At 42.3% G+C, this 243,793-nt stretch overlaps 19 protein-coding genes and 1 long non-coding RNA gene across 43 annotated transcripts; 9 read left to right on the forward strand and 11 right to left on the reverse strand.

Annotated features, from left to right (window-relative positions):
• Positions 1–19,751: 19,751 nt before the first annotated feature.
• Positions 19,752–25,072, forward strand: LOC131102670 (chromobox protein homolog 1-like). 3 transcript variants are annotated; one of them, XM_058048123.2, is made up of 5 exons: positions 19,752–20,147; positions 21,162–21,406; positions 21,547–21,715; positions 22,296–22,390; positions 23,945–25,072. In XM_058048123.2, exons 3-5 carry the CDS (start codon positions 21,608–21,610, stop codon positions 24,093–24,095), a joined length of 354 nt encoding a protein of 117 aa, XP_057904106.2. In that variant the 5' UTR covers positions 19,752–20,147; positions 21,162–21,406; positions 21,547–21,607; the 3' UTR covers positions 24,096–25,072. The 3 variants fall into 3 exon arrangements, with proteins under 3 accessions (XP_057904106.2, XP_057904105.2, XP_057904107.2); XM_058048122.2 differs by having other exon boundaries at positions 19,752–20,135; XM_058048124.2 differs by having other exon boundaries at positions 19,752–20,135; positions 21,183–21,406.
• A 1,477-nt stretch (positions 25,073–26,549) lies between these two features.
• LOC131102666 (endoplasmic reticulum membrane sensor NFE2L1-like) lies at positions 26,550–32,440 on the reverse strand. Its single transcript, XM_078797345.1, has 8 exons — positions 32,358–32,440; positions 32,221–32,284; positions 31,500–31,568; positions 31,288–31,434; positions 30,639–30,729; positions 29,913–30,455; positions 28,682–29,563; positions 26,550–26,599 (listed from the first exon to the last, which is right to left on the reverse strand). Exons 1-8 carry the CDS (start codon positions 32,438–32,440, stop codon positions 26,550–26,552), a joined length of 1,929 nt encoding a protein of 642 aa, XP_078653471.1.
• A 4,135-nt stretch (positions 32,441–36,575) lies between these two features.
• cog1 (component of oligomeric golgi complex 1) lies at positions 36,576–44,869 on the reverse strand. Of its 2 annotated transcripts, none has more exons than XM_058048112.2 (15): positions 44,510–44,869; positions 44,103–44,344; positions 42,919–43,100; positions 42,652–42,828; positions 42,142–42,298; positions 41,457–41,667; positions 41,043–41,388; positions 40,414–40,856; positions 40,186–40,335; positions 39,727–39,885; positions 39,526–39,650; positions 38,221–38,329; positions 37,930–38,039; positions 37,612–37,687; positions 36,576–36,776 (listed from the first exon to the last, which is right to left on the reverse strand). In XM_058048112.2, exons 1-15 carry the CDS (start codon positions 44,813–44,815, stop codon positions 36,630–36,632), a joined length of 2,940 nt encoding a protein of 979 aa, XP_057904095.2. In that variant the 5' UTR covers positions 44,816–44,869; the 3' UTR covers positions 36,576–36,629. The 2 variants fall into 2 exon arrangements, with proteins under 2 accessions (XP_057904095.2, XP_057904094.2); XM_058048111.2 differs by having other exon boundaries at positions 36,576–36,779.
• Positions 44,870–45,128: 259 nt separating this feature from the next.
• Positions 45,129–47,101, forward strand: LOC131102672 (small integral membrane protein 22). The gene is made up of 4 exons (XM_058048125.2): positions 45,129–45,261; positions 45,665–45,828; positions 46,395–46,462; positions 46,585–47,101. The coding sequence occupies exons 2-4, from the start codon at positions 45,699–45,701 to the stop codon at positions 46,630–46,632; spliced, it is 246 nt and encodes an 81-aa protein (XP_057904108.2). The 5' UTR covers positions 45,129–45,261; positions 45,665–45,698; the 3' UTR covers positions 46,633–47,101.
• A 221-nt stretch (positions 47,102–47,322) lies between these two features.
• Positions 47,323–54,746, reverse strand: rogdi (rogdi atypical leucine zipper). Of its 2 annotated transcripts, none has more exons than XM_078797055.1 (11): positions 54,643–54,746; positions 51,974–52,045; positions 51,587–51,669; positions 51,459–51,513; positions 51,053–51,133; positions 50,896–50,991; positions 50,732–50,830; positions 50,221–50,334; positions 50,096–50,145; positions 49,865–49,991; positions 47,323–48,974 (listed from the first exon to the last, which is right to left on the reverse strand). In XM_078797055.1, exons 1-11 carry the CDS (start codon positions 54,697–54,699, stop codon positions 48,933–48,935), a joined length of 876 nt encoding a protein of 291 aa, XP_078653181.1. In that variant the 5' UTR covers positions 54,700–54,746; the 3' UTR covers positions 47,323–48,932. The 2 variants fall into 2 exon arrangements, with proteins under 2 accessions (XP_078653181.1, XP_057904103.1); XM_058048120.2 differs by lacking the exon at positions 54,643–54,746 and adding an exon at positions 53,636–54,109.
• A 37-nt stretch (positions 54,747–54,783) lies between these two features.
• Positions 54,784–63,360, reverse strand: glyr1 (glyoxylate reductase 1 homolog (Arabidopsis)). Of its 3 annotated transcripts, XM_058048117.2 has the most exons (16): positions 63,262–63,360; positions 62,250–62,286; positions 62,094–62,173; positions 61,875–62,013; positions 61,670–61,780; positions 60,944–61,021; positions 59,949–60,002; positions 59,745–59,795; positions 59,574–59,647; positions 58,975–59,074; positions 58,693–58,803; positions 58,518–58,619; positions 58,260–58,422; positions 57,944–58,123; positions 57,723–57,847; positions 54,784–57,629 (listed from the first exon to the last, which is right to left on the reverse strand). In XM_058048117.2, the coding sequence occupies exons 1-16, from the start codon at positions 63,297–63,299 to the stop codon at positions 57,555–57,557; spliced, it is 1,518 nt and encodes a 505-aa protein (XP_057904100.1). In that variant the 5' UTR covers positions 63,300–63,360; the 3' UTR covers positions 54,784–57,554. The 3 variants fall into 3 exon arrangements, with proteins under 3 accessions (XP_057904100.1, XP_057904101.1, XP_057904102.1); XM_058048118.2 differs by lacking the exon at positions 60,944–61,021; XM_058048119.2 differs by lacking the exons at positions 59,949–60,002; positions 60,944–61,021.
• Positions 63,361–64,464: 1,104 nt separating this feature from the next.
• Positions 64,465–78,933, reverse strand: ppl (periplakin). Its single transcript, XM_058048109.2, has 22 exons — positions 78,715–78,933; positions 74,948–75,047; positions 74,362–74,516; positions 74,149–74,269; positions 73,864–73,989; positions 73,675–73,716; positions 73,249–73,410; positions 72,254–72,361; positions 71,664–71,759; positions 71,451–71,573; positions 71,241–71,387; positions 70,801–70,952; positions 70,628–70,728; positions 69,778–69,935; positions 69,522–69,700; positions 69,311–69,449; positions 68,870–69,063; positions 68,642–68,792; positions 68,201–68,284; positions 67,989–68,105; positions 67,758–67,850; positions 64,465–67,532 (listed from the first exon to the last, which is right to left on the reverse strand). The coding sequence occupies exons 1-22, from the start codon at positions 78,768–78,770 to the stop codon at positions 64,863–64,865; spliced, it is 5,274 nt and encodes a 1,757-aa protein (XP_057904092.2). The 5' UTR covers positions 78,771–78,933; the 3' UTR covers positions 64,465–64,862.
• A 13,399-nt stretch (positions 78,934–92,332) lies between these two features.
• On the forward strand, positions 92,333–114,545 carry LOC131103276 (syntaxin-binding protein 4). Of its 3 annotated transcripts, none has more exons than XM_078797202.1 (21): positions 92,333–92,659; positions 95,073–95,146; positions 97,816–97,911; positions 100,162–100,231; positions 100,300–100,374; positions 101,360–101,439; positions 101,971–102,094; positions 102,172–102,313; positions 104,193–104,299; positions 104,388–104,529; positions 105,164–105,236; positions 106,285–106,373; positions 107,869–107,965; positions 108,808–108,935; positions 109,747–109,839; positions 110,374–110,439; positions 110,683–110,880; positions 111,800–111,916; positions 112,127–112,176; positions 112,256–112,368; positions 112,768–114,545. In XM_078797202.1, exons 1-21 carry the CDS (start codon positions 92,613–92,615, stop codon positions 112,845–112,847), a joined length of 2,061 nt encoding a protein of 686 aa, XP_078653328.1. In that variant the 5' UTR covers positions 92,333–92,612; the 3' UTR covers positions 112,848–114,545. The 3 variants fall into 3 exon arrangements, with proteins under 3 accessions (XP_078653328.1, XP_078653327.1, XP_057905383.2); XM_078797201.1 differs by having other exon boundaries at positions 92,336–92,659; positions 111,797–111,916; XM_058049400.2 differs by having other exon boundaries at positions 92,339–92,659; positions 111,797–111,916; positions 112,801–114,545.
• Positions 114,546–115,058: 513 nt separating this feature from the next.
• Positions 115,059–120,916, reverse strand: rrn3 (RRN3 homolog, RNA polymerase I transcription factor). Its single transcript, XM_058049402.2, has 17 exons — positions 120,588–120,916; positions 120,419–120,475; positions 120,267–120,356; positions 119,684–119,813; positions 119,542–119,601; positions 119,341–119,404; positions 119,123–119,192; positions 118,883–118,981; positions 118,648–118,743; positions 118,102–118,225; positions 117,887–118,017; positions 117,615–117,745; positions 117,344–117,531; positions 116,733–116,841; positions 116,518–116,670; positions 116,157–116,241; positions 115,059–115,562 (listed from the first exon to the last, which is right to left on the reverse strand). Exons 1-17 carry the CDS (start codon positions 120,681–120,683, stop codon positions 115,413–115,415), a joined length of 1,833 nt encoding a protein of 610 aa, XP_057905385.2. The 5' UTR covers positions 120,684–120,916; the 3' UTR covers positions 115,059–115,412.
• A 274-nt stretch (positions 120,917–121,190) lies between these two features.
• Positions 121,191–126,214, forward strand: dus1l (dihydrouridine synthase 1-like (S. cerevisiae)). 3 transcript variants are annotated; one of them, XM_078797245.1, is made up of 15 exons: positions 121,191–121,333; positions 122,040–122,319; positions 122,665–122,773; positions 122,965–123,015; positions 123,133–123,245; positions 123,325–123,407; positions 123,581–123,684; positions 123,754–123,901; positions 124,070–124,166; positions 124,240–124,325; positions 124,407–124,576; positions 124,734–124,771; positions 125,320–125,395; positions 125,544–125,725; positions 125,931–126,205. In XM_078797245.1, exons 2-14 carry the CDS (start codon positions 122,083–122,085, stop codon positions 125,675–125,677), a joined length of 1,446 nt encoding a protein of 481 aa, XP_078653371.1. In that variant the 5' UTR covers positions 121,191–121,333; positions 122,040–122,082; the 3' UTR covers positions 125,678–125,725; positions 125,931–126,205. The 3 variants fall into 3 exon arrangements, with proteins under 3 accessions (XP_078653371.1, XP_057905386.2, XP_078653372.1); XM_058049403.2 differs by having other exon boundaries at positions 125,920–126,202; XM_078797246.1 differs by having other exon boundaries at positions 125,320–125,379; positions 125,544–126,214.
• A 508-nt stretch (positions 126,215–126,722) lies between these two features.
• Positions 126,723–136,838, forward strand: cln3 (CLN3 lysosomal/endosomal transmembrane protein, battenin). 3 transcript variants are annotated; one of them, XR_013629980.1, is made up of 17 exons: positions 126,723–126,915; positions 126,999–127,035; positions 127,254–127,350; positions 127,572–127,655; positions 129,688–129,767; positions 130,139–130,224; positions 130,428–130,500; positions 130,607–130,750; positions 130,877–131,010; positions 131,156–131,208; positions 131,275–131,343; positions 132,065–132,120; positions 132,584–132,677; positions 132,925–133,065; positions 133,512–135,134; positions 135,212–135,250; positions 136,719–136,838. XR_013629980.1 is itself a non-coding variant. In XM_058049925.2 (15 exons), the coding sequence occupies exons 1-15, from the start codon at positions 126,867–126,869 to the stop codon at positions 133,626–133,628; spliced, it is 1,314 nt and encodes a 437-aa protein (XP_057905908.2). In that variant the 5' UTR covers positions 126,723–126,866; the 3' UTR covers positions 133,629–135,186. The 3 variants fall into 3 exon arrangements, 2 of the variants coding, with proteins under 2 accessions (XP_057905908.2, XP_078653329.1); XM_058049925.2 differs by lacking the exons at positions 135,212–135,250; positions 136,719–136,838 and having other exon boundaries at positions 133,512–135,186; XM_078797203.1 differs by lacking the exons at positions 133,512–135,134; positions 135,212–135,250; positions 136,719–136,838 and adding an exon at positions 133,098–133,337 and having other exon boundaries at positions 132,925–133,012.
• Positions 134,135–138,300, reverse strand: scpep1 (serine carboxypeptidase 1). The gene is made up of 13 exons (XM_058049923.2): positions 138,141–138,300; positions 137,604–137,743; positions 137,393–137,482; positions 137,161–137,316; positions 136,896–136,970; positions 136,752–136,824; positions 136,406–136,443; positions 136,199–136,327; positions 136,024–136,108; positions 135,127–135,240; positions 134,916–135,053; positions 134,684–134,847; positions 134,135–134,468 (listed from the first exon to the last, which is right to left on the reverse strand). The coding sequence occupies exons 1-13, from the start codon at positions 138,196–138,198 to the stop codon at positions 134,406–134,408; spliced, it is 1,323 nt and encodes a 440-aa protein (XP_057905906.2). The 5' UTR covers positions 138,199–138,300; the 3' UTR covers positions 134,135–134,405.
• A 207-nt stretch (positions 138,301–138,507) lies between these two features.
• On the forward strand, positions 138,508–142,160 carry coil (coilin p80). The gene is made up of 7 exons (XM_058049922.2): positions 138,508–138,846; positions 138,946–139,657; positions 139,767–139,853; positions 140,700–140,747; positions 140,847–140,916; positions 141,321–141,409; positions 141,519–142,160. The coding sequence occupies exons 1-7, from the start codon at positions 138,518–138,520 to the stop codon at positions 141,564–141,566; spliced, it is 1,383 nt and encodes a 460-aa protein (XP_057905905.2). The 5' UTR covers positions 138,508–138,517; the 3' UTR covers positions 141,567–142,160.
• Positions 142,161–142,624: 464 nt separating this feature from the next.
• Positions 142,625–151,727, forward strand: rab11fip4a (RAB11 family interacting protein 4 (class II) a). The gene is made up of 15 exons (XM_058049209.2): positions 142,625–143,059; positions 143,850–143,937; positions 144,017–144,099; positions 144,270–144,376; positions 144,530–144,652; positions 145,264–145,398; positions 145,990–146,025; positions 146,822–146,930; positions 147,008–147,111; positions 147,594–147,734; positions 147,821–147,902; positions 147,962–148,099; positions 148,163–148,309; positions 149,291–149,434; positions 150,185–151,727. The coding sequence occupies exons 1-15, from the start codon at positions 142,907–142,909 to the stop codon at positions 150,299–150,301; spliced, it is 1,707 nt and encodes a 568-aa protein (XP_057905192.2). The 5' UTR covers positions 142,625–142,906; the 3' UTR covers positions 150,302–151,727.
• Positions 151,728–152,552: 825 nt separating this feature from the next.
• LOC131102976 (uncharacterized) lies at positions 152,553–164,985 on the forward strand. 5 transcript variants are annotated; one of them, XM_058048725.2, is made up of 7 exons: positions 152,553–152,810; positions 156,043–156,296; positions 156,503–156,749; positions 158,966–159,055; positions 160,328–160,549; positions 160,633–160,809; positions 162,427–164,985. In XM_058048725.2, the coding sequence occupies exons 1-7, from the start codon at positions 152,682–152,684 to the stop codon at positions 162,592–162,594; spliced, it is 1,287 nt and encodes a 428-aa protein (XP_057904708.2). In that variant the 5' UTR covers positions 152,553–152,681; the 3' UTR covers positions 162,595–164,985. The 5 variants fall into 5 exon arrangements, with proteins under 5 accessions (XP_057904708.2, XP_057904710.2, XP_057904709.2 ...); XM_058048727.2 differs by having other exon boundaries at positions 160,633–160,761; XM_058048726.2 differs by having other exon boundaries at positions 160,328–160,531.
• Positions 164,986–168,851: 3,866 nt separating this feature from the next.
• Positions 168,852–195,407, forward strand: igf2bp1 (insulin-like growth factor 2 mRNA binding protein 1). Of its 3 annotated transcripts, none has more exons than XM_078797186.1 (15): positions 168,852–169,104; positions 170,027–170,230; positions 186,169–186,217; positions 186,959–187,010; positions 187,120–187,183; positions 188,301–188,594; positions 189,090–189,224; positions 189,307–189,429; positions 189,506–189,641; positions 189,806–189,928; positions 190,048–190,164; positions 190,431–190,505; positions 190,903–191,034; positions 191,109–191,222; positions 191,655–195,407. In XM_078797186.1, the coding sequence occupies exons 2-15, from the start codon at positions 170,151–170,153 to the stop codon at positions 191,802–191,804; spliced, it is 1,644 nt and encodes a 547-aa protein (XP_078653312.1). In that variant the 5' UTR covers positions 168,852–169,104; positions 170,027–170,150; the 3' UTR covers positions 191,805–195,407. The 3 variants fall into 3 exon arrangements, with proteins under 3 accessions (XP_078653312.1, XP_057904703.1, XP_078653313.1); XM_058048720.2 differs by lacking the exons at positions 168,852–169,104; positions 170,027–170,230 and adding exons at positions 171,339–171,821; positions 172,898–172,958; XM_078797187.1 differs by lacking the exons at positions 168,852–169,104; positions 170,027–170,230 and adding an exon at positions 171,698–171,821.
• Positions 185,158–198,938, reverse strand: LOC131102980 (uncharacterized). The gene is made up of 7 exons (XR_013629978.1): positions 198,802–198,938; positions 198,610–198,723; positions 190,082–190,240; positions 189,818–189,990; positions 186,914–186,999; positions 186,702–186,779; positions 185,158–186,247 (listed from the first exon to the last, which is right to left on the reverse strand). It is a non-coding gene; the product is annotated as an uncharacterized LOC131102980 (long non-coding RNA).
• A 1,063-nt stretch (positions 198,939–200,001) lies between these two features.
• Positions 200,002–209,526, reverse strand: copz2 (COPI coat complex subunit zeta 2). Of its 6 annotated transcripts, none has more exons than XR_009119526.2 (10): positions 206,974–207,290; positions 206,673–206,757; positions 206,424–206,521; positions 205,644–205,699; positions 205,030–205,107; positions 204,595–204,646; positions 203,871–203,979; positions 202,742–202,780; positions 202,387–202,419; positions 200,002–200,651 (listed from the first exon to the last, which is right to left on the reverse strand). XR_009119526.2 is itself a non-coding variant. In XM_058048731.2 (10 exons), the coding sequence occupies exons 1-10, from the start codon at positions 209,272–209,274 to the stop codon at positions 200,604–200,606; spliced, it is 576 nt and encodes a 191-aa protein (XP_057904714.1). In that variant the 5' UTR covers positions 209,275–209,526; the 3' UTR covers positions 200,002–200,603. The 6 variants fall into 6 exon arrangements, 4 of the variants coding, with proteins under 4 accessions (XP_057904714.1, XP_057904716.1, XP_057904713.1 ...); XM_058048731.2 differs by lacking the exon at positions 203,871–203,979 and adding an exon at positions 209,257–209,526 and having other exon boundaries at positions 206,974–207,042; XR_009119525.2 differs by lacking the exon at positions 202,387–202,419.
• A 476-nt stretch (positions 209,527–210,002) lies between these two features.
• On the reverse strand, positions 210,003–217,407 carry rgs9a (regulator of G protein signaling 9a). The gene is made up of 17 exons (XM_078797275.1): positions 217,184–217,407; positions 217,021–217,117; positions 215,399–215,449; positions 215,219–215,325; positions 215,041–215,092; positions 214,541–214,599; positions 214,151–214,227; positions 213,537–213,618; positions 213,159–213,221; positions 212,318–212,347; positions 212,140–212,201; positions 211,889–212,002; positions 211,590–211,705; positions 211,372–211,459; positions 210,911–211,049; positions 210,707–210,789; positions 210,003–210,406 (listed from the first exon to the last, which is right to left on the reverse strand). Exons 1-17 carry the CDS (start codon positions 217,250–217,252, stop codon positions 210,250–210,252), a joined length of 1,446 nt encoding a protein of 481 aa, XP_078653401.1. The 5' UTR covers positions 217,253–217,407; the 3' UTR covers positions 210,003–210,249.
• A 10,685-nt stretch (positions 217,408–228,092) lies between these two features.
• On the reverse strand, positions 228,093–243,403 carry gpr139 (G protein-coupled receptor 139). Its single transcript, XM_058049809.2, has 2 exons — positions 242,581–243,403; positions 228,093–230,294 (listed from the first exon to the last, which is right to left on the reverse strand). Exons 1-2 carry the CDS (start codon positions 242,726–242,728, stop codon positions 229,318–229,320), a joined length of 1,125 nt encoding a protein of 374 aa, XP_057905792.1. The 5' UTR covers positions 242,729–243,403; the 3' UTR covers positions 228,093–229,317.
• Between the last annotated feature and the right edge of the window lie 390 nt (positions 243,404–243,793).

The raw sequence follows: 243,793 nt of genomic DNA on the forward strand, positions 1-243,793 counted from the left end.
CTGGACTATGCTGAGGACAACCACCTTGTCCTGCTGCTCCTACATTGAGCTGGAGGGATCCATTTGTGTGTTCAGTGAAGAGGCAATGAAGCTGGAACTGCATGTTGGTCCAAAACCAACCCAATCAACCCGATACCTGGGCTCAAAAGTAACTCACTGGACCGGCTTCTGGTGTCATGAAAAGTCTCTGGAGACCACGATGGAGAAAGCAACACCGCCATCTTGCCAGTGTTCCTTTTATATGTCAGAGATCTGGCCTCTGCGGAGCACCACGGATCCATGACTTTAAGTCCTGCGCCGATTCACGGTGTGCTGGGGTACGACCACATCTCCAGTGAGGAGCTCAACCGAAGAACCAACCAGCTCAGCATCCTCTACCGTCCTTCTGACCACCCCACTCGAGTCATTAAGAAGTTTCATCCACCAACAGACGGTTGGACCACATACCCACTGGTCTGATCCTGTCAACCAAGACCTTCAGGTTTCATCGGGCGATAGCGACTCTATTCTACGTTTATTTACGATGCTCATCAGCTGTTGTACGCCTATCAGTGGAAGCTGCACCGTGGTGACGTCAACGCTCACGTGTTGGCCGATGCCAAGAATGTTATCTCTCCGGTGCACGCACACGTCACCCTTACATGACTCTCATTGCACGTCTCACGTCTGCACGTGCACACTGATTGATCGACTGGTATCAGGACAGTCTGAGGTTTGGGAAGTTAACCATCTCTCGATTGTTCTGGTTGGCTTGTCTAACTAGTTCTTTGCCTTATGGTTAAATTTGCCAGGACATGATGAGGTTCAGCCAAAAATGTTTTTTCCATGCTATGCTAACTATTCCATGCCATTCTTCCAAAATAACCACATCCAACTAAAGGTCTGATTAGGTCTTGACCCAAGTCACCGTCATTGGCGGGAGTGTTATTGCTGTTTTGAGAGCAAAACAGCAGCAGCAGCGTCCTCTGAAGCCCATAATGTGCCTTTGTTCATCAATATAAAAGTATGCATATATTTGCTTTTATACTTTTATACACACAAAAGGTAAATTTCAGTGTGCAGCAATGCAGTGTTTGCCATGCATTCATTCATTCATTTTCTACCGCTTACTCACAAGGGTTGCGGGGGTGCTGGAACCTATCCCAGCTGTCTTCGGGTAAGAGGCGGGGTACACCCTGAACTGGTCGCCAGCCAATCACAGGGCACATATAGACAAACAACCATTCACACTCACATTCATACCTATGGACAATTTAGATTCACCAATTAACCTAGCATGTTTTTGGAATGTGGTCGGAAACTGGAGTCCCCGGAGAAAACCCTCGCATCCACGGGGAGAACATGCAAACTCCACACAGAGATGGCCGAGGGTGGAATTGAACTCGGGTCTCTGAGGCCTGCATGCAAACCACTCATCCGCCGTGCAGCCCTGTTTGCCATGCAATTATGTGAAAATAACAGCACAGAATTTTTATGTCATCTGTCGGCAATGAACCAATACGCTGAAGCCGGAGTTTTCCAACCTGGCCGGAGTGTAAATTCACTGTTGTGGCCACTAATATTACTGTATGTGATGTTGGATTGTGGGGAAAAGGCAACATTTAGGATGGCTAAAAACCACTCATGTAAACACACGTGAATAAATCTAACACACAGATGGTGTGTGTGTATGTGTGTGTGTGTGTGTGTGTGTGTGTGTGGTGATTTACAGCCTTTGACATGGCGGGATGAGGAGGAAATTGAAATCTAAAACTAGAAGGCATCAATCTCCACACAGACACACAAAGAAACCCAGCAGCTGTTGCTCTAATGAGGTCTGCGATGCACAACACACTTATCACCATCTCTGGGCACTGTCTGCTAATTCAAAGATCGATGCTTCAGTTTATGGATTCTTTATTGGTATTATATTTCACCCCATATTCTGCATTCTAGCTTTGATTGGCATATTTCACCACCTGTTAGAGATTTCAGGCGGTGAGGTACTACATTTCAGCAAATGACAAAAATAGCAGCAGCGCTGTGGTCATCATTTGTGTCGTACATTACAGCCATCAAATGTTATTATTTATTATGCAGTGTGTAGAAACAACTTCAAATTAAAAGCATAAAATGACTCCAGAGCCGCCATCCATCAGGACAAGTCTGGAGTTTGTTTTTCAAAGAGAGGATTAGAATGTTTGATGTGTGTGATAACAGGCTAGCATGTTCTAGCATGAATTAAGTGGCATGAGGTTGTGGACCAGACACATCTGCATAGTAGGACTCGGTAACATCATCAAATCTTACCTTCATGCGTTCCCATGTGGCATCAGCATTTGGGAACAAATCTAATGCCAAAGTACAGTAAAAGTATACGGAATAGTATAGTTAAAGTGTACGGAATAGTATAGTAAAGTATATGGAATATAGTCGTCTATCTGTGCAGTGTGGGAGAAAGTTAAATGGTGCTTTCAAGGTCCGTCCAACAAAGCAACAAACATAAGCATGCACAAAGCACAGAATTTCTAACAGTAAAAAATATAAATTTCCAAAATTAATACACATTTACAATATATCAAATTTGATGTAGTATTCAAAAATTTATTTTTTTCTACTAATTTGGGTAGTACAAATGTAAATGTGACTATAGGGGTGTTATTTCATGTCTTGATGACTCTAATAATGTTAGCAAGTGTATTTAGAAGATTGTTTTCTACAGTATAACGATGAAAATATTCCATTTATGAATACTGAATCCTACTTTGTATAAATTCACTGATTACAGTCTGGTCAGGAACCAATTACCCACCATAAACGAGGGATGACTGGACTTCTCTTACACAGCTTCTTTAGGCTGCTTCTCCCCCAAAAAACAACAAAAGGGCAATGAAAAGCAAAACAGCTGATCATTTCAGTCTCTGAACTCTCAAACTCTAGTGGACTCCATGAGGTGGCACACAGTGTTGACAGCAGACAATGGTGGTCATCCTCCACAACTCTGCAGATGATAGACCTCCATCAGGGAGGCCGGGCTGGTCTGACGTCACCTGCGGGATTGGTTCCTTTCAGCCTCCCCCGCTTTCTTTCATTTTTCTTACCACCTGTCTTACTTTTTTTTTTTTCCACAGTACCCTCGTTTCTTCCATCTGTGCAGGAGACGAGAGGAACTGGAGCTCATTAAACCAACCTGAGTGTGGTGTGCGTGCGGGTGTCCTAATATTCATGCAAAGTGTGAGTTTTATAGCAGATATGTGGTGTACTGTATATACACGTGTATGTTTTTCTTGCTGCTGCATAGGAATGGCAGCACAGCAGTTTGGAGGCTGGTTCATTGGGAGGTCAAAGTCAAACACACACACACACACACACACTGAGTGACTGTCAAAAAAGATAGATGACACTCCAATGAAGTGCTTTTTTTGGTACATATATAAATGGAGCTGAGGTTGGCCATGCAGGTTTATGCATAAATACACATGAGGAGAGATTACATTCCTTTTCTGAGGTTAAAGTGCAAATGCTCTAACTATGCTTACAAACTACTTACGTGCTGTCGGATGAAAAACACCCCAGATGTTCCCCAAAGTCCCAATAAGTATGCAATTTTCTTTTAAAAAAAATGCACATTATAGCATTTCCTGGGGAAAAGCTATTATGGGATCCAGTTTGATTTACACTGCGTATGTAAACAAAATTCATTCATTCATTTTCTAATGCTTATCCTCACAAAGGTCGCGGGGGTGCTGGAGCCTATCTCAGCTGTCTTCGGGCGAGAGGCGGGGTACACCCTGGACTGGTCGCCAGCCAATCACAGGGCACATATAGACCAAACCATTCACACTCACATTCATACCTATGGACAATTTGGAGTCTCCAATTAACCTAGCATGTTTTTGGAATGTGGGAGGAAACCAGAGTACCTGGAGAAAAAACACGTATGCATGGGGAGAACATGCAAACACAGAGATGGCCGAGGGTGGAATTGAAGCCGGGTCTCCAAGATGGGAGGTCTGCGCGCTAACCACACGACCGCCGTGCAGCCCTGTCAACAAAATAACTGCTAAAAATATGACAGTTGGCAAAGGTCCCACAAAAGGATCAAACCATTCTGGTCTGGGTGTGCTGCTACCTTACGGGTACTACCTTGGATCCCGCACCGTCACCTCAGACTACAGTTCTCTAGAACTGCCCTACCTTGTCTTTGAGCATGAAGGCATTACAGACCAAAGGTCTGATCCAATGCAATGACCTGTAAGGAAGACAAAACCCAAACCAGACATCTTCTACTGTACAGTTCATTGGAAAGAGACTTTGTGGACACCGGGATGTAAATCTCCTGGTGCTAGATCATTCCAGATGCATCTAGAGACATGGGTTATCATACGATTCAAAAACAATTTCATTAAGGTTCAATACTTGTACAAACGATCTGATTATATTCCATACAATGGTTCAATTTGTTGATGTAGACGTGAATCCTATATTCTAAGATAAAGTAGATAAAGGTATAAAGTCTAATTTCTACAGTATTTTCTAATGTGTAAACGATATCACCAAGCATTTTGTACATCGTGCATGTTTGTCTCGGAGTGCACTTGGTTTCCAACATCTGAATTGTACGAACACCCCTGGTGTGTGTGGTTGTGTGTGCGTGTGCTTGTGTAGTATTGCACAGATGACGCAAGGGAGGTGAAGGAGAGGTGAGCGAATGGAGGTCAACTTGTGGCCAAATCTAAATGCCGCTCCTGTGTAGGATTTAGTCCACCCCCCCCCACCCCCATTACATCTCCGTTTTCAAACATGAATGAATTCATGAATGCAATTATTAACTAAGCCTAAGCCTAAACCCAGGTGATCGAGCGCTCTCCTCCCAATCTTTAGTACATGCTGACTTTATGTCAAAGCTTCCTGAGGCAAGACACCCAACCCCCCAAGCTGCTCCTGGTGTTCCCCCGTTAGAAGGTAAATGCTGTCAGTGACTGAGCATCAAAACGCCGTAAAGGTACAAAAGCGTTATGGGAACGCTAGCTCATTCACCAGCTGCTGTTACCTTGTCTCTCCCTCTGTCCCCATTGAAATGAAAGCGCTAAGCGAGAAGAGCGCAGGCACGGCAACATTATCGTTAATGCTCACCTTGGATTGTGCGGCTGTAATGGCTGCCAGTGTTTGTTGGGGGTTGCATCCTCGTCTCGTCTTCCTTTGCATCCACTTTGCATTGATTTTGCAGTTTGGATGAAAATGCAACAACTCTTGTCTCAACCTTCGTGGCTCCACATGACTCAATCACACACACACACACACACACTTAGTGTCTTGGACAAATGGCAGCATGACGCCAGGCGCGCCTACATATGCAGCAGTGGTGACGCCAGTCTGTTGGGTCAGTATTGAACTCAAACACTCACTGACCTTCTACTTCATGGCTCTCATCCCTTCACTTGATTGTGTCTCCTTTCATGGCAGGAAGCATCCATTCCATCATGCAATTTAGCCGTAATCAGGTTGAACTATTCAGTCAGCAGGTTACAATGGGCACCAATGTCATATTCATTCATTCATAGGATTTAAGGGTTTGGGGTTAAGTTGAAGGTTTAGAGGTAGGGTTAAGGGGCTAGGTTTAGAGTTACGTTTCGGGTTCGGTTTAGAGTTCGGATCAAGGGGTTAGGGGGTAAGAATTAGAGTTAGGGTGAGGGCTTGGTTGAAGATTAGAGTTAGGGTTAATGGGTTAGGTTTAGAGTTAGAATTAAGGGATTAGGTTGAAGGTTTGAGGTTGGGTTAAAGGGTTAGGTTTAGAGTTAGGATTAAGGGGTTGGGGTTAGGTCGAAGGTTAGGTTTAGAGTTAGAATTAAGGGATTAGGTTGAAGGTTTGAGGTAGGGTTAAGGGGCTAGGTCTAGAGTTACAGGTCGGGGTACGGTTTAGAGTTACGATTAAGGGCTTGGGGTTAGGTTGAAGGTTAGAAGGGAGGGTTAAGGGGTTAGGTTTAGGGTCACGATTAGGGGGTAAGGGTTTGGTTCAGAGTTAGAGTGAGGGGTTGGAGTTAGGTTGAAGATTAGAGTTAGGGTTAAACGGTTAGTTTTAGAGTTAGGATTAAGGGTTGGGGTTTGGTTGAAGGTTAGAGGTAGGGTTAAGGGGCTAGGTTTAGAGTTACGGTTCGGGTTCAGTTTAGAGTTAGGATTAAGGGGTTGGGGTTAGATTCAGAGTTAGAGTTAAGGGGTTTAGGGTTACGGTTAGGGGGTAAGGGTTAGGTTTAGAGTTAGGGTTAAGGGGTTAGCGTGTTGAAGGTTAGAGTTAAGGTTAAAGGGTTAGGTTTAGAGTTACGGTTAGAGGGTTAGAGTTAGGGGTCAGATGTTAGCTTTAGGGTTAGGGGTTTGGTTCGGGTTTGAAAGCATGACTCTTGCAAACGTTCTTGGTGACGCCCTCTCCTCTGAAGACGAGCAGGTGGCCCTGAGCCTCAAAAGGACCCGCCCAGAGCAACCAGCAGTCACTACATCCCCCTGCCTGGAGCCATGGATTGGAGACATCCGGTATTTGATACATGCCATGAAAATCCTAAAACCAAAGTATGAAGACGATTTACACATCCTTCAGTGGAATGTAGAAGGGCATGGAAAGATCACATGCTGAAGATGACACACTTGAACCCCCAAGCACAGCTTCATCGTCAGGGGACAGCAGACTTTTAGAGAGAAGATGGAGAGACAGGAAGGACATAAAGGTTAAAGACTTCATCTTTAGATCAGAAATCGAAGGTCCAAGAATCCATCTTCTTCCACTTATCCGAGGCCAGGTCGCAGGGGCATCAGCCTAAGCCGGGAAGCCCAGACCTCTGTCTCCTTGGCGGCTGTGTCCAGCTCCTCCCGAGGTTTTCCCAAGCCAGTTGAGAGACATAGTTTCTCCAATGTGTCCTGCATCTTCCCTGAGGCCTCCTACTGTGCCGTGAACACCTCCCCATGGAAGCATCCAGGAAGCATCCTGACAGAAACCCGAGCCACCTCATCTGGCTCCTCCCAATGTGGAGGAGCAGCCTTCTATACTCACAGTTTCTCCTGGATGCTCCTCACCTTATCTCTAAAGGAAAGCCCAGCCACTCTACAGAGGCCAATGAGAAATTGAAGTTAAGACAAACATCCATCCATCCATCCATTTTCTATACCACTTATCCAAAAATTATTTATATAACTTCAACCTCTATAAATGGACAGTATTTAAAGGAGAATAACATCAAGAATATAGTTGATGAATAGATGGTACGTCAATAAATAATAGGAACTACACAGGAGTGAACGTAAACCTTGTAATGAATATGCTGGGTGATGATAATGCCTCAGTTTAATTGGTAGAGTGCCAATGAATATAGATACATATAATAATATCAAATTAAATATTCTCACCATCTTTGCTGTATTGTCTGTTTTACTCTCTTCATTTATTATTACTTTTCTGTTTATTAACAATAGATTTCTATTTTATTACTCATTTTTTAAATTTTGATGTCTTCCTTTTTCTGCACAAGCTATATGGTGTTATTTATTTTATTTCTACTGTTATTTGCTCATTGATATTTATTATTTTCAACACTTTCACACAGGAAGTAAAGAAAATGGAAGTCAATAAAATACTGTTCATTAAGTGTCAACTTGTAAAAGATATGTTCTTCATGATCGATATGTATAAATGATAGTGATAGACATGGGTATACAATAAATGTTATAGGATTCAAACAGCTCGTCCTTTTGGGACATTTTATTGGGTTTTTCAAATGTAAACATTTGGCTGTTTTGCTGCAGTCAGCCGCTTTAGCGGCAAAACCAGGGATGAGCACGTGGCAGCTGTCACAGCCTGGCGGGTGATGTGTTGTGTTAGGGCGCCTCCCAGTGGCTGCACCGCTAAATGACATTTATTACACTGTACACTCCCACGCCAAAGTTGTTTGCATCGTGACTGAAATTATTCCACCGGATTTCATGATGCATTGCATTATTGTGGAAGTACCAAGTGTATTCTATCACATACGACACTTACTTTATGAATTGTATGTAATATTTCAATACTTGTGGGTATGTGGGTATGTACCCATAGTATCAATATAGTGTTAATAACAAGAGTTCAGTTTATTTATATTGACAAATATATGTGGTTTTGGTTTTTGTGTTGTTGATATTTTGTTGATCAAACTAAAATCATCAAATCAATAATGTAGAAAAATTATAGGTAACAGTATCAGTAATATCAGCAATACTGGCCTCGTATCTGCTTGATATCAGATAGATGTTGTCATTTAAAGGTGCAATCCCAGGCTGTTGTTTGTATTTGATATTGATATTGATATAAACAGCACTTGAGGGAATAGGTGTGCATTTGTTAGCTGCCTCTTTTTACCTGTTTTTATATCTTTACAACACACAGAAAAGGGAAAGACAATGTCTCACATAAGGATTGTGGATGATGGAGGAAAAAGTGGACTTGGGGTAATCTGCCAGAGACGGAGAGGGAGCCGGAGGGTTCTGAAGTGAAAAGAGCCCTCTGAGGAGGGTGATCCAGGACCCCCCCATGTGAGTCTCCTTTCAATGGTCAAATGGATCCTGGTGACAACAGATGGTATCACCTCACATGTCGTGTTTGTTTGCAGGAACCATGTCTGTGTTGTGATGAAGAACGGGCAAACTTCCTCCCTTTCCTGTTGTTGCACAAAAGAGGGTCTTGCTCTGTCGTCAAGTCACTTGACGATCACGCATCTCTTGTGAGGCAAGTCAACCAAAAGAGAGTTGTGTTTACTGAGAATGATATCAGAATACACAACGATGAGAGAAACATGGCTACCACATGACAGCAGGTCATGTGTCTTTCCCTTTTCCATTGGGAAGACCTCGGTAGTCCTCCATCACGGTCACCATCCTAAGTCCTCATTTGTGTTTTTCCCTGATGTCGTCACACACATGAGAATTAATAACTGAAAATATAGCAAACATAACCTCATGTCAAGTTGGCCTCTTAGATGACTCTGGTCACTAAAACCAGAGATTGAAGGCAACGCCTGACCACGCCCACCGAGACTGTACGTATGAAAGTTGGAAGTTTGGACTTGGAAGTGGTGGAGTCAGTCTGTCCACCTCCCGTCCATGGAGCATTCCTTCAAGGCAGTCTTGGTGCCGTGGGAGCGTGTGAAGCACGCAGGTTATTTGTTTTGTGGCGGACATATAAAAGCAGGTGATGCTCCATTGGCTGAAGTAATGTTGCAGAGAAAGCCACGCTTGCGGCCATTAGACAATTAGTCATTCGCTAGCTGCCTCAAGGGTTAGCATCGCCTCTTAAACAACAACAATTCCATACACTGGAGGCCATTTCTGGACCATGTTAAAGACATGAATACTATACGGAATATGTGGAATTACCGTCGTCCCTCGCGATATCATGGTTCAATTATCACTTCCTCATTATGTCATAGTTTTTCAGAGATTAATGAATTAATAAATGATGGATGTTTGGTTGTAGACTATCTATTAGTAGTATTCTGGTCACCCCAACAGGAAGAAATAGAATGGCTACAAAATGTATCTTAAGATTAAGATTAAGATATGCCTTTATTCGTCCCTCAGTGGGGAAATTTGTATTGCACAGCAGCAAGAGTACAGAGTCAGTTAAGCAGTACAAAATACACAATATAGAAAAATAAACAATATAAACAACCCAAGTATAACAAAAATCAACAGTTTTTCCCAGAGTTATATACAATACAGTATGTAGATAATATGAAACGAGATGAGATATATAACCAGTCTATACACTGAGATCTTGTTAGAGAGTTAATATGAGGCATTATGGAAATACTTCACATAGAACTTAGTATATTGCATTTAGAGCCCTTAATATTGCACATGGAGGTTGATCAGATATTGCACAATATTAACATCAGTTATTACAGTTGAGTAGAACGCAACAATAGAAATACTGTAGAATTAAAGCATACATTTGCTCTTACTTGAAGGCAAGCATGGAGCCAATCAGATGCTAAGACATAGCCACATTCCAATGAGCCACTCAGGAAATGGTAACACCCCTGTGTGGGTCAGACTCAGGACTAGCCTAACAAGGCAGGGTCTTCCTAGTTGGGGACCTTCTTGTTTCTTCCTTGATGGGCAGAGGTCCGGGACTGTACCTTGTGACATCATACACACAATTTCTTCAGCAAAAAAACTGAAAATACAGAAAAGTGTGTTTGACTTAAACTCAAACCTCAAACGTTTGACGTCAAAATGCTAACAGCTTGCTAGCTGAGATGAGATGGACTTGAAGCAATTGTATGTCATATAAGGGAATATTACTTATTTGCTAATACTGTAATGTTGTCTTATATGCTTATGTGCAGTATATGTGTTTACGAATATTTGGATTCTCATAATGATCAACAAAATCATTGAATGATCTTAGAAATAGTATCGGCCATATTGTTTTTACCTGAAACTGAAGCTTGAAGTAGAAAATGTCACCCATAATTTTCATGCGTCTGTTTTTATGTACTGACAATGAGGCCAAAAGTGTATTAAGTGCTGTTATGAAGCTAAAGTACTTCATTCTTAGTCAATGAAAGGAACCCGAACCACCCTGCATTGCTCTTCAGATCATTTCTCCTCATTTCAGGGTGGACCATCCCTTTTTTTTCTCTCATCCCGGTCGCCGGCGCAGTCGTGTTGCAAAGCGGAGGATGCAGCGGCGATGAAAGAGACAACGCTATCTGAAACTAAAGCTGGTGAACAAGCTGTTTGCAACAAACAATTGGATTCAATTTTCCGCTCAATAAAATGCGACCATCAGCTCTGCATGTACACACGCACACACGCACACGCACACACACACAGACAGAGCATGCCAGGGAAAATCTGTCTCTTGAGTGGTGTTTTAATTGAAGAAGGTTACGCTGGTCTCTGGATGAAATTGAAAAAATTAATCAGCTGGAAAATGGTGTCTTTTCCTTCCGTTGGCCTTGCAGCTATCTCTCCCTTCCTGCTTTGCTTTATCACTCTCATATCACATCGCTCACTAATTCATTTGTGGGAGGCTGCCAGCTGTGTGTGTGTGTAATAACAAATATTTGCTTTAAGTTGCTTTTCAAGTGAACATGAAATTGGGGGGACGGGGGGCTGCATACGGTGGCAATTCACCTACCTATCATTTGGTCAAAATTATTTTTCATTTATTTATTTATGGAAAAACACCACCCATTCAGGCCTTTTGCATCCAAATTATTTAGGAATACACTAAACCCTTTATCACTCTTAATTGCTTCCACAAGTGAATTTCTGCAAATTATAGGATTCCTTATTAGTACATGGAATAGTTATGGCATAGAAAAGCTGTTTACCACTTTCTGCATACACTTTAGACATTAAATAACACCCCATACTTCCCTTTACACTCATATTACCCAATATGGTAGATATAAAAAGACAATAAGACATAGAAAAGATCTTTACCACCTTCTGCATACATGTTTTAACATCAGAGCCCTCTGGACAGGAAATAACACCCCTATAATTACATTTACACTCTTATTACCAAGTATAGTAGATATAAAAAGAGACAATAAGACATAGAAAAACTCTTCACCATCTTGTAAATACACTTGTTAACATTATTAGAGCCCTTTAGACATGAAATAACACCCCTATAGTTACCTTCACACTACTATTACCCAATATAGTAGATCTGAAAAGAGACAGTAAGACATAGAAATACTCTTCACCGTCTTGTAAATACACTTTTTAACATTATCAGAGTCCTCTGGACAGGAAATAACACCCCTATAGTTACCTTTACACAACTATTACCCAATATTGTAGATCTAAAAAGAGACAATAAGACATAGAAATACTCTTCACCACCTTGTAAATACACTTTTTAACATTATTAGAGCCTCTAGACATGAAATAACACCCCTATAGTTACCTTTACATTCTTATTACCCAATATAGTCAACACAATAAGGGAAAATAAGACGTATAAGGCATAAAATGAAGCTGTTTACGACCATGTTAATAAGCTTTTGAACATTATTTTCCACCATGAATACATACTGCTCATACGGGACATACATTGGGTGAATTTCCCACATCCCTGAAGCTCCACATTTCCCTTTGATCCTAAGAATTTTTCCAACTTTCGCATCTCTGAGGTGATTACAACCGCAAGGAAGGAAGGAAGGAAGGAAGGGATCATGACAAGCGGCGAGGGACAGGAGGAGAATCAGGAGAACTCGGATGAGCCCAGCTGTGTCCTCATCTCATTTTCAATCTCAACCCAATTAATTGGTCTGAATTCATCTCACAGTAGGCCTGCACACACACACACACACACACACACACTTTGGAACTCTGTGTGTCCTCGCGCACACACACACACACACACACACACTATTTCCATTAGGCACACAAAGACTCCCATGTGAATGAGCAGACACACACACGTACACATCTACATTTACACATCCACACATACACACCCTGCTGTGAGCAGAGTGTCAGCCGACACAGTCGGACATGAAAAAGTGTCCAATAGCGCCATCCATCTGCTTTCTTTAACCCTCCCTCCTCCTCTCTTTCACTCTCCATCATCCATCCCTCCATCATTATTCTCTCATCTCCTTCTCCCTCCCTCCTCTTCTTCTTCTTCTTCTTCACTCCACCCCCTCCCTTGATGTCTTTCTCCGCCCTTTACACATCTCTCTGGATTTCCTTCTCTTCTTCTCTGTTGAGACGGCGTACAGTATGTACTGTACACTATGTACATACATTGCTTACGTGTTGTAGTATTTATGTGTACATATATTGCTTACATGTAGTAGTAATATGTGTACATATTTTGCTTATATGTAGAAGTATTTATGTGTCAATACATTGCTGAGATGTAATAGTATTTATGTGTACAAAAACTAGAGATGTCAATTTTTTTTCAGATTAATAGCACCATTTTCCAACAAATGAATGAGATTAATCACCGTTTTCCAATGAATGAATCAGATTAATCACCATTTTCCAATGAATGAATCACATTAATCACCAAGTTCTAATGAATCAATCAGATTAATCACCATTTTACAATGAATGAATCGCATTAATCACTAAGTTCCAATGAATGAATCCGATTAATCACCATTTTACATTGAATGAATCACAATAATCACCATGTTCCAATGAATGACTCAGATTAATCACCACATGAATTAATCAGATCAATCACCCTTAAAAAACAAAATCAGATTAATCACCACTTGTTGACCGATATCCGATTAATCACATGCTATGATGAATTAATCAGATTAATCACCATTTGCAGCAATGTGCCCATGATGCTTCATGTTCATCACTTTTAGTGTGGGAAGTCCTCTGTAGCCAACTGGAAGGTTCCTCCCCAAACATCCAATGGTAGATAAGTGCATCCATACAGAGTATGGACATGTACATCATGTACATATAGTATACAGTATGTACAGTAGAGTATGTATGGCCTGTGTACTGGTAGCCAGAAAATAAGTGGATAATGTGAAATGAATTCTTGCTGAGAGAATAAAAGATCATTTCCAACGTCATAACATCGCTGGACCGTGTCCCGTTTTATTTGTGTGCGAGACTTTTATGTGTCTGTTCTTTAATTACTGTCCCGTCTCATTTGATGCACAGTTGCCTAGCAACAAGTTGCCATAAAATGTACATAATAGCAGCACTGCCAATGCAACAGCACCAATTAACCTTTTCTTCAACTCATAGCGTTCACTATGCCTGTCTTACACATACACTATGTACATATACTGCATGTACACGTATGTACTCGCACGTGTGTACAGCACAGTAAATGTGTCATACCAGTGTAATGTACCAATCCACAAAAGCACAAGTGAATGTTAATGTGCTTTCTTAGCAGGGAAAGCTAAGTAATATGTGTACATATTAGCTAAAACATAAAGTTTTATGTTTTACATAAAGCTAAAACATGTATCACATGTAACACCTGAACACACCTGGCCTGTGATTGGTGGACAATGAGGAAGCATTGTGTGTGTGCACTGCTGTTGGTGTGTTAAGGTCAAAATAAAGTTTTTTTTTTTTCAAATTTACAGTACACGTAAGTACACATATACAGCTCGTGCAGCGGTGTCCAAATTGTGGCCTGCAGACTTTTTTTTATCGGCCTGTGGCACATTGTAAAAATAAAATTCAATTTAAAAAAAACTGCAAAAATGGGAAAAATAGAACAAAAAATGTAAAATCAAGAAATATATCAAAGGGAGGGCCCACCGGCCTGGGGAGGGGTGAGTGAGGGGTCACAGTGATCAGTATAATAAAGTATAAGAATCAAGTAGAATGCTGGTGTGCTCAATCACCATGGCAACCAAGCCAAGAGTCACCTAACGGTCAAACGTGTATGCAGAGAACGAACCTACTACAATACACACACTCTCATCCACACACACACACACAGACGTTGTAGTCCGTGCAACAGGAAGTGAGGGCAGTGACCCGGCCTTCAACCCGGCGCCCCCGCTTAGGCACGGCGACCCAGCCTTCAACCCTGACCTTTGACCTCAGCTGGGTTGAGACCGGGGTCGCCTCTCTCACACGTGGAGTTCAGGACGAGGTCAGCTGTCACATGATCCCATCCCGCTTTTATCTCCCGCACGTGAATAAAAACATCAAGGTATGTACGCTATACTTCATAGCCTGGCATTCTCTTGCCAATAACTACTGTAAGAATAACAAGTACCACAAGTATCAGAAGTATAAGGGACAGTTTTTTTACTTGATTTTATTTGCACCAAAAATAGTATGTAATAAAAGGAATTATTATAGCCATGTTACATTGTGTTATTCTATTTATACAGGCCTTGCATTGTTCAATTACAACTTATTTTTATCTGCCTCAAATATATGTACAGTATCTATGATATACTGTATTCTATGTGTATATATATATATTGAATGATTGATGATGAAATAGATGTGTTTCTTGATTTACTATGAAGGAAATGAAAGATAATAAGCAGCACCGTGCAATGAAGTCTTTATTATGATACAAAAGTGTGCATGAGTGCATCGTAGGTAGGAAGGTAATGATCACACTGGATCAAAAACAACCTTTTTTGCCATGTAAAAATAATCACAATCATTATAATCATAATGCATTTGATTTCCAAGAACCTTTGAAGGAAGGAAGGAAGCAAGGAAACAAGGAAGCCCCGGTCATCAAGAGATAAAAGCAACACACAGAATGAAATCCATTCCATCAAAATGAAATGACACAGGTCCTGAATACACTATATACTATATACAGTATCATATATAATGTATAATAGACATATCATAACATACATCAATAGTGGCCTTCATTTAACACGTTTTAAAATTATGATTTGACTTTATACCACACAAAAAATATATAAAAATCCCTAAGACAAAAAATGGGCTTCTATGAAATACGTATCATATATGAATACTTGAGAAACATTTTAGAATTTGAATTTTAGAATTGGAATAAAATAATACATGTAACGTGTGTGTGTGTGTGTGTGTGTGTGTGTGTGTGTGTGTGTGTGTGTGTGTGTGTGTGTGAGAAGTGCATTATCATGTGTAAAATATAAGGACCTGGTAATTTGCACATACACACTTATTGTACATATATTGCAGTATTTTCTGTGAAAATTTGAACTGTAATAGTGTACCTTCATTTATCAATGATACACAAAAACAAAAAAACAAAATCTGGAAAGAGTCGGCAAAGGCAGACGGCGAGAAAGGATGTGTTGCTTCAGCGTTTGTGTCCTCTAAATACTTCAATGACATCTTTACACCTTTGTCTCTTTTTTCCTTTGCTTTCTTTAGGGGGGGGGGTCTGAGGGAGATTTATGCCCCCAGTCTGAGGAAGACGTGCTGGTGCACATCTGGGCGCCAGAAGCAGGATTGTCCGTCTCAAGAGTCCTGGCTGGTCAGCCAAGAAGGCTGCTGTTTGACGGACTGCAGTGACCGTGTTTGTCCACGAGGTGGCTTCCACGTCACATATGAAGAGCTGGAAAAAAAAATTTTTTAATTGATTTAATTGTCTTCCACTAAAACCAAAACAGATAAAATGTCCATTAAGAAATAAAAAAGACATAGAAGTTTTTTTCAGTTTTTTATTGGATTGATTTTTTTATTTATTATCTATATTTAATTTGCTTGATTTTTATCATTTTGAATTGTTGTCCTCAGTTTCTGGCCTACAGTTACCTGGGATAGGCTCCAGCGTAACCCCGCCACCCGACTGAGGGCAATCGGCAAAGAAACGAGTAAGTTATTTATTATTATCATATATTTTATATCGTTAGTTTGTGTGCGTACTACAGTATGCTTATAGCGTGTATTTTATTATATGTGATGCTGCACAGAGCGCATGTGAAGCGTCCATGTAGAGGTCTAAGTGAGCTTTAAAAGGCAAAGGAAGGTGCTGGATGTGCTCCAATAAGGCACAATGCTGCCAGTATTTAGTAGGAATAAAATATGAAGGGGGAAATGCAGATTTAGTGAGTTTTACTTCCGTATTATGTGTATGCGAACCAGGAAGTCATTGAAAGTAAGTCTTCTGCTACATCTCTCTGGTGTGTGGGCGTGTGTGTTTTTTAATTAAATATATTATCTAATTTGTATGTGATGTGGAGGAAAAACAAACTGTGAGTATGAGGGTTTTTTAATCTTTCCCAGAAGAGTAGAAGCTCTACTTTGTACAGCAATAACGCGTACAATCTACTTTTCAAGTTAAATTAGCTCATAGGCGACATCTGCAGGTTGTTTTTTGAACTGCAGCCCCCGCTTTGCCACTTGTAAGAGGGCCTCCTGTTTTTTCCCTCGACATGTCCAAATAATAACACAGAAAGCCGACAAATACGCACAGTGTGTGCTAATATTTTTCAAAAATAATATATATATCAACTGATAATATAGGTGAATAATGAAATAGAAATTATTTGTTCTTTTTATTTTTTATTTACGTTTATGTTATTTGTATTTAGTTATGTATATGTACAATGATTAAAAAAAACAATCACATAGAATGATTCAGAGCAAATAATTGTGCAGGAAAATAAGCCCAATAAGCTAAGAAATAATAATTCTTATTCATGTTATTGTATCTGTTTATAAACCTTACTATTTCTCATCTATATATTTAAGTATTTCATTTTAATGTGTATTTTAAACAAATAATTTTCAAATAAAACATTTTAGGTGTTTGCTGTGTACTGAAACATTTTTTTTGTGGCGATGAGATAAATGCCAAATGTTTTCATGTAGGATAGCAAATTAACAAGCAGTCGAACGATTTTGGCGACCAAATGTGCACCACTACAATCAAAACACTAGATGGCAGCATTGTACACGCTTCATTTCTTCATTGTCATACATTGTATAGTCAGTCTTCTCCAGTTTTCCATCTGCTGAGCTCTTTACACACGTGACCACTTCACACAAATTTACATGGTTTGTCCAAAAAATACCATGACAGGTTCTCTTTAGTTGAAGTCTGCCCTATGGTGTAAGTTTTACACTTTAACAATGCTGATCCATCCTACACTTTCCTTTGCGTTCCAACACACTGCACCCTCAGCTTGGTTTGACAAGCGTTCATTGATCTATAGCGGTGATTGTCAACTGGGGTGAGTCATGTACATGAAAATATTCAGATGTTGTGTTGGCTTGTTGCTCACTTCTGGTCAGGTGTTCTGCTGTAAATTAGTTAGACCAACTAATAAGATTAAGATTAAGATTAAGATATGCCTTTATTCGTCCCTCAGTGGGGAAATTTGTATTGCACAGCAGCAAGAGTACAGAGTCAGTTAAGCAGTACAAAATACACAATATAGAAAAATAAACAATATAAACAACCCAAGTATTAACAAAAATCAACAGTTTTTCCCAGAGTTATATACAATACAGTATGTAGATAATATGAAACCAGATGACATATATGACCAGTCTATACACTGAGATCCTGTTAGAGAGTTAATATGAGGCATTATGGAAATACTTCACATAGAACTTAGTATATTGCATTAGAGCCCATAATATTGCACATGGAGGTTTATCAGATATTGCACAGTGAATGGGGTCTGGAGTAACTATACTGACTAAAAGCAAGTATTACACAGATGTACATAGCAGTGTAGAAGTCTATTGTGAGCGGTGCTGGTTGTACAGCCTGACAGCTGCAGGAAGAAAAGACCTGCGATATTGCTCCTTCACACACTTGGGGTGAAGCAGTCTATCGCTGAAGGAGCTCTCAAGTGCTGTCAAAGTGTCCTGCAGGGGGTGGGAGTCGTTCTCCAACATGGATGATAGCTTAGCCAACATCCTCCTCTCTCCCACCACCTCCACTGGGTCAAGAGGGCAACCCAGTGCAGAGCTGGCCTTCCTGATGATCTTATCCAGTCTCTTCCTATCCGCAGCCGAAATGCTGCTGCCCCAGCAGACCACTCCCTGGAAAATGGCTGAAGCCACAACAGAGTCATAGAACGTCTTGAGGAGTGCCCCTTGCACTCCAAAAGACCTCAGTCTCCTGAGCAGATAGAGTCTGCTCATGCCCTTCCTGTAAAGTGCTTCCGTGTGATGAGTCCAGTCCAGTCTATTGTTGAGATGAACACCCAGGTACTTGTAAGATGTCACCATCTCAATGTCGATTCCCTGAATGTTCACTGGTGTTGGAGGAGAGTGGATGCGCCTGCGGAAATCCACCACCAGCTCTCTGGTTTTCCCCGTGTTGATCTGGAGGCAGTTCCGCTGGCACCAATCCACAAAGTCCCGTGTCAGTCCTCTGTACTCCAAGTCGTCCCCATCTGTGATGAGGCCAACAATTGCAGAGTCGTCAGAGAACTTCTGCAGGTGGCAGGTTGGTGTGTTGTAGGAGAAGTCTGCTGTGTAGAGGGTGAAAAGGAACGGAGCCAGGACCGTTCCCTGCGGAGCCCCCGTACTGCAGACAACCGTGTCGGACACACAGTCCCGTGTCCTCACATACTGTGGACGGTTGGTGAGGTAGTCCAGTATCCACGATGTGAGGTGCAGGTCCACCCCTGTGTGCTCCAGCTTGTCCCTCAGAAGTGCTGGCTGGATGGTGTTGAACGCACTGGAAAAATCAAAGAACATGATTCTCACCGTGCTCCCAGGTTTCTCCAGGTGAGAGAGCGGAAACGATAATACGGAAACGACAGGCCGGCCTTTTCAGAATTTCCCACTCTGGAAGCGGTTTTCAAACAATACCCTTTCAGGTCATCCAGAAGGCCCATCCTTGAGCATGAAGAGCTGGTATCAGAAATATTGATATTTCAGTATCGACCCCCACATCACTAAAGTCAATTCTCAGTAGGAGAAGGCTTGAGCCAAGTCCAAAGTCATAGGCTTGACATATTGGGCTCAAATTGAGTCAAATTTGCTTTATTGGAGTCCACACCTCTGCTGTTTAATACACTCATTGATATAGAAATAAGAAATTGTCTTCAAGGTAATTATCATAAAGACTTTTATCCATCACACATGTTGCTATCTTTCATTTATGTAGTAATGATAGTCTTGGGGAGAATGTATTCTCGATAGAGCTTTTTAAAATTTACTGTTCTGGACAAAGTATTTCGTTATTGAAATAAAAGTTACCAAAAAAATCGATAGTCGCCATCTTGTCTACGTAGCGGAAGAGGAGGGACGGCATTGAAATAATGGCGGCTGTGGAGCAACACGTACCGATGGAAAGAAGTGAAAAGTGTTTCACTTCATTTTCCGAGAAATGACCCTTATTTCCAAATGAAAATGTTGAAACTGAAATTCCATCATAAACGTGAGCAGGGGCGGACTAGTTAAAGAAATATCAAAATACCCATGAGGCTTTGTCAGACCGTCACTTCCGGTATTGCTGTTGGCGGGTAGACGGGGTTTGCTAGTCTGTTAGCTGTGCAGAAGCTATTGTATTATTTAGCGTCCAGCCATTAGATGGACAAAGGAGCTAGCCAGCATTGAATCTTTGGTAGTTTTATTTGTCGCAGCTACTGTAGTTCGGTCTGTTTTTAGCTGAAAACAGAGCCGAAAGTACAGCGACTTTACTGGGGCCTACAAGCTCATTCAAGATCTTCGAAGTTTTCTCCGATAAGGTGAGGTTCTCGGTAGGTTGCCGACGAAGAGAAACACGCCATGTTGTCTGAGAAGCTAGCTATCTCTTCTGTGCGCCCCTGTTTTTGAAAAATGGGGTATAAGTGGGGTTTTAGAAAGCACGATGTTTTGGTTTGTTTTTTTTACAGCGGTTCAGCGTTTGCTTTAAAACGTGCGAGCTTGACGTTATTGCGTGTACGGAGCACGTTGCGTTGTATTTTACAAATGAAATGCATAGCATGCCGGTTCTGTGCCGATCGAATAGTAGCATTAGTGATTTCATGTGATTTGAACTGCCATTTGTAAAAATGCGGAAGGTCTATAATACAGTATACTTGTGTTGTTAATTTTTAACATTACTTTAAACATAAACGAGCGACCCCTGATGGAAGAAGCTGAAAGACAATCACCAAGCTAACCGGCTATGTTTTCCCCCTTTTGGCTTTGCCCAATACACTTAAATAATTTCATACAATAATATAATACAGTAATTGCAGGTTACAAATAACATAGAAAAATAGTAGCACACCAACAGCCTACATTTGTTTTTTGTACATGACATAAAAAGTGTAGTTTTACCTGCACACACCCCTTCTCTTAATTACTATTGTTCTGTCGCACGGAAGTCTAAGAGGGCTGAATGTCACATCATGCACTCAACACTGAAAATGAGGTAAATAAGCAGGGGCATGCAGAGTGTGACAAACTGTCCGAGTGCGTCCCATGGTTTGTTTATTATTGGCTCACGGTACTTTGCAGAAGTAACATTATAGTAGTCTCTCTTTTATCGCTGTTTAATTGGTTTCCCAAAGTAGGATTTCTTATGTATACTTGGAATATTTTGAGTTGGATCACTCAACACTTGTTTGCGATCTTCTAAATAGGGATTTTAACATCAGATATTATTGCTTCATGTGTGCATATCTGTCACGTCCCCCGCCCCCCTGAGCTGTACTCATGAATATACACTATGGTGAAATATGTTACTAAAACTAGACAACTAAAACTGTTGTCTTATTTTTTTCCAGGTTTTTCCATTTCACGTCAAGCTGGCGGCTGTCGCAGTGAAAAAAAGCAATGAGGAGGAGGAGGAGCAGCAACAGCAGCAGCCGCCACCGCCGCCTGTTGTGCCTGAAACGCCTGCACCAGCCACAGAAGCCACACCATCCCAGGAGGAGGAAGAAGAGGAAGAATATGTGGTAGAAAAGGTGTTGGACCGTAGAGTGGTAAAGGGCAAAGCTGAATTTTTGCTGAAATGGAAGGGCTTCTCAAAGTGAGTAGTCTTTGTAAACAAACACTTCTACATTACGTGAATATTTCCTTCATCTTCATTAAATGCTTTTGCTTTGCCTGAAAGTGAGTTGTTTGACTTGTAACTAAATCAGTGTTTCTTTTGGCACATTACCCGTCCAGTGAGGACAACACATGGGAGCCAGAGGAGAATTTGGACTGCCCTGACCTTATTGCAGAGTTCATGCAAAAGTACAGAGAGAAAGAGGAGAAAAAGAAGGAGGGCAAGAGAAAAGCAGCTGAGGCTGCAGGAACACCAGAAGAGAAGGCGGGCAAGAGGAAGAAGGAGGATGTAAGAAACTCATAACATTTAGCCTTGTGTACATCATACAGTGTTGCATACAGTAGTCCCTCATTTATCACAGGTAATTTGTTCCAGAGCCGACAGTGATTAATGATAAATTGTGATAAATTGAGTATTTTCATAGTTGCAACATAAAAAAAACACTTGACTTTGTAAATATAGGTTGACACAACACCTCTATAGTCACTTTTACACGCCTATTATTTATATTGCATTGTACAGGTTATGGGATCTCTGCCATAGTCACTGCACCTTTGCAAAGAGTGCAATGGTGAAGTATTCCAACATGAGCTCTAACATAACGATGGCCTTGCAAAATAAGCTGAGGGTGAAGGTGATGGACCTAAATCACATCCTCAAACGGAAGGTGTATTCCCAATGTATGGCTAAAATAGTGAAATGGCTCCAAAGTCCAGAACGCTAACCACTACACCATGGTGGGCTCTTAAATAAAATGCCAAATAAAGGTTATGAATTATTAATATTATTAATTGTTTTGTGCTTTTTCATGGTTGCCTCCTCTGTGAAGCTAAATGTCAAAAGTATTTGTCGCTTCTGTCGTCTCCAGGGTGAGAAGGTCAGAGGCTTTAGACGAGGCCTGCAACCAGAAAGAATTATTGGTGCAACAGACTCCAGTGGTGAACTCATGTTCTTGATGAAATGGTGAGACCCTTTTTGCAAATCCTAAAACTCCAATGATTTTAATTGAATCTCACACACCTCCACCTCTGGAGGCGGGGCCCGGTGGGGAGCATCTGATGGTCGGGCCGGGCACAGCCCGAAGTAGCAACACCTCCAATGATCTCACCACTGAAGAAGTGGCCAAAGGGGTTGGGTGCAAAGAGAATTGGGTGGTAGCCAAAAGCACGTAACAAACTTGGTGGGCCCATCCTTGGCTGCAGAAGCGAGCTGGCGTTCCATGGAATGTCTCTCGTGGAGAAGGAGCCTGACCTGGTGCATGAGGTGAAGTTCCAAATAGGCATAATTAGACTCACCTCAATGCACGCCAACGGCTGTGGAACCACTGCATTGCCAGCAGTGAGAGGTAATGGGCATGGGTGGCTATTCTTGTTGCGCCCTGACTCAGGGCCTGTATGTTGAGTTTATCCCGGTGAACGAAACCCACTGGAGCATGTTCCCTCGGGATTTAGTTCTGCTGGGGGATGTCAACACTCACCGGGGCAGACACGGTGAGACCTGGAGAGGTGTGATTGAGAGAAAGCCACCCCTGATCTGAACTTGAGTGTTTGGCGAAGAGAGGGACAAATCTGTCAATCAGTCACAGGCTGGTGGTGCGAGGCTCCAATGGTGGCATGCCGGTCAGATCTGGCAGGCCCAAACCTATTGTGATGGTCTGTTGAAAGAGTCCCCCATCAGGAGTTCCAACTCCTACCGGCAGTTGGTGTGCTGCTGACTTTGACTCGAGATGTTGTGGACCAGTTAATAAGAATAATTTCAAGACCTCCCCAACCCCACCAACACATCTTCCAATGCCTGGGGACTCCATGGTGGGCTGACCTATCTCTTGGGGCTGATGATGTCGAGGAGGTCAAAAAGGGCCGCAGGGGTGAATGAATCCTCCTGAGTTCAGTCAGGCCCTGGATATGCTGTTGTGGTTGTCTTGGTTGACACAATCCATTGCATCACATGGACATAAGGGGTGGTGCCTCTGGATGTGCAGACTAGGGGATGGAACGCAATATCGGCAGGTGGATTGGTGTGGTGTCTGCAGTGATGCAGACTCTTCACCCGTCCGTTGTGGTGAAGAAGGAGCTGAGCCAAAAGGCGCAAACCTCAATTTACCATTAGATCTATGGTCATGACCTTTGCGTAGTGACCCAAGGGACAGGACAACATCATGGGTACAACGGCTGAAATGAGTTTTCTCCGTACGGTTGCGGGGCTCTCTTCTTGGAGATAAGGTGAGAAGCACTGTCATCCGAGAGAAACACTGAGTACAACGGCTGCACCTCCACAGTTAGGGGAGGCAGATGAGATGGGTTGGGCAAGTGGTAAGGTTGTACTAAACCGGTAGATGTTGGAGATTTTCTCTCAACTGGCTGGGGCAACACCTTGGGATCTACAAGGAGCTTTGTATTTATATTGATGTAATCAAAGCAATTTTACACAGGTGTTCGCGCCTCATTTAGCAGTAGAACCAATGTATAGATGACAATGGTGGACTCACACGCCTCCTCTTTTCTATTCAATCAACAGGAAGAACTCTGATGAGGCCGACCTCGTCCCCGCCAAAGAAGCCAACGTCATTTGTCCCCAGGTGGTTATCTCTTTCTACGAGGAGCGGCTCACCTGGCACTCTTATCCCACAGAAGAAGAGGAGAAAAAAGAGGAGGAGAAGAAAGACTAGAGACGTGGTCCAGGCGGTAGATGTTAGAGGTTAGTCCACTCTAGCAGCCGCTGTAGCAGCAGAAGGGAACATGAGTTGTTTTACTGCTACTGTCGCTGCTAGATCTTCAGCGTTTGGTTTCCTGTTGTGTGAGGATGCATTTATCAAAAGATACTCCTATTTTTTAGTATGACCAAAATGATTTTGTTAAAGGTATGCTCACAAAGCAGACTTGTTAAATTTATTTCACATGTTCAACTTTGTTGCCCTGTGTTGAATGTGGGGTGTTTTGGACTACGCGCAGACGTCTGCTTTTTTTTGTGTGGCTAAGCTCAGCTCATTACAAAGTTGTGTGTGAGAAAACATTCTGCATTATTTTCCACATTGGCTGCAGGAGTCCAGCAAGTAGTTCCTCTACCACTAGCTCTTCTGCCCCGCTTTTATATTACTCACCATCTATTGGTAGATCGTCGTGGCCATAAAGATATCATCAGGCGCTTTTGCCGTGATGTCATCAAGAATGTGTCAGCCAATCGGCAAGTATTCAAATATGTATTCATCTTTTGGGCAAAGAAATCATTCCAGACAGTTTTTTTAACAACTTAACCCTAATGTAAAGCTGCATGTTTCAATCTTAGTTTGTGCTTGTTTTTTTTTTTTTTTTAAATCGTGCATTGAGGCATCACTCTACTGTATACTGTGCTGTAAACACAATCATATTTACTTGCTGTTTTCTCAACATGCAGTCGGGGAAATAAGTATTTGATCTCCTGCTGTTTACCACCCCCCCATCCACCTCACAGACCTAAACAGGCCAGAAGTTTGAGATGTTTGTTTTAACAGACGGATGGGGGGAATCAAATACTTCTTTCCCATCCTGTAGAACATTTTTAGCTTGTTTAATCTTCAGTAGTTGTTTAGGAGAGAAAAAAAAGGCTACAGAGGCCCAGTGTTGATGAATTCATCTAATAAACATTTTTAAAGACGAATGTACGTCCTCTCGGTGTCCTAACGTGTTTGACAGCAATTTAATATGTTGAGGCTGAACACAGCTACAGCTAAATAAACTTGCAAGTAATTCCCACACTGATGTAGCAAAGGGCACGTACTGATGACGTGTCAGTGGGGGCAGTACCTAGCCCGAGGGTTCCTCCTCCTGATTCATTCTTTTCAAACATTTGGTGAAGTTTTGCATAAGTAGAGCAGGTTCAACATTTGTAATTTCATCTATGCGTGATTGATATTCTGTTTTATATTTGGCCTTTCAATTGTTTTTGTTTTGATGATACTGGGGTCAGATTACTTGGAGTTTTTTTACCTTTTTTGAAGCCAATGTCGGAAATACAAATAAGTGTCAAAATGGGGGCAGACTCGATAGCACGCTTAAGTAGCCAAGCTGGGGAATGTACGTTCCATTCACTCGCTGCAGGGGTTGCATACATTTTGTACATTCACGATGCTAATCCAATGTAGGCAAACATACACTCTTATCATCAACATCTTACCCCGGGCTCACACTGGATGCGTCGCTGCTGCCGGAAGGATTCCATAAGATTGAAATGCACACCAGTTCTCTGTGGCGCTGCTCCATCAGCCATACGGCAAGATGGGAAGAATCCGTTCAAGTCTTCTTTTTCCCGGTGCAGAATCACCCTGGTCAATTTAATAATAAACATGAAAAAAAATGTTTTGTACTTATTTTATGGAGTCAAAAATGTGTCAGTTTGGTCTGTGCCCTGACAATACCAAAGCCAGTGTGAGTGGCACTTTGCGGTAGGATGTTTGGATCAGGACCGCTGCTGCGATGGACCCAGTGTGAGCCCGGGATTTGTTTTGTCTTCTAGCTGACAAAGCAAATTAGTGTAATATCTGATGTATCATTAATACATCGTTACAGTATGTCAAAGGCCAATAATTTTTCTTTATATAAAAAAGGCCCCAAAGACCCCACTTTGGAAACCCCTGGCTTATTGACTAGGTATATAGTTTTAGTAAAATTAAAGCTAATTGAATTTGCAATGTTCAACTCAAAATTGGGTAATTTGAGCTTGTTTACAGTGGGTCCCGCTTATATCGACCAACTTAGTAACTCCTGTTCTGTCCCTACAGTCAAGTTGGTATTAAAACCTGCGCACAGGACTTCCAATTTAGTGCAAGCTAAGCTTCACGATAAAAGCATGGATACGAAATGAACACAGCAGCTCTGTTTAGATGTTTCAGTGTTTTCATGTCATCATGAAGAAACAAGAGTCTAATAAACATCTGTCACTGTGACGCTTGCACAACCAGACAAGACAAAAAAAAATTTGTATTCCCCAATTTGCTCTAGTTTTTTTTTTATCATGAGAAAAGAACCTCAGCAGCTGGTGTTAGTCAGTCTACTTCTCAAAAATCAGCATGGCACATCTGCGCTTTGTGCGTTTCTTGGACTTAGACTGGCTGTTGGAACGCATATGACTGGATGCGACCTAGGCTTTACATAGGGGACCATGTTCCACTCTTGTAATTGTTGGAGGAGGTTTTACCTGCAAAAGGAGAGAGAACACACACCAAGACAATAGCACACAGTTTTTTTTTATGAATTTCTCACACACACATTTATCAATCATCTGTCCTGAACGGGATGGAATCAGATGGGGCCAATATACCACCAAACAGTTAAAGGGAAGTTTCCTGGGCTTGGATCCGCCTCCAAAGCAGGCCTATGAGGAAGAGCTCAGGGGCTATCCACACGGAAATGTTTTTGGGTCAAAACGGCACAGTAATTGATGGTTTCAGACTTTCAGGTGAAATGGTATCTGAGTGGGAACGTATGAAAACGCTGGCTTGTTGTTTCTGCTGCTTTATGAAGTCGTGACTTTTGACAAGCCAACATATCAGAATATTTGGACTGGCATGACTCACCACTGTCCACATTCTCCCGATATTTTGTTGCTTATGCTCCCGAACCACTCGCAGAAGTAATTCGACTCGGTCCTAAGTCTAACTGAGGCTTGAAAAGCAGAAGTTGATGGAATTAGGCACATGTATGCTTTCTTCTTCTATGGGTCGGTGTGTCAGGTGGATCAATCTGTGTCTGTCTACTCCACCATGCGTGGGTGTGCCTTCCCCCAGCGATCACTTCCTGTCTGGATGCAATTATTTACTAATCTACACAGTGTAGACCCACCAAAAAAATCTAACGTTTCTGTGTGGGCAAGGCCTCAGTTCCACATCAGAGAAAGTTTGGACCTCCTAACATCTTGGTTGGTGGGCTGACTGTTCTCTCCAGTGCTAGCATTGCCATTACTTCCATTTTAATATTAAACTGCATTCCCACTGCTGATAGAAGTAAAGAATATGGGTGTAAAAAGGAGGCCCTAACATCAACAATGTGCTTTATGGCACATTCCTTTTTTGTCTCTGGTGAAAGCCACAAGTAAATGAGCCATCAATGGTTGGTTTTGTTGAGTCGACATCCGCAGCCAGTGCACGGTGTGTCGAAATAAACGGGTTCCACTGTACTTGATATGAAAATGAATGCATGCAAGTGTTTGCATATCATTGCTTGCTTTGCTTTGCTGCTTGATTGATAGACTTTCTCTGAAACCTGCGGTTGAAGCTGACTCAAACATACCGTATTCAATTGAACATGTCATTTGGGTGAGGAGCGGGGGTTGTAGCGCACCCGTGTCTTTGTAGTAGTTTTCACAGTGTACATACCATACATGCAATAAGTCAAGGAAAGTGGACAAGTATAAAAGCATATGAAGGCTAGCAGTAGTGCAAGTGCAGCATGGACTTGCAGGAATGTCTAGACCTGCATTATCAACCACTGAGGGCGTTTTTAAAAGTTCCCGCATTTGGACTTCACACTGAATTGATTACTTTCACTTTTTTGTTAATTTTGTCTTTGTACATCAGTATTACGTCTCAGTAGTCCATCCTGACTGATTTTGTCTCGTCGCAAAGCTTTTCTGCCGTCAATGAATTGACATCTGTTGTGTTGCATGTACTGAAAGGTTTTCAGCAATAAAGTTTTTAATTTTCCTAACGATGCATATGTTGGTGTCATGTTTTGCATATAGTAGACACACCCAGACGTATGGATAAGCCAAGTAGTAAAAATCCTAACGGACATATTATATGGGCCTGCAAGCTGTTGCTAACCTTTGCGTTGACAGTATTACACCCACTTTTTTTTTTTATTTTTTTAACCAGGGCAACAAGTGGAAATGCTAATAGCTAGCCTTAGTCCTGCCTGGATATATTGACATTTGCATCTCTGAGTTCAGTCTGTGAATGTGTCTCACCGCCTTGGGCGTGCTGCTTCTAAAGCTGAATGAACCGAGTGTGTGAAGCCTCCTGTCAGTCATTCTGTGTCCCAGTGGGGAGAGGCGGGGTAGAGTTCTGCTGCAGCACTCACTTGTGTGTGTTGTGTGCTACATGATGGAATTCTTTTTGCTTAATGAGCGGAGGTCCAGCGCTGTACATCTCCCAGACAATTCCTTCAGTAAACAATTGCAAGTGAGTCCAACTGATCTCTTGTCAGGATAAATGACCTGGAACGTTTCACATTATTTGATGTTTTAATTTCTTTGTGTTTTTTTTTTTGCCGGTTGTGTTACTGGACATTGGCAGCCCCGCCTCTTGTCGTTGTGTTGCTACTCCAATGCCGTTTGGCTGGAATTGAAGCACATGTCGTGTAGCATGAAGGGGCCTTCCTTCCTCGTCCTTCAGTCTGGAGAAGACTGTGTGGTACAAGATGCAGAGGCGACGCTTCCTTTCCTGGAGCTTCCTCAGGGCTTCTTGATTTTCCCTGCGCAACCTTAATCGATGCCGCCTCAATCGTGACACCTCTTCCTCTAGACCAAGCAACGTATCCAGTTTCCTCTTCCGGCAGTTCTGGGCAGCTATCTTGTTCTTTCCACGCCGTCTGATGTCCTTGACAAGGGTAAGCTGCTCTCTGCTCAGTCTGTAATTTTCCAAAAGCTCCTTGAACTCCTCCACTGGTAAATTAACAATGAGCTCATTTGAGAAAGGTAACTTTTGAGTTTGTGTGCGCTTCTCGTCCCGATTCCTAATCCTTGTTTCACATGCGTGTCTGAAATAGGAGCGCTTTGACGTGTCGTCACTGCCATCTTGTGGAGACCTCCTTGTGTGTTTGATGATCATGCTGGACATGAATGTGGAGGACCAGGGCTTCTTGTTGTACGAGTGATCATGGATGATTTTCTCCAGCCATGAAACACACTTTTTTCCCCAAGATATGGGAAGGAAGAGTTTATCTTTCCTTACTGCTCCCATATCTTCCACATCCAGTTCCTCCTGCTTTATCGGCACCCCGACTTCCATATCTGATGCCAAGAACTCTTCTTCCTTGTCCTCGCAGAATGGACTTCTCAGACTGGAAGCACTAGAATAAGACGACGAGGAGGAGGAAGATGATTCTGATGTACATGGCGAAGAAGGACCATGGCTGAAGTCTAGAGAAAGTCCAGAATCTGAGTCTGCTTCATTGTCTGGGAAGAAGACAAAAAGAAAAAAACTTGGGATATTTTCTAGGAACCCCCGAATGCTAATGCGGTGCTGCTAGTGTTTTGAGAAGATACAGCAGCAACCACAAGACAAACTTCTTCATCTTGAGTGTCACTTTTTAAAATCAGATATTCTGGCACTTGCAACCTCTTTTGGTTGTCTTAAGATTTGCCCAACAACACCATCCATCAGTTACCACTGCACTCCATTTGGTGGAGTTATGAACATAATTCGGGCCTAGCAAAGACAGATATATAGCGTATCATCTGGAAGTCATTCATTATGAAGATTGTTGAGAAAAGGTACTTTTCAGTAAATTACCTTGCTCATTCTTGCCTTCCCGCTGTTGCTTTCTTGCTGTGTCATCTCTTTCCTTTCCCATGGCTATAGTGTGCCCCAAGTCACCTGCTTCATGGTCCAGGGAGGTATCTTCTAGTCCACCCACCACCTCAGGACTGAAGGCCTCCTCCATGGCCAAGTCCAGCAAGGTCATCTGATCCAGCATGGCAGCATCTTCAAAAATGTCACTTAATGGGCTCGGGAGGACATCTTCGTCCTCACCAAAAAAGCCATTTGAAGAGAGAACGTCCAAGCTAGAAGTGTGACCCGGAATGTTAACATCATATTCCCCACAAAACAAAGATGGTGAACTTTGCCATTTTTCTTGAAGACCTTCCGTGAGCAGATGTGTGCTGACAGTACTGTTCATAGCATGTAGTCCTTCTGAAGCTGCTTCTCCAGTCACACCAGCTGTGGGGGGAGTTTGTTGTGGGAACATTCCAAATAACATTTCTTCTGCTCCAAACGCTAAACTCTCCTCAAGATCGGCCGTTGAGGCGAGTGGAAGAAGGGGCCATTCCAAACCTAAAAGGAAATAACCATGGATTTTTACATTTCTTTTTACCAATAATCTATTTTAAGGGGTAATATATTAATAGTATATATATATATTTGTGTGTGTGTGTGTTTGGCATGGCGGATGCTTGTTCCAAATAATATTATGGTTAAAAAATGAGGCACGGAAGAAAGTCCACTGATGGTCATTACCATGTTTAAGTTGTCGGTTGGTCTCCTTTGGATTCTCCTCTCCTGGATGCTTGTGGCTTTGGTGCAGCGCTTGAGACTCACCACTGTCATCCTGGAGAGGAATTGTACATTTGTAATTGAATATACGGTCGTATACTAATGCATGAATGCTTTTATCATAACAAATTGAGACTCGTTCAAATAATTATGTGACGTCAAGCCTTCACATTTGAATTGAGAAATATATCGGAGGTCATAGTCGATTTTTGTTTTCAGCAGACCTTTTGGAAGAACTAGCTAATGAAATGTTGCCTCCTGGGCTCTGGTGTGACTACAGCAGTGTTTCACAGTCTAATGAACTTGTCAGAGAAATGGATTGAGGTGGACTCTATCCACGTTCCAATGTGGACTTCCAGTTTTCCAAGATGAGATGCTAGAAAAAGCGTGTATCATGAAGAAAGTGCCAATTGGTCTCCAGCCTGCTCCCCTACACGAAATGCTACCATTTCTGGCATTTGTGTAATTTATCATCAGCTCTTATCAACTGTGTGGGTTCGATTCCCGGGCAGCGCTGCTGCACAGATAAATTGGGTAGTTGCGTCATAATAACCAGGCCAAAACAAATCATGCGCTCAATAGGGAAAGCCAAAGAACATCAGCTGACAATCACCTCAGGTTGGATCACAGCCAGCACATCCTGCCATTGCAGTTCCACTTCCAAGGAGGAGCTACCGGTGGGCATCGTGGGGGACAAGAAAAGCTCTGTGGCTGGGGGTTCTTGCTCCACGTTTACCCTGATGTCACCAACATGGCACAACTATGGCATAAAAAATAGCATGTCAAAGAGCCAAAAGGTTTTAGTTGAAGAGGCTGTGGCGCTGCCTGCTGGTCTTTAGTGAAAGGAAATGTTTCCTCCAACAGCGTCAGCGACTCTTGAAAGGAGGAAGATGCCTGAACATTGGAAGTACATGGAAAAATAGAACAGAATAACAGGAGTGGACTTGCGTAAGATAGGGGCAGTAGTGGTACTAGCTGTGGTACTGGTAGTGGCAGTGATACTAATAGTGGTACTAGCTGTGGTATTGACAGTGGTAATAATGGTGGCAGTGGTAGTGGCAGACCAACACAGGACACAACTGCATGTTTACTTCAAAGCTAACACATTTGTATTGTATCATTGTCAACAAACCTGACAAAAGTGCAATCTCCATTGGATTCCCATGTGAAAAGCAAATGTACATATTATTGTACATGACTACTCACGATTCTTACTGATTGGCGGTTCCCGTTCTCTGTCAGCTGTGGATGATCTCTTAAAATGTTAGCAGGAAGGATGCGCCCCACACGCCTGTCCGTCTAAACCTAGCAAGCTAGTGGTGTGCGACAGCATGTTCATCACGGCTTGCATCTGCAAGCAAGCATCCAGCTCCCACCTCCTTACCCCCACCAAGATTCCTACCTACTTTGCTACGACGTACCTCCAAGGACCCGGTTGGATGGTCTGGAGTCTATTCTGGTTTCGATGTCAAACAGCAACATGATGAAACCTTTCCCAAGCTTGGACTAGAAATATTTAGCCACTCGGGTTTAGAGTAACACTAACCTTAACCTGAACCCAAAGCCCCCTTCCCCCCAGCAGCTGACTGGCAGGAACATCTAGACCCCGTCTGTAAGGACGATGGGGGCCACCTTGCTCAATGGACCTTCAAAGCAGCAGAAACCTGTCTCACCTCTACACACCTTTCACCTGGATGGACCTGGACCTGAGATACACACCAATCATCTCCGATCAACTGCTCAATATCTGGACTCTTCAGTTTCATGGCTTATGAAGATTCCTGTAATGTACATGTCCTTGAACTGCTCTCAATTTCACCATGCTTGCAAATGACATCCTGTCATCCAATTCCATGAGGAACATTTCTTCCGTGGAGGAAGAACATCACTGAATGTGGGACAAGCCAAGCACTATCAACAAGGGTTAAAGACAGGGGGTGACAAGTGTTGCCTGGGGGCCATTTGCTGCTTTTATTGGCCTCTGCCACATTCCAAAAATATTCCCTTACTAAGAAAACTCACAAAACAAACATGGACAAATCGGCAACAGTCTTCCAGCAATAAAGTTAAAAAGGGTAAAAATAATCATTTTATGAGAATAAAGCATGCCAATTAAAACATGTTGAAAAGTTTTAATGTGACAAAACAAGTTGCCATTTTTGGACACTGACTGAGGATAAAGTTGTACTATTATGGGGATCAAGTCAAATAATTATGGCAATAACATCAATATTCAACCAAAAACAAGAAAAAAGTCATCTGGAAAATGAAGAAAAAAATGGAAAATGGAGGGAAAAATTAGGAAAAAATATTTAGTAGCATAGTGCTGATATATAAATTGTGATATGAGAAACAACAGCAAAAAGTTGGAGAATTATGTTTGGAAAAATCTTCTGAGAATGAGGTCAAAATAGTACAAAATGATACAAGCACCGCTGATATCTACTGTGCTTTCATAGTTGACAAGACATCAAGTTTGTTTGTATGCTTTGCTTTGTGTGGCTCTGGCAGTAAACAGGAGGTTGCAACACTGGCTGGCTGGTGTGAATGTGAACACGTGTGTGTGCGCGTCAGGACGCCATCAAGACCACTCAAGTTTCAAAACAAGCTTGTCTGTCAGCACTGGAAGCGACCATGTAGATCTTCCGTGTGCACACAAACACACACCAACCTGTGTGTCAGTGGAACACAGCTATTTGTCACAACTAACCCCTTTACCCGTTCATCACTATATATTTATACATACATAACTAACCCCTTTACCCGTTCATCACTACATAGTATTTATACACACACAACTAACCCCTTTACTCGTTCATCACTACATATTTATACATACATAACTAACCCCTTTACCCGTTCATCACTACATAGTATTTATACACACACAACTAACCCCTTTACCCGTTCATTGCTACATATTTATATATACACAATTAACCCCTTTACCCGTTTATCACTACATATTTACAAAACTACCTTTTTTACCCATATATCACTACATTACATACTCTTTTACCCCTTTATCGCTACATATTTATACATACATAGCTTTTCTTCCAATGTTACCAGCAACTGGGGGTTTACTACAACTACTACTACTTTTTACTTTTACTACTCCTCATTTTTTTAACTTTTTATATTAACACTTCACTTTAACTGCTGCTGCTACTTTCACTACTACTACTGGTAATACTATTACTTTTGTAACCTGTACTACCACCACTTCTTTTACCCTTACTACGACTTTACTTACGAGTACCAGTTTTAAAATGACCACTGCTACTTCTTTTAGTACTTTTACTGCAATTAATTTTTTTTAACTTTTTTACTACTCTTACATTACTACTGATAAAGCACCACTTACTTTACTAGTACTACTACTACTACTTGGTTAACTAGTGTTAATACTAGTCGATTGGTATGGGAAGATGCAAAGGTGGACGTCATTCCTTTGTAAATAAGCTTTATTTAGTGGCATATGGGTGAGTCTAGTATGTAAATAAGCTTTATTTAGTGGCATATGGGTGAGTCTAGTATGTAAATAAGGTTTATTTAGTAGCATGACATAGGCGTGTCTATGTAAATGAGGTGTGTATTTCTGAAGGAGGCGTGTATGAGCAGCCAATCAATCAGCAAGCAATCGATTGGAAGAAGGTAAGCTACAGTGTGTAAAGTTTGTAAGGTGGAAGCGTGGCACCTGTTGCTCATCCTTCTGCATCATTCTTCTTCCCGACGAGCAGCTCTGGTCCGGTCCAATGACGAGCTTGTGTGGGTGTGCCCGTCCGTAGGATCTCCCCACTAGTGTGGTTGGGAGCCCGCTTCTCGCTGGCCAAGCCATGTATGGATATACACATCAGCAATTGTTTGACTACTGGCTGGGTACTACATGAGCACTGGGTGAGTACTGCAGGAGTACTATGTGAGTACTAGGTGTCCACAGGAAGGGTGTCTACCTGGAAGGTATCCGATGATGGCAGCTAACTGAGAAGAAGCAGCCTTCCGGAGATGAAGCCATCAAGATGTTTACAGAAAATGTGGGTGTGCATGGAGTTGGGGCCTGGAGTGGGACAGAGAAGTGATGCCAGAGGGTGGGCAGGTAGGACTCCATAGCACTCTAGCACACTCAAATGTCCTTGAAATGATTATAGGAGTTAGCGTGCAGGCCACACAGCTAGGAGGCCCGGACATCTTTGTGTGGAGTTTGCATGCTCTCCCTGTGTGTGTGAGGGTTTTGTTTTCTCCGGGTACTCCGGTTTCCTCCCACATTCCAAAAACATGCTAGGTTAATTGGCGACTCCAAATTGTCCATAGGTATGAATGTGAGTGTGAATGGTTGTTTGTCTATATGTGCCCTGTGATTGGCTGGCCACCAGTCCAGGGTGTACCCCTGGAATGTAGTATGTATGGTATAAATGTATGTACAGTGTGTGTATGGTATGTCTGTATGTACAGTATGTATAATGTATGTACAGCATGTATGCGGTGTGTATGAGTATGTACAGTATGTGTGTATGTTATGTATGTATGAATGTATTTACGCCGTGTATGTACTGTATGTATGAATGTGTGTTGCTCATCCTTCTGCATCATTCTTCTGGTCCGGTCCAATGACGAGCTTGTGTGGGTGTGCCCGTCCGTAGGATCTCCCCACTGGTGTGGTTGGAGCCCAATTCTCGCTGGCCAAGCCATGTATGGATATACACATCAGCAATTGTTTGACTACTGGCTGGGTACTACATGAGCACTGGGTGAGTACGACAGGAGTACCAGGTGAGTACCACTGGCGTACTGGTTGAGTACTATGTGAGCACTGGGTGGTATGTATGAATGTATGTGCATGTATGTATGAAAAGCATGTATGAATGTGTGTGCAGTGTATGTACTGTATGTATGAATGTATATGGATGTATGAAAATAATTTGTGTATGTAAATGTGTGTATGGATATATGGATGTGTGCATGTACAGCATGTATATATACAGTATGTATGTATGAATGTGTCTGCGTCTGTATGTAAAGCATGTATGAATGTATGTACAGCATGTGTGTGTGTCTGTGTGTATGAATGTATATATGAAAAGCATGTATGAATGTATGTACGCCATGTATGTATGTACAGTATGTATGAATGTATGTACAGCGTGTATGTACAGCGTGTATGTCATGTATGTATGTATGTACAGCATGTATGCATATACAGCATGTATGCATGTGTGTATATACAGCATGTATGAATGTATGCACAGCGTGTGTAGTGTGTATATATATATGTATGGATGTGTATAGCATGTATATATGCAGTGTGTATGTATGTACAGTATGTATGAATGTATGTCACAACTTGAAGATCAAAATCAAGGAAAGACTTACCAGGATGTGTGTTGTCGCTTCCACTTGCTAGCATTCAACTGTCTTCACTCTTCCCGCTGAAGGAACACTCCAAGCTCTTTTTAAAGCCAAGCGTGATGACGCAAGACGCCACGTGATGACGTAACGCTGCTCCTTGGAAAGCGGATACATCAGCTGGTATGTTTTTCTCCACCGGGTGAGCAAAACAACAAACACTTTTGGACACACATGTGCTTTGTTACCTACAAACCTAATTTTACCAACTTACATGTACAAGAATTACGCTATTAACGTATGTTTACCATCTTTCAAGTACAATAAACAATATTGATGTACTTTGATGAATTTGGACATGATAGTAAAGTACAATATGAAACGTTGTAATCAAATGAGAACACATTTTACAAAAGTAAAAATAATTTAATAGTATTTCACATACACCTCTTTTTTCATTTCTGAGTAAATGGCCTCGCTGGGGTAAATTTGTACACTAAACTCAGTGTACATAAACACAAACCAAATCGCCATCAATTATGTTTTCTTCCAAATGTGTACTAAATCTAGCATGGTGTAATAATCCAGTATCCGGCATACAATATGTCTTTATTTGGCCATGGCAGAGAGCCAGCTGAGGTGGAATAAAGAAGAAGAGGTGGCGTCCTCTTCCTGATCCGCGAGCTGGCGGAAGAGGCTGCCTGGCCTGAAGCTTTCCCGCCCGTCTGCACTGAGGAAGCGAGGAGGGGGAGGAGCCTGCTGGACAAACAAGAGAGTGAAAAAAAAATGGACTTTAGCCATACATCGCCACCGGGAAACACTGCCACTGGCATCCAAGTGGAGAACTGCACAGGGACGTCTGCATGTCAAATGTTGTGTGATCAGACCAGGACGGACAGACCAGACCACCGACACAGACAGACCAGACCAAGACATAGACACAGACCAAGACAGACCAAGACACAGACAGACAGAGAGACACACACAGACCAATACATAGACAGACAGACCAGACCAAGACATAGACCAAGACAGACCAAGACATAGACAGACAGAGAGACACACACAAACCAATACATAGACAGACAGACCAGACCAAGAGACCAACACAGACAGACAGACACACACCAAGACACAGACCGACAGACACACAGATGGACAGAACAAGACAGAGACAGACCGAGACAGACCAGACCCAGACAGCCACACCAAGAGACAGACACACAGACCCAGACAGCGACAGACAGATTGTCTGTCTGTCTCTGTCTGTCTGACAGACAGCGACAGACGCACAGAGACAGAACAAGACATAGACACACACCGAGACAGAACAAGACATAGACACACACCAGGACAGAACAAGACACAGACCAAGACAGACAGACAGACAGACAGACAGTCTGCGTCTGGTCTGGTCTGGTCTGTCTCTGTGTGTCTGTCTGTCTGTCGCTGACACCAAGACACAACAGAACAAGACACAGACCGAGACAGACCACAGACAGACACACACACACCAAGAGACAGAACAAGACAGACACACAGACCAAGATTCTAAGGTTCTAACGGATCTCAATCAATGACAGTGACTTACCAGCTGAGTATTGGTGTTTGTGGTGGCCATCTTGGATTTATGCACACTGGACACGCTGAGCGGCAACAACCCGAACCTGCATGAAAGACAATGTTTTTTATTTTTTAGACATCAACGTGGGAGGGCAGTGTGCCAGAATGCAAAGGTTCCTAGTGAACACAGGTTGCAGGGGAACTGGTTTAACAGAGACACGTGAACGCAGGTGAGGTAGCCTAGTGTGTTGCTGAGCTTTACAATAAAGTGGTAGTGAGCAAATCTAGTATATGTGTATATATAGAGTACAATATGTGTTGCAAGTATATGGGCTCTTGTTCCCACCTCATCTGGCTGTTGGTGAGCGGAAGGATGTTGTGCGGCTCCTGTGAGGTCACGCTGCTGTTCCGCAGGGAAAAGTGTTTCTCCGAGCCTGTCACCAAGCCAAACAGCACCTGACAGCAACATGAGGAAATATGACTGCTTTATATGTTCTTCAGGATACACCACTTCATCGTGCTTTGCTAGCTGCAACACTCACTGCCTCGTACAACTCTAGCTACATTTCATTTCATTAATTTTACTTTCAAGGTCAATCAAGGTGATTTTCAGTGAATGACAGAGCATGGAGCGTACCGACGTCCTCTGGCGGAGACGGCTGAGGTTGGCATTGAGCGGCGGCGTGAACACATCAAGGTCAAAGGGGTCAATGTGGCTCTCCAGCCAATCACAGACCTCCTGCATTCTGAAAAACACGAAAAGACGCTCACACATACGACTTTGCAAATGTGACATTCCCATCAACACAGAGAGCCCATGTCAATACAGTGCTTTTACTTTGAAGGCCTAGCAGAAAGGAATGGATCGTTTATCTTTTTTATGAAAATGTAAATATGGGGGGAACAACTGGACTAAACTTTCAGAATATGAATCAACACTTCCATGTAATTATGGTGTTTAGTAATTATCTTTCATCCAGCTTCATCTTCAAGTACACTAACCATAACATTTAAAGGAAAAAAATCAATAAAAACACACACGCTTTAAGCCTGACCACTTGACAAAACAAACTACTATGCTAAAGAGTTCAAGTACTTGATGCTAGAGTGGTCAAATACTTGATGCTAAAGTGCTAGGGTATTAAAGTACTTGAGTGCTAAAGTGTTCAGGTACTTGATGCTAGGGTGTTAAGGTACTAGATGCTAAAGTGCTAGGGTATTAAAGTACTTGAGTGCTAAAGTTTTCAAGTACTTGATGCTAGAGTTCTAGGGTATTAAAGTACTTGATGCTAAAGTGCTAGGGTATTAAAGTACTTGAGTGCTAAAGTGTTCAAGTACTTGATGCTAGAGTATTAAAGTACTTGATGCTAGGGTGTTAAGGTACTAGATGCTAAAGTGCTAGGGTATTAAAGTACTTGAGTGCTAAAATGTTAAAGTACTTGATGCTAGAGTGCTACGGTATTAAAGTACTTGATGCTAGAGTGCTACGGTATTAAAGTACTTGATGCTAGCGTGCTACGGTATTGAAGTACTTGATGCTAGAGTGCTAAAGTGTTCAAGTACTTGATGCCAAAGTGTTCAAGTATGTGATGCTAAAGTGCTAAGGTATTAAAGTACTTGAGTGCTAAAATGTTAAAGTACTTGATGCTAGAGTGCTACGGTATTAAAGTACTTGATGCTAGCGTGCTAAAGTGTTCAAGTACTTGATGCCAAAGTGTTCAAGTATGTGATGCTAAAGTGCTAAGGTATTAAAGTACTTGAATGCTAAAGTGTTCAAGTGCTTGATGCTAAAGTGCTAAGGTATTAAAGTACTTGAATGCTAAAGTGTTCAAGTGCTCGATGCTAAAGTGCTAAGGTATTAAAGTACTTGAATGCTAAAGTGTTCAAGTGTGTTGATGGCGAGGGATGATGTGTGCACCAAAGGCAAGGTGTGGTATCTCACCTGGGGTCCTGCGGGGATCTGGAGCTCTTGCTTTCATCCGTTTTGGCGGCCAAGGTGGCATGAAGATAAGAAAGGTCAAATATCATTTGCAAGGCTCTGTTCTGGGTGATGGGACATCCGTCTTCCTGCAAGCGCAGCATTCATCACGACTGAGTGACATTTCGTACGCAACGTCAGTACCGTAGTGCGTGTGCACGTTACCTTGGGCGCCTGCTGCCTGAGGCCGAGGTACTCTTGCAGCACCCGATCCAGACACGCCTGCAAGAGCTGGCGCAGGGTGGGCGCTGGCAGTGTGTGCCCCCCCACCTTGTTGACCTCCACACACAGCTGGAACAGCAGCGACTGGACAAACCAAGATGGCTGCAAAAGACGCATCACATGACCACTTCAGCTTTCTTTCAGTGCCAACCTCATCATCCGATATTGGCGTCAACACCAGACGACGGTGGACTATGGACTGTAAATATCTGCCATAACTATGACAGCCATCATCAGGGTGATATGAGGTAATGATGACATCATACAGTAAAATATGCTCCCATGAGGCGAGCTTCCCCACGTGCAGAGGTGAGCAAATCAAGCACTCCTATTTTAGTTTTTAGTTAACGTCTCCTCAGCTCGAATGTGAATATTTTATGAAAACGTGATCAAAAGGAGAACCTGGACAGGAACGCGGATTTTGGATGTAACGCTGCTGCCCGACTCCGCTTCTTCTTGGATCTCCAGAGCTTCCCAGTTTGTTGCTGTCGTCAAGACGGCACCGGCAGACTGTGCGGCACGGAGGGCGGTGCCGAACGTGTCCAGCAAGGTCTGAAACAGTACAGCAGCAATTGAGCACAGGAAGTAAAATTCCCTTGTCGTAACATAAGGCTCCCGACGTGGGCTGACCTTAGAGAGAGCGGCGCTCCAGATGCAGTAGGCCTCCATGCTGCATTTGAGAAGCTCCTCCTTCAGCTCCGCCCACTTTGCCTGAGCGGCGCTGACCTCCACAGTCGCCCGAGCTTTCCCCAACTTCTTGCCCTGCCTGCCCGTCACTGCGGCCGTGGCTTGGCACCCGCTCTGGCGTCCAAAAATGCAGAGCTGCATGCTGGGACACAGGTCGGCCATGCACTGGCACAACCTTGCCATGAAGAGCACCGAACTCAGGCGGGCCGGGCCGGGAGGATCGGGCGTCGCAGCGGCCAGTTCCGAGCGCACGGCAGAGAGGATGCGGTGAACGCAGGCGCGGCAGCCTTCACGTAACGCCTCCTCCACTGCCGGCGAGTCTGTGAAGCGATGGCAGGAGGACGGTGACGACGAGCTCTTGGTGGGTCCGGAGGATGGCACAACAGCTGGTATGGAATCAAACAGGGATCACTGGTCAGTGTTAAGGACTGTGGAACATATCTAATACATTTTTTGACATTATTAGAGCCCTCTAGACATGAAATAACACCCCTATAGTCACCCTTACACTGCTACTACAAGTGCAGCCTACTACACAGATAAAAGCCAAAATAAAAATGTATATTCAGAACCTGTTTCTTGGGAGGGAAGGTAGTGCTGGAGGTCATCGAGTCGTTCTTTCAGCTTGCCGTCCAGAGAGGAGCAAAAGTTCTGAACACAGGGCGTGAGGGCCTGGGTCTTCATGGCCAGACCGCTTCTCTGCTGCTGCTGCTGCCCCCGCTGGTTCACGCTGACCCACCCTGCATCACTCAGCAGGTCCCCCGCCGACTCCGACCACAAGTAGGAGGCCACGTCTACTTCGTACTGGGCCACCGGGTTGCAGGCGGTGCCGGTCTGTTCTTCTAGATCCCTCACAGCTGAGGTGAGGAGCTGTACAGAGCTCATGGAGATGGCTTCAGTCTCCTCTTTGGTGATAGTCTGAAGGATTGAAGAATATTTCAAGATTGCCATTGTGGTCTGATACTTACTGCTTACTGTTGGCAGACCTGCAAGCGTTGAAGAAACAGCTGTTGCAGGAAGTCATCCCAGACGGCCAGGCGGCGCTCCAGCAGCCGCTGACACACCGTGTTCCAGTGCTGGTTGATGGAGTCCGTGGACAGGAGGTCCCACACGGCATCTCGAATGGCTGCCAGGCCCTTCAGGCTCTTCACGTAGACCAGGAGGCCACTAACCCCCTGGCAGATGTCCTCCTTACACCTGAAAGCAGGACATGTTAGCAGGGCTTGTGGAAAAATGGGAATAGCAATTTTCTTGCTCAGAATTAAAGGATAAGGGGGGAATTCTGCACATCATCCGCCATCTTTATGTGAGACATCAACACACTAAAAATAGAAAAACAGATAAAAGGCTGCATTTCCATCATGTGAGCTGCATATGACACACATTATTATTATACTACATTATTTTAGGAAAATTGTTACGCCGAAGAACTACATTACTGACGTAGTGACACCTTGACGTGACATCAGGCCACTAGCCAAAGGTAACGCTAAATATAGGAGCTTTTTGTTTTGGAGGCTTTCTAGGCCCAATAGCCCCCCCCCCCAAAAAAATGCACTTTTCCTTTAAATCATGATTATCTGGGATGATTCTCACACACACACACACACACTCAGGGCCACATTCTTACATTATTCCCTGACTCAGCATCCCTTAGTATCAGAACCTTACGTATCAATCCACTGCTGTAAGGTGTCACGCAGCTGCTCCCTGTGGATGGGCTGTGCTAGGGTACGAAGTGTGGGCTGGAAGTCTGTGATGGAGGGGGGCAGGTACTTGAACCAGCTGCCTGTACTCGTGTCCTCCTGTAGAACCCGCTTGCCTCCAGCTGTGGTAGAGAGAAGGAATAGATGGAGGAGACTACTAGTAGCAGAAGATGAACACCCTTTGGGTTCCCTGGTAGGGATGCAGGAGAATTATGATGTCTTACCGGTAAATCTGACAACATTAAAAATAGCTCAGATAAAAAAACACAATGAGGCGAGAGTACATGTACTGCACTGCGATGTTTGAAAAGTGCAAAATTTTTCCCAGACACTTCCGTGGCGTCACACTGGCTGCTCGGAGCGTGTACCCGAATACAGTGCACCTTGCTGGGCTCCTTCCGCTCTATAATGTGCTATTACTCAGCCTCCAAAGAGTTCTGAGTAAAACATCTTCCAGCTCATTAGCAATATTTACCTGCAGGTGTAGAGGAGGTGACATTTTCCAGAATGGAAAAGAGCAGGCCACAGCTAAGGGTGGCCTCCCCGGACCTGGGGCTTCCATCTGAGGGCACGTAGAAAACAGCGTAGGCCTGAAACAGCGTGGTCACCAGCAGCTCCACCAGGCTGCACACTTGGGCCTTCACACCTGCCCCTGGAAAAGGAAATGTCGGAAAAGTATTTATAAAACACTACCTATGTTGCTACACTAGGTGGAGTGTAGCGGGATACGAGTGATACACACCGTGTTGGGGCTGGTTGAGCAACTGATGGATGGAGGCCTTTCGGGCCAACAGGAAATCAGCAAGCGCCTGGCGTGGAGAGCTGTCCTCCAGCAGCATGGCCGACAGCAGAGCCTCTGCGATGGCCTGGTCTGACACCGCCCGACCCCGTAGCAGAGACTTGCTGTCAAGGAGGATGGTGGACCTGCAAGGAAGTCATCCATTCAAACCTTCCATCAAACCTTCGGGTGAGAGGCAGGGTACACCCTGGACTGGTGGCCAGCCAATCACAGGGCACATATAGACAAACAACCATTCACACTCACATTCATATTTATGGACAATTTGGAGTCGCCAATTAACCTAGCATGTTTTTTGGAATGTGGGAGGAAACACGGACAAAACCTAAAAATGGCCGAGGGTGGAATCTAACTCGGGTCTCCGAGCTGTGAGGCTTGCGCGCTAACCACTCATCCACCGTGCAACCTGGTTTAAGTTACATTAATTAATTCATTTTCTATCGCTTATCCTCACGAGGGTCGCGGGGGTGCTGGAGCCTATCCCAGCTGTCTTCGGGCAAGAGGCGGGGTACACCCTGGACTGGTGGCCAGCCAATCACAGGGCACATATAGACAAACAACCATTCACACTCACATTCATACCTATGGACAATTTGGAGTCGCCAATTAACCTAGCATGTTTTTGGAATGTAGGAGGAAACCGGAGTACCTGGAAAAAAAACATGCAAACTCGACACAGAGATGGCAGAGGGTGAAATTTAACTCAGGTCTCTTAGCTGTGAGGTCTGCACGCTAACCACTTGTCCGCCGTGCAGCCCTATGTAACATTTCATCATTCTTAACTTCCATATAAATGCATAAATAAGTGAATATTGACAAGTAAAATCAATACACTGACTGATATCCCATATACTGATATTGTCCAGCACTTTAGAACCGATACCAAGTGATACCAAGCGATACAATGCGGTATAGCGCTGTGATATTAGATTAGAAGTCCCTACTCACATACCATGTTTACAAACATCAACATGCTAAGCTAGCAAGCTTTGTCGTTCTGTAGCGCAAAGGTGCAGCTTGACTAGGTCACATTGATTTTAATATCAGTTGAAAATCCGATACCGACATGATCCCACTGATATTATCAGACATGGACGTAGTATGACGTATGGCCCAACAGCTCGTACCTGAAGTTAGCAGTTGCGGCCACCTGCCGCACAATGATGGGGAAGCGGGCCAGGACGGGACTGTAGTGAGTCCCCGTGGCGGCGTCCAGGTGGAGGAGACTGTGAAGATGGCAACACAGGAGGTAGAGCTGAGTGGCCTGCAGATACTGGGAGGCCTCCATGGCGCTCCACATTCGTTCCGGAATCTCCAAGAGGAGCTTGATCTGGGAAGCCATGGCGTAGAACTTCTCCTGTCTCTGCCTCTATAAAAAATAAAAAGTCATACATTCACAAATTTGGGAAGAATATATTGCGTACAGATAGAGATAACTTTCTGTTTCTCAGGATTTATGCCAAGAAGCATAAAGTAAAGTGGACATATACAGTATTGTACAGTATTTTTGTACTTCATTGATAAGTAAATTGACCTCTGGATTGCGACTGCTCGCACAGCTTTTTCCTTGTTTGAGAAGATGGCAGTACTGGTGCATGTCTTGGATGGACTGGACCACACTCCCCGAGCTGTGCCTCATCTCCCCGATGGTGTCGGCAGCGTCGATCAGGTCCCGGTAGCGTTCCCCCACCATCTGCCTGAGCTCCTCTTTCTTCTGTTCGATCTGCCCTCGGACTTTACATTCTATGCTTCGAATTTCTTCTGTGCTGTAGCGTTCGAACAGAACCACGGGGTCCTTTATCTCCGACACACGGAGAGACGAAGCTGGGTCCACAGTCATTGCCCAAGATAATCAACTTCAGCTGCCACGAATATCTAACCCGGAAGTGTGACTATGTTGAACCCGGAAGTGGGAAAGATGTATTTCCGATTTACGCCTAAGTTTTTTTTTTATTGAACGACTCAATACACAAAGAGAAAAGGGCCCTTTCAATCATATTCCATGTCGTCAACATAAAATAATACACGCTACAGATCCAGCTACGGATTATAAACACTAAATATCTCTACACATTATTTTGCGCAATAAACTTTTCTGTTTACATTACCATTTAAACAGTGCATAAGAATGACAGAGTTCAAAGTGATACTCTCGAGTTTTGAACGACTCGTTCATGACGTGCACATCTCTAAGGTGGAGTTGAAAGAGAACAAACAACAGGTGACGCAGGTAAATCTTTAGACCCGGAAAGAAGCTAAAACAAATAAAGGACGCACACATTTCTGGTAAGCAGCGTACTGGTCAACTCATCGACGACATTATTTGGATATATTTGTCATGTTCATTCTTATTATTAGTAGTAGTAAAAATTATTCTCACCAAAATGAGCTGCACTGTTATACTGTAAATTGTAAAATGCAATACACAGTGTGAGCAGGTTGTTTACATTTGTATGAGTAAGAGAACGTTTTTATTGTAATTTTTTTTTGTTTGGAATCAATGCAAGCTAACCCAATATCCTGCACACAAAATATATGTTGTCTATATGCACTATTAAATATAGTCATAAGAATACACAGTCATTATTATTACAGTGTGTATATTACTCTCGATGGACCAACAATTATATATTATGTAGTATTGTTTTATATACCTGTCATGTATATCTATTTTCACTTTATTTCGCAGCATCATTTGAGTCTATTCATCGCAAAGCAAAGTCATGACGCCAAGAAACATCCAGGAGGAATTTGAAGGTCATTTCAATGATGTGATTTCCAGACTGCAGTCTAAGCAGTTCTTCCAGTCCGATTGGGACATTGCTTTCTGTGTTGTCTTCTTCGTTTTCTTTGGTGAGTGTCAGGATAACATATAATAAATGCTAATATCATTATTAACAAATGATTTGGCTTTCATTTTGGGGGAAATAATTATTTACGAAATTGCTTATTTACGATGCCCATGAATGCAACTCGCGCGTGATTGGTGGAAAACAAGGAAGTATCGTGTGTAAGTGGAAACAGTTGTACTTTTGAAATAATAATAAATCAGATGATCCGTTACTGAAAAAAACACAACTGCGTGTATAAGGCTGTTATTTTAAACGTCGTTACTCCCAACACTGGCTGTCTGCACACGGATGTCGCATACACAAAAAACGCTCAAAATGGTGAGTCCACAGTACCTATGCTAGCTTGCCGCCTCGTCGCCATCTTGGCAACAAAGCGGAAGGGGAGGGACTAACTCCAGTGGTTGTAATTGAATTCACCATTTAAAAAAAGATATAAGTAGAAGTGGGCACAGTCCACGAACAATGAAAGTGAAACGTTTTTAAGCAGCTGGCTTTTGAATGCTATTTTATTTGGTAAGGGGAAAAAAGTCCAAATTTATTTGAAAATGTATAATATTATCTGTGCAGGTATAATTGTTCTGATGGTCACCCTGATCCTCATCCGCTGCTGTTGCTGCTGCTGCTGCGACGAGAAGGTGAAAAAACAAACACTCACCGACACTGAAGAAAAGCAGTTCATTGAAATGATATGAGGTCTGCATTCTTTGTTGGGATTTAAGAAGGTACAGTCAATGATGTTTTCTTTCTTGTCTTAAAGCCTCGACATCATAAAGTGGGCATAGAGAACATGACTCTGGAACCTTGACAAAGTTCTTGCCTCCATCTGGTCATCAACTCCATGCCAAAGCTTTGAAAAGGACAGAAAGGTCTCCGCTTTCCAACCAAATGTACTTTCACCAGCCAACAAATGAGCTTTATTATTTTTCTACCGACTGTAGTCGTCATATTGCATTGATTGCACGTTATCTCAATGTTTTTTTTTATGTGACTAGAGACTAAAATACATTTTTGTCTTTCATATTTCAAATAAAATGTACCTATTTTTACAAAATTGAGTACATGAGTACATGAAACTCAATGTAGCTATTTACAAGACTCAATGTTTTTAAAGTGCTCCTTAAGACCCCTGCCTTAAATGACTGTTGATGCTAGCAATAGTCTTAAAAGGAAAAGTGCTATCTTTTCAACAAGGAAGGGTAAACTGTAAAGGCAGTGAGAATTGCGCCTGCAACGCGGCCCTCCAGCTGCTAGAGGGTGCCAAGATGCTAACATACTCTTCCTGTATGTAGCATTTGTCAACTGATTTTAGCCAATACCAAACTTCGCTGAGTGATGTTCTTGAACGCAACTCATGAGTAGTTTGTAGTTTAATTGTAGAAAAAAAATAAATTTGTTTGAAAGCACTGTCGGTAAGTTACACTATGCAGTCCCATTCATGATGTATATCCTCTATAGCTGGTTGTAAACATTATGAAAAAGTCATAAAATCAGCACAATTAGTTCATATATTTATTGCACAATATCAGATAAATTATTTATTTATTTTAACAACAGCTTTCAAAGTGGATCAACACTTACTGGACTGGAGTTTGTTCATAATAAGCCATTTTTCTCAGCAGTGCAGCCTGAAAAGCCAAGAGTACAGTACAATAGTGCAGTAGCAAGTACTAGCGTGTACTACCTGGACTGACTGTGTTTGATGCTGTGAAATGAGACAATGACCTACTCACATCACATGACAGGGAATAAACATCATATGTGCAAAACGTCAAATAAATATCTGCTAGCTTATTTCAACAAAAGGAATGTATAAATGACACAAAGGAGGCAATGAATAAGAGAAACATGCTTAATGCTGACATAGCCTCATGGCTTTCTAAGGAAAAGGGAATGCATCTTAACAGCAGCTAATTCCTGCATTCAGTTCTTTTTCACTGTTTGATAAAACATAAAACTTCATTGCACACTTGGTGTACATTTCTATGCTAGACTATGACTTTTCAAATGAAAAAAAATATGACATTTGAAATGCAATTATTTGTTGCTTGGGTTTTTTCCCGTCTGAAATTAACATGTAAAAGCGCCAAAGGACTGTTGATGGGGTTCTATTTAACTATTTAACTTCACTTAAATGTGCAAAATGATTCTTTGCTTGTCAGTACAGTAAAAGCAAATCCAATGTGAGAACTCATCGGCATAAAACTGCCGTGATGTCCGTTTTGGTTGTTGCAAAATGTCCTTTTTTTTCCCCATGATCATTTGTATGAATTCCCATCGCTTCCCATGAATTGATGACGCAACCCGACATGTAAGGGGCTGCAAAAAACTCAAATGCCGGTTCCCATTACTTATACACCGAGTACAGAAGGACCGGGAAATACTGTAGCAGATGATAACTAGCCAACACTGTACACACAACACAAACATGAAGACAGATTCAAGCCAAATGCATCACAAACATATGCCAGGAATGCCCATCATACATAAGCCGCGTTTACGCTTGCACGCATTTTGCCTCCACATCGTCCTGTAATACTTCTCATTTATTTCTTCATTTACGGGACACCGACAGAGCCGGAAGATCAGTTTGTATTCTGTTTATGCCCTCTGCACGCAGCACCGTTCAGTCTACATATACTGCACACCTCTTTACCACCAATGTACTCATTGCCACGCTAAACTGCCTACTTGGGAGGGAACAAAGTAGCTACGTGCAAGTGTAAACGAGGCTAGTCTATGTGTTCATACACAGTCTATGTGTCCATACACAGTCTATGTGTCCATACACTGTCTATGTGTCCATACACTGTCTATGTGTCCATACACTGTCTATGTGTCCATACACTGTCTATGTGTCCATACACTGTCTATGTGTCCATACACTGTCTATGTGTCCATACACTGTCTATGTGTCCATACACTGTCTATGTGTCCATACACTGTCTATGTGTCCATACACTGTCTATGTGTCCATACACTGTGTATGGACTATGTTAGTTGGTTGTCAAACTGGCTCCTGCTGACCATGCACCACTCGACTGCAGATAAATACGTGATGAGGAATATTTGGAAGCATGTCCTTCACATGTGTTTTTGAGGCGGAGGTTAGAAAGGTCTGTAGTTCCAGAAACTGGAGAAGACGGATATCTGCAGGGGCAGGAGGGCAATCGTGTCAATCATCATCCATACTCTGACACATGCTGACACATATTTATGTATTCTTTTCTCTTATTATGTCTACTATATTGGGTGATAGTGAATAGAGTCAAATAGTGACTATAGGGGTGTTATTTTATGTCTGCAGGGCTCTAATAATGCTAAAGAGCTGTATTTAGAAGGTCAAACAGGTTTTCTATGTCTTCTTTTCCCTTATTATGTATACTATATTGAGCAATAGGTGTGTGATAGTGACTATAGGGGTGTTATTTCATATCTGGAGGGCTCTAATAATGGTAAAAAGATGTATTTACAAGGTCAAATGGGTTTTCTGTGTCTTCTTTTCCCTTATTATGACTATCAAGGTGGGGCAGTATGAGTATAATAGTGACTATAGGGATGTTATTTAATGTCTGGAGGGCTCAAATAAAGCTAAAAAGCTGTATTTACAAGGTCACAAATGGGTTTTCTATGTCTTTTCCCTTATTATGACTGACATGGGGGGGGCAGTATGAGTGTAATAGTGACTATAGGGGTGTTATTTCATGTGTGGAAGGCTCTAATAATGGTAAAGCTGTATTTACAAGGTGAAATGGGTTTTCTATGTCTTTTCCCTTATTATGTCTTTAAAGGGCTCTAATAAGTGTATTTAAAAAGGTTATAAACAGGCATTCTACGTGTTTAATGATGAAAATATTCTATTTCTATATAATGAATTATTCTTCATGGAAATTCTGGAAGCAGTGAAGGGCACTAAAGGAGGGATTGGTGTTGGTTGCTTGCTGCACAGAGTGAGCGAGTTAGGAGGTGATGTGTGTTCCAGTGTAAGGAGGGAGGCGGTTGGTACTGTTGGAAATGTTGAGATTAAATAACGGACCCACCTTGTCTTTGAGCTGCTGGCAGAGCTGCAGGGAGATGGTGAAAAAGACCAGCGTGTCGTTTAGCCACGGCACCACGCACTCCACCTTGTGGACGTGGCTGACCTCGAAACGGTTGTTGTTCAGCTCACTGAAGAGGAAAACACAAGAGGAAAGATGATTGGATGCTTGACTGACCACCGAAGCGGGTTGATTGACAGCTTGGTATCAGTAGACAGCTCGTGACAGACTTACAACATGGCCCCAGGATTGTGCAGCACCGAGCTTCCCGATGGCTTGAAATGCTAGGAAGATGATGCAAGCCGAGGTTAAAGCCTGGTTTGGTCATGTGGTCATAATTAAAATACAGAGTCCCGAACCTTGGTGGTGTTGGACGGCAGCACGTGGAGCTGGTAGACGGTCAGACACAGCTTGCTCAGGTTGATGTAGAAGTTGACCATCACATCCCCAGGCATGGGAGGAGTGAACATTTTCTTAATAGAAAAACACAAAGGATGGAAAGTAAACAAAAGAGTCAAGGAAGGCGTGTGGTGATTTTGGTAACACCTAGTGGCCGCAAAGGTCATTGCGTTGACTCTCATGCACTAGTGATCCAGAATGTTTTAAAATACAACGGATGTGTCTGTAAGTAATGTGACATGAAGACACTAACTACATCTGCTTGGATATTGCTACCAGGCATCATGTCACGTATTGAAAGTGTTTTCTTCCACAATATTTACCTAGTGGGTAGTGTTTTATTGTATCCAAGTTCTTCTAAAATGGGACTTGTGTAGCTTTAGTTTGTGTACACATTACACCCTGTTCAATATGCTACGATGGCTTTCAGGATGAGTAGCGGTCACTTGACGGGTGGGTGTGGTCAGGTACCATCAGCCCACTGGTGGCCAGCTCGGGCAGAGTCATGGATGCTGGGGTGGTGAGGCGGTTTCGTGCGCGTGTCAGCTGGAGCATCACAGCGTCCATGAGCTACGGCGGCGAGAGAAAGACCAAGTCAGTATGTATCCGTGGGCCTGGTGTGGCTGTCATCTGACCTTGTTGACCTCCGCCCCCGTCCTGAAGTTGTAGCTCTCGTCATGGCTGCCCAGCAGCTGAAGAGCCTGGGTCACATGGTTCCTGGCATCCTGGATCTGGGCACGATCGATTCCACAAGTTAGGATTTCATTTCAGGCGTGCACGGCGATGACGTACCTGCTGGAGTTTCCACTGCTTGTCCTCCCTGAACTGGAAGTGTTGCACTTGGCTGCCCTTGGTCACCTTCAGGTTGATGTCCTGTTTGAAAAGGCGCACACAGGAAGTCGCTACGTCAGGGGTGTCCAAAGTCACACAGTCTAAATAAGCTGGAGAATTTCACAATAAGGGATTTTTTTTATAAAGCACCAGTAGGGAATAATGAAAACATCATATTTTACTAGAACGATGACCTGAATATATCACCTCGTTTTATTAGCAGGATGTTGGACTATGAAACATGCTTTTTTTTAAAGTCTCAATATTATTAGAAACAACATCTTTGGGAGACGATGCTCGGGGAAAGTCATTACATTACAAAATAAAAAGATGATGGCAATAAAGAAAGAAAGGAAGAAGATCTTACGGCCTGAGTCAGCACTTCTCCCTGCAGCGTGAGCACACCTTTCACCTGATCCATCCTGCCGAACATCACACACTCACGTCAGACATGGTGTGGGGTGGTGGTGGTGTGTGTGTGTATATAAGGCTTACGTGGAGCTTCCCAGGATGAAGTTTTCCTGCTTGAGTTGGCTTTCCAGGCCTGGCATCAGCATGGAGAAACGTCTTGATGCTTCCTGGTAACAGCCATCTCCATCATCATCACTATTAATATTCTAATAATTATAATAAATCTATGTAGTCTGTTCATATGCGTACACCCCCCCCCACGATAAGGCGTGAAATAACATCCAGCATCACACATGGCCCCCTGCTACTACTACAACATTCCTACTGACTGTTCATAGTGTAATACCAGCTATATTTGTACACTAAGTATAGACACTATATACTGTATGTACACTATGTACATGGTATACTTGAATAGGGCCTGCAGCCATCATAAGACAGGATATAGAATGTTGGCTTGTTCGCGTTTACCCTGAGGACATCTTGGAGCTGCTTGAGAACGGCGTGGACTTCCTCTTTAAGAAGCCAGTTGAACTCCTCCTCCTGCAACAAACATCATCACACCTTCAGCAACCTCAAATATATCCTGGATCACTCTGATACCAATGCAACAAACATCATCACACCTTCAACAACCTCAACTATACTATCCTGGATCACTATGATATCAATACAACAAATATCATCACACCTTCAACAACCTCAACTATACCACCCTGGATCACTATACCAGTGCAACAGATATCATCACACCTTCAGCAAGGATACCATACCTCCATATCTCAAATATACCACCCTGGATCACGATATGATACCAATGCAACAAATATCACACCTTCAACATGGATACCATACCTCCATATCTCAACTATACCATCCTGGATCACTATGATATCAATACAACAGATATCATCACAACTTCAACAAGGATACCATACTTGAATATATCATATATACCACGCTGGATCACTATGATATCAATGCAACAGATATCATCACACCTTCAGCAAGGATACCATACCTCCATATCTCAAATATACCACCCTGGATCACGATATGATACCAATGCAACAAATATCACACCTTCAACATGGATACCATACCTCCATATCTCAACTATACCATCCTGGATCACTATGATATCAATACAACAGATATCATCCCAACTTCAACAAGGATACCATACTTGAATATATCATATATACCACGCTGGATCACTATGATATCAATGCAACAGATATCATCACACCTTCAGCAAGGATACCATACCTCCATATCTCAGTGATCCGGGTGCTAAACATGGTGACGTTTCAAAAGTCCTAGTTAGATTTTTGTAAGACTGAAGTCACGTGACCCATGCCTCTTCTAGCTGATTGGTTGGCTCCCCTTTGCCTTTTGACTTTGTTCCCATAATATCTGGACTCTTTTCTCATAGATTTTTCTGCAAGATCATTTTCCAATGTTGTGTTTGTTTCTCCTAATATTCTAACATGAATGCCTCAACTATAATATTTGGACTTTCTACTTGTAAAATTAATATTTTTTTCCTGTTTTTACTTTTCTTGTTCAATGGTGATTATTATATAGGCTATACAGACGTCATCCAGTCAATCTCACGCCGGCTTACTGAAGTCAACTCGGCATACAGACACCAAGAGCAAACTCCAAAGCGTGAAAGCCTCAGTAGACCTTTGTACTCTCCGCTACCGTGACGATACGGAAGCAACACACGATGGAAGTATACCCGACACGTGCATTAATATGATATATGAATCAGTGACTTCCTGTGTGTATTTTCATTCATTTCCCAATGTGGCGTTTTTGTTTTTCATTTCCACGTTGTTATCGCCTCTGCCGATGAGCTAAAATATGATAAGGTAATGTTTGTAAATTAAATCAATCAATCAATAAATAAGGATGAGTTATTGGACACTTGGCGTGTCGCATGTCAACGCTGACGGTGGCAGATATGTTACTTAACATAAATGCTTGTCAGCACCTGCATTCTACCGCCCCGTCTGTGCAAAAAAACATATCATTGTAGCATAATTCATATTTGCATCATAAAGTGCATATATCGAATCAATCAGCGGCTAGCTGCATGCATCGCTCCATGCAGAAGCATCGTCTTACCAGCACGGCTCTTTCCACTTGGCTGGCAGCCGACATCTTGGGTAATTCCGACAGAGATCTCTGAGGGTTGAGCATTTTGAACGTCAAAGGCTAAGCACGTCGTCTGTAAACACCTTGGAAGGCTGCGGTGTGTGTTTAGTGTACACGCTCCTTGGGATACGCTCGCCTCCTAGCTTAGCGGATGAGCTGCTGCCTTCAGGGGAAGTAGGAAATGGGATAGGAATGTTTCCGAGACGACGTCACGTAACGTGGCCTACTTCCACGCCACACCTGTATTTAAATGTAATGTCAATTTCCACTTAAAATAGCACTTTTTACTTTATCCACCTATTTCGGTTGTTCCCAAACGGTTCTTTTAGATTATAATACATTACTTATGTACTGTAAATTATCTAATCCCTTGCGTCTTTAAATCCGACACGCAACACAGCCAGTAAATGAGCGTCATGAATGCAACATTACGTTAGTCACGCGTTTGTAATTATGTGACACGCCCATCGCTCCTTATTAGAACTTCCGCTGTCAGCATGTAACATCAGTTCAGTACCGCTCTTTTGGAATTAAGCGGGAGCCGCCAGCCCTCGTTTATCACGGTTAATTGGTTCCTCTCGAGCACGATATAGGATTCAATGCTAATAAAAGTAATATTTTTGTCACGTTGTAAGTATGGTGGTTAATATTAGACATGAAATAGCATACAATTTTCAATTCAGGGTTGGAAAATAAATTATGTACATTATCAAAATGAACTTTGAAGCTAAATGTCTTGTATCAATGCTGTGATATACACTACTTAAAACGATTGACCAGATACATAGGGATATTTTGCCGATGCCAGCTTGACTTACCTAGTATTGGATTGGTAATGCAAAGTTCTATCACACATGACTAATGTTGTCATTACTGCCGCCTAGTGGCCACAATACTACATGTCTTGTACCTATCACTTGTATCTATGTAGTAATTAATTCTACCATGAAAAAAGTGATACAGCAAAGGAGCGATACCTGAAGCAGGATATTGCGAGGCATGACTGTGCTGTGCTCTTTAGAAAAATAAATCATTGGTTCTGCTCTGCCATCTTCTTTCACGTATGGTCAAGGTGAGGTTCAGCAGCGTTTATTTACACCAAAGAATCCATGCACATCTGTAATCAGGAGAGGATTTATTAAACAGCACAAAAGCCTTAATATTTCCACATGTACACAAAAATCCTAATTACCCCCAAAGTCAAAGTTGTCTTCCTCAAAGTGGATCCAAATGATTATTGCCGTGTGATTTGATAAGAAAGCGGAGGGCATCACATTTTTACACTTCTAGTCTGCAAGGTTGCTTCAATCAAAAGGTTAGCATTGATGCCCGTACTTCATGAGTACTTTCATGTGCAACATATGTACATATGCTTCAAAAGGTCTGTGTGTGTGTAAAGAAGTCCAATTAAACATTAGTCAACCTGCGTGCTGTTGGATTAAACATGCACCTCAATGCTCCACTTCAAACTATTTCTTTGTCAGCGCTGTTGCTTCTCTGCTAAGAAAAAACATATCGCACATTTGCACTTCCATCAAATTTCTCCCTCCCAATCAGCAGTATTCTGCATACTAACCTACTGACGAGCTATACCTCACTTCCCTACATGAAGGCAGGTACTGTGGGCGTGTACAGTGCTAGGTACTGTACCGTATGGTACGGTGCATGGTAGCAGTGATTGAAGCATCAATGGCAACTTATGAACCTGATTAAAACACTTTATGGATGCATGTTTCCATCACTGAAAGAGCCATCCCAAAAGGAGGCATGGTGGATAAATAAAAATGAGATAAATTGTGCCATGTGACCAAGGATCCAGAAGCACATACATGTCATATCTCATCATTTTCATTTCTCATTATTACTACAGGATTTTTCCTCCAGCGGCAGAAATGGGCTTCTATGCTTTTCTGTCCGAGAACAATTAAAATAATATAACAATAATAAGTATACTCATTGAATTCAGTTCAAATGGCACATTGACCCAAATATAAGACCGCTCCCTTTTTCATCACCTGTTTAGGAAGGGACAATTAAGCACAAAAAACGTCAATATTCTCAATATTTCTCGTGTGATGCAAGTTAAGTATTACAAAACAAAATGCCATCTGCTAGATTAAAATGTTACTTTTTCTTTCATTTGATGAAAACTTTCTAAACTATGCTTGTAAAGAACACTGCTCTGTGACTACCACACCAAACACACACCAGTACATACCAGCATCACAGAGAAGCCATGTTGCATTTGGGTCAATAGTGTATGTCCACATGCCGGGTATTTCCCCCACTCCAGTGTAAAAAAGCACATTTCCATCCACCAGAGTGGAGTTTTTTCAGTCATGTGACCAGGTGTCCTCAGAAAGCCCAACCAATGAATGGCCAGGGTTGTATTTTGCAACACATCTCATCAATACCGTCCTATTCCACATGTAGAATGACACATACATCATTACAAACAGTGCTTGCCAACATGGAATCCAGGAATTATCAGCAATGGTTCTTTTAATTGCTTGTGTGGTAGCAAAATGTGTTGGCTCAGAATGAAATTCACTTGCTCCAAGGGAAAAGTGAACTTTTTTGGAACATTGACCACCATCTACAATCCTTCTGAGACCCTGCGTGTGTTCTAAAGATACAAAAAGTGGAAAAAGAGGCTGCTAAGAATGCATGTAATGGGACACAACTCCAAAAAGCGCCAACAAGGCTCCACTTCCATCACGTGAGCTGCATCTTAAGTATATTAAAACAGTTATTCCCAAGAACTACCTTACTGTGGTATTGACACCTCGCCACAGGCGAGCGACTAGCTTGAGCATGAGCTTGTTCCCAATGCCTAGGTCACTAGCCAAAAGGTAACGCTACATATTGGAGCTGACTAGCTCATCAATGTAGCCGTTACTATATGCTCACAGCATGTATATTGAACCTTGGGGGAAGCGCCTTTATCAGCCCAATGGGTAGGTGTGTCCCATGACATGCATTCATTAGCTGCCTCTTTTTTACCAGTTTTTCTATCTTTCGTAGGGACAAAAACGTTCATGTGTCACTTAAGGATTGTAGATGACAGGCACTTTTCCTGGAAATAAGGTTTAGGATTATAAATTGAAAAAATGATTGACGTTTGTTCTGACAAATGAAAAAGCTCAGTCCTCCGTTCACATACACACACACGCACAGACGCCAAGTCAGTGTTTTGAATATCTCCACTCTGGTGGAGGTTTTCCCCAAACAAAAATGTGCGTACTGATGTGGACATGGTCTACGTCCCAAGTGGGTGGAGCTTAGGATAGCAGTATAAGAAGCAGGAATAGTTCAAAGCAAAAGAAAACTTTTCCAAAGCTCAAAGGAAAAGGAAGCAAAGACTGAAAGCAAATAGTCGCTAAATAGAATAAAGATGCTGGATGGCTAAGTATGTCATGAGGATCAATAAATAAGATGTGTGGGATAATTAGTCTTATTAAGGCAAAGCAGTGGCATATTCTCCATCTCTCCCCTCTGGCAAAGAGTACATGAAATGAAATGAAGTGATGTTTGCACGTACACGTAGGTGGGGTTATACATGCGTTCACCAAACCTGGCTGCTCCTCACAGTGGTTCTTCTGGAGCCACAACCCCGCCAAAGCGCTCGTCTGGTGCCGCTCACAGTAGCCTTTTTTCGAGCAGAATCACCTCCCCTCCGTTACGTTAAGTCAGTGCAATCTTTCCTATCATAAAAGAAGGACAAGCCCGCCGCAATGGGCGGCTAACACAGCAGGTGCAAAAACTGGAACCAAACATAAAATAAAATAAAACCTCCATCAAATAAAAGAATTCCAAATATAAAAAGGTGTTACATCAAGAGGGAGGAAAAAGAATGAAAGATGCGAGAGCGAGGTCGCCACACCTCAAGCTAATGAATGTAGGCTCTGTAGACTGCAGAGATGTCGTTGTCCGACTGGTCCAACGCCTTGGCCCGTTTGTATACCTGCACCCCGAGAAACACCATGTACTCAAATACTGTACCACATGTACACACACAAAATACGTAGAGGGCAATAAACCCCCACTATGTAGGTACCTCGTTGGCAGCGGCGGCCATGGGGGTTGGATGGTTAGCCGTGTCGCCCATGGAGATGGCTAGCCTCAAGTCTTTCTGAATGTGCTTCAAATAGTAGTCTGGCTTGAAGTTGCCCTGTAAAATATCTGCACACCCGAAAAACATCACACACACAATCCTAGCACATTTCACAAACTAAGTAGTCACCATCGCTTTTTTGTCATCTGATATATTTGACTTACTTTGGCATTTCTGGTCCACAAAGGTGCTGGCCATCTGTCCCTGGCACAGGATGTCCAGGAAGGTCTGCTGTGATTGGCCAGTGGCCTGGGCCAGGGTGAGGCCTTCTGCGATGGTGGCCATGAAGCTGCCCTGCACCATGTTGAGGATGAGCATCATCCTTGCTGCATTCCCCGCTTCCCCTTGAAGGAAAACAATGAGACTTGACTGTCAGCCCTTCAGGCGATGCTGTGCCCCACACTGGTAGTTAGTTGGGGGGTGAAACCCAACAATGGCAGTGTTGAGGTGTGTTAAGGCATGCTTGAACACGCCACATACCCAAAAAGAAGGATGTCTTGCCCATGGCCTGAAAGCAGCTGCTGCAGTCGGCATAAACCGTTCTGTCACCTGCCGCCAGGATGACCAACATCCCATCGTTGGACAGCTGCTGGCTTCCTGCCACCGGTGCCTCCAGGAAACGCCCACCTCTTGATGTGATCACCTGATCATTGATGCATACGACAATGATGGCAGGACATTTGTTAAGTGGAATCGCAATTTGACTGAACATGTGGCAGGGACGTGTATGAAACACACCTGTGAAAGTTCTGTGATGGTCTCTGGATCAACAGTGCTCATCTCCACGTAGCACTTGCCCGGCCGGATTCCCTGCAGCACCCCGCTGGGACCCAGGACCAACTGAATCAGCAGACACCCAGCCGTGTTAACCGACTTTACATACAAAACAGACATCGCCCACTCTGATACTCACATCTCTGGCAGCCTTTGGGTCCGACACACAGGAAAAGGTGATATCGCACATTGAGGCGACCTCAGCGGGAGTCCGACCCAACCGCGCACCTTCTTGGATGAACAGGTCACACTGGACCAAGAAAACACAAAAGCATCCCTTTTCAGCTAAACATATCTTAGCCAATGGTTGATAGCACACAGGGAGCCATGTTTGCCCTCACAATTCATTCCCTTCCCCTCTCTCCTAATCTACTGACCAAACTACGCTGTTTGGGACTAGAGCATGTCAGGCTTTTCCTACCTTTTCTGCAGTGCGGTTCCACACGGTGACTACATGACCCATTTTCAACAAGTTGGAAACGATACCGCTCCCCATCAGCCCCAGACCCAGGAAGCCTATCCTGGAGGCAAAGACAGAAACAGGACGTCATGAAAACATCAACACTCTAAATTCTAACCAAGTGTGTACACTGTAGGGATGCTAAACATAACGTCTTCCATTTCCAAATTACCGATTGCATTCCTATGTTTGCCTTTTCCTACTTTTTCCACAGTCATGTCATGATATCTGCATGTCCAACCTGCTCTCCACTTTCAACGCTCATCCAGCTGAGCTGGAGCTGACACCAACGTACCAATCAGGCAGCGGTGTCAAAACTCAGACACTGCAGCTTTCCTTTCCAGCTGCTCAGTAAAGCTGGTGATTTGAATGATCCTTCAATTTGAGGAAAGGAGCTCATGAAGGAAACCACCATGGCATGAGTCTGAAATGTGTCCTACTGTGGTGGCGAGGGGCTGCATGAAAGCCATCCAGGTGGACATCTGACCTGTTTGGCTTGGATGATGATTAGGCACATGGCAGTACTCTGCCGTGTGTGTGTGTGTGTGAGAGAGAGATACCTTTTATCTGTGGGTGTGATGCTGCCATTGATTGCTGTGCTGTCTGCAGCCTGAATGGATGTGGATGCCGTGTCCTGCAAACATACAAAGGAACACCGCTTCCATTTGTACACTGGCTGAAGAGTACGTGTCTACACTTGACATGATTTCTCAAGATGCACTTGACCATACCTCCTCAATAATTTTTAGGCGCTTGCTTATTGGTTCCATGGACGGTGCGGGCTGAGAAAGCACAAAGTACAACAATCCATCATCACAAGGTCATTAAAAGGACATGCTATGGTAGGGTTAGCGCAAATACAAATGACATGTCACACGTGGAGTCAAAGAATGGTTTGAAGGGGAGATGCATGACGAGCTGATGTGCGAGCATACCTTCTCAGACTGGCTAAGCAAGAAGTGGTGGAAATGTGGGTCATCCTTGACAGGCTGCAACAGAACATGGAAGGGAAGGGTTCAGCACGCAACACAATCACGGCCTTATTTATTCCACTGTCACCACGCTAGGTCTGCCAGTTTCCCTTGGCAGTCAACATCCAACTACTGCAGATACCAAACTATTACAGCTGCACTCAAACCATTCAACCCTCACTGGAAATGTAACTCTATCACCTGCAGTACTTTGAAAGACAGTAACTAGTACTCCAAACGCATTTAGTATTACAATGCTCACTTTTACTCTTCCAGTGGGGGGTTGAATCATCCAGAGAGCAACTGTAGAAAACACGACAGTGGAAGCAAATTCCAAAATTGTCGATTTAGAGAAGTGTTTCTCAATCAGACTGTGCAAGAACGGGTGGCGGAAACCAGAAAGCTTAGCTCGCCAGTGCTTCAAGTAGCGTGCAAATCATCACACGTCACTTCGATGCAACAACCTTCGTCGTCATTTCTACCATTCACACACGCGCACGCACACACAACTGGCCACAGGGTGGAGGTCTACAGCAGCTGCACATATGCAACCATTTGATTCCAAAGTGGAATACAGTCGTCCCGCACTGTATCGCAGATTTTCAAAAATACAGAAGAAATCAATAATGGCTGTTTCATGGTTGACTATGGAGGGCGGTGCAAAGCGGCGAGGGACGACTGTTTAAGCTACAAGGAAAAGAAATAATTTTCCTGAAACCAAATCAGGCCTTTAAAAGTCTTCACACACACACACAGAGAAGCTAACCTCCAACCAAACCAAGCATCCAAGACAGTCAGTGGTCAAGTGCAAGCACCAGAAGGTCAGAAGGGAAAGGTCTGCATAGTCACGCTCAGGAAAGCAAAAGGGTTAAGGGGCAGGTAGAAGAAGAACAAGGCAAGGCAAGCTTGGTGGGGTGGTTTTGGGGGGGTGGGTCAGGGCGGGGTTGGGGTTCACCTACACTGCTTTCCCATTTGAATCCAGGTCCAGCCCCCAGCCTCTCAATAGTGGACGGCTCGGGGTCAGAGTCAGTTAAGTCCTTTGAGGAGGAGAGAGACACACATTCACCTTTTAAACAAAAAGGATGAATTTGGACTGATTCCCTTCAGCTCCAAGGGGGACCAGGGGGTCAAGGGGGCTGCTTCCATGTTTTGTAGCTGGTGTAGCAGGATATAGACCAGGGGTGTCACCGTGGGCCATACGGGAGGTTTGTTGCCCTTCAGAGGGCTACCACCATGTGAGTATGTCTGTCATTTTGAAAAGTTCTGTGTACTTGTTTCAAAAGGTTCCACGTTTATTGCTAAAGCGCCAGAAGATGAAAATGATTAAGAATGAAACACAGTATACACATGGATGTGGTCTGATAATTCCAAGGGGGTACCAGCCATGTGGCCCACAGTGAAAACCGGTTAATCCCCCTGATGTGGAGTATGGATTTGAGCCTGTAAATGTCCTACTTTTTAAAAGCGATTGAAGATGTGCGTTGTGTAATGATTGCAGCCTAGAAAAAGAATGATGGTGAAACTGATGCTATGGTGAGCGTATGTAAACATGCATGAAATGGTTGCAGCTTGCCGTGTTGGTGTGCACTTGTGCTGGAAGTCTCCAGTCTCCTCCTTGACCAACGATTGACAGTCGCCACAGAGATGTTTTTTTCTTGCCTTAAAAGCTGAACAGTCTCACTCACCTTCTCCGATGGATCTCTCAAGGCACTGAGGTCCTCATCATCCTCATCCAGTATCTTCAGTGGTTTGTTGGGGGTCTTCTTTCCTTTTGAGTCTCCCTTACCCTCAGAGTTCTGCATATACAGTATACACACACATAGACGTCTCTGACAAAACCTTTCAAACATGGCGGAAGAGGTGTGTGTGTGCTGGATGGGGTACCCTCACCTGTTCTTTGCCCTTGGACTTTTTAAGGAAGTCTTCCACGGCGTCCACGGCCTGCTGGAAGCGCTTGCCTTTATTGATCTTGATCATCTCTTCCTTGTGGGCATGGTAGGGTTTCAGCTGTTCCACTTTAATCCAAGCACTGGAACACAAAATGTTGATTGTGATTTGGTCAAGAAGGAAAAGGTGAGTCCTGTCACGCCGACTTCCGTTTTGACTTACTGGTCTTCTGTTCCAAAGAATTTCACAAAATGGCATTTTTTGCCTCTTGGCTTTTTCAGATCCTTGGGAGGGCTCACAATCTGTAATGTCACAAAAAAAAAACATTTTAGATAAACATTACTTTTCATTGAAGCCATATGTTTCATCATCACACACCTTTCCTGGCCATGGTGGATAGCGGCCAAGTTTTCCCCTGAAACGAGATGAGCATTCAGCTTATTGTTTTGTAAACATTGTCACGTAGCACCCCGGTACTGGTTTAGTGGACCAGGTCTAGTATGGAATAGGTGCATCTCAGTGTGCCCTCCTTGCATTTTCACAAATCAAACTCGAGTTTTACAAATACAATAGTGAGTGTCAGGTATGTCTTACGTAAAAGGTTTTCACATTTATAATAGTTTAAAAAGACAAACACCCATGCCTCAATTCCACCATATATTACCCTTAAAAGTGCATAATCGGAAGCCAACTTCAGTGTCGTTAGAAGCTCTGGCGTGTTTTCTGTTAATTAGCCATGTTTTTAATCAAAGAGCGAAGGCAAGAAGGTGAGATAAGTCTGAAAATACAGCATTAAACGAGTCTTGCGTGAGAAAATGTTGGATGTATTTCTGCAAAACTGACAATTCTGAGCGAACGCAAACAAGTGATATCAGGCCAACGTTAGCATGTAACAAGAGTTGGGTTATTTTAGCATTTACCGTCCCAAAAATAACAGAGTCCGTGTGGTGAAAAGAGAAGAGCAACACACGATCAAAGTGCGACATATTCCCGAGTGAGAAGAGTTAACACCCCCGTGCTAACTAACCTACATTTCCGCTGCTCTAAAAAGCAGTAAACGACACGATCCGTCCACTTGCTTTTGACGAAGAGTTGGCAAAAGGCACGATGTGCTCCCAATGATTGACTTGTAGCCACAAAAAACTATTAAAAACTCAGTGATGTGAACACCTTTCCGTTTCTCCGAACGTGCTAGCAAACAGGCTAGCCACAGCTTGGCTAACAATTTGTTTGGGTTGTTGAGGCCATCACTTTTAGGAATTACATTTGGCCTCGTGCTAATACTTTCCACCTCTGATCACACATACACTTAAAACGACACCACGCTGACGAGCGCAGATGTAAGTACGTAGAAAAGATTCACGTTTCAACGTTTAAAAGGTGATCTTACCACACTAGGTCTCCGATTCTCAGATGCACCGTCGCCATCTTGCAACTCTAATAAAACGTCGCAACGAATGAGGGGAAAAGACAACACGTAACACGCCCACCGATCACGTGGTCAAACCCCGCCCTTCCTCCCCACACAGCATCCGCCATTGGCTGAAAGCAGCATTACCAGATGGGACAATGATAAATGCTCGTACCAGCTTAAATTTGTCGTATTTTCAGGAATATTGTTGAAATTGTTGAATATTGTATCGATTTGACGTTGCTCAGGACCATCTGTTACAATAAAATACGGTCACAGACCACGTATAATATGACTTTTAATGTAATTGTACCTTTATGTCACTGATATATAATAATTTCCATAATAATTACTCAAGCTCCCGTATCATTAACATTTACAGTGCAGGATTATAATAATAACAACTATGTGTTAAAAGGCTCAAAATTACCCTACCTTATACATATAAAATGATAATTATTGCACATCTGGCAATATTATTTCCAACCATCCCAGGTCATGTGGATGGGCAATACCACTGACTTGGGTTTGTTTAGTTGTGAATATGATATGAATGAAGGAGAGCGGTATAGAGAACAATGAAACTTGTAAAAAAAAAAAAGGGTAAAGTATGGTATAAAATGGTCCAGCTCCCCCTGGAGGATTCTGAGGCATTCACAGGCGATTTAAGCGACAGTCTCTCCAACTTGTCCTGGGCCCTGAACACCTCCCAAGGGAGGGAGGCATCCGGAAGGCACCCTGACCAGATGCCAGAGCCACCTCGTCTGTTTCTTCTCAATGTCGAGGAGCAGCGCTTCTACTCCGACTTTCTCCTGGACGACTTTCTCCTGGTGCTTCTCACCTTGTCTCAAAGAAAGAGTCTTTGACCACTTGTGTCCGCCTTCTTTTCCTTTCCACATCACTGCAGACTGCCTGTTGCTCTCGCCAAGCCGCCTTCTCTCACTGGTGAACAAGACCCCGAGGTACAACTCCTCCAATTAGCGCAGGATCTCATCCCCGACCCAGAGATGACACTCCAGCCTTTTTCCGGCTAGAATCATGGACTCAGACATGCTGATTGTCATTTGGGCTGCATGTACCCGTGATCTGGTCATGCAGGGAGCAAACCCCCTGAATTAGGTGGTCCGTTACCATTTACCCCGAGAGGAAATCTAACCATGCAAAATGACACAAACACGCGTCTCAGTTAAATTTGTCTTTTATTTCGACTTTGAGAGCATACATTTGATACCTGGAAAATCCCACAAATATCATTCTGATGTTCCAATGTACTTCATTGGCAAAAATCAAGACAACCCCCCCGTGTCCCCCCCTCGTACCCAGTGTAGTACATGAAAGCTCAGCAACGGGGCGGTCTACCAACACCATGTTAGATGGTTAAATCATTGGTCTGTCAGGAGAGGCATCATTGCATGTAGGATTCAGTAGCATGGATTAAGAAGCAAATAAATACACAGCGCCTTTAGAATCAAAAAGTACAAACATGCCTGTTTACCACAAAACAAGTCAGAAGATATTAAAAAGCAAGCGCATGTTGGAATAAAAAGGATATGCATAAAAAGAAGGCAAACGTGATGTGTTTACTTGTTCTTGCCCGACACCAAAGCACCAAACTCCTGGATGGTGAGCTGCTTGTTCATGTACTGCTGAAGCTGATGGTTTGTGATATGGCCGAGGCTCAAAGCATCCTCGATGGAGAACTTTTTCCCTGACTTCCTGTCATGGAGGACGGATGATTCTCCTTTGGGGCCCTTGACTGTGATCTCCTCCCAGTCACACTCCTGGCTCTGCAGGTTGACAAACATCTTCCAGTCGATCAGGCCCAGCTTATACGCCTCCTCCGGTCGCATCTCCTTGCCGGTATCTGGGTCGATAACAACGATGGACCGACGCAGATGACTCTCTCGTTGTTCTCGCTTCATTCGCACGGCTGCCAGATTCTTCTGTAGCCCAGCTATCTCCTCATCCTTTTTGCTGGTTATGACTCTGAGCTCAGAAAGTTCTCTCTGTAGCGAGTCAAGCCTCAGCTCCAGGTTTCCGTCCTGCCTGGGTGCCGACTCAGTGATGAGCTGAGTCTCCTTGCTGGTGATCTCAATCTCTGAGCGAAGCTTACGGATTTCATTCTGCAGCCTTTGGTTCTCTTGCTGCAAGCGACTACTTTCATCTCGGATGTAGTCCAGCTCCTTGGTGGACTTGGTGTTGGAAAACTCCATCTCAGAGAGCCTGGACGTGATGGTGATCAACTCCTGGTCAAGGTCCCTCTTTCTCCGTTTCTCCTCCTCCAGAGTCCTCTTCAGGTTTTCAATTTCAAGCTCAGCCTCTGGATCCTTCTCAACTTGGACCTTCTCAGTGCGAACAATTCTTTCTTTCACATCCATCTTCTCCAGGGTGATATGCTGCTGGATCAGTGCGTTGAGTTCTTTCTCCAGCAGGATGCGCTTATGTCGTTCTTCGTCCAGCTGGAGTCTGAGGATGGAGTGTTCCTTCTCCTGCTGGGGATCTTGCTGCAGGACCACCTTCTGTTTGACTGTCACCTTCTCTCGGTTCTCTTTGTCACGCATCTCCAGTTCACTAAGTTTGACCCGAAGTCTCTGGATCTCCAATTCAGCCTCGCGTCTGGCTCTGCGCTCACGCTCGAGTTCCTCCAGCTGCTGGTCCAAGTCGGCCTTCAATCTCTGCAGCTGATAAAGCTCAGCTTTCAGATTGTCCTTCTGCCTCTGCTCGTTGCTGATGTTTTGGACGAAGGTGTCACATTCTGATCTGAGCAGAACATCCTCTTCCATTTTCACCACTTCCTGCTGAACAATCTTCTCCCTGACCTGGGACAGATCGAGCTTCCTCAGTCTGATCTTTTCCTCCTGGGACGACTTTTCTCTCTCAAGATCCAGACGTTTGGACTGCTCGTCCGCCAGCTTCCTTTTCAGGATCTCAATCTCCTCCTTGGTCTTTGGATCCTCTCTGTACTGCAGCACTTCGTTGACCACCTCTTTGGTCTGCACTTGTGGTTTCATATCTTTCCATCTTTGAATTTCGTCGTTAAGTTGGCGGATCTCCATCTCCGATTTCTCAGTTTGGTGGGTTTTGTCGACAATTTCATTGCGAAGTCTTTCCAGTTCCCGTTCTGTCTGTGGATCCGTCTTGTATTTGATCACCTCCTTGATGATCTCCTTGATCTCCACTTGAGGTCCTCTGTTCTTGAGCATGGTCAGCTCGTCCTGCAACGACCTCAACTGCAGCTCGGCGTCTTTGTAGCGCCTCTGCTGCTCGACAAGTTCAAGACGTAGATTGGCCACCTCGTTCTCAGCCTTGGGGTCGGGGCGCACGATTTCACGCATCTTCTCTTGAATGATAACCTTGGACTTCTCCTCCTCGAGACTGACAATTTTCCTTTGGAGATCAGTTTTTTCACGCTGCGATGATCTTCGTTTGGCCTTTTCGTCTTCATACTGCCTACGAAGGTTTTCCACCTCCCTTTCCAGGGCAACATCTTTCTCCACTTTTAGCACCTCCTTGATGGAAACCTTCTCCTCAGCCATTGACTTCTCCTTTTCCAGCCTCCGCAGCTTCTCCTGAAGGAACTGCAGTTCATCCTCCAGCTGCTTCCTGCCGTCAATTTCTTTTTGCTTCCTGTCAAAGAGTAGTCTGTACTCGGTTTCAAGTTGGGGATCGTTTTGGACTTTTATGACCTCCTCTTCGGTGATGACTTCCTGCTCTTTGTTCTTTTCCTCTGCCAGGATTGTCACCTGCTTTTGTATCTGAATAAGCTCGTTATCTTTAATCAACTTTTGCCTTCTCAGCTCGTCCAACTCTTCCCGAAGCTTTCGCACCTCCTCTTCCTGACCGCGGTCTCTTTCGATGCGGAGAACCTCCTTGACCATGTACTGTTGTGCCCCCTCCTTTGCCTCCGTCTCCAGACCGCGCAGCTTCAGTTTGAGAACTTCAAGATCATTCTCCAGGACGTGGGTGGTGCGACGTTCCTCTGAAAGCTTCTGTTGGACCTTGTAGACCTCCTCATCCAGCTGAGGGTCAGGAACTTTCTTGATGAGCTCCTTCTTGACGACAGTATCCTGAGGTTTCTGTCCTTCCAGAACATAGATGTCGGTCTGGATGGTCTCAATCTCCTTCTCCAACTGCTCTCTCCTCTGAACCTCATCTTGTAACTGCTTCTTAATTCTCCAAAGCTCACCCCCTGGGGCAGCAGAATTTACAGACTGCACATTTGAAGCCTGGATCATAGGGATGTCTGGTTGCTAGAGAAAAATAAAAATCAGTAGTAATATTATAGTACAACAGTATACATAGTAGACTGTACAGTATACACTACATGAAGTGCGGAAAATAATTATTTGATTTTTTTTCTGCATGCAAAACTTCACTTATTCTCTGTATAATGTATTTTTTAAAACCTGTTAGGTGTCTACAACAGATGGAGTGGATTGACATCACTCGTACACCCGTGAAGGTAGAAATGTCACCTGGTTGAGAAGGCTGTGTGTGAACTCCAGATTTTGCAGCCTTTGCTTGTTGACAGCGTTGACCTCCGTGAACTTGGCCTCAATGGCCGCTTCCTGCAAAGGACATGACAAGAACATTTTATATTCCAGATGGAGGGCTTTTTTCCCCTCCCTGAGACCAATACGGGAACCCTTCCTTTGTGGCGGTCCATCGCTTCCAGACCCGACCGCCATAAATACTGACATACTGACCTCTGCTTTGACTGCCAGTGCAGGAGATTCCAGTCTGCTCCGCTTGTACGTCTGAGGTACCAGACCATCATTCAGGTCCAGTATGGATCGGAACTTTTCTGTTTCTGTCTCATAGTCCTGCAAACATCAATCAATGAAGTGTTATTACGCTATATACACAGTGTATTTATATAGTTTTAGCTATCACTGGCTTGGTGTAAAAAAGGACTTACTTTGATAGCTTGCTGGTAAAGTCGACCATTTTTGGAGACATTGTTCATGTCGGATTCCTTTCTTGTAATATCAGACAGCAGGTTCTGCAGATGAAAGAGGAAATCCACAAACAGCACAAGAGCTTTAGCGCATGGGCGTCAAACTGCTTTCCACCATGGGTCACATCCCTGACAGGGCCTCTTATAATCATTTTATTCAGAATAAATCATAACGTATTAATACGATAATTTTATTTTAATTATTTTAATTTGGCTTTGACAACAAAAAATAACTTTTCTGTCAAAACTAACAACAAATTCATTGATCAACAAAAATTAAATGTAAAAAAATTGTTAAATATATTTTGTTAACGCTGCACGGCAGACGAGCCACATAATCCGACCCTGGGGTGATTTTGAGTGTGACAGCGGTGCTTTTGGCAGCAATCCAGCCCTGCTTACCCTCTGATTTTTCAGCTTGGTCTCCAGTTGTCTGATGTCGTCGGTTTCAGACGGCTCGTAGTTTGGGACTCGAGCAAGCCAGTTGTTCAGGTTGTTGTAATCATTGCGGTAGTTATTGTACGACATCTTCGCCCTCTGCAAACTCTGAGACCTGCGAGCGCAGCCGCACAGCAGAAAGGTCAAAAAGAGAATTGGGGGCCGGATGTTGCGTTGATGGCCTGGGCTGACCTGGTGTCGATCTGATTGTTGAGGATGTTGAAACGCTTGTTGAGCTTCTGGACGTCAGCTTCCTGCCTCTCGATGTCCGGGCAATGCTCCTGGAACTTGATGGCCATTTGGTCGCAGCTGCTTTTGGCCGAGCGGAGGTTCTGTTCCGTGTCGCTAACCATCGACCTCTTGGACCTCAGATTCGATGCAATGTCCTGCCCGTGTACAAAGGGACATCAGTGGAATGTAATATGGAAAGAAAAAAAACGCAAAGAAATACGACCTTTAAAGGAACTGTCCTTTTACTGCTGTATGTCTACAGTGCAAACACCAGCTTCCTTCTTTCATTTATTACACATTTGAGCACCAGTTGTTGCAAACTATAACACGTAGTGGACATATGCGGTAGGTATGTACAGTATATACTGTACTGTATATACCCGACATGATAAAATACCTTACCGCAAGCTCGCGCTGAGCTTTTTCCAAAGAGGACAAGTCTGAAGGGGCAACGTCCTCCCTGGCCAGTCTGTTCTCGTAGCCGGACAGCAAAGTTTTGCCATTTTGAAGCGAAGCCTCAAGCTGGTTGGAATTCTTCATTCTAAAGAAAGCGAGATGTAAACGAATGTTGGCGTAGTAAAAAGAGATTTCCAGATGATGCTGAGCTACGTACTTTTCCTGACTGCTCTGCAGAAGCTGCTCCAAGTTGTCGTACTTCCTGTTGACCTCGTCAACTTTGCTGTGAAGGTGGGGAGCGCTGGCAGATGTCGGGTTTGACACCAAAAAATTCTTGGCCTCCTGCACTTTGGAGGTCTTTTCTGGCTCGATTCTGTGGACGGCATTGGCGATATCCTGGAGAAAAGGATGCATGGTGAGCTGCTAAAACTACAATGTCTGAATGCAAAAGCAATGGCAGACTGTGTGATCACCCTCAGATCCTGCAGGCGGTCGCTGCTATCCTGCAAAGGCTTCTTCAGCTCCAGCGGGGGACGGAGTCGAGCTTGAATGGCCTTTTCCTGTTTGTCCAGATCACCCGCAACCTTGTCAAGACCTGCCATCATCTGGCGGCACTGCTGCTCCTGCTTGTCTGCTCACACAACACTTACTACTTAACTGTCACCTTCCATCAAATATTATTATTATTACATTAATTATTGATATCAATGATTCTTAAATGTACTCATGTTACCCATTGTTTGAAAAATAATGTAACAGACATTTGATCATTTTTGAAAAAATGCGTAAGCAAAACTCTGAATGTTCATTTCATGAAATCTACAAAAATTGTATTAATACAATATATATATATATATATATATATATATATATACACCCTGGACTGGTGGCCAGCCAATCACAGGGCACATATAGACAAACAACCATTCACACTCACATTCATACCTATGGACAATTTTGAGTCGCCAATTAACCTAGCATGTTTTTGGAATGTGGGAGGAAACCAAAGTACCCGGAGAAAACCCACGCATGCACGGGGAGAACATGCAAAGTCTACACAGAGATGGTCGAGGGTGGAATTGAACCCTGGTCTCCTAGCTGTGAGGTCTGCGCACTAACCATTACCCTATCCATTATTACTATCCATTTTCATTATTGAATTATATTACCTTCAATTAAAAATAATGATACAAAATATTTAAAAAATATCATATACTTGAAAATAATTATTATAAAATGACATAAATATGTAATAATTTATTTCAATGATTATGACATGAATAATGTTGAGGGAATGTTGACACATGAAAAAAAGTAGCGTACCTGCACCACCACTGGCCTTCTTCAGCTCATCAAAACGTTTGAGCAGAGCTCCTTTGCTGTCGCCCATCTTCTGCTTGATGGAAGTCTGCTGTGTGGCCAGGCTGCCAGCACGTACATCAAGTGTTATTAAGCAGCGTGTGCTGTCCAGTCCACCAATATCACATCAAACTCACTTGTCAGAGATGGCCACCGCCTCTGTGTCTGTGGGGGGAATGATGAAACAGATGGCCGGAGCGGAGATCTTCTGTCCAGATGCGTCCTTCACGTCCCACTTGGCTCCGTTGTTGCGAAGCAGAGTGTATCTATTCCCCCGAGTGATTTGCCCCTGCGACCATCCAAAAAGTGCAATGTGTCATGCTTTCTTTGGGAACTGATGATCATTCACCCACAAGGCATGTTGGGAAGCCAATGTTTGCCCAAGAGGAAGTTATCCAGCATGCCTTGTGGGTTAGAAATGCATGTGCATCAGTGGATCAGTGAACCACAAGGCAAGAAGTTGATGTGTGGTTAAAATGTATGAAATGACAGCTGTGGAAGTCAATAATACTTGCTGAGAAAAAATCTCAGAACTAATCCCAAAGGTGGCCATGTGTGCCGATGCCAGCTTACGTACCTCGTCAGTGTCAAAATCGCAGAGAGACTCGACGGGCAGAAGCTTCTGGGGGGTGTCTCGTCGGTACTTCAGAGGTAAGACTTGCAGGCCGCGCTTCTGAAGAGCCCCAACCCTCTCGTCGAAGTGCTCCATGGCCTTGGACTGGTCCTGCACAAGCGCACGGGGACCATTTTAGCCAAGAACGTGGACGGAAGAAGAATAAAAACTTACATCCAGCTCTCTGATCAGACCCTCCATCTGGTACACATCTTTGAACTCGGGGTTGTACTTCTGTTTGACATCCGTGTCCAGACGCTTCAGCAGGTCTTGGGTGTCGCGCGCCTCCTTGTGGAACTAAAACACACGGTGGAGATAGCTTTACCTGTGTGACTGTGCATGTGTGTCGGCTCAGGTGACCTAACGCAAGCACCGACTGCATCCTACCTTGTGGTATTCATCCATGTGTTTCAGGTGGTTTTCCTCACAGATGAGCAGATTCAGGTACTCCTTCCAGTCAGCATGCACCGCCTCCATGTGAGCCTGGAAACCACAACACATCAATGCTACTACAGGCCCAGGGAATGCAAAGAATAGGCCATGGGTTCTTTTTTAGTTTATTGCACGTCATAGAGGGCAAATTAAACAAAAAAAAGCAAATATTTGACAAAAGACACACATTTGGATGAGGTAATAAAATCTGGGAATCAATCGTAAAGCAAACATTTGTGCTACCTTTTTTGGTTCCTGTTAAAAGCCGCGCCACAGAGTTCTGGACTAACTAAGCCAGAGAGTGTATTGTGGCTTATTCCAGACTGCATTACAGTCACTTTTTGACAAAGCTGAGATAGAGTATATACAGTATTTGACCTCTTAGCATATCTACTTGCAAAATATATTTCATTTTTCACTACACGGGCCTGGCTGGGGGGAGTTTTGACACTCCTGCTTTATCTTTATCTTCATCGTACACTGTTCAGTGTACAGAATGGTATGCATTGAAGACATGTAAAGAAAAGAAGCATAGGAGGCGGTACCTCAATAACATTTGCCCCTGGATGCTTTGCAGCAATCATCTTTTCTCCATCGTCATTGAGTTTGGTGATGGTGGCCTCCTTGGACTCCAGACATTTGCCAATAAAGTTCTGTTGGGACAAGACAGATGTATTCATACATTCACAGGCGTTTGTTGTTATGATGCCAGGCATCCTGGCATCTCTGACTGGAGTGGAGCAATCCCTGTTTTCTTTAAAGAGGACCTTCATTCATTCATTTTCTACCGCTTTTCCTCACCCGGGTTGCAGGGGGTGCTGGAGCCTATCCCAGCTGTCTTTGGGCGAGAGGCGGGGTACACCCTGAACTGGTGGCCAGCCAATCACAGGGCACATATAGACAAACAACCATTCACACTCACATTCATACCTTTGGGCAATTTGGAGTCGCCAATTAACCTAGCATGTTTTTGGAATGTGGGAGGAAACCGGAAACCCCCAAAAAAACCCACGCATGCACGGGGAGAACATGCAAACTCCACACAGAGATGGCCAAGGGTGGAATTGAACCCTGGTCTCCTAGCTGTGAGGTCTGCGCGCTAACCAGTCGTCCGCCGTGCCGCCCTTAAAGGGGACCTATTATGTTTATTTTTTGGCCCTTTGAATTGAGTTGTGGACTCCTAAAGAGCAGCTACAGACCATAACCCGCACAGAAAGCGTTCTAGATTCTCCAGAATCTGCACCTATTCCAGCTGGATTTCCAAAATGCTCTGTTTGAATTGCCTCCAGTCACGCCCACTCTGCTGTGATTGGTCCCACTCACTCAAGTCCCAAACTTCTCAAGCCTCTCAAGCTCATTATCTGAAACTTTGGCATGGTTTAACACAGGAATACAACATTCTAACTACATTTATAGGTCAGAAAAGTGAAAAAAGCATCACAGGTCCCCTTTAAGAGCAAATTTAACATTTGAAGTGGCCAGACATTGTGGCGTAATTTTAATGGGTATACAAAAAAACCTTCTTGTGTTGTTTGCGCACCTCATACTGCCTCTGGCGGGCAGGGTAGTCCAAGTTGGCATCACTCCAGTCGTAGTTGATTCTCTCCTCAGCCTGCTGGTCCATCCAGTACAACTCATTGGTGCAGCGCTGCATGTAATCACGCAGGCTCAGCAGGTGGCGCTGACGATCGCTGGAAAGGGCCTGTGGGAAACAACTTTTAGTAAATATGCACAAACACACAAAAAATGAGGGCTTTAACAACAATACTAACAGCTAACATGCTAGCAAAGAGCAAGATAGCACTAAGTGCTATAAAGACAATCTGCATTGATTTGGCAGTAAATGATGTTGTGTAATACAGTACATGTTATTGTAGTTACTGCATAAAAGAGTGAAATGGGCATTTGGAGTGTGATGTAGTACACATTACACCAACATATACATGATAGTGTGTGATTGCATTACCAGGAGTTTATTGTACTTCATCTGGAGACCGCTGACGTATTCCTGCACAAATAAGCACATGGTTGCCATGTCAACAATGGGATGTTGGGTGTATTCGTGTGAAGCCACAAAGCTTCCAATTACAGGTAGATACTACTTTCATAAATATGAGTCAAAATGGCTTTTATGATTGAAAGTACTTGTGTGTACCTTGTCACCACCAGCAGAAATGTGAGGCGCCAGAGCCTCCACCTCACTGTGGAAGATGTTGTGGTCCTCCACCTCATTCTCCACTGATGGAAGGTCCTGGCCGAAGCCCTTGTTGCTCAGGTTGTCCTGGGAAGGACAGAAGGAGACATGAGATGTTGCTGATACTCTCTCAGAGTAATGCTACTCATGTCATCACCTATGAAGGCATTTTAAACACTACAACATTCTATGGATCACCAGACCAGATGCTAGATGGAGACCAGGTTTCTGATTCCTATCACCTACCAGCTTCTCATCCATCATGTTGCCCCAGTTGATGGTGGGCACCCCCTCAGTGCGGCTAAGTTGGTAGATGCGTTCATGGTCCTCCCTCAGCTTCATCACTCGCTCACGCAGCTGCTTCATGCTGCACACACACACACACACACACACACACAAGGTTAGTCAATGCTGTTCCAGCACAACAGCTGTAATAAAAAGATAATTATTAGCACTCACTCCTGGCCGATCATCTCAGCCTGAGGGTGCTGGAGGCGTTTGGCGTTGAGGGCATCATCATCCAGGCCGGCCAGCAGGTCCAAAGAGTTGAGGAGTCGTTTGTGGGTATCGTCCTGATACAGCGGCTGCTTGCCCTCGTTGATCTTACTCACATCCTTTTCATCAAACACAAGCAGGTCATCACTCTTCATCCTCTTATAGCAACTCATTAGGGGGGAGTGTTTTAGCTGTTTAGCTTGCTTCCTGGGTAGTAGTAGTCAACAATGCTAACATATTGTTGCTGGAGCGTATCCTTCTGAAACAAGACACTCCTCAGTCTAAAGCTGAGCAATAACAGCTTTGGGGTTAGGACTGGTGGATAGTGCATGTAAAGCTACAATGGTATGGAGGGGGAGGAGTCAGGCATAAGGCGTCATGTTGCGGTAGAATAATGCAGTATTTACGCGTCTCTTCAGCTTTTATTGAATTTGTGTTCAGATGTGCAAAATAATGATTTTGCACAACAAATACTTGTCGATTCCACATTTATTGAATTTATTTTACAATTAAAAATATGTCTGAGGACTTGTGACAAGGTTTTTCTTACCTTGTTGAGGTTCTGTTCCACATCATAAATGTTCTTCTCCACTTTATCAGCATTTTTCTGTAGCTTCTCGATCAGAGCGGTCAGCTCTGTGGAGGTGACACTGAAAGAGGAGAGAGAGGACGGTCATCTTTCATGGGTAGTACAGCACAGCATCGCTTTTGGTGGAAGGTTAGGATCATGAGCGAAGAACGCAACCAGTTGATTCGCCCATTAAAAATGTCATATTTGTGATGTTATTATTGTTGTAGTCAAGTGTGACTGTATATAATGAAATGTATTCATTTGCATTGCTAGAAATCAAAGTTGGGATATTTGTCCATCTGTTCTAACCCAGCAAGTCATCTTTGTTCAAATGATGAACATCATCGAATCTGCGCCCCCTGCCCTGGTAGAGCACTGGTGCACTTTGACACACATGGCGGTGATGTCAGTCCAAGCCACAGATAGCGCTGCACAGCTTTGTAGGCGTGTCTGCTCCCACATAGGAAGGGAGCAAAAACCAGCCGGGCCAGTTTGCTGTCAAGTGTGTGTTCTCGTAACGCCTCCTCCCAACTAACACTGGAGACAGCACAAAACGCAGCAGAAGAGGATTTTTACCAAAAACCTTTGTACTGTATTGGTATACCAGGGCACAGCATGACTCCATACATGTTTAGGGACTATGATATGAAAATGATTATTATTATTATACTGCAAATGCCATGAATGCATCAAATCAGTGTTTGGCTGCAAAAGGTGACAAACAAGTGGGACACCTGTGTCAAACTCAAAAAGCCTGCAAAAAAGAAATAATAAATAATAAATGTGTTTAAGTCTATTATTTATTATTGACATAATTATTTACAAAAATGTTCATATTTTAAATATATTTTAACTTAAAAAAATATTAATATTATATTACATTTGGAAAAAGTAAAACATATAATATTTTCTGAATGAAAAAGATTTTATGTGGACTATGAAAGCCTGCAAATAATGCACAGGTAACCACACCTGCCATGGGGCCTATGCTAAAAATCTGTGTGTGTGTGTGCGTGAGAGACAGGTGATGCGTACTGTATGTCTGTCTAGCTTTCATATCCTCATTCACACTCGCACCAACTCGGTCTCAGCGTGAAAGAGGTTCGCCATAAGTCCCTCTGCATGCATGCACGAATGGATCTTGGAGGTCAACTTTCATGCCAGCCTCTTCTGTGTTTTGATATCAAGCCGAACCAAAGCAAGTTTGGGCTGGCGTGTGAAGCCTCCAGTTTGACAGTCTGACAGCAGCCTTTCTCGCCAAAGCAAAAACAGCCCCAGGGGTGTTTTTGGTCTCCTTGGGTCACAAAACCACAATGGCAAACAACACTTGCAGTCAACAGGTTCTGTGTGCAAACACATGCTGCTTCTCCTTTGCATGTCTTTAATCTGCACCAGGAAACACAGAAAAACAGAACGAGAGCAGAAATGTGCATGTTGTAATGAATAGTGGCCTTCTCCTAAGCTGCAATTGAGCTGGAACAAGTGTGGGAAGTGTCATGGTTTCCTTGCGTGTTTCTTCTCCAAACATGTTGTCGTAGGGTTCCTTGCTTGCTGCTGGTTCTGGGAAAGTCCTGGCACCAGTACAACATCCAGTACAGATGTTTCCAGCCAGGGAATGACCTAACTGGAACCAGAAGGCTGCAGTACGAGTGTCATGGTGGGTGTGGACGCTTGCTGCTCTCCTTTCTTGCCATCATCACGTGCTCTCCATGCATTGCAACGTGAAAATACTTGTTAAACAGTGCAGACTTTTCTTGTCGTTTTTCTACTCAGGAGTAGGAACAAACTACCGTAATAAGGGGAACAATCAAGCACCTCAGTGACATATTTAGACTGTATAGTAATCCCTCGCCACTTCACGCTTCCAATTTCCCAGCTTCACTCTTTCACGGTTTGCCAAAAATATATTCATGAATAAATCATGCAGTTTCCTCGTTGAATACAGCCTATTATTAGTCCAACATATATGCATATCTACGCACATTTCATGTATTCTTTGCCTAAGTTTAGCACCTTCAAACATGCAAATGACTACATGAACTAAAAGACAACTAGAAGTCATTCAGAAGACGCATTCAAAGATGTGATGACATGTAGGATTTGTCACTAGGTGTCAGTAATGTTACACTGATGAGACAATAGCATCACAGGACGTACTGTACAGAAACCAGATGTACAAAACAAACCACAAGGAGGAATCCTCCCAAGGCTAACGTATGCTAATCTACAGTATATTGCATCTTCTTTTACCATGCCTACTATATTGAATAATAGGAGCATAAAGGTGACTATAGCGGTGTTATTTCATGTCTAGAGGGCTCTAATAATGTTAGAACCCACATTTTAAAGGTTAAACAATGTTAAAAAGATCATAAACAGGTTTTCTGTGCTCTAACTAGAAAAATAAGGAACCCCAGCTGGCGTGAATTCACTTATCATAGTCGGGTGGGGAATCAATGAATCACCATAAATAGGCCATTACTGTATCATGGAGGAAAAATGTATTTTATGACACAGAGGAAAACTATTTTCAACGAGAACATTAGATGTTATTCTGTTATTACTGACTAGTTTATTTTTGAGGCCCTCCCTAATTCCCGCTGAGTGACAGGAAAAAGATGCTCTACTATCATCTGGTCCTTTTAGCAGCTTCTATTTTAAGGATTTTATTACACTTTTTAAATAGTTATAACCTGCCTCAAATCTCTGTTGTATTTTTGTTTTTATTCCCTTATTTGACATTGTGGACAATAATCTTCTGCATGTTTTCTTTTATGCACATATCATGTGACTGTATGCAAATACAGGGACGGCTTGAATCCTGAGAGAGCAGGCTGAGGAGATGATGTTGTCATGAAATGATGATAAAGTGAAGTGGGCTAAATGCGCTCAGCACTGTGGGAGAGGCTGCAAGCATTTCCTTCCACATTGTCTTGCAAAGGTGGACCAGCTCAACCTATCAAACCAGTTACTACAACTTTACAACCGCACCACACCCTCACCTCAACATATTATGCAAACTAATAGACTGCCTTTTAACACCCCCCCCCCCCACACACACACATACACACACATTCCATTCATGATTGGAGATAAGTAGCATTGCTCAAGTTGGATCGAATGTGCTTGCATGAATGCTAAACATCCAGTATACACTATGTTGTCCATGGATATACATACTCGCAGTTCATGGATTTTTGATTTTTTTATGTGTATTTTTTGGCCTATTTCCACAGAAAACACATCTCATTCCCAGTATGAGGGCAATAATTTACAAATATGTATAAAATATACATGTGCCTCTGTTAAAAAAAAAGACCACAACTTTTACATGTTTACAATGTAGCGATTTAGCAGTTTGTTTGGGAGTCCTTGAACGCACCATAGTTTGTTTGCTACTTCGCCATTCACGGTCATTTTACATTATCGTGCATTAGTGGCGAGTATGTATACATTTTATACTTTCCATCTCCTTCAAGATTGCGTGTCAGGCATATTCAAAAGAGAAGGGGTGAATCTTATCGAATTTCATAATGACAAGTTATCTTTGCTGCAGATTTTGAGCTATAATCGAAGGAGAACGTCAACATCAAGCTCCCATAATCAATTCCGCCATTCCCTGCTGGTTCCGGAGGCGCGAAAAGCTTGTGTGTGCTGCCTAATGGTGTTCTTAAAAGTTACTATGTAAATAATAGAGGTCAGAAGTGAGGTCAGAAAGCAGCAGAATAGAACGAGCAAAGACTTACGTTGCTTTGGTCGGTGTTACGACGGCGGAACCTCCTTTGCTTTTTCTCTTGATCATGTTGTCGGCTGACCGGTGTCCTGCGGGTCGGACAGCTAGCCGGTGTTTTGTAGTGTAGGCAGGTCCCTGTGTGTGTGTGTGTGTCCTCTGAGTCCACACACGCTTGACTGTGTCGAAGCGTCCCAATTACGCACGCTACACTGCGCCCATTGCTTGGAAAAGTCACTTTTTGACTCCTGTCACCTGTCTCGCTGACAGGCAGCATACAAGGGGGCGGGGCCGCAGTGGCCACGCCCTACCCTTTGGCAGGTATGCTCGGCTGACGGCGCGCACGCACACAAGCACGCACACTGCCACTCGTGCACTGGCTGAACGAGTCCGACTGGCCAAGAGGCTGGGGGATCGATACAGTTACTTTAGATACCAACGATGTAGTATCATTATCAGATCAATGATAGCATGATGGGTTCGATATTTTTCAGTTGTGTCATTGAAATGCATTCCATATATTCTTATACTGTATCAATTTGACATGTATTATATTGATTATTATATATATTATACTATGTTGGATAAGGAATTTAATACTATCTTACCTTTTATTGTTTTGCAGTATTGACATTAGCATGAAAGGAGGCTCTGGGCTTCCACTGTTTACTTTTTGCTATTGCGGCTTTCAGAAAGCAGTCTTCATCACCATCGGTGATGTTTCCTCCACAACAGCTGGTAAAGACTACATTTCCTGTTCCTGCTCGTGTTCCTGGTTATGTCATCTTCCTTCAGCCAGTGGTTGGCATGTTTCCCAAACCTTATGTCATTGCTCCTATTGCTCCCAAGCTCTCCCAACATGTCAGCACTGGAGATGAAGAGCTGGATCTAGCAGACGACTGTACTTCTTCTGCAGGTTCCACATTTATTTACAGTCATGAGAGGTGTCTTGTCTACCACCGCTATTGTTGCAATGCACATGGACTAGTACATGTTATTTGTATCCTAGCTGAGTTTTTAATAAAAAAAATCTGACACTTTAAAGCAAGGGTGTCCAAAGTGCGGCCTTGGGGCCATTTGTTGCCCATGGCTTGTTTTTTATTGGCCCGCGACACATTCCAAAAACAAACAATTTAACATGAAAGCTAAAAAATAAAAGCAAACACAGGAAAATCTGCAGTAATTTCACAAGAATAATGTCAAAATATTAATAGCAAAAAAGTTCCCAGTCCCAGTACAAGAATTACGCAATATTATGAGGGGGGGGGGACATAATTTTAGCAGTGTATTGTTGAACTATTCAAGACAAAAGATGCAATTTTTTTACAATTTGTAATATTATGCAACAACAACTAAAACTGGTTAGCGCGCAGACCTCACAGCTAGGAGACCAGGGTTCAATTCCCACCCTCTGCCATCTCTGTGTGGAGTTTGCATGTTCTCCCTGTGCACGTGTGGGTTTTCTGGTTTCCTCCCACATTCCAAAAACATGCTAGGTTAATTAGCGACTTCAAATTGTCCATAGGTATGAATGTGAGTGTGAATGGTTGTTTGTCTATATGTGCCCTGTGATTGGCTGGCGACCATTCCAGGGTGTACCCCGCCTCTCGCCCGAAGACAACTGGGATAGGCTCCAGCACCCCCCGCGACCCTCGTGAGGAAAAAGCGGTAGAAAATGAATGAATGAATGAACAACTAAAGCTAAACTAAAGAAGAAAACATGCAATTCTGCAACAATAAACTCAACTCATCATGTTATGAGGAAAATTTCATTTTAGTAACATATAGATGAAATCTTCAAGAAACAAGCCATAATATGTATTATGAGATGTTGTTTTTTGTTGAAATCGTATATCACATGTTAGCATAGGCTTTCCATAGCATCCAACTGGCCCTTCCTCTCTTTCTTTGTTCACCATTTGGCCCTTGCTGGAAAACCTTTGGATATCTTCTAGTGGTAAAAGACCTATTTAGAAAGACAGGCTGTCTTTTGCTCTAACAATGAAAATGTTCTATGTACTGATATTGAATCCAACTTGGCAGAAATTCACTTCTGGCGGTCGGCTGTGGAACCACTGAAATGCCACAAACCAGAGAGCATAGTGCACAAAGTCACGGTGGCCTGACTTGGGAGACAATGGCAGGAAAGACAAAAGGGCGGATCAAGGAGGAGGTAAATAGAACAACCACGACTCAATGAATGAACAGGAACATTTACAGCCATACAGTCATCATATGACAGTCATCACTCTCATTTCAAATGTACATTGCATGGTAAATATGTCTAGATTAGGATGGTTGCATGAGGAGACTGTATTTTTGTCACTGGAGTGTGAATCTTGCAGGCCTGCCGAGTATAACATCCAACATAACTGACTCTCCTGGCCTCCTCTGTGGAATGCTGCTCGGCTCAGGCGTGGCAAGTCAATGCACATACGGACTGCGTATGAACATCTTACTGTACGCATACTGTATGAATGAGGCCAGCTAGCATAGCATGCACTCTTAATGCCACCAGAGCAGGATATGTGTATTCTGCAGCAGTGAGCTCCACAAACTTAGTGTCCAAAAGTCAGGTTGAAGTTCCATAGGTTTCTAGAAAAACATTTGGTGAAAAAGCGTACTATCAGCACCAACCCAAATTTTGCTGCATCTTCCAAATATGTCAACTTTCATCTTAAAGGGACCTATTATGCTCATTTTGGGCTCTTTGTATTGAGTTGTGGACTCCTGTAGAGCAGTTCCACACCATAACCGCCACAGAAAGCTTTCTAGATCTTCCAAAATCTGCACCTATTCCATTTCCAAAAGGTCTCTTTTCATTTATTCCACCCACAGCCCGCCTGCAGGCACGCCCACTCCGCTGTGATTGGTGCCACTCAGCTTGTACAGCTAACAGCTTATACTTGTATATGGGCATGCCCATATGAGGGAGTCTGGCTCACTGTGAAATCAAAGGGAGCAGGTGTTAGAATAAACTCTCTGAAAGAGAGCGTTCAGAGCCATCCCAAACGTCTTTCAGGGATCGCTTCCAAATGAGCAAAGCTCATTATCTGAAACTTTATGCTACTAAAATGCTGTTATGTTTTCCTCATATTACAACATTTTTTGTTTGTATTCTATGTCAGTTTTTATGTCCACTCTGGAAACAGCAACATCGCCCCCGCAAAACCAGCAGTCCTTTGTGGCCAGGTCTGTGGTAAACGGCAGCCTGAGTGAGACGAGTGAAGCGCTGAGGTTGTCATGAAAGCAACCAGTCAGAGAGGTGGTATGTGTGATAAAAGGTAAAAGCTCCATCAGGACGGGACTATGATGGGAATGTCTGCTGCCTGGACTGTTGGACCGGTTGAGCAGCATTCTCGAGTCATTCATCTCCACCAGCTGGGATCATGACACAGAGGCACGGCCCATCACTTCAATGGAAGCCTCAACAGTCCTCCTTGGTGAAAGCGTGGCTGTGATGGAGACCCCAAAACAAAGCTTTCATTTATTGATCACCTGTGCTGTAGAGAGTAATACACACCCGATGATGCAGGTTCATGTGCTAACAAGACATCCGGCGCGTTTAAGTGTGAATACAAGTTAGTTTTCTGCTGTGTGTCCTTTTGTGGTGGCCATCTAACCAGGCAGACTTAGACCAGGTCCGATGTGGTACATATCCACACTTCCGATACCAGCTCATCATGCTCTCTGTCGGTCCTCCAATGACAATGCACACACTTTGGATACTGAGGTCATGAGAGAATGAGCGATGGTGAACCTAGTCATGCTAAGATGTTAGCTTAAGTTTTCTTTCAGTCGATTCATCCTTTCTTTGAGCACCTTCTTTAAAATTCCATTGTCACATAGTTGAGATGATTCTCTCATTTAATTCACCCTGCTGCTTCAATATACTTTCAAATACATAAAAATACTTCAATGAATGAATGATATAATTCATTCATTTTCTACCTCTTTTCCTCAGAGTGTTGCGGGTGGGGGGGGGGTGCTGGAGCCTATCCCAACTGTCTTCAGGTGAAAGGCGGGGTACACCCTGGACTGGTGGCCAGCCAATCACAGGGCACATATAGACAAACAACCATTCACACTCACATTCATACCTATGGACAATTTGGAGTCGCTAATTAACCTAGCATGTTTTTGGAATGTGGGAGGAAACCGGAGTACCCAAGAAAACCCACGCATGCACGGGGAGAACATGCAAACTCCACACAGAGATGGCCGAGGGTGGAATTGAACCCTGGTCTCCTAGCTGTGAGGTCTGTGCGCTAGCCACTCGACTGCCATGCCGCCCATGATATAATTCATTTATGTAAATTATTTCCTTAATAAATGACTGATATGTTTTGTATGAAATGCACAACTTTTTACCTGACACATGATGTGTATTAGCAGTAATACTACGAACCATCTAAGTATCCTAAGTAGTAGTAGCAGTAAGTATGGGATGGGTATTGTCGATACTAGCCTGAAGGGAATGAAAGGTATGGCAGATGAGTAGTATTGGAAGTATGACTAGCTGATTGTACGTGCTGCATGCGTGTTGTAGAAAAGAAGAAATGCACGCTTGTGTTTGAGTCGTGTTGATGTTGCAGAGAATGAGTGAGTGCAGGAATTGCCTCTACATTCCCGCTGGAGGTGGGACCCGTGCAAGTTTAAGGTGTGTGACTTGGCTGTGGGGGGGTGGTGGTGGTGGTATGACAGGTATGGGTGGGTGTCGGCTGAGGCGAGTCTGGATGTTATGTTGCATTCCGTGTCCTGCTAAGGTGTTGTGCAGTTGCAGCTTCTTAACTAATCGTTTTCTACTCTGACTTTAACTTTCATGTTACAGTCACCCTCACAGATTGTGACTGATTGAATCAAAAGGTGCAAATACAATTTAAACAAAAAGAACAAGGTCGTCAAGTCAAAACATAGAAGGCTGATCATGCTCAGAAAGGTGGGGCTTTTCCTTTCTCTTGCTATGCTTTCCATGCACAGCTCGGCCTTGTAAAAACATTTCCTACACTGACTCCACCACCCTAGTCCCCAATAAACAAAGCTCTTATGGTCTAGTAGCGCATGAGGACATGAATGAGCGATGGTTTACACCAGCGTATATTAAACGTGTACAAATAATACTTTGTGCACGTGCAATGGTTTCATCACGTGTATTACATGATAGCATGCAAATAACATATGGTTGACAGGGTTAGGGTTCAAGTCGGATAGGACTGTAATGTTCCATGAATAGAGACAACATGGTATGCTGCCATGTGCTCTCAAGACCCTTGTTTCCTCCTCTGTCACCCTTCCGCATTCCTACGTACACCTGCTGTACTTTGTACCACTTCGACACTGCTATGAGTTGAAATCTACCTGGACACATACAGGTACACTTCCACTCAACTAAGTCCACATATGCTTTGTATACAATTCGCAATATTACGCATATACTCAAGCACCCATAATTTGACCATGAAGTCCATCCTAAACATCACAGTGAGGGGATCTTGGGATCAAACTGGATGGTGATGAACTGTAGTGGTAGAAGGAGTATAGTAGTACATTCAGTACAGTACTGTGTGTACCGTATCTGCCTGCTCTATCTGGGTCTTTTGAAGCAAAGCAGTCACTTCCCTGTCGAGAGTGAAAACACACCACCCCTGTCACCACACCTGAAAGAGTCACACCTCACTCAGGTATGTCCTGCTGTGAACAACTATGCGTGTGTGCATATTTCAACACAGTCAAACTTGCTATTTGGAGGACTTTTTCTCATTTACCTTCATAAAAACTCCCTAATGGTATCAGTGCTATAATCACCAACGGGCATGTGGGCATGCACACTACATATAATATGGAGAGGAACACAAGAGGAAAGTGTCCAGAAGAGGGCAGCACATATTCATTTCTGAAAGGGTTATCCTACTGAATCATTTGTATTAATTGCAGTTATTGACTGTGTATGGAAATATGTCAACTTCTACGGAAGAATTTACAAATATACATGAAAATGAATTACTATGGTTACCACTGGACAGCACTCCATCTGAGAAACCACATAAAAGTACCATCACCTCATGATACGATTACACTTTTCATTATCATCTTTTTCATCTTCTATTATTTTGTTCAACAAACCTACGTTGAAATAAGTCAAACCGAACTAGAATTCCATGGAAAAGACAACCTAGTAATAATAAATCATACAAGTCATAATTACACATGTATGTATAACATTTTTGAAAATCATAAAATAAAATACTAAAAAATAAGAGTGAATTAGAATGTATGAGTGACATTTCCTAGCAGTCGCATTTGGGGTTCCCAGTCCCGAGCTGGTCCAACATTTCCTAGCAGTAGCATTTAGGGTTCCCAGTCCCAGGCTAAGTCCAACATCTCCTTGAGTGCATAGTCTGAATGTGCGTGACTGACACCTGCTGGACTAACGTGGAACAGCAACATACCGTACTGTACATTACATCCTATTTACAGGGCTATTACAGCTGTAATCACTCACATTCATATGTTAATATATGTGCAGGTTTATTGGATATTGAATGCAGCATCACTGCATCGTGTGTGTGTTAATGCTGAGCATCCCATTACCGTCCAGCCGTTTGCATCCAAATTACAGTTTTCCATTTCTGATGTTTTTTTTATTGAAATGTTTCAACTAATTCATCTTTCTTCTTGTAAATATTTTTCTCCATATTTGGACTTTATTCTCAGAACATTATACATTTTTCCACAAGCTAATTTTCCAAACATGACAACTTTGTTTTGTTTGTTTCTAATAAAGTTATGCCTTTAAAAAATTGACTTTTTTCCTTAATATTTCACCTTTATCACCTTTAGAAATGTTAAAATGTAATGTGTTATTTTTCCTCATCAGATATAGTTTAACTTTATTCTTTGAAATAGTGACAGCTTCCATTTGTGCTTTCTTATGAATGCTACATTGAGAATGTGGCACTTTGGACATGCCTGATTGGATGACTGATCGATTTCTAGGAGATTGCAGTGAAAAGGTGTCGATTGGAATGTTGGGAACAAAGTGGAGAGGGTGTTGCAGGTGTGAGTGGATGCACGATGCCGTCTTCTCTGTCTTCTCATGCTTGTGTTTGCTGTCGCTTTGCTTTTGCTGCGGTAAAGAAGAAACCGACACGCTCTCATTCAGTCACCTCAGCATCTTTCACCTCTCCCTGACATGCTGACATCATCATGCTGGAGTTCATTCTAGGTCAATGTAGCCCATCCAGGTATCCCTGTGGCTCACATGACATTCATGTATGCCAACTATTTGATGAAGACCTTTAACACTGAACGGGTTGCCGGCAGCAGTACTTGCCATGCTATTTTTAAATGACCTTACAGTAAATCTTCAACTATGTGCACACTTTCAAACAATACTGCAAAGGTTTCTGAAAAGACAAAGCTTTGATACCAAGTCAGGATAATCCACGTGTACAGGGTAGGGGCTATGGGTGGGGGGCTAAGGCGAGGCCTTTTTCCTACAAGGACAACAGCAGCAAAACCTGCGCTTCCTGGATGACCCGCTCTACGTCCTGTTTACAAAGGACCTGAAACAGGAGCAGATAAAACTACGGCGATGCCAGCGCTGTAGACAGCGATTAGCAGCCAACGAAGGTTTGACAAACTCCAACTGATCTCTGACAAGGAACTTTGTTATGACTTTCTCAGTGAGATGGTACAATAAATGTCAATGTCCCTTTTTGTTGTTAGGCACCAGTCCGTCTAACAACTACAGGAATGTTAGGAATGGGATATATATTTTCCCTCAATTCCCAACATCAACATGGAATATTTTCCCTCTGCTATCAACAAGACTTCAATATGCCTTGTTTAAACTCTGGGAAAATATTCCATTCCAACAGTCCTATTGAGGACTGTTATTGGGAATATAAGAAAAATATTAATAATATCAATAGTACTGTTAATATGGAATATTTTCCCCCCCATTCCATTCCCAATGGTCTTATTGAGGGCTGTTGTTGGGGATGGTATATTTTCTCTCTGCTAACAACTAGTCTTCATCATGCCCTGTTTAAAGCAGAGGGGAATATTCCATTCCCAGCAGGACTGTTGTTGGAATGAAATATTTTCCATTCATTTGGGATATTTTCCCTCAATTCCCACTATCAACATGGAATATTTTCCCTCCGCTATCAACAAGACTTCAATATGCCTTGTTTAAACTCTGGGAAAATATTCCATTCCAACAGTCCTATTGAGGACTCTTATTGGGAATATAAGAAAAATATTAATAATATCAATAGTACTGTTAATATGGAATATTTTCCCCCCATTCCATTCCCAATGGTCTTATTGAGGGCTGTTGTTGGGGATGGTATATTTTCTCTCTGCTAACAACTACTCTTCATCATGCCCTGTTTAAAGCAGAGGGGAATATTCCATTCCCAGCAGGACTGTTGTTAGGAATGAAATATGTTCCATTCATTTCCAACAGGAAATATTCTGTTCCTAACAGCCTTGTCAAAGGCTGTTGTTCGGAACGGAATCAACAAACCTTCAACATGTCTTGTTCAAAGCAGAGAGAAAATATTCCATTCCTGACAACACTTCATGTATGTTCTTGCCTTTTACAGCAATGACGTGCATGTAATGTTGTTGCTCTGAGCGCCATGACAGTGTCTAGCACGAGTGTGTGTGGGTGAGTGAGAGACGGAAAGAGAGAATGTGCGGCTTTCACAAGTCCCTGTGATTGGGTCCCAGCCTGTTTGATTTCTCAGTGTGGACCGGATAATCCCATAATCTGATAACGACCCACTGTGCAGATTTAGTGATTAAAGATCTGAGGCAAATGGTCATTGCTATGGCTGCCAAACAACAGGAAGTAGAGAAGTGAGGAGAAATACATTGGTGACTCATGGATGGATCCTCTCGTCCAATCAATGTGACAAATGCACATTGATTGGACGAGAGGATCCCTCCATGAGTTCCTCTTTTTCCAAATAAAGCTCTCCATTCAAACTCATTTCAGTTCATCCTCTGTCTCAGTGAAAATGAATCTTTTTCCCGCCGTGGTATGAAGAAGAAGATCAATGAAAGATGAATGATGATGATAATGTCACATATAATGAGGCCAGGTGATGTAGATGGTGTGGTCCATCACTTCACATCAGATGTTTGTCCGAGCAGCTGATGACTTGTTGCGTCAGTAAAACCTTGATTTACCAAAACCTCTTTATACAAAAAATTCAGGATACGAAATGGCTTTCACAAAATTTCCGTCCCATCTCACTAAAACATTCAACATACAAAAACAAAAGTGAAAGAGCTCGTCGAGGGTGTACCCTGCCTCTCGCCCAAAGACAGCTGGGTTAGGCTTCAGCATACCCCTGTAACCCTAATGAAGATAAGCAGCATAGAAAATGGATGGATGGAAAAATTGAAGTGCCACTCCGAAAAGTGTTGTAGCATGACGCGAGGCTGCGTTGTGTTTGTTGTGCCCTCCCATTGGCTATCTCGGTTATCGCCTAGAATCCTCAGCGATGCCATGTCACAGTGTGACGTAGCGGAGTGTCACACTGGAATAGCATACCGAAATCTCTCATTCATTGTCTTGAGTTTTTGTGCTGTGAATTTTCGAGGTAAAATAACCATGGGTCCAGATAAGTGAACCCAATTAAAAAAAGTTATGTAAATTTAAGTATAATTTCTGTCGTCTGTCAAACATCTATTAGGCCATTTAGAGAGTCAATCTTCTCTCAAAATATGAAAATTCCAAGATACGAAAGCCCCTCCGGAGCAATTAATTTTGTATCTGGAGGTATGACGGTATTGCAAGAAATTGTGTTGTTGGAAGCACCTTTCTCGTCTTGATAAATGTGCTGCAAAGTTGCTTTGAAGAAACGCTAAGCTTCTTGAGGTATTAGACCTTTGCAAACGTTGGATTTCATGTTATGTAATCTGGCGGCACAGCAAAGTATAAACACAAGTCACCCAAATCAAAAGCTCATGGAAAGCATTTAGCTGGCAATGCTCCACACTACTACACAACCCTACACACCACCACACACCACTACACAACAAACAAAACACACCACTGACTTTCATTAGAAGTCCACTGCGAGCTGAAGGCTTTGGGCTGAGCAGCCGATGACACCAAAAGCACTAGGCAGCCATGAGTTCCATCATTACTTGTGTCATACTACAGTGGAACCTCGGTTAGCATCGGTTAGCATCTGCCTGGTGCGCATTCTATTAGCTTGCTAAGACAAGGAAACAGAACGTGGTAGTCCGCTATGATGTCATAAGAGGTTGGCTCCGTAGTTCTTTGCAAGCTAACACAGTTACGTTAACTCAAACTTTACTTTTAAGAAAAGTACAATGAAAAAATATGACAATTGATTGCAATCTACTCATTGTATTTCTACTAGGTCACACTTTCTGTGTGTATGCTGGAGGCCCCGCCTCCACCCTCCCAGACTGTATGACTGACAAAAGGGCTCACTCTGTTCATGACGTTGTTCTATGGAGCAAACGTGCCAGGGTGTGAAAGTGATGCGCAGAATGAACCCTCTTCCTGTCAGACACCACGCACATGGCAACATGTTGATGATCCACTTCCTTTGCATAGTTTGTGTGATTTATCATCAGCGTCCCAAGGCTATAGTGCCCGTGAAACAAGATATTTTTAATTTTGCAAGATCTTGTAAACCTCTAAACATTGAGCATAAAAATGGTGTTCATGTAAACTTGCAGTGTTTTGTGAAGTTAGTGTGTTTTTAGGGCTCGAGCACTGACCAGTGCGAAAGCCCTATTGTAATCGTTCCGTTTTTTATTCTGACGAAAGGACGGCCATTTTGAGGGCCTTAACATGCCCGAAAACTCACCAAATTTTGCAAGCGCGTCAGGTCTGGCGAAAATTTCGATCTGGTGGGGGTCCCGAAAACAATGTTCCAAAATTGACTCTCTAGCGCCACCTTTAATTTTTGAAAAAATTGGCCCCCGCCACCAGTTTCACCTATCGTCACGAAACTTGGTGGAGACGTCTATCGTGACAGGACGGACCAAAAAGTCTCAAGAACCCATATTGGAAAACGAACAGGAAGTCGGCCATTTTGGATGGCGGCGGCCTTTTTTGTGCCAGAAGTTGGGGTCGTATCTCGACGAACTCCTCCTAGGGGGTTTGACCAAATGAGTCCGTTGTTGCATCAACGGACACTAGACGGATGGCCGACGTTAAATTGCGAAGGATTTTGGGATATTCCATACGATGTGGGCGTGGCACGCCCCCAAATTTTGCCCATTTTCATATGTCCGGGCCTTGCACGCTGAGCGTAACTGTAGACGTGAATAACTTGGCTCCACGTGGTCAGATCTTCATCATACTTGGTACATGTGATCATGGCCCCGCCCCGAAGGTCCCCGTTGGTCACTTCCTGATTTCGTCGCAGCGCCACCTATTGGCGACAGGCTAAAGGCGTGTCATCTACATGAGGCCTTTTCTGCCAGGAGATTCATCAGATGAACATCGGGGTCACAAGGTCACTGCCTGACAGCCTGGTGAAGCCTGTTGATGGACCATGATGCAGGAAAAGCGCACGTGGTGGGCGTGGCCTGGCGGCGAATGCTCAGGCCTCGCCATTTACATAGAAAAGGTCATCATTCGCCCGCAAAAGGTCGCATGGGCTTGAAAACTCATAGGGGGGGTCAGAATCCAGGCCTGAGCGGCCTGGTGTGGCCCCCATATGAAACCAAGCCAAATTGACTCACTAGCGCCACCTAGAAGTTTTAAAATAATTATCCCTCGCCTCCCGTTGCACGTATCGGCATGATTTTCGGAGGAGACATCACTCGTGACAGGACGCACAAAAAAGTCTCAATAACCCATGTTCTAAAACCAACAGGAAGTCGGCCATTTTAGGTGGCGGCGGCCATTTGGGGGCGGATGTAGGGGTCGTATCTTGACGAACTCCTCCTAGGGGGTTTGACCGAATGAGTCCGTTGTTGCATCAACGGACACTAGACGGATGGCCCACGTTAAATTGCGAAGGATTTTGGGCCGCTCCATAGGATGTGGGCGTGGCACGCCACCAAACTTTGACCATTTCATATCTGGCCCTGCCTGGTGTCTGGCCTTGCCTTGAAGCAATGTACATCAAAGTCAATACACAGTTTGACTGACAGACTGATGATGTCAGTTGATGGACTATGATGTGTGTAAAGCACATGTGGGGGGCGTGGCCACGGCGAATGGTCAGCCTTCGCCATTGACCATCAAAAGGTCATCATTTGCCTGCAGAAGGTCACAGGCTGCTGAAATCTTAAACGTGAGGCCTTAATCCAGGCCTGAGCGCCCTGGTGGTGCTCCCATGTGACACCAATCTAAATTGACACACTAGCGCCACCTAGAAGTTTCAATTCATTATCCCTCGCCACCCGTTACACGTATCACTATGATTTTCGGTGGAGACGTCTATCATGACAGGACGCACTTAACGCTCCAGAAGCCATGTTCTAAACACAGTGCCACCAACTGGTGGAAATGTATATCTGCCGTAACTTCCTGATTCATGGTCAGATTGTCTTGAAATTTTTTTTGGTGTGTTGGGTCAATCTCTGGTCTGTTATACTGTGTGTACATAGACTCTATAGCGCCACCAACTGGTGGAAATGTATATAGCCGTAACTTCCTTCCACATGGTCGGATCAAGCCCAAATTTTTTCTGGTGGTTTGGGGTACCCTCTGGTCTATGACTGTGTGTGTACATAGACTGTATAGCGCCACCAACTGGTGGAAATGTATATAGCCGTAACTTCCTTCCACATGGTCGGATCAGGCCCAAATTTTTTCTGGTGGTCTGGGGTACCCTCTGGTCTATGACTGTGTGTGTACATCGACTGTATAGCGCCACCAACTGGTGGAAATGTATATAGCCGTAACTTCCTTCCACATGGTCGGATCAGGCCCAAATTTTTTCTGGTGGTCTGGGGTACCCTCTGGTCTATGACTGTGTGTGTACATACGCTATAGCGCCACCAACTGGTGGAAATGTATATCTGCCGTAACTTCCTTACGCACGGTCGGATCGGCCCCTAATTTTTTCTGTTGGTTCGGGGTACCCTCCGGTCCGTTACCGTGTGGGCCAACCACTCTATAGCGCCACCCACAGGCGGAAACGTATATCCGCCGCAAGGACCTACCGCGTGGTCCGATCGTCGTGAATTTTTTTATGGCGGTTCGCGGTGTCGGACGGGACGTGACCGCGCACCCGCCTCGCCGCCGCTGTCGCCCCCTCCTGGCGGAAAATTGCAAGTGCCGTGACTCCCTTACCGCTTATCCGCTCGCCGCGGTTTTTCGTACGGTCACACGCGCGACCCCGACCCGCGCGTACCCCCGACCCGCGCGTACCCCCGAGCGCGTCGGGGTGCTCGAGCCCGCTCATCACTGCTTGCAGTTTTAATTTTCTTTGCATTTGTTTTTGATCTTTTATGGGGTTTTTCCAGCTGCATGTTTGATGGTGTTTGGATCATTTCTCTATTTGGACACAAATATTGTATTCATTTGGAATATGACGAAATAGCATCATTTCCAGCGCTGATGCAACATTCCTCCGAACCTGACACAATAAATGCACATTTCTTTCGCACTGTTAGGAGCAATGTGATTGCATTGCGCATGTGTACGTCCACTCATTCCACTGCGGCGCTCATTACGTCCAACAGGCATCCAAAGATGACGGGATGGGCTAAATAATTCTCAGCGTGTCACCTTTTTTCATGTTCGCGGACTTGGGTTGCGTAAGAGATTAACTGTGCGGATGAAGGTGGGAGATGTGAGCGGCGTGCCGCTGGTTAGCGGGAATTAGCGCACACACACCAGCATGGGGCTGCTGGTCGGAGGCTGAGGCAGTGGGAAGCTCCGAGCATCCGAGGAACAAGATGCCAACCTTCTCCGTCATGTACAAAGGAGCGGTCATCATCAGCAGGTAAACAACGCAGCATGGCACATACTTTTCATCACCATGGCAACAAATACAGCAACCTTTTTACGACATGCGTCCCCCACCGTTAACGTACAATTTCGCTTTCTTATCAAATGGGCCGCGTTCAGTTTTGGAATATTTGCTTCTTTTGAAAGGTTTAACGTGTCAATCAGCGGCTCGTTTTTCCTCCATCTGTCGTCTGCTTGTGCGCAACAAGAGCTGGGAGGATTTAGTCTGCCTGCAAAAGCCGTTTTGTGGATTAAAAACATGTCTGTTAAGTTTGGAAATATGCACTACATGTAGCGGGAAATGCCTTTTATGCCATTCAACCAAAATGGGTTATTATAAAACTGAATCCATGGTGTCAATCATGAGTGTAAAGGTGGGCGGATTAGTGATGGGTTGTTCGCGAAGGCAACGGCTTTTAGAGCCGGCTCTTCTAAGTGAACGAGTCGTCGTTTTTTCTCTTTTGTTCTGTGAAAGGCTCACGTGATTGGTCAAAAGGTGTGCTGGCGCCAACAGGAAACCAAAGATGAAGCACTTGTTGTTTCTGCATGCCTTGACTAAACAGCCACTAAACGCTTTGTCTTTTAGTTTGCCACATTTTCAGTTTGGTGTGTGATGTTTTGCTTCACTGTCAACAGCTGGAAATGTACCGACAATTAAGATGGGCCTTTGTGCTTGTGTTTTACTATACACAATTTATTATGAATTATTCGGGGTGCACAATAATTATGGGGCTGATATGAGGGAATGATCATACTGATAAATCTGATAAGTCAACATAGCTCAAAAGAACTCCAATGAGGTGAGCAAATCAAACTCTCCTTTTGTCTCCTGCCTGTGACTTTAAGGGCCTGTCGTAACTTCTCTGTGCCGACTTGTAAACAAACATTGACTTTAAGAGGAATACATTCCATGTGCCAGTTGTACCTAAATGCTCCGTGAGCATCAGGTGAAGAAACTCATTGAGCACAAAAAACATTATCAGAACATCAGCAACCAACGTTTGAAAACTGCGAAAGGTTTGCCAGAGACCTCTGTGGCGTCACAAAGGCAGATGGAGCATTGTCATCAGCAAGGTAGCATGATGAGATAGTTGGTTTATTATTGAAATATATGTAATGCACATCTACTACAGTAGTATGGACGTGTGTAAACATCACCCATGCCTTAAGAGCTGCACTGGAGGGTGGGTTGGGAGACCAGGCCTTTTCACTCAATGGCTAGCGCTGCTGGACTTGGGAGGGACGCGGTTGCGGGTTGGAGTCCCAGCGTGCGCAGGGATGACCCCCGTTTGACAGCCAGTATCTATAAATAGAATATGTTTATATTGTATGTGACAAAGTCAGCTGTTGGACACAGGTAGGCCTTGGGAGCAAAAAGCCAAAGTGTTTGAATGACACTCAAATGTACTTTTTGCTTTTCTTATTTTGCCTGATTTACTTGGTTTTGCTAATTGTATGTAATAAAAGGGAATGGTTGCATTTTTTTGTTGCTATTCTTATGTTGTCTGATGTTGTTGTATGTGAGTAATTAGCAATTAGCATTTGAAAGGCAAAACTCATATGCTTATCTCTTGTTATTATTCATTTTCAAGGAGTGTACACCAATGTCTGACTTATTGTGAGGAGAGATTGTTGATAAATTTTCATTAGAAAGACGTAGCTGCATGTTGATCAACATTTTCATGGAAATATTGTAGCTAATTTCCATATTTATTCCCTGTGGGCAGTGGATAAACACTGTAGCTTGTAATGAGACAAAGTGTTTGTTGGGTGGAGGTAAACACGTAAAAGCTTGATGATCAGTTGGCGAAGTACACATGCTTGTTTGTCTTTGGAAGGCTGTGTTTAAGTGCGCATCTCTCTGGAAGAAGCGCCTCATGTTGTTGTTGTGTCTAATCCTCAGTAAACATACGCAGCAAAGGAATAACAGCAACACTCACTGCGTCTATCAGGGAACCGGAGCTAGTCAAAGCTAGTATGCCAAAAGCAGGGAAACAGTCTCTCTGCTGTCAAACGTGCATCAGCATAGAAAACAACAATCTGATTATTTTAAACTTCATCATGAGAAATGTATCCTACATTATCCTACATGGTCTAGATTAGACCGGTGGTCAGCAACCCACGGCTCTGACTCCAAGCTCTGCAATTTTTTTTAATGAAGTGGAGGATATGTGCGTTATCAAAGAGTATGAAGAGTATGACTCACCGCAAGTCAGTGAGTGCATCTACACTGCGTTCTGGCTGCTGATTGGATGAGCAAGGGCTGGGGGAGTAAGCTAGCCATAGCCATGAATACGTCCCTAAAAGGTAAATATGGGAAATAAAAAGTAAGGTTGAATTGTGAATGGACATATTCCATTGCTTGATTAGTTGAAGGATCACTTACGTTTTACGTTTTCTCTCCTCAGGACACTCATGGGTCCGTACGGTGCAGACAGAAGTGTTCATTCCATGGACTTCACAGACTGTGAGAACGGCTTGGGTGAGTAGAGACTACTTTGGCTTGAATTCCACAAGAAAACAAACCACGCTTGACTTGACGTCTCTCAGCAATCACAAAAAAGTCTTGCTGAACTTTGTGTATCAAGTCTTTCCAAACTCATGAAAAACAGATATTTTTCTGTGACTGTTGGTGGACAAGTGAAGTGTGTGTTGATCATCTCCTTGTTCAGCGCTCACTTTAAGTGAAGCAAGATGAGAACTTGCACTACGGGAAGGTTCCGCTCACCTGACGTCATAAAGGAAAAAGAAAGTCAATTCCAAGTGCAGCCAGGACACAGAGGGGATCCGCCTTGGTGGCTGCAGGATCGGGTCTCTACTTGGTCCTTCTGGCTTCATCACCTTCAGCCCTCACTGGATCAGTTCGGAGCCGGGATGAGAATCAGCACCTCCAAGACTCAATCCATGGTGGAGTGCCATCTCCTGTTCCAGAATGAGATCCTGCTCCAAGTTGAGGAGTTGAAGTACCTCGGGTTCTTGTTCACCAGTGAGGGCAGGATGGAACGCGAGATGGACAGGTGGATTGGTGCGGACTCTGTATGGCTCCACTGTGGTGAAGAGGGAGCTGAGCCCAAAGACAAATTCACGTGTGGATTTCCGTTCCTATCCTCGCCTATGGTCATGAGCATTGGCGAGTGACAAAAAGATAAGATGGTGGATAGAAGCGGCCCAAAGTAGTTCCCTCCATAGGGTGGTTGGGCTCTCCCTTAGAGAAGGTGAGAAGCACTGTCACCAGGGAGAAAAGTAGAATGGCTGCTGCTCTGCAGTGAGAGGACCCAGATGAGGTTCTCTCAACTGGAAAGTCAATACATGACGCCATCATCAGCGGGTAGAACCATGGCGGTGGAGCCAACTCGTTCTGGAGGCAGTGTTTTTTGTGATACAGCTTGTTAAGGATCATAGAAAACTGTTGTTCCACAGAAATGAGATTGCATGTTAGTGAGAAGGGAGCTAGTGTGTTTTTGTGCAGCCCTATGTCCAATAATGTAAGTACTACTTTTAAAGGGATTTTCTGTGTGGTGGAGTGGAGGTATCCCTGCTCGGTATCACTGTGTTTGCCTGTGATGCAAAGTAGGTCATGGTGTAAAGCCCTAACCCACTTAACTCCACTGGGTTAAGAATGCAGAGAGCTGCTGTTGTTTTTATCTCTACATGGCTTCTTACCATTGCAATGCATCATTATCTTGGAATATACACTATATGCTATATCTTACTGTACTTGTGAATAGGCACAGGTGATATATTATTTTAGCATGTGACAATATTTTGCTCACATTTAAAAAACAAATGAGCCTCATTAGCGAACACAGTTATGCCACAAGATGCTTTTCTTGTTGATCACGGTTGCAAAATAATCATTTTCATCAAGAAGGTGAGAGAAACATTCAAGGAATAACTCCTAGCAAAAACGGGAAGGTGGCGTCTTTGGCAACAATCGGGAAGCTTAAATATTCATCTATCCTTTCATTCATCACTGATATGCATTTACAGGTGTTTCATGCACCTGAAAAACTATCATCATAAAAGTATAAAATCGTGTTTTGTGTTGACATTTTTGGCTTTCAGAATTATTGGATTGACTACACAAATCAAATAGAATTGGCAAAGATAGACAAAGGTATGCACATGTGTCCCCAAAACATACATTTTATGAATCCCAATATTTGAAACGCTTAATGAGTGCATAATGTGTACATTATGTGTACAGCGTGTATAACAAACAGCTTGGCTGCTGTGATATGAAGTTTTAACTGCAAGCAACAAAAACTGGAAATGACTCATGTACTGTGCATCAGCATGTGAACCTTGTGTGTGTGTGTGCTAAAAGCAGCACAGGGGTAGTAAGCAAAGCAGCTTATACTTTTGCACGTGTAAGTATAAGCGCTGTCCAAACACATAAAGGCCAAAGAGCCCCCAAAGGTATGTGATGCATTTACAAGGCTGCTCTAAATGCTTAAATGCTAACAGCAGCACTGGCTTTGTTGTCTCACACTGACTACTTCACACAATACATCCATCTATTTGGAAATGCACATTTGCCATCTCTGCTTATGGAGTGGAAAATCCAATCATCGGTAATGCTGGATTTAGATGGAAAACTCCCAGTAAAACTATCCCCATTCACACAGAGGTACACCAAATGTTCAAAGAAAGGGTAGAGAGGCTTGAAAGAGTTTGACATGGTGACATTAATAATAATATAATTGTAATATATATATAATTATACATAGTAATATATAATATGACTGGATACTGCATGGCTGTGTACTGTACTGTATATGGCTGTATGACTGTATGGCTGTATTACATACATATATATGCGGGGGTGCACAATAATAATCCCACTGATATGAGGAAATTATAATGTCATAGCGATAAATCTGACAGCATTAAAAATAGCTCAGACTAACCGATAAAAAAAAAAAATTAGGACTAATCTAAGGACTAAATAATAGCCTTTAGGTGTGAAATAATTACCCTTAGGTGTACACAAACTACACTTCAATCTGTTTTTTAAAAAGCACGTTATGGCTTATGTGTATCTGGTCGTGAGAAGCACAACGTTATGGGGTTTAACGTTATCTATCTGACTGCCTTTGATGCTGCAGGCCTGATGAGAAATGCGGCGTGGTGGATTTGTCTTCCCAACAGGAATTAAAGTGATTGGAGGAGTGAAGGAGCTGACGGGAGAGGAGTTTGGAGTTTACGTGAAGAGGATTCTACCAGGGGGCCTTGCATCTAGTGACGGTGAAGCTTCTACCATGCTTTTTTTTCATGTTTCATCCATGCTACTTCCATGTGCGCACATTGCCAGCTTCTTAGTGGTTCAAGTTGTGGTTATGGAAAATGTTTTGTTATTGTTTGGTGTCACCTGTCACGACCACAGCGTCTGATGATGTTGGATGCTCATTACCGAGTGTAAACATGTCTGGAACAAAACAAAGCAGATGCTTTCAAATCTATGGAGCAGATTAACTAGCAGGAAAATAATCAGTGGGCTCTTATAACTGAACTAACCCTTTTCTCTCTGATTTTATTGAAAGTGTCCTGCTTAACAGAAACTGTGTCTAGTAGAGTTTAAGGTCTCCCTGGAATATGACCGGGCTTGTCCTTGTTTTCGCTTGATGAACTTGACATGAAGGTTTTTGTGCTGGTTTACGTTCCCCTGAATGTTTCTGCATGCAGGAAGAGCAGGATTGTTTGTATGTGTGCTTTCCAGCTGGATGGGATTTACGTGAATGTTAGACACAGTCTGCCTGATTTCATCCGGAGTGACAGAGGCAATGTTTTTGGGTTTCCTCTCGTGAGAATGACACAACATGAATAAAACAGACCACAACAAAACCATGACCGACTTACTCTCCAGACCTGAGCCTTTAACTGCTTTTGTGATGAAATACATTTTCTATGCTACTGTTTGTGTTGCTATTATTCATGCCATCATTATTTACAGGTAAATCAAAATAGAATATCTGGAAAAAGTTCAAGAGCCGCACCATGGTCGGGTGTTTAGCATGTTGGCCTCACAGTCAGGAGGTGGAGGATGGAGGAGCCATGAGTCAAGTCAACAAAAGTTCCCCTTTAGGAAAGAACCCTGAAACTGAACCCAGGCTCTGAGGGGTGGCCATCTGTCTCAACCAGAGATGGAGAGACAGAGTAGAGTGGCTGAGAGTAGAGAGAGAGAGAAAATAGTACAATAGGGGTTCACCACCAGAGGAGGGACGAGAGAACAACCACAACGTCCTTCGTCAACATCAGGAATTGTCCCACTGAGATGATAGTACTGAGCACTGGAGTAAAGATTACACAAGGCCTTTTGTGTGTAAAGTGTGCAGTCGGCGGCACCCCACCTTGCTACATGTCCTCTCCGTGGTTCACGCTAGCCCAAGCTTGGAAATGACCAGAGAAGGTGCTGTGGTTTCGGTACAGTCCTGTGGTTTAACTGGGGCTGGCAAACACCACCACTGTATGTACACTCCCTGTATTGCCTGTTGGAGTACAGTGCAAGAAGAGATACTGCTTACATTTACATTTTTGAATCATGGACGTAAAGCTGGGTATTGTACTGAGTGGCATATGAATAGGCTGAATCTGAAATGTAGGAAAACAAGAACTCTTCTCTGCTCAGCGGTACAGGAGATAGTGGTTGACACCTACTTGATGTCAGGCTTGGAAGTGGCTGGATTGAGCTCAGACCTCTTTGTGACTGACTTAGATCTTTACACAAAATAGTATTGGATGCCTAAAATCAATGTGGATGTGGAGCTTCTGATTGGCACTAATGTTCCTCACAGCCAAGGGAGGTGGTTTGCACTGTTGATGGAGACTCTTGTTAAGACCATCCTGGGTTGGACAGTCGATAGTCCTCTCAGAGGAGATTGCCACATTAGTGAGCAGGGTTTGCAGAGGACATAACCCTAAACCGGATTTCTGTGGGGAGACTTGATTAGCTTTGGGAGAAGCAGCTCAAGTTGGACTCCCTAAAACTGTGCAGTAGAACACGCTGCACTATCAAGGGAGGATTAGCGCTTAATGGAGTTAGTCTCAGAATCACCCAAGCAAGTCAATGGTCAATGTACTGGATTGTCGTTAAGACAAGGTGACCTCAAAATGACAAACAATAGGACAGTAGCGTTAAAGTGTACCTTAGGTATCAAAAGGCGACCGAATAAAAGATGTTGCATTAAGGTTTGGCATGATTGTTAACTGTGCAGAGAGAGTTCCCACTGAGAAGCTGGACCATTGTGATGGTAGGGTGTGGTGTGTACGTATGTAGGCTGCGGGTGGTCCTTCAAGGTGCAGATTTTATAAGCTAAGGAAGCTAGGGTGCTCATTGTGGATACTGAGGCCATGTTTCATCAGGGTCAGGGTGCCAGCCGAAGACTCTGATGTGTTAATACATCAGTTATACATAATTACAGTAATACATTTAAGCTGGCACTCCTACAGTATACTTGGAAGTAATAAACAACCTACTGTATGTTTGACTTTTGATAGGAAACCTGCTGCCAGGAGACCAGATCTTGGAGGTGAACGGGGAAAGTTTAATCGGTGTCACAAGTGAAAGGTAATTCAGTGATATCTCCCGACTATTTTTCTGCCATTATTTGTAAAATATATGTTTTTGTTGCACAGAGCCGTGGATGTCTTGAGAGCCGCTTCGGCCACCAATCACATGCGCCTCCTCATAGCCAGAGATGAGGAAGCAAAGTAAGTAGAGCTCCATATCGTTTACGGCATCTCTGTCTTTGAAGGGAAAGGCTTTTTTTCCAACAAAGTACAGGATCTACTTGCCTCACTGGTCTGCGCACATTTCTGAAGAGACCATGCATGCAACCCATTTGAGAGACGGTACATCAGAGGGAATATGACAAGACAATTCATGTTGATGATTGAATGTTTTAGCCTGATTTATGGTCTGATTGACAGTTCTAAATCAAATCTCCGATCTTGGCCCAGTGCTACATTTTAAATGCTCAACATTAAATTAGCTGCATTTGCTACCAGCAACAAAGTACACTTGTATTCTCAGGCCAACTGGACTGGTCAGGCTGTCACGAGGCCAACCGCACATACTGTGTTTCGCGGGGGTTGGTTGACTTTGTGTGAATTGTTGCAATCGCAAAATCCTAGAGCGTCTGCTTCAGTGGAGGAATGAAGGAAGATAAAACAGTGAATCTTGAGGCTCCAATGTTTCATTTATTCTCATCTCACGATCTCCTCAAATACAGTAAGAGGTGTCAGCACTGAGTTTTGCTGTTCCGCCCCTGAGCTTAGCTTTGTGCTGCTCTGCAATGACAGCCGACCAAAGCAGAGAACGCTTAGCCTCAGGCTGCTCTCTTCTGAAGATGTGTTAATCTGACTACCATCCAATCCAAAAGTATGGATCTGCAGAGGGGAGCAATTCTCTCTGTGTTCCCCCAAAGTTTCTCCAAGTTTCTCTTTTTTTGTAAAAAAGTCCAAAGTACTTAGCACTTTCTATGTGACTAATGATGACACTTAAATGAAGGCCAGACTACATCAAACCAAACCTTTCAATTATGCACACCAGCAACCAACCTTTTCTGCTCACATTCATGATTGATCTTGGTGATCTTGACTTTCTGTATTTGATTATTTGCAATTTTAGACCAGATGCCAAACACTTCCAGCCATGTAGTGATGAAGTCTCTTTGACATTTTCTTGCCCTGAAAGGAAAGAATTTGCTGAGCTCCTGGAGAAATATGGCTCCAACGGTAGCACAGGATCAACACGCAACTCCCCCATCCAGCAAGGTAAGCAAATCCTTGCTTTGTCCATTTGATAACGTTGCTCACATTCACCACTAGTGTTTTGTGCACATAAAATGATGGGAGAGAAAATATATGTATACATGTGCACACGTGAATTACACGCTGCATGTTTTCTTTAAACAGACCTGAGCCTAAAGGTAAAGTAACTCGTCCAGCCTTTAAAAATGCTTTATGACAAGTGCAGTTGTCCGTTACACAATTGCCAACATCTGCTTCCGTGGGTAAAGAGGCAGCCAGCTGGTATTTATTTGCTAAGACAGGCTAAAGCATGCAAACACGCTTTTGTGCGCTGGGTAGCAGGTGGAGATGCAGCATCTGGCTTTTACTGATGAATGTTGCTTCACCATCGTTGCAATGTGGCCATGATTAGCTGACCTACTACTCTTTGGTTTGTGATCTCCCAGTCTGGTATTCGGAGCCAAACTAGTGATGATCATTTTATTTGCTCATGATCATTCTTCTTCTTCAATGACAGCAATACAGTATATCTGATCCTCTCTCCCAATCCCTTAGGAGGCCGCTGCCTGGAAAGTACATCGTCTGGTTCCTCGTCTCGCTCCCAGAGTCCGTTGCTGTTAAGCCCAGCTGGCGGCCAGAACGCATACAACAGCAGTGGTTCCATGCTGCGCTCGCTCAGGTTGGAGAAGTTTGTTAGGTTACAGGGATATCCTGGCTCTTTCAAAGACTGAAGGGCGGATGTGTTCCTGTTCTCAGTCACCCTGGTGAGGGAGTGATTCAACTCATCTCCGTTACTCGATCAAACAATTTGGGCATCACCCTGGGAGGGGGCTCTAACCGCCCGGATGGACCTGCAGTTTTCATCCAGGAAGTTCTGTCTGGGGGGGACTGCCACCGGGTAAGACCACAGCCAACAGCTTGTTCAAAATTTTCTACTGAACCTAAGAGTACTCAGATGACTCGGAAGACTCAAAAGGTGAAGAAGAAGAAAGCTGTGTCAGCTATGAGCATACCGTCATGTGTTTTGTGTCCATACTGACCAGTTTTGGACCCCAAAGCAGAGAAAGAAAGCTGAGTAGTTTAACCAGGTTTTACAAAAAGTACATACATAGGTCACCATGACAACAACGAGAAGGACAATTTGGGCGACAGTGATGTTCGAGTATTGACCGGGTCGTTCAAAACTTTTTTGCTGAACGGGGACTCGCGGGTAACTCGTTCACTTACCCTGCTGCTGCTAGCTAAAGGGAAAAGCATGGCTGAATTTTTATGAATGTATTAAGCCCGTGGAAAAAGCAACACATCTGCTCCTTGCCTCAAATCAACTCTCCTTTCCATTTCTTGTTCCTGTCCGAGCTCTGACAACCCGGGAACTCTCAAACCTAGACTCTCTCGCTAATGCCAGCATGAAGGTGCGACAAGTTTGAGTTTCATGAGCCGGGGAGGTGGACGTATATAAGGAATTGTCCTATTGGAGACTGTTAAGAATCTAATATTTCCCTTTATTCCTAACAACAGTCCTTAATAGGACAGTTTGGAATGGAATATGTTCCTTCTGCTTTCAACAAGTCATGTTAACGATAGAAGAGCATTCCCAACAACATAAACATAAATCAGTCCTATTGAGAACTATTGTTGTTGGGAATGGAATATTTGTATATGATAACGGTCTTCAAAAGGACTGTTAGTTTCTGTTATTGGCAATGGGGGGAAAATATTCCATTCCTAACAGTCCTGGATTGTCATGAACCAAATATTTTTCATTTCAAGAACAAGGCCTGTTAGGAATGGAATATTTTCCCTCAGCCTGTTGACAGCAGAATTGACAGCAGATTGATGCGCAATCACAAGGCCGTCTTGGCCAATACAAACACACTCCGTTCTCAAAAGGATGTAAAAGGAAGTTTCCCATTACTATTTCTCACTGACACACCAATCTCAACGTAGGCAGAAAAAGCAAACCATGATCTGATTGTCATGTTAATATCAGCTGATAATATCCAAGGGCCTAGTGCTGACGGCCGTATTATTTCCCAAGTCGAGTGAGTGCACAGTGGAAGGCAGGGCGGAGATGAAAAGGGAGTGAAATTGTGCATATGCAGACATTTGCAGCTTTGCCACTCAGATTAGTGTCAAATATTGCTGAACCACGTTACCATCACAGGCGACTGACCCCGTTTCTACTGTATGTTAAGTGGTAGAATGTGGCATACTAGTACATTATTACACTGTCAGCTTCACCCGTACTTCAAAATAAAGACAGTATTACCAAACAATGCCTACTTCAAGGGATGCTTCAAGGTATCCAACCAACATGCGGGAATTATGACATCATATTAATAAAACCAAAAAATAGCTCAGATGAGGTGAGATTACCTGTGTGGGTGACCAAATCAAGTGCTCCTTTTTTTCCTGCCTGTACCGTATAGAGGGAGAGGAACCACCTGCTGTGGCCCAGCAAGGTGCAATGTATTTGGGCGGCGGTGCTGGTATCTCAGGTGGCTGAGAAGGTTTTTTTTGTGCTTGATGGGATTTTTTTCTATTTGCACAGCACAGGTAATCTCACCTGTACTGAGTTTTCAGTTATCAGAGCTATTTTGAATGTTGTTGGATTTATCAGTATGACGTCATAATTCCCTCATATCATTATCATGCACCCCCAATTAATAAGCAGTAATACTGTAACTAGTATGAAATGCAAGTGGCATCAATTCAAGAATGACATAATCATGTTGTTTGCTTGGACGTAAGGCCTTGTTTGTGTCTGGGTTGTGTAGGATGGGCGTCTACGGCCTGGTGATCAGCTTATTGCAATAAACAAAGAGTCCTTGATCGGCGTCACCCACGAGGAGGCCAAAGGTATGCTGAACAAAGCCAAATTCAGGTGGGTGCATCCTGGACTGCTCAGTGCGGCTCATGTATGTGGACATGTGGTACTACTAACATTTGGGATGGATGCGTTCTGTTCCCAGTCAGGAAATCACTGTGGAGATCGCTTTCATTCCTGGGAAAGGACTATTCCCAAGCAGCACGTCTCTCCATAATGGCGTCCAGCGAGCAGCAAACAACAGCTACACTTCTGGACGCTTAAAAGTCCACATCCGATCACCTGAGGTCTGATAATTTCTGCACCGGACTACAAATATACTGTTAGGAATGGAATATTTTCCCTCTGCTTTCAACAAAACATTTCTGCTCATAACGGAAACATAACACACGATTAGAAGGCCATCCTGGCTGATACAAACACTTGTATTTTCAACATGTCGCCATTTTAATCTCTGATGGGCTGATGCCTGACACCCTAACAACAAAAAAAGGGAAGTTTACAGCGATTGACCCACCTCTTAGACACAAGTCATAAAAGAAAGCGGAACAGGGTTCCTTTTCATTGTAGATCTATTAGATTTGGCTAAACCTTTGTTGTTGAATTGCTGTCTCCAGTGCTGGCATTGTAATTGCTTGCATCTACTCCTGTTTGAAATAAATTGGAAATTATCCTTGAGACTGCTAGATTCATTTTACAGCTGGTCTGTAAAATCCTAGGGTGACTAAAAGGGCCAAAGCTAAAGCTAAAACGCTCATGTAAAGTGAAAAACTTCATAGTAATTAACTCACTCGCTACCAAAGACATGTGTATTTGTTATTTTCAAGCTGAACGCCTGACCGTAGACTGTAGCACAAACACTTTGGTACCGCTGGAAAGGCTGATGTACTTACTTCAAAGATGTGTTCTATTCCTTTGCAGATCTGTGCAGAGGAGTCACCGTCAGTGTCCTCGCCTTCCCCTGACATCTGTCCGCCAGATATCCACATTTCAGGTGTCAATGCTTGTGTCCTGAAGCCACCTTGAAGGCATAAGAACCCAGACCCATGGGTGCCACCAGCAGCCCTGGGAATTGTGGGAATAATGGGATGTATTCCTTTACTTTCCTGACCAATGTAACATCGCACATCTTTGCCATTTATTTGGAGGATTTTAGAAAAACATCAGTTATGTCTTCCAATTCATGTTAAACAGCAATGGGTCTGGGTTCTGTGTTTTTCAGACCTTGGAATGATTATGAAATGTTTATCATATCGACTGTTGTATGTGTGTGTGTGGTGGTGGGGTGGCATGATTGAATGCAGGGTAGTTGTCACAGCAGCCAGTCTGACAATCATCACATCATTTAGGAGTGGAAATCCTTTTGGCGGAATGAGGCTTTTCGCCGCTAGCACTTTCATAAACATACACACAAACACTTGTATGCACGCACACACGCATAGAATCATGTTGTCGTTGCCATAACAAGCGAATGTGGGAGGGTGAAAGGCATCAAATTAGCATGAGATGCTGTCTACGCTTTCTCAGCGTCCCCTTCCTCTCATCTATAATCGCCAATGGCGCCATCCCTCTTTTTAATCATTTTATACCTCTCCCCCTCCGCCCCCCTACTCATACAATAAATAACCCTTGATCACTGCAAGTGCCCGCCTCCAACAAATCCTGAGACAATATCAGGTCCATGCATTATTAAAGATGATCTGTGATATCCCAGCCTGTTATGTCCGTCACACGGCTGGCATCGTTTGTTCAAGTCCAGCTTGTGTTGGCAAGATTTTATCTGGCGCAAAGAACGTTACAGTTGGTCAAATCCTAATTTGCTCCAGTCCTTACTTCCAGGTGTGCACAGCCTACAACTACATAAACCACTAGATCAGTACAAAGTGATCAGTACCCTATTGTTGGTGACTGCCACCAGGATTCTGATTGGTTAAAAGGTGCATGAGAGGAGGTGACTGTGTTTTGATGTGGGCAGACAGCAGTGAGGGCAAAATAGCCGTGTTGTTGTGGATGTGACCTAAATGTGTCCTCTCCCTCTCCAGGTTCAGTCAACCAGAGGTCACCTACGGGCACCAAAGCCAAGATCACACTAGACCCCTACATCCGACTCAAATCAGACAAGTTGGATTTGGTGAGTCACATGTCAGAGAGGATGTGATGCTGTGGAATATTGGAATGAGAATGTTTACGCTGTGACGCTGCTTCAGGGTAATCTGGCAAAGAGCACAAATCCTTCTCTTCCTGTCCCTCCTCCTCTCGTCCTTGCTCCATCTCCTTGACTCACGGAATAAAACTTATTGGCTGACGAGACTGCAAGAAAACTGATGGAGCAAACACCAACTTCCAAGTGTGAATTCTGGGAAGATGTTTGGCATGAGACGTGGAATTAGAAGACCCGGAGTGAAGCCATCGGGAAAGGTTTATTAACTCGGAGGAGTGTGATGCTAGGCCATCATCACCGTTCCGTACCTCAATTTATAGATAACGCTTCAGTCCCTCGACTCGTCCTCATCTGTTAGTGTACTTCCACAGGAGGCCAAGCGTTCCCAAACATTTCGGCACCATCACTAGCCTTGATTCCCGCTACATTGTAGCAGTTGCTCACCCCCGTCGGTCATGACTGACGCAGGGGTGCTTGTGCCAAAGTGCTTCCAATGTCCCCACAAGCCTGGCCTCCTCTGCAGCTGGATACTGTGTTCCAGTCTGGCGTACAAGCCCCCATGTCACCAAGGTGGATGTCGCTATAAACCAGAACTTGACACATGGCTCACATCTTGACTAGATTGGCTGTAAACATCCTCAGTCTTGTGCGCCGCCATCTTTGTTTACCTGCGGGACAGCACCCCCATAGCCAAGTTGATGAATCATGTCAGAAAGTACTCATGGATTTTTCTTCTCATTGCGATTCTTCTGCAGCTTCTCTTTAATGCTCACAAGCCCTGAGCGTTCTTCTCTGTGAATTATTGATCTTGCAGTGTGACTGCCTGCTGGAATAGATTCACACACTTCATTTCTACGTATGCGACTTCACAGCGCACTCGATTAGCACTTTCACTTTCCTTCTAGCATCACATGACATAGTTTATCCTTTGCCACATGTCAGTCTCAGCCATGAGGTGATTTGTCTCGCTCCCACATCCCCTGGGATGCGCGAGCATTTAATGTGCCTTACCTACGGGCAGTAGGCAGTCGATGGTTCAAACCCCACTGTCAAATTTCCCAGTCACTGCTGTTACTCCTGGTGTACACCACAATGTTGCCTTGATTTTCCAGTTAGCTTAGAATCGTTAGTTGCGTTTGAGTGTTTTACTAACACACTGTGAGAGTCAACGTTGTGGCGCTGGTATTTCAGGTGCCTGATAAGGTGTTTTGTCTGCTCTGTGTTTTTTTTTAATTTAAAGTTTTGCTCACCCACACAGCATAGGTAATCTCTCCAAATGATTGGTTGTTGGGGCAATTTGTTGTCAGCTTTATCACTATGCCGCAATAATTACGATATCAGTTGGATATCGTTAAGTGAGTGATAATGAAAGAATCATGCATGGCGAACATGCAGTGCATGTACTAGTCATGAAAATGCGTACCGTGCCAGCAAAGGAGTGTCGTGCTCTCTTCATCTCTTGCAGGCTCTCACCTTCCTTGGCTTGGATGTCACAGATGAGAAAAGACAGAAGCTGCGACAGAACCTGACCACAGACCCGCAGGGCACCGTGGCCTATGGAGGTACCTAAACACACACACACACACACACATCAGTGGCAGATCTGTGACAGATCTGTGTTGAGTGGCTGTCAAATCACAAGCTACATCACTGACTAGCTGTGACGCGTACGCCACCATGTCTCGTTGTGTTAGCATGACCTTGCTCTGTGTCCGCACTTTCCTCCCTAAAAGTGTTGGCTTTCAATACACACATGTAAGAGGATACAGTACCAGCATCCAGCATCTATGGCGGTTCGTTCTTCCACATCCAACCAATGAATGAGTGAATTTCTGCAAAGTAGAAACATCAGACCCTCTAGACATGAATAACACCTCTATAGTCACATTTACACTCATATGACCCAAACTAGTAGACATATCAGAAAATAGGACATAAAATAGACTCACACACGTTAGCATTGGGAGAGTTCCTTATTGTTCTTTTTTTTTTGCTTCCGGTACTTTCCGCAGTGGCTATTGTGTCAATGTAACATTACTGCTACCTCGTGTGCAGTGTAGAATACTAAATAAATGCATTTTTTTTTAAATAAAAAAAAAACACACACCTAGAAGACCCGAGTGCAATTCCACCATGCTGGGTTAAATAGCGACTCCAAATTGTCCATAGGTATGAATGTGAGTGTGACTGGTTGTTTGTCTATATATGCCCTGTGATTGGCTGGCAACCAGTCCAAAGTGTACCCCACCTCTCGCCTGAAGACAGCTGGGATAGGCTCCAGCACCCCCTCGACCCTCATGTGGATAAGCGGTAGAAAATGAAATTAAATTAAATGTGACACAAGGTGTCCACGGCGATGTGATGGATGAGCTTTTCCTCTCTGTGGTGCTTTTCTGATTGTCAGACTTTGTCGCGGCCACACGCAGTATTTTCCAGGACAACCTGGAAGAACTGAGTTTGGGATCGGGACCTTTCATGTTTTCCTGTCACGAAGCAGCCAGCCTGATGGACACGTCGGCCTTTCACTCGCCAGTAAGCCTTCCTCTCATCGTATGCAAAACTTTCACTTTTAACCCTGAAGAAAAAAACCCTACAAACAAAGAAAAAACAACAGGCTGGGCTGTGGCAACAATCTAGAGACTAATCATAAATGAATATAGTTTCTCTTGGCTCTTTTCAAGCAGTTTATGGAAGTTAACATTATCATGCATTATCATTCTTTGCTTAATTAGCATATCACCATTACTGTGTAAATTTCAGGTTTCAGCAGGAGCGGTGCTTCTGGGTAATGTAGTACACATCCATATAATCAACACTAACAGCTCAGAAAAACGTAGTTGCACTGTGATTATGAATCCATTTAACTTATGTGAAAGTGTGTAAATATAACTCCATCAGACTGTATAACTTATCTTCGATATGTGTATTTCTATTTATGTATTTTATATATACATGCTCTAATAACTGCAACATGTCAAGTTCTTTATCTACAGTGATTGAAATTCATGGTGACACGTGATGACAGTGGGTGCAGTTGAACGTGATAACAATGTGATCGATTATTGCTTTCCATGGTGTCCAATGTGCAACAGACCTCAGATTTCTGGACGAACTTCTCTTTCTCCTGAGCCACTTCCACCCAAATTAGATTAATTCCCGATTGCGTCCACCTGCCTCGTTGCTTCGCCACAATCCCTAGACAAAGCACAATAATCACAACAATTAAAGCACGGCTGTCATTCCATCAGTTTTACTTGATCATAATCATTTGAATGAGTAGCTGTTATTGTCTGGCACTTTGGGCTTCGGCGGATGTGAAAATGTGGAATATCTTGTCTTGCAGACATACGAATCAGAGTGCAGCTACAGCGGCGAGGAGATGGAGCACTTTCAGACGCAGGTGAAACACCTGCAGGGCCAGATGAAGCAGCTCAAGGTCAACAGCATCACTTTTTTTTTCTTTATTGATGAGATTAGGGCTGCACGGTGGAGAGTGGTTAGCCCGCAGGCTTCACAGCTAGGTGACCCGAGTTCAATCCCACCCTCTGTATGGAGTTTGCATGTTCTCTCTGTGTTCTCCGGGTACTCTGGTTTCCTCCGACATTCCAAAACCATGCTAGGTTATTTGGTGACTCCAAATTGTCCATAGTTATGAATGTGAGTGTGAATGGTTGTTTGCCTATATGTGCCCTGTGATTGGCTGGCGACCAGTCCAGGGTGTACCCCGCCTCTTGCCCGAAAACAGCTGGGATAGGCTCTAGCACCCCCCGCGCAACCCTTGTGAGGATAAGCAGTAGAAAATAAATGAATGAATGAATGATGAGATTAGTCTTTGCCCATATAAAGCATTCATCCAAGTCATTTACCTTGTGTAGGTTTTGCTTATTTCAATGTAATAGTGTTACTGTACATAGTATACGGTATGTAGTTTCTGGTTTTCAATTTCTATTTTTGCTTTTGACCTTGACAGGTTGTGCTGAAGGACATGGAATGTCGTAAGAAAAGCCTTGAAGATGAGCTGCAGAAGACCTCTGAGGTATGAGACAATGAAAGAAAAGAAGCCTGTCTGTAGATCATACATATTTAGAGTGTGTATGCGGTATTTATTGCGGTATATATATATATATATATATATATATATATATATATATATATATATATATATATATATATATATATATATGGTATATATATGGTATATATATATATATATATAAGATATGATAAAGATGAAAGTCGAGTGTAGCGACTGAGCAACGAACATGGTGTTGTCTTGAAGAAAGCGTGCGTGACAGTGGAGGAGAATGTCCGGCTAAAGAGTCGTCTGCAGGCGGCCGAGGCGGAAGCGGGCCAGCGTCACGCGAGCAGTGCCGAGCAGGACTATGAGGAGGTGATCCAGCTGCTGGAAGCCGAGATCCGAGACTTGAAGAACCAGCTGGCTGGCAAACGACAGACACGAGGAGGGGAAACCGGCAAGGTAATGAGGCTTTCCCGTCTCTACGTTGGCATGTTACGCACCACAAGATGATGGAAGGAGCACAATTGAAATGCTGCACAGCAGGAAGGTTCTATGTTGCATGGTGCTACAAGAGTTGAAGCTGTGACCGAGGTAGCGCCTGGCCTTAATGGAACATTCTTTTCACTCTCAACGCAGTAAATCCTTTTCTTTTCACACTGCCGACCTGGCAAGCAATTTCCATTCACAATGACGTTGGTAGTGCTTTATTCTTCTTCTATAAGTAATCCCATCTTCCATTGCATTTTCTTATACATACGGTAAATGCAACCTGCTTAAATCTATGTACTGTATGCCTACAACCCATCTATGTGGTATTCAATTAATCATTTTCTATTTAAAAAAATATTTAGCCGAGCTGCACAGTGGACAAATGGTTAGCATGCAGGTCTCACAGCTAAGAGACCTGAATTCAATTCCACTCTCGGCCATCTCTGTGTGGAGTTTGCATGTTCTCCCCATGCATGCGTGGTTTTTGTCCGGGTACTCCGTATCCTCCCACATTCCAAAAACATGCTAGGTTAATTGGCGACTCCAAATTGTCCACAGGTATGAATGTGAGTGTGAATGGTTGTTTGTCTATATGTGCCCTGTGATTGGCTGCCGACTAGTCCAGGGTGTACCCTGCCTCTCGCCTGAAGACAGCTGGGATAGGCTCCAGCACCCCCGCGACCCTCATGAGGATAAGCGGTAGGAAATGAATGAATGAATGAAATATTTAGCAGTCAAATTGTGCCACAGGACAATAAAAAACAGCTGTGTGCAGCAAATGGCCCCTAGGGTACACCTTGGACATGCCTGCATGGTTTTAGGTTTTAGCTTTGGATTAATCCACTAAGAAAAAAACTCCTGGTTCTTATGAGTCACATGTTTTTAGCAGGAGGAGGTAGAAGAGCTGAATCGGAGGCTGACTGCCGTGGACTTCCAGCTGAGGAAGTCTGAGCTGAACAGGAAACACCTTGAGATGTCCAACAAGAGACTACTGGGCTTTGCACAGGTACCGATGCACTCTTCTAGTCCAAAGAAAGGAAGCATCGATAGGGCAATGATGGCAGCAAAGGTGATCAAATGTGGGGGAAAATATGAAACTTAGCATTTTCATTGCATGAGATATCCAGAGAGTAAAAAGAAATGTTGAGCAGATGCTTTGCATGGAGCAGCAGAGCTGCGTTTGCAAACTAACCGCCGTTTTTGTTTTTGTCCGCAGAATGTCCACAAGGTTCTAACCACACCCAGCTTGTTTGGAGGGGAGCTTGGGTAAGACACCTTCTTCACCAAATGATGAACTCACCAACGCCTCCTGCTGTTTATTTTGGACCATCATTTCTTCCATCAGGAGCAACAGGTCATCACCAGCCGCAGACAGTCCAGACACCCCATCAGCACTTCCTGACACCGCCTTGCAGCTGGCTGTGGAGGCCAAAGTGCTGGTGCAGGATGTCAACACAGGTAGCTAATATATTAGCTGTACTTTTTAAAGATTACTCGACATCTTAGAGGCTGTGTAGGTCTGACACTGCAGCGCTTTTTCTCAGTATGGTCATGTTATTCTGCAGGGTGTCCTTCAAGGCCCTAACATGCATGTTTGTTATTTGTTAAAGTCCCTTGTGTTACCACAATGTCGTGTGCATCACCGGAAAGACTCTCCTTTCACAAACAGTTTATTATTTTCATTGCACAAACACTTCAAGACTTACGGTAGTTTAAAAATAGCGTTGTCGCCGGTGACAGCCTTTGTGATGAATGCCTTTAATCAAAGCATTTGTTAGTCCCGTGCCGGCACTCGATGCACTTACTTTGGTATGAGTGTGATTTGTGTTTTAATTTACTCCTTTGCATGGCACCAAGCTCATCATGATTTTAATTGCCCTTACAACAAAGTGACAGAGGAGGAGTTGTTGCCAGACGTCAGCCCCCACTGCATGTGAGCCAAAGGGAGGAGTGATGAAGAAGTGGACTAATCACAGGCTGAAAGGAAGCGTTCCCACTCGACAAACGGCGCCTACGCCGCCGTCCTGCACACCTGATCACAAGACTACTTGATGAGATTGAACACAACAATTTCAGGCCAAAGCTGCTTGCTCACATCCAATTAGACCTCATCCGTCTAAAATACGGCTTCTGCTGAGAGTTTGGACTGACTTAATGATCTATCTCCCCGTCAATGGACTTGGACGTGTACACACATATCTCCATGTTGTGTTGAAGCATGACTAGGGCTGGAAGGAAGAAAACCATTTTGCATCCATTTAAAAATAATTAACCCATAAGAACCCACGCCCAGTTCAAGTAAAATGATGGCGATATACCACAGACCAAGTGGAGCACACATGAGACATTTCTGATGTTTTTCCCCTCTAAAATACGACTACAGTTGTCCCTCACTCCAATGCGTTTTTTCAATCATGTATTAATGATCTTTGACTAATGACTTTTCATAGTTATCTCACAACAAGCACAATAACATAGTCGTTGCCATCATACTGCAGCTAAAATTGGAATTGAATTATAATATTTGGCACCCTATTAAAGCATAAAGTATTTTTTTAAATTGTGTTATGTCCGAAACGCTGCCATTTTGGGGACACGCTTCACCAAAGCTTCTTATGGGTTAAGACTAAAAGATTGCTAGCTTCTGTGGCTTTTCTTCTATGAAATCATTGAAGAAATAGAGTAAGTACAATTCTATTGTCATATGTCATTGCCCATTAAAGAATCATAATTGTTAAATCGATTTAAGGGCAAAAAAAGCTTTTGGAAATAAGCTAGCGTACATGACACCCCGCCATTTTGGGGACGAGGGAGACATGCTGCCTTGATTTTGTAGCTTGTTTTTTTCTAAACTCGTTGGAGAAATATAGTAAGAAGAGTGGCTTTGTAATATTTGACATCCCATTAAAACGTTTTAATTGCGACATGGATTTCAAATGAGCTTTCCTGGTTAAAAAACTTTTTGGAAATGAGCTAGCTTACCTGTTACACTGCCATTTTGGGGAAGTCGTAGCCTGGGATAGTCACATGACTGTCACATGACAAGCACTCCTGAGTGTTTCCTAGACGTCACTTACACCCATTCATCCATTTTCTATACCTCTTATCTTCTAAGATGTACAGCACTATTGCTGATATATTTTGACAATGATTATTTTAATCATAGGGATATGGATCTGCAGTGATAAATGCTAATGGAAGCAAATGGCAGCCCTCAGATAGTGGGACATTCCCACCCACCCTAAGCATGACCTCAACGCACACACACACACACACAACTGCATGTAAAGGGACAATCTCCATCCGTTTGAAGTTATAACGCACCACAATCTGCTGTTAAGAGATGGTTTTTAAAAAATCAGTCTTCCTCTTTCCATCCGTCTTGTTTCTGTGTAATATGTGAAGGATGCTGGTATGTAACATCATGAGCAATATTCATTCAGTCATCAATGCATGTTGTGAGGGACCTTACTTTCGCAGAATAGTCACTGCTGCTCCTGCTGTCATCATCTTGCTTAGATAGCCATCATCCACCATGACGATCAACGGTTCCGCAAAAACTGTCCTGTCATTCAGACATCTTTGCTGTGGCCTCATTCTTTCTCTTACACTTTTGTAATAAAGCAATTACTGGACTTGATTATTTCCCAATACTATTATTATGCCATTTGTTGCTCCTACCATCTTTGCTTCTCTTACAGTGGATACCCGCACACTCATGGTTAACCAAATTTGCAATCCAAAAATATTCTAAATAAAATATTGAAAAATAAATATTTTTAAAATTTTACAATCATTTTCAAATATTTAATTTCTCCAAAAATGGTCTGCTTTTTCTGTGATGCTGCATTGATGATAACCATGTACCACATTTTCACATTTATGCTTGACTGACAATGTTTTCTCTACAAATGGTGCAATGTCACACATTGGGCGGTCCTTGAACGCAACATCGCCGCAGTGTTGAGATGCAAAAATGTGTTTACCAACATATTTCCAGTATGTTATGAGTTTTGACACCTTAAGGCCTTAAATTCAAATGAAAGCTCCATGGATACCCTGTTCAGGAGTGAAAATGGCAATTGATGAGAGAAGGGGAGGGTTTGTCCTAAGGAGCTGATGAAAAATGCACAAATTTAAAGTTAGTGGTGTAAAGTCTTTACTAACCAAGAGCCAACATTTGAATCTTTTTCATAAACAGCAGTTGCACACCAGAAAAGGCCAAAATATGAGGCAACCCTAAGAATACACATTAATGTCTGTGTATGACTGACAACTTCAAACAACTAGTGGGAATATTTGGGTCTGACGGTGACACAAATGTATTCATGTAGGTTTCTTATTCTTTTAGGAACAAACTGGAACTGATCTTTTTATTTTTTTTGCGTGCGTTTAAAATGGGATGCGTGGCCCACACTGTGACGTATATGCAAAAATATGCAACTTATCAATGTTCCAATCAGCCAGTGATGAGTACTGTACGTACAGTACACCATGCTGCACTAACAATGTCTTTGGAAGGAGATGGGTGGTGAACCAACACTGCAGGGGTTGCTGGGGTTTGAGTCCAATGAACTGGGTGTCATTCCCACAATGCCGTCACCCTGGGGGGTTTCCCCATGCAGGAAGTCATATTCGTCCTCTTTGGAATCCTGACGGGAAAACACAAGCACCGCGTCACACACCAGCAGCATCCCATCTCTAACACCACTTCCTGTGAATTATACCCACTGTACTGTACTGTAATGCATGTACAGTGTTCCAAAACTCAAACAGTGCAACGCATCAAAGTCCACATTCTGTCACTGAAAATAGCCGTTTGGTTTCACACATTTACACGTGACTTTTACCAATCACAGGAGATACTGTATACTGTATATAATAAACATATCATCAAAACAAATCATGAATAATTTACATTACTATTAATAAAGGATGATGATGAATGTATCTATTATATTTTTCTACATAATATCTGCTAAATACTACTAATTACTGTGTAATAATTACATTAATCGTAACCAAATGTCCTCCCTTTGGTCCTCTAATTTGAGGTTGCCATTAGCTTAAGCAGCTACCTTTTAGAAGGAGGAGGGGGAAGAAGGAGCAAGAAAAAAAAGAAGAAAAAGAGGGAGGAAGAAGAAGGAGAAAGAAGGAATGAGAAGAAGGAGGAGGAAGGAAAAAGGAAGAAGAAATAGGAGATGGTGAAGAAGAATGTGGTAGATGTGTTTCATCAGGTCAGTTACCTGCTGGTCTGTTTTGGTCGTCACCAGCTCAGAGTCTGCTGACTCCACCCACACCTGGTAGAGGGGTTCAATCAGGTGACCCGACCTGGACACAAACACAGGTTACATCCATGTCCAGCAAGGGTGTCCATATTCACATTTTATTCATGGAGCAATGAAGAAAAAGGGTGTCAATGATTAGCATCCTTTTCCTTAGCCTTTACACTTTATAGTTAGCATCACTTGCAAACTATTCCAATTCTTATTCATACAGGATGTGAATATTTTTATACATATGCACAATGCTTGATGTTTGACCTCGACTTCTAGCAATACACAATGTCCAGCTTTGGGTCTGTTTCTGTGGGGGGGGGGGGTGTACCTTTTAAGCAGATAGGGGTCGTATGGAAAGAAACAATCCAGGGGGTTGGTGTTGGTGCCCACGCTGTCTCCTCCTACAGAGCTGTGCACCACCGGCAGCAGGTGGCGGTTGTTCCGCTCTATGATGGTGTAACAGAACACCAGCTGGTACTTCCTGGGAAAACAATACCGCCATGTCAAGCCCACACTTCCTGTGTATGTGTGTGTGTGGTTTACCTGGTAATGGCTGCAAACATGGCGGTGACAGCCGGGAGGCACACTTTGAGTGGGTTTAGCTGACACATCACCACCCTCTCCAGGTTGAAACCCTGGAGATACTCCAAGCCTGAAACACACGTCCAACATCTTTTATTATTATTATTATTATTAGTAGTAGTAGTAGTAGTAGTAGTAGTACTGAGTCGGTCATTTGTGATGGAGCATCAGAACCAGCTTTTGTTTTTTTTAGGAGTGTATAATTGTACATTACTTATGTACTATATATATATATATATACATATTACTTACATTACTCACATACTCTCCAAGGCAGCATTGCATTAGAAAGTATTCCATAACAAAAAGTTCTGTATCGTTCAGTGTGCCTAAGTGCATTACAAAGTCAACTCAATGGATTATTGCAGCCACTAGGTGTCGCCAAAATCCAACCACCACCCCACTTAACTTCAAGGCAGCAGGTTTAGTTTTTTTTCTTTTTTTTTTTTTACTTTTTTACTGTGTATAATTTGACATACAAGTCGCAGCTGACCATAAGTGGCAGAAGCAGCCATACTATTTTAAAAAGTGAGACTCCAGAAAATCCAATGAAGGAGTGCAAAGCGGTGTACCTTTCTTCGTGTTTCCTGCAAGCAAGGCTCCATGTCTGAAAATGAGTGTGTAAAAGACAGCCTGGCAGGCGGTGTAGAACGCTCCGTGAAGGTTGACATCGCAACAAGCCTGACGACCGCTGCCGTCCTGTCCGTCGATGTAGCGATGGATCCAGGAGATCAGCAGGTCCAGACACGCCCGCACAGTGCTGCAAGGGTTGGGACATAGATGCTGGATGAGAGCAGCAAGACTTCCTCAGACATTTCTGACTTGGAATGGAAATAAGCTCACAGCACTGGGATGAACTTGGCTCGGGCCAGGAAGCTCCCCATGTAGCCGGCAGCAGCCTGCCGCAGGACAGCAGGCTGTGTTGGATTCTGCAGGATTTTCCACAGGTGCTCCAAAAAGGCCTCAGCCAGGGCCTAAACAGGGAATGCACACGTTACACACAGTCCAAGAACCACAGGGTGGCTAGTTAGTTTAGACACACACACTCAATTGCTTCTCCAATAAGCATTTAGCATCTTAAGGACACAGTGTGTAAGGATAAGGCGGACACTCACCAGTTTGAAGCTGCAGAGATAAAATAGTGTGTACTGGACATGACTGGAGGCATGCGTGGGCAGAATGAGCTTGTCAAACACATTCAAGAAGTCTCTGTACAGCTCCTTGATCCGGTCTATATGGAGACTACCTGCAAGGGAAGAATGACAAAAGAATGTTAAGTTAAAGTAGTGGTAATAGATGTAGTTTCTTATTGGTCAGGACGATGGCGTACCATTTATGTAGCAGACATCTTTGATGTAGGCCAACAGCACCGTCATGAGGGAGTCCAGCCTCTCAGCCACTGGGTGAGCCATCACCCCCAAACCAGGAGGCTGACCTGTTGGCAGGTCCTCATCCTAACACACACATACGCACATGTACATTTTATTGTTCAGGAATAGCCTGCATCTCAGCTCTGTGTTATTGGTGACAAAGTGTTTTTTTATTAGTATGTATATAATACATACGTTTCCTTTTTTGCTGTTTTGATATATATTTATTTTTACAAATATTTCAACGTGTTTTGCATAGATGTAGTTTTCTCTTAACATTATGTCATCACTCATAATATTTGGACTATTATTGTAATACCCATTGTGATAGTCTAACCTAAATTAGCAAAAAATTCTACGCATTTTTTGACTAGTAAGCGATGATTTATTAAATAATATATGTTTGAAAAACTGTGTCGGAGTGAAGCAGCAAAATTTGAAGCATGAAGTAGGGAGGGCTGGAGTGTGTACAGTATGTAACGTGTAGAATGGAGACTCTTAGGTACCATTTCAAAGAGGGCCTCCTCAGTAAATGTGTCTGCCTTGTGCCTTTGTTGTGCATTCTCTTCAGCCTCTTCAATATCCGAGCGTGATGCACCCACCTGAAAGACAAATCTACATTTAGTGAAACATGATTATATTGATATTGTATTGGCATGCACGTGCGCTTTATCATCGAGGGTGGCTAACACAGAGTGTCTGCCCCTTTTTCCTCTTCATTCAGATATGTGACACTCTTACATCCAGTTTAAGCATCTGTCCAACGATGACCTCCAATACGTCTCGTCGAATGGCGGGTATGTACACCGTCACTCTCAGGAGGTTGTGGACGTAACACTCCTAGAGAGCAACATAAAATTTCATTTCCCTGTTCACATGTATCACACATGCAGTGGACCCTTCAATGTGCCACCAGTAATCCCTCGTTCGGGGAGTCCCTCATATACAAGGGTGGGGGCAAATGTCATATGATTCCCTTACCAGGGTTCTGGAGGACTTCTGTACAAAAGGAAAGTGGTCTTGCAGGATGGGCAGCAGAAAGTGACTCGTGCTGAAAGCAGGAATGGAACATGAAGCATTAAACACAGCAAAATCATCGAATAAGGAATCCGACTAAACAGAAATTCACTCATTAAAGTCGCCCTAAACAACAGGTCGCTGTAGATGTTTCGTGAGGCACAAACAAGTAGAGAACTTACGATGGGACATATCTAGTGATGAGCTGCAAGGCCTGGTGGCACTGGTTGAAATTTCTGGGCAGATCTGAACAAACAACAAAAAGAAATGTGTCAAGTCGTCCCAGCTTACCCTAATGAGGACACGTGAAAATGGATGAATATTAACAATAAACCAACATCCTAACAAATGAAATTTCATTCCACTGAAGGATGAACACCTACTCTCATCTTCATCATCTGAATCAGAGATATCCACTCCTCCTTCACTGATGGTCACTCGCTCTGGAAAGAAAAAGGTATAATTCCACCCAATCAGACAACAGCAGATTTGTAAGAAAAACAAATGGAAGTGGCAAGAACCTACTAGGCGTGAAGTGGGACACCACCATTTTGAGACATGCACACAGGTAGACGGTCTGTGCAGACACCAGGTTACTGAGGAAGGCCATGTACTCCTCCACCACGGCCTGGCTCCGACCCACCCAGGGAAGCCTCTATACATGCACAGCCACAGGAAGGACTTAAGATTAAGATATGCCTTTATTCGTCCCTCAGTGGGGACATTTGCACATTTCTTACAGCATATATGCACAAACGTTTTATCACACCCCATTTCCACCGCAACGACTTTAGTCCGGAACTAAGCACATTGGTTCCAGACCCAACCGTCATAAGTGGGACTCCTTACAAATGGAACCTGTATACAATCATCTAATTGTGCTTTTTAACATTATTAGAGCCTTCTAGACATGACATAACAACCCTATAGTCAATTTTACAGTCAGTTTACCCAATATAGTAGAACTGAAAATAAAACATATACAGTTGACAAGCAAAGTGGTGAGGGACTATTGTAGTCACAGCATGTGTTTAATTTGATCAGCCAGTTAAAAAAACAAGTTATGGGTCGCTGCCATGACTGTAAATAATCACTGCACCATACTCACCAATATTGTATAGATGAGTTGTTCATGGTCTTTTGTGAGCTGAGATACACAATTCCTGAATTCTTGGAGCCACGTGATGATCTGAGCATCCTATAAGAAGAGATCAAGCATTTAAAAGCCAAAATAGACAGTTGACTGTAGACGTTATTTACCTTTATCTCAGGATCAGCCAGTTGATGCTTCAGCAGTTCATAGTCATTGAACTCTCCCTGAGAGACACGAGTGATTGACATATCCATCAGTTACGTATATCGCACAGGTCAAATATTGTAAATTGTTTCCTAACCAGTAAAATTGAAATATTTAAACCATACTACTCACCCGCTTATACTTCGATAACGTTTCCACAACACTACCGCCAAACCTGACTGTTTTTAAAGGGGGGGTGTTGAGAAAATCCCGATCTGCTATCTCCATGCTTTATAGACAATAAAAAACAAGGACTTTTTCGTAGGTGACGTTTTAGTGACACCCTTAAAAAAATGACACGACGCTGACGCTCAGCGAAATAAGCAGCTAAATTTATGCTATGCTATTTCCAACCAACGAGATATGAAATAATTCGAAAACAACAGTTTTTGGCGAAAATAAACAAGCACATGTAGAGGATCCATTTTCACACGGAAGAACTTCTTCTGTTGTTTTTAAGCGAGTGTTAAGGAGCACCGCTGATCAACAGCGCCATCTATCTGAACGTTGATGTTATTGCGGCCTATTGGCATATTTTGCTTCGAATCAACAAGAAAATAAAGAATATCAACGTGGACTCTGTATCCTTTCATCTTTCAATTGAAAAGATTTGGACAAAGAGGAGCGTTTTAGAAAATAACTATAGAGTATGTTATGACAAGTGTTATGACACTGTAACACCTCTAAGAGGCAGTAGTGTAACACCCGCGCCACGTCTTACGGAAATGGACAAAATCAGGAACCTGTCGGCGTTTGCTGTTCCTGCCGTTACGGTTTCACTGTTACACACCCGGCCGTCTGCTGTACTGTACTTGGGGAAGTATCCACGGGAAACGACAACTATCTACTAACTATCTACTTGTAGACTGATACATATGGTAAGTACATCATTTGAGCTGCTTATGTTACAAACAACAAACCAAGCTGTCGTGTATTTTGGTGAATTTACCATAAAAGTGAAAATACGTGCAGGATGTACAGTACACGCTTCCAGATACAGATACGAGTACATATTCGATAATATAAAAATACTTTTTACAGGGAGCCCCGTAGTAAATTATAAGAATGTTTTTTTAATGCTCACCCACATTCAAATTAAATGTTTTCATTCTTTCATACACTCACCAGCAGTTTTATAATACAATTCTCACCAACCTGTACACAAACAAACATGTATGGTACCACTTTCTATGTCAATGTTCTTCCTACCAACAAATCAGTGTTAGAAAGTTATGATAATTGCATCTACAATGTGGGTTTTGGGCCTCAAATTTAAGAAGATTGTTGGATTGTTATCATTAATTAAAAAAAATTGTATTTGTATCATCAAAAAATGTGGCCGAGAAGTTTACACATACTGTATACATTAACAAAGTGGGTAGTTTTTACACAAGCATTATATATTTTTAGTATCTGAACAGGATATTTGTATTTGAATTGAATTGTATTTATTATTTTACAGATTCCAATTTTGTAATAATCATTGTGCCGTTGACCAAAAAAAGTATATTTCATATTGTATGGCCTTTTGTTGTTTTGTTTTTAAGGGTGCATTGACCTGTGATAAATCCATCCTTTTTGCAGAGCCGTAGATGATTTTGGATGTCCTATCCGGGTCATCTGGATCATGGCTAAGCTCCAGGGCTTTGATTTCTGGAAGAAGACCCTGAAAGAAGCGTGCTTCGTGGTGGCGCCCATGGTGGACCAGAGTGAGCTGGCATGGCGGCTACTTAGCCGTCGCCACGGTGCACACCTTTGCTACACGCCCATGCTTCATGCTCAGGTGTTTGTTCGTGATGCTAATTACAGGAGGGAAAACCTCTACAATGAGGTTTGTGAGGAGGACAGACCACTGATAACTCAGGTATGCATCTTTTACTTGTACTTTGTATCCTATATTATATATATATATTTTGTGTCTTCATATATTTATACTGTTTATTCTGTATATTTTGTATTTTTCATTCTTTTTTTAATAGATGTGTCTGCACCCACTATACCAAAACAAATTCCTAGTATGTGTTTGATCATACCTGGCAATAAACCCTTTTCTGATTCTGATTCTGATTCTAATCAAACAACGCTGCTGTTATGAGCTAAAAGGACCCGTTGTGCTCAGTGTCGTTCTACATCTGTGTGATCATTCTGACTCCATGCCCTGAATTATATATAAAGAAAATGGGCTCAATCTTTTTTTTTTTCCTTCCAGTTTTGCGCAAATGATCCTGAGGTGTTCATCCAGGCGGCTCTCTTGGCCCAGAACTACTGTGATGCCATCGATCTCAACCTGGGATGCCCTCAGATGATTGCTAAAAGAGGTAAATCCAGTCAAAATGGATGAAAATAGCATGATATTGTGATGCATAAGATGCATGCCAGAGAAATGACTACTAGATGCTATGGGCTAGATGCTATGGGCTACATGCTATGGACTTGATGCTATGGATTAGATGCTTGCCTGCTGTCTTAGCTGTCTGTGGATCACTTTTTTTGTCTATTCCTGTCCAAGGCCACTATGGAGTTTTCCTGCAAGATGAATGGGAGCTGTTAGAAAAAATGGGTAATTCTTTATTTATCGCAATATGTATTTGTTTTTGTTTTTTTGATCATCTCAATGACTTTATCATTTGACTCTCACATGGAGTACATTATATAACGTATCTTCACGGTGTCTCAGTGCGGTTAGCCAACGAAAAGCTGTCAGTGCCAATCACGTGTAAGATCCGCGTGTTCGAGGACGTTGAAAAGACGGTCCGCTACGCTTGCATGCTGGAGAAAGCCGGATGTCAGGTACAATCACAGTCTTCTTTTCATTCATGCACCGGCCATGACTTGTTCGAAGTATGAATGTGTTGTCGTGCATCTCCAGCTGCTGACAGTGCACGGCAGAACCAAAGACCAGAAAGGCGCAATGACCGGCGTTGCCAGTTGGGAGCACATCAAAGCAGTGCGGTGAGTTCCATTACCTCACCTTTTCAACACTAACTGGACCTGCCTAAAAAAATAACCGTTTATTTCAGAAAAAGTTCTGGTGCATCTCTGCATGATTGATGGGATGGGCTGATGTGTTTTGGGGTATTTAGAAAGTAAAGAATGCGTCCTACTGAAAGTTTGATGTGCTGCAGGAAGGCGGTAAATATTCCGGTGTTTGCTAATGGCAACATTCAGCATCTGAGCGACGTGGAGCGCTGCATGAAGGAGACGGGCGTTCAAGGGGTGATGAGCGCAGGTGCGTCGTCTACAAGCATCTCCATGAAAAGCCTGCTGGATTTACGATAAATATCCTTTTGCTTCTCAGAGGGGAACCTCCATAACCCGGCACTCTTCGAAGGGCGTAGCCCCCCAATTTGGGAGATGGCTGAAGAGTACTTGGAGGTGGTAAAGCAGCATCCCCCATGCAACTTGTCCTACGTACGAGCCCATCTCTTCAAGCTGTGGCACCACACGTATGTTTTCTATGATCATCAATGAATATATGAATTGCTAATGTTGTCTAATTGTGTTTACATGAACCGTGAAAGTATGGAAGTCTACATGGATTGAGGACTAAGCTGAGCTGTATCTGTAATGTAGCATCCTAACATGTTTTGACAGAAGTGTGATTTGTGCGTCAGGCTTCAGATCCACCAGGACCTGAGGGAGGAGTTGGCCAAGGTGAAAACCATGGAGAGTTTGGCTAACGTTAGCACACAGCTTAGACTGCGCTGCCAGGTAATAGCAGCTTTATCTTTTTTTTTAAGATCAGTGTTTAGCAATATATGCTAATTATTTCATTCCCATCCAGGACGAGATAGCCAAAGGAAATGATATGGAAAAGGAGAGCAGCCTGCCCTTCCCTCACTGGATCTGCCAGCCATATGTCAGACCGCCGTGAGTAGTAACCTTTCCACGATGACCCGCCCCTTTCAGCCTCAACATTAAACAACGCTTCTCTTGGTCTGATGACTGCAGTCCCAAAGATCCAGCTGCCAAAGGTAACGACCAAGAATCCCAAGCAAAGAAGACAGTGTGCCAAAAGAGAGTACTGGAGGACTCAGACGGGTCGACTCAAACGCTCTCCAAAAATAAACTGAAGAAAAGGTCCCGCAATCCCAACAAGAACTTCTCCCCAGACCAGAAACGTAAGTTTCACCCCTAAGTTCCACACAGCCCTAAATTCCTAAATCACACCGTGTTGTTACAATCCACCTGGAATATTGCAATGTCAACGTCATCGTTTTGCTATATGAACAAAATATGACACCTACATTTCCACCCCTCTTCCTCCGCCCCCAACAGCCAAGTACATCAAGTGTGAACAGTGCGGGAACCCAAAGGTAAGCTGTCAATAAATCAACACAATGTAGAAAATCACACAGCTGTGGGTTTTAGACAACTCGATCGTGAGACTGAATGATGTCGATATGGACTCTAGACAACTTGATCATGTGACTGAATGACATGAGATCGGGGAAAATGATGGAATGCGTTGAAAGTATGCACATAAAAGAACTGTAAAAGAAATCTTTATACTTTATATTACCAGGGATGTATTTACCCTGAGAAAGGAAAAGTGTCCAGCGTCACTCTCATCACTGGGAGTTCTTTCCGCTCCCCAGCATGCTTTGCGGCACTTGTTTTTTAAAGTTGTAGTTGATTATTTCCCATAGTAGGCGTATTTTTGCCAGAAGTCATGAAGTCCGACTAAATAGCCGTCTTATACTTCTCATACTTCTCATAGTCTCTCTTTGTTAGGAAAGTGTGAAAGCGAGTCAACATCACATCCCACTTTTAACATTTGACATGACCAATTGTTATAGTCAATAGTCAACATAGATCTCTGAGCCTATAAAGTCGTATCCATTCAATTGTTGACTTCTTGCAGGGAAACAAGTGTGTCTTCAACCTGTGCCGAGGATGCTGTAAGAAGAAGTCCTACAAGGAGGTGGCAAACTGTTTAAGTCAGTGTACACAAATGCTCGTTCCTTCTCAAACCTTTCATGCAAATAATTGAGAAATGAAATAATGCTACTTCACAAACAGCACGCACATGTAATACGTAATGTAACATCAGATAACAACTTGCCCATTGTTTTTTGTCCTTGACAGGCCACGGGCTGAAGTTTAAGACCAAGGCAGAGAGGTGTAAAGCTGAAGAGGAAAAGGAAACCGAAATGGAGAAAAAATGCAGCCCTCCCCAGCTGCTTCTTCATCAAAGCACACAGCTCCAGGAGAAGGCGTAGCGGCCACCAGGGATCATGTCTTCATTCAGAAACGCGCTCTCAGCTGCTGTACGTCTCTCTGCCCAATCAGCTACTTTCCTTACACACGATATTTGGCAAATCCCATGATCGTGATCTGTTTAAATGGGTAGCATCTGTCAACAGTTGACAGACTTGAATTGAATAAATGTGCTACTTATACTTCTAATAACTTCATTGTACATATACAAGATACCCAAACCAATCTATTTTTATACCATTAGAACCTCTCCAGGGCTGCAGAGTCAGATGGAGCTCCTATCCCAGACTTGGGGCAAAAGGCGGGGCACACCAGGAATGGCCGCCAGGCAGTCACATGACACAAAAACAACCATTCATGCTCATTGGCAGAATAAAGAAATGTTAAAAGCACTGATGAGGTCACGATCTCAGTCTTTCTACCACAGGGCACTAGGGGTCAGTAGTGTCACTAGTAAGAGAACACTACCTTTTGTGAAAGTAAGTCACTAAAGTGAATGGAGTACTTTCCCCTTATATACATGAAAATGTATTAGCAAACGTAATAAAACAGGCTGGAAATAAAACAGCCTTATCTGTGAAAAGTAAGACCTCGTTTTGGTGCGTAAACAAGTACAAGTCCATGCTGAACACTGACTATATCTTCTTCTGTTGCCACATCCAATATGGCGGTGACCTATGGCTACCTAGCCTAGCCTTATGCAGTTAGGAGTAACAATTACACAATTAATGCCATTTTACCTGCTTTCCTTTTTTTTTAGCAGAATAAGTGAACAAGTTAACACGGACGAATACCCGCGGGTCCCGGTTCTATGCAGTTAAAAAAACGTGGTGCCTTCAATAGAAATAGAAGACAAAATAAAAATATAGTATTCTATCAAAGAGAGCAAACCAACGTCGATGTTGCTATTTGATAATGTCACACACGCGCATAAAATATTAACAATGAAGAAAAAAAACAAGTGACATTGGCAACATACATCTTCATACTGTACTACTGAGTATTGTACAGCAGGAGGCAGTATTGCAACCAGTTGCCGATTTCGTAGTAGAAGAAGGAGCAAAACAAAACAAGAAAATGCACTTCCGGGCCCCGGGGTCTGCTGACTTTACGATTTAAATTTATGTATGACACTGGCGTAGTTGATGATTCTCATGCGGTTTATAAAGTATATGTAATTTATTCATAAACATGGAGCAGTCTGTCAACGCAGACATTATTCAAGAAATACATACGAACAGTGAGTAGGAATTCTTCCTCAGTAATATATTTTCATTGTAAATATAGAATACTGTAATGTTGTTATGAATGTATTCTTTACAGGTCGTTGTAGACAATGGCGTAATTGGGTCGGATTTTGGTGAGTGTCATTTCAAATAATTGAATAGGAATCAAGTGTGGTTATGTGTTGTACTGAACATGAAAACTATTTGTAGTGTTTATTACAACTAGTAAAATGCAAATGACCAAAGGAACAAGTTCCAGGGGAATATGTGTTGTCTACCTTATTAATGTTTGGTGGCTTCTGTCTTGTTAGTCGTTGTTTGTCTAAGTGTTATTTACCCTTGCTCTTCTCAGGTTACTTGGACTGTGCAACAATTTTGCATATGTGGTCATGCTTAGTGCTGCTGAAGATATCCTTCAAAAACAAGAGACCCACAATGGCACGGTGTATGTAAGTACACCTTTATAACATACTTGTTGTGCCTGCAAAGTGACTGCTGCACCAGATGGAACCTCTTAATCAATGAGATATCAATCATCAGCAACACAGTATTAGAATTTCACTCTGCTTATGATAGTTGGGGTGAAAAATGGCACCTTTTGCACCATATTCAACAATGTTCTGCTCATGAAAAAAGAATTGTAAAAAAAATAGTATCTTTTTCTTTACAGAACTCCTCTTTAACAATATTGGAAGGTGAAGATGTGAAGGCTGCCAACAGCAGCCGCTATGATTGCAATCCTGTCTCAACTGCTGTAAGCGCCATTCATTTATTGAACAGCACACACTGCACACTATATATACAGTGAAGAAAATAAGTATTTGAACACCCTGCTATTTTGCTATTTCTCCCACTTAGAAATCATGGAGGGGTCTGAAATTTTCATCGTAGGTGCATGTCCACTGTGAGAGAGATAAACTAAAAAGAAAAATCCAGAAATCACAATGCATGATTTTTTAACAATTTATTTGTGTGATACAGCTGCAAATAAGTATTTGAACACCTGTGTATCATCTAGAATTCTGACCCTGAAAGACCTGTTAGTCTGCCCATTAGAAGTCCACCTGCACTCCATGTATCATCCTGAATCAGATGCACCTGTTTGAGGTCGTTAGCTGCATAAAGACACCTGTCCACCCCATACAATCAGTAAGACTTTAACTTGTAACATGGCGAAGACCAAAGAGCTGTCCAAAGACACCAGAGACAAAATTGTACACCTCCACAAGGCTGGAAAGGGCTACGGAGCAATTACCAAGCAGCTTGGTGAAAAAAGGTCCACTGTTGGAGCTATCATTAGAAAATGGAAGAAGCTAAACATGACGGTCAATCTCAATCGGAGTGGAGCCCCATGCAAGATATCACCTCGTGGGGTCTCAATGATTCTAAGAAAGGTGAGGAATCAGCCCAGAACTACACGACAGGACTTGGTCAATGACCTGAAAAGAGCTGGGACCACCGTTTCCAAGGTTACTGTAGGTAATACACTAAGACGTCATGATGTGAAATCATGCATGGCACGAAAGGTTCCCCTGCTTAAACCAGCACATGTCAAGGCCCGTCTTAAGTTTGCATATGACCATTTGGATGATACAGAGGAGTCATGGGAGAAAGTTTTATGGTCAGATGAGACCAAAATAGAACTTTTTGGTCATAATTCCAATAAGCGTGTTTGGAGGAAGAAGAATGAAGAGTACAATCCGAAGAACACCATCCCTACTGTGAAGCATGGGGGTGGTAGCATCATGCTTTGGGGGTGTTTTTCTGCACATGGGACAGGACGAGTGCACTGCATTAAAGAGAGGATGACTGGGGCCGTGTATTGTGAGATTTTGGGGAACAACCTCCTTCCCTCTGTCAGAGCATTGAAGATGGGTCGTGGCTGGGTCTTCCAACACGACAACGACCCGAAGCACACAGCCAGGAAAACCAAGGAGTGGCTCCGTAAGAAGCATATCAAGGTTCTAGCATGGCCCAGCCAGTCTCCAGACCTGAACCCAATCGAAAATCTTTGGAGGGAGCTCAAACTCCGTGTTTCTCAGCGACAGCCCAGAAACCTGACTGATCTAGAGAAGATCTGTGTGGAGGAGTGGGCCAAGATCCCTCCTGCAGTGTGTGCAAACCTGGTGAAAAACTACAGGAAACGTTTGACCTCTGTAATAGCAAACAAAGGCTACTGTACCAAATATTAACATTCATTTTCTCAGGTGTTCAAATACTTATTAGCAGCTGTATCACACAAATAAATTGTTAAAAAATCATGCATTGTGATTTCTGGATTTTTCTTTTTAGTTTATCTCTCTCACAGTGGACATGCACCTACGATGAAAATTTCAGACCCCTCCATGATTTCTAAGTGGGAGAAATAGCAAAATAGCAGGGTGTTCAAATACTTATTTTCTTCACTGTATACTCTATGAGTCAGTTACTTTCATATTTTTGCCATTTGCTGGTGGCTTGAGCCCTTAATATTTCGGATGCCCCATCTGACAAAGCACCATCCGTATTCAGAATATAAAGGGCTCAAGCCAAAAACCAGTATGCCGATCAAAAAGATCCGCTGTGGCGACTCCGTAATCAGGAAAAAGCCAAAAAAAACAAACTATAGTAGGTAGTTGTGGAACATCACTCCCATGACAAGTGGGGATATTCTGTAATGTAAAATAATACTTTGTCATCTTTCTTTTCACATTTGTGTTTAAAATGAGGGATCAAAAATGATTAATGTTATATATGTATGTGTATCAGTAATAATAATAATCTGATTCCATTCCTTTTGTCCTCAGGCTGTGCTTTTAGCTGACATCCTTCCAACCCTCATCATCAAGTTGTCTGCTCCTCTGCTCGTCCACCAAGTGCCTTATGGGTAATGAAGTCATCACTACCCCTGCAATGGATGATTCACTAGTAGAATCATATATAGCGCAGTATACATCCTAAATGTTATGTTCCTTGGCCCCCACCATCCATGCATGTCGTTATGTCATGTAACGTATGTCAAATATGCGGCCATATTAGTGTCCAGCGTGTCAGGTGACATTTTATTGTTAGGTCTTATGTTTGTTTGCACCACTTTGTCACCCTGTGCGTGTGGTCCTGGAATGTAATCCCTATGAGAAACAGACATGTACTTCCTATACTTGCTATATACGCCATCTTCCAGTAACACTAAATGGGAGCTAAAGTATTGTCTGATGTGAGTGTGTGCCTAAATACACAATGTGTATTTTTTTCCAGAGTTCGAGTGTTATTGTGTGTGGTCATGGCTGCAGGAAGCTTCCTCATCGTGTCCTTCTCTTCAAGTGTGTGGATGAGCATTGTTGGTAAGAACTTTGATATGATATATATATCATCTAGTAATTATATTTGTCGGACTGACTGGCATATTTATTGATGTATTTAACAAGTGAGTCGTTAGGGCTGGGTCTGAACTATACGGTACTGCTGATATTGTGACCTACAAAAGGATGCAAACGCCTGTAATGTCGTAGATGCATGGTGTAGATTTTCTTTCTATCCACTTTAGGCGTGATCTTTGCCAGTGCCAGCGCAGGATTTGGAGAATTATCTTTCCTTTCTCTCACCGTCTTCTATAGCAGGTATGTTTCCCTGTACATACTCTATGTTTAAGTACACAAATACATGATATATATCAGGATATGAAGTGATATGGGTTTTTTAACTTTACTTTCCTGCCTGTCGAAGGGACGTACTCGGGGGCTGGGGCTCGGGAACGGGTGGGGCCGGTGTTGCAGGGGCCCTCCTTTACGCCGGTCTCACTCAAGTCGGCCTTTCACCCCAACATACGCTTGTCATCATGCTGACAGTCCCGTGCGCTATGCTCATCAGGTAAGTGACAGTCATGCCGAAAATCAGCTCCTTGGTGGGGGGCTGTCAAGGTGTTAGTGATGGTTTCCACTTCAGCATTCTCCGCTCATTTCCCCTCCTCTGCTTGCTCTTCAAACCAACTGTTAGCTATTTTTTCCTGTTGGTTCCACCGCCGTCGTTCCCTCAGTGGAAGCGGAGAGAGATGGATGAACCGGTGGCTTCAGATGAGAGGCAGCGGCTGATGGATGAATGCCATGAAGAGCAGGAAGCATGTGGCCGAGGTAGCAACGCAACAGCCAACATTTATTTCAATATGGTGGCATGATTACACAGCATGCCTTATTAAATCAACTGGACCTTACTTCATTGCCTTGCCTAAGCCGGTCATTTTATTCTTCCCAGCCTGTTTCTATGTTTATGTTTCAGCAGAGAGCAGATATGTTCCTCTCACACTTCAAGACAAGTTCCATATCATTAAAGTAAGTAAGTGCAATATTTCACAGAAGCATCAAAGTCAGACTCCTTATCTTTCTACTGGTCTGCAGGACTTGATGCCGTTCATCTGTCCTTTGGGATTGGTCTACTACGCTGAATACTTCATCAACCAGGGCTTGGTGAGTCGCTGTACTTCATTTCCAACCTAGTCATCAAAAAGGAAACGCTGGGAAGCTTGATGAGTCATCTTGACACGAACCTCCAATTCACACCAGATACGTATCGCGTACATCACGTCCACGTACATAGATTTAAAACGCTCAGTTCATATGAGAGGTAAGGTATAACTTGTATTGGAGCTAAATGTGACCCAAAACCCAAAATTAACTTTCACACACGTTTAGATGCCTCGCTACACACCACTTTAAGCAAAGTAACATTCATTCATTCATTCATTTTCTACCGCTTATCCTCACGAGGGTCGCGGGGGTACTGGAGCCTATCCCAGCTGCCTTCAGGCGAGAGGCGTAGTACACCCTGGACTGGTGGCCAGCCAATCACAGGGCACATATAGACAAACAACCATTCACACTCACATTCATACCTATGGACAATTTGGAGTCGCTAATTAACCTAGCATGTTTTTGGAATGTGGGAGGAAACCGGAGTACCCGGAGGAAACCCACGCATGCACGGGGAGAACATGCAAACTCCACACAGAGATGGCCCAGGGTGGAATTGAACTTGGATCTCCTAGCTGCAAAAGCCTGTGTGCTAACCACTCATCCACCATGCCGCCGCAAAGCAAAGTGACATTTCCATACTTAATGTTTGAATGTTCATAGTTGGTGTTAATAATAATAATAGGAAATAATAATAATAATGTTTCTACTTCCCCAGATGGAGCTCCTCTACTTCCCTAACTTTTTCCTCAGCCATGCGGAGCAGTATCGCTGGTTAGTACATTGCAAGCAAATACTACCGCACTTTTATGATTGTTTTTTTGTTCTTTGGAAGTCAGTAACTTTAAAACGTCAACAGGCGATGAAATCTTTCTCTGACTTAAGTTTAAACCTGCTGAGTCAGCGAGTCTGAATATTATCATTCATGCATGTTATTATACTGCCAGGCCATGGATTGATGGATTGATTGACAGTTTAGGTTGTCTTTGAAGATATTTGTCCTCTCATCCAAGCAGGCTTCATCTCTGCGATATAGAAATGGAATATTTTGGTAGCTAGCCCCCCTAGCGACCACAATACTACTGTCAATTTTTGACTAATACTACATCATCTTACCACGAAACAGACATCATTTGTTGGTTCATTTGTGGAAAACGGTGATATAGCAGGTGATGGTTGTATTAATTTATATATGAGTTAGAGAAGCGTCTGATATTTTGCATGTCTTTGTGCGTAGGTATCAGACCTTGTATCAGGTGGGCGTGTTTGTCTCTCGATCCTCCCTATGTTGCGTGAAGATCAGGAAACTGTGGGGCCTTGCTGGGCTGCAGGTGAGCTATCATGGGAAAATACACAGTGGAAGACTGCTTAGCACGGCTGCGTCTGGCTTCATGCCTGACCTCCGTGTGTGTGTTATTCCTGTTCTTGTGTGGGTTTGCTTCCATTCAGTTTTTCTCCATCACATGAGGTGTTTTCCATTTCGAATCCTGCTGTCGTTGGTAGAAGAGTTGATGTTTGTGCTTTTGATTGTGATTCCCAAACTGTAGCAACCCATGAAGTCATGCTTTCCTTCCACAGGTGGTGAATGCACTGCTGCTTCTGTTGGCCGTCCGCTACTACTTCCTGCCCAGTGCCTGGCTGGTCTTCCCTATCATCTTCTACGAAGGTCTGCTGGGTGGAGCGGCATACGTCAACACCTTCTACTTCATTAGTAAAGAGGTTTGACTTTCTTATTTTGTTGACTTTTCTAGCGGAGTTAAGCAGCAACACACTAAGGGGAAGTTGTCACCACAAAGCCAAGGTCTGGAAGGCCCCCTGATGGGAGAACTTGGTTAGGATGTTTACAAGAGACTCAGAAAGCACCAAGCTTCCAGACCTGCTATGGACTGCAAAATCCTGGAAAGTTTGTCACCAATAGGATGTTTTTTTTCCCTCCTATACAAAAACCATCTCCACGGGTTGGTGTGAAAAATGTAGAAGTAGCCCCCACATCCTGTTGATTGTTCAGTATGATGATCGTGCTCTAGTAAAATGAAAAGTATGAATGTATTTTAGCTATGCATTTTTTCATTAGGAAATGTCAAAGGTCAGAGTGCTACAAATGGGCCAATGTGGATCATGCTGCAGCCGTGTTGATGACGCTGATGGATTTCTTTCTTTTGTAGACTGAGGACAGACAGAGGGAATTTGCCATGGCTGCAGCCAGCGTAGGAGACAGCTTGGGCATCGCCTTGGCGGGGGTCACTGCTTTCCCTGTGCACCGATACTTCTGCTCCCTTTGAAACATTCCACGCATTCACCATCACTCATATTAATGCAATCAATGACTCATACATAGCATAGAAATATCACAGGTGACATTCCAGAGGTGAGTGAAGGCACTTGACATATCTTGCATAGTTTGCTGAGATCATCCCATCTGGGCTTATGTGTACATGATGGGAAACGCCATTCTTTTTAACGACTCAAACACTGAAGTGAATCGGGTACTCCGTTCACACGTCACAATGTGTGCACATATAAGATAACATGTAAGGAAATGCAAATGTTTAGCTAAATAAAACCAATTGAATTCAAAACAAACACCACAACCCCACATGAAAAACAAAAGAGTACATTCTCTATCTATATTTACAGTTCCACACTGGCCTAAAGCCATGGCCCGTTATTAGTCAAATTAACTATCTAGTTAACTCGCTAGCTCACTATGCTACACAATGTCGTCTACTTTGTCCTTCCAGACTTCCCGTAGACTGCGTATTAGCAATGTGTTGTAAACAAAATAATAATATGACTGTTTATTTATCTCAGTCATAGCGGTAGTAGGCCGCAGTTAGTGAACAAAATCAGAGGTGAGTCTCCTTCGGTCCTAAAGGACTTTTGAATGACATAACATTTATTATATATAATTATATCAATTTTCACCCTTTATTTTTCATACTATTATTGGTTGATAGGATAGAAACACCAGTAGTGTATAAAACAAATACATTCATCTTTATTAGGAATTGCTTTGGTTTAAAAGGAAAGTACAAAAAGGTGACTTTTGATTGGATGCATCAGACTTGCTTGGTGATCATCTTCATCATCTGCAAAGCCATCGCTCCCTGATCTGATGGAATCTGTCAGACGAGAAGAACAACTTTCATTTCAAATGCCACACAAAATGCTAGAGCAACAAAGTTAATCTTAAAGGATGTGAAAAATGATTGAAAAGTGTCCTCTTAAGCTTGCTTCATCTACGTCTCTGGTAATATATTTAGTTTATGGGATTTATTATGACGTCTCGGACCACAAATTATCATCCACCCTGTAATTATTAGCAAGTGTTGCTTACCATGTGACCTGCTTTGAGGATCCAATAGAAGGCAAAGTTCTTAAAGGACTTCACGAAAGCGCCAGTGACACCTGGAGAGGCGGGGTCATCCAAGGCCGTCCACCTCAGCTTGTTAAAACCCGGCAGCCCCGCCCACTGCAGCTTCTGCACCCACAGCTCCTGACCTGAAAGAGTCCATCCACATCACCCGTCCATGTGTGGTGCGGGAATAGCGACGCTATGAAAAAGTTACCCAGCGTGTCCACTATCAGGTCCAACTGTCCGTTGTACACAGACACGTTGACTCCGGCAGCCAGCAGCCCGTCGACCACATTGACCACGGGCCTCATAAAGTCTCCCGCCATGTAGCTGAACACCTCCTCAGCCTGACCTGCAAACACAGTCACGCTCCATATGCTGTATGACGCTCTATATGATATACTTCTACGGGATTGGATCAGTACCTCCCCAGGTGACGTTGTCAGGGATAATACCCAATTTCTCTCGTATTGCTCCGTTCATCAACTCACTGAGTGTTTGGCTTTGCAGGGGGTGGATGTGCCGCCGGGCTTGGAGGGCTGCAAGAAGGTCAGTAGATTTCAATACAATTTCATTTCTGATTGTGGTTGTTATCCTAAAAATATCACTTAACAAGAAAACTTAAAAAAACACAAATGGAAAAATAAATTTTACAAGAATGAAGTCCAAATATTAAGAAAAAAAAGTTGTAATTCAACAAGAAAAAGTAATAATTTTACAAAAAATCTTAATTTTAGTAACAGAGTTGAAATATTCATGAAAAATCTTAATTTTAAAGTAATAATATTTTAAGAAATACAAAAATTTTATTTTTTTTATGTTTCAAAAAATGTTCGGTTACAAAAATAAAGTCTAATTATGGGAAAGTCATTACGTGAAGAAAATATACATGCGCAAAGTTGGAACAGTTGGAAAATGGAAAAGTTCTATTTTTACAACAAAAACTGCAAATGTATGAGAATACTGTCATATTAAGAGGCAATATAATGTAATTTAAGTAACATGGAGTTGGAATATTAGACAAAAAATATCTTATTCTTTTAAAAAATAAAACAAAATAAAGTTGTAATTTTTGGAGAAAAAGTTATTACAAAATATTATGCAAAGAAAATTTACAGATTAAGAAAAATTAAAATTACAAAACTGAGGCGTTTTTTTCAGTATGCAGACCTCGCTTAAAAAAAAATGGCCTCTCTAAGCTGAAGACTGCAAAATGTACAAAAACATAGTGCAGTGTCACAGCACAACATCCACAATGTGTTTGTTTCCATCAACCATTAGTGCGCACACACACACACAGAGCGCGATGGAAGCATGCTTACATATAAAGTTCCTTCCTGCTGATGAGGCCAAGTGGTCATATGACTGCTGCGAGAGGATGTTGTAGAAGTTGACTCCGTTGGTGTTCTAAAGATGACACGTGTGTCATATTCCAATTGTGACAGCCACTAAGGTTCCCACTAGAAAGCCTGACTGTCTGATTTAGCGGTAGCCAACCTGCTCCACCACCGTCTCGGCCACAGACCACAGCTCTGTAGCTTTCTGGAACTGCTTTTGCTCCACAGCGTCCTTCACCGCCTCTGCCGCATCCATGACTTCCTTCAGTCCGTGATCGTCCAGCAGAGACTGCAAGCAATACGGTGCAAGGAAAGCGCTTCAGGGGAATGATCATATCATCATTTTATCATTTCTCTTGCAACTTACAGTAGCGTAAAGATATGGGCCCCATGTCATGACGGAGTCTGTGGATGAAAACACAAGGTTGAAGCTTTAAAGAGTTTGTTGGACGCACACTCTAGGTTGAAAATGCTCCTTCTTTGCTGGGAAAGATCACTCATGTAAGTCAGGGATGTCCAACATGTGGCCTCAGCATGTTCCAAAAATATCCCTTTGCAAGAAAACTCACTAAAAATAAACTTTTTTTTTTTTAAATGCAGTAAAAATATGAGAAAAATACACCCTTATGACCAAGCTGAGATTAAATATGTATGATATCTGCTTATATCATATCATCCAGGATCCATGACGATGTAAAGGTGGTGATACTGACCCACTGGTGATATCCAGGAGTCTCCAAGCGCCACACCGGCAAAGTTGCATTTGACATCCCCTCGTGCCACAGCCTAGAGGAAGAGACTCGCTTTTTCACACCTTACTCTTTCCTCCGCACGTGAAAAAGGAAATGTTGACTGACCTTAGTGAGTTGAAGGGAGATGGCGGCTGCCATCTTTCCTCCGTATGACTCGGAAAATATGTAGAAGGGTATGCTCTGTCAAAACAAAAGCAGTCGCTTGACTTGGAAAAATGAAATCAGAAGCAATACAGTAAGCAGAGCACACCGCTGAGTGAATCATGTGGCATAGCAGGGACTGGAAATCTAATTAGTCACAGTATGGAGCCCTGAGGTACACCATAAACTACAGCATGAAATCTCAGAGTAGGGCTAGCTAAGGCCTTACCTGAAACTCATCCACCTTCTCAAAGAAGTGTTTGAGGAGGATGAGCATGTCCGAAGCCACGGTGTCAATGTCGGTGGCGTAACAATCTGGCCTTTCCGTGTAGCTAAAGCCCGTCCCCACAGGGTTGTCTACGAATAAAACACTGGCTGCCTTTACCTGCAACAGCCAGCACAAAGACACACTTGATTAGGAGGAGGAAAATATCTTCCACCATGAAGTGTAAGCATCTTACCCAGCTGCTCTTTCTGGGTTGTAGGTCGACATTCAGAGGTCCAATCTCCCCAAAGTTGCCAAAGCCACTTCCCGAGCCTCCTGGTCCGCCCTACGTATAAATACACATGCTGCTCATGTTTAGCCACCATGGATAACACACGTACTGTACAGTACACCAAGTATGAAGCTGACGCCATCTTGCAAAGCCTCATATAATGTTTGTGTCCCACCTGCAGCCACATGATGAGAGGAAGTTTCTGGTATTTGAAAGACGGGTTGTCTGCGTAGTAAAGCCACCAGAACATGTGGGCCCCATCTCGGACGTCCACATAGTCCCACACTTCTCTTCCCGCCAGTGGAGACGAGGACCCTGCAAACATTTACCAGCTATTTTAACGTGAAAGGCTGTACGTATTAACGCCCGTGTTTGACTTTCTCAACTCTGCAGTGAGGAGAGACATTACATTATAAACAGTAGGTACAGTACAGTAAAAGCAAGGTCATTCACTAGCATGAAATCTGAAGTAGCAAAGTTGGGCAAGCAACTTTTGACTAGACAACTGGATGTTCACTTCTTTTAGGTACATTACACACGCTTAAAGTATTCTCACCACGCAAAAACAGACAAATGCACAACCTTTAGGTCATGAAATAAAACAAAACAGCATTTAATACATGCTCGCGTCTCCTTTTATAGTGGATTTTACCAATCCTGTCACGTAAAAAGAATGGTAATGACTATTCCGGTTAATATTACACTGTCCTACCTTTGTTGGCGACGACCATCAAAAAGAGCAAAACAAAGCCAACAGCAGATCGACCCATTTTGCGTCCACGGCTTAGAAATCACATGACATCACTCAGTCAGCTGACACCTTCTGCATCTTCTTCATGTATTTTTTAGAGGAATAGGCGCTGCTCGCTGCTGTCATCTACCTGTGACTAAATTATTGCCGAGGTATCAGCTCTGCTTGACGGTCTCCAGGGCTGTGTTTCCACGGACAGTCGTTTATTTTTTTATTGTTTATTCAACTCATAACGCTTTTAATTATTTTGTACCACAAAATTTGTATCCAGTTATAATCCAATAGTACAAAATGATGCTGCATTTTGGCATCTACGGCCTGCCGTAAATGTTTCCAAGATGGTGGTCAATTTGCGCGTGCGCAATAGCGCTAAATGTAAAATCACAACACAAGCACCAGTGAGCATGGCCGCCGCGGTACCTCCGAGCTGTAACAACCACATCCGTGTACGTTTGCACTTTGACTATCCGCCGCCAGCAGTGGCAGACTGCCGCATGTGTTGGCTACTGCTAGACTTGAACATTTGCCGAATGGTGTCCGACCTGGAGAGTATCGTCCGAGATAAGTTTGAATTGAGTCGACGCAGCATTATCAGCCTCTTTATCGACAGTTGCTATCTACCACACACGGAAAGCATTTATGTTGTTCGCGATAATGACATCATCAGGTAAGACTTTTCATAGACCCATTCATTGTCTCTTGTTGGACGCCCTACCTTTAGGTCACGTGGCTTGATTGATTCCTAACCGGTTTGTTTCCATTGTAGAGTGAAGGTGGACTCCTGGTCCAAAGTGAATGGTCATACGAGTGAACCGAGTGTCGACTCCAAAAAGAGACAGCGACCCAATGAGCCAAGTGATGGTGGAGAAAATGACACCAGTGTGCAAACAAAGAGGAAAAGGCAGTTGGAGGAGAGTGTGGACTCCAAGCAGACATCAAGCGCAGAGAGACCCAAAAAGCCCAAAAAGAAAAAGAAACAACAAAAGGCAGAAGGATATGGCCTGACAGCCGAACCAGCATCTTTTACCCCTGCAAAAAGTCACAGAGACTCTAAGATGAAGGGCGCAGCACCACGAGCAAAATGCCAGAATCCTCCTGCTTCAGATTCTAGTTGTGATGGGAGTATTGAAAATCAGAGAACCAAAACTAAACCCCCCAAAAAAACCAAAACAAGTACTGCAGTCCCCAGAGTAACCTCATGTAATCCGCCTAATAAGAAATATTTTCCCTCCCCGTCCTCATCAGACACACATGTCTCCAATGAAGACGTCGCTGTCAATCTCCAGCCTAGAAATAATGACTTAACCACTCCTCATTTAACACTCGGTCATCAATCAAAAACCAAACTGTCAAACTGTGCTAAGAATCAACACTGGACCTTCTCCCAGACTGACAGCGTCACACAGCAGCAGGATTCTTGTGACGTGGAAGAGGTGGGGGCGCTTCTCCAGCAGCCCACGCAGCAACAAAGCTTGTGTGTAAGTAATCAAATAGCACTGCGGCATCTTGCTACTGTATCTCTGTAGTACTGTCATGGTGCTCACATCTTTGCCAACTCCCTTCAATGTCATATTCCTATGTGTGTAGAACGGAGCTGAAAGTACGCCACCAGATTACAGCATCATGCCCCTTCTCGCTGCCCCCCCACAAGTGGGACAGAAGATCGCCTTTAAAGTAAGACCGGTGTTGTTTTTTTTTCTTTATTACAGCTTCATAATTTCTAACTTAGATTAGGGTTGGAACGTGTAGCTGGATGTTGTTAGGAGGATGATGATGAATAGGACGAGGTCCATCATCAATTTCCTCATTGCAAAAACAAAACAGGCTGAACCGCACCAAAACAACATCAGCAAACTGTACAGTTGTCCCTGCATGTACACACACACACATAGTATCCTTGAGCATGTTAAAGGACCTTCTCCTCAGAAAGCGACTGTACTGTATTATTGGATTTTATGACTTGGCATTACCGTATTTTATAAGTAGCACTTTTTTGTCATAGGTTGGTTGTTACTGCGACTTATACTCCAGAGCGACTTATAAATGAAAAAACTATGTTACATGTTATGTTACATAAACTCTGGACACCTTTTCTGTTTGTTTATTTTTTTGTGTAGCTGAATAACCATTGTGTTAGCATATCTTACACCTATTCAGCCTTGCCTTCCAAGAGCACATAATGTCTGTTTTGGTCATAAAATGAATTACCCGCAATAAATGCGGCTTATACTCCAGTGCGACTTATGTATGTTTTTTTTATACCTAATTATGCATTTTTGGCCTTATGCGACTTATACTCCAGAGCGACTTATAGTCCAGAAAATATGGTGATTTCACAGTACAGGTACATGATAATAAATAAGTCACACAACACAGATATATAAAACACTAAATACAAGAATTTCATGAAATGAGAATGAAAAAACAACACCACCAAAGCCCTAGACACCTTTTATGTATGAGTATGAGTTGATCATGTTGTTGATATGAATGGCTTAGTCCAAACGTTTGTGTTCGCAGCTGCTGGAGCTGACTGAAAATTACACGCCAGAGGTGTCGGATTATAAGGTGAGCACATGTTCCACTGGAAGTGATATTATTTCATTCATTATGTATAACATTTGAGCTCATCCCGGAGCCATGTGTTGAATGTGCTGTCTGTTTCAGGAGGGTAAGATTGTCAGCTACGACCCCACGAGCAAACAGATTGAGCTGGAACTTCTCTCTGTCGCACAAGGTAGCTCTCTCTCCTCACATACACATACGGCTTTCTACAGACGCTGTTTAACATTATTAGCAGCCTAACACACCTATAGTGCACTCCTATTACCCAATATAGTAGACACAATAAGAGAAAATAAGACATAATAGAGCTCTTTTTGTACTTCCTGTTCTGTACGGTACTTCCTGTGGTGGCTATTATCTCATCAGTGTAACATTACTGACACCTAGTGACCAGTTATCGAATTCTCACATCAGGGAGTATAAAATAAGTAAGTTCGAGAATGAGCAGGGGATTAAACAGTTTTGAAGATGGATCTAATGTATTTGTAGTTTCAGCTGAGAGAAGCAAAGGAAGCAGTATTTTAATTTAATAAATTTAATTTAATACATTTTTGGAATGTTATGTTTCTTCCCTAGCCCCTTCAGAGCCTGGGAAATTTGACTTGGTCTACCAGAACCCGGATGGTTCAGAAATTGTGGAGTATGCTGTGTCCAGAGATTCCTGGGTAATAAATACTGTCCAGAAGTGTCAATATAAACGTGAAAACAGCCTTGTTCTGTCCTCCTCCTGTAAAGCTGCAGACGGTAAAGCATCTTTTTACTTTCTGCACACAGGTCAAAGAGCGATGGGACTCCCTGCTGGAACCAAGGCTTATTATTTAACATTTGTGTGTTTTCAATCAGGTTTTACTGAAATGACTATACAGGGGTCCGCTTCTCACTGTCTTGTAACAGCACACCGAATCCATGACCCCTCTAGCATCCGTTAGCGTTCCATCATTTTTCTCCTGCCGTTCCATGGTGATGGCTTTCCTTTTCTTTGGCGCACTGCCGCTTGGAAGATATCACAAAGTGTAAAAAGCCAACAAACAAGCCATGTTATTCTTCCCTGGCGTTGCTGAGCGGGCGCATGCGGCATTCATTAAATTTATTGGAGCGTGTTTATTACCATGAAAGTTAACACTGTAAACCAAGGACCACCTGGACTACATATTTAAATAGGAACACGCCCAGTCCAGGTTGTCCCCCCCACCTCTCACCCAAAGACAGCTGGGATAGGCTCCAGCTTACCTATTGCGCGATACAAAATGATTGAATGGATGGATAAATGCTATGCTGGCTCCGACTATTCGCTTTTTTTTTAATATAATGACCACCTTTTCTTTTTAATGTGCATCATGTTGGACAGTGTTTTACTTCCCAAGTGGCACATCATGTTTTTATGTTTTGTACACACAATGCAGAATATTTTTCTAATAAAACGTGCAGTCTGTTTTTTATCAGTGGAGAATAAAGATGGTTATTGTTTGAGTCACACAGCAAGCATCTGTCGCCATGACGACTACCTGATACACAGCTACTCACAAGTACACTTCCCAGCATCGTCCATCAACATGCATGTTTTATTTCAACCGTTCTTTTTATTTTTACCAAGGTGTAATAATGGTACAATATACTACATCTCCACAAGTTTCAAAATAGAACAAGTTGGACTTATTTAGGCTTACAAAGGGTGAAAAATACACAAATAGTGCATGTTTTTAATGATAGCTTCATTAGAATCTCAACAAGAAAAAAAGATTTTAAATGAACATAGGAGGTCCCAAGGACGGTAATGACATTAGAAATGCTGAAGGTTCCAGAATGTCTTTGAAGTGGCCAACGAAGTCCAAAGAAAGCCTGTGAAGTTTTAGTGACGATGATTGGCTACCGCTGCTACTTTGCTCATCAAAGGCACATCCTTCAAATTATTGTACCTTAGTGGTCAAACTGCTGAATGAATTCATTTTAAAATGGTAAATAGTTATTTCTTATAATAATAAATATAAACGATAATTACATGATAGGCACTGATGACGCAACAGCCTTCCTAATTAGAAATCATCGCCATTTTCTCAACATTGGTAGCTTGTGGGAAGCAGAGAATCCATCCCTGCCGCATCTTTGTCTCTTTCTGCTGGATTCTATCCTTTCAGTTCAATAAAAAATCCACATAATAAAGCATGGAAGGCGATCCTGTCCGTGACAGAAAGCTGCTGTTGGTCTTGCTGAGGAAGCTGAAGGAGGTTTTCGAGGCGTGTGACGAGGATGCGGATGGATTCATCCAGGTGAAGCATCTGCTCCACATCGCCGAGCAGCTCGGCCAAGGAGACGAGGTGAGAAGCTTCATGGTTACCGTAATGTTCCCAGGATGGGTTCACCGGAATAGCTGTGCTAAAATGCATTGCCTTGTTTTCGCAGCACCTTATTGAGTGACAGGTTATTCGGGGCTTTTGTTTGTTTACATGAACTATAGCATTAAAACGACAATGGAGTCGTAATGGCTGGAAGATGAAAACGTTCCATTTTATGGGTGGGGGTAGTTATTGAGGTGGGCGTGTCGATCAAACATCCACATTATCGATACAAATCATATTAATGTATTTATATATTGGTTGTTGATACGGTCGTCCCGCGTTCGTAGCGGTTAATTGGTTCCAGACACGACCACAACGAATGAATATAAGGGGCATAAGATTCAATGTTAATCTAATATTTTCGTAGTAGAGCATAGAAATCCTGCTTATGATTTTGTAAATACGTTTTATTTTTACATTAGAGCGCAGTAGGCATGAAATAACACCCCTATAGTCATATTTACAATGCCATTATTCATTGTTTCAACTCGTGTGTGGCTGCTAGCGAATTAGCAAGCTATCCAGTTAGCCTCAAATTTAGCTAAAGCTCTGATTTGACATGACTTGTAGTTAGAATAGTTTGTTTGCCCCCCCCAAAAAAAACGGATGGGACGTCTATAAAATAGATACTTTTCCAGCAGCTAAATATTTGTGTTACTTTTGTATGATAAAATATGCTTGTCTTGGACTTTTTGCTTGTTTTCCACATTTTGCCCCATTGAAGGGTTTTCGTATAAGATTGTAGCGGACATTCCTTCGTCTCTTTTAGGTCAGGACATTTATCAGCTTCCTGAATCCTCACACTCACGGGAAGCTCAGTTTCAAAGACTTTTGCCGTGCAGTATTTGCTATCAAAGGTACTTCAACACACCGCTACTTCATATGAACAACATCTTGCTCATCAAACTAAAAATGCTCCTACTTTTCTCTTGGTAGGTTATGAGGAGATACTGAAGATGGTTTTGAGTCCTTGCGGTCTTACTTCTAACCTTCCGGCAAACGCTCCTTCCCGTTGCCAGGTAAAGTCCTTGTATTTGAATAAAGATGTTTGTAATGAAAGCAAACAGTAAATGAGCAAACATGACATTTCTAAAATACATTTCTAACTGTTAGCACTATGGACAGTGCTAATTTTGTTGAAGGTGTGACCTTCTAACCTTTGACCTTGTCTTTTCCTATCTGCACACAGTCGTTCCCAGAAAGCAGTGCACATGCTACGGTGCAAAGTGGACGGGATGAGCCTGAAAAGGAAAGCTGCCACACGTCAGCCATCATGGACTCAGCGTGGCAAAACCAGTCAGTTCCATCATTTCTAAGAACATGAAATATCATACTTGCATTACGACTGTTGATTTCCATTATGATGAATCTGTGGTAGTGATATTCCTTGTCAATCACACGTAGCTTCTTTGTTTACTGATACTCTGTGGTGCTCCATCATCTCTCCAGGGAGGAGCAGTTTGAAGACTATGGCGAAGGAGAGGATGTGGAATACTCTCCAAGCAGCCCAAGACAGGACAATGACACCCAAGCTAACAGCATCTCTGATTTGGGATCCTCCCTTCCACCCAGGTTTGTATAAAAAACCCTCGTACAACAACACACTTTATTAGAAAGATACACAAAAGTACACAGTGCAATGTAAGAAGTGCCAAAAAGAGAAAATAAATCATTAAAAATTTCAGAAAGTCCAAGAGAACAGATACTGCAACGAAGTATGGGAGTTAGTACTATAATTATCACATTTGTCCAATCATTTCACAATGGGTAGCATGAGTAATTCCAAAAATCCTTTTTCAGCCAGGTGGGGGTGCTGTTCTGCCAGTGGAAGCTTTTTTCCCCCATTAGTTTATTTCACGGTAAAAGTGCATTATAGGTTCTACATACTGTATAACACACAGTCTATGGGAACGTTTTACTGTAACGGGAGATCAGATATGTACAATCTTTTTCCTGAAAATATGATCTTATTAGTCGTCCTGGTGTCTATGCAGGACTTCTGAATCGTGTAAATTCAAGGAGGACAGGGAATGTCAGTCAGAAAACAGGAAGTGACCAAAGTGAGAGTGTTGGGATGCAGAGCATGAAAGCTCAGCAAGCACGTACATTCAATGTGTACTGTAGATAGTCAGCCCCAAGTACGATATGCACGTATTCATCGTCTGGATCTTTTGGAACTGCAGTGTAGGACACACACCTCAGAAGATGCGGCAACTGTACACGAGTGAGCTGCTGGATATATACTGCTCTCAGTGCTGCAAGAAAGTCAATCTGCTCAATGACTTGGATGCCCACCTCCAAAACGTCAAGGCCAACAGGTATAGTCCATGTATACCATACTTACCAAGGCATAGACCACTACACTGCTTGTTCACTGAGTTTTAGCAGGAGAGGAATAATACTTGGTTGTTGTGAGCTTTCCAATTAATTGTCTTCCATTTTCCTAAAACAGGGGTGGGCAAATACTTTCACTCGTGGGCCGCATTGAGGAAACAAAATTGTCCGGGGGGGCCAGAACATGTCTAATTTTATCTGTAAGTGTTATATACTATCAGCTGTATGTTTTCATGTCCCTTTTTTTCAGGAGCACTTTAAACATCACACCACATCTAACTACGTCATTTAATTTGACAGTTTTGTTTTTTTTTTTTTACTAAATAAGACTTGCAAGTCATGTTGCCAGTTTGTATGTTAAAAGTTGAAATACTTAGAAAGCAACTGGCGGGCCGGATTCAAACGCTTGGTGGGCCGCATGTGGCCCCCGGGCCGTAGTTTGCCCACCCCTGTCCTAAAATGAGCTATGTTAGGCTTGAAATTGGCATTCTTCCAATTCTGGCCATGTCATGCAGACACACCCTGGTGGGGGAACTGTAAAATAAACGATGCAAACAGTTCTTCTTGTGTTTCAGCCCAAACAGAAAGATATCCAGCACGGCATTTGGACGGTGAGTATTTATTGATATTCATTCATTCATTTTCTACCGCTTGTCCTCACGAGGGTCGCGGGGGTGCTGGAGCCTATCCCAGCTGTCTTGGGTCGAGAGGCAGGGTACACCCTGGACTGGTGGCTAGCAAATCACAGGGCACAAATAGACAAACAACCATTCACACTCACATTCATACCTATGGACCATTTGGAGTCGCCAATTAACCTAGCATGTTTTTGGAATGTGGGAGGAAACCGGAGTACCCGGAGAAAACCCATGCATGCACGGGGAGAACATGCAAACTCCACAAAGAGATGTCTGAAGGTGGAATTGAACTTGGGTCTCCTAGCTGTGAGGCCTGCATGTTAACCACTCGTACACCATGCAGCCCTTTATTGATATTGTCTAAAAAATATAATATTTTTAGTGAATCATGATGATTACAAATGGGAAAACAATGAAATATTTCTCATCAAAAGCAGTGGTCACGAACATTGGCAGATTTCAGTATAGTATAGTAGTATAACGTGATATGCAAATTAGTGAAGTGTGTAGAGCATGGGAGGGTAGAAATGTTAATAGTCATTTTTAAAATATATATTTAAAATGAATTACAAATAATTAAATGAATGTTCATACTATCAACTAATTATATAACCATTCATTCATTCATTTTTTACCACTTATACTGACGAGGGTAGCGGGGTGCTGGATCATAACCATACAATTTTTAAACAAAAAAATTGTAATAATGAAAATGAATGAATAAATGCAAAATACAAAACTGATTTGTGGGTTCTCGTCCTCGGTGCAGCCAGCTGTTTCAGGCCAACCACGGCGTGTTCGACTGCAGTCAGGGAAGCAGCACGGAAGACTTGGTGGCGGACAGCATCGACTCCTGTGATGTCAACATCACAGAGAAGGTATTACTGTACTCTCACTAGTACATCATCTCCTTTTGAAGAAAAGTGGATGAAATGTAAGCCAGCGTGTCCTTCAGGTGAGTTACCTGGAGAAGAAGGTGACAGAGCTGGAGAGTGACAGTCTGGCCAATGGGTACCTCAAGTCTAAACTCAAACAGGAGAATACCAAACTGGTTCATCGGTAAGTAGTTATTCTCATACTTTAACGTTTTTACGTCAGAACTTTTTCCCCAACCTAATCTCCCAAAAAGTTGATTTGTGGTTTATGGTTGTTTGTTATAGTATGACAACTTTAAAAAGAAGAATTTTAATATCTTGAATATTTCAACTCTGTGCTCTTAAAATGTAAATATTTTTCCTCATAATATTACAATATTACAATCGTCCAACTGTTTGAAGTTGTGTTGTGAAAAATTTCGTCTTGTCAGTGTGACTTTATTGCTATAAAGTTTTGACTTTTTCTGCTACCTAATTTCCCCAAAATTGTATTTGTTGTTTTGCTTCTCACTTGAATTGAGTCTTCTTTCTTTAATAATCCAACTTAATGATAGTAAAATGATTTTTTTCCATGTGACCAACTATGGGATGATGTTCTGATTGGTTGACATGTTGGATAAAGGTGTGAAATGAGATAATGAGATGTGTGTATTGATTGCTTTCCAGGGTACATGAGCTGGAGGAGCAGATGAAGGATGTGGAGGCGAGGGCGGATCAGAGTCTGGAGGAAGAGACGAGGAGGCACTGTGACGTTTACTGCAAGATGGAAGGGGAAAGAAACACGGAGATAGACTTCCTGTGTAGCAGGTAGGTTGACCACATGGACGTGTGTGACCGGAACTCTTCTTCTCATACTCTGACCAGCGGGTGATGGTGTTTGTGTTGATGTGCAGGATTCAGCAGTTACTGGAAGAGAACGGTGAAATGAAAACAAACGTCTGCAGGCTCAAGTCTCAGACAGAGAAACTGGACCAGGTGACAAACTAGATTCACATTTCCTGTTCGTTGTGTCAAACAAATCCAAATTATTTTAGGAGAAGCAGAAGGAGATGGACAAGCTGGAGGACACCAGCCTGAGGCTCAAAGACGAGGTGGACACGTACAGGAAGATCATGGCTAAAGTTTGGCAAAACCGCCGTGAGTTTCATAAGGAGAAGGAGTCCATGCAGGAGGTGAGAAGGTGAGAGGTGTTCAATGACTTGATGGGGTCTGATCTCCAGTATCCCCCAACGCAGCTCATTGATGATCTACGCAAAGAACTGGACTACCTGCAGCTCTTTCAGATGGAAATAGAGAATCCCGGGAAGGGGAAGGAGCTTTACGAACACAACAGCAAGCCCCGGGAGGTGGAAATGGAACAGGATGTCAAGAAATTGAAACAGGTTGGTAGACGTGAGGGGCCACACGGTGGACTAGTGGTTAGCATGTTGGCCTCACAGTCACGAGATAGGTAAGACCTGGGTTGGAATCTCCGCTTGTGCATCTCTGTGTGGAGTTTGCAAGTTCTCCCCGTGCGTGTGTGGGTTTTCTACGGGCTCCAGTAAACCCACGGTCTGGAGGACCAACATAGACCAGCTACCAACATGAAAACACAACGTATGCTGGTAGCTGGTCTTTAGGGTTATCTTTTTTGTTGTATAAAAACAAGATTGATGCCAGACATTTGTCTGTCAACTGGTGTGAATTGCCAGATTGATTAAAATAGAAGTGGTTTGAAAGCGGTTTAAAAGCGTATGATACGCTGCTACGCCCGGGGTTCGTCTTTCTCTGCTTCCGATTCTCTTTTCATCACGGATGCTAGTAAATAAGCCTTGAGTGTGGCAGAATTTGGATGAAGAATGTGAGGAACGCCCTTGAATACAAGAAATAACTAAAGGTGCTGTTCCTGTTCATCTCACCGCCGCATCCTGTAAGCTTAAATGTTCATTTATGCCCTTTGTTCATAATTTCTATGCATGTAGAATTGTGTTATGCATGTAAAAGTGTGACCATGTGTGAACATGTAAGACTTGCGGCGTTAACTGTGTTATGTATCTAGCAAAGAACTAGAGTCAACCGCTAATGACATCGTAAACGGGCGATGGAGCCGACTTCTGCTTCCTATTTCCATGTATTAGCAAGCTAATGGGATGCTAACAAGGATATTTTATGATAAATAGACATGAATAAGACAGTTGGACTCACACAGTGCATTAATAACACCACAAGCACGCTAACCTGAACCCAGGCTAAACTGGGCTGATGTGAAGTGAAAATCTTCTCTGTGACGAGAGTTTCCAAAACCTCTAGAAGGAAATTTTAAAATATCCCCCAGAGCAAAGTTTGAAAAAGAAGACTGACAGGACATGTTTGTGCCTCCACAGGAGAACCATAAACTTCGAAATCAAAACGACGACTTGAACGCCCAGATTCTAAGTCTGAGTTTATACGAGACCAAGAGCTTGTTCTCATGCCACTCAAAGGTCCAGTGTCTGGCGGCAGAGATTGACAACGCGTCCAAAGATGAGGTTAGTCAGCACACCGCAGCCCCCTTAAGTCCACGTCGACATTAGCGGTTGTCAAAAGCAGCTGCTGCTTTTACTTGTAACTTTGTCAAGGATTTTTCGACCCATGGCAGTTTTTTTGGAATGGAATATTTCCACTGTGTTTTAGACGACTACAGCAACATGTTTGTGCTTATCTTCCTGTTCTATTTATATGCGCGCGCGCGCGCACACACACACACACACACACACACTTTGTTTCTATTTTTTCATCTCTGTATGAGGAGCGTTTATCTGTCCAACCCAGACTGTCTGCAGCCATTTCAATACCATTACTAATACTAAGCTAATTTTATCTCATTTTTAACAAATTTTAAATGAATACAGTCTTCCCTCATTATATCATGATTCCATTATCGCTCCCTCGCTATATTGCCTTCTTGAAGAAATGAATGGATGAAGAAATGATGGCTGTTGTCTAAAATACAAGTGATATAAGTTAAGATATGCCTGTATGAGGCCCACAAGGGGAAATTTTAGATGTAGTATTGTGGTCCCTAGCGGGAAATAAAAGGTTCTCCTCCCATCCCATGTGGAAGTGGTATGTTTTTGGCTTCTTAAGTTTAGAAAAAAGAAGAAATGTCAAGCTCAATCATGGTGACGTTATGGAAAGTAGTGCTCGTCATGGGCGTATCACTTTTTTGTCTTGGAACGTGAAAAGCGGGGCTCTGCTGTATTTTCATGTGTTGTACGATGACTCTCCGTGTCTTTCAGCTGGTGGATGCTTTGAAAACGCAAGAGGAGATCAACCTGCGTCTGAGGAAATACATGGACAAGATTATATTGGCCATTCTCGACCATAACCCCTCCATCCTGGAGATCAAGTGCTGAGCCAAGAGCAGACCCTGGATCACACAAACACTTGTGTACATGACTGCTACCCCGACATATCATCAAGCATCACATTGCCATGTTTAGTGTACATATCAGAACAATATCAAAGAGGATCATCAGTGTATCACTGCATTCGTCAGCTTAACACAATAACACCACTTGTCATTACCTTTTGTCATCTAAACTTAGATGTTGAATTCAATAAATATATATATTTCTATATGTGCGACAATGAGCAACTCAAGGAAACTGTGTTGATTTCAAAAATTATTTTAATTGTCATTCCTTCACTCAGGGGTGACCAAAGGTGTCCCAGTGGGGGCCACATAGTGAAAAATAAAAGCCACTTTGATATTTACTTTACATATGCTAACAAGTTGGGCGAGTGGTTTACGTGTAGGCCACACAGCGAGGAGACCGGAGTTCGATTCCAACCTCGTACATCTCTGTGTGGAGTTTGCATGTTCTCCCCGTGCATGCGTGGGTTTTCTCCGGGTACTCCGGTTTCCGCCCACATTCCAAAAACATGCTAGGTTAATTGGAGACTCCAAATTGTCCATAGGTATGAATGTGAGTGTGAATGGTTGTTTTTCTATGTGCCCTGTGATTGGCTGGCGACCAGTCCAGGGTGTACCCCGCCTCTCGCCCAAAGTCAGCTGTGATAGGCTCCAGCACCCCCGTGACCCTCTTTAGGATAAGTGGTAGAAAATGAATAATTTTCCACAAATTGCAAAATGGCGATTTCCTCATCAAATCACATTCTTGTAAAAGTAAGCAAACTATTTTCTTAATATTTTGACTTTAGTCTCGTAACAACTGCTGATTTTTTTGCGTTTTTCCTTCTTAAATGCTATTTTGGGCCACCAAAAAAACAGACGCAGGCCACAAGTGGCACCTGGACCGCTCTTTGGACACCCCTGACTAAGAGGTTAGACCAATTAGTGGTGGACGTAAAGTGATGGTGGATATATGACAGTTTGATGTTTTTTTTTATAAAATGGTAATTCATGTGAAAGCTGTGATGTTACATGATCTGTATGTGACATTGTTCATGCTGAATGTATTTACCTGTGTAGCACAAATGTACTTTGAACTGAGCAAAGAAGATGTACGTTCTTTGTTCACGTGCCGTATTGCATTCATTTGGTTGGAATGTAACACCTGAGAGCCTATTCAGTTGTTACAATTCTTACATGGATTTCAAATGAGCTTTTGTTGTATAACACAAAAAAATGTTTAGAAATGAGCTAGCTTACCTGACACTGCCATTGTGGAGAAGTCGTATGCGGGGATATTATTCCTTACAGTAGCCAATTGGGAGAGGAAGGAAGTGTTCTTCTATTTCAATAAAGTCGTGTTTGCTATGACTGGCATATTCTTCAGTAGATGTACAGTATAGTCATGTATTTGGATTCAATGTTAATAAAAGGAATATTTTTGTAGTAAGAGCAGCGCTACAGATAACTGAAAAAAACATCAGTTTCTCTAGTATTTCAAATGGGGGGGGTGTGAAAACATTTCTGTTTCTTGGGGGGGGCATGACAGCATATAGCTGAGAACACTGAGCTAGAGCATAAAAAACCTGTTAATGAGCTTCTAAATACAGTTTTTGTCATAATTAGAGCCCTGTAGACACAAATTAACAACCCTATAGCCACCTTTACCCTTCTATCATTCATTGTTTACACCACATTGCCCAACTCAGGACAGCTGCTAGCTAACAAGCTAACCACTTAGCCTTCAATTTGTATCAGAATCGGACTTGCTTTGAATGTCGTTTTTGCAGTGCAAATTATTATATTTGATAATTGTAACCCATGAATTTAGGATTTTGGCTGCACAGCAGATGAGTGGTTAGCACACAGGCCACACAGCTAGGAGACCCAAGTTCAATTCCACCCTAAGCCATCTCTGTGTGGAGTTTGCATGTTCTCCCTGTGCATGCATGGGTTTTCTTCGGGGACACTTGTTTCCTCCCACATTCCAAAAACATGCTAGGTTATTTGGCGACTCCAAATTGTCCATAGGTATGAATGTGAGTGTGAATGGTTGTTTGTCTATATGTGCCCAGGGTGTACCCCGCCTCTCGCCCAAAGACAGCTGGGATAGGCTCCAGCACCCCCGCGACCCTTGTGAGGAAAAGCGGTAGAAAATGAATGAATAAATGAACTTTTGTCTCCTGTGTTGTATTTTTGGTTGTCTATAAATGTATTATTCCCCTCCCGTCCAGTAGAAGGCAGCAGTGAGTTGTGTCGCTCAACATGTCCACCGCCAAATCAAACATTTCAAAGAAGAAATATTTTTCTTTTCTGAGGAAGGTCCCGTCAAAGCGGCTTCGGTTCTAATTTCCAAAACAAAAAGAAGTTCCAAACCAACGATGTATGCGAGGACTAATGCCGGCAGCTCACATGGAGATTTTCCTGACAGAAACGGAGTGAATTATGTGACATCGACAGAGTCCTTCGGCCACTGCTCCCAATTGTTCTGGAAAAAGGATCCAAACGACGTAAGAAACGCTCCAATGTTAGCCAACAATGATCGGGGTTCAGCACCAGCAATGGATGCGTGAGGACTAGAAATACGGCAATAAATGTCATTTGGCGTGCGGCTGCTTGTGTTGAGTGAGCATCTTCGTCAGCGTTGTGCTAAAGCAGCCAGCGGCCCATCATGGCCTACTTTGACTGCTTGCTACTATGGCAATTAATTTCATGCCGTGTGGCTCACCTTTATTAGATTGGGACAAGCCCAACTATTGTACAATGATGAAATAACGTATAAAACGATGTATTGGGAAGATACCGTGGCGGGTCCGGAATGTGGATGCTAATAGTTAGCGTCACCGAGGCAAGCTGCTAACAGTGCAGCGGTGGCAGCAACGGAGCCGAAGCTAAATAAGGTGGCGCACAAGCTGCCTTTTTCCCTCTCCTCTTGTTTACACAGTGATAAGGTGCCTTCCACGGCAAGATCCACTTCCGCGATTGAAGAAGTGTTTATTTCAGCGCGCTATGCGGAGCTTGATATCATATAATAAACAAAGCCAGCCTGACCACACAGGAAGTGGGAGCGGAAGGCGCCCCACGGAGCTCCTTGAAAGACTTCTTTGTGATGCTGCTGTTCATTCATGGCCGCCCTAGCTTGTTTGGCTACTCTACTTTTGCTCCCCCAGCCTTCATTAATGACTCCCAAAACACAACGTTTACTTCATAACAATCAGCAAAGACATTCCTGGCTATTTTTTAAAACCATTTTCTGTGCCTCGAACTGAGATTGAAAGGCTCGATTTGTGAGAATAATCACATGTTCGCCAAATAGTCCTGCATTATACCAGAAATAAACTATAAACATAATAGAAAGCTATAACTATACTATAAAAAATACTATGCCATGTAATGTGTGTGGAATAACTATGTCATACTTTTGTTTCATGTCAGCAACCGGTGTTATTGTTGGTTTTATACAGTATTAGCCCCTCCCCACGAAGGTCAAGTTCATTTATTTATTTTTATTTTGTCTATGGTGCCAGACCGCAACAGAAGTAACTTAAGTTATAAAACATATTGATTACTTTGGTACCAATAACCACTTTTATGTCTGATTTTTAAACTTAGATGTAAGTGTAGTTTGTGTACACTAGGAGGTAAGAAGGACTGTACCATGCGTATTTGACCAGCTGTACCAATTTATATGATAATATCACTACTACTACAAGGGCCATGCGGTCAGGATGTTTGAATCGCCGTCTGAGTGTCTCTGTGTGGAGTTTGCATGTTCTCCCCATGTGTGCATGGGTTTAGTCTGGGATTGTTTTCTCTCACGTTCCAAAAATATGCATGTTTACATTCCAGAAATGTGCATGTTAGGTTAATCGGAAACTCTAAATTGTCTGGCAACCAGTCCAGGGTATACCTGCTCGAATACTCCCGCTTTGGCCCAGCAAGGTGCACCAAGTGGCTGATGATGTTTTCTTGTGTGCTCCATTGGGTTTTCCCCCCTCATTGCAGAGGATTTGGGACAACAAGCATGCAAAATGTCTGGAAAGTGAATGTTTGTTCACATGTGAGTTCAGGCTGTTAGCGTCAGAGACAGGAGTGCTTGATTTTCTCACCTCCACAGTATGTGTAATCTCGCCTCATTGGAGCGTTTTTTGTTGTTGTTTATCTGAAATATGCTGGGTGTGTGTTCACGTTTGTGTTGATAGTAATCCATCAAATCCGTACGCCTGTAATTTCACAATCATTGATTGACAAGCATTCCACTGCCCACCAATGTCTTTCCTTCGGTATGTCAGCCAGTCATCCATCATAGTCAAAACTGTTGCTGTTGGATGCCCTTTCCTGTACACTGTTAGAAAGTTGCCCGTGCCATCTGGTGGTAACTGTGTTTGCCATTATTATACTGTAAGTTTTTTTTTTGCTGAGTTTTGTCCTGTTATTGAAATATAGACAAGTCGCAAAAGTGATTCCACCTCACACATTTCAGCAAACATATGTTGAGCTTGCCGCGACGACGCTGAAGGATACACTCCTAATCAACATTTTAAGTGCAGTTGAAAAATGTCAATAATGTACTTTTTGCACTGTTGGACTTTAAGGAGGTTCTAAGTAGAGTTTGAAAATGCAAAAAGAAGGAGTGAGATGACAAAACAATTAATTGCAAAGAAGCATTCAAGTGAAATAGAAGCTAATTGAAGGTTGAAGAGCACAGCCTCTAAAAGGCGGAATGTGGATTGAATGTGATCTAGTGTCAGGTGTTCACACTGTCATGATCTCTTGATGGCAAAATGCAAAAAGCTTTCTCTCTGAGGGCAGTGGGTTGTGGAGGAGGCGCCGTCAAGATCCTTCAATGGAACAGTGGCACTTCAGGTTGTGCAGGGGTGTCAAACGGCAGCTGGATATGTGGAGATGTTGTGAGGGGGTGCGGGGGGCATCCCTTTATGACTGAAGACCCTGGTCTCTGTGGGCATGTCTGGCTTTTTCAACAGGACAATGCACTTCACAAAGGACTTCTTTCAGAGGAATAATTGCACTCTTTTTTGCCGTCTTGCATGTTCTCCTCATCTAAATCCAACGGAGAAAATTTTGGGACTGTTGGCAAGGGAAGTTTAGAAGAATGCACATCAGTTTCAGACATCTTCACCACCTGCACCTGGAGCAACATTTGCACCCGCCTCTTGGAAACATTCGCACAAAGCTTGCCCAAACCCATTTTTCACCTCATTAACAAGACTTGTGCATCCAGTGCAACATTTATTTCTATTTTAGGTTGGTTTTTTGAGCTGTGGTCTTTACCTTTTTACATTTTGAAGCTCTATTTAGAACCTCCTTTAAGATCCAACAATGCAGAAGGTTAATTCTTGATCAGTACAAGTAATCAGTCCAATTTCCAAAGTATTGTTCCTTGGAGATAAATTGTTCCAAAAAGTTTGCTGCAATGTGAATAGTGTACTCGCTTTTGTGACTGAGTGTACAGCATGTACAGTTTTTTGTTTTTTTATCACAGTATCTATTATTAGTTTATTATTAATCTATTAATATTTGAAAGACATTGTTTTTACACAATCTACAAACTACAGCAAAATATCCATCCTGAGTCCAGCATGGTGCTCAGCCTCAGCAGCGGTGAACGAATCATTTATTGATACACTCCTTCTAAAACTCTTACCATTTCCAGTCAAACGACTAATCAGTGCCAGTGACCAGACAGGAAGTAATGACATTTATTTTTGATGCTTTTTACAGTCGAGTACGACCATCAACTGGTGTGACCAACTCCCTACATCGTCAGCCGCACTGTCAAGCTCCAGTCTCTCTTCAGCGTCTCTCTCCAGTTCCAGTCTCTCCTTAGAATCCCGAGCACCGGTCCCAGCAACATCCACATCAGATGACATGGATTCGGACGAGAGGCCGTATGTCTGCGACTTGTGCAGCTGTGCCTACAAACACGCCAGCTCCTTGCTCAACCACAAGCTCACTCACAAGACTGGAGACTTCAGGTACAGACTCTTTTTGGATGAGTGTATAACATCCTGCTTTTTAAGGTATGGGAAGAAATTATTGTAGGTGAGATGTTCCAACTAACAACTTGTGAAAAACTATGACCTTTCATACTATTCACCTGTGTTTCATCAGTATGTGCAGAACATACTGAAACAGTCCTCAATCTTCTCTAATATCATATTTTATTCTTCCCACAACACAGATGCGACTTTTGTAGCAAGCCCTACACCAACTATATGTCCTTGCGGAACCATATGAGAATCCATGGTCAGAAGCGTTACATGTGCGATCGCTGTGGGAAAGCCTTTCGATTGGCACGGTACCTCCGCAACCACCAGAGAATCCACGATGACGGGCCAAACCGCTTTGACTGTCCTTCCTGCTCAAAGAGTTACAGGACCATGTTGGAGCTGGCGCAACACCGTTGTGGTTCTGCTTCATCCGGCCAGGTGGGTCAGTGTGAGAGCATACAAGATTTTCTATTGCCGGACTAAAGAGGCAGGATCTTTACAGTATATGTTGGAATAAGTACGGTTGTGCCATTGCATAATATCACAATATTGACAGTACAGTGCACACATTGTTAGCTTAAACCTGAGTGAGAGAGGGAAAGCAGTGTCTTCTCTTCAGGTCTTCCCAAATACTCGTACGTCCTTATGATATTCATTTTATTTTTTAGAATTGCATTTTCTACCTTTTTGGCTTAGTTAATGAAATGCAAGAATCTGTACATTTAAACTGTGGTGCCTTGGTTAACAACATTAATCCATTCCAGAAGACTCAAACCAAAATGGGCTCAAACCAAAAATGTTCCCATATAAAATAATCTAAATCTTATTCATCCGTTCCACACACCTAAAAGGGTTAACACAAAGCATGCTGTATAGTTTTACATGCAGAAAATTATGCAAAAATAATGACATTTCTTTTACGAAGTTTTGTTGGGGTAGGGAAGGGGGGGCACAAAATCTTCAAAGAACAAAATAGCACAAATTAAAAATTATTCTGCTGCAACCATAATTTTCAAAAATGAAAACACCCCTCGTCAAGCATGAGCCGCACTAGCATGCTCTGCTAAACCAAGCTAACCCCGCTAACTTCCAAGTTTTTTTCTGCATGTTTAGTTTAGCTGGGGGCGGGTTAGAGTTTGTGATGACATGATTGAGCAGTCTGCCAGGGAAATACTCCATACCCATCCTGGTCACAAAGTTGTTGGACCCAACAACTGAGGACCCAAAGAAAACTGGGAGCAGTTTGGTGCATGCTCAGAAATGATAGTCAGGAGCCTGTCTCCAACCCGAAGGGAAGTGATCCTCTCATCCACCAGGGATGGCTCTGGATATAATTAAACGCACACCAGCTCCATGCCTCTTCGGTGTAGCTTTTCCTGAGTAGAACAAGGGCCAGCCCCTCTGGTGGAGTTTGGTTTCAGAGCCTTAAACTATGGGTTGGGTCTGGTTTTATTTATAAAAGTGACCGTGCACTAAAAAGTTGTGAAATGTGCGTATGCAAATATGATTCATGTTTATTCATGATTTGTTGGACTATATGTTGACAACGATGTGATGTATTTTAGTTAGTTTTAGGGGTTTAACCTGCCGATTGTGATACTGATCACATGATCACACTGATTATGATCACATGTCTGTGGCTGATGGATGGGAGCATCCTTATTTGGCCCTAACTTCATATCCTGGCAAGGAACCATGTCTCCCATTTGGGTCTTGAGCATGCTTGGGTCCGTGTGTGGGACACCTGACAATGTTCTCCTTGTGTATTTTTCACTTCTGGTTTAATTTCATTTAGAACTACTCAAATTTAATATTTCCTTGTGTACAAAAAACATACAGTAAATACTGTATATTGATACAAACATGACCAGCTAAGCTTTTCTGAGATACGTCTTCAAATTTTCTCTTAGTGTTCTAATGACGTGAATTGACCTTTCATATTGGAAGCATTGGGAGTAGTCACACAAATGTAAAAGTTTGCAATGTGTGGGAGGAAGTCCTGCGCCCCAGTTTGCATTTGCATTATGCTTTATTGATGCCAGACTGCTGTCATCCCCACCAGCAACCTGTGCCAAACACTAATATGCATTTACATTTTTACATGAATTTTTTATATATTTTTTTGAAGGTGGAAAACTGTTTTAGAAACAATGCAGAAGCTGCAACTGGCGTTGCTAATTAGCTGCACGAAGCTTGCGAGATGCATGCTGGTCAGGCCTGGGTGATAATACTCCCATTGAAGAAGTGATGAATTGTAAGGGACTAGGTTTTATTAATGTTGGTGTTTCCAGAGGTAATTGAAGGCAACTTGTGATTGGTGGAAAAGAAGGTATTTATGCTGCGTTTGGTGTACTGCAGAGGAGGACAGTGACTAGTCAGAGTGTGATGCTGTGGAACTTGTGTGCTGCGTTGGCAGAGGTCTAGGCTGATGGTAACCTGTTAAGGTTTGGCAATAAAAAGATCTTATGAGATCAAAACGTGACAAGATTTCTCATTCCAAAAATGTCTTCCTTGTTAAGAAATGGGTTTGAAAAGGCAATAGCAATGTTAGCAGTGAGGAATAACGAAGGTCTGGTGGTGTTGCCCCACAAGTCTAGTAATCCAAATTTATGTGTGTCTTGTGTGTCTGTGTGTGCTTTGGTTTGGTTCATAAGAACCGGTTCAACTGCCCGTCCTGCTTTAAGAGCTACAGAACCATGCTGGACCTGGCCCAGCATCGCTGCAGAGCTGCGCCCAAAAACCAGGTTGGTGTGAGTGTGCGTGAGAATGTTTGTGTGAGATCAGTCTGGACTCTGATTAAGGGTTCATTTGAACTCATTTCCGGAGCCAAAATACCACTAATACTACGTACTTGTATTTGATCTTGTGTTCTTGTGGCAGCGTTTTCTTTTGTTTGTTGTTAGCTTTTTGTTCGGTAATTGGTGTATTATGAGAATTTTTGCAAGGCAGCTCCGACAGAACTGTGCAGTACAAATACATCTAAAAAAAGGATGCACATAGTTTAGTGGTTTTTAGTAAGGCACAAAGTTAAAGACAAGTGTAATGGTAAGAGTTTGAGGAGTGTGAATGAGTATTTTATTTGTCGTAAAGTTACTTATTGTATGGATTGAAGTGTAGTATTAATAGTTCCAACTTGTGGTCTCATTCCCCATCACTGAACAATGGCAGCACACTGTTTTCATCCTATCCACATGTTCCCAAACATGGGACTTCAATGACTAAAGAGGGTTTTCAAGCTCTGGCTTCTCCTTGGCACGGTGATTCCTGCTAGCCAAAGACTGTGGACGGAGCTGTAAAGTAATCCCTCAAGATGGCACAAGTACTGAAAGTGCCAAGGTGGTTTTATAGTGTCCTCCATCATGCCATATCTGTATGGCATAAAGTGTCATATAGATATTGGTAAATTAGTTAAAATGCTAACAGTTATCATGCAGGCACCTAAGATAAGATAAGCAAGGTAAGATAGCACTAGGTACAGAAATGATCAAGTCAGTTGTCCTACATCATGCCATATCTGATTGACATGACGTATCATATAGATATTGGTAAATTAGCAAACATGATAACAGCATGCTAGCACCTAGCAAGATTGCACTAAGTACGGAAAGTGCCAGGGTGGTTGTAGAGTGTCCCTAGATCATGCCGTGTCTGTGGGACATGGCGTGTCATGTCGATATTAGTAAATTAGCTAAAATGCTAACAGCATGCTTGCACCAAGCAAGATGGCACTAAATATGGAAAAGGTGGTTGTATAGTGTCCTACATCATGCCATGTCTGTACAGTATATGAACAGTATACAATATATTTTTGCTGAGCTTTTAGCTGACATTCTTGTGGTTACATGGCTGTGTAGAATGGGTGGATCGACACAAGCGGCGTCAAGCAGTTACCATAGCAACCCAAATGCAACTACGTTTTAAAAGGTTATGGGTATTTAAATGTCCACACAGCTGGCAATGCGCATATAAGCATGTTTCTTAGAAGCCTTTTGTCTGTCTGCTTACTCCCCATGCAGACTGGCAGCCGTCGTTCAAATTTCTCTGCTACACCTCGCCGTCAACAGCAGCAGCAGCAGCAGCAGAATAACGCCTCCTCCATGATGCAGTCACAGCACGGAGGACACAGTCAACAGGAACCTCTGCCCTCCCACTGCGTATCTCCCATGTCTCAAGGAGGCCAGAGTGGTGGCGTGGCCAGTCAGTCTGTCCCTGACCACCAGGTAGGGAGGATATACCAGGTTTGTTTCTTGTCCATTTTTTCCACCTTATTTTCATGGACCCTCTCCACCGTCAACTACACTCACGCCACGCTTGCCAACAGGTCCGTCCCAGCTCTGTGTCGTCCCAGAGCAGCCAGCAAAGCATGAGGAGCTCATCCTCCTCCAAACACATCTCTTCCAGCAGTACATCAACTTCTTCCTACTCTCTTCTCCAGCCCCTGGTTCCTGAGGTAAAGGAGATGAGCTCGGGATACACTAGGCTGAGCGCCAATCCCATGGTAGGAGAGAGAACCGCCGTCTGCTAAATGCTAATAGAAGCTTTCTCCTTATCTGCCTACTAACATCAGGAGAAGCAGAAGTTTGCATACTGAAACACAGAACCATTGTGTCAGCAAAAATGAAAAAAGTCAGCAGTAATTTTAAGTCATATATATTATAAATATATTAAAGTTGTAATCTAATGGAAAATAACGGGAAGATAACATAATGTTGAGGGAAAATAATTTTTGTAGGATAAAGTTGAAATATTAAAGAAAAAAGACACTTGTTTGTAGTCCTATTTAGAAACAAAACAATAAATGGAACTTGGAAAATTAGGTTGTGGAAAAGTTAGAATTGTTGGAGAATAATGTCATGATTATAAGAATAATATTTGCAGAAAAGTCGAAAAATAAAAATAAAAGCACCAAAAATGGAATAATGTAATTTCACAAGAATGAAGTCAAAATAGTAAGAGAAAACGATAGCATGAACTTGTAATATTTTGCATACAGCTGAAATATTGATAATATGAGAACCAAAACTAAGTTTAAATATTTATTTAAATAAATATATATCACAATTACATGTGTTTACAAAGTTGGGACACCCCTGGTGTGGCCAAACTCCTCTTCCTTAGCACTTAAACACTTTCTGACGGGGCGGGGGAGAAATCCATGTGACCATCAGTACATAGAAATCATAAATAATAGGCATAGTACGTATACGCCAATAACACAGTATCTCAGTGTCATCAATGCTAGTCCTTTGGAACATACATTTGGTCATGTATAAATACTATATGTGCTAAACCATCATGGAATTAGCAGAGGATGAGTAATGCTTTAATTTCAAGCATGCAGCTGTATTCTGTTGCCAATATGATACTGTTAGTTATTTTTTCTATAGAATGGTCTCATTTAGCCCCCAATTTTGTTTTGAACAGCTTAAACCACAATTGTGATAATAATGATATCAGGGGTGCACGAACATTATGAACAGATAACTATTAGGTTGATATGAGGCAATTATGACATCATTCCAGTAAATCCAATACGATTTAAAAATAGCTGCAATAACTGATCTTTGGGAAAAAAATATTCCAATGAGGTGAGATTACCTTTACTGTGCGGGTGAGCAAATTAAGTGCTCCTTTTTCCTCCTACCTGTGAGTACATAACTTCCTCCGCTTTCCCCTGTAAACAAACTGTCAACTTGGAGTGTGTGCCCGAATACAGTGCACCTTTCCAGGCCACGCCAGGTGGCGACTGGTTCTCCTGATAGTAGTGATGTCATTCGGGGGAAAATTGGTGCAATTGATCCAATCCTTATTTGTTATTTGTCTTTGTTACATCCAGGTGTGCACAAACTACAATGAAATAGCATCTGAAATAAAATTAATACATAAAATTTATTGGAACCATGTTGCTCTTGAGAAACAAAGTTAATAGAATTGACTTGAAAAAAATCTCAAATAAATAAATTGATATATATTTTAAATTAGAATGAAGTTGATTGAATGAAATGTGGTCCACTGTCACTGACACTCATTTTCTCTCTCTTTCTCTCGACTTGCCTCTGCTGTGCTTTCGCACTCTTGTCTCTTCTGTGGTGATCTTTGCCATGTCCCGCCACAGCCGAAGCACCAGGACACTTTTTCTCTGGCTCCTCAGCGGCCCCTCACCACCATCAACCCCATAGCCCACTCCCTCCATCCAAACGGAGCCCCCACACTCAAGCCTTCGCCCGTGCCACGTACCATCCAGGCTATGCCCTGGGAGCAGCGCTCGCTCTACAATCAATAAAATTTTGGGAACCAGGCCCCTCCCGCCTCCTTGCATCCGACACAACCCCCCCCCCCCACTCTTCCTTAGCTTCCCCGTCGTCGCTTCCGCCATCAAGGATGGAGGACGTCACCCGTGCCACGTTTGAGTCCCTGGCCCTGAGGGACTTTGTATGTGGGAATGGGGAACTGCAACCATTCAGAACTAGTTGAGATGATTACTGAGTAGTTTTTTTGTGTGTTGCCTTGCCCCTCATGTATGATCCATACTGGGCATAAGTTCATGTCTGTCATTTCATTCAGATTTAATCTCCCATCTCCTGCTCTCCTTGTGGAAACAAAATATATCCTTTCCCTCATTTTGGATGACATGAACTGCTTTTGAATAAATATTGACTAGCCTAACTGACCCTTACTTTCAAGATAAAGTAGCTAACAAATGTCCCGGATCTTTCTGCAATGAGAAAAAGGGAAGGAAAGTCTTCTTACCTCCTTAGGCGCCACAGTGAACATTGTGCATATCAGGTGTCATCACTACTTAATGATGTTTACAAGTCGTGTTTACCCACAAATAAGCATTGAGGAACGACTGTTGTTTGAAATCTACCTTCCAGGCTTAAAGCCCGCACCTTCTACAATAAAAGCAAACACAACTGCTCACACATGAGTTGGAGCCAGCAAGAAACCCAGTTTGGCATGCGGCTTGTACCTCAAATCTAAAAGCGTTCCACTTCTTTCCATCTGGATCTGATACACACCTGAGAAGAACAGCGTATGTTTGAAGTTAAAAGACCAAAACTGCAAGCAAGCAGTGTTGACCCAAAACACGCAAAGTTCATCGGGGCAGAAAAAGGAAAGCTTTCCACTGGCTAAGCCGGTCTCCAGGCTTCAAGCCTGTGCAACGGGGGAGTCAAAGTGTGGACCGAGGGCCCCTTTTGTCCCACAGCTTGTCTTTTCGTTGCCTCGTGGCACATTCTAGAAATAAAATGAAACATGGCCTGCATCAGAACATGACATTGCAAAATATTGAACCACATGGAAAACAAAAAATGGCACTTAAACTAAAATGGACGCTACTGAGCTTGTTTAGACTGGTTGTAATTCCGGCTGTTTATACCTGCCATCTTGTCATTTCACTCACGAGCCAAAGCTCATGAGAACTTTAGCCTCTGGTTCAGTTCCTGCTTCACCGCAACAAACCGATGAAGAGTCCGCATCAAGCTCTGCGGCCAGTCTACGGCTCCAAAAATCGCCAAGTCACACTCGTGACCTATTTGTACGTTTCTTGTTTTTTTGCACGTAAACCAGCCGTAGGAGCCCGTATGACTGGTTGTAACTTAAGCTTCAGACAAGACCTGTTCCAGTACCTTAGCTCCTAGGTTGTGTATCAGATCAATATTCATTCACACACTGGAAGTCGAGTGCTCGTTTTCAGACCTCTTTTTAGAATTACTGTTGTGATGAGTGAAGGTACACTCAAGAGTCAGTTTGTGCCCACGTGACAGCTGCACTTGCCAAAAGAGAAAGTATGTATGTAGCTCAGGACTCAGGCGTCGCTCCAAAAGGATTACCGGTAGAGAAAGCACCACGGTAGAGTTTCACTACAGCCGCAACTGTCCTCTTGACGATCTACCTGCAGAGTGGGTAGCGTTCAAGCTGCCCGTCTGCAAATACATCCACATGCATCTGCATGTATTTTCATGTTACAGCCATGGAATCCAGGTGTAGTGGGGGAAATAAGTATTTGCTGGTTGTGTCACTGCCCCCCCTTACAGAGATGTGAACAGTCCATTTTATGGTAGCTTTATTTTTAAAGAGATTTCCTATAACTGATAGAAATAAATATTTGATCCCCATAGTGACATAGTACTTGGTGGAGAACTCAGGTTTTGCTTTTTATAGTTCACTCTTTCAAGTTACAGTGCTTGCCACAGATTTCCTACCAGGTTATAGTCTGGAGACTGGCTACTCCAGGGCCTTAATGGGGTCTTCTTAGTTGTATGGTTTGGGTCATCAAATTGGAAGACCAACACAAGAACCATATGTAGGGTACATGGCGCCCTGTTCAGCAGCCCCGCAATAAAGTCAATAAATTAAATAAAAGTTAGTAATACATATATACTTCCTGTCTGATCAAATACTTATTTCAAACCACTACAAATGAATTCAAACCTAAGTTATATGAAGGCTACCATAGCATCTATCTCTTGGGAGGGGGGGGACTTATTTTCCCAACTTGTATGTACGTAGCTGTTACTTCTATATTAAATTATCCACAGTCCTACTGACATGCCTCTTAAAATGTTTTTTTTATCCATCACGTCTCTTCATAGTTGCTTTCTCTTTCCTTGTAAAGTGTCTTTGAGTATTTAGAAAAGTACTATACAAATAAAATGTTTTATTATCACCAACACTTTGTTTTTGTCATTGCCGTATGTTGGAGGCTTTGTTGTTGCCTTTTGTTTGTCATTTCATTTTTAAACATTAGTTATTCAATTGCAATATACTATACAGTACATCAACTAGTGATTTTGGAGTGGTGCTTGCCTGACTTTTGTGGTGTTATTTTAAGATGACATGACGATACAATTGGAAGTGTTATTGTTGAAACTGCACACTTGTCCATTTGACTCAGTGGTGTAGTACCTGGACTGACCTGTGTGAGGCAGCAATGTGCCGCATGGTATACAGTCGAATAAAAAGTTAGCTAGCAGTTAGCCTGTCTTCAACTCCATTGTGGTGGAGACTTTTTGCTCACTCTTAAATTATACAGCATGTATGACACATTAATCCATAAGAATCACTTAGAATTTGTTAAATGTGCCCTATACAGCTTTGTGCTTGATTTAAAGTTCCGAGGTGACTTGTGGAAAACACTTGAGTGGTTTTCATGTGACTCTTCCCGGATATGCTTCCCAAAATGGCAGCACAGTCAGACAGGTAAGCTAGCTCATTTCAGAAATGTATTTTTATGCCATGAAAGCTCATTTTAAAAACTACAATGCTTTAATAATATATTTCTTGAAGGAATTAATAGAAAAAACAATCAAATTGCTATGGAAAGATTGATGTTACTTAAAAATGCTAATAAGATACTCAAATGTCAGTTATTTAAAAAAAAAAGTTCTGTACAGACTTCTCAAGTTGACTTTTTTCAAATAAAGATTACATTTACTACGAACATGAAAGATTTAAACATAGGGGAAGGCACAGAAGAGCAAAATGGGGAGGGTTGACCGTTATGGGTATATGCCCAATTGTCTGGGTTCTTCAAATGGGTTTTAACCAGACTAGCTCCCTGTTAGCCTGGCTAGCTCGCTGGTAGCTTGGCTAACTTCCTGGTTAAGCCTGGCTAACTTCCTGGTAGCGTGGCTAAGGCTAACTTCCTGGTAGTCGTGATGTCATGTTAACAAAATGTTACATCACGATTACTATTATCACAGTATTGTTGAATGCGCTTAAGTGTTTAAAAAGTATTGGTACACACTTAAGTTTTTTTTCAAAAGCTTTATTATAAAACACACAGAAATAAACAACACACAATGTACTTTCCTTGGCCAGGCCCACCATTGCAAACTCTGCATGCGCATCCTCTTGCCACTTCTCGGGCAGGAAAGGGCACGGGTAGGCACCATGTATTGTGGGCCGCCGCAAGCGCCATTTTTGAGAGCACTAGCTTCTGTTTACATCAGAGTCAGAGCTTTGAGAGAGATACACAACATAACTAACAACATAACAGCTGCTTCTCCATAAAATGAGCAGTGTCACCGGTTGGTGAGTTTGTATGGCTATCACTCACAGTTTTGCTATCATTTTAATGAGAAACGCTAATAATCACCGTCAGGTGTTTATTGTGGTTAATCATAAACGGTCATTGTTACATTCTTACCTCTTAACCTGGTTAACTTCCATGTTGTTTTGAGAACTTGCAGCATTTCTATCATGCAGTTGTTTGGGAGTTCTTTAGAGTGTTTGCATTTGCAGCTTTTTTCTTTTGCATTTGTTTTTTTAATCCTGCAATGTTTATGTGATTGCAGCATTTTTTATTTGCACCATTTCTTGTTGCATTTTTTTGTGTTTTTGGTTTCCTATGTGTCATTATAATGTCTCATGTTGAATTGTATATCTATAATACTCCCCCTAGAGGCAAGAAAAGATGAGTTGTAGGATGTAAATGGCCCCCGGGCTGCGCTTTTCCACACCCATGTGTTATCTGCCCATGACAATATGTGCATATAATTGAAGTATTTGTATTATATCCATAAAGGACGTTCATGTTTAGACGAGAGTGACGAGTGAATTGGCTCAACTCGATTGTCATCTTTAAACAACTGAAATGGCGTCCAACGCGCACTGCTTGGTTGCGAGTTAAAGTGAATTAATTTATACTCACGAGTGCTGATCGCCTTCATTGATTACTGATTATGCTTCACCGTGAAAAATTGTTTTCCATTTCGATAAAAAAATAAGGGGAGGCTTCCCGGGGCCTGCGCTTGGAGGCTGGATGTATAAACGTGTTTCAACACAAGATGAAGTTTGTTTAAGTCAGTCAATCATCTTAAACAGCTGATGGAGGACGTTGCGACCGCCAGGATTGGACATTATTGGCATCATTTCACCCAATGAACAAGAATTGCTGTTTAAAACTTTGAAAGGGAAGCTCGCATATCGGTTGGAATCTATGCAAAATATGATTACAATTTTCTTCCAACAAACACAGCTATTTGCGTGCTCAGAACTGCTCAGGTTAAGGATTACCCAGCTGATTGTCCTTTTAAAAACTAATACGCAAACCTTGTCAAAATTTCAAGCATAAATCATATGACAGATGTGTTTTTCATTTCAGTAGAAACCTTTACGTTGTTTTGGAAAACGTGTTTTTACTTGTGAATGGGAGTTGTGGGCTTTTTCGGCTCCCAGTTTAGTCCCAAAAAAATAACAAGGGCGTCCGTCGCCAAGGTGCAGTGTCTCCATGTGGCCGCCAGGTGGCAGCGTTGGCGGATACATATAGAAACTTACAGATACATGTAATACTGTATATATGTTCTAAGCTTCAATTCAGTGCATAGGTGGTACATACAACTTTTTATTTATTTTATTTAATTAATCACAGCACATTTATTCAAACAAATGCCTGATCTCAATTCCACATTTTTTTCTCCTTTCAATTTCTTTTACTTGGTCATTTCTTCCTCCATGATAACTCTTTTTTTCTTTCCTCTACACCACTGCTATTACTACCATCATTAGCATTCTAACACCTGCACATATACGCATAGAAGCACCTATAAATACAGAGTACACACACCCTACCTTTTTATACAATAGTTGTTTTGTGTAAGCCCATACAATAACATGGCGCACTGTCAAAACTCCATGTTAACAACACCTCCTATATCACTATGGTAATACTGGATTTAGTCATTACTTCTCCTTATGTTGTCTGACTTTTTGTAAGTCACAATAAAGTGGTCCTCCAAAAGTGGGGCGGTGGTGGCAGGCAAAAAACCACCCTTTTTTCAAATAAGGAATACATTTATCTTGAAGGATATATGTAACATCCCACAGCCAGTTTTGGCATAAATTTGTAATTTACAAAATAAAAAACATAACGAATGTCCTCTTTATATGTGTGTGCTTGATATATGGATATCAAATAGCTCTGGATTCTCTACCAAATAATCACACACAGATGATTTAGTGACTTTTCTTGCTGCCAACAGTTTTTAGAATAGAAAATACATTAAGTATTATGAGGGGTGTCCAAAGCACATCCCGGGACAGTTTGCGGCCCGCTGTTTTTGTATTGACTTTTGTATTGACGTTTCCTAAAAAATACAAGTCAGGTAATTTTTTGGGGAAAAAAAACAAAAAAAAAAAACAACAGGAAAAGTTGGGCAAAAAGAGCAAAAGGTGTAATGTGGTGAGGAAAAGTACAAATGTTAGTACTGATAATAATATGCTTTGTCACAACACAACACAATGTTTGTTTTAAAAATATATTTACATATACTGTGTATAAGTTTTTAGCATAGGCTTATTGGTTTTAGCCTGAAATATTAAAATGCTTCAAAATATGTTTATTTTTTAAATAGGCATTTGCGGCCTTGGCAGTTTAGATACTCCTGATAAGGACGTATAGCTCAATCTACACAATGTCCCTATTAAGTCTGGACGTATAATTTACTCTACATACTTTCAACAAATAATAACTTTCTACAAATATCGCTCACTATAAGAAAAAAGTTGTAAGTCTTTTTTTTTTCATGGAAGCAGGCTAGGTTGGGATGTCCAGACTGTCCAGCCACATCTTCCAGGTCAACGGGGAGGACACATAGGCCTTCCCAGGCCAGCAGTGAGACATGATCCGTTCAGGTGTCCTGTAGGTCTTCCACAGAGCCACCTTCCCCACCCACAACGCCACACTGGGGAGGCGTCCAGGAGGCACCCATACACCCAAGGCTCCTCCCTACCAACCTGAAGGATTCAATTCAACCTTCTCTGACTGAGAAGCACGGACTCTGATTTGGAGGTACTGAGTCTACACGGCCACTAAACGCAGAAGGTCAGAGCTTGGTGAGGTCACATTATCCGCAAATAGCAGTTAGAGGGTCCTAAAACCCCCAAACTTTACACCCATCTGTCCCCATTGGAGCGCCAGTGTGGAGTTGAAATGTTCTGTGGGTACTTTAAGCTGCTAAAAGCAGCTAAAAGCAGTCCATTGTAGGTCAACGTATGCTAAACTATCTCAACAGAACATCTTAGCATTGTGTTATAGCTAACAAAGTAAATTAGTGCAATATCATAGTTGCTATATAAAAAACAGACTGCAGTCAGAAAAATGCCCCTGGGGCCAAACTTTTAAATTTTCCCAATAAAGTGGAAGTATAATAATATACAGTGCATATGCAGCGTGTTTGAACAGGACATATACGTTATATGTGTAGATATAAAGTGTGTTGAATTGTGAGTGCATTGGGTATGTGGAAGGGGTGGGGGTGTTACGTCACTGCCTCCATTTTGAGAAGGGTCTATCCATGCAGGCTGGAAGCTGTTGCCCAGCGACTGCGCCAAACAGTGATTAAAATGAGATAGAAATGCACTTTTATCAACACAAAATTACCGATGATGTTTTGCTCGTATCGGAAACGCCGACGCCTCAACGAACACGCGCGCGATTTATCCACGCTGGGTTTTTGTAACTGTCGCGGCGCGAACTGTCGCGAACAAGTTGGTGTTCGACAGTCCTAGTGTTCGTGAAAGCACCGTGAAGCGCGTGGACGGGATTGGCGGATTAACAGGAAGTGTTGCAGCTAGGCGTTGCGAGGGACAGAGAGCGTGTTTGTTAATACGTTTGTGTAAGTGCTGAACAACAAAAAATTGAAAAGATCACCGGCTTCTTTGTGTGCGAGTCTCGTCGTATATCAAATGAATATACGTTTTGTTGTCTGCAGTGTCCTGTTATTTCTACGCTAAAGTGACGGTGGCTGAACGGAGCAAAGATGCTAATGTTACACGTGGTGTCATTGCTAAGACACTGGAGGAATGTACACTACACGATAAGCAATATTCAAAACAATGTACATGATGGACGGTGAGCTCACCCATCTGCTCAATGGTCGGAGGCTCGATACAAACATCGATATTGTCGATACCAGGTAATAAGGTGGCTATTTTTCCACTTGTCTCCTGTTTTTATTTTTTCCACACATGCCTATTATTTTTTTTTCTGTTGTTGATATTGGTATGTTTGTTTACAATTCAGGGAATAAGTACTTGGACATGGGAGTGCTTTGGATGAGAGCCAACATAGTTTTGCTTTTCTTCACCTATTTGGCCTCCTTTTGCATATAATCAAATGGAATAGTTTAATTTTGTTCACATTGACGTATATTGATGGATTGCTATATTTTTCAGTTATTTACAAGTACATTTGTTGTTAAATGTGTTTTTTTGTTTGCCTAAAAATATTTGGCCTGTGTTTTATTGTGATTCTAATGGAGATTAGATTAGAGCAAATTACAGGAATTCATCGCTCATTCAATAACTACTGTCTTGGTATCTGGTGGATGCCAAAGGTTGCATTATCCCTCACCTCTACAAATCTAATGAGAAGGGCGTAGCTCTTTCTTGGTCTCTTTTATTTTAACAAAGCTAATGCAACAATATCAACTAAATCATACAATTATACCCTCAGTACACCCGTATCGATGCAATATTGCTCAAATATAACAATGTAAACACAACAAAATTAAAGAAAACTGACAAACGTCGACCCCAAAACCAAAACACTGATATCGACTCGATACGGGTCACATATAATCAACAATATCAACAACTTAAAATACGAGGAAAACTGATACATATCCACCCAGCACACTAGTATCTACCGGATACTACTCATATTAATATAACAAAATCAACAATATGAACACAACGCAAACAAAGAAGAAACCCCCCAGCACGCTGGTATCGATCCGATACACATACCCTTGTTATCGATATTTGTATCGCCAACGCTCGTATTCGAGCGGCGCCGTGGGGATCCGCCCCCTTTCCTGCCCTACTGAGGCCACTCTCAGACCACGTGGTTTCCTGGCGAAGGCTGAATTGGCGTGCGAGCAGGGGCGGTGCCAAGCATCTGCTGCTAGTGGGCGGACGGTGGGGAGAGAGAAGAAGAGCACAGAACCTAAAAAAAGAGAGAGCACAACTGATCCCGCCATACCTCCCACCCCCACCCACCAGCCCCTCCCACTTCTTCCAGCATAGACCATCGAGCAGCACAGACCAGCATAGACCACCATCACCACCATCTCCACCAGCGTGCTGCCGTAAAGCAAGCAGGCTTTTTTTTCATTTGCTGCTACATTCCTCATCATCACGGAGCCTTTTTGCTGATTTGACTCCGCTTCGCTCTTCTTGGCGGTCTACTTTCTACATGATCTATTTCTACATTAAACACCTTCAACTCTGTGCGAGAACTCAACTAGCCTGCACTATACCGCAACTTTTTTTAATTTTATTTTTTTTCAATCCCGTTTTTGCATTTGTAATCTTGTAATCTAGCTAGTACAATGCACAAGCTGTACATCGGGAATCTGGTCGACAGCGTGACTGCCGAGGACCTTGGAAAAACCTTTGACGAGCACAAGATTCCATACTCGGGACATTTCCTCATGAAAACCGGATACGCGTTTGTGGATTGTCCGGACGACCACTGGGCCATGAAGGCGATCGAAACGTTTTCTGGTGAGTTCAACCGGACTACATTCATTTTTTTTTCATGGGGGGAGGGGGTGGGGGTACATTCATTTTGTTTAAAAAAAATGTGCGAGCTCTAACTCCAAAGATCATCCTGTTCCATCACGTGCACTCAAGAAGGAGATAATAATTGATTGATGATTTCAATAGAATATAAGGAGATCATACATACTACATACACGCCCATGGGGGCTATTCAACTTTGGTAAGGGAGGGGGGAGGTGCAGGTTGATCCTATGCAAACGTAAATGAATGTTAATTCACTTCCATTCCAAAAGCTGCAAGTGCTGTTTACGGTAAAAGTGCAGCTATTTCACGACAATCATAATAATAACATGGTAATAATATTAGTACAACAATCAGAAACTTTTAATTTGTTTTTGTTTCTTTTGAGCCACGAAAAAAATGTAAAAAAAAAAACAAAATCAAATTGTGCGTTTGTGAGTGATCGATAGAAGAAGCCGTTCAGCTTTACAAAAAAAGGCAAGTCGCTTTATTGTCTCCATTCCTGCTGCTGCTCGACATGGACAAGCAAGGTCGCCATGTCACTTTGCTGGTCCCTACATATCAACATATTTATCCGTATTTATCTGCAGGGTGACTGCAGACCCCCCCACAGCACCCCGGGCTAGGGCCCAGGCTCACACCATTCAAAACAACAACATCCATTCAGTTATTTGTTTGGCAAATAAACCAAAATATTCACAATTAATAGTTAATTTCAACATTTTTATCTACAGGAATAATTCTAATTTGGCATCTTCATGAAGAAATAATCACATTCTTTGCTATTTTATTCATAGTTTGCTAAAAAGTGGGTGGGGTGGTGTATTTGTAGGTCAGCACATGCTAACTTTTTCATCTGATTCTTTGTAAAGTTTGGCATTGTATTAATTTATGAATATGCCACCATTCAATAAACACCATGGCTACACATTGGGCATATTTCACAAAAACTTCACAATTCAATTCTTCCTTGAAGAATTCCTACCCCATATAATTGATTCCAAGGGGGTGAAAAGTGTGTTCCTAATGAGTCTGATTTCTTGCCTTGTTGTTTTCAGGCAAGGTGGAGCTCCACGGGAAGCGTATGGAGGTTGAACACTCTGTGCCCAAGAAGCAAAGGTATAGCTCGCCGTGTAGCTTTCAGTGCTCGACCGCCCATCCCCTCCCCCATCTCTCTGCCCCCTTTTCACGCTTGCCTTGTAGAAGGATCTCTGAGTACGGAGCGTTTCTTGGTAATTTCGGAGTGGATGCTGCCGGTTATTTGATGTATGAGAGGAAATGTGACATTTTGTCGTGTGCTGATGTTCTTCCTGCTTGCATTCTTTAATGGGGTGTATGCAAGTGTGTGATGGTGGAGGGGGGGCAACATATAGACATAACACACACACACATGCATGTCAGTTAGGTTGTTAGCTATTTGTCAAAGTTTAGCTGACTCTCAACGGCAATTGCTCAGTTGTTTAGTTGTTCATGGATGAGGATGGACCAAGATCGGTCATGGGTGATACCATTCTAATTTCCCATCTGATGCTGAGTAAAATTCAGGCTGGTATCGTCGATACTGTTATGTGCAAATTCCCTTCAGGTGTCGGTGAATTTCAAAAAGTCGTGTACCTGTAAAGAATACAAGACATGATCACATTCATAATCAATACAAATAAATGAATCATGTATTTAATTTATATGTTTGGGTTATTTATCAATTGAAATAAATGAATAGTTCAATAATGAATAATGAGTTAGCGGGGTGATTGACAATATAGCCAAGCTAACATAGCGAGATTAACATACCTAATATAGCTAACCCCAACAATGTGTGAAAAACCACAATAAAACCAAATAAATGATCCTTATGAAGAACTACTGTACAAATGAAAACTTTATTGACGATTCACACGTGGCTTCATTTATGATCCGCCATCCTTTCAACAGTATCCGCACTTTTATTGGCCGATCCAATTTACAGCATCAAGATGGTATCAGAAGCGTGGCTATTTCAGTATCGATCCGCACATCACTATCAGGATGGGTTTTTTTTAAAAGAAATTCACGCGGATATGGATATGATCATAAATGCTGGATATGATCATATATGATGGATGACGTAGATATGTTGATATGTTTTTTGTATTGAAAGAAAACCAGGCAGCAAGTGAGCTGAGCACAGTGTATTCTTACTTAGAATTGATGTACATTTTTTGTGGCATATTATGTCTTTTATTGTCATGATAATATTTAGATGTTGTTATTGTAATATAATAAGCTTTCCCTGCATATTTGTTGTAGACTTGATTCATTGTTTTCTTTGTTTCTTATTCTACACAATGATGCAATTTGTTTCTTGGAAAATTTATTTAAATTTTTGCTGTGGTTATTTTGTGTGTGTAGTTGTGTATTTAGAATATGCTGAGGGGTAGAACTTTAGACATTGAAGATTTCAACTTTTTTTTCCTGTTGATGTGTAAAATAAGAAAAGGGCGACGGTGAAATGGCCCCGAGACACGCTTTGGTGTCTTCTTTACGTGATCAGAAATGTGAGCAGTGCATTTGTGGCTAAACGGTGTGTGTTGGAGTGAAGACAGGGTACATGTTGTAAAGAGCACGTGTGTATGTCACCATGTCAGCCATGCTGGTAACCTTTGGCCCAGATACACGCTGTGCTGCTCAACGTGCAGCGCCGGCACGTACCTGCTGGTGTCTCCTTGTGAAAGAGCTAACACTTCATCCTTTTCATGATTATTCCCTGCAATACTTAATAGTATTATATAGTTAAAAATGCACATATACTATATGTATATATCATACAAATACATATTGTAGTCTTTTTGATATATTTTATGATGTTATTACATGTAATATTTGTTAGGGTTTCATTATTTATGTATTTTCATTATATATGTTTCAAGTATTTTCACTCCAATGAATGTGTTCCAGACACACACGAATATGAACCCGAGAATGATATTTTCTAGACAATAATAATGCAAAGCGCAATGCAAACTCCTTACAAATGAGGAATGGACGCAAATTATTCTGCAATTATTCTGCACTTCCTGCACACCCTGGCCAAATTCAGTTCTCTCCTTCTGTATTCAGTTGCTGCAAACGGCAACTTTGGTTGGCCCCATGGCGGGTTATTTCATAAAAGGCTCCGTTTCACGGAAAAGGATCAAACGTTGAAGCAAAAGCCATCAAAAGATGGAGAATTGCCCGCCCGCGTATACCGTTCGTGTCGTTCTACTGTATGTCCGGACTGCTCTGTATTATTTAGCAAGATTTGCCACGCTTGAGGGTGCAAGCACGCCTGCAGGCAGGCTGGACTTCCTCCCAGCCAATGAAAGGAAAGGTGATGATCACGCGTGTGGAGCGACACCAAAGACACACGTTGCACCTGGAGCCCATTCTCCTCTGTGTTGCATGCTCGGCGCTTGCAAAGATCACTCTTCATAATTATAATGTGTCTTTTACGCTTCTACTAAATCTTTTATTACTTACTATGGTTTCCCTTTTTTTTTTAAATAATTTTAGTTGGAACATTTAGTATTTTATTTTGAACATGTTTAAAAAAAATAATTTCAACAAAGTAGAAATGATAATGATAAAAGCAACAGAAAGTCAAATAAGTTTGTCATCAAAACACCTTCATTATTTTAGAAGTAATTTCTTTTTTTTATTTTCGGTAGAACTTAACTTTAACAAAGCACAAATGTAAAAAACCGAACTGAAGATAAAAACAAGCAAACAAAAACTTTGTCATCTCGCATGAAGCATCAATCCTGATTCCAATGAATAAAATAATACAGAGCAATATTCATAATTAATTCAAAGAACGAACGAATAATTCAACAAAGACGAAGAAGCTTGAGTATTTACACTTTGTACTTTTAAAGATGATCTGTTTGTTATGTTTGGACGTACGCTTCTACGTCTCACAGTAAGAGCTTTCCCTTCACCTTGTAGCCACTAGCTTGTTTACAATTCTATGTGTCATGGTGGATGAATGTTTGTGTCAAAATGCTATTTCTTTTCCGGGCTTTTGGACCACATAAAGTGAGGTGGCGGGCTGGTTCGGGCCCCCGGGCCTTGAGTTTGCCACCAGTGTAATGCCATTGTAATATCACATGGCACAGCGTGGTTAGCTACAGGGTGTGTTTTTGTGTGGAATGTTGAATGAAGGCAAATGCTGCACGGACAATATGGAATTTCAGGCAAAGTGGAAGGTTTTGAGGCTGACGTCCATTTCATTTCAATGACTTGAAGATTCTCATCTTGGAATGTTTGGAATGACAGAAAGTGTGTATGTTTGGGCTGTGTAAAATTGTTAGCCTGAAAGAATGGAATGTTTTAATGATGAAATGATTTGAATGGATGGAGAAATGCGGAACAACTTGTAAAAAAAATTCCATTAGAGTGTTGTTGTGGGAATGATCAAATTGTGGAAAATGTGGGACATTTTGGACAGTGAAAATTGGCTAGCCCGAATGTCCCGAATGAGTGTTTTGTAGGAATGTTTGTATATGGTTAAAAAAATGTGGAAGTTGTCAGAATTCCCAGGCTCAGGGTGAATTTGTTTGGAATTTTAGGAGTTGTGTAAAATTGTTATCCCTTAAGAGTGGAATGATTTCTCGATTAAATGATTTGAATGGGTGGAGAAATGTGGAACAACTTGGAACAAATTTTTCCTTGAGAATGTGGGAATTCCGTGGGAATGATGAAATTCTGGAAAATGTGGGAAATTTTGGACGGTAAAAAATGGCTAGCCTGAATGTCCTGAATGAGTGTTTTGTAGGAATGTTTGGAATGGGTTAAAAATGTGGAAGTCGTCAGAATTCCCAGGCTCAGGGTGAATTTGTTTGAAATTTTAGGAAAATTTTGAATTTTTGAGTTGTGTAAAATTGTTAGCCCTAAAGAGTGGAATGATTTCTCCATTAAATGATTTGAATGGGTGGAGAAATGTGGAACAACTTGTAACAAATTGTTTATTTTCAATGGGAATGTTGGTGTGGGAATTGTCAAATTCCCACAAAATGTGGGAATTCTTGGACGTTGAATATTGGCTAGCCAGAATGTCCTGAATGAGTGTTTTGTAGGAATGTTTGGAATGGGTTAAAAATGTAGAAGCAGTCAGAATTCCCAGGCTCAGGGTGAATTTGTTTGGAAAAGTGGGAATTTTTTAGCTCTTAGCCCTAAAAAGTGGAATGTTTTCTTGGTGAAATAATTTGAATAGGTGGAGAAGTGTGTAACAGCTTCCAACAAATTGTCCATTCATTTTCAAAGAGAATGTTCTTGTGAGAATTGTCAAATTATGGAAAATGAGGGAATTTGGGGGAATTTTTTAATAGATAAACATCATGTCCCGAATGACTTGAACATGTTCATGTTGGAATGCTTGGAACGGGTGGGGAAATGTGCAAGTATAGTAAGAATTCTTAAGACCAGAGTGAGTGTGTATCAGAAAATGTGGAATTTTAAGAAAGGTGGGAATTTTGAAGATGTAGAACATTTTTAGACAATACACAAATGTGTACATTTTGTGAAAAGTGAAAAACGGTTAAATGAAATATCCTGGATGAAGGGAGTGTTTTGAAGTCGGAATGGTTTGAGGGATATGGAAGAAGGAAGAACTGTCAGTCTGAATAGGAATTGTGGAGTTTTAGTGGGAATTTGGGGGTTGTGGGAAATTGTTAGTGGGAATGTCCTGAATGAGCGGAATGTTTTCATGTTGAAATGACTTGAATGGGTGGAGAAACCTGCAAGTCATTCCGCATGAGAAAGTAAAGGTAGTTACATAATAGCTTTACATACTGTACTATACTACTACAGTACTACACTCTAGGACATACTACTGCACTCTGGTGCCTGGTATTACACCTTAGTGTATATTAGTAGAATGTAATGCTGGATTAGGTGCTTTATATTTTATCATTGATATGTGACTGCTATTATCAATATAGCTTTTGCCTATTTACAGTATTCTCACTGTGCGTGTGTGTGTGTGTGTGTGTGTGTGTGTGTGTGTGTGTGCAATAAAAAAGGCATTTTGGTTGGCGAGCTGTGAGAGCGCTGAAAGGCGGGGTTTTCCCGTCATGGCGGCTGAGGATGACAGCATAGTGGGCGGGCCGTGTGAGTGGGTGCGACCAATCAGCAGAGTACGTTTGCTGAAGTTGGATGAGCAAATGTGTGTAACTCCCACTTATTAACCCTTTACTACGCACACGCTTTACTTCTATTTCTATCATATGCCATCTATACAGTCTAGCTCTTCATTCAGTACCTTTACGTCAATCATTTATGGATGATTGACACGTTTTTCTAAATTCTATGTCTATATAATGCAGTGTCTTTGTCTTATGAAAAATTGTGATTTATAAGATGAGGGTTTACATTCTCTTAATATCTTTTTACATCATAGAAATCACACAGCATTATTCCATTCACTGTAAATGCTAGACTTTGTATTATCTCATTTTATCTGATATTATATTATCTGATTATCTGATATTATCTGGATTATACACATATTATACACATTATACATGTTTTTATGCTTGAAATTACACACTTTGTTCTCTGCTCCTTGAACGCACCACAGTCCTGTTTGTCTGCTTTACTGCTAGCTTCCACGGTCAATACGCCCTCATCATACACAATGCTAAATCCATATAATCCCTATATATATATATACACGTACATATATACATGGCATACTAACTATGTCATACTGCATTACACTGCCCTTGTACTTAACATGTACTTTATGTCTATACATGTAGACATGTATCTATGTCTTACTAAATATTGTGAGTGTTGAAGAAGGTCTAAATAGAAGAAGATAATCCAATGTGAATGAACTATACAGTTTATAATACAATCAACAATCTGACGATATCAGATATGTGTGAAAAGAAAGGTAAACATATAACACTGATACCAGTCTTGGTATCCATACTATCCATAGGTGGATCAAGAAAAGTAGAAAGTAGAGAACTAGAGGTTGCCAGCTGTAAATTGCTAATAAAATGCCAGGACCAATATGAATATATACAGTGTATATACAGTACCGCATGTATGTAGAGTGTATGTATGTATGTATGTATGTATGTATGTATGTATGTATGTATGTATGTATGTATGTATGTATGTATGTATGTATGTATGTATGTATGTATGTATGTATGTATGTATGTATGTATGTATGTATGTATGTATGTATGTATGTATGTATGTATGTATGTATGTATGTATGTATGTATGTATGTATGTATGTATGTATGTATGTATGTATGTATGTGTAGAGTATGGCTGATAGGTAGGTGAAGGGTAAAGCGGTTGTGTTTCTTTAAGGGAAAGCCATCATCTTTCTGATTGTTTGCTCTTTCTGTCCATCCTTCATTTCTCACGTTGCCTTTTTACCTCCTTCTGAGCCTTCCTTCCTAACACACACACACACACACACCATTCTTTACCTTCAGCAAGGAAACATGGGGGAGGGGCAGGATGGGGTGCAGGGATTGGGTCGTTTAAACTCAATCTGATCAAGCTGCACACACGCCTCCTTCATGGACACCACGACGTCACCTTTTCCTACTTTTTTCTCAAATATGGAAATGTACAATATTTCAAATGATCTATCCTATATGTGTATTTTTATTTTTTGTAAAAAACAAGTTTCAATTATAAATATAAATATTATACAAAATTATATATATATATTTATAATTATTATATATTTATTTATTATATTATTAATTTTATATATATATATATATATATTATTGACATTGTTTTAAAAAATGAAATGGTGAGTATCTACGTATGTATTTATATATATATATATATATATATATATATATATACAGGTATATACACACACACACACATATATATCTTTATTTATTTAAATGTTTTGGCGTTGTTTTAAAAAATTTAATTGTGAGTATGTATATATATACATATATATAAGATATGCCTTTATTCGTCACTCAGTGGGGAAATTTGCATATATATACACACAGATATATACGTAGATACAGATATATCTGTACAGTTTTGTAGGAGTTAGTAAATTGACATATAGACAAGCTGATGACATGAGCTAACATGTTAGCGTGTACGTATGTATCTGCTCTGCAGGCTCTACTAGTTTGCTTTGTTTGAAACACTTGGCTGGGAATGGAACCAGCACCTTTAAGTTTGAAATGTCAATCATCCATACGTCTTTTATGCCGCTTGTCCTCATTAGGGTGGCCACCGTGTTTGCAGCAGTATTCGGAAGGTGAAGAGTAATATTTAAAAAAGACATAATTAATGATAAATACATTTTCAAACTTGTACGAATTCAGAAGCTTAATATACCACATGTTAAATACTACTAATTGTAGTACATGAACTAATGTACATGTACTCCAATTTCATGCATCATTGCGCATTCGGAAGTGAGCCCTGAAAGAAGTTTGGGATGGCTCAAAACACTCGGTTTTCAAAAGTAGTGGTAAAATAAAATACAGCTGGAATAGGTGCAGATTCTGGAAAATCTACAAAGTTTTCTGTGCGGGTTATTGTGTGCAGCTGCTCTACAGGAGACCACAGCTCCATACAAAGGCTTGGAAAATGTACATAATAACTACCCTTTAAAGCTTGATAGGTTATGAGTTGCAGCACGTTATGCAAGTTATAAAGTATATGGTACAGTATAACACACAGTACATGATACAGTACATGACAGTATATGACACAGTACATGATACAGTATATGACACAGTGTATGGTACAGTACATGACGCAGTACATGATACAGAATATGACACAGTACATTATACAGTATATGATACAGGACATGATACAGTATATGGTGCAAGACATGACAGTACATGATATAGTATTTGGTACAGTATATGGTACAGTACAGTACACGACACAGTAAATGACATATCGAGTCCCCCTGTGGGCGAATGTGAAATGTTAGTGCAAGTATCTTTCTGTCTTTCTTCGAGAGGCCCTCTGCTGTTTCAAAAGGCAAACACGCCAGACTGGAGTGCGCGTGCGCGCGCGCGCGCGCGTGTGGGCGGAGTGGAGACGGGCCCCTCTCCCAGCTCCTCGGTGATTGGCTGTTGTCATCCCCGCCCCTTTCCTCGTCGTTTAAAGAGTGGGGTGACGTCACCGAGTCTTCCACGCGCATACACAAAGAAGCATGAACTCTTCCTCATCCTCTTCCTCCTCCCGTTTTGTCGTCTGTTCGCGGCGGCCTTTATTCCATCCAGCTGATTCATTCAATAATTAGCATTCATTCTTTCATTTCATGTGCTTCATCCATAAAATAGTAATCATGATAATAATTCTTAATGTGGATGGAATTGGAAAGTGTGAAGGGTCATTATCGAAGAGGAAAACTGGAGGCATAAAAAATATCATAAAAATATATGATATTTTAATGTTATGGGAATCCAACAATTAAAATGTTCAATACACAATATAAGTCGAACATTCACAAGGTTTATAATCAAACAAGAATATAAAAATATCAGTATTTGTAATCATAGTAATATATATTATAAATAATATTAAAAACTGTGTAATTAAATATAAATCGATTTGAATAATAAGCGAATTTATATTAATTTATTGAATTGTAAATAACATTGAGTCCATTCTATTCTAATTCTATTGTTTTATTAATAGAAACCTGACCTCTTAAAAATCACACAAGACTACTCTATGATGTTATTATACGCTTCTCTTATTCCATAATATTATATTTTAAAAAACAGATTGAAAATAATTGCCATAGAAATACAACAATAGCAATGAAGATTGCTTCAATGGCTCCATTCTAAAATCATCACGTTATATAGCTCATTCATACAATCGTTATTATGTCCTCATAAGAGTCAATTTTCCAAGCATATTATTAAATGATTATTACGCAAGTTATTATTATTCAGTGACTGTTACGAATAGTGTTTGTTCTATTTTAATTAGGTTTTTATAAGAGTGTATTCAAAATACATATAAATCATAATTGTAGTGTCTGCTCTATTTTAATCCGCTCTATTTTTATGAGAGTGGTTTAAAATTATTATAAATAGTAATTTGTGGGATTAGTGTATGAAAGTAATGAATGGTAATTGCATGAAAGCAAAGATAAATAATAAATTGCCATTGCGGCTTCTAAGAGGGTAGCACGTGCCGCTGGTTGGTTTTTCAAGCCGAAGAAGTCACGGGATGTGAGAATCACGTGATGAAAGGTGGATTTGATAAGATTGTTGGCGTTTGAACGTCAATCTCGTCACTTTTCAAAGAAAAAAAATGGCGGGGGGAAGTGTGTGATGAAGTGGCTGTTGTGTTTCCACCCAACCCCCACATCGCAGCCTCTGTGAGACGTGAGCATGTATGGGGAACATTCTATAGAAGCCTTCAGCCAATCACAGCCCTCCTCCGCTGTGCTGCAGCCTTAGCTCCTCCTCCTTCCTGTATTACACTGCTGGAGTAACCCGTTTGACTTTATGAATGGACAAAAGCGCTCGTCGGTGTTGCTGTCGTCATTTCCGGTATATGGAATTGGACGACAAGATAAACTCAACATGGCGCCCTCACCGCGAACCACACATTTTATACACAGTATTTATGTGTACAGTGTATTGGAGGAAATCCACGCAGTCGCCTCCTGCACCAACCACTTCCGGGTTATCCACCAATCACACTCACGCCAAACACAAGGTGCGTTTATGAACACCGGAATTCCGAATATCATCACGTACTACACAACCCCGCCCTTTCAAGTGTTATTGTTAATATTGTAATTGCATAAAAGTTTGTCATTAATGCCAGAAAGTCAAGATGAAGGATTCACCCCATCAATTATATTGTTTTGTTTTGTTTTTACAAAACTGCATAGCTAATGCCTGTGTAGAGTATGTCTATGAATATGAATATGGACACAAACAAAATACAAATACACATTTTCTTATTTGTTTCTTGAATGTATTAATTATTTTTCATTTTATATAAGATTTGTAAAACAGTTTTATATGTTTCTAAATAATGACTGACTCAATGTATCCTTTATTCATTAATTGATTTCTAATGTTTTTAAAATGTAGTTATGTGTATTATACTTATATATTTTTTGACATGTTTGTATTTATATGATTTTTTTGTATTATTTCTACAAAGTCATCCAAATAACCCCCCCAAGGGTGCGGGTGGCGTATTCAAAATGGAGATACTCGCCTCTTCAAAATGGAGGCCTGCCACATGAGCTGCAGGCGGGGTCAGAGGCGAGAAGGGAGGGAGTGTGAACTTTGACCCAAAGCAACTAAACCAACCCCCACTTAAATGAATTCCACAACCAAGACACCCCCACCCCCACCCAACACAACCCATCCGAATCTTTAGTTTGAAAAGATCACCTAAAGCTTTTCCTGATTCTCAGGATCTGCTGCGTAAACCTGCTTCTACTCTGCAGTCATTCTCTATGTCTATGGGTCATTCTATGTGTTTTAGATCTATGTCTATGGGTCATTCTATGTGTTTTAGATCTATGTCTATGGGTCATTCTATGTGTTTTAGATCTATGTCTATGGGTCATTCTGTGTGTTTGGATCTATGTCTATGGGTCATTCTATGTGTTTTATATCTATGTCTATGGGTCATTCTATGTGTTTATGTCTATATCTTTGGGTCATTCTATGTGTTTGGATCTATGTCTATGGGTCATTCTATGTGTTTGGATCTATGTCTATGGGTTTTTCTATGTGTTGGGATCTATGTCTATGAGTAATTCTATGTCATTCTATGTGTTTGGGTCCATGTCTATGGGTCATTCTATGTGTTTTAGATCTATGTCTATGGGTCATTTTATGTGTTTGGATCTATGTCTATGGGTCTTTCTATGTGTTTGGATCTATGTCTATGGGTCATTCTATGTATTTGGATCTATGCCTATGTCTCTGGGTCATTCTATGTGTTTGGGTCTATGTCTATGGGTCTTTCTATGTGTTTGGATCTATGTCTATGGGTCATTCTATGTATTTGGATCTATGCCTATGTCTCTGGGTCATTCTATGTGTTTGGGTCTATGTCTATGGGTCATTCTATGTGTTTTAGATTTATGTCTATGCCTATGGGTCATTCTATGTGTTTGGCTCTATGCCTATGGGTCATTCTATGTGTTTGGCTCTATGTCTATGGGTCATTCTGTGTGTTTTAGATCTATGTCTATGGGTCATTTTATGTGTTTGGATCTATGTCCATGTCTATGGGCCATTCTATGTGTTTGGATCTATATCTATGGGTCATTCTATGTGTTTGGATCTACATATGTCTGTCTGTCATTCTATGTGTTTTAGATCTATAAATCTATGTAAATCTATGTGTCTAGTTCTACGTGCCATTCCATATATCTAGAACAATGTGTCACTCTATGCATCTAGATCTATGTTTAAACATATGTGTCTGGTTGCATGTGTGTCAGGAGCTATGTGTCATTCTATGTGTCTATATCTATGTTTAATTCTGTGTGTTCTAGTTCTATGTGCCATTCCATATATCTAGAGTCATGTGTCACTCTATGCATCTAGATCTATGTTTAATCACATGTGTCTGGTTGTATGTGTGTCAGGAGCTATGTGTCATTCTATGTGTCTATATCTATGTTTAATTCTGTGTATTCCAGTTCTACGTGCCATTCTACACATCTAGAACCATGTGTCACTCTATGCATCTAGATCTATGTTTAATCATATGTGTCCTGTTGCATGAGCGTCTCCAGTGATGTGTCATTCTATGTGTCTATGTCTATGTTTCATTCTATGTGTCTAGTTCTACTTGCCATTCCATATAGCTAGAGTCATGTGTCATTCTATGCGTCTAGATCTATGTTTAATCATCTGTGTCTGGTTGTATGTGTGTCAGGCGTTATGTGTCATTCTATGTGTCTATATCTATGTTTAATTCTATGTGTCTATTTCTACATGCCATTCCATATATCTAGAGTCATGTCACTCTATGCATTTAGATCTATGTTTAATCATATGTGGCTGGTTGCACGTGTGTCAGGCGTTACGTGTCATTCTATGTGTCTATGTCTGATTCTATGTGTCTAGTTCTACGTGCCATTCCATATATCTAGTCATGTGTCATTCTATGCTTCTAGATCTATGTTTAATCATCTGTGTCTGGTTGTATGTGTGTCAGGAGCTATGTGTCATTTTATATGTCTATATCTATGTTTGATTCTATGTGTCTAGTTCTACGTATGTGTCTAGATCTGTTTTATTGTTTCTGTATCTAGCTATCTCTACATCTATATTATCCATTTGTCATTTTATTATTATTATATAGACAAACATGGTCATACTTATGGACAATTTACACTCTTCAGGTAACCAAGGATGATAAACGATATACAGAAACAATATAAAAATTGTACAATACAAACATAATAAACTACATACATATACCACATAATCATGAAGTACAATCATGATAAACTATATAAACATCCACTCATTTTCTACTGCTTATCCTCACAAGGGTCATGGAGGTGCTGGAGCCTATCCCAGCTGTCTTTGGGCGAGAAGCGGGGTACACCCTGGACTGGTGGTCAGCCAAACACAGGGCACAACTATGTCAACTAAATACATATCCTATGTAAACATGCTAAAATATATACATATACTACTACATGATAAACTATGTACATATACTACATAAAGATGACAAACTATATACATGTATAAACAAAGTACAAGCATAATAAACTATAAGGTATAGATATACTTCATAAACATGATATACTAAATACATACACTATGTAAACATGATAAACTATACATGTTATATAAATATTATACAGTACCATAAAAACATGATATGGTATATGCATATGCTATATAAACATGACAGATGTACCATGCAAGGATGATAAAGTATATGCAGTACATACATACATATAGTAGCATATATAAATATGATAAACTACCTGCGTGTACGATATAAAGATGTATACAGTAGATGATCAAGTAGAAAAAGTTAGGACACCCCTGCCATAGACATTTCCTTTTTTTTCGATCAGTCAAAGCAAATACTCATGAAGGTCCTGGCGCCTTTCCAAATGTGTATTCTTTTTTTGACATGAATGTTGATATGAAATGTTTCATTAGGTGTCACATCTTACATCAGCAACTCGTCTTACTACATTTCGTTCACTCATTTGCCGAAAAGAAAATAGGAAAATATCACTATCTTTCTTTTAGTTTGAAAATGGCTATGATCCTATTGGTCAGAATATTAAAAATGCTAACATCTTTCCTCTCTTTTCTGTCAACAGGACCAGAAGACTGCAGATCAGAAACATTCCACCGCATCTCCAGTGGGAAGTGAGTTCCCGTTTCCCGCTCCTTCCTCTCCTGCATATGCACACATTGGAATAGATTTAGGATCACAGTGATACATACAGGCTGAAATACTGTATATACGTACTATACAGTCATATGCAAAGGGGTGGCCACCCCAGGGAATTGGCATTATTTTCAATGAATGAATATTTGGATCTATGATGTCATTGATATGTCATATCATTGATGGACACATTATGTTTATTGGGTGAACACAAGATACGATAAATTAGACAGGTGATTATCCGGGTCTGGGTCATGGGGGCAGCAGTCTCAGTAGGGAAGTCCAGACTTCCCGGCCCCCGGTCTCCTCCGGAGGACACCAAGGTGTTCCCAGGACAGCTGTGAGGCACCCAGTGATTTCTCAATGATAATGATGGAAATTGTCAGAGGTGCCCAGACATGATAGATATACTGTGTACATGAATAAAAGGTCCGAGCCACCATCAAGCCTTCATCCAAGTACCTTGTCACTTTTGGTACAAGTTCAAGCTGAAGTTGAGGAATTTTAATGTTGTCCTGCGACCCTGGGCAGAGAAAGTATCTTCTATCTAAAAAAAACCCAAACACACGTATCAATAATGCAATAAGATGCATGTCATCCCCTCAGAAGAAGACATGAACTTTCCCCATGTAATATCTTCCATCAACACAGTTGATGACTTTTGCTTTTCTCACAAAAATGAATCTTCCCTTCCGTTGTTTTTCTTGACTCGATGGCAGATGTTGGATGGCCTGTTGGCTCAGTGTGGAACTGTGGAGAACTGTGAACAAGGTGAGAAGATATAAACACAACATAATTATTGTATGTTGCAGTTATTTTCATTGTATGTTTCAACCTTGCAAGATGTTTACTTTGACTCTTTACACTCTCGTTGTGTCAGTGAACACAGAAAGCGAGACGGCGGTGGTAAATGTTACATACGCATCCCGAGAACATGCCAGACAGTAAGTTTCTCCATCCTTCTATGTTCCACATGCTCTATGCTATCTCCACACTCCTTTCAGTACAAATGTCTTCTACTGAGATAAAAAAATACAGCATTTAAAACATATAATGTATGTTTTATAATCAGAAAAGGCGAGTTCACTGAAGATGAATCAAAACTATCTCGTCATTGTCGGGCTACAAGCGCCCTCCTGTGGTTGTTTGGCAAAACTACAACCAATTAAAATGACGTCTCAATATTCGCCAGTACTACTTATATCCAAGCCTACAAATATTAAATGATATATATGCCATGCAAACCCCCCCCCCCAAAAAACTACGAAAATCTATTCTAAGTTTGTACAAATGGACATAATTATATGTATATAACGCCTGTTTTCGGTCATCATTGTTTACCCCAGTAGCTAGTTATCAGTAGTAGCGACGTCAAAACACCTCATTACTGTACTTGCGTCGTTTTTTAAGATGTTTGGACGTAACCTTATTAATTACGTATTACTTAACTTGTTATTTAAAACTTATTACTTTACTGACTACATTTTCAAAAGAGAATTTGTACTTTTACCTTTACAGTAAACGGCGTCGCTGCTCAGTTTTCGTTATTTCGGCAGCCAATGGGTGTAAGAAGTACTATGATGGCGCGCAAATTATAATGAAGAAGAAGGTCTATGATTGGTTGTTTGTAGGAGGCGCCAATGTAAACAGGAAGGTAGTCCTGACTTGCAGCATTTCCGGGTTCGTATGCTACAACGGCAGTTACTAGTTATGACAAACTGATGCTAATGTGAAACATCGAAGTCTTCCATCAAATTTATTCCATAAAGTTTATAAATATTCTTAGAGACTTAGTTTGGCCTTTCTGACTTTGTAAACAATGTATACAAATAATATAAACAATGTAACAATATGGACAAAAACACAAATATTTGTGAAAAGACGTAAATATATATATACACACACAAACACATACGTCATCACACTAGTATTGATACTACCCTTGGCATTGATACCATTGATATTTTGATAGTTGTATCCAACATGTAATCCATGATTGCACTTTTTAAATCTGATGTCACATATTGGAATGGTTCCAAATTGGGATCTTTCTCCTCTCAGAGCCATCCAGAAGCTGAATGGATACCAGCTTGAGAGCAACACCCTTCATGTCTCCTACATCCCTGACGACAGCTCTGATCCGGAAGAAGACCACCGGGGGCCCGACAACGGCCGGCGCCCGGGGTACGGGCCCCGTAGTGGCCCCCGTGGTGGCTCCCCAAACTCTGGCATGCCGAGCAAACTTCAGCACGCCGACATCCCTCTGAGGCTTCTTGTGCCAACACAATATGTGGGAGCCATCATCGGCAAAGAGGGAGCCACCATCCGCAACATCACCAAGCAGACGCAGAGCAAGTACGTGTGTGTGCATATACAAACATACATACATACACCGTGTATACATGCATACATTATACACACACACACACACACACACAAATACAAACGTACATACATACTACATACTCTACATACATACTGTATATACATACACATACATACTCTCCAACACACATGTACTAATAGTGTACAGCATGGTACTTGTCACTCTAGTCTATGCACGTATGCCTTGCTGGAAATGATAGACATGTGACATGTGTCAGTCATGTCATTGACTTATGATAAGCCCAGCAGGAATTGCTTCATTTCTCCTTTGACCAATAAGTGTGTTATTTCTACTTGCCCGGTATTTTTCTTCCTTACACTTTCTTGGTTCCATCCTACCCTAGACACCTTTGGGTCCTAACACTTGCCTTTCAGCCAAATCAGCCAGCTGGGATAGACTCCAGCCTGTGACTTTAGTCAGTCTGATTGGCTGATTGATAATCGGATGCTTTTTCATTGTGGCAGAATCGACGTGCACCGCAAAGAGAATGCAGGCGCTGCTGAGAAGTCAATCAGCATCCATTCCACGCCAGAGGGCTGCTCCGCCGCCTGCCAGATGATCCTAGACATCATGCAGCAGGAGGCCAAGGACACCAAGACGTACGCGTTTAAAACAGAGCAGTGAGAAGTGTTACTGCTGTTCATCCTGGACTCTAACAACGTCTTTACTTCCCACATGAAGCGCTGACGAGGTTCCTTTGAAGCTTCTTGCTCACAATAACTTTGTGGGGCGCCTCATCGGGAAAGAGGGACGCAACCTCAAAAAGGTCGAGCAGGACACCGACACCAAGATCACAATTTCACCGTAAGAATCTTACCTTTGCATAATAATAATATTACAGTATAAATATGACTAATATTATACGGTGTGGTGTGTCAAGTCTGCAGGATCTGACACTTTACAACCCGGAAAGAACGATCACGGTCAAAGGATCCATTGAAGCCTGCTGTCAAGCTGAGGTGGAGATTATGAAGAAGGTCAGAGAGGCCTATGAGAACGATATCGCTGCGATGAATGTAAGTAAACAGTCGGCACGCTCCTGACACCATCACAGCGGCAGATGAAAATATAGTATAGCGATATACTGTATAGAGTCTGCAATTCTAATCCGCAAAAGCTAAACTTCACATAACATTGGCTCTGAAAGAAAAGTGATGGAAATGCATGGTTGTCGCTATAGCAACAGACTCACCTGATACCTGGGCTGAACCTGGGAGCTTTAGGCCTCTTCCCGTCTTCCTCCAACATGCCTCCACCACCATCGGGAAACCAAGTCCCTGGAACGCCATACTCTTGTTTTGGGGTAACAAACTGCAGTTTGCTACATCTTCATGAATAGCATCCACGTTAGACCTCGGGGCAGTCCTGTGAATGTTGAACTGTTGTGTAAAGCACTTCCTGTTTTTGCGTATATGTCGTCAGGCTCCGGAGCAGGAGACGGTGCACGTGTACATACCAGCACAGGCGGTGGGAGCCATCATTGGAAAGAAAGGGCAGCACATCAAACAACTGAGTCGCTTTGCTGGGGCGTCCATCAAGGTCTGTGTTTGACACGTTGTCCTTTCCATGCCGTGCTTTCTCCACGGTCATCTTTTTGGATCTGTTCCTGCAACTTCTGCAAGTAGAAATACTTGATAACAGAATAAGAACCCAATGTTTACACCATTATGCCTTTAATGGGCATGAGATTTATACGGTGAAAAAGTTAACATACAATGCCAAGTCATGTTTGGAAGTACAACAGGCGAGTTTGGTTGTGGATTAAGCCGACGTGCTAGCCTGTAACTCTACTTTCCTCTCCTCAGATTGCCCCCGCTGAAACTCCAGATTCTAAAATGAGGATGGTGATCGTGACTGGACCCCCTGAAGCTCAGTTTAAGGTAACACCCACATATCAGCTCATCATTCATCGTGAATGCTGACGAGCATCGACACGTGACACTTGTCGAGTCATTCCAACATCGAAATGTTCAGCTTGTTCGTGCCATTAAAAAAAATGCCAGGTTTTCCATAACACCACTTTTCCAAAACTACTGACTCAAACCATGCCAGAAAAAAATAGAACATTCCCATTAAAAACAAGTGACTAAGCCACATTTCTCAAACCATGCCAAAATTCCCCATTTTCCCGCAGTTCCTTGTTTCCTGTAAAGCATTTCAGTTCAGCTTAGCTCTTCAACGTTCATACACAATTTCTACACAAATTGCCTTCCCCTGTTCATCACAAATTCAGTCTGGGATCAAATTCCTAAGTGGATCTGAAACATTGGTTTACAGGCCCAGGGGCGAATCTACGGTAAACTGAAAGAAGAGAACTTTTTTGGGCCAAAGGAAGAAGTCAAACTGGAAACTCACATAAAGATGGCGGCTGCTGCTGCAGGAAGGGTGATTGGGAAGGGTGGCAAGACGGTAAGACAAAATGCCCCACACTGGCACCGCTTGTCCACCGTTGAACAAGTGTAACAAGGTAACAATATTTCCAGGTGAATGAGCTGCAGAACCTCACAGCAGCTGAGGTGGTCGTGCCCAGGGAACAGACGCCTGATGAAAATGACCAAGTCATCGTCAAGATTATTGGACATTTCTATGCCAGCCAGGTAATGGAATCATCTGGAACATATACAGTATATTGTTGCACTGATAATATCAACACCATTCTACTATTTTTCTGATTTGAATTTAGTGAAAGTACAAACTGTCTTCATATAATGTCTCGGCAGGCATCCGTTACTTTGGGGACAGGTTTTTATTTGCTCAAGGGGATGAAGCAACCAATTGGGTGTCTATCAGAGTGGAGAAAATACAATGAAATTAAACCCATTAGCGGTGACATGCTACCACCACAATCATGGTTCGGTACATACAATACGTCAATATTAGACACTTGGTCTGATAAACACTGCCTGTTCCTTACTCATTGTGTACCGTGACGCCCCCCCAGTGAACATGAAGTCTAATCAGATGTGTCATGTAAATCTGTAGCTTTCAATTCGGTGTGTGTGAGCATTGTGGTCTTTTCTGCTTCCCAGTTGGCTCAAAGAAAGATCCGAGACATCCTGACTCAGATCAAACAGCCACAGAAAGGCGGGGGATGCCCCGCCCCACAAAACCAGGTCTTCTCAGAGCGCTGCAGCCCGACACAGGGACTGAATCAAGACCACCAGCTGCGCAGAAAGTGATGGTCGCAGCACCGCCTGCTCCCCACACACACACACACACGCGCACACACACATACACACACACACACTGTGGGGCAGCCTGATTGACAGACAGACAAGACGTACAGACAAATGCAGAGACACAAAGATGGACGAACAGATCAAGGAGAGCAACACAAGGATCCAGCGATATACAGGGAGACGTGAAGAGGATGGGAATATGCCCGTGTGAGAGAAAAACATTTCAAAAGAAATGCAATTAAAAATGCATTTCATGAAAGGATAAAGTCGATTGAAAAGCAGACCAGATGACAAGCCAGAAGAGAGACTGATTGAGGATGGAGGGATGAAGGACATGAGGGAAGGGTGTCCTCCTAGTGTGCCTTGGTGGACGTGCAGCAGTTCCTCATCTGCTGCAAATCCTGCATCACATCGGTTTAGATTGAAACAACATGGCTGACATTGAATGGAAGCGGCCGTATTGTTTGGAAATCTACTGCGGAAGCCAGACGAGAGAAATCTGTACTTTGAGACACGAGCCGGGGTCTCTTGGAGCCTCCGGTGTCCCTTACAGGCCTCTCCGGCCATCTGCAGTCAGTCTTATATTTTCTATGGTCTTTAAGAGGAATATATGTATAGAAATCTTTTATTCAAATAGAAAGCAGTCAAGCAGTGCGAGGAGAGGGAGCAGGAAGACCGAGGCCTGGCAAAACCACAAGCGGATTAGTGCGTCGCTGCACTTAAGAGTCATAAAGCAGAGTACAACACCCACACCTTTAACAACATTAGTATTTCTTCCTATGTTGGTTTAGGAAGTGTACCTCCTTATAAAAAATATGAACAGTCCACAATGTTTATGGAAGGTTTATTTTAAGAGTGACAGAATGGAAAAAAACAAGGAGGATCTCAATCCATGACAGCAAAGTGTCTTACTAATGCTTTTCTTGCTGACGGTGCTCCCAACTCCTGTGGCATCATCAAGCACCAGAGCTCCAGAGCGAGGGTGATTGATCAATGATCTTTAGTCTTGCCCATAGCGGTGGAGAGGTTCCAAATGGACAGAATTCCGAATTTTCTTTACATTCCGTGTCTCTTTGTTCCAATAAAGCGACCATAAAGATGGTGGACTGTTCATATATCTTTGTCAGCATTGTTGTCCTCGCTCAATTCCTCCAACCTTTTGGTACCCGAGTCTCGCTGAGAAAAGATCAACTCAGAGGACGAGGTGTCCCTGTTCTCTCTCCCAGTCTGCCAGAGCCTCTTTGTGATTGATAACGAGGGGAATGATTTCGATGGGACACTTGCCAAGATTAGAGAAGGAATAAAAAGCAGAAGATGAAAAGAATCTACCTCAGGGTGAAGTTACCTCAGTATTCCTAAATTTTCTTTGCTTGCTGATATTTTATACGAGACGAAGAAAACAAAAGCTGTTAGTCCTGAATATTTTTTATTTTTTTAAGAAAAAAAAGGAATATTTTTTTTAGGTGTTGTTTTTTTCCTCTCTCTGTTGTTGTGTTTTCGTGCTTGGATGAGTTGAGAATGATGAGAAAGTGTGTTTTTCCAAGGAAGGGATCGCTTCTGTGCCATTTTGCCTTTGGAGAAGGAAACACGCGCTTTGTCTTCCTGACGTGTGATTGGTGAATACCTGCCAATGGGGAGCCGTGTTCATGTTTGTCTTCACTGTCGCCGTAAGCTCTTCAAGCGTCCTCGTGCAACATGGGGGTTTCGGATGCTTACCAGCTTGCCCTGTTGTACAACGTATATACCCCCCAAGTGCCAAATATTACCCGGAGATTTGAGGACATGGGACGGTTTGTTTTTGAGCCACCTTCCAAGTAAACTTGGTAGGAAATGTGCTGGTAGATGAAATGGAATTGAATCATGCAGCAGTGTTGGAGAATGAAGGTGCATTAATGGACCTACAGGACATGCAAAGTCTCTGGACTAGTCAGAAGGTGAATGTATTACTCTGCACTGACACCTCCCAAGGCTCCCCATTGGCATGTGAGCGTCGGTGTGTTGGGTGTTATTTTTTGTGAAATCAGAAGAGAACCTATGGTGTCTCCACTGAGGGGGTGGGGACCATTCCCTTCGGCAAAATGGGAGCAAAAACAAAGCAAAAGATACAATTTAAACACACACAACAGCACTGTGTATCTGTGTCATCAGTCACAACACACAAGGTAACGATTGTTTGGACCCGTAAGAAGCCTGAGCTGTAATATAACGGTGGATTTACCACAAAAACAAGTTTTTCTGATTAAAAAATGTAAATATCTTCAGATTTCATGATTTCAGCCTCGCAAATGTGAATAATTGGTTGACATTCCACTTGGTGGTAAATCCAGATGCGCCTTGATAAACGGAAGATGATAGACTTATGGACTGTGTTTGTTTACAGCGCCACACGTAGGGTGTGCCTTCTGTGTTACATTATTTTTACCCAGTGACACGTTCCCCGTCTGGATCCATCTATTTGATAATCTGGCACAGTTTGGATGCAAATTGTTTTTCAAACCCCAAAGTCTGTCTGGATAGGATCTTAGAGACTTGATGACTTTATGTCCACTTTTGAGGACATTGAAAGTGGTTGCTTTGAGTCGCCATGGCTTCTTATGGGTTTAAGCAAGCGGTGAATGACCCTAATCTGGAATTCATAATCTTTACAACGTTTAGCTTGATGCCACCGACCTTCATTGGAAAATTGGAAAACCAAAGCAAACGTTTAGTGTGTGTCACGCTTCCATTTTTCCGTCCGGTGGTGACAGTTTTACAACTTATGTTGAAGTTGTCTGACATTTGTTTCAAACTTCAACCTCATTCTAAAAGCAGGGGTGTCCAAACTTTTTCCAACAAGTACTAAAAAAAAAAAAAAAAAAATCCAAGACTTCGGCGTTCAGATATGTTAGACCGTAAAAGGAAAAAAAGTTTTTTGTAACAGATTTTTTGGTTACAGGTGACAAAGCGTGTTATTTGTATTAACATTTTAACTTTTTAGTCTTTTCCTCCACCAGAAACGAGCTGCGCCGCATTTTGGACGCCCCTGTTGTATAGCATGGGGGTCTACCATCGTATTTAGGATTCAGCCATTTGGAATAATAACAAAGTCTTTTTTTTTTTTTAAATGTCGTTATCTTTCAGCAAGCTTTATTGGGCATGAAATACTGTTGCACTAATTGAGGTGAACTGTGGACAGCATCATCGTATCCCAACTTGTCAACAAACGTCTAACACCAGAAACATGATGCAGATTTTTCAAGAAAAGCATAACGAGTGAAGGAGTGTCGTGGCAACCTTCAATTCTTTCTTCTCCCCGGCATCTTTCCGTATGACTCAGTTCTCCTTGTTTTCATTCTGCCAAGCGGGATGAGACGTTTGATTTTTTTTTTTTAAGGGGGGTGGAGTGGGCTGGAACATGTAGTTTCCATGCCTTCTCTTCTGCTGGTCTTTTACTGTGTTGGCTTTGCTATTTTCTGTTCAAGACGCTTTTGGATTTCTTTCGTACTTTGTTTCCTCATGTCTCAAGACGTGGTTGGATTTTATTTTTGATTCCACATATTTTTTCCACCACAAGCAACCGAGGCTATGTCCACACCGACAAGGGGAATTTTAAAAAAGGCAGATTTTTGTAGGAATTTGATTTTTTTTTTAAACACAGACATTTTTGTCCTTAAAAACCAAGCCATTGGAAGAATTTTGAAAAGCAACGTTTTCGAAAACCTCAGCCTCAGCATTGTGCTGTCACACAGGAAAAGGGAAAAAAGTTCCCCATGACCGGCGTGGTGGAAACGTGCCTTGTTGAAAGCCTCTGCATTGGTGTGGACATGGTCTAAATATAATGTATGACTAACATGTAGGTCTGTGCTTGGCATAAGCATGCCAAGCAATGTCGACCCAGATCGAAGCAATGTAGACTCAGATCTAAGCAGTGTAGACCCGGATCTAAGAAATGTAGACTCCGATCTAAGCAGTGCACACCCGGATCTAAGCAGTGCAGACCCGGATGCAAGAAATGTAGACCCGGATCTAAGCAGTATAAACCCGGACCTAAGCAGTGTAGACCCGGATCTGTTTGAATCCAACAGAACAAGGTTGAGGGATGAAAAGTGAGTTGCCACACAAAGAAAATGAAGTGTCAAACTTTTTTGGATTGTTGAAAGAACATGGCCGTGTTTCTTGTTTACCTAGTCAAATGCTAACTGACCAACAACCCCCCAATACAGGAGTGTGGTTTCATTTGTGTTGCTATGGTAACAACTATGCACATATGCTATATGCACTATGCTATATAGCCGTGCAACCCCAAGAACGCCAAGTCAAAACAAGGGTGTACCGCAGGGTGGTGGTCCCCCTTTTCAAGACGGGTGACTGGAGGGTGTGTTCCAACCACACGGGGGGGTCACACTCTTCAGAGAAGCATCCTTCATTAGGCTGTGACCTTGAGCGGTTACTAGGGCAGTTCTCAGCTTCGGCACCTCCAAACCTAAAGCAGTGGTTCTCAGATATACATAGTGACCAAAATGCCAGATGGTGGATACAAGCACTTCCTCCATAGCCCTAAGACATAGGGAGAGGAGCTCAGAGTAGATCCACTGGCGGGTGGTGACCGGGAAGTCTGGACTTCCTTACTGAACTGCTGCCCCTGTGACCCAACTGTAGAGCAGTTACCATGGCAACACAAATGCAACCATACTGCCCATTGCACTGGGGCCTGGAGCTTGTATAAAGACATAAAAGTATTGATACACAGCGTGCAAACTCATTCTCAGCTACGTGGCATAACGCTTCTTCATCCCCTACATTGCCTCCTCCACACCCTACCTTGAATAAAGTCACATAACTAGGACGCTACCTCAAAGCAAAACAAAAACTCAGCCAGAAGATTGTTCATTTCAGAGGAATTATTTCACGTATAACCTAGCAAACCATGGGTGACAGCCTTTCAAACAACAAGGGCTTTGACGTTTGCAGCAGGGGTGTCCAAGGTTTAACAAAAAAGAAATGAAAAAAAATCGAAGAATGTGGCATATTTTTAATATTGTTTAAAAGCTAAAAACCAGTCCAAAGTAGCGCAGTTAAAATCTATATTTAAAGGAAAAAAAACACTGTTATTGTGGCAACGTTTATCGTTATTATAACTATCAATATTATTGATTTTTCTCTGGGCTGCAAATGGTCCCCAGGCCTCACTTTGGACAGCCCTAGTCAACAACATGAATTTAGCATGAATATTATGTCACGATTTCACATGCAAGCAATATTAAATGATGGCTGAGAGCCTTTGACACAATTTATTTTGCAGTTTCTAAAAACTATTTCCAGCTTAGAAATGACACTATAAAAATATATACTTCAACCAGGGGTGTCCTAACTTTTTCAACTGAAAAATCAAAAGGACTTGGGGGTCAATTTTTCATTTGGTTAAAAAAAAAAAGATGACAAAAACTGTGTTGATTTTGTGTTATAAGTGTATTATTAGCACTACTAGTCATAATATGTTCTTATTTACACTAGACCATTTTTGCTTAGTTTTCATTCCTACAATGTCCCCCAGGCCAATTGCAAAACTAAAAATGGGCCACCAATGGCCCCCGGACCATGGATTGGACACCCCTGACTTAGCGCATGAAACGACAAAGAAAAAGACAAGCAAACAAGGTTGACAGGCGGTTCAGAGCACGTGATGATGGCACCCGGGATTATTTGGGCACTGAACATCACCGCCCCCAGATTATATTGCCCAGAAGCAAGGGGCCCCACATGTAACGTAACATGAAACTGTTTTGTTCATCTACCTCTTAGGAAAAAAAAAACTAGGTGAAAGATTTTTTTGTGGAAAAAAAAAAGGTGAAAGGAAATCGAGGAAAATGAATAACTGGTCTCTCATATACCGTCATAGATGGTCAGTTAAATGCAGAACACTTTTTATTTCTTCCAAAGATGATTTTGTTTTGTTCTCCATTCTCAGTTGTTAAATGGTTATGAAATTAAATAAAACATTGAAAGTGAGGGTCACATGGTGTGTGTGTGTTTCATCATCAGGGACACCATTATTATTGGAATACAGTAATCCCTTGTTTAAAGTAAAGCAAAGTAGAACTCCTTATTTATAAATAGAATACTTTGGTAGTTAGAGCGTAGGAAACCTGTATACAACTTGTGTATTAACATTGTTAGAGCCCCCCAGACATCAAATAACACCCCTATAGTCACCTTTACACTCAAACTACCAAATATAGTAGACATAAGAGAAATTAAACATGGTCTTTAATGTTGTTAGAGCCCTTCGGACATGAAATAACAACCTTATAATTACTTTTTCCACTCCTATTAACCAATATTTTAGCCATTATATAATAACAGAAAATAAGGTAATATGGACTCACGTTATCAGGGTGAGGGTGATTCTTTGTTCCTGCGGTGGTTATTTTTTTTAATTATGTAATATTACTGACACCTACTGACCAGTGTAGAATACTACACGTCTTCCGGTGATTTTTCGTAATCTGTCCAATTATGCTCACGTGATATATTTATTTCAATGGATTTATTTTAATCTAAGTCCCAAACGTAGCATTCTTCAAACATTGAACTATGTTTTAAACAAAGGTGGTTTAGTACAGTTTACAGAAAATGCGCATTTAATAAAAATCAGTTACATCACGGCAGTACTTTGACGAAGACTACCAAATAAAAATGAGTTGTATCATCCCAGTACGGAATTAATATTAACATTGTTTAGTCGACCTAACTAAGCTAAAATAACACAGCTCATAAATAGGCCAACAGAATAGAATATTACTTACATATGATGGAGTGTCATTACCTGCTGCTGTAGTTGTTCATAAGATGCCAGCATGCAATCCTCCATCGTCTCCGCGTCGGTGAAAAGCGTTTTCTTTCTAGCAAGGATCTATGCCATCCAAGCTAATGCTGTCTTCTGTTGAGTAGAAGAGGGGTTTGCTCGTAGTTATCTTTCAACGTTTATCATTTGTGAGTGTGCGAGCGGATAGACTACCGTCACAATTGTGATATTTCGCCGGAAAGTGCCTTCGTGGTTTATATTCTTTCGAAACCGTAGTCCAGTCGCTGTTCGAAGTCTGATTTTCATTACGGACCTGTACTGAAGAGTAGTCGGCGCCATATTTGTTTAAATGACTCTTCATCTACTCAATTCACTATTTCTTCATTGACACGTGCGCCTAACTGCTGCCCCCTGTAGAGCGACGGAAGTACTGTAGTAATGAGCACCTTGTTTGATTGGTTTCATTATTTGTGTAATGTTTGGCGGGACAAATTAATCGGTGTAAATATCTACACTGATAAATAATCATCAGGAAAAATAAATCTACATCTACATTCTACATGATCTACATTGATAATAATAAACAATCACTGCTTTTGAGTTGTTAAAAGGGTCCATGTGCTGCTGCTCATCTGATCCAAACAGAATTCATGTTATATTTATGAGCTCTGCTCGTTTGGTGCCATAATTATGTTTCAAAAATATGTGTGGCCTCCAGCATCATCACACTGCTGCTTATTTTTGAAGAAATATTTGAATGTGGTGAATGAGTCACAGCCATTGGGAGCTCCTGGACTTTTCCTGGCGGTATTCCTCATCCCACCACACTTGAAGCGATCTGTTGTGAAGCTCTGGAAGTTGCCCACTTCATCCACTGTTGCAGGTCACTCAAAGTCAGCGCTGTTTTTGGGGGGATTTTCAATAAGCAAATAAGTATTTGAGGGTGAGAAAATACTTTATTCTTAGTTCTCCAAATTCTTCTATTAATTTTTTTAATGTAAAATATATTTATATAATAACCTCATAACATTTTGAAACTGTGGTCAATAGATGATCAATAAAATAGACATTTCTTTTTAGTTCAAATTTGAACTGTAACATTCTTTGTCAGCATTTGTTTAGCGGCATGAAACTTAATGATAAACACGTACTGCACTTTTTCCAAAACATAACAAGACAAGACATGGTTTGCATAAATAAACGCTTAACATAGCCCTTCAAAAATAGGTCCATTAAACACAACTCAACACAGCACACATCTCTGTGTAACACTCTTAAATATCTATTTAGATACAACGTACAGGAATCCCTCGACTCTTTGCGCTTTACGCTATCATGGTTTAAAAAAACAGCACTGTTTTGTGCTTTAATACTGTCTATTAGTTGCAAAAAATTATATTTAGACAAATGGTATGATTTTTCCCCCCTAAATGTATTACTTAAGCATAAAAATGGCTAAATGACATAAATTACCAATATAAAGCATACAGAACACACATTCAAAGATATGTAGCTTTCTACACTGGTCACTAGGTGTCAGTAATGTCACACTGATGAGACAACAGCCAAGCCAAAACAATAAGAAAAAAAAAACAAAAACATAAAAGGAACACCTCCAAGGAACTCTCCAAAGTTTATGTGCGAGTCTACATTATGTCTCATATCTTCTATTATTTATTTTAGATCTACTATATTAGGTAATAGTAGTGTAAAGTGGACATTATTTCATGTCTGGGTGTCTCTCTAATAATAATAATAATAAGCGTATTTAGAAGGTGGTAAACTGGTCCTAACTATCGAAATATTCAATTTCTAAATAAATTCACTTATGGTTGGGAATGGAACTGATTAACCACCACAAACGAAGGATTACTGTACTTGTTAATATCATCATCATCATCATCATCATCATCATGCACTGTGCTGAACAGTGAACCACAAACAGAAACATAAAGAACATGAAGCTTTTCCCTTTGGTGTTCCCAGGCTGCTACACAAAGGCTAAAAAAACTGGTTTATTTCAGTATGGACCATTTGATCTGCTCCTTGGCCGACTGCAACACCTGCAACAATCACACAAAGAGTACAAACACATTTAACAATCCTTTAGCGTCATTGCAGTGGTTCATTGAAGCCATGGCCGAGATGGACATACAATGGCAGAGACAGAAAAAAAAGTTATCCTCTTATTCAGTGTGGAAGTGGTATGTTGTTGTGTTCTTTGTCATTCCTCCCCACTCCATTTAGAGGAGTTTAGAGGCTAACTAGTTAGCTCGGTAGCTGGCTATGCTACTTTGTTTAAATTCACTTATCACAGTCGGGTCTGGAAGCAATTAACCGACATAAACTAGGGACCACTTCCATACTCAGACGTAGAATTGTGTGCTGGTGAGTGCGCAGGGATGGACACTTACTGCCCCTGATAATCGCCATCTTGGCTACATAGTGGAAGGGGAAGGACCAGGTTGAGTGGTTGCAATTTACCATGAAATAGAAGAGAAGGCAGCGGCAGTGGTAATTTCTGCTAAGTGTGCAATGATTGCACCCTCAGGGACCAAAGTATGCAGTGTAGGGAAGCGTGCTGATGGAAGTATTGCATTGAAAAGCAGGCCATTTCTTTTCAATGGTGACACTTTTATGACCATGTGACCTACAGACTTGGGGGGGGGGGCGACCCACACGGAAACATTTTCAGTTACCACAGAGATGTGACTTCTACCGTCATATAGTTTTAGATGAGTGAGATTTCTCCAGTACTTTGGGTGGGAGTGCTTTTGCACAGCCATGCATCATCATCATCATCATCATCATCATGAGGAGTCATGAGAGCAAAAAGCTGTGTGTGCACATTTTCTCTGATGGGAACAAATGGGGAAACTTGCTTGAAAAAGCACCAGTATCTTCTTGTACTTCTGAGGGGACGCAGTAAGCGTACTACTACAGCGATATGTGCGCCCCCTAGTGGTATGCGATCATATTGCAGGGGGAAGATGATGAGTTCACTGTCATTTCATATTACATCTAGGCCTATATCATGCGTGCTCTACAACTACAACTGATAGGGGCACTCTGGGGGTACACAAGACGAAAAAAGGTTGGGGAACACTATACTACTAGTAGCAGTAGTAATAGTAGCAGTACAATCTAGTTAGTAGGGGTGTCACAAGAGCTCACAAGATTGAACCATAACAAGATACCTCATTCAGAAAAAAAACCTCATTGTGAGCGCTAGTTGTTAGCAGTTTAGTAGCTAGCAGCTGTGGTGTGGCGAGGTGTCACTACGCAAGTAACGTAGTGCTTGGGCATAATTTCGCTGTAGCTTGATGAATATGCAGCTCATATGATGGAAATGGAGCCTTGTTGGCACTTTTGTCAGAAGGCTTTATAAGCGGAATAGGTGTGTCCCGTTACATGCATTCTTAGTTGCCTCTTTTTTTTAGCTGTTTTTATATTTCTAGAACGCACGGAAAAGAGAAAGTCATGTGTGTTGTCATAATAGTCATGTATGATAAGGATGATAACCAAAATTCCAAAAAAGTCCACTTTTCCGTTAACCCCTTGGGGCACCGTAGAACAATGGCATGACGGGGTGAGCCTTCTTCTCAGTCATATAGTCTTTTGTTTCGGTGGGTGGAGGCGGATCCAGTAGCATACACACAGAGTGCATCTAAATTAGCAAATGTAATATATTAACATATTTTCATTCTACTGTTGTTAAAGTGATGTTAAAATATCGTTCTTGTAGACCCAACCTCGTGCGTGGTCTAGTGACACCCCAAGTAATTAGCCACAACTTACAACGGAAGTGAGAGCCAGCTTGTCGGTTATGTGCTGTCAGGGTTGAAGCAAAAGACAGAAAGAACCTTAATCTATGTACAAATCCAATATCATCATAAAATATCAAAACACAGCCGTCCCTCGCCAATTTGCGGTTCCATCACGGCTTCCTCTCTGTATCTTTTATAATGAATAAATTGCTGCATGACTGTATGTCTTTAATCAGCAAGTACTTTGAGTGTAAGAGCTTTGTGTGTCAGTCAGCCTCTTATTAACTTAGCATTTGATGAGTCAGCCACGATCATGCAGTACATTAACATATCAGTGTGCCTTGCAGCTACGGCACAAGTATATGTGTGTGTGTGTGTTTGTTTACCTGGGCTACGCTTTGTTCAGACAGTGAATTGTCATCCACCTAAAAAAACAAAAAGAGAAAAGATATGAGACAGAGAGAAAGCCTTTCAACGCATGCAAGTGCAAACATTAGATCGGGTAAATCGGTCGTACACAAAGTGCAAAAGTGACTATAGGGGTGTTATTTCATGTCTAGAGGGCTCTAATAATGTTAAAAATAATATTTAGAAGGTTACAGACAGTTTTTCTGTTTTCTATTTTTTCTTATGTCTGCTACATTCATTCATTCATTCATTTTCTACCGCTTATCCTCACAAAGGTTGCGGGGAGGTGCTGGAGCCTATCCCAGCTGTCTTTGGGCGAGAGGCGGGGTACACCCTGGACTGGTGGCCAGCCAATCACAGGGCACATATAGACAAACAACCATTCACATTCACATTCACATTCATACCTATGGACAATTTGGAGTCGCCAATTAACCTAGCATGTTTTTGGAATGTGGGAGGAAACCGGAGTACCGGGAGAAAACCCACACATGTACAGGGAGAACATGCAAACTCCACACAGATGGCAGAGGGTGGAATCGAACTAGGGTCTCCTAGCTGTGTGGACTGTGCGCTAACCTCTGCTACATATATTGGTCAATAGGAATGTAAAAGTGAGCATAGGACTGTTAGGTCATGTCTAATAATGTTAAAAAAGTGTATTTAGAAAGGCATAAACATGTTTTCTATGCTCGAACTACAAAAACACTCCATTTATTAACATTGAATCCTGTATTGGGACATTCATTTAACATGGTCGGGTCTGGAAATGAGGATAATTGTAGTAGTGAAGGGAATTCTTCATGTTCTGAACTGTTATTAACAAAGATTGAATAAATGAAATCCTTTATTCGTGGAATACTTGATGTGGGCCTCACCCTAAAGCCCCCTAAACACCCATTTTACACTTGTCAACTCCCACAGTGCACGTGCACGGTCTTCTGTTCTATCAAGCTGAATGAACACACAACTTACCTTTTTAGAACATGTCACATGGTAGCGACCAGTGTTATTAATACTCAATCCACCCATCACAAGCCTTAGCCTCTCTCAGCTCCTGTTAGTCATGGCACTCCTCTCTTACCATGCATTCACTATCTCTCTCACCCTTCTTCTGTCCTACTGTCTACAGCAGCTGGCTCCTGTCTGTTTGTCCCTGCAGGTTACCAGTCATGTGATCAAATAGGACAAACCCGTAGGCGGGCTCTGACACGAGCTGGCGCCAATCAGAGACGACAGGGAGAAGAAGAGAAAGGCATTGAGTGTCGGGAAGGAGGCAATGAGAAAAGCTGGAGGATGGCGTGCAACAGGCCAAATACTCATTTATTCGATATTCGATACATGATTTCTTTTTTTTCCCAAACCCATACCAATAACTTTCTGTTTTTATTTTATTATCTACTTTCTAAATTTAGATGGAAGTGTAGTTTGTCCACACCCGGAGGTAAGAAAGACCGGAACAAACTGGGATTTGACCAAGAATGTAGAGGAGAGGAGCTACCTGGCATGGGCCAGAAAGGTGCACTGTATTCGGACACATGTTCCGAGTAGTCGGTGTGCCGCTACGGAGGTCTCTGGCAAACGTTTTCAACTTTTCACAAACCGTGTTGCTGATACAATTTTTTGTGTGTTCCATGTTTTTTTCCCCCTTCATCTGAGAACATTTGGTACATGCAAAACAATTACTTATATTTATAGCTATTAAGGTAATCAGATTTATCGGTATGATGTCATAATTTACTCATAATCACCCCAATAATTTATGATTATGATTATTTGGCCATGTATTTCAAGGCGAGAGGAACTTCAGGTAGCAAAATGAAAACCTTACCCTGTAATTGACCTTTTGGATGACCTGCTGGGGATCGCTCTCCAGAATCACACTGGAAAAGAAATACATTTGTATTTAGTTTATACTTGTAGAACTAATACAGATCACTTCATCAGGAGTGCAACGATAAATCCACGATTCGGTTCGATACATTAGTGCTATAGGATATTTTTTCCACCTGCTGTGCATACTTGCAAATTATAACTGTATAAAACTAATAATAGTCATACAATAAACACAAAATAAATCAATCACATTTTAATGTAACATATTAAACATTACAATTAGAAAATTACCCAAATACCAACAACCAACCAACTCGCTTCTGTAAATGTTAAAAGTTATCAGGCTTGGAAAAAAAAAAAGGTACCGTACATCTCTAGAAATAATAATGTCAGATAAAAGATAAAGAATAGGTGGGATGAACATGCTTACCCTCCATCAATGATTTCATCAACAACAAGAAACGCTCCTTCCATGTTGTCGAGTAAACTCCTTCGCTCCACATTTTTTCTGCAGGGAAAAACACAACAAATTGACTTTCAAATTCTTGCCTTATAAGTTTACAGTCCAAAATGTTTATGATGAGCAAAAAAAAAAAATATGGGAGAGATTCATAGGGAAATAAATATTTCATTCCACACCAGCAGCAAGCATTAGAATCCAATACTTGTTTCTCCTCAATCATATATAAACCTCGAATATAAAATTTTTTTCTGGCTCTGTTACAATAAAGCTTGCATAAAAATGATGGATCAGCAGGTGACCAAGTACTTTTATATTGTATCTAGCACGCACTTCAGTACTCATCCCATTCAGTTCCCATAGCAACCGCATTGCTCACTATTTGGCTGAAAATGTTGCAGTTGCCAGCGAGTGGTCCTGGTGTGCACGCCACACGCATACACGCCTGTGCACTGAATGCAACATGAGAAGCGGCATGAGAAGCACAGACATGAACACTCTTCTACCAGAGCCAAGCCCCGCCTCCAATGATGCTGCCATGACGATAAGAGCACATACGCCAACATCTTGAATATGTTTATTACCTGAGGATGTGGCTGAGGGAGTCAAACAGGCAGTTGAGTACAGACATCAGCATCAGCTGGAGACAAAGAAAACAAATAACAGTCACTTTGGGACACCATGTGTCAAACGCAAGGCCTGGGGGTTCGGCCCGCTGTATCGTTTTATGTGATCAGATGTGATTTTTTTCAAAAATATTATATTATACTCCATAAATATTTGTTCTTGGTATTCATTCATTTTCTACCGCTTTTCCTCACGAGGGTCGCGGGGGTGCTGGAGCCTATCCCAGCTGTCTTTGGGCGAGAGGCGGGGTACACCCTGTACTGGTCGCCAGCCAATCACAGGGCACATATAGACAAACAACCATTCACACTCACATTCATACCTATGGATAATTTGGAGTCGCCATTAACCTAGCATGTTTTTGGAATGTGGGAGGAAACCGGAGTACCCGGAGAAAACCCACGCATGCACGGGGCGAACATGCAAACTCCACACAGAGATAGCCGAGGGTGGAATTGAACCCTGGTCTTCTTGCTGTGAGGTCTGCCTGCTAACCACTCGTCCGCCGTGCCGCCCAGTTTTATGTTATATTAAGCAAAAAAAAGGAGTGGGTTTTTGTGGACTTTTGTTCAAACTGAGTCATCCAATAGTTTGACTTCTTTCAATGTAAGTTTGCTGGTAAAAGAAGAGACAATGACAATCCAGTGTGTAGTAATGTAATCATGAGGCGTTTTTATGTTAATTTCACATCTCATCAGGATAAATGTCAAAAAGGATGATAATCTTGATGATCTTACCTCGTTCTCCTGAGCGCTGCCGACCACATAGATGAAAAGGTCGATGCTGCTCTTGTAGATGATCGTCATTCCCTCCAGGAAAGCGATTTCATCTAAAGCTTTGATGAAAATATCTTATTTCACGAGCATGGCAAACACTCCTTGAAGGGTGCGCTTGCTGTTCATGTACATTTGCTACTTTTTACTGACACTTCAAGTAGGAGTACTGCAATGTTCTGGTCGAGGGATAAACAACAAAGTAGAACTTACTGTCTGCTTTGTGAGTCTTGTTAAAAATGTTCTTCTCAAAGTTCCTCTGGTCCTTCATGGAGGGGTAAAACTCTGGGTCATAATACTGCAAAAGGTAAGAGGAGAAGTGGAAAAGAGACAATTCATTGAGCGAGTACACAATATGGGATGTGAATAGAGATATGCACAATAGAGATATGAGGGAATCATGACCTCATACTGAAATCTGATAAGATTAAAAATACCCACCTTGAAAAAAACACCACAATATATTTGAAGTAAAAGGCCCCACATAGTAAATATCGCAATATTTTAAGGTTACCTTTGACAGAAGTCTGTTGCCATCATTGTCCAGAATGAAAACAGCTTTGACCGTGTACAGGGAAGCTTCCTGCAACAAAAACACTGCAGTCAAATCCATTTAGTTATAACATCAGAACGATTGCTTCATATTTCAGGGTGAACTATCTTCATTTGGACTGATATTCCACGACAGGAGGCACGTAGTTGAGCTCAGGAGTAAAATAAGTCAGAGTTCTTGACTTTTCAACCTCCAAACCCTGGCAAGGAACAAGGTTGGATGATTTGGTCCACAGGAGACTTTGATGGTTCCTGCAGACCGAGACTGAATCCAGACTGAGACGTAATGAAAGACTCCCTCCGCTTGTCCATTTCTGGCGACGAGCTTTTTAGACCCGGGACAAAGTTCTGTTATGCACTGACTAGCATAAACTCACAGTCTTAGTGTATCACAGAACTTAGACCAGACACTCTGGAGGAAGAGAGAACAGCTCCTCGTATTCATCAATATCGTATTCATTCAAGATGTCGTATTTAGAAGAATAGTTGTCCCTTGTGATATCATGGTTCCATTGACACTCCTTCACTATATCACAGTTTTTCAAAATGTAATTCATGAATAAATAATGGCAGCTAGGTGGTAGATTATGATCTATCATTCTGTGACAGTGGTAAATTTTGGGTTTCTTAGATTTAGAAGAAATACATTTGAGGCTAACTGGTTAGCTCGCTAGCTAGCAGCTGTGTTGAGTCCCTGTAGCTTCAGAGTTGCAATGTGGTGTAAAGAAAGAACAACAGGAGGGTAAAGGTGACTATAGAGGTGTTATTTCATGTTTACGGGGCTCTAATAATGTTAAAAAGTGTATTTATAAAGGTGGTATGTCTTATATTCTCTTACTGTTTACTATATTGGGTAGTAGTTGACTGTAGTTCTTTGCTAGCTAATACAGTTACGTCACAAGTCTCACAAACGTTAGCACAAAACAGCTTTCTGTCATTACATTTTTTCTTAATCAACATATCATTAATATTTTTATAGCCTAAAAGTCCTAACTTTTGGCACCATTTCCCCAAGAAATACACTACCCGGCTTTCTGGAACTACTAGCTAGGAGGGCTTGCGTTGGCAAAATACTGCCACTAGTGGCTGAGTGCTATTACTACGCAACCAGTAGTTGTTTGTAACAGAACCCAAGTTCTGGCATGCTTTCAAATTGTTCTTGTGAGCATTTGAACACTAACAAAGAGGAAAATGTTTTACAATTAGTATTTACTATAGTTTTACATACATAAAACAATCCTAAATGCATATATAAGATGAATGAAAGTGATAAATGAACATTTAGGCTTTATCTTATCTTCCTTAGCTTATCTAATATTATTGTTATTATTAGCATAGCTTGCTAATACATGAAAACAAGTCTAAGTCAACTCTTCCGTCTGTCAATGATGTCATCAACAGTTGACGCTGTAGTTCTTTGCAAGCTAACACAGTTAGCTACAAAACACCTTTTTGTAGTTTTACAAGCCTAAAACCATTGGAAACGCGTATAAACGATGAATCTAAGGCGCTTCACTTGACCTTCCTTAGCCTGCTATTATTATCTTCGTAACGTATCTTGCGAATACATGGAAAGAGGAAGCGGAAGTCAGCTAGCAAGTGGACAGCTCATTGGCTGATGGTAGAAAGGTTCTTTCTTTTTTTCCCTTACCTTGTTTCATCCATTTTATGACTTGATTGTGATGTATCGTTCAGCTGCGTGTATTTATTGATTGCTGCTAGTAATATTGCACTCATGATGCAAAGGAAGAAAGAGAAAAAAGAAGAGAAAAAAAAGAGAGAGAGAGAGAGAGAGAGGAGTGGACGTGGCACTTCCATTTCTACACGTCAACCAAACACACGCAGGCCTGCTGATACATTCAGCATATAGTGCTTTCTATTTATTTAACGTGTGTCTATTGTCATCTTGGGTTTACACCCTGTTGCATTATGAATTATGGCTACTGTAATGGACTAAATAAAAACACAGTAAGTTGGTTGCATACCACGTCGCCTCCCAATGAAACACTTATATACATGTAATATATATGCAAATCAAATCAAACACCAGACGTGTCATTCTGAAAGAACCAACGTATAAGTCATGTCAATCATTTCACTGTAAGCACCAAGCTAGCCACTCCACCATATGTCACTACATGTGATATAACCAAACACATCGCCAGAGCATTTCACATTCCAAATGACACGCATTTGACCACAAATTGTGTATATTCCTTAATCGGTAAACGTTGTGGATGCTCACCAGAGACGAAGAGTCCATCGCCGCCTCGCTGGCTGTGTTGACGTGGACAGTTGGACACCCCTGAGCTGTCACACTGAAGCTTTACCGGAGAGATGTGCGGCTACCGAACGAGTCGTTCAAAATCCGCGAGGTTCTAACTAAATCAGGACTCCCACGTACTCGTTCACTTACTCACCCGCGCTACAGCTAGCTAAACTGAAAAAAAAAACAGGAGAGCGGGTTACATGTTGCCACGGCGTGATTCAACCCGGGACAAACCGTGGGAGGCGGTGAATCTAGTTGCGCATGTCCGAGGTTGTGCGCACGCGCTCTGTGACGGGTGACTCCAGCGATTCGACTACCCGACTCACTTGAACGACTCATAAAACAGTTAAAGGAATCGCACCGGATCGGGACGGCACACGTCACATGACATGCGCACAGCTGACGCGACGTGTTCACGTGCCCACGTGACCAGCAACTGAGCCTCACTTAAAAAACTTTTGAAATATATATTTGAAATAATCAACTCAACGTAATATTTGTTACAATATATGTGTGTTTTATCTATAATATACTGTGTATTTCTTCATGATACAAAGCTTGTGAATTTTATGTCTGTACTCAAGTGTTAAATATGCTAAAAGCAATCCAATATGCCATATTATAATCTATGTAACCTTTGTATTGTCACATCTATTATTAATATTATATTTTTAATATTTATCATTAATAAGTTAGTCCATATCAAATGAAAACAAAAACCATAATGGTACTACGGCCTCTTTAATATTATTTCTTCCAACACATACACAACAGCAGGAAGAAGGAAGGTGACTTTGCTCTCTCTCTTAATAAATATGCATCTTGAGTCAAACATTCTAGTGTATATTGCTGTGTAAAAATAATCCAATAGCAACATACAGAAGAGACACTAATCATACTCTAGCCACCTAAGATGTACTGTGTGCATATGGAATATTTTGTGATAGAGGTATGGTCTTTTTTTATTTATTATTTCTTCCTGTCTATTTTGCTCATCACAGCTTTGACATCAACAGGAACGGCGGCCGCAGCAGCTTTCGCCTTCTCCTCCTCTTCCTGCTTCCACAGGATGATGGGATGGATGCCCGAGCTTCGGCTGCGAGCGTTTTGCTCCAGCTGGGATGCGCTGCAGTCCAGCAGGGAAAGGGATACATGTCAGTCAATGGAAGCGACTGTTTTCCCCCAACTGGTTAATCCCCCAAAAGTATTGGGAAAGTCATTAGTAACTCACTAATTGAATTAGTTTGGCATCAGTAATGCTGTTATTTTTAAACATGTTACTTGCAACACTGATTAGTACTGATTTTTATATATTTTTATTTTTCCAACATAGTGTACTATATTCAGCTATGGGGAGATGTTTTTAAAAGACAGTGCTTCCATATACATACTAATGTTACAAGATGTGGTTTTTTTATCCACTCACCTGAAGTTATGAGCTTCTGGATTGAGTGCCTTCTTCTGGATGTCCTTGTACACGGGAGACTTGAGATAACGGAAGAAAGTATCCTGCATGAAGAGCAGCACATTAACATAAATGGCTTATGTTCCCCTTCAATGTTGCTCCTAGATGAGCTCCGAAGGCACAAAGCTGCTTGGACATTTTGTTGTCCATAAGAATGCACAACACCTTTTTCATGAGCAGGAAGACGTGCGTCTGTGCGGCTTCCAGCACGTAGCGGTGAGGATGCTCCAGACCTTTCACCGTCAGACCCATTGTCCTGCCGTCAATGTTGATCCATCGGGGGGCGCCGGGGGCCAAAAAGGTCCTGAGCGCAAACAAAATATTACACCTTAAATCTTGAATATCAGAGAAAAATAGTTGGAAGTAGTAATAGTAAAATAAAGTTGTCATTTTTAGAAAATTTGGTTGGGGAAAGAGTTCTAATATGAAAAGAATAAAGTCTGAATTAAAAAAGGTCCTAATGCAAAAAACACACAACAATATTTCAGTCAACCGTGACACCCAAGGCATTGTGTCATTACTGTAAATAGAAGGTGTGGACTGTCATTGTTGATAAACCATTTAATTCCTGTTGAAGTACTTAGAATAATGAAGCTATTTTCCCTGGCTGTCTCGCTCTGGCTTACTTGAAGATGCTTTCAGCTTTGGTAGAGATGGAAGCCGTGGTTCCCCACTTCAGCTCCTCCGCTGCTTCCCAAAAGGCCAAATTCTCTCCTGGAACACACATACGAGTCTTAAAGCGTCACTGGGGGGGAAGCACACGTACGTCTCACAACGTGTGTGTATGATTTCTCCTGTGCCTGCTTCTCCTGACGTCCCAAAGACAAAGCCACACTCAACGTACCGCTGAACTCCTTCTTCAGGAAGACCTTGAAGTCGTCCCGGCCCCGGAGGTCAGTCAGCAGTTCAAACAGGCTGAAGGACCAGCGCTCCACACGCATCTTTGTTGGGACGTCCACCCTACCCAAACACACAAAAGCTTTGTTACGTTGAGACAGTTGATCTAAGTGGCCCGTAACACAAACCAAAACAAACAAAAAAAACACATTTAATAATCAGCAGTCATTTTAGCAGTACTGTATGTATGTATATCCAACTCGTTGGCACGCAGACGCATGAGAATCGTCACATGGTGAGGCTCACCTTCTCATATTGAGATTCCAGTAGGAGTCGTTGTCCGTCTGCCAAGGGTTGCTGGGTAGGCAGGGCGCCAGAAAAGGATCATGGTTTTTATACGTTGTGATGTACTTCACCAATCTGTTGGCCACCAAACCAACAATCACATTCCTTCTTCAACTGGTGCAATGCCTTTCCCTTGTCACAGGACAACTATATGCTCATTTGTCTCCAATAGAACCTGGGAAAAGGCTTAGAAAAAGCAAATGCGCACTTACGCCCCAAGGGAAACGCTAGATTTCACTTTGGACCTCATGATGGCTTGTTGGTAGAACATGTTCTACAACAAAAAGCAACATTTCATCCTATTTTGTCTTCATCTTTATTATAATGTTGCAATTTGCTTTGCATAATCACCCACACTCAATACACACACACACACATGGTCATGCTTACCATACGTCTGTATTGGTCAAACGTAACTTTCTGAAAGACAAAATACATCGCAAATACAAGAATGAAAAAGGGGTGATCAATAACCTCATCTACTTGGTGTCCACAGATTAAGTCCATTACAAATTTCCCCACTGAGGGACGAATAAAGGCATATCTTAATATCTTAATGAAATAAAACAATAAAATTAAAAAATCATGTAAAAATAATAAATACATTAAATGAAATGTTTATCAGTATTCCTTTAACTGAATAAATAATGGAGTAAACAAATAAAAAAGGAAATTGTTTTCTGGAATGTAATTAGATTTAAAAAAATGTAATAAAAACATTAAATGTAAGGTAATTAAATGTTTATAATTTTTTGTAAATGTCATAATAAAATAAAATAAATGACTCATGTAAAAAACAAAATATCGGCATTAGGTTGAATGAAATAAAATATGTCAATGTGACAGTAGATTAAATAAAGATGAACTGCATGGCGTTGGTAAGCAGAGCAAGGAAATCTAAGAGAGAGAGAGAAAAGACAATGAGTGTGATTAGAGTGACGGGATTACATTTTAATATACCATAGAACAGAAAAAGCAAAGTAAGACTAAACATATGTTGTAAAGATGTTCTTCCAGTGAAATGACATTTCCTTCCTGCCAAGAACATCTTCCTAATAGTCCATCGCCTCCAATGAGCGAGACCACCTAACATACGTTACTCTTTTACACGTAAATCTGCACATCTGTCATCGATACAAAGTCGTAACAGCGAGTAAGAAGGCGCCATGTTAGCTAGTACACCAATGAGCACAATAGCGGTGGAAAAGAGCGAGTGGGTACTGACCTCTACCTCTTCTGTGCTGGGATCTATTAGGCGGTCTGGCCAACTATCCAAAGCACTGTGAGTACGACGCTGGAAGCATCCACATATCAATACACTGTACAATATGCATACATAGTATACAGTACATATGATGCTGATCATCATATTGCTATTACTATATTCATATCATCAACACTTACACATACACATACAGTACATATGATGATCATCTTATTGCGATTATATTTTTATCATCATCACTTACACATACAGTACATATGATGATCATCTTATTACTATTTGCTATTATATTTTTATCATCATCACTTACACATACATACAGTACATATGATGATGATGACCTTATTGCTATTCCGTATATTTATATCATCACCAAACACTTACTGGTGGCCTGTTCACTATCCAGTAGGCTCTTTCCTGGCAATCAAACACCACACGATCCGGCTTCTTCCTCTCTCTACCAGCCCTGACACACACACACACAAAGATGGATTAAAAATGTTATAACAAGTCCAGGTATCAAGTATGAGTATTTATTCATTCTTATTTCTTCCTTTGCTATACAAGCAGTTGATGTTTGCTAAATACAAGGATGAAGAGTCTTGAACCACTCATGATGTGCTATATATATCACTATATTGACACTTACTATGGTACCCATTATGTCATATCACCTCGTACTTTGGTACGAGGTACATTATTTAAAAAACAAAAAAAAAGTGAACAAATGTAACAGTTACTGATTGTAAAAGTACCAGATGGAAGGGTAGGATTTAATAAGCTTTGCTTCTTCCTACTCCTTTTGGACATGTGGAACTGTGAACTGATTTATGTGATGCACTCAATTGTAATCTGATGCATGTTCAAATGAAATAAAACCATTACCATTACCATTGCTCTTTGGTCTTTCCTCCAAACACAATGCTCCCTACTATGCTACTGCTAAAACCTCCATGCTACTCACTGGCACTGGTAATAAAGTGAAGGGTATGGCTTACTTGTACTGCTCGGTGGCCTGCATGACGATGAAGTCCCACTTATAGTTGAACCACTCGTGAAGGTGGTTGTAATGTGCCTGTAAAACACAGAAATACATTGCAAGATGAATTATAGATAAATTATTACATTTATCATAATCAAGAAGATGAACACAAGTGACCATTTTACTTGATTCTAATTTAAATTCAAAAGTGAAAGTTCAACATTTGGAGGAAACATGTGACCACTATTCAATAGACTCACCATTTGATTTCTATTGATTAGAATCAAGTTTTAATTCCAATATAAAAAGGTGAAAATACTGTAGGACCACTATGTTGAACATATAATATTGGTGGTACCTGACTGAAGAAACCTATACAGTATTTGTGTATACTGTAGGAATGTACCTGTTCATACGGCTCCAACATGCCTTTCTTGCGGATGTTTCTCTTTGCCAGGTAAATGGCTGCAAAGCAGAAATAGAGTACGGTGATAACATGCATCATTGTCAAAAACACCCACCTCTTCATCACTTCTTTTCTGTGCCGCATATATTATATATTAGCTTATTGGGAAATAGGTGTGTAAAGGTGACTATAGGGGTGTTATTTCATGTCTAGGAGATTCTAATAATGCTACAAATGTATTTAGAAGATCATAAACAACTTTGTCTAAAATTCACTAATGATGTCTACTATATTGGGTAACAGTAGTGTAAAGGTGACAATGGGATGTTATTTCAAAGTGTATTTAGAAGGTGGTTAACTGATTTTTTATGCTCGAATTACCACAATATTCTATTCATAAATAAGGACATTCTAGAATCTTCCATAACTTCAATCAAAATAATCATAAGGTATGTGCTTTACTGAGGTTTTATTGCACACGTAGTGTTGCAGGGACCCACCATAGTCAGTGTCATCTGCAACCCATTTCTGCGTAGGCCAGAAGTATGGAGTCTGAAAAAGAATCAAGTAAGAATGTTCTTACTTTGCAGGCACAGCAATAGACCAATCAATCAGTCTGGTATTTCCTTTGTGTGGAGAAGTCTACCTTGCTTGAAAAGAATTGCATTTTATTGTCACCTGGAAGCGGTAAAGGCTGCTGTCATTGCACAGGACCAGTTTCTTGTGGTTCTGTAGAGCATAGACGTAACCGTAGGCCAACAGCATGGTTCCAAACACCTGAGCTTCTACAAAACAAAGAACTAGTCAAGATACAGCGGTGATGCGGTGGACTTGGTGTCTGCTACACTTGATATCTACCTTCTGCAGTCACTTTCATCTTGTTAGCGAGCCAAGACACCATGTCTTTGCCTGTATCAATGCACACAAGATTATGCACCACCTCAACCACTCCACTCAGTAGTAGCTTCTATGATATTTGTGTCTGTTTTCATAGCTGACTTTTTAGCTGTTGCTTGTCAAATGTGAATAATATGCTTTTTCACCTTCTGCATGTGACTGAGATGAAAACTATCTCGCTTATTAGCATATCTGCATGTAGAAAATATCCAAGTGACAACATGGCATCCTTTGATTTGTCTCCATGTGGCAAGCTTTGCTGGGCTCACCCCCGACGGAAGCAGCGCTAGGTGCTAAATCCAAGCATACGGTGCATTTGACTTGCGTGGATAAGATGACCTTTCCCTCACTGGTCTTTGAGCAGATTAAAAAGCCACTTAGGCTTGTAAAGAAGTGCTGCATGTCTCATCCAATCAGGGACTTCCTTATTTAGCCTGCGGCGGTGATAGTGGCGGCTTAGACGACTAAGACAGCTTGTGTTCTCTCTCGGCTTGTTAGAATGCAAGGAAAACGAATGGAAAGCAAAGTCAGCCAGACGTTTTTGTTTTGAAACCATGTTGAGTGAGCTGGATTCAACTTAGCATCATGTCACCATCACATGTGTCTTCTTCACACGGAGTGTTCTTGCTGGTCTTTGTTCGTGCTGTATATTGAAGTGTATTGAAGAAAGCATAAAGGCATGCATCCGCTTATCCTTCCTGTTCAGCGTTGCATGGTGGTGGAGTTATGCAGTTTCACCTGACAGTGATGTAACCAGCCTGTCCTAACTTCCCCTGAGCTCACCTGCAAACAAACCTTCACTTTCAGAGGGTGGACGTTGTACCAAATGCTCTGAAATTTAGGAGAAAAACCCACTGAGCACATAAAAAACCTTATCAGCCACCAAAAACACCATGCGGATTTCCTGGGCTAGAGAGAGATACATGATGTAACAAACGCATGGAGCCCACAAACCAGGCCATGGACCAGGCCGAGATGGGAAGCTCCCACTTTCACAGCTTAGAGAGAAGAGCACGGTCGTTTCAGGGGTATGTAAATGTGACGGGATGGCTGTGTGTGGTGTGCACACAGCCATGCATACACATCCACTCCGGTTCCCGCCTAAACAGTCGCATGGAGGGTGAAACTCTCGTTTTCCATCCATAAGTTGTTCTTGCTTCCAACAAGAAAACATTCAAACTTAGCTGGGTTCGTTGACTCCATCCACAGTCAAACTTGGCACACGTCACCACGCCCCTTAGAAGACATCATCACCAGCGCTCGCTTCTTTCATATACAGTATTAACCAGCAAGGTTAAGGATATTTGCTATGCTATATTTGTGCCAATTATGTTTACAGCAGAGTAATGTGCTTTTTTGTGGGATTTTCCCCAAGAAAACTAGGTAAAAGTGATGTTAAATGATCAGTCCATTCATCTGCATTTAACCTAGAATTATAGTCTATAGAATGTGTTTTAACATTTTCGGGTGTCTGGAGTGGATGACTTGAACTGACATTCTTTTCCACAAGAAACTTGATTTGGTTAGTCAGTTACCTTCTGGAACGGATTAATGAGGTGAACAGAGGCACCGGTGTATTTTACCTGCGATGATATGTGGAATGGTGGTGACGTTGAGTTTCTGTTCGGAGCCCTTCAGCCCTTCTTTTGGGTCCTGCATGGCGACCACCATTGCCTCCAACTGGAAAAAGGACAAGCAGAGAGTATAACCATGGAAACAACCAAGAGCACATTGACACACACACACCTTTTTCAGGCAATGCATACGCGGGCGAAAATGCTGTCCCCGGTCCGGACGGGCTGTTCTGATTGTCATGTTTGGAAATGGATGACAACCAGATGCAGAGAAAGAAAGTCCTGCGGAAAAACTTTACCAGAATAAATAGGAAAGTTGGAAAGAAAGTCGTGTAAGCACAGAAAGGATGAGCAGACTTGCTCCTGCGTGGGATTGTCAAGCAGCAGGGAAGGATGGATTTAGCCGCCGATCACATGCAGGAAGCTCTCATCCCTAAACAAGTAAAGCCCGTCCGACTCTTCCTAACAGATAAACCCCAACTGTTCACAAGTACGATACTTATGTGCTAAAAAAAAATCACATTTCTTACTTTCATATTAAAAACACCAAATATTCTGACATTTTCCATAAGTGTTAGTACATAGTTTATTTTAAGAAATGCACTTTGAAATTTTTTTTTAAATTTTTTGTCAGTGGGGTAGAAATTCTGCTTTGTTGGCGTACTTTAGGAAATTAATTATTATTATTATTAGGTAAAGCAAGTATAGCACTGCTTAATCTTTATGCTCCATAAAAAGACCTACACAATGCACGAGCCATTTTGGGTCCTGACACTGTGTCATTCCGCAGACATCCGCCAGAGGGCACTGCAGCTCCAGCTTTCAAGCTGTCACATTGAACGGGCCTCCTGGACGCCATGAGTCCACTTTGGACTGTGCTGTAAGCTGGCATGATGAAAAGCATTGCGTTTCCATTCAGGTGGAGACTGATGGGAATACCAACTAAGTGGACAGGCCACTACTGCCACCAATCACTGCTGCACAACACAGAAACACACCAACCTTTTGGACAGGCTCAACTTATACGGAGCCTGCCGGCTGTACCTCCTAATCACACTCTTTTGTATGGAACGGGTGGGGAACTGATTTGATGTGGAGAGTTCACTGCTGAATACAGTGAACTTGGTGAACCCCAGCCTGTGAAGTTAACAGAAGACGTTAACGTGCGGCATAACAACAACAATTTTGTTTGTTTCTTTCGGCCTTTTCCTGTTCCTGATTACGGATAATGGATGAAATGCACAAGACGAGCTGCAGGCCATGAAGTCATGCTGATCAATGAATGATGGACAAAACAACTACAACTATGCTGCCCACCACTTTATGCCCTTTATGTTGCGAGGCGACGTCAGGACAGCATTTATTTCACTTCCCAGTACCAAAGCATTACTAAGACCACTGACCCTGATTCCATTGATTAAAAGCCGAATAATGCAAGTGGGTTAACATTTTTGCTAAGCTTTGTAGTTTTATATATATTACTTTACAGAAATTTACAATTTAAATGACCTAAAATGCCTCTCAAAAATACATTAAATTTGAAGTCAAATGTAATTATTAAATTATTATTTCATTTAATATTTCTGTCAATTATTTGGCTAAGAAAAACCCTAATTCACCTAAATTAAAATCTATTTAACATTCAATTTAATTGAAGGGGTTACTGTCAGTATGGATTATATTTAGACATTACAACATATGCAATCCAAAATAGAGCAACATCATGATTGGACACTAAACTAAAAATATTGAATTGATTGAAAGCATAGTACATAAAGTGTCATCCATGACTCCAACATGTTCTGAGTGCTTTTTTTAATGTCTTTTAGACATTTGGATTAAGAATACCATCATGTCAAGAATTGCTGCCATCTTTTGGAGTCACGTGATCTTGAAGCCAAGAAGAAGTGAAGTTGTTGCGTCCTTGTTCCTCCACACAAACGCGTGAAAAATAACGTGTCACGCGCACCTATGCCGGCGAGACGTATGGGACTGTCTGCGGGCTTATTGACGGAACAATGTGTCAAGCCGCACGTGCGGAGCTGCTCAACGGTGTGCGCCCCTGCGTGTGATTGATGGCCAGTCGGCGTATTCCAATTTGCATGGACTGATTGGAAGAATCCAATCAACCTGACAGGGGAGGCCAGGGGGGAGGGGGGGTAGGACAAATAAAGAGAAACAAATAGCCGCAAATCTCCCGCGCGAACCGAGGAGCGTCCACCTCTTGTGTGAGGCTTCATGGATGATATCATGTGTTGCATTATGGACTGCCATGCCTGGTTGACACTGTATGACTTTATGACTCAACCAAAGGCTCGTCACCCTCAATAGCAGCAGCCCTCCATCATCAAACCACCCGCCTCTATCTGGCTTCCATCTCCCTTTTTGAAGCCACACAGGAGGGTCTGACCTGGATCTGGGCCACCGGGGGACAAACGGAACACATGTCATTGTCAGTGCTGCTCATTTGCTTCAGAGAAAGCGGAGGGTGGGGTGGGGCGGATTTGCAGTCGGAATTATGATTTTATTTGGGACAACATGAGCCCTTTGGTCGAGTAAAAATGTGAAGGTATGGGAGATAATACTGAGAGAAGTAATACTTTGTATATTTAATATATGAATGTATGTATACAATTTTATTATTATTATAAAAAGGCAAAAAGTTCTATATAAAACATATTAAATACTGTATATAGCAGAGTGGAATTTCTGCTAAACTCACACAAACTCACCAAACCTTTGATGGATTATTGTCACTGCAGTCAGTTTTTCCTCATTCTTTTGCAACATTAGCCATGCTCTCCATGCCGAGGGCTCTTGACGAGGAAGAAAGGAGAAGAGGAAGTGGCTGCAGCGGTCATGGTGATGATATTGTAATCACATTCTCATCAATGACATGCGCAAATCTCACCTAAGAATAATGACACCTTCAAAATGGAGGGATATGAGGCAAGCATGGGGGGGACGGGGTCGACACAAGGCGCTCCTCTCCCATTGACGTGGTGGCCATCATCTTCTGGTTCTTGAAAACAAATATCAATTAAACTCCACCAAACAACACTAGATTAACATAATCTCATTCACTCCTTACAAGTATTTAACCCTGATAGGTTGCTGGCGATGTAAGCCAGCGAGCTTGTTAGTGAACAATTGACACAAATGAAGAGAACATGGAGGAATAAGAGGGTTGGAGGGTCTACACCAAGAGCTCTTGTCCTGTGAAGGGTTTTGCCAAAATATATTTATACAGACAAAACCGTTTTGACCCTCAAGCGCTGCCGTATTAAAAATTAAATTGGTCATGTAGCTTGCTAGCTGTCTAGCGAACCAGTGACACTGTTTAAGGAAGACATACCCAAGATTACTTTAGTATCATCCATCCATCTTCTATTCCCTTATCCTCACTTGGGTTATCAAACTACAGCTTAAACTTGATTTAGGCTTGCTACATGAGATTTAACGAGTGTTGCATGAGGCGCTTGTCATGTCACGTGACCGCACCAGCTATTGCAGTGCATTATCGGGCACGTAGTATTATTAAGTATAATTAGCATCTTCAAAGTTAATGTCATGTTTTGCAGTCTAAATAAAAGTAAAAAAAACACTTGGTCTGCTTCTCAGGGTTAGAAGACAAGCTTAAAAAATATTAATAATGTATTAGAATTGCTTGAGCCGCCATCAAAGTGTCACATGTATCTTGGGTGTCATTTTAGGACTACAAATAGTTTGTGTTGCTTTTTGGAGTGGTTTGCACTTTGAACTAAAGGAAATAATTCCAATGCTTGTAAGTCTCTGCAGGTAGTACTGGAATTTTCTTGTCTTCAAATTCATCCATTATCATTCATGTGCCAAATAATCCCAGACGCCTCCCTGGTGAAGTGTTCTGGGCATGCCCAGCTGGGAGAAGGCCTGTGGCTGACCTAGGACACGCTGGAGTGATTATGTCTCACAGCTGGCTTGGGGACGTCTTGGACGTCCTCCCGGTGGAACTGGAGGAGATGGCCTGGGACCGAATGTCCGGGCTTCCTGACTGAGACTGCTGCCCCCGCGACCCGGATCTGGATAAGTGGAGGAGTGATTGCAAAGTAATTTATATATATAATTTAGATATATATCATTATCACAAGAGGCTGTATATCCCAATATGGATTTTAGGCCATTTCACCCAAACAATACAAGTCCCCACTGTCTACATGGAACATGTTGCAAACACGTGTTTGTCGCCATCATGCATTCGTGTTTTTGCACATCCTGTCCCACACAAATGCAAGCCTCACAGATGACCTTTTTGTTTCGCTGCTGCACTTTGTTTGAAGCTTCTAAGCAGCCTGCACCGCATTAAGCACCACTACAACATCAAGGTAGCGTGGTTAGCCAGATTAAAGCGTACAGCTCGGCACGCCGGCTAATAAATTAAACAGGCAGGTATTCACTGCCTAAAGCCAAGCAGCTGGGGGGGGGGCTGGCGCTTACTTCGCCATCTAAAGCGAAGCCGGGGCTCCATTTGTTGCTGTGGAGTAGCGGGAAATTGTAACGTTGGTGACTTTAACTTGACATTGTAGACTTTTACGAAGCATGACCCACAGGCACGTGTGCAATGCACACCAGTTGAATGACAACCACACTTCTTCTTCCTCTTTCGGCTTTTCCCTTCAGGGGGAAAACTCCTGCTTGAGCAGAGTCACATTAAACGAATCACTTCAGTGAGGAGTCTAGCGCCTATGTCACTGAACACCGCCACCTAGTGGCCAATGTGGAATACTACATTCACAATTCCAATGCTTCTTAAGCCTTGTATTTGTATTTTATTTTAATTTCATTTGATCACTTAGACATTTTTATGCTTGGAAATGCTTCACTTCAGCCAATAATAAGCATTATTAGCTTAAATATGTCCAGTCAGTGTAAATTAATTGGTCGTTTGGTTGCGATGACGGAACAATTTCTCAAATGATACGCATGAAAAGAAGCATAAAATCATCATCGGTTATGTCCTAGAGGTCACCCCGCCAGGACCAGACACGGCATCTCTCCTGTGTGATGTCATGAAAGCGACGCTTTATGTTTCACCTCATTCTTACAGGGAGAATGTTAACCTTCACCGTGTGTGCCTGTGTGTCCATAAAACATCTCCACAAAGTTCCTCAAGTGCTTGCTGTTATTGGCAGCCTCATCACACACAGCTGACGACCAGCTAATTAACACCCATCTCACCAAAGACATCATCTTGGAGGCGAACGGAACACATCTCCCCACAGGAGTGATAAGGTCACCAGCTGCTGTGTGTGTCAGTCTGGCCTAGTTCTGTCAGTCCACACTGGACTTTTTCATCTCCTCTCTCCAATAAAGTACCTGATAAATGTGAGTCATGTCTCTTGCGTGCGGCAGACATTAAGATGCAGCAAGGTGATAAGGAAGGGAAAAGGGATGCCGGAGAGATGGGAGGATGGAGATGTAGGAGTGAGTGTTTGTGTGGGTCAGTGTAGCAGTGCTGCTGCAGTAATAAAGACGGATGAGTCGGTCTGCTGCAGCCGTGATTGGGTGCCGACTGCTGCTGCGAATGGTGTGAGTGCACGTGCTAAGCAGCATTACTTCCAATACAATCCCGTATCAGTCTTATCAGCCTGAAGACAGAAAAAACATACCATGCAATGACATAAAATATCAACATTTGCAGGTATTTCCATATACTTAACATCGATAAAAGGATCCAAAGTATTTTTACATTTTGTAAGTAGTTTTAGTATTATTTCATTCATTCATTTTCTACCGCTTATCCTCACGAGGGTCGCGGGGGTTGCTGGAGCCTATCCCAGCTGTCTTTGCGTGAGAGGCAGGGTACACCCTGGACTGGTGGCCAGCCAATCACAGGGCATAGTTATTATTTAAAATCTTATATTGTTTTTTTAACACATATTTAATACAGGGGCTGCATGGTGGACAAGTGGTTAGCGCACAGGCCACACAGCTAAAAGACTCGAATTCCAATCTCGGCCATCTCTGTGTGGAGTTTGCATGTTCTTCCTGTGCATGTGTGGGTTTTCTCTAGGTACTCCGGTTTCCTCCCACATTCCAAAAACATGCTAGGTTAATTGGCGACTCCAAATTGCCCATAGGTATGAATGTGAGTGTGAATGGTTGTTTGTCTATATGTGCCCTGTGATTGGCTGACCAGTCCAGGGTGTACCCCGCCTCTCGCCCGAAGACAGCTGTGATAGGCTCCAGCACCCCCGCGACCCTTGTGAGGATAAGCGGTGGAAAATGAATGAATATTGAATACAGATGTATTAATATTAGTAAATTAATATGATTATATAATGAAGATAAATATTTGTAATGTATTACTCACTAGCCCCTGGCCCGTACATTGGATACCTCAGGGCTAAATAAGATAAATTAGAAATATAAGGCTTTCACAAGATGTGATGTAATGTTACATTGATGAGGCAATAACCACTGAACAGAGCCATAACTAAAAAAAAAACAAGGAACACCCTCAATGCTAACATGTGTATGTGTATATTATGTCTTATATATCTTATGTCGACTATATTGGTCAATAAGAGGATAAAGGAGACTACAGGGCCGTTATTTCATGTCTAGAGGGCTCTAATAATGTTAAAAAGCATATTTGGAAGGTGGTAAACAGTTTTTAAGCGCTAACCACCAAAATATTTAATTTATGAATAAAGACTTCAACAGGAAACTCACTGTCACGGTGGCCGCTGGAACAAATTAACCGCCATAGACGAGGGATTACTTAATATTGTATACTCGCCCCTTGTTACAATGGACAAGTCAAGTGGTAGTTAGAGCACAGAAAAGGTATTTCTGATACGTGTTTTAACATTATTAAAGCCCAGTTGACATGAAATAACATAGTCACCTTTGTACTCCTATTGTTCATTGTTTACGTCACATTGCTCATGCTACGGACATAAAAGATGGCTGCCACTAGCATAGCAAGCTGGTTAGCTAACAAGTTAGCCACTTCAATGTACTTATTCTAAAGTTAAGAAAGTGTGTTGGGAAGAAGGGAAAAGAAGACAAAAACTTACATCTTCCGGACGGAATGACAGAACTTCTTTTCCACTGGATCTCAGCCATGGCACGTCGCCTCGGCTCTGGTGGCTCAGGAGCCAGACTCCATGCCGTGTGAAAGATAATGTCATCTAACGTTATGACGCCTAACATGACTGATGCCGAATGACAGGTAAATATAACTTGTCTATCTGACTTTCAAACAAAAACACGATATATGGAGGGAGGGATATTGGACTCATGCCAGTCGTGCCAGGATAAATTGCCCAGGATACGGAAAAGCAAGAGTAGCTATTGGCTGACCGAGAAGTCACTAGATGACGTCACATTCGAATTTACATTTATTTGTATACGAAGTATTGTAGAAACGAGGCAGACCCATGTTGGGGAGACAAAAAAGTGAGTAAAACACCTTAATTTCGTTTCGAAGTCCAAATTCTTTTTGGTTTGTTGATTTAAAATTGGCCATAATTTCATCAAAATTAAATGCTTATAATATTTTATCTCAAAGTCAAGACGGTGTAATAATTACACCTCCACCTTCCACCTTTTGTCTTGCAGGTAGGATTATTTGTTTGATTAATTGTACATTCCGATACACTGACAGGTAAGTGGCTGAGTCCCAATGAGGTTTGAGTGTAATGAGTCGTCATTTCATGAAGATTAAATAACATTTATGTTTTGGATCCCGCTGTGTAAAGCAAGGTGAGATCATGCCAGATTCATGGATCTCCAATATGCTTTCAGAGTGCCGCAGAAGCCAGAAAACACTCACTAGATTCATAGCAAGTCTCATTTGACAACATGTTTCTAAGAAGAGGTTTGGAATGTTGCCAGATTTAGCGAGACAGTGGCCAAGCTGGCAACTCTGGTAGAGGATGCATCAGGTTGCACATCCAATCCACTTTATTTATATAGCACATTTTATAAACACTGTTTCCAAAGTGCTGCACAATATAGTAAAAACAATACATCAGTAAAAATACAAAATGAATGCAGAAAAAGTAATAAAACATGATAAAAACAAAACAAAAACATTTAAGACATTAAAAAATGCAAAAGAACTAGACAACAAGACAGCAAGAAGTGGTTAAAAAAATGAAAAGTAAAAATTAAGATAATATAAAATAAATAAATAAATAAAATGAAAAGCATTCAAGCTGCTTCTCTTTATCACATTCAAGCTACTTGTCTTTATTTCATCCATAAAAATATGAGCTTTTCTGCATACTTTCCCACGTCACAATAAATACATGGTCTTCAAGTCAATAATACATTCATCGTTAGGAGGAAAACAGTTAATTATGCAAGCCTGTAATCACTAAAAACACAGAAAACGTGAGTAGAAAAGCACAATCAGAAAGTTTTACATTCACAAATACGTTGTTTTGTTTGTTTGTTTTTTTTACAATACTGTGCTGGATGTTATATCATTCAATAGAAATACATACTGGATGGAATACATTCCTATGGCACTGGCAAACGTTAAAGCTTCTCTCTTTCTACCACGCACACACACTACGGAGCAGGAAGTACAACTCATTTCCTCTCTGATTGATAGATGGAGAAAGTATCCCACAGCCTCGTTATGAGGAATATTTGGCGCTCCTGCATGCGACACCCTCCCACCTGCTCATCCCTTGTGTTTCCCGGCACGCCACCGCCACGCAAATGTCACATTAACATGGCCCAAACAGCAGCAATGACTGCACGTGTTGCTACAAATGTCATCATAAGCACGCTGATCCACTGGGAGCTCCTCAGGCTGAGCCAGACCTTTCTTTACCCTCATGTGATCTTAATGTTTAATGATCAGGTTAAAAAAACTAAATCATTAGGCGACATTGACTGAAGCGCACAATGCGTTGCTCCGTGGCGCTAAATGAAATGCAACGACCCGCTGCTTTGCTGTGACTTTGATGGACTGGAGGTCCGGGTGCTCATTGAACCAGGACGGCCTATTGATTTTATTTTTCTTGTTTTGGTTCCTTCGCCTCTATCGAATATTCTTCAACAGCCAGTAGCCTCCACTCTTGCTAAGGGTGGATAATCAGTCACCACGGGGTCACTAGAGCAGGGCTTCAAAACTGGTGGGTCAGGTTCCAAAAGCGCGTAGCGGATCCATTTTGGGTGGGTTGCAGACAGTGAGTCAAAAATGTCCAGAGGTTTGTAATAATGTTATAAGTGTATTTACAAGGTGGTAAACATATTTTCCTATGCTTTCTTATAAATAAGAAATCCCACGGCCGGGTGTGGAACTGTTGAACCACGAAAAATGAAAAAAAAAATCTTTGTCAAGTAAGAATGTGATTGTCAAAAAGGGGGGCTGATCAGGTGCATCTGACGTGTAGCGGAAGCAAAGGAGGTGGAGACGTCCATGGTGTGGAAGTGGAGCACGACAACACGAGGATGCAGAGGAGCAGGTGGCAATCCAAACTCCTTCATTCGCTTTGCAATTTGGTGGAAAATCAATTTGTGTCGAACAAAGACGAGGGGAATTGAAATGGCCGAGCCACTCATCCAACCCCACGCACACCTGAAGAGAAACAGGGGAGTCGTTATCTTTGATGGAAAGACACGGCGTGGGGTTACACCAGCCCCACTGTTGGTCTTTAGCGCGCCATAGCGGTTCCGCAGTCTTTCACGATCGTTGCCCAACTTGCCATATTGCACGAGCAGCCAGGACAGAGATGTCCCCATCGCAGAAGCGCCAAACGTTGAAGGGCTTTAGGCTGTTGTCCATGAAATAAAGAAGGAAATAAAAAGGCAGGATGTGTCTAGTCCCTGCAGGCAGGTATTATCATCTGGCCTTTTGGCAGCGCAGATGAATGCAGCACCCCAAGGTGTCTGGCAATGGCCATGTGCTGACTTTTATGACACTGGGCGAGATGTCCACGGCTGTCCATCAATATGTCTCAGCTTCCATTAGTCATGAGGCCCTGAGACCAAAGTCCCTGCTGGATCTTTGGAGGCAGGAAATGCATGGATGGGAGAAACCAACACAAGTCTTGAAAAAGCACGTTTCCACCAAGCAGTACACTTCAGCTTCTTACACTTAAAGCAGAACTTGCAGTATTTTTGATGGCACATGCTGTGTACTTGTGTGTGTTCCCTTTACCGAGGTTGACGATACAAAAACTCTATAAACCCCCTCCGTTAGCATTGCCCTTAATACAGGATGTCACCTCTATTTTAATAAAAATATTATTTAAGACATAATCAATCTTCTTTTGATGTAGAAGGTGCTAAACAGGTTTTTGTATGTCTACTATGTTGGGTAATAGGAGTGTAAAGGTGGCTATAGGGGTGTTATTTCATGTCCAGAGGGCTCTAATAATGTATTATGGTTTTCTATGTCTTTTTGAGTCCAATACATGTCCAATACAATGGACCCTTGCTTAGCGTCATTAATCTGTTCCAGAAGGCCCGACTCTAACCAAATCACTTTTATCCCAATAGAAATAATGTAAATCCAATTAATCCATTGCAGAAACGCAGAAATATTAGCACCAAATTACATATTTACTGTACATATTATGATATTTTTATAGGTTATATGAGGAATGTGGCAGCCGTATCAACATGGACACCACCTTACTGTTTTGCTAGGAGTTATTGCTTGAGTTTAATACTTGGGGTGTTGTGAGACATGCTGTTCACAAGACGAGGTGATACACAAGATTGGGTCTACGAGAATGAGACGGGATTTCACATTATTAGAGCCCTGTAGACATGAAATAACACCCCTATAGTCCCCTTTACACCTCTACTACCGAATATATGATAACATATGACATGATAAGCAAAAGGAAAAATAACGCACACGTAACCATAATATGGGTTGATTGCATGGTGATGTCATTCTCATTCGTTCTCACCATGACGGAACTTTGTTTACACTATTGCGCAACTTCATGCGCAGGCAACGGGATCACTGTGGGGACACAAGAGACGGCCAATGTGTTACATGTTAGTCTTTAGTGTATTCATTCTAAATTTCATAAAGGGTTAGAAACCGAGTGTTTGAAGCCAAAAATCTGCTGACAATGTCACATTACTGACCCCTAGTGACCAGACTGCTGCATATAACTAGTCTTTCAATATATTTGACTAATAATGGCCCATAGCCAACCATGAAACATCCATTATTTACGATTTTTTGAAAAACTGCATTAGAATGGGGGGCGCGATACAGTATATGAAGGGATGACTGTATATGTTTATATTCCTCTTTATCATGCATTTCTTTCTGATGCCAGGTATAGTCACGTATAGCCACTTTTCGTCTGCTATGTTAAGTCTGCAGCCATGATGAAAGTACCTGTCTGAACGCTGAGCGAAGCATCTTCTTTTAACCAAGAAGCAAAGTGTGAAGGCAGCCTTACAGCAAAGAGTACGCATAAATATATAGAAATATATCCTATATACAACGGTATGCATGTATAAACCTTTAGACCCTTAAGATAAGACAGACGGAAAAATACTTACACCGTATGTACGAAAATTTGTCTATTCAGATCACCACGGTACTTGGTGGAAAACAAGTTTTTTGCCCTTTTTCTGCTGCTGATAAAGGGTTAGCAGGTAACGGCTACCAGTAAATCATCTAGGGCCATTATTAGTTGACAGAGGACTATCTACTTACAGCAGAAATTTCCTCTTCCTAATACTGGAGAAACGATGACTAACGCATAGCCACTGTGTAACATTGTCGCGTGACGCTACGCTTAACAGTCTAACACGAGTACATATTTGAGCAACAACACACAGAGTGTCTACTCATCTCACGGCACGCTTGGAGCACCAGACGGCGTGTGGAAATGAAGCGTTTTAGATGAGGAGTCAGGACAGGATAACGGCGGGACACGTCGTCATCAGGGGACGATGCGCGGATGGAGTTCAGTGCCTTGTGAAAATGAGCTCCTGCACACACAAAGTAGCAGATGTTGGAGTTACTGCCGTGTCATTTCACCACTGAACTTGTGTCACCATCGCTCCACTCTCCCCGTCAGACTTGGTACAGCTGGCATCCCATAAACTTTCTCATTACATATTGGATTTTTTTTTTTTTTGCATGGTGATGCTGGTTCGGTTATTTTTTTCGTGCTGCTTTGTTTGGGCTCAAAGCTAGCCTAAGTGCCGCCGCTGTCGGCCTTTTTCAAGCCTCAAACAGTCCCATGCAGGCAAAGCTGGTTGCCGGGGCGACACAACGTGTCCCCCAACGATTCAACATTCGGAGGGGAGGCGCTACAGGTGGTGGAGCCCTTAAGAGGAAATACAGATGGGCTTCCCGTTTTTGTCGTACTGGTAGACCAGCATCTTGATGCAGTGGGAGTTGGCGGGTGAGATCCAGGGGCTGCTCGTGATGGAGAAGTTGTGGCTGGCGTAGAACGGCTGCGGTTGCTTCCGGCAGTGGACCAGCGCTTGCAGCACGTTGGCCGCCATTCCCCTGAAGCGCTTGCTGATGAAACAGTAGAGGAAGAAGTTGACGCCGGTGTTGAGCAGAGCTAGCATGTTGGCCAGGTCTGTCAGCATGTGCAGCAGGCGGCCGGCGCCCGGCGACGCCGGAGGCGAGGAGTAGAAGTGGTAGAGGATCATGAGGGTGCGAGGCGCCCACAACACGGCGAAAATGGAGGTGATGGCGAGGAGGATGGCGGTGGTCTTGCCGGTGGAGTAGCCGCGCATGCGGAAGCAGCTGCGGCGGCGGCGTAGCTTGCGCACGATGACAGCGTTGAGGGAGAAGAAGACGGTGCAGGGGAGGAGGTAGATGGTGGCGCAGTGGGCCCACACTAGCACGTGCTGGGCCGGCGTTCTGCCGCTCTCACTCACGCCGCCGCTTGCCATGACGGGCAAGCTGTGCCACAGTTCAGGCCACCAGTAGTACGGCGCCGCGGAGAGCAGGCACCCGATGTAGACGCCGACTATCACCCTGCGAGTGCGGGCCGGGTAGGAGACGGTGTGGTAGCGCAGCGGGTGGCACACGGCGATGTAGCGGTCGACGGTGAGAGGCACGGTGATCCAGATGGAGGTGTGGATGGAGCAGAACTCCAACACCTGCACCGCACTGTTGATGGATGGAGGCAGGGGCGTGGCCAAAATGAAGTCCTCCAGTATGAAGTCAACAAACACGATGAGGAGCAGGACCAAGATGTCGGCGGCCGCCAGCGCCAGGAGATAGTTGTAGGACGACTTCTGACGACGCAGCACCAGCTGGGACAGGATGACCACCGTCAGGATGTTGGCTGGGGAGGGGAGGGCAGCACGGCGGGGTTGTGATGACGATGAGTTAGTAGTGAAGTTCCAGGCGAAGTGGGTGTGATTAGGAAAGGAGTGAAGGGGAAGGAAAGAAAGAACGTTTGGGTTAGTAGGCAGGTCATAAAAGAGGAACAGCACTCACTAGCCGTGTGACTCTTGGCAGCACTGACATCACGCACCCACGGACACATTCAACACACTGCATGTAAAACACAATCTGCTGCTTTCGTCTGAGTCAGACAGTCAGGGAGTGAATCAGTCAGACAGTGAGTCAGTAAGAGAGTATATATGACTGACGGAATCAGTAAGGGAATGTATATAAGTGAATGAGTCAGTAAGAAAGTGTATATCAGTAAATGAGTCAGTAAGGGAATGTATATGAGTGAATGAGTCAGTAAGAAAGTGTATATCAGTAAATGAGTCAGTAAGGGAATGCATGCAAGTGAATGAGTGAGTCAGTAAGGGAATGTATATGAGTGGATGAGTCAGTGAGTCAGTAAGAAAGTGTACATGAGTAAATGAGTCAGTAAGGGAATGCATGCAAGTGAATGAGTCAGTGAGTCAGTAAGAAAGTGTACATGAGTAAATGAGTCAGTAAGGGAATGCATGCAAGTGAATGAGTGAGTGAGTCAGTAAGGGAGCATATATGAGTAAATGAGTCAGTAAGGGAATGTATATAAGTGGATGAGTCAGTGAGTCAGTAAGAAAGTGTACACGAGTAAATGAGTCAGTAAGGGAATGCATGCAAGTGAATGAGTGAGTGAGCCAGTAAGGGAGCGTATATGAGTAAATGAGTCAGTAAGGGAATGTATATGAGTGACTGAGTCAGTAAGAAAGTGTACATGAGTAAATGAGTCAGTAGGGGAATGCATGCAAGTGAATGAGTGAGTGAGTCAGTACAGGCCCGTATATGAGTAAATGAGTCAGTAAGGGAATGCATGCAAGTGAGTGAGTCAGTGAGTCAGTAAGGGCGTGTATATGAGTGAATGAGTCACGAAGTCAGTGAGTCCCTTGTATGAAGGATGGATAGAATCAGGACACAAAAAATAATGTTAAAACATATTTAGAAGATAATAAACATGTTTTCCATGTTCAACATGTCTTATTTTCTCTTGTGTCTACTACATTGGTTATAAAAGTGAATATAGGGGTGTTATTTCATGTCTAGAGGACTTTACTAATGTAACAAAAATATCTAATAGGTCTTCTTCGTGGAAATTCGCTTATCACAGTTGGGTCTGGAACCAATTAACTGTGATTGGGAACCATTTGATCATTTTTATAATGTGTGTGATTTAAACACATACAGAATGATGAAGAACTGCGTTTCTGTTTCCTTCTTCTAGAGCCTGAATTAGGCTCCTGAGTCATGAAAAAGTATACGCAAACATGAGTTGTCATGAATGACATGAGTCAGCCAGTGAATAAATGAGTGGGATGAGATGTTCCTGGCAGATTTGGATGCAATGTTTACAGCCCGTCCCCACGCCCCCATCATGTCCACCTGCTGCGTCATACCAGGAGCATCTGCTTCTGCCTTTGGGCAAAATGGTTGGCTTTAATGGAAGAAAAGTCCTAGATTAAGCAAGAAGAGGAGAATAACGTGCATCCTCAGCTTGACGATCAACACCGCTCTACATACTCCGTGCTGCTTGCTATTGAGCTGCTACATCAAAGCAGCCACAAGGACATCCCATCTCTCTGTGCGCAACCTTCCCTTTTTTCCCTCCCAATCTCATCAACATACGCTGGAAGAAAAGATTTATCACTGCAGTGACTTTATGTGCGGCAGACAGGAGCAGCAGCATCCACCTTTGCTGCAAATTATTACCTTGTTTGTTTTTGATCCCCTGGCCTTGCTTCGCGTTCACATCATTTTGACATCCTAGCTGTCAGTGCCATTCATTCCTTTGGGGGGAAAATAAATATATTTATACATGTTTAAATATATATTTCTATATCTCATGAACGTCACTGTTGAAAGTTACAGCACCATTAACTTCAAAGGCTTTCTGTTTTGGCTCATTGAATTTTCCTTACAATTAAAAAGAAAGATGTTCACTCGTAAATTTTTTTAGGGTATTATTACTTTCATAAAATGTATTAATAATAAGGAAGGTCTGTTTTCTATTGCAGTATACAATAAACACTTTTTAATAATAAACAGTTTTTCAAAATGATCTGAATTAATAGATCATACCGTTTCGTGCTTGAATACAGCCTATTATTTGTGGCAATGTGTTTTTTTTTGTAAAATAGAAGAAATGAAGTAAAATAGGAATCTAAGGCATTGAGAAGATGCATGTAGATGCTGTGATGATACTATGTAGTATTCTACACAGTTGTCAGCAATGTTACTGTAACAAGCACAAACCTGATCCCTGGGCACAATAATCCCAAATAAAAACACAGGTTACTGTTACCCACGCCAAGCTAAAACTCAACTCTGAACAAACCCCTAACATCACTTCATGCCCGCCCTCCACTCAGCTCCCCGAGAACCAGAACACACGAGTCTTATTTATGCCTACTATATTCAGTAATAGGCATGTAGTGACTATAGGGTTGTAATTTCACCTATAGAGCTCTAATGTTAAAAATATATTTTGATGGTGGTAAACAAGTTTTCTATGTCTCGTATTTTCTTATTATGTCTACTATATTGGGTAATAGTAGTGTAAAAGTGACTGTAGGGGTGTTATTTCATGTCTAGAGGGCTCAAATAATGTTGAAATTTTATTTAGAAGGTGGTAAATAGGTTTTGTATGTTTTAAATGTTGTATTTTCTTTTATTATGTCCACTATATTGGGTAATAGAAGCATAAAGGTGACTATAGGGGTGTTATTTTATGTCCAGAGGGCTCTAATGTTAAACACGGATTTAGAAGGTCATAAACAGGTGTTCTATGTCGTAAATGTGTTATTTTCTCTTATGTCTACTAAAATGGGCACTGGGAGTGTAAAGGTGACTATAGGGGTGTTATTTCATGTCTCGAGGGCTTTAATTATGATCCAAACTGCATCTAGAAGATGATAACAGTTTTGATAACAGAAGATGAACAGTTTTTCTATGTTTTAACTACCAAAATGTTCCATTTATAAATAAGAAGTCCTACTTTGCGGAAATTCACTTCTTACGGATAGGTCTGGAGCCCATTAACCACCATAAAGGAGGGACTACTAGATTATATCATGACAGGCTAATCTTGTTAAGTTAACAAAACATCAAAATCGTGTGTGTGCTGTGTCACTTTCAAGGCATCAATAACAAAAAACCCCTTCATCTTCCGATTCCATAAATATAATGTAACTTCCTGTATGGTCATGTATTTGCTGGTGCAGCATGGCGCCAATCTCTTCCAGATGAAGACGCATTGGACATTGATTTGCATTCCAGCAGCACTAAATGCACTTAGCCGATGTGCGTGTGTGTGTGTCCCGCCCCTGTTTGGTAATAGAACCGGAATTTGATTAAAAGCACCATCTTCAAGACTGCTACATCACACTTCGCAGCCACTATCAGCTAATTACAAATGGCCAATGCAGCTCTCGCTTAATGGATGACGGTGTCCTTGCCAGGCTGGAGGATGTGCAGCTAAAACCATGGCGACACTCATGTAGGATCAAGCGCGCAGATAGTGAGGGATGAGCTTATTCATTATAGATGGAAAGCAGCAGTAATTACTGTATGGCAAAAAGCGGCATCAAGGTATAATAAGTGAGCAAAGACACCACGGTATTCACTGGGCTTTAAATTGCGTTCAGGTGGAACGCTCATTGATTGTGCTATTGACTCGTTAGGTTTCATCAACAGGCAATTTGTGTTTTCTTCATCAGGTTCACTAAAAATTTCATCTCAACTTAGGAAGAACCCGCCCTGCAGTGATCTACTGCCGGCGCGTTTCATTCTGCATATCTCATCGCCGCACCGTGACGAAGGAATCTTTCTAATTGTGCACAAAGATGAGCACTCTTACAAATCTTGCACAGTAGAGCTGACCTTTAATCCGCCACCTCCCTTTCTCTACCTCGCCTGCCAATTACTGCACTTTCGGGGGGGGCAGGGAAGAGACGGAATGGAATGGAAGCAGTGAATTGTTGGCTGTGGCTGGCCGAGGTATATTATTCTGCACGGGCTCCCCAGTGGCGCTTCCGGAGACAAACAAAAGGGATTCACGGTGAGCTTGACATTTCCATTTAGCCCTGTGTTAGCTTACGCCGGGGTTCCCCATTCATTCCAATCAACTCTTGGCACTCTCCGTCGCCTTTGCGGTCACGGGGGAGGCAGGTGAAGGCGCCTGCCATTTTGCAGGCATGAACACGTGCCAAGTACGGGGCTCGTCTGGGGGAGGGCGTGCGGAGAAAATGCATACAAAAGCAGACGCAGCACGTGCAGGCTGCCTGCATGGGAATGTGGTAGGAAATTGGATGGCGACGTACAATATTGTCTTTACATTCAACTGTTTTAAAGTTAACACAAGCATCTATCTAGTATTTTCTATACCAATACTGCGGCTGACCATCATTTTAGTGAGTGAGTGAGTGCATATAAATGAATGACTGAGTGAATGTAATTAAATGTTTAAGTCTTAAGAGTCTTCCTGGAGTCTAGTTGCTGTGTCCCTCTACAAAGTGAATGTTACGTTTGTGTAAGAGAGACTGGCTCAAAGTGGTTCCAACTGTGCTCATTCTCCTCTGAGTACTTTTCCATGGGTTATCTGTCTTAAGAGTCTTCCTGGAGTCTGCATAGCAGTCATCGCACCCCCTGGGAAGTGAAAGTTAAGTTTGTGTAGACAGGAAAGTTCAGCTTGTGTGAGTGAGCACAAAATATTTATTGTGTCTTTTAAGCTATGTTCCTCCAACTCTGATTGTGCTATGTGAGTGTGTGTTAATATATCGTATAGAGCGGTTGTCGCGTCCCTCTACACAGTGAAAGTTATGTTTGCGTAAGAAACTGACTCAAAGTGGTTCTAACTGTGGTCATTCTCCTCTGAGTACTGGGTTATCTGTCTTAAGAGTCTTCCTGGAGTCTATATAGTAGTCAGCACACCCCCTGCAAAGTGAAAGTTAAGTTTGTGTAGCCGGGAAAGTTCAGCTTGTGTGAGTGAGCACAATGCATCTATTGTGTCTTTTCCGCTGTGTTAACCAACTCTGATTGTGCTATGTGATTGTGTGTTAATATACGTCCCATTACACAGTGAAAGTTACGTTATGTGTAAGAGAGATTGGCTCACAGTGGTTCTAACTGTGCTCATTCTCCTCTGAGGAGTGTTCCATGGGTTATCTGTGAGAGTTGTGCAACTCTAGTTGTGCTATGTAAGTATGTGGAAAGAAGGCCTTATGTGAAAGGCTAAAGTATTACACAGAAAATGAGTGAGTGAGTTTGAGTGTATAGAAATGAGGGGGTGTCAATCAGTGATCAATGATGAAGTGCATACTAACAAGTGTGTGTACAAATGTTTGAGTGAGTGAGTCAATCAGGGCAAGAATGAGTGAGTGAGTGAGTGAGTAAAAATAAAACATAAGTTCAACATTGGAGGTTCAACTGTGGGTTCCTTGGCTGGGACATGTGGACGTTGATGTGGGGGTATACTTTGACACACACCTGCAACACCTCCCCATCTGCACCTGTGGCCAGCAGGTAATAAGAGGGTTTGGCTGCAGCTGAGAGGCCATTAGAATGACCTGTGGGACGGATAATGGGATGTTGTGTGTGTGTGTGTGTGTGTGTGTGTGTGTGAGGGTGTGTGTGTGTGTGTGTTTGCATAGGTCACCCCTCCTGTCTATTTGTGCGGGAGTGCTTTTTGTGCCGGTGCTGCCGCTCCTGCTGCTCTCCAGATATAACGAGGCACACAGGACCATTGACATGCTTTTTAGCAACAAAGGAGAAAACGCAGCATGCATCCCCGGGCTGTGTAACCCGGCTGACTCATCCACCCCCCCACCACGCACCCCCCTTACCTCCACAAGGAAAGAGACACGTTGGCAAACACCAGCGCGCAGATTAACACCTTCAAACCTGTTGGCAAAACACACACACCGAGCAGCTATCCGCCTTCCTCAAGGGCCTCTTGTAAGAAAGCCAGAACATCCATGATGCCACCCAGGAGATAGACACCCCCGCCCCCTAAAGAAAGAACCAATTAAGGCTTTTTTTCATGTCATTTGGAGGAAATGGAAGATGAGCTTTGATGGGTTACCCAGAGGCTAATAAGACTGGAGGAGGAAATAGACAGAGGATGAGGGGTGTGATGAAGGTTAGCGGGGGTTACAAAGAGTGTGGAGGCAAGATGAGAATCTCACACACACACTCACACACAGAGGGGGTGAATATCAAAGCTCACTTAAAAGGTCACATGCACTTTGTTCCTGATGACAAGCTCTTTTTTTCACCCTTTGTCTCCTTTAAGTGTCACAAAGCGCCTTTTCGGTCTCCATCCCAGCCTCCACATAAACAGTAACACACATACGTACACATATATGTGATGTTTTCATCGAGGAATAAGCGCGGTGTGATGTCATGTCAGTTGTGAGCATGATTAGCTGGATGTGGGATCTGAGATGTGGTTAATTAACACCACAACCGCAAAGCAAAGCAGAAGGAATCTTCTCTGAGGCTTTCACTCATTATTGCTGCAGATTTGTTACATGGAATATTTGTTCATTTTAATCATTTTAATTAGCCAGGCTCGAGGGATATCTGTCGTAAAAAAGATGAGAATGGATGCCTACCATCATGGCAGCAGTGCATTAACGCCTAGAAGCAGACAAACGAAGGTCCTGTCCACACCAATACAGATGTTTTAATATCTTTTTCTGTGCGTTTTGGTTTATCCACCCACACGTAAACGTAAGCTTTTGTCCAGAAAAACTGAAAATAGGGTCAGCATGCCACTTTTATACGATTGGCTACTTTATTTTACAATGAAAGATTCATATCCACATCAGCAGATGTAACTGCTGTATTGTATGGAATGTTATCACATACATACTACAGTATTAATTGGCCCTGTACCGTAGAAACCACCCATGAATGATACGGGAAAAGGCCGAAATGATACTGTGTCAAAGCCCAGGGCAGTGATACTGATAAAATATAGAGTTTAACCATGTCCAGTATCAGCCCCCGTAGCTGTCCACTCAGAGCGCGCTGCTCTGGTATCGTGCCCGTGAAACAACCAGTCAGAGAACAGCGCACGAGCGTGAACACACACTATAAATATTCCTAGTGCTTCTCCAGTCACCAAAAAACCCAAACTTGATTAATAGAACTTTAATTGTCAGACATTGATAAGATAAGACTGTTGATAAAATATTATTGTTGAAATATTTTTGCAATTATTGTGTTTACACTGTTTAGATATAATACATGTAATAAACTGAACATTTTCTGGAAACAAAATGGTCTTTTGATTAAATAGTACGTGATAATAAGCTCATGATTAAATAGTATGTGATAATAAGATCATCACATGGTTTGTCTGGTATCAGGCCAGGTATCATGCCCCCAAGTGTCAGTATCATACTGATACTGGCACTTGATACATTTGATGGCACGTTTGATAACCTATAAGTATCAAACTGTTGTATTCTGCTGTTTGTATACTGTATGGAATGATTCTGTTTTAAAATACATCATTTTCTAATCGTATCATAACCCGTGTATCATCTACCGCAAAGAGATTTTTTCCTATTTATCATAGAGAAAAAACTCTGGGATTAAATGTGATTAATTATGTGTTCATGAATTAAATATTTTAATTAATTACAGCCCTATCTTAATCTCTGGCTGTAAATGTAGAATACTGTCAAATAGGACATATTTAGCTGAGAATCCCTCTGGTAGCCTGGTTAGTTTCCATTTTTTTGCGTGAACATGCAGCGTTCCTCTCACCTGCGGCATTTATGTGATTGCAGCATTTTCCTGTTGCTTGTGTTTTATGAGGTTTGGGAGCGTTGTTTGCCACCGTGAAAGAGCCCTTGAAGACAAAGAGTCTTGTTGATGATGCGAGGGAATTGATGCCACTGCAGTGATCTTGGTGTTTAACCTCACCTCTCCTGTTAATAACACACTACAGTTGATCTCACTTTCATTAAACCCTAAGAGACAAACAGTGTAGGCGGTGCTTACTTCTATACTTCCATGAGCGTTGTGCATTGACACACAAATACGATGCTACACTGAGAGAATTCTTACCCTGGGGATGTACGGCGGCAGTATACTGGAGATACATGTTAAAGTATTGGCCACACAGCCATAGAGCGAGAGAGTGGTGCTGGGCCAACTGGGTTTGCTGCTGTCATGGCAGCCTTTTGTTGTCAGCTGTTCAAACACTGTCTGCATCAACAGCATCCCAGATTTATTGCTTCAAAGCACCCCCCCCCACACACACACACTTCCTTGGCCCTGTTGTGTGTGCTGTGGCTGATCAGGTGTGGCTGATCTCGCTCGGGATACAGTCACAACTTTTATCCATTTCTGTGAATATTCCTTCTGTCTTGAGCATCAACAACACCTTGATATCTTTCTCCATCACCCCCCCCCCACCTCCACCAAAGATGCCCGCCTCTCACCGCTGAAGATTGGCGGATCGATAGTCCAAACCGAAAATCAATGAGGGGCGAGCTGGTCATTAAGTGGCTGGACGCCCTTCTACTACTGCGTGACGAGTATCAGGGGGGTTGTTAGCGCTCGACATCCCTGACCTTTTTCACCTGATGGGGGCGGACAAGTATGGGTGGGAGGTTTCACATGTGCACTTAATGAGCGCACACATAAACTCTGCAGGGGAACAGATCATATAGCGTATATCATATTGGCTGACAGATGCTAACATGACAAAAACAACCAGGCCATTTGCCTGAATAGACATTAATGTCACATTAATGTCCTGTTGTAAATTCCCAAGCTCACTTTCCGAGGAAGACGTTTTGCGTGCTACTTGTACCAAATGCTCATACTAGATGGGGGGGAAGCTGGAAGACATGGGACACACAAAAAACCGAGGCCTTTCAAAAGTGCAAAAAGTTTGCCAGAGACCTCCATGGCATCATACCGGCTGCTCATAGCGTGTATCCCAAATCAGTGCACCTTGCTGGGCCACGGCAGGTAGCTACCTCCCCTCTACACTCCGCTTCTCCTGGTACTAGTGATGTGCTAGTAGTCATGATATTTGATTAGGACAACTCAACAATACATTTGGTCAAATCCTGAGCTATTCCAGTCCTTTTTACGTCCAGGTGGTGGTATTGGTTATCCGTATCATATTGTAGGTTAAAAAAAATAAAAAATAAAAAAAGACGGTACTACATATCATCACAGTATTGTTGAATGATTTATATTTGTAGTTTATTTCATTTAGCCATTCTTATGCTTGACAATATTTTACTGAGGCAGAAAATACCTAACATTTGCTTAAATATGCATATTTTTGGACTAATAATATGCTGTCCTCATCCACAAAACAGCATGATTTATTCATGAATATATTTTCACACTTTTTTTTCCATCACAATTAAAAATGAGTGCTATTTTCTTTTGCAAATGCAGAGTTGTTGATACAACTCCTACACTGGATGTCATTAGAATGAATTTTTGTGTGTGATTTAACGATATCTCCAATTATAATGATTTCACACGAATCGTATTTTCATTTTGCGTAATGAATTCCTTCCTGTGAGGCAGGCAGCACACTAGACTAGATTTTTTTTCCGGCATGGGCTCAACTGCAGGTTTGAGAATACACAATAATGTACCAAGATATATGGGTCAATGCTAATAAATGGAATATGTTCATGGTTAGAACACTGAAAACCTGTTGGTGACTTTTAATGTAATGTAACATCATGTCTCATACTACATACAGAGTACAATAGTACTACGAATTTATAACTTTCAATATTTTTGGACTAATAATGGGCCATAGTCAACCACCAAGCAGCCAACATTTATTAGTTATCTTTTGAAAAGAATGCGATATCGTGAGGGAGTGATACAGCAATGGGATTACTGTAATCCCATTCAGGCAACATGGCTGCCGTGCCGCTGCTTGCGACGTCGTAGCAAGCACAGAGAGGAAGGAAAAGGAGAGAAAGAACGCCATTAATTAAAAGGTGACAATTTGTCACAGCTCAGCTGTCGTTCACCCCCACCGCCCCCCCACCACCACAGAGAGGTGCAACTTGACTGCCTCTGCTCTTATTAGTCTCTCTCCTCCCATCTGATGGCTAACTCCAGTCTGGCTGGCCTTGATCTCTTTTTGTCATATAGTCATTATAGCTCGCCACTTGACCCCCCCCAAGCATCCCACCCATTCCAAAGGTCATGACACGACAACACAGGTTTTGCACGCTAACCGATGAAACATCGGCAGGTAATTAAACTAACAGCTTCCCTCCCGATCAATCGGCAGCATTAAATAGGCGTGAGTCCACGGGTCACGGCGGCATGGCTGGCACATGGCGAGCTCATGAAACATTCATGTGCGAGCGTGATCATGATTGAATAAGTTCCAGTCGCTGCCACAAAGTATCAGCCCGCCGCACTCAACCCGGCCATTAATTCAGACAACTGTTGTAAGATTCCATTACGCTCTCAGGTTACAGTGATTAAACAAACAGCCCGCCGCCATCATTCGTCGACGAGGAGGATACCGCAGGATCTAATAAAACGGTGGCGGCAGAGGAGATTGTTCCTGCGGCAACTCGCCATCCCGCCATCTCAGGGAGGAATAATTAGGAAAGATGTGGCCGCCGGGACTTGACTTTTACAGGATGGAATAAAATCCTGCACAGCAACTTCACTTTTAGGAATGAAAATGTCATTTTTATAACAGGAACTTAACACGAAACAGACGCCATCTACTCTACTGACCAAAGTCACAAATCACATGAAGACATCATAGTCCCCTCCTGATTGGATGTTCCTCCTCCATGGCCAAATAATCTGCAGCGTAAAAAACTTATACAATGCGGTGTGAACAATGAATAATAGCAGTATAAATGTGACTATAGGGGTGTTATTTCATGTCTACAGGGCTCTAATCATCCATTTATTATGTATTGTGTCAAAGACAGGAACAACATCAAATGAAAAGACATGCACTGAGTATATCTCATATATTGCATTAATATCATGACCTAAAATGTAATTAATCATTTATTAAAGTGAACAATTTATTTAAGCATTGACTAATTATAATTATAAATCTATAATTTGTAAATTAGATACATTTAATGAAATAAATCCATCCATCCATCCATGCCGTTTATCCTCACTAGGGTCGCAGGGTATGCTGGGGCCTATTCCATCTGATTCAAGCAAGAGACGGGGTACGCCTGGACTGGTTATCGAAATAAATATGAATTATTAAGAACTACTGCAAGAAATAACTAGTTGCAATACACACATCATGTCAGGCTCTGTTTATCTGAAGTGTTAAGTATTGATATTTTGATTTGTGGTTTGATTTTGGAGCACGAAGAGCAAGTATCGGACATATCGATATTTCTGTATCGATCCGCACATCGCAAGTCACCGTTTTTCAACACATCAGCAAAATGATAAGCGCTATACAAAATGGATGGATGGTTTTTGAATCATATCGTAACTCGTGTGTCGAGATGCGTGTGGACTTGTCCAGCACAAACATCCGTACTGACGGATTCCACCTCTTTAGTACCGGAAATGTGTCATGTATGCATGACATCCGAAAGAAAGCTCGGCAGCAGAGCAAATACTGAAATGCTTTTAGGATGTGACTGTGATGCTGCAGGTGGTGATCGGGCTCTATGATTAGGCGACAGATTCTTCCTCTTTCATCTGACCTCCACACACACACACACACAAACAAGTTTGCTTGGTGTGAGGTAGTGTGGGGTCACCTCCAATAGATCAGGCCGTGTGACAGCGGCAGTAAATGAGTCTGACTGGGAACAGACTAATCGGTCACTGGTAAAGACACAAACAGGAAGGGTCATTCATCCATCAGGTGGAGACGCGTAAGGCGCACTTGTCGCAGAGGTCAAAGTGTTGCTTTTTGTGCAAACGTTGCATGTGCAGCAAGAGAACACATTCAGGCTGGGAAGAGCAGCAATACGATGCAGTCGAAGCCAGACAGATAGAGAAAGTCTACATAGTATGCACGCATGTGTGTGTGTGTGACGGCCACAAGGTCACAACACAGCATCCTGACATCCCGCACAACGCATCAAAAGGCGCCGACAACTTTGAGAAACAATCCCCGAGCGCTCCCGTACGCAAGCATCTCTTACCAGGCAGGCCCAGACACAGCAGGACGCTGTAGTAGATGACAGGCAGAGGTCCAAGGGGGCACCCGGGGGCCACCTCTGAGGGATGCTGCCCGGCGCTCCAGCTGCTGTCATTCGGGGGGGGCACAGGGAAGATGTGGCTGTGCTCCATGGCTGCGTCCTCTTCCTCAGCTGCGCTCGGTGTCAAGAAGCCGGACCACCGCTACCACCACCACCACGCCAGCCGAGTGCTTGCTGACCGCCGCTCGTTTCTCCGTCCTTGTCTGCCAATCGGCACGTGTGAGTGTGAGGAAAGGTGGGGGCTGTGGAGGGGAGGGGGGGTAAGAATGGAGAAGAGCGAGGCGAGACGTGGGAGGAGGAGGAGGGTGGCGGGAGAGGTGAGATGTGTCGGCGGATGAGGAAAGAGGAAGGAGGAGAGCGGAGGAGAGATGAGTGAGATGGGGAGGATGCTGCAGGAGTGTGCGAGCGAGAGAGCGCGGAGCGAGAGTTGGAGAGCAAGGGCGAGCGAGGGAGAGAGGGACGAAGGAACGGGGGGGGCAGGTGGGAGACGGACAATGAGAGGAGTTCATGCGATTGTGGACTATTTCAACACTAGAGACAAGAAACTTGAATATAACTTAAGAGGAGTCTGTGTACAGCTTGTAGGGCAGTGTAGATGTCGGAAAATGGAAGCCATGATTGTGGAAACAGCTGGCAACATAGAGTAAGTGTCCAAACATTGTTATCCAGCACTGCCTTAATCCTCTTGGGCGTGGAATTGAGCAGAGCCTCACTGGTTGTTCCTGGAAACCGCATCCACTCTTCCACGTTGACGTCACAGGTGGATGTTACACAATGTGAGGGTGCCCCACAGGTGCTCCACTATCACTCTTGCCCCCTCATCTTGAGGTGCGTTTGGGCTCCTTATCATGCTGGAAAAGTCTTTCCCACATGTTGGAATTGGAAAGGAATGGCCTTTATTGTCATTATACAAGATGTACAACGAGATTAGAGAGTTCATGTTAAACTCAGTGAACCGTGTCGGCAGCACTCGTGTAGCCGACCGTACACAAGACCATGATGCTGGACTGTAGGCAAGGCGCAATTATCCTGCTACTTGTTTGTATTTCCAATTATTTCTACTGTGCCATGACTCATTCCAGTGGATAGTATAAGCTGTACACAGACTACTCTAAAGTGTCATTTCCCTATTACAGCAATCCCTATCCAATATCCA

This window comes from Doryrhamphus excisus, linkage group LG16, assembly GCF_037039965.1.
Source record: "Doryrhamphus excisus strain RoL-2023G ecotype Guam linkage group LG16, RoL_Dexc_Guam_v1.1, whole genome shotgun sequence".
In the NCBI taxonomy this organism is placed as follows: Eukaryota; Metazoa; Chordata; class Actinopteri; order Syngnathiformes; family Syngnathidae; genus Doryrhamphus; species Doryrhamphus excisus.

What these genes read in the sequence shown, in the direction of transcription:
- LOC131102670 (XM_058048123.2), top strand. Translation starts at nt 21,608, where the DNA reads ATGCAAAAGTACAGAGAGAAAGAGGAGAAAAAGAAGGAGGGCAAGAGA. An exon ending in GCAAGAGGAAGAAGGAGGAT is followed by an intron (nt 21,716 to 22,295) that starts GTAAGAAACTCA and finishes TGTCGTCTCCAG; the next exon opens with GGTGAGAAGGTCAGAGGCTT. An exon ending in CTCATGTTCTTGATGAAATG is followed by an intron (nt 22,391 to 23,944) that starts GTGAGACCCTTT and finishes TTCAATCAACAG; the next exon opens with GAAGAACTCTGATGAGGCCG.
- LOC131102666 (XM_078797345.1), bottom strand. Translation starts at nt 32,440, where the DNA reads ATGAAACTGAAGAGTCCAGATATTGAGCAGTTGATCGGAGATGATTGG. An exon ending in CAACCGACAACTTAAACATG is followed by an intron (nt 30,456 to 30,638) that starts GTAATGACCATC and finishes ATTTCCTTTTAG; the next exon opens with GTTTGGAATGGCCCCTTCTT. An exon ending in GGAAGGCAAGAATGAGCAAG is followed by an intron (nt 29,564 to 29,912) that starts GTAATTTACTGA and finishes ACAATGAAGCAG; the next exon opens with ACTCAGATTCTGGACTTTCT.
- cog1 (XM_058048111.2), bottom strand. Translation starts at nt 44,815, where the DNA reads ATGACTGTGGACCCAGCTTCGTCTCTCCGTGTGTCGGAGATAAAGGAC. An exon ending in CCTTCCCTCCCAAGAAACAG is followed by an intron (nt 40,857 to 41,042) that starts GTTCTGAATATA and finishes ATTCCATACCAG; the next exon opens with CTGTTGTGCCATCCTCCGGA. An exon ending in GTCTCCGCCAGAGGACGTCG is followed by an intron (nt 38,040 to 38,220) that starts GTACGCTCCATG and finishes TGTTGCTGTCAG; the next exon opens with GTGCTGTTTGGCTTGGTGAC.
- LOC131102672 (XM_058048125.2), top strand. Translation starts at nt 45,699, where the DNA reads ATGACGCCAAGAAACATCCAGGAGGAATTTGAAGGTCATTTCAATGAT. An exon ending in TGTCTTCTTCGTTTTCTTTG is followed by an intron (nt 45,829 to 46,394) that starts GTGAGTGTCAGG and finishes TTATCTGTGCAG; the next exon opens with GTATAATTGTTCTGATGGTC. An exon ending in GCTGCTGCTGCGACGAGAAG is followed by an intron (nt 46,463 to 46,584) that starts GTGAAAAAACAA and finishes CTTGTCTTAAAG; the next exon opens with CCTCGACATCATAAAGTGGG.
- rogdi (XM_058048120.2), bottom strand. Translation starts at nt 53,710, where the DNA reads ATGCTCAACCCTCAGAGATCTCTGTCGGAATTACCCAAGATGTCGGCT. An exon ending in AGCTCCAAGATGTCCTCAGG is followed by an intron (nt 51,670 to 51,973) that starts GTAAACGCGAAC and finishes GGCTGTTACCAG; the next exon opens with GAAGCATCAAGACGTTTCTC. An exon ending in TGGCCACCAGTGGGCTGATG is followed by an intron (nt 50,335 to 50,731) that starts GTACCTGACCAC and finishes TTTTCTATTAAG; the next exon opens with AAAATGTTCACTCCTCCCAT.
- glyr1 (XM_058048117.2), bottom strand. Translation starts at nt 63,299, where the DNA reads ATGGCGACGGTGCATCTGAGAATCGGAGACCTAGTGTG. An exon ending in TGCTTAGCCAGTCTGAGAAG is followed by an intron (nt 59,796 to 59,948) that starts GTATGCTCGCAC and finishes GTGCTTTCTCAG; the next exon opens with CCCGCACCGTCCATGGAACC. An exon ending in GCCTAAAAATTATTGAGGAG is followed by an intron (nt 59,648 to 59,744) that starts GTATGGTCAAGT and finishes GTATGTTTGCAG; the next exon opens with GACACGGCATCCACATCCAT.
- ppl (XM_058048109.2), bottom strand. Translation starts at nt 78,770, where the DNA reads ATGATCAAGAGAAAAAGCAAAGGAGGTTCCGCCGTCGTAACACCGACC. An exon ending in GCGGTGGCCATCTCTGACAA is followed by an intron (nt 70,729 to 70,800) that starts GTGAGTTTGATG and finishes ACGTGCTGGCAG; the next exon opens with CCTGGCCACACAGCAGACTT. An exon ending in CCAAGCTGAAAAATCAGAGG is followed by an intron (nt 68,285 to 68,641) that starts GTAAGCAGGGCT and finishes TTTCATCTGCAG; the next exon opens with AACCTGCTGTCTGATATTAC.
- LOC131103276 (XM_078797201.1), top strand. Translation starts at nt 92,613, where the DNA reads ATGCCAACCTTCTCCGTCATGTACAAAGGAGCGGTCATCATCAGCAG. An exon ending in AGACTGTGAGAACGGCTTGG is followed by an intron (nt 95,147 to 97,815) that starts GTGAGTAGAGAC and finishes TCTTCCCAACAG; the next exon opens with GAATTAAAGTGATTGGAGGA. An exon ending in AGCTGCAGAAGACCTCTGAG is followed by an intron (nt 110,440 to 110,682) that starts GTATGAGACAAT and finishes GTTGTCTTGAAG; the next exon opens with AAAGCGTGCGTGACAGTGGA.
- rrn3 (XM_058049402.2), bottom strand. Translation starts at nt 120,683, where the DNA reads ATGGAGATAGCAGATCGGGATTTTCTCAACACCCCCCCTTTAAAAACA. An exon ending in ATCTCTGCAGCTTCAAACTG is followed by an intron (nt 117,746 to 117,886) that starts GTGAGTGTCCGC and finishes TTCCCTGTTTAG; the next exon opens with GCCCTGGCTGAGGCCTTTTT. An exon ending in TGCAGGAAACACGAAGAAAG is followed by an intron (nt 116,842 to 117,343) that starts GTACACCGCTTT and finishes CGTGTGTTTCAG; the next exon opens with GCTTGGAGTATCTCCAGGGT.
- dus1l (XM_078797245.1), top strand. Translation starts at nt 122,083, where the DNA reads ATGGCTAAGCTCCAGGGCTTTGATTTCTGGAAGAAGACCCTGAAAGAA. An exon ending in AGCTTAGACTGCGCTGCCAG is followed by an intron (nt 124,167 to 124,239) that starts GTAATAGCAGCT and finishes ATTCCCATCCAG; the next exon opens with GACGAGATAGCCAAAGGAAA. An exon ending in AACAGTGCGGGAACCCAAAG is followed by an intron (nt 124,772 to 125,319) that starts GTAAGCTGTCAA and finishes GACTTCTTGCAG; the next exon opens with GGAAACAAGTGTGTCTTCAA.
- cln3 (XM_058049925.2), top strand. Translation starts at nt 126,867, where the DNA reads ATGGAGCAGTCTGTCAACGCAGACATTATTCAAGAAATACATACGAAC. An exon ending in GTCCACCAAGTGCCTTATGG is followed by an intron (nt 129,768 to 130,138) that starts GTAATGAAGTCA and finishes ATTTTTTTCCAG; the next exon opens with AGTTCGAGTGTTATTGTGTG. An exon ending in CCGTGCGCTATGCTCATCAG is followed by an intron (nt 130,751 to 130,876) that starts GTAAGTGACAGT and finishes ACCAACTGTTAG; the next exon opens with CTATTTTTTCCTGTTGGTTC.
- scpep1 (XM_058049923.2), bottom strand. Translation starts at nt 138,198, where the DNA reads ATGGGTCGATCTGCTGTTGGCTTTGTTTTGCTCTTTTTGATGGTCGTC. An exon ending in GATGGTCGTCGCCAACAAAG is followed by an intron (nt 137,744 to 138,140) that starts GTAGGACAGTGT and finishes AAATGTTTGCAG; the next exon opens with GGTCCTCGTCTCCACTGGCG. An exon ending in CCGAGACGGTGGTGGAGCAG is followed by an intron (nt 136,109 to 136,198) that starts GTTGGCTACCGC and finishes TGTCATCTTTAG; the next exon opens with AACACCAACGGAGTCAACTT.
- coil (XM_058049922.2), top strand. Translation starts at nt 138,518, where the DNA reads ATGGTGGTCAATTTGCGCGTGCGCAATAGCGCTAAATGTAAAATCACA. An exon ending in CGCAGCAACAAAGCTTGTGT is followed by an intron (nt 139,658 to 139,766) that starts GTAAGTAATCAA and finishes CTATGTGTGTAG; the next exon opens with AACGGAGCTGAAAGTACGCC. An exon ending in GACAGAAGATCGCCTTTAAA is followed by an intron (nt 139,854 to 140,699) that starts GTAAGACCGGTG and finishes TTGTGTTCGCAG; the next exon opens with CTGCTGGAGCTGACTGAAAA.
- rab11fip4a (XM_058049209.2), top strand. Translation starts at nt 142,907, where the DNA reads ATGGAAGGCGATCCTGTCCGTGACAGAAAGCTGCTGTTGGTCTTGCTG. An exon ending in ATGTCAACATCACAGAGAAG is followed by an intron (nt 146,931 to 147,007) that starts GTATTACTGTAC and finishes CGTGTCCTTCAG; the next exon opens with GTGAGTTACCTGGAGAAGAA. An exon ending in AGAAGGAGTCCATGCAGGAG is followed by an intron (nt 148,100 to 148,162) that starts GTGAGAAGGTGA and finishes CCCCCAACGCAG; the next exon opens with CTCATTGATGATCTACGCAA.
- LOC131102976 (XM_058048725.2), top strand. Translation starts at nt 152,682, where the DNA reads ATGTATGCGAGGACTAATGCCGGCAGCTCACATGGAGATTTTCCTGAC. An exon ending in GTTCTGCTTCATCCGGCCAG is followed by an intron (nt 156,750 to 158,965) that starts GTGGGTCAGTGT and finishes TTGGTTCATAAG; the next exon opens with AACCGGTTCAACTGCCCGTC. An exon ending in GGCTGAGCGCCAATCCCATG is followed by an intron (nt 160,810 to 162,426) that starts GTAGGAGAGAGA and finishes GTCCCGCCACAG; the next exon opens with CCGAAGCACCAGGACACTTT.
- igf2bp1 (XM_058048720.2), top strand. Translation starts at nt 171,647, where the DNA reads ATGCACAAGCTGTACATCGGGAATCTGGTCGACAGCGTGACTGCCGAG. An exon ending in CACCGCATCTCCAGTGGGAA is followed by an intron (nt 186,218 to 186,958) that starts GTGAGTTCCCGT and finishes ACTCGATGGCAG; the next exon opens with ATGTTGGATGGCCTGTTGGC. An exon ending in TTGCTGGGGCGTCCATCAAG is followed by an intron (nt 190,165 to 190,430) that starts GTCTGTGTTTGA and finishes TCCTCTCCTCAG; the next exon opens with ATTGCCCCCGCTGAAACTCC.
- copz2 (XM_058048730.2), bottom strand. Translation starts at nt 207,072, where the DNA reads ATGGATTTGACTGCAGTGTTTTTGTTGCAGGAAGCTTCCCTGTACACG. An exon ending in TCCAAAAGGTCAATTACAGG is followed by an intron (nt 202,781 to 204,594) that starts GTAAGGTTTTCA and finishes TTGTTTTTTTAG; the next exon opens with GTGGATGACAATTCACTGTC. An exon ending in AGCTGGCTCTCACTTCCGTT is followed by an intron (nt 200,652 to 202,386) that starts GTAAGTTGTGGC and finishes TGATTGTTGCAG; the next exon opens with GTGTTGCAGTCGGCCAAGGA.
- rgs9a (XM_078797275.1), bottom strand. Translation starts at nt 217,252, where the DNA reads ATGACAATCAGAACAGCCCGTCCGGACCGGGGACAGCATTTTCGCCCG. An exon ending in TGTTGGAGCCGTATGAACAG is followed by an intron (nt 214,228 to 214,540) that starts GTACATTCCTAC and finishes TGTGTTTTACAG; the next exon opens with GCACATTACAACCACCTTCA. An exon ending in TCTAGCGTTTCCCTTGGGGC is followed by an intron (nt 212,003 to 212,139) that starts GTAAGTGCGCAT and finishes GGTGGCCAACAG; the next exon opens with ATTGGTGAAGTACATCACAA.
- gpr139 (XM_058049809.2), bottom strand. Translation starts at nt 242,728, where the DNA reads ATGGAGCACAGCCACATCTTCCCTGTGCCCCCCCCGAATGACAGCAGC. An exon ending in GCTGTGTCTGGGCCTGCCTG is followed by an intron (nt 230,295 to 242,580) that starts GTAAGAGATGCT and finishes TCCCCTCCCCAG; the next exon opens with CCAACATCCTGACGGTGGTC.